The sequence below is a fragment of the Platalea leucorodia genome (assembly GCF_965183815.1).
Source record: "Platalea leucorodia genome assembly, chromosome: 16".
NCBI classification, from domain to species: Eukaryota; Metazoa; Chordata; class Aves; order Pelecaniformes; family Threskiornithidae; genus Platalea; species Platalea leucorodia.
Genome location: NC_138838.1, coordinates 6,426,397 through 6,670,189, shown reverse-complemented (window position 1 = coordinate 6,670,189; position 243,793 = coordinate 6,426,397). Strand labels below are relative to the sequence as shown.

At 48.5% G+C, this 243,793-nt stretch overlaps 10 protein-coding genes across 23 annotated transcripts; 6 read left to right on the top strand and 4 right to left on the bottom strand.

The window, feature by feature from the left end:
• Positions 1-288: 288 nt before the first annotated feature.
• Positions 289-19,062, top strand: MMP28 (matrix metallopeptidase 28). Its single transcript, XM_082328154.1, has 9 exons — positions 289-452; positions 590-768; positions 9,858-9,937; positions 10,636-10,799; positions 14,783-15,004; positions 15,657-15,902; positions 16,345-16,494; positions 17,031-17,198; positions 18,337-19,062. The coding sequence occupies exons 1-9, from the start codon at positions 347-349 to the stop codon at positions 18,729-18,731; spliced, it is 1,710 nt and encodes a 569-aa protein (XP_082184280.1). The 5' UTR covers positions 289-346; the 3' UTR covers positions 18,732-19,062.
• A 5,020-nt stretch (positions 19,063-24,082) lies between these two features.
• On the top strand, positions 24,083-28,259 carry LOC309598028 (GAS2-like protein 2A; the record flags this gene model as incomplete). The annotated part of the gene is given in 7 exon segments (XM_082328115.1): positions 24,083-24,431; positions 25,074-25,312; positions 25,446-25,553; positions 25,556-25,654; positions 26,151-26,247; positions 26,599-26,872; positions 27,800-28,259. Coding segments are annotated over 7 exon segments (1,626 nt in total).
• Positions 28,260-29,344: 1,085 nt separating this feature from the next.
• RASL10B (RAS like family 10 member B) lies at positions 29,345-35,888 on the bottom strand. The gene is made up of 3 exons (XM_082328234.1): positions 35,662-35,888; positions 32,838-32,962; positions 29,345-32,442 (listed from the first exon to the last, which is right to left on the bottom strand). Exons 1-3 carry the CDS (start codon positions 35,875-35,877, stop codon positions 32,172-32,174), a joined length of 612 nt encoding a protein of 203 aa, XP_082184360.1. The 5' UTR covers positions 35,878-35,888; the 3' UTR covers positions 29,345-32,171.
• A 55-nt stretch (positions 35,889-35,943) lies between these two features.
• AP2B1 (adaptor related protein complex 2 subunit beta 1) lies at positions 35,944-122,392 on the bottom strand. 9 transcript variants are annotated; one of them, XR_014229938.1, is made up of 23 exons: positions 122,261-122,392; positions 117,772-117,829; positions 115,737-115,842; positions 114,332-114,467; positions 112,309-112,554; positions 99,543-99,733; positions 97,168-97,389; positions 96,227-96,347; positions 93,929-94,024; positions 89,114-89,229; positions 87,823-87,988; positions 87,211-87,309; positions 83,973-84,232; positions 79,613-79,805; positions 69,347-69,388; positions 67,298-67,444; positions 65,886-66,031; positions 63,226-63,355; positions 54,436-54,520; positions 53,622-53,708; positions 45,150-45,304; positions 43,833-44,062; positions 35,944-35,994 (listed from the first exon to the last, which is right to left on the bottom strand). XR_014229938.1 is itself a non-coding variant. In XM_082328226.1 (22 exons), the coding sequence occupies exons 2-22, from the start codon at positions 117,806-117,808 to the stop codon at positions 43,988-43,990; spliced, it is 2,856 nt and encodes a 951-aa protein (XP_082184352.1). In that variant the 5' UTR covers positions 117,809-117,829; positions 122,261-122,392; the 3' UTR covers positions 41,751-43,987. The 9 variants fall into 9 exon arrangements, 7 of the variants coding, with proteins under 7 accessions (XP_082184352.1, XP_082184353.1, XP_082184354.1 ...); XR_014229939.1 differs by lacking the exon at positions 35,944-35,994 and adding an exon at positions 41,751-43,292; XM_082328226.1 differs by lacking the exon at positions 35,944-35,994 and having other exon boundaries at positions 41,751-44,062.
• Positions 122,393-122,505: 113 nt separating this feature from the next.
• PEX12 (peroxisomal biogenesis factor 12) lies at positions 122,506-125,718 on the top strand. Its single transcript, XM_082328233.1, has 3 exons — positions 122,506-122,648; positions 122,965-123,509; positions 124,180-125,718. The coding sequence occupies exons 1-3, from the start codon at positions 122,523-122,525 to the stop codon at positions 124,577-124,579; spliced, it is 1,071 nt and encodes a 356-aa protein (XP_082184359.1). The 5' UTR covers positions 122,506-122,522; the 3' UTR covers positions 124,580-125,718.
• A 5,119-nt stretch (positions 125,719-130,837) lies between these two features.
• LOC309597978 (schlafen family member 13-like) lies at positions 130,838-139,008 on the top strand. Its single transcript, XM_082328036.1, has 6 exons — positions 130,838-130,890; positions 131,835-132,025; positions 133,276-134,375; positions 135,162-135,290; positions 136,032-136,758; positions 137,053-139,008. The coding sequence occupies exons 2-6, from the start codon at positions 131,940-131,942 to the stop codon at positions 137,837-137,839; spliced, it is 2,829 nt and encodes a 942-aa protein (XP_082184162.1). The 5' UTR covers positions 130,838-130,890; positions 131,835-131,939; the 3' UTR covers positions 137,840-139,008.
• A 401-nt stretch (positions 139,009-139,409) lies between these two features.
• On the bottom strand, positions 139,410-151,529 carry UNC45B (unc-45 myosin chaperone B; the record flags this gene model as incomplete). Of its 2 annotated transcripts, XM_082328661.1 has the most annotated exons (19): positions 139,410-140,238; positions 141,140-141,295; positions 141,424-141,541; positions 141,904-142,019; positions 142,143-142,256; positions 142,628-142,694; positions 143,147-143,274; positions 143,455-143,595; positions 143,999-144,140; positions 144,815-144,909; positions 145,319-145,619; positions 145,977-146,148; positions 146,968-147,138; positions 147,421-147,589; positions 148,731-148,898; positions 149,397-149,486; positions 150,038-150,213; positions 150,533-150,569; positions 151,368-151,529. In XM_082328661.1, the coding sequence occupies 19 exons, from the start codon at positions 151,527-151,529 to the stop codon at positions 139,972-139,974; spliced, it is 2,790 nt and encodes a 929-aa protein (XP_082184787.1). In that variant the 3' UTR covers positions 139,410-139,971. The 2 variants fall into 2 exon arrangements, with proteins under 2 accessions (XP_082184787.1, XP_082184788.1); XM_082328662.1 differs by lacking the exons at positions 143,999-144,140; positions 144,815-144,909.
• A 3,404-nt stretch (positions 151,530-154,933) lies between these two features.
• On the top strand, positions 154,934-163,035 carry RAD51D (RAD51 paralog D; the record flags this gene model as incomplete). 3 transcript variants are annotated; one of them, XM_082328030.1, is made up of 11 exons in its annotated part: positions 154,934-155,003; positions 155,430-155,565; positions 156,807-156,868; positions 157,027-157,145; positions 157,922-158,003; positions 158,118-158,252; positions 158,695-158,790; positions 158,977-159,067; positions 159,928-159,998; positions 160,928-161,095; positions 161,599-163,035. In XM_082328030.1, exons 2-11 carry the CDS (start codon positions 155,484-155,486, stop codon positions 161,680-161,682), a joined length of 990 nt encoding a protein of 329 aa, XP_082184156.1. In that variant the 5' UTR covers positions 154,934-155,003; positions 155,430-155,483. The 3 variants fall into 3 exon arrangements, with proteins under 3 accessions (XP_082184156.1, XP_082184155.1, XP_082184154.1); XM_082328029.1 differs by having other exon boundaries at positions 156,807-156,892; XM_082328028.1 differs by lacking the exon at positions 161,599-163,035 and having other exon boundaries at positions 160,928-161,206.
• A 1,784-nt stretch (positions 163,036-164,819) lies between these two features.
• RFFL (ring finger and FYVE like domain containing E3 ubiquitin protein ligase) lies at positions 164,820-196,621 on the top strand. 3 transcript variants are annotated; one of them, XM_082328469.1, is made up of 8 exons: positions 164,820-164,876; positions 168,648-168,726; positions 185,204-185,394; positions 190,653-191,057; positions 193,007-193,090; positions 193,474-193,681; positions 194,972-194,995; positions 195,570-196,621. In XM_082328469.1, the coding sequence occupies exons 3-8, from the start codon at positions 185,209-185,211 to the stop codon at positions 195,749-195,751; spliced, it is 1,089 nt and encodes a 362-aa protein (XP_082184595.1). In that variant the 5' UTR covers positions 164,820-164,876; positions 168,648-168,726; positions 185,204-185,208; the 3' UTR covers positions 195,752-196,621. The 3 variants fall into 3 exon arrangements, with proteins under 3 accessions (XP_082184595.1, XP_082184597.1, XP_082184596.1); XM_082328471.1 differs by lacking the exon at positions 193,007-193,090; XM_082328470.1 differs by lacking the exon at positions 168,648-168,726 and having other exon boundaries at positions 164,839-164,876.
• Positions 196,622-196,792: 171 nt separating this feature from the next.
• LIG3 (DNA ligase 3) lies at positions 196,793-214,572 on the bottom strand. The gene is made up of 21 exons (XM_082328472.1): positions 214,453-214,572; positions 213,472-214,050; positions 212,839-212,976; positions 211,807-212,004; positions 211,208-211,359; positions 210,232-210,398; positions 209,512-209,589; positions 209,230-209,398; positions 208,388-208,543; positions 207,786-207,917; positions 206,917-206,996; positions 206,366-206,453; positions 205,323-205,400; positions 204,931-205,054; positions 204,401-204,543; positions 203,476-203,550; positions 202,729-202,875; positions 201,514-201,688; positions 200,501-200,592; positions 199,391-199,687; positions 196,793-197,617 (listed from the first exon to the last, which is right to left on the bottom strand). The coding sequence occupies exons 2-20, from the start codon at positions 214,028-214,030 to the stop codon at positions 199,454-199,456; spliced, it is 2,985 nt and encodes a 994-aa protein (XP_082184598.1). The 5' UTR covers positions 214,031-214,050; positions 214,453-214,572; the 3' UTR covers positions 196,793-197,617; positions 199,391-199,453.
• Between the last annotated feature and the right edge of the window lie 29,221 nt (positions 214,573-243,793).

Genomic DNA, 243,793 nt, shown 5'->3' with positions numbered 1-243,793 from the left:
CCTTTTGCTTTAGTCAAATTAAAACAAAATAGTCAAACAAAATACTGCAGGGAGTAAACAGAGCTGTTAACTCGTCACGGGTAACCACAAGATCAACAAGTGGACGAGTCGCAGGAGAGCTGCGATGCTGCCACGCGTGCGTTGTGCTGCCTTGGGTGGTAAACGGCCTCTCGCTGTCCGTGGGGGACCAAGTCCCAAGCCCAGGAAGGAGATTTAAGCATAAACGGTGCAAATCAACAACCCTGAGGGGGGGGGGGGTATTTTGTAAAGCTTGTGAATGTACTGTTCTTACACGTGGGCTTGTTTTTACCAGGCCCCTGAAGAGGGGTAGCGTTGCTCATCCTGCATGGCTGCGCTGGTGGCTAGCGCTGGCCGCTGTCAGAGGGGGACCCGCTGCGTCCAAGCCCTTGTCCACTCTGCATCCACGGGGTCTGGACCAACGGTGAACACAGGTTTGGGAAAAGCTGGTCCGTCTTTCTCCTTCTCTTTCCCCCAGCTTCAAACTGGGCAGAGCCCAAGCCTAGCTGCCCCAGCTAGCAGGAGGTTTGTCCCAGCACCCTAACCCGCCTGTGCTCTGCTCCCCATCCAGCCCGGAGAGATGGCACCCGCAGCGGGACACATCCAGACACGGCCGCCGTGCGTGCCCTGCCCTGCGATAGACGGGGTGAGTTAGTGATGCCCAGCAGGCCTGACAGCGGAGCAGAGACGCTGCACGGGGGACAAGAAGGATCCATCCTCGGTGCTACGCTGGAGCGAGCTGGGTGCAGGGTGAGTCCCCGGGGCAGCTCTCCAAGGCACGGAGTGCAGATAGGGCTGCGGTGGACAGAAGATCCCAAGGGGAATTTGTCCCAGTGGCACAGCTGCCCGCTTGCCCTCATTCACAAACTGTGTGTGTGCGTGCAAGGGAGGGATGTGGAGGGAATCATAGAACCACTTAGGCTGGAAAAGACCTTTAAGATCAAGTCCAACCATTAACCCAGCACTGCCAAGTCCACCACTAAACTAAAAGAAATTTTTCCTAATATCCAGCCTAAACTTCCCCTGGTGCAACTTGAGGCTGTTTCCTCTCGTCCTATCACTTGTTACTTGGGAGACCGACCCCCCCCCCCCCCGGCTCCAGCCTCCTTTCAGGCCGTTGCAGAGAGCGATGAGGGCTCCCCTCAGCCTCCTCTTCTCCAGGCTGAGCCCCCCCAGCTCCCCCAGCCGCTCCTCCCCAGCCTTGTGCTCCAGCCCCTGCCCCAGCCTCGCTGCCCTGCTCTGGCCACGCTCCAGCCCCTCCATGGCCGCCTTGGGGTGCGGGGCCCAGCGCTGAGCACAGCATGCGAGGGGCGGCCTCACCAGTGCCCAGTGCAGGGGGATGATCGCTGCTCTAGTCCTGCTGGCCACACCATTCCTGATACAAGCCAGGGTGCCGCTAGCCTTCTTGGCCACCTGGGCGCACTTCTGGCTCGCATTCAGCCGGCCGCCGCCCGGCACCCCGGGTCCTGTTCCGCCGGGCAGCTCTCCAGCCGCTCTTCCCCGCATCGCCCCGCCGGGAGCGGGGGATGGAGGACGCACAAGGGCTGGTTTCCCCCGTGCGAGGCGGGGAGGGAGGCACCGGGGCCGGGCGAGCCCCGTGCGGGGGGAGCAGCTGCCGCCGGCGGAGCCCAGCCCTCGGCCGGGGCCGGGGCGGGCCGGGGCCGCCCCCGGGCCGGGGCGGGGAGAGGCGAGCCGGGGCGAGCCGGGGCCGCGGCGGCCGGTGCCGATCGGAGCGGAGGGAGCCGGCATGGGAGCGCGGGCGGGCGGGGCGCTGCGGGCCGCCCTGGCGCTGGGGCTGCTGGCGGCGGCGCAGCCCGGCCCGGCCGCTCGGCAGCGGCGGGAGGCGGAGGTAGGACCGGCGGCACGGCGGGATGGGGGCCGGGAGCGGCCGCCCGCCGTCCGCAGCCCGGCCGTCGAGGGGGGTGCGTGCCCCGGGCGCCATAGGGGGGGCACGGCCCGGGTGCGCCCGTGCCATAGGTGGGTGCGTGCCATAGGTATATGCGTGCCATAGGTATACGCATGCCATAGGTGCGCCCATGCCATAGGTGGGTGCATGTCCCAGGCCCGCCCATGCCATAGGTGCGCTCGTGCCATAGGTGGGTGCATGCTATAGGTATATGCATGCCATAGGTGGGTGCATGCCCCAAGTCTGCCCATGCCATAGGTGCACTCGTGCCATAGGTGGGTGCATGCCATAGGTGGGTGCATGCTGTATGTGCATGCCATAGGTGTGCCTGTGCCATAGGTGGATGCATGCCCCGGGTGTGCCCATGCCATAGGTAGGTGCATGCTGTAAGTATGTGCATGCCATAGGTGTGCCTGTGCCGTAGGTGGGTGCATGCCCCGGGTGTGCCCATGCCATAGGTGGGTGCATGCCATAGGTGTGCCTATGCTATAGGTGGGTGCATGCTGTAAGCATGTGCATGCCATATGTGTGCCTGCACCATAGGTGGGTGCATGCCATAGGTGTGCCCGTGCCGTAGGCAGGTGCATGCCCCGGGTGCGCCCATGCCATAGGTGTGTGCGTGCATGCCCGAAGCACGTTCACGCCATAGGTGCATGCCTATGAGTGCCTGACACCCGTGCATCCTCGCTATAGCTGCGTGCCATGGATGCCCCATGCGTGTGCATGGCACAGGCGTGCGCCCGTGGATGGCGAGGGCAAGCCCCGTGTGCCGCAGGCGTGTGCGTGCCGGCTGCAGCTTTGTGCCTGTGCGCGCTGGTGGTGCGTCCATGCCGGAGATGTGTGCGGGCACGGCACAGGCGTACGGCCGTGCCGGCTGGAGGTGGGCCTGTGCTATAGGTTTGTGCTTGGAGTGCCAAGGAGTGTGCCCACGCATGCCGTATACGGAGGTGTGTCCCCACAGGTGATGTACATTTGCAACCCCTCTCCCACATAGCTCTGACAGCAACAGAAATCTCGCACTAGGAAACCATCCCATCTCCCAGCAAACCGGGATGGGACAAAAGCCAGTCTTTCCCCTGCCCTGCCTCTCACCAGGGCTGTCCCCATCACCTCTGTTTGGATTTCTTCTGTTTGTCCCCGCGTCATTGTCACGCCATGCTGCCGTCCGCTCCCGGTTGTTTTGGGAAGACGAGGTATGAGGTTTGGCTGGTGAACAAAGGTTAATGTTGGAAATTTTTTTCTTGTTTAGGCATCGATCCAGTGTCCGTTTGCACAGATGCTTGATTTTAAAACCCCAGCAAGTCCTGGTGGATTTATTGGGAGTTTTCATATGCTCTAAGATGAAAAGTGCACATAAATGCTTGGAGGCTGGTTTTAATGTGCTGGCTGCTTATGCTGGGAAATGCTGTTTCGAAGAGGTGATTTATGCGTGTGCTTGTCCCAGTGTGCACAAACCTCAGCCTGGCCCCTCGTGCCACCTAGAGAAAAATAAATCTGCAAAGTTCTTAATGCTCAGAAAATCAATAATTTAAAATTTACTTTAAAAAGAAAACCAGCTCATTGGGGGCAAGAGCTTTAAAAGGTCCAGCCTGCCTTTTGATTCCTCACTGGTGGCTTCTGAGAACTTTTCCCTTGAAGCCTCAGAGCAGGTCCCAGGATCGTGGCAGATCCCAGGCGAGGGGTGCTGGGCAAGGGACCTTCCCGTCTCCCTGCCTCAGTTTCCCCGCTGCCATGTGCCGCGCTGGCCAGGGACTTTGGGACAATATACACAATGGAAATGTTTAGAGACTGGGGTAAGAAAGCTTGTCTAAATAAACCGAGCAGTTAATTTTGCTTTTAAGAGGAAGCTGAAATTCTCATATAACATCAAATAGTTCTAGTTACTTGTGGCTTTCAGACCACTGCCAGGCTTTGCTTCTAAAGCTTTTTTTATTGCTTTTAAAATAGCCAAAGTTACCAACAATGGGTTGTGTAAACTTAGATGCAAAAGTCAGAGAAAATATCTAGTTGTGTTATTTTCCTGGCTTGTGCACTTGTTTTCACTGCGTTTGTATCAACTGCAGCTCCAAAAAAAAAAAAAGAAAAAAGAAGGAAAGCTTGGAAATTTAATTTGAAACACTTGTACGTTAAATCATCTTCTTATCTGCAGGCTCCAGATAGGAGAAGGTCCGATGTGAGATAGCACGTAGTTTGGCAGGTCTGGTTTCTGGCTGGGTTGTGCTCAGAACAGCAGTTGGGTGTGTGGTAGTGCCCGCGTCTCCCTGATCCTGTGGGAACTGTGCGAAATCCATGGCACACGAGACCTCACCCCGTGTTGGGAGTGAAGAGCGTGGCAGAGCGCTGTCGGTGCCAAGGACAAAGGACAAAAAAGTCCCTGTAGCGATTTGCATGAGAAGCTACAGGTCTGTTGCAATGGGAAGAAAAAAATGGTTAGAAATTTGAGAAAAGCAGGGAATGGAAATGGAAAGCGAGACTGAGGGACTGAGACATCCTCATTTTGGATTCTTTTTTAACTTTTTTTTTTCCATCCTGCCCTTCCCCTCCCTCTCTTGTGGTGGCATTTGGCCTCTGACTTTTCCCCCTCGGCAACCCCAGGGCTCACATTTAGCATAGGCTCTGAGCTGTATTTGTGCTAAGAAACGCTCCAGTGTCCAGATGAGCTCCTTTACGGAGCAGGCAGCCAGTTGGGATGCTGGATGCTGCGGCAGCCTGGCCGGCGCGAGGGTCTCTGGGTACCACCTGGCACGCGGTGGGGCTCGGCACTTGGCTGGGACCCCTGGGTGCTCCCGCTGAAAGGAGCACCCCCACATTTTCCCTCTGATTGAAATAAGGGGAAGAAAACCTTCTTCCTGGGAAAAATTCCTGCTGTTCAGCCTCAGCAGGGCAATGCAAGGAGAGGCAGAGAGGAGGAAGAATTACTCAGGTGCCGTCACCCCTCAAGGCACTGCTGGGCTCATTGTGGCTGGGGAGAGCGTGTAAAACCCATGAGATCATGGCTCTGAGTCGCTGCCGATAGCGGGGATGTGGCAAGTGGTTCCACGGCAGCCGGTGGTCCCCCGGTGTGATTAACAGCCCCGTGAGTCACCGCAGCGCGAACAGTCCCGCTTTCTTCCCGGCTCCCCCCCGAACAATCCCCACTTGTTAGGCAAGGGGCTGGCGGCGGCTGGGAGTGGGCACGTTGCCTTCCCCCTGGTTCCCATCCCGATGGAGGGCGAAGACCAAGCGTCTTGTTTCCTTTCTCTCCTTAGACATGAAAGCACAACCGGTCTGCATGACCAAACTGGTTTGTCAGCTGCTCTGGTATTTGCAGGGAAAGGTTTGGCCAAGCCCAGTGTTTTCCCCTGTTTTCCCCAAGTGCTTTGGGTCGCATTCGGATAGCTTGGGTGCTGCCGGAGCTGCTGCCGGGTGCTGCAGCCCGGTGCTATCCAGGGTGTGGGGTGCCGGGACAAAGCTGTGAGCTGGTTTCAAATGCAGGGGTGAATGGTAGTAATTGCTGATGAGATATTCCTGTATTTAACACACATGCAAGCAGAGCAATCTGCCAGCCCCGCAGGCAGATAACACCAAGCCCAGTGCATTTCATGGCATTTGTTTCCTTTCAAGTGATGTGATATTTATTATTCCTGTCCCGTAGCATCCCTCCTGTCCAGGCAGATGGGGAGGCAGGGAGCTAGCTCCAGTTCAGCATCCCAAAGACCTGGGTTAGTGAAACCAGGAGGGGTTTTAGTTAGACCTGCTGCAGTCCTGGCCTGCTGCCCCTGCTTCTCAGCTCCAGAAGATCAAGTGTGAAAGCTAAAGGAGCTTAAAAGACACTGGGCACAGCATTTCCCCAGCTCCACATCTTCAGTGGCAAGTAGATAATTTCCAGCTAAAGTAGATTTTCAAGAGGGGTAGGTGGGAAGGGAGATTCCTTCAGGACCGGATTAGGCACAGCGGGGGAGCATCATGGCAATGAGATGGATTTTAATCAGCCTCCGTCATTAACATACAGAATTAGCTCATGTTTCTCTGCCTTTTCAGCGGGAGGACAACCAAGCTCCGTACTCGCTAATCTCCCTTCTGGTGTCTATATATATAATATTTATATAGATACTTATACACGCACTTAAACAAAAGAGACACAAGGACTCTGCCTAAGGGTTTGCGATTGCAGGCAGGAATGCGGTTTGGGAGAGCGGAAAGAAATGAACATTTTTAAATAACTTGACATCTTCCGAAGGCAGTGCTCCAGCAGGCAGTGACCCGATGGGCAGGAGGAGCTGCCGCTCCTTCTGCAGCCGTGCCAAAACGTGCTCGTCCCGGGGGCCAGCTCTCCTTGTGTCTGTGCTGCGGGGGGAAACCGAGGCTGAAAAGCAGGAGCTGCAGCTTCCCCCGTGTCGGTCTCGGCTGTGAAATGATGCAGGATGGAGCCTGGGGCTGCTGGGCACCAGGGCCGAGGACTTGCCTGGGCTGGCTCGCCGGGCTGCTCTTGTCTCCTGCTTAAAAACAAAAAGACTTTGGAGGTGCAGCTTGCGGCCGGCATCCTCTGTAACCGCGACACGAAATGCCTGCCCGCCCTTCGGCAGGATGGGATCGCTTCCCTCCGCTGCCAGGGATGGAGGGGAGAGGTGGTGTTTGTGTCCAGGCGAGCAGAAGGGACCACGGTCAACGGGAGCCCAACGGGAGGCTTCTCTGATACTTAACTGGTGGAAAGGTGCCAGAAGCTGAGTGTCTGGAGGGGAGGGCAGGCAGGACCGGAGCCTGGTGTCTCCGCACTCTTGTTATCCCAGTTTCCAGGGAGGGAGGTCTAATTGTATTTGCTTTTGGCCATGTTCCACCTGGGATGCCTGTGGTTGAGGGCAAGGTGTTTCCTTGGCTTTAGCTCTCAGCAGAGGTGATTTCCAGGGTTGTAACCAGCTCCCCATCAGAGGCCTGAGATGGAAGGGCCCCTCCGTCTCCCCCAAACCGTCCTCCCACTGTCTCTGCTGCAGCCCTGAAGGCTTTTCTGCCCTGGCGCTGGCTCCCCAGCAGCCAGACCTTTCCTCTTCTCCCTCCCTCCTGTGGAGGGGGAGCCGGGAATATTTCATATTAATGCTCAGCTCTTGGTTTCCTGCTGTTTTTCTTTTCCCATTGTATGGAAAAGAGCATTTCCCCATCTGAGGCAGGAGGGAGGGGGTTTTCTCAGCATGGCCAGGCTTTGCATTGCAGCCTCTGGAGAGGTTTAACGGGCTGGTGCCAGCTCCCACCCAGCCCTTCCAGAGCCTGGCTGGTCCCTGGGGGTGTGCAGGCCATGGGCACTGCTGGAGGGGGTCTTGAGCGTGGGTTTGGGCACAGGACACCGTGGCATGGGGCTCTGGGGTTCCCCTGTTGCCCTGAAAAGTCCCTGGTCCAGGGGACTTGATATGCTCTGCTGTCTAATAAATACCTTGCACGGGGAGGATCAGCGCATCCCTCTCCTGTAGCTCTGTGTTTCCAGGACTAACATTGCCCGGAGCTCACCATAACCGTGTCTAGAAAATGTCATAACATTTCTCCTGGTGGTTTTGCACCCCGAGAGCTGGTGCCTGTGTGCGAGAACCTCAACGTGACACAGGTCAGAAACTACAGGGAAAGTGCTGCTTTGGTTGGACTTTCAAAGCTCAAGGAGATCTGGGCAGGAATAATAAAGCCCGTGGCCTGTGTACGTTTTGGTGCCATTCAGGAGCAGCTGCTGTGATGGCCCTTGCTTTTTTGCCATGCACCCTGATTTGTCCAGATCGGGTTTCAAGCATTCGTGAGATCATGGTGGGGAAAAAACATTTTCATGCTTTAAGAATGGGATTGTGTTGGGTTACAGGAGAGGAAACAGCTTACGGTTGTTATGTTTTAGATGCTAAGTGAAAGCAAAATTGTGGTAGAAAAGGTTTAGACTGCCATGCTTTTGAGAACCAGGACTTTCTGTCTGGGTGCTTTGTAGCTCACATTTATCTGCGGTGATGTAAGCGCCGGGGATTATCACCCCACGTCCATATATGTAGCTGGTGATGTTCTAATTCTGGAGGAGAACACTATAAAAACACAACAGCTGAGAAAGCCAGATACCTTCTCCTCTCCAGGCTACTCTCTCAGGGCTACCAAACCTCCCTGCCACCCCGTCCTCGTGAGGCTCCCCTGTCCCCGTACCCTCCTCCCCTGCGTCAGCATCCCGAGTCGCTGCTGTATTTTGCCTCCTGGTACCCACGTAAAGGGGGGATTTATCCCCGTATGGCTGGGGAGATGGCACGTCTGGGCTATACAGTCCATCCCCGAGCAGAGATGTTGCAGCTTCGCCCGGCGGACAAACCGATGCTCTCTCTTGCCAGCACAGCTCTTACTCACACCTGATTTATTCTGACTCACCGGGGCTGGGTGCTCCGTGTCTGGGTGATTCCAGCCACGCTCAGGCTTTTACTGCTGCAGCCTGATGCTGCATCAAGATGCTGCTACCTCCAGCTGAGGCAGGCAGCTGGTAAAGGTGTTTGGTGGGAAACAGGGCCAAATTTTTTGGCTGGGGCTGGATGAAGAGCATGTCTCAGCAGGAAGCAGCTGGCGGGGGAGCCTCTGTGTAGAAGGGGTGTAAAGGAGGAGATCGGTTTGGTGTCTGGAGGAGATGAGGTCGGGGAAGGAGGTAGAGAGAGCTTCCAAAGGGGTGAGCAGCAGGCAGAGAGCACGTGGAAGGTGCCTGCCCTGCCTGTGGGGAGATGGCGGGCGCGGAGGATGACGTGGTTGGGGATGACGTGAGGATGACTGTTAATGGCGAGCGAAGGGTTTGGGCAGGAGGAGGAGAGGGAGAGGCCGTGGCGCACCCTGGGGCTGCCATATCCAGAAACCGGTCCTGCTCCCCACCAGGCAAAGCGCGGCCGGCTCAGTGCTGCCCGCGCCCAGGAGGGATGCTGCCACCTCCGCGGGGGCACGGTGCGGGATTGAATCGCCTGCCAGAGGCGGACGGTCAGGAGTAGCAGGGAGTGCAGGTTAACACCAACCCCTTCTTCTCCCTGCCCTCTCACCCATCGATAACCCCCCAGATAAGCAGGGAGGGAAGAGGCTTTAAAATCACACGGCTCTGCAGCGGGCAGCAGCCGTGCTGTCCCAGGGCAGTCCATAGCGGTCCTGGTGCTCAGCCCACCTCTCCTTTGGGATGCGGGAAACAAAGCAGCCGCTTTCACTTTTTATTCCTCATTACTTTAACTCCGATTCTGTTGCACTAACAGGATGCTGGGCGGCTTGTTTGTCTCCTGCAGACATCCCTGGTGGCGCGGAAGGTGGGTGTGGAGCATTCCTACGACCATGGCTATTCTCCGAAAGCTGGGGGCGCAGGCTGGGCAGAGGGAAGCCATTTATTTTCTTTAACGTGCAATTTATGTGTTGGAGCAAGTTCAGAGCAACAATCTCCGTCCATGTAAATGGCCGATAAGAAGAAGAATGGTTTGGCAGAGCAGATTGCCCCTGGAGTGTCTCTGTTTTGCAGCAGCACATCCTGCGTGGGGATGGGGGGAGGCTGCAGCCTGACCCCATCTCACCTCACCCTACTCATGTCCACAGCACTTTAGCCTTTATTTTAATCATTGTGTTGAGCCGAGGAGATTAGAGCTGTGGGTCTCCTAGCCTCTGGCTGCGGATGACATGGCAGCAGGGTTTTTTTGATCTGTTGATAGCAATGTTTCCTCCTACGCCTCCATCATGTCATGGCCAAAAACCTAAGAGCCATCAAAAGTGATGGGGAGGAGACACACATAAACCTGTATGAGCGCAGGAGGTGCAGCTGCTTGGGGTGCAGAGGTCTCAGGAAAAAAAATAACTGGGCATTTCTGCACAGCCCCGGGTTTGCTGTGCTGTTTCCCATTGCACCTCCTTCTTTTTACCCCCCTCCCAAGCCAACACGTGCAAACGCCTGCCCGTGCTCTGAGCTGCACCTCTCCCATGTCTCTTCTTGCAGCTGTTCCTGGAGAAATACGGCTACTTTGGCGAGCCAGGGGCCGGCACGCACAGCCCCGCCGAGTTCACGGAGGCCGTGAGGTATGAGCCTTTTATTTAAAACTGCAGCCGAAATGCAGCAGCTCCGGCTGCATGGGAGCTGCCGGTGCTCAGGGAGTCTTTTCACAGATGGGGGGATCTTTTTGCAGCTAGAGGGGCTTTTTGCAGCTGGGGGGGCTCCCTCTCACATGGTCTGGTGATAAAGCACAACTGGTCCTTTTTGGAAATGCTGGTCCGTACCCAGCTCCCGCAGCTGGATGCCGGCTGCTGGCAGCCCGGCGCCTCGCTGCGCTGCTTTATTTGCCTTTTATGGCCCGGTGCTCCCCTTACAATAATATCTGTGGCGAGGCCAAGGTTGGGGACGGCTGGGTGATGTCAGGGGGCTGAGCTGACAGCCCCTGCTTGGACTTCTTCTATCGAGATCACATTGGATCTGGGAGCATCCCTGGCCTGACCCTGGGCAAAGTCAAGTGCAAAGTCAAATAACCGGGGTTAAAAACTGGGAATGGCATTTTTTAGGCTCCCCTGTCTACTTTTGTCCTGCTGGGAGATGGCTCACGGGTCAGATATGGTTGCAGAGGCAGATTCTTCTTGTTTTATCACCTGGATGCATTCCTGACAGCAGGGTACAAAGCTTGTTGGGTGAAAGCCCTGGCTCAGGTCAAACACCCGGCACAAACACAACCGAACCCCCTGAGGGGGTCTGGGTGTGAGTGCTGACGTTTCCCTTCCTTTTCCAGGGACTTCCAGAGGGTGACCCACCTCCCGCTCAGCGGGGTCCTGGATGCCCCCACGCTCCATCAGATGGCTCTGCCGCGGTGCGGCACGGGCGACGGGGAGAGCCGCGCTGCCTGGGCACGCCGGGCACCTGCCACCCCGCGCCGCAGGCGTACCACACAGCACGGTGAGCGGCAACGCCGGGGACCTGGTGGGGTTTGGGTTTCTGTGGTGCTGGGAGTTCCAGCTCTTCCATCCTGGCTCCTGGAGATGCTGCCGTGGCTGGGAGGTGCAGCCACGCTGGCACAGCGTCCATCCCAGGACCTGCCTGGGCTTTGCACCACTTTATTTTTAAACCTCCTTTTTTTTTTTAGTTATTCTGTATGGCTTGATGTCAGCAATGATTAGAGAGATGCAACTCCGACTTGTGGGGAAATTTGGTTCTCTGAGGTGCTTTTACTGCTGTTGAGGGAGCCAGGACATCTCCCAGGGAGCTATCAGGTCACCGTGGCCCCAGGTACAGCCATGCTGGCATGATCCAGAGGGCAGGGGCTGGCACACAGTGAAGTTATCTCCAGGCTCTGCTGAGCTCTGGGACTTCTAATATGTGTTAGTCAGCCAGCAGTAACCACAAAACCTGCTGGTGCTGGGCTGCCTGGCCACAGGGAGTTGTTTCACCCACATTAAGGGGTTTAACTCTGCTCTGAGCAACCTGTGTGTCCAGGATTGGGCCTCTTGTCTCTCATGAGCTGCTTCCTGGGCTTGTGGATGAGTAACTGGATTCCTAGAGAGCAAGAGGGCTGGGACCAGCTGCACTTAGGACATGGGAAAAATGAAGGCGAGATTAAGAAAGGACTCTGTGCCGTGTCAGGCTGTCTCTGCATCTGGCAGGACTGGTGATGGACGGCCCCAGGAGACAGCCCCATCCTCCTCCTCCTCCTTCTGGCTTTCCTTCCAAAACCCTGACATGAGCATCACCCTTGCAGGGACCATCCCGGGCAGAGGGTCTGCTGCGCCCCGGGCAGGAGGGCAGTGAGGCAGAGCCGGGAAGGGTGTGCGGCAGGAGACGGGTGAGCAGAAGCAGCCCATGCCCTGTGGCTCATGTGGCTCCTTTTTGGGGATCGTGGTCCATGGGTGGGTGGAAAGAGACACCCAGCAGCTCCGAGCCCATGTGGGGAAGGGCTCTGTGTGGCACTGGTTATTGCTCTGGTGATCTGGTGCCAGCAGATCCTCCGTGGCAGCAAGCCGGGGTGCAGCCGGTGGCAGCACCAGCAGGCAGCGGGGATGGGAACAACGCCACACTGGTGCCCGCGGGCTGGAGGGGAGGGAGGGGGTGCCCGCATGGCTGGCAGCACTGGCCAGGAAGGCCGGAGGCTTTGTGCTAAGTTGGCTGTTTATCCTACTTGAAGCAGGAAGCCGCTGCAGCTGAGCCAGCAAAGTGCTTTGTTATCCACCCCTCTCCTAGCAGGAGCTTTGCTGGGCAGCCGCTGTGTCCGTCATCCCACCGGCTTCGGGCAACACTCGCACCCCAGCACATGGGCAAAAGCCAGCCCCGGTTGAGCTTTGGCTCCCAGCTGGGATAGCCCAGCAGCAGTGGCTAGCACAGGGCTGGGGAGGGCGTCCGTCCCTCCCGCTGCTCCAGGACTCGGTCCCAGTCCAGCAGAGGAGATGGGCTCCCTGCTGTGGGATGGGATCCAGCGCGTCCGCCCTTCTCTGCACCTCTAAACAAAACCTTGCCTCTGCAGTGGAAGCTCAAGGCTTTCTGCTCACTGGGAAGGTTTGGGGACAGGTCCTGTTTGCCTCCAGAAAGGGACCAGGTTTGGAAATAGGGGTCTGCAGTGGAGGGTGCCAGGAAGAGGACTTTCTTCTAGCTGCCTTGTTGGGCTTTACCAGGCACTGGAGCTGGCCAGGAGCTCTGCTGACCAGCAGGTCCTCGGCCAGACGGCATGTCGGGCAGCGGCATCCTGGATTTCCCCTCGGGGAACTCCCTGCCTGTGATTGTCCCGGGCTCAATGGCTGTGTGTGGCGCCCAGCCCTTCTATTCCCAAGAGCCAGTTGCCTTCACTTCACCCAGCCTTGCCTACTGATGCCATCCGTCCTCCTCTGGTGGGAGATGCTCTGGCCAGAGCCTCCTGCCCCTGCCTGCTGGTGCCATCCATCCTTCTCCGCTGGGAGATGCTCTGCCTCTGTGGAAGGGGATGCCGGGGCTTTATCTTAGGGCTGCACTCATCCAGGCAGGTATTTGGCCTCTGCCACGCAGGGTTTGGCCTGGGCACTGGAAAGCGCAGCTGTGTCCCATTTGAGTTGGAGGCTGTTGTTGCACAGACAAGCAGGTTCTGCCCCTGGGAGGGTGACCAGCTGGCCCGGGGCCTCCCCTGCCGTGGGCTGCTCAGAAAGTGGGGGGAAGGAAGCAGAGCTGGTGGGGCTTGTCCCCATGGCCGGGGTGGGTGAGCTGGGATGGGGTGTCTGCCAGCTTCAGCGAGCGGCTTGGCTCAGACCCACGACAGCGAGCCCCGGCGTGCTGCCGGCTCCGTTCCCCCTGTTTTCCCGCACATCTGGAGCAGGCACATTGCTGGAGGTCTATCGCCGCTCCCACGCCTCGACACCGGCTCTGGCACCCGCATCTTCCCAGCACGGCCCCACGGCTTCTCTCCCGCTCCCAGACGCCCCCGGCCAGGTGTGAGCGTGGGGCCCTGGGGTCCCTGCAGCTGCCGAGGGTGCTGGAGGAGGAGGAGGGGGCTGTGATGCTGCATGGCGGCTGCAGGAACATGGATCTTTGCACCCCTGCGTGGTGGGCGGAGGGTGGGAAGGAGATCTCATGGGCTTGTCCTCTTTGTCATTGTCACTGTCTGCCCTGGTGGCATCGGGGCTGTGTTGCCCCTGAAAGGACAGAGCTTTTAAGGAAGCCATGGGCAGTACGATCCTTGGTGATGGTAAAATGATGCTTTTAAAATGAATCGTGAACAGTGGTTTGTCTGCACTGGGATATTCCCAGCTGGGCTTCCAGGCAACATCTTCTGCAGGTAGAAATGGTCAGGGTGCCCTTAAAACCAGTACAAACACAGCCCTGACCACTGGGGAGCTGGTCTCCTTTGCCTTGCCTTGGCTCAGCATCTGCCATGTTCAAATTACATGTATGGGGAGGGGGGGAGAAAAGAGGTCCCCTAAAAACCCAGACAAGGCTGGGACTCAGGGAAGGAGTTCAGGGGAGACAGGGAGGAGCACCCTCTTGCCGAGGGAGCTTTGGGTGCTGGGGAGCCCCATCCCCACACACACCTGCTGGTTTCGGTGTCCCTGCAGCATCCAGGCTTGTTGCAGAGGGTGCAGGGACCAGCCACAGGGACCAGCCGCAGGGATCGACCGCAGGGACCGACCGCAGGGCTCTGCTGCAGCTCCCCCTGGTAGAAACAGGCGCTTTCCCTCCTCTCCCGTGCTCGCTGGGGGAAGCCCTGGCCTTCTCTGGGGTCTCTGGGCACGTGACGGAGTTCAGCATCATGGTGGTCGGTGCTGTTCCTTCCTGGTGATGTTTTTCAAACCAGACTGTTCTCCCCTTGAGGATCGGCTCTTTTTTACCCTCTGGCTGCTGCCCAGCTCTTGGCAAATCTGCCTTAACTGGGCTGCAATCCCGCATCCTCATCCCCGCATTCCCGTTGTGCCCCAAAGGGGCTGCTGAGAGCCCTTCCCACTCCTTTTGCCTTTGGGCCACTTGTTTTCAGAGGTGGCTTTGCTTTCTCTCCCTGAAAGCCAGTCTTTAGGCTGCATCTTCTGGGCATGAAGCTGGCTTCAGGCAAGAGACCTGCAGGTCAGGGACCCATGCTGGATTTGGCCCTGGAAAGCACAACAAGACAAGGGAAGGGTTCAAACTGTGTGCCCTAGCTTCTCCTCTCCTCAAACAGGTTTTGGCCCCTCTCTTAGGGTTTGGTTGCAGCTCCAGCCTTGGGAATCTCTGGGTGGGATCTAGTGGTGGCACCTTCAGAGGGATGTCATGGGTCCTGCTGCTGGTGCAGGGTGCTGAGGCTGCCGGTGAGACACCTGGGTTGACCTTTAGCTTCGGCTTGGGAAAGCCATGGCTTTTCCCAGGACTGGGAAGCTTTCCTCCACCCAGGCAGCCCCCGGGTGGAAGAACAAGTCCAAGTCCCCAGCGTCATGCTGAGCTTGCTCCTCTTGCAGGCGGGAGGTGGTACAAGCGGCACCTGACCTACCGGGTGGTGAACTGGCCCTCCTACCTGCCGCAGCACGAGGTGCGCCTGGCCGTGAAAGCCGCCTTCGAGCTCTGGAGCAACGTGTCCTCGCTGGTGTTTTGGGAGGTGCGGGATGGCCCGGCTGACATCCGCCTGACCTTCTTCCATGGGGACCACAACGATGGACTCAACAACGCCTTCGATGGACCAGGTGCTGGTCGCTTCCCCCTCGTAAGCTTCTCTTTTACAAAGTGGGCTCTTCCCTGGCAGGGAGGAGGGCTGGGGCGGCGATGGGCTGGGGGTGATGGAGGTGAGGCTCTGCCCCGGCAATCCCCCTAACCAAGGACACCTCCCAGTTTGCACCAGTTTGCTTTCTGATTTGGTGTCCTCCCCCCCAGCTCTGCAACTGGGGTCTGCCAGTGAGGCGGTTGAGATGCTCATTATAGGATTATGGTGATGGCCCTCGAGGAGCCCTCCCCGCCCTGACAGCATCCTCCAAACCTGAGCTCATTCCTTCCAGCTGAGCCCTTCTGCATGGCGCTATCAGACACGCTCAGGTTTTTCTCTCTTCTTGAGCGTTTGCCCGGCGTGGGTCACTGCGGTGGCTTCAGTCCCTGGCCTGAGCCCGGGGCAAGAAACCAAACTCATAAACCACAGAGCAGACAAACCTCCCCGTGCTCAGGAGCAGAAGGCAGAACTGGTTTGGGCTGCACCCGCTGTGGGAAGCTGCTGCATTTTGTCCCAAAGAGCTAAAATTGATGCATATTTAAGCAAATCAGAGCTTCATGTGCCCCTGCTGCCCCTCACCTTGTGGCTGAGGTCCTCTCCTGCCCCACGGTCCCTGATGGCTCTTCTGTCCCCAGGAGGTGCCCTGGCTCATGCCTTCTTCCCCCGGCGCGGAGAAGCCCACTTCGACAGCGCCGAGCGCTGGTCCCTGCGCAGTGGCAAAGGGCGCAACCTCTTCGTCGTGGTGGCGCACGAGGTCGGCCACACGCTGGGGCTGGAGCACTCCCCCGTCAAGAGCGCCCTGATGTCTCCCTACTACAAGAAGCTCAGCAAGGATTTTGTCCTCAGCTGGGATGACATCTTGGCCATCCAGAACTTGTATGGTGAGCCTGGCTTCCCTGAGCATCCCTTGGTTCCTCTGGGGCTATTCCCTGGGATGGAGAGTGAGGAGCAGGGATAGGAGCAGGTCTCTGCAAAGAGAGAGGACTACATGCAAGGGTCACAGTGGGGATGGGCCCCATCCCTTTGCGGTTGGGGAGGAAGATGTGGTAGAGCATGTGAGGTGGGTACCAGGGCAGGGAAGGTTGGACTTGCTGCCTACTTGTTTGCAATCAGGGAAATGCTGGTGCGTGTTTTTTGGGGGTTACCAAGGGGGGATACGGGGGTTTTGCCACCGCCGTATAGAGGGGGACAGGATCCAGACAGTGGGACAGGGAGTGTTTGGAGCCCTGGGATGGATTCCCAGCCCTGTGCTCATGCAGTGCTCCGGGGAAAGCCATTTCCCTGTTCCTTCTCCGTGACTCACCGCTCCCTGCTCCATCCCAGGGAAGCCTTCCAAGGGCTTGGCCATCCAGCTCCCGGGAAAGGTCTTCACTCACTTCCAGGACTGGAGCACGGACTTTTACGGCGGGGACCGGCAGCAGAGGAGCCTCAGTGCCTATTACTGCCACTCCTTCTTCGACGCCATAACTGCTGGTGGGTGTTGGTGGGTGCAGCCCTCTTCCAAAACATGCACCCCTGCACCTCACCCCAGCGCTGCAGCAGCCTGTTTCTGCTCTGATAAGCTCCAGCAATGGGAAAGGTGGGTTTGGCTGGTCCACAGCCCCGGATGTGCTCCTGAGGCTGGTGGCATCACTGATGCACGTCGCTGCTGCAGAGTGGAGTATCGTGAGGACACAGCGATGGCTTGGTCTATTGGGAGAGGGGAAAAGATCCTAAAACTTGGGCCATGGCAAGGCTTATTTGCTGCAGGAGCTCAACCATGAAAGACAAGCCTTGAGAGGGAGCTGTGGTCAGCTTTTATTCTCTCCAGGCTGGAGTGGAGGCAATGAATTATGAAAGCTGAGAGGGCAGCTGGAAAGGCAGAAGGGAGCCTCCAAAACCCAAGCATCCCCAAAGCACTGCGGAGCTGCGCAGGGAGGAGAGGGGAGCCGGGGAGCGGCGGCTGGGAGGTGGGATGAGGCTTCTTGCCTCTCGCCTGGGACCCCCTCACTCCTCCCTCTGCCCTGCAGACGCGGATCACAACCTCTACATCTTCAAGGGCAGCCACTACTGGGTGGTGCCGGCGAGCGGCAATGCCAGCGAACCGCGGCCCCTGCAGACGCGCTGGCCCGGCCTCCCCACCGGCATTGATGCCTGTGCCTGGTCCCAGCTCAGCAGCAAGTTTTACTTCTTCAAAGGTATGTGAGGCATGGGCAGGAGAGCTCCCCTCGGGGCTGCCACCGCTCCTGCCTGCTCGTCTGGCTGGAGCACCCTCTCGTGCCCGTGTCCCCTGTCCCCTCCCGCTGGTCCCATCCCAGGGCTGAGCTGGGGCATCTCTGGGTCCCGCATGTGCAAAAACCCACAGGAGCTGTGGGCTCAGTGCCTACCATGGATTAACTGTATGGCCTTGGGCGTATCGCCCTGCCAGCCTGCATCATCGCCTCGTGCCTCAGTTTCCCCATTACTTCATTCAGGAGAGCAGCACTCACCTGTGTTGAAAATAAAACCAGATGCATCAAACCCTTTGGGGTCCCTGGCAGAAAACTCTCCCCGAAGACGTGTGGCCGTAGGGGAGCTGAGATGAGTGTGGCATTTTCATGGTGCACGCTGTTCCCTGCACCGTGCTGGGGGCTGAGCTGCCACGGGGAGCTGAAATGCCATTGGCAAGCTGCCTGGCGGCATGCCACAGCAGGATGGGTAGAGGAAGGTCAAACCAGGCAGCCTGGCTTCCAGGGTCAGCCCCAACTTTTAATGGAAACCAGTTTCTGGCTCTTCAGAAAGGGGGCTTTGTTGCTCCGGCTGGGTGAAAGCCAAAAGCCCCTCTCCCTCCCCAGCCCTCGGCCGCTCCCTCCCTCCCCAGGGCTGGGTCAGGCCGCAGCTTGCGAGCAGAAAGGGGCTTTTGTCTGCCTGCTTCGTGGGGACAGGGCTCTGCGGGGACACAGCTCTGCAGGGACAGCTGAGCACTCGGCCCTGATTGCAGTTCCTGCTGCTGCAGTGCTGGTCTCAGTTGTCCCAGCCCCGGAGGGATCTGGGTCCATCTGTCCCACTCGCTGTGCAGGAACAGGAGGGAGGTTTGCAAGGAAGCAGCGTGGGCTAGCAGACAGTGTGGTGGCCTTACTCTGTCCATGGCAGTCCCTTTCCGTGCCTTCAAGCCCCTGAGCTACTGTGCCTCAGTTTCCCCCCAGCCTGGTCGATGGGGCAGCCCTGTGGTGGTGCCACTTGGGTCACCAGTGGGATGAATGGCCCTGTGGCCGAGCCCTTCCACGTCTCCTGGAGCTGGTCCTGCAATGGACCCCGTTGGGGTAGGCTCTAACCCCTCTCCCTGGCTCTTTCCAGGTGGCCGATGCTGGTGCTACACGGGCGCCACCTTGGAGGCAGGTTTCCCCCAGAAATGCAGCGCCCGTGGCCTCCCGCGGCACCCCGACACCGCGCTCTACTTCCAGCAGCTCCGGCGCCTGGTCCTCTTCAAAGGACCCAAGTACTTTGTGGTGAGCGAGGAGACCCTCGGCGTGGAGCCCTACTACCCCCGCAGCCTGCGGGACTGGGAGGGCTTGCCCCCTGGCACAGCGGGCGCCCTCACCCACCACGACGGCTTCGTCTACTTCTTTCGGGATGACCAGTACTGGCAATTTGACCAGGCAAAGCTGCAAGTGGTGGCCACCGGCAAATGGGCCACCCAGCTGCCCTGGATGGGCTGCTGGGATGCAAATGGTGGGCAGGTCCTTTTCTGAGTAGAGTGTGCCAGGATGAAACTGGGGGGGGGCTAAACCTCACCTCGCTTGCTGCTGCCCGGCTCCCTCTTTATTTGACTCTGGATTTCTGTCCGGGGACCATTCGGCAGGGACCAGCAGGTCGGGGTAGCCCGTGGATGGCTGGAGCCGTTGGTCGGTGGAGCGGTGCCCCGGTGCAGCAGGGATGCAACCAGGACAGGGCAGCCATCAGCCCAGGAGGGTCTGCCGCAGCCAAGTGGGCTGGAAGCTCTGGGAGACAATATTTTTTTTTAAAAAGACCACAAAAAAAGGTATAAGCTATGGAGACTGCAAAGACACCCATTTCTGCAAACTTTCAGAATATCAATATGCATTTCTTTCAACCCGGGACTGGGGTTTGTTGATACTTTAGCTGTTGTTTTCCCACGATCTGGCAGAGAAGTGCCTCACCGTTGCTTGGTTTGGAGGTCGGCTGCTTTTAGAATGTTTCCTGGTTAAAACAAAAAGAAAAAAGAGACATTTGGACAAAAATAGAGGTCCATGTTTTGCTTTGCCCCCACTGCGTGCACAGAGCCCCCTCCCCTGCCTCCTCCCCTCCCTTGCCCCGGGGATGGAGGGGCCGTACCTGGAGGATGAGCCCATCCCCTGCGGGTGCTTTGCTGGGCTGTGCTCACATCCCAGCTCTCTGCTGAGGCACCACCTGGAGACGCCAACGCCGTGGGATTTTTGGGGAGAAAGCAGAGGTTTTGGTGTAGGAGCCTCTTTGGGGTGAAGGGCAGGGGGAGGTACAGCTGAGCTGCTGACCTTGTCGCTGTGCAGCTCGCAGGCAGCAGGCGCATTGCAGCTTGGCTTTCTGATGGGTTTGGGATGGCTGGGTGGGTTCTCCGGTGTCTAATAAGGGTTGTGCTCACCTGGCAGCCTTTCTTGTGTGCAGGGAAAGTGTCTGGATCAATGTATTTTTGAGTTCTGTGCCCCTCTGCCGCAGTTGGATGAACTGGGTTGAAAAATTACTAGGGGGAGGAGGGGAAAAGGAGAGGGTGAGCAGGACAGACAGACATGTCCATGCATGCAGGCTCACGAGGACAGCTCAGCTGCATATTCCTCATTCCTTTCCCAAAGCAGGCTCCCCACCTGGAGACGCCACTGGCTCCTGTGCACCGAGTCACGGGTCACGTCTGCAAAGAGCCATCATCTCCCGCAGCAGGTGGGGGAGCGCCGCGTCCCCGAGGCCTGAATTCAGTGGCAGCAAATGCCAGCCCTCGGTGCTGACCAGGACAGGGCTCAGCTTTCTTAAAATGCCCTTTGATGTGAGAGATTTGGGGATTTTCACCGTGCTGGGGTTGTACATGGGTGGGCTGCTGCTCTGCTGATGGTTCTCCCAGGACTCGGACCCCGGTGCTGGGTACCCTGCTTCGGGTTGGTGGCTTCGGCACAGGGCTGTGGCCAGTCCTGCTGTGCCGGGGCGCTGTGTTGGGGTGCCACGCCAGGGTGCTCTCCCGGTGCCGGCAGCCTCGAGGACTCTCTCCTTTCGCACAGCATCCTCCGCTCGCCCTCACCCACCCTAGGTCTTCTCTGCAGAGAAGGCAGGAGCTGGGCTTGCCCCAGGCAGGGTGCCAGGGCTGGTACTTCCCGAGGGCTTTCCATGCTGCCAGATGCCAGCTGAGATGTGGATTTGGCAGGATGGGGAGCCAGCATGAGTGGTTCTGTCCATTTTCCATGATATTTGTGAATGAGCCCTTCCTGCGCAGACACGGACACGGGGACTTCATCAGCTCATGGTCTAAAATCTCAGGGGATTTTCAATGTTGCCAAGAGACAGGGCTGCGTCATTTTTATTTTGAATTGAATGATAATAAGGCAAGGTTGCTTGCAGGGAGTCTCCAAGGGCTTGGAGACCTGATGGCAACTAAAATGAACCTCTGGATATGCGGTTGTGGGATTTCTGCTTGTTTTCATGTCACGCTTTTGTATTTTTTTTGTAAAGCCAATCTCTGTTTCCTGAAAGGGCTGTATTTAAGATGCACGTGTGTGTTCGGGGCTGGAGTGGGTATTCCTGGATTTGGCCTCAGCTTTTGTGCTTGCTGGATCAAATCGGGGGGATAGATCCCACTGAAAAATCACTGTGTGAAGCACATGATGCTGACGGTGGAGAAAACATGGGAACTCTCTTCCCTGCTTCATCCCAAATTACTGAGGATTTTTCCACACCTTGGGATGTGTTAATAGGTTTTTTCCCCAGCATGGAGGATGAATTCATGCTGATGGGGGCCCTCCAGGTCTCCACCTTTGCCCCAGCCCATCATGGTGTGTGAAGGTGGGTCCTTGCCTCCCATGAGACAGGGAGCACCCTGAAACCTTCCTCGCTGCTCCTGTTTGCTTTGCTTCATGCCACGACACGCCGGGGCGTCCTGCCTGTGCTGCCTGTTGGGCGGGCAGCGTTTTGCCTGCAGGGGGAAGGACCCGCTGGCCGGCGCAGACAGTGTCACAACGTTGGCAGAGATGGTCCTGCCTCCGTCCCCACTCATATCTCCTGCCCAGAGCCCTGTCTGCAGCCCCCTTGGCTGCCACCGGCCGTGGGATCTGCAGCTTGATGGGGGGATTGATGGGATTGATGGGGGGATTGATGGGGGGATTGATGGGAAAGGCTGGTGCTGGACAAGGTCTTGCTGCCAAGACATCTGCTCTGGGCACTGAGAAGGGTCAGAAGAGCAGTGTGATGGCTGGTTCATGTGCTGCTTTTTGGAGATGAGAGGATTTATAGGTCCGTCTGTACCCCAGGGGTACTCCACACCTGCAGCTCTGCAGAGAAGCAGCAGGTCGTTAGCCCCTGTCGTGTCCCCTTAGGAGAGAGCCAGGCATCCCTTCTGCCGTGGGACTGGCGGCTGAGGATGGGAAAACCTCAAATCCTCTCCCATTTTCGGGTTTTCCTTTTCCTCCCTTGCTTGCCATGGTGTGTTTGCTGGGGCTGTGTGCTGTTGGGATGCCTTGAGGTCATGAGCAAGGCTGTCAGGGCTGGGGCTGAGCACAGTGTTGCTGTCAGTGATGGGGTGACTGTGCTGCATTGCCTGCACCCCACAAGTTGGGGGGGGCCTGGGGGAGGTGGTCTGGCACCCTGAGCCATGCGATCAGCCCCACTGGGTGCCCCGGCTGAAAATCCTGCGTCACAAGGGTCCTTTTCTCCTGCTGGGCTCCCTGGCAGGGCATGCCAGGCACAGACTCCTCCGGCCAGCCTGCCACACATTCCCCAGCCTGGGGGAATAGCTGGGATTCTTGCATTTCCTCCCCCAAAATGACACGGGCTGATCCAGCCATGATCTGCAGGGAGCATCAGCAGCTGGCTCCAGGGAGAGGACGGGGTTCCTCGACACAGCAAGAAGCCCCCCAAGCTCACAAGAGGCTCTGTTTCAGTCCCAAGGTGCAAGCACATCCCTGGTGGATTTGCTTTTTGCAGAAGTACCTGGCTGCAGGGGCAGCTCTGCAAGCCCTGGCTTAGGGAGGGAGTCTCTGACATTCCCAGCAGTGCCCACTCACCCCTGTAGTTATTTTCTTAAAGCCCCAGCTCCTGGAGTCACGCCATCCCTGGAGGAGCTCGGGTTTTGCCGAAGACCTTGCTGTCGTGGGCAATTAGGGAAGAAGCTTGCAAGAGAGCATAGTGCAAAGAAACCCCAAAGGCGGGCATGCAAATACACCCCCCTCTTGCTTATTTTATTTTTTTTTTTCAGAAAGAGGCTTGGGGGAGAGGACTGATGGATTTGTGCTATGATTTGCAGGTGGAGCTACTGCATTTCCTTGGAGCCTGGGCTGAGCCCTGGCACATTGCACCTTGCAGGGCTTCCCGGCTCCCACTAATGTGCAGTGCGAGCCCTCGAGTGAAGGGGGCTCCCGGGGAGCGGGGTCTTTGTGGGGACCTGTGCTGGCCCCAACCTTTGGAGGTGACAAGACCTGTCTGTTCCCTGCAGCGGGATCAAGGGATGAGCCTGGGTTCAAGTGTAGGGATTTACACCCAAACATGAGCAACCACTGGCGTTTTCACCAGGAGCTGAAATGATGAGAGTGAGTGAAGATGCTTGCAGTCAGCATGGGGGTATTTCCTTGAGAGCGCTGCCCTGGGGCTGGAGGGGGGGGAGCTGGGGGAGGGGGAGCCGGGGGACAGAGCAGGGGGTCCGGGACTCCTTGGGGCTGCTCAGCTCTCAGACCACCCCCTTGCTCCATGTCTTGGTGGAAAGCACAGAGCAAGCGATGGCAGTGGTGTCTCTGTTGCTACCCTCTACCTCCTGCAGCTCTTCAGCCTCTTCCTCCTCCTCCTCCAGCTCTCTCCCCTGGGATGTTTCCAGGTTGCACAGAAACCCTGTGGGATGGCTGAGCTGAGGAGTTTGAAAGTCCAACCACCATCAGGGCCAGCCCTCTCCAAGGGATCTCTGCCCCGATCCGTACAGCTTTGGGAAGCCTTTGCCTCGGCATTTGGCTTTCCAGCTCCCGGTGCCGCTGTGCCCCAGGGTGGGTGTGTGGAGGGCAGGAGGGATGTGGAGGGACCGGTCTGACCATCACCCCCCCGACGTGTTCAGAGGTCCTCACACCAGACCCACCCTGAGGTCAGTCTCTCTCCATCCCTCTGGGCACCCAGCCCAGGGAGGAGGGAGCCATGCTGGGGCTCCCCTGCTCGGGTGGGCTTCTTGCCATGGCACGTTTGGGCTGGCAATGGCACGTGGTGGCATCTCAACAGAGTGTCCATGCCTGTAAAAATGGGTGCAAAAATGTGGTTGCCTCAGGGCTATTAATTCAGGGGTACCCAGCCCTGATGATACATCTTGTAGGGCCCCCAGGTCACTCCACCTGCAGTGGAGGTGGGTGCAGGGGTGGCAGAGAGGGGGAAAATCCCCCTCTTTTTGAGTTCTGAGCAACTTGGGATGCTGAAGAGCTGCTCTCTAACTCGCTCCTGCCCTGGAGCTGGGGACCTTGGTGGAAAATCCACCCCTGGGGCAGCTGGCAAAGAAGGAGCAGGGCTCCTGGTGGAGGAGCAGGCGCTGAAGTGTTAACAGGGAGTGTTTGCAGCCGGTCCCTTGTCACCAAGGAGAAGGGAACAGCACTTGGGAAGGAAACAAAACACCCACTGCCCAGGACAGCGATTTCCTTTCCCCACGCTGCATTATAGCCCTTGGACCCCGAGAAGGCTCCCGGCACTGGGAAGACGGCGTCACCATCCTGGGTGGCAGAGAGCAAGTGGCACTGGGTGAGTGTGGCTGCTGGGGAGGTGGGCTGGGGACATGGGCCAGGGCAGCTCTGCGTGTTCCCATCACCCATGTCCCCGTCACCCATGTCCCCATCACCCCTTTCCCTCGGTCTCTTCCCAGTCTTATGGCAAAATGTGGGGGATGCCGGGCGCTGCGGTGCGGAGCATCCGCCCCTACCAGTCCAGCGAGCAGTACCTCTACGCCATGAAGGAGGACTTGGCCGAGTGGCTGAAGGAGTTGTACGACCTAGACATCGAGGTGGGCACCTTCGTGGAGGTGCTGGAGACGGGGGCCGTGCTCTGCTCCCACGCCAACAACATCACCCACGTGGCTGGGGAGTTTGCCCGCGCCTGCCCTGGCGTGGCCCGCCACCTCCGCCTGCCCACCACCGGCGTCTCCTGCAACCTTGCAGCACAGCCGGGCACCTTCCAGGCCAGGGACAATGTCTCCAACTTCATCCAGTGGTGCAGGAAGGAAATGGATGTTAAAGGTAGGATGCTGGGCTCCAGCCACCCCGTGTCCCTTTGTGCAGTTCCCCTCCAGCTGCTCCTGGCATCACCCCGGGTGCTTTCCCATGTGTTCCCCAAAGCCCGTGCCACCCCAGCATTGGGCAGTACTGCGAACATGAGAAATTCCTGAGCTGGGATTTCTTGCATAAGCTCCTCGGCAGCAGCTTTGCAGGGTGCTGGCACGCAGCAGGTGTGTTTGCTTGGGTGCAAATATGTGCTGGGGGGATGGAAATGGAAAGGGCGTATGCTGCAGCGTGGTCCTGCCGTGCACTGCACAATCTCGGCCGTAAGGACATCAGGAGCGGTCCTGGCTCTGAGCAAAGGGTCCGTCACCCTGTCCCCACCACCAGCAGGTGCCCAGGAAGGGCATGGGATTGGAGGGACACGTCCACACCACTGGGTTTTGTGGCTTTGGGATGCCACGAAACAGCTGTAGTGCCTTTGCATGTAGATACCCAAGGGGAAGGCTCTTCTGTTAATTTATCCCAACTCTTGTGGTACCCAACCATATTCCTAGCAGGAATATTATCCCTTTGGGTGGGTTTTGACTCCCCCTGTGCCCCCCGTCCCTTTTGTCCCCATCCCCACCTGCCTGGGCTCAGCCCAGCCCTGCCCTGCCCCAGACGTCCTGATGTTTGAGACGGAGGACCTGGTGCTGAGGAAGAACGAGAAGAACTTCGTGCTGTGCCTGCTGGAGCTGGCACGTCGCGCAGCCCGCTTTGGCATGCGCGCCCCGACCCTCGTGCAGATGGAGGAGGAGATCGAGGAGGAGCTCCGCCAGGAGCTGGACCTGCCGCCCGCAGACACCCCGCTGCCCCGGCCCCCCAGGAAACCACGGGACCTCCACACCCTCGACCAGATGGTACGGAGAGGCATGGAGCGGGATGGGGATGGGGAGGGGGATGGAGATGACGGGGATGAAGATGGGGATAGGGACGGCCACCCCAGGACCCTTCCCAGGAGCCCTGGTGAGGACCCATCTGTTCTGCCCGCAGGTCCAGCATCTGGTGAGCCGCTGTACCTGCCCTGTCCAGTTCCCCATGATCAAGATATCCGAAGGGAAATACCGCGTGGGCGACTCTGACACCCTCATCTTTGTCAGGGTGAGTCTGCTTTGCCCTGTGCTTTTGGGACACAGGCACCAGGAATCCCGCTCTGCTGCCACGAAGCCTTTTCCATAGTCCATCCCCCAAATGGGGCCAATGTGGGGGTTTTGACCATTCTCCCCAAAGCAGGGCAGCAGGGAAGCTTGGCCCTGCAGTACGTGTTTGCATGGATGCAACCATCCCTGTGTACGGGACAAAACCTGCCATCCCGCCCAAGCCAGAGCCAGGTCTTACCCAGCAATGGGAACAACTGGGATGCTCTGTCCCTGCCTGGATTTGTCCCTAAGCCTGGCCTTCCCAAAGGGATCAGCACAAGACAGGGGAGAGGGGTTTTCCAAAAGGCTACCCACTCTCCTTGGGGTGATGAAATGTGCCTGTCGGGATGGCAGGGGGAGCTGAGACCCTCCCTGCCTCAGTGGTGCTGAGCCAGGAATGAAGCTGTCGTTTGGGAGACCTGGTGGCACTTAGGGCAAGCCCATGGCTCTTGAAGCCCGGCTGAGCACGCCACTCCCATGCTGCTTAAAAAGAGGTGGGGGTCTCATGGGTGCATTGCATGCACCTCTCTGGGCCTCACAGCCACGGCATCCCGTTCAGATCCTGCGGGAGCACATCATGGTGCGGGTCGGGGGCGGCTGGGACACGCTGGAGCACTACCTGGACAAACACGACCCGTGCCGCTGCACCTCGCTCTGTGAGTCCCTGCGTCCCCAAAGCCCGTGGTTCTGCCCCATGGCTGGGTGAGGGGGGGCCGTCGTGGGTCTCGCTGCTTCTGGGGCCATTTGCAGGAGTGGGAGTCTTCGTTACCACGACGCCTCGTTACTTTGCCGGGGAATGTCTGGTTTTGGGGACTCTCTTTGGCTTTGGTGGCCACTAGAGGTCACGGCAGACTTTTGGATGAGCCGCCCCCCAAAAGCCCCTTTGCAGGGAACATAGGTTTGCACCAGCATCCCCGGGGGCTGGATGCTGAGCAACGGCTGGGTGGGCTGCACCTGGGGGTGGGTGCAATGCTCAGGGGTGCTGAGCCCTCCCGTTTTCCCCACAGCACACAAACAAGCCTGGAAAACCAGGACCCCCCAGCAGCAAGTGCAGCATGAGATCTGTCTGTGCCCGGCCTCGAAGGCAGCCACCCGCGGCCAGCCCCAGCCCGCGCTGCTGGTCAGCCGCTCGCAGAGCCCCCTGCCCCCCGTCCCCTGGGGGTCCCGTGTCCCACCCGGCCCCCGGGCCCCTGCCACCCCCTCGCCGGAGGGCTCGGGTCGCCCACCGGGTGCCAGCCCTCGCCGGGAGCCAGCGCAGCCCCGGAGGGTCCCTTCAAGCAGGTAAGCGGTGCAGAGATGCTTCGTGCCCCAAACTGCCTGGTATCAGAGCAGTTTTTCTCAAATCCCTGAATTTTTTTTCCCCTTCCCTTCTGGAGGTGCCCAGCACCAGGCTGGATGGAGGGGGGAAGCGGCAGCTCCCCGGCCTCTCTCCACTCTCTCTCCTTACAGGACACGGGAGCCACCGGCTGCCGCTTTGGGGAGGCAGCCACCACCGTCCAGGTCGCCCTCTCGACCCAGCTCCCCTGGCCATGGGGTGACAAGTCGGGCACCCACCCCTTCCCGGCTGGCCCCTGGCATGCAGGACAACGTGGGGGTCCCCAAGGTGCCGCGTGGGAGCACCCCAGGGAAAACCCCTGCAGCACCGGCACGGGGCAGGTCCACGGCACCCAGCAACCGGCTGACACCAGCACCCCCAAAAAGCACCCAGCAAAGAGGGAAATCATCTGGGGCAGCTGTCAGGCCACGGGAACGGGGGGTCCCCACCATGGTGACACCCCATGCCCCCAGCCCCATCAAGCTCTCTGCCCCCTGCCCGCATCAGGATGCCCGGGGAGACTCACAGAGCTGGAAAAGCCCACGGGAAGGGAGCCGGGGAGCCCTCAGCCGGGGCCAATCACCCTCACCCCAAAATTCCTCCAGCCGGCTTCCAAAACAGGAGAGCAGCATTAAATCCCCCATCAAAGCCAGCCCGGCTGTCTGCCGGCCCTGCACCCCTCCGGCCCATTTTGCAGATGGGTGCAAGGTCTGTGCTGCTGGAGGGGATCCCCAGGGGACCCAGCAGTGCCACCCAGCCCTGAGCCCAAGGGCTGCGGGTGCCGAGGGACCCGGGATGCCAGCAGACGAACCGGGGGGAGCCTGTGGCCCCGGCGGGGGGAGCGAGGGGCTCCGGGGGTGCTGGGGGCACGCACAGCCCCCCGGCTACGACAGGGTGGTGGATGAGCTCTCCCACAGGAGGCAGCCCCTGCGCCCTGTGGGGCTGGGGAGCGGGGTCCCCAAAACACCCCCGCGAGCCACCCCACAGCCCACGGCCCTCCTGGATGGAGGGGAGGTGGAGGGGCCAGGAACAGGGGGCCAGACCCCGCGGGGAGCCAGGGTCAGCAACGTCCCCAAGCCCCGGCGGTGCCTGAAGAAACCGGAGCGCGTGCCCTCCATCTACAAGCTGAAGCTGCGGCCCAAGGTGCGTCCCCGGCGGGACCACAGGCCTGGCAAGCGCCCCTCACGCATCCCCACCCCGCTGGGACAGCGCCTGTCAGCCCCCCGGGGCCAGCATCACCCCCCAGGGCCCCCCCGGCACCCCCAGCCCAGTGGCACCCACCCTGGGGCCAAGCCCTCGCCGGCCGACAGCGGCGCCTGGCTGACCGAGGACGACGAGGAGGCGTGGGTCTGACCCCCTCACCCCGAGTTTCGGCGGGGATGGACCCCTCGCTCATCCGAAGTTGGGAGCGATGCTGAAGCTGGAGCTGTGGAGCCCGAGGTCAGCGTGGGCAGCACGATGGATTTGTTCCCAGGCAACCCAGGGGACCCCCCTTGCTCTTCAGAGCTGCACCCCCTCCTTCCCCATGGGGTTTTTTTTGGACTGGTAATTCTCCTCCTAAACAGGTGGTCTTGTACTGATTTGGGTGGAAAAATCCAACCTCAAATTGTGAGAAAGGGGCACTTTCTGCAGGGGAATGGTAACTGGCCCCTATGGTGTCCCCCTAAAGTGGGGACACCCTGCACCTGGCATCCAAGCATGCAAACCATCTCGTACCTCAGTCTTCCCTGTCTGTACAATGGGACTAACCATTCTCATGTCGTACAGCACCAAGAGCCTTAATGAGTGTTTGAGTCGCTCAGGTCGGGGGGGAAGTGTCACAGGAGGTGACCCTTGCTGAGCCCTGCAGCTTCCTTATGGGTGAAGGTGGGAGACCTGGGGGGTTGGTGGTGACCTCGGCGGTGATGGCTGTCACCAAGGCTCATTGCAGGCACCGCCACACTCCCGTGCCTGCAGCCACGGACCCGGCACTGTTGTTTGTGCAATAGAGATATACCAAAGCTCTTCTGTTTCAGCATCATTTCTGTGTGGGTGGGGAGGGAGAGAGGATAATCCTGATGGGGAGGTCATGGCTGGTGAAGGGGATTCATGCTACAGGTCTGCTGCCTGTGTGCGCAGCAAACGTCCCTCCGAGAGCCCCCCCGGGGGCCAGAAGAGCCCCATCTTCCAAGAGAGGATGAAGCCAGACCCACACCCCTGCGGAGGAGCAGCAAGGGTGAGCACCGGGGCCTTGTGGATGCAAAACCTGCTTGCAAAAATACTCTTTTTGCAGGGGAGAAACAAATTTCCCCACCCTGGACCATGGCCTCCAACAGAAGGGCTGCGAGAGTGGCAGTGGGGCGGCGAGCAATCTGGTGCCACGGGCAAAGAGCAGCAAGGCGGGTACAGAACAAGGGGGAACAGACCTGATTTTTAATTTGATTTCAAAGAAGGGGGTGCAGGGCGTTACAGGCGGTGTAGACACCTCAGGAATCTCCGACAAGAAGTCCAGGGGGGAAAGGAAAGCCAAGTCCAGGCAACCGGGACGCTCACCAGGGCAGGAGGAGGAGGAGAGGGAAGCATCCTCGCCAGGGCTGGACCGAACCCAGGCGTCGCCTCCTGTGGCACCATGCGCACGGGGGGGCAGAAACCCGGTACTGCCCTGGGGACAGCGGTGGGGACATCCTCAGCCTCCCCCAGGCTCAGGAGCAGGTGATTTTTAGCAGGACCAGGGTGGCGTGGGGCGAGCGGTAACACTTTGTACTAAGGGTATGAGCAGGGGCAAGGCACGGGTCGGATGTGGCTGCTGCTGTGCTCCTGGCTGCTCGCCGGACCTCCCTGCCCCGGTTCCCCTGCCTGTACCGGCAGGTACCACCACCCCGTTTCCCTGCCTGTACCGGTGGGTACCACCACCCCGTTTCCCTGCCTGTACCGGTGGGTACCACCACCTACCCCCTCCTGAGCTCTTAGGAAAGTAGCTCTTTGTAGCCCTCTTTTTTCTTGGGAGCTGGGAAATGCTGTCGAAGCAGTGAGAGTTATTATTACTAATATAACTTTCTCTGTCTATAAAGTACAATAGAATATAACAATTATATTTATAACATTTTTTTTTCCAAAATACTAAATAGATGCTATAAAAACCTGTAACTAATTGTGCTATAAACTGCAGGCTACAGGGTTATAACAAACAATGTATTGGCTTAGTCGTTGATATGTGTACATCGGAGCACTTTATAAATGCTTTATTATTAGCATTTACCAAGGAGTTTCCTTCTCAAACAATTTGGAGGGATAAAGCTAGCCAGAGACCGATAACGTGGACTTACACGTGTTAATAAACCCTGACGAGATGAGGTTGGGGGGGCTTGTGGTGAAGCCCAGTATGTTTGCCATGAAGGCGAGGGATGGAGATGAGTGCCACAGCCCTTCCCCAGCCGGGCTCCTGCAGCCACCTGAGACGGACCCGTGTCCCCCCTGTTGCCTTTTCTCTTTTTTCTCCTTTTTGTTTTGGTAGCAAGGGGAATGGGGTTTGGTTCCCAAAGCGGCTGCTGGGAGTGGGAAGGGAGGAGCAGGGTGACCCCCAGCCCTGCGGCATCGGGGCTGCAGGGTGGTGCACGGCCCCGGCGGCGGGGACGGGGCGGTGAAATGCACGGTGCCCGAGCTCAGCTGGACCTGCTTTTAATAGAAAGTGTTACCGAGAGCACAGGCTGCTTCTGTCAGATGGAAACCTGGCCGTGGGGGAAGGGATGGGGCTGGCATCCTTTTGCTTTACTGCCCAGAGCGGCGCTGAATACCTGCATCCCTCGTTACACTAGAAATCACTGAGATGGTTTTGCCAGAGGATGGACCAGCCTCAGATCCTGCCTCGTGGGGTGAGGATGGCATTTCCCCGTGTCTCACAGGGAGCAGCCAGGAAAGAAGAACCACGACCCCTTCGGCCTCTTGCTTGCCCCTCACCGGCACACAGCCCTGACACCATTTGCTAATGCAAGCTGTGCTTTGCCACCCGCCCTGCAGGACAAGACACAGGTGAGCTGCAAGTCTGGTGTAAAAACAAGCTGAAAGATCAAAAAGGAATAAAAAAAAAATAAACGGGGAGCTCACTTTCCTATTAGGGATGTGCACAGAATTAATTCAAAAAAAAAGGAATGCAACTGGAAATGCAACTCCAGCTCCCTATTGCTTCGGAGGCTGCCTTCGCACCGTCGCCATCTCACGTGGATGGAGGCGAGCATCGCATGGGAAAGCCCGGCACGGGTCGGACCCGCCTCGCGGCACCGCTGGCGGGGTGCGATGGCACGGGGGGGGCTGCCTGCCTGCCCGGGGGACGCCGGGGTCGGAGCCGTGCAAAGCCAGTCGGCCGCTGAGCCCGGGACGCGAGGTAGCGGAGGGGTGACCTGCCCGGCAAGGAGCGTTTCGTGATTATTTGGTGTTCGACAGGCTGGTGGGGAGAAGCCTTCCTCGGCTGAACCGGCGCAGAAGGGGGACTCAGAGCCCTGGGGAAGCAGCACCCAGCACCCTGAGGGGATGTAAGGGGCAGGATGGGGGCTTTAGGGTCTTGATCCTCCCCCCCCCCTTGCTTTCACTCAGAAATTCTGCCTGGAAATCTGACCCAACCAAGCCAAAAGAGAGCCCGTGTAACCTGGCCTCTTGCCGGAGGCTTCTCTGCCCTCCGAGGGGAGAAACTCCAGCTCCATGGGGAGGAAAATGGGACACTCAGCTCCACCGTGCCCCAGGGATGGGGCCACCCCGGCGCATTGGGCCACAGGCGCTGAGCAATTTTCTTCTGGGGAGGCAGGTGATGGCAGGCAGCAGCAAGTGTGGCCCCTGCAATGCCAGGGCAGGCGCTGGCAAGGATGGACCCAACAGCCAACCTCTGGGCACCATCTGAGGCATCTGCTCCACCTCCCTGGTGCCACGCAGCATTTCAGGCACAGCAGAGACACAAATCCCCCCCTTGGATGGCTTTGACCCCAACCGCCGGAGGCTCGGAGAGGGCTTGGGGGTTTAGCCTCCTCACCCCTCGCTACCTCCAGGCAGCCCAGCCACCCACCCACTCCGACCTGCCAGTGGCCACCGCATCACCCTGCCCAGCACCGCCCAAGGTGCACTGTCCCCAAATGTCACCACAGGGTGCCAGTGCCGGCAGGGAAGTAAACCCCAAGGTGCCACCGCAGCATCACCCCTTCAGAAAGCAGTGATGCCAGCGCTTGCCGGGGACCCGCGGTCCCCGAGGACGGGAGGCCACAGGGGCACGGCTTGGGGGGGTCCGTCGGGGCAGGGGGCTCACATGATGGTGCATCGGTTCCTGCGCAGGGCGCCCTGGAAGCGGATGGTGGTGTGGACGTGCTTGCAGCGGGCGCAGCCCACGCTCTTCAGGAGCTCGCTGAAGAGCAGCAGGATGTGCCAGTTGTACTTGGCCGAGCACTCGATGTAGCCGCACTTCCACGTCTTCTTCACCAGGTTGGAGACGTTCCAGCGCGGGATCACCCGGCCCCGCTGCAGGTCCCGCTTGTTGCCCACGATGATGATGGGTGTCTCCGAAGTGCCGATGACCCTGAGGGAGGACAGAAGGGGATGGGGGCACAGCACGATGATGGACCGGCCGGCGGACCCCAACCCATCCCAAACCGGCACCTGGCTTTGGCTTGCCAAGACGGACGTGCCACCTCTTGGTCTGTCCCCTTGTCCCTCTTTGTGGCCAGCCACCTGCCATGCCAGCCCCAGTTGCCTTCCCAGGGATGGCTGCCCTCGCCTACAGGGGTCCCGCTCCTTCTCCTGCCCTTGGGTCCAGTTTTGCTTTCGCTTTTAGGCTCCCAGCTCTGCAAAGAGGCTTTGCCCCAGTCTCTAATATCCCATCTCCAATGTCAAGAGCAGAGGAGTGCTGGGGCGAGCCAAACTGCCCTGCCGGGAGCCGCGGGGGGATGCACCCACCAGCGAAGTGGTCCCTACCTCGTTTCCAGGATCTGCTGGCGGATGGTTTTGATGTACTCGAAGCTGTCAAAGCAACAGATGTCATAGACCAGGATGTAGGCATGGACGCTCCGGAGCCCCCTGCAACACACGTCCGCCCACTCCTGCAAGGTGCAGAGAGGGATCAATCCTGGCTCAGCCCCATCGCCGTGCCCGGGGGATGCCCCGCTCCGCTTCGGGGCTGGGCACACCAAGGAGGCTGCTACGCCGGCAGGCAGCAAGGGGGCCGCACGCTCTCCAGCCCCGACACCCAGCACCCAGCTCACCTCTGCTCTGCCCCAACCCATTCCTGTGATGGCTGCATCTGCCCCTGCGGCCCTTCAGCAATCCCCCCACATCTCCGGAGATCCCGTATCCCCCTTGTTAATCCAGAGCAGAGATAACGGGATCTGTCAGCCCCAATTCCCCTCTTGAGCAAGGATTACAGCCTGCCTAACGCCTGCCTAATGCACAGTGGTCCGGAGGTGAGCTGGGAGCAGGGCTGAATGCAACCCCCTGCCCTGGATGTAAAAGCTTCACCCTCCAGAGCTGCTAATTAGGTGTGTTAATTAGAGATGCACCCTGGTTTTCGGGCAGGGCAGGTGAGGAGGGTGCTGAGGGTTGAACAGGGCTCAGCCCGGCCCTGGCTCCGTGGGACTGGGGGTGATGGACCAGCAGCTCTGGGGGTCAGAGGGGGAAGGTGACGGCAGGGCTCTTCGAGGGGACACGAGAGGAGCGGCGGCTGCTTGGGAGGGGGGGCCTGCAAGAGTGAAGTTGGGAGCCAGGGCAGACGCAGTCAGGGGTGGCCTCTCCGCAGCCAAAATTTGGAGCTGTAAGAAACAGCTGTTAGGAAAGCTTTGGGTTTCCAGGAATAACAGGATTTTTTTTTTCCATGCTATAGGAGTGAAAATCTGCCCCACTTTCAGCCACTTTCCCAGCCCCGCAGTGGTACCAGGGCTGCAGTGACACCGGGGAATGGCAGCCCATGCAGGCAGCACCGCAAACCCTCCTGAGTGCAACTGGAGAGGAGAAAGATGCACCAAGGAGGAAAGGCATCGCTTCTCCCCCAGCAAACCTCTTCAGGACCGTGAATCATCCCTTTCTGAGTTCATCGTCGGAATGAGGCAAAACAAGAAGACGTAGGACCGAAGGAAACGGGGAAAAGGAAAGTTTTGGGGTGCGGGTTGGGCTCTGTTGCAGACGAGCTGGGAGCGAGCGGCATGGCACAGCCCCTCTCCCATCCATGGAGGGGAGGAGATGATGTGTAGCTCCGTGCTATCAGAGATGCAGGTGAATGAAGCGGCAGCGTCTCAGGTTGCTCTGAGTCCTGATACACCTGGGAGATTACTAAATTGCAGCTGTTTCACCACGCTGGGATGCAGCTTGCTCTGGCGCCGTGACGTGGGGATGGTTTTCCCTGCACAGGGCAGCTTTCCCCGGGATGCTCGGGGCTGGAGGAGGGTCGTGCTGCACATCCTGCTGGTCCCATGCAGGAGCGGGACATCGAGGAACTGCTGGTCCCCGCTCCTCTCCCAAGACATCGCCACAGGGGTGCTGCTCCTGGGCATGGAGCAGAGCCCAGTGATGCTTCCCAGCAGGCAAAGCCGTATCCCCCACCGTGGTCCTCTCCTTTCCCCTCGGAGCCATCCCTCTGACCATCCTCTCTTCCCTGGAAACCTCCATCTGTTCCCACCAGCCGCCTCCTCTTGAGCGCAGTGAGGCAGGGAGTTAATCGAGTATGTTAGCATCGGCTGCCGTGTCAATAAATTACCCTTTGCTATTTCGGGCTGTCTCTTGCGCTGACCTTTCATTCCCTGCACACGCCGATTAATTTTTAAACCTCCTCCTCGCCCCCGGAGTGCTCACTTTGCCTCCTGCCCAGTGGCACAGGGGAAACTTGGAGCCCTACAAGGCCCCTATAACCCTGTCCCCATTGGGCACGGGGGCAATATAATTATATTCATTAAAAATACAAGAGAGCCCAGCTCCCGCGGAGGTGCCCCCACCGGCAGCATTGCCCTCCAGCGTGGCTGCGGCCACGGCTGGGCACCTCTAGCTCCTTTCCCTGCAACAGTGGCACAACTTGCGCCCCTGGGACAGGGCTATGGCATGAGCTTAAAATCCCCTGGGGGATTTGAACTTAATTAATTTTAATTTTTTTAATGGGGAAAACCATTAAACCCCCCTGACGCTGTCGGCACTGGTGGCAACGCTTTCCAACCCCACACTGCCTTTAGGGGCTGTTTTGGAAGCACCTGAGAGCGCCGGGGGTTTGAGGAGGAGCTGGTGGGCTCAGCACTCCAGGGACAAGCCCAGGCAATGCTGGGGAGGTGACGGCCACCCCGGGAGCGGACAAGCAGCTCTGCCTGGCTCGGGCAGTGGGTGCATCGGGGTCTGGCTCTCCAGGAACCACTGGTTTTCACCTGCGTGCTCTGGTCACGCTCCCCCAGCCCTTTGCTGATGCCAGCTCTGACATCCACGGAGCTGGATCCCGGTGCTCCGGGCTCCACCGCCCAGCTGGATGGGGCTGTGGGCAAGGCCAAAGCCATGGTCCTCGGAGTGGGACACTGCCCCTCCCAATTTGCCATCATTTTAGGTGAAAAAGCTTTCAAAGACACTTTATCTTGGGCCCGCACAGCCGATAGCCATGAGGATGCGATCCCTCGCACTGGCTTTTAGCAAGCAAACCCCGACATGGAGGGAGAAGCAACCCCCGAAGAGGAGGAACCGGGACCCTGCAGGGTTATACAGCGAGACCCCGCTGAGGTCACCAGAGACCCCGCAACATGGGGGTCCCATCGCACCGAGCCGGGTGCACCCCTACCTGCAGGGTGTTGACGGGGAAGGCGGTAATGGGGGGGAAGTCCATGATCTGCAGGTCGTGGACGTGGCCGTTCATGACGACGGCGGGCAGGTAGACGCGGCGGGCCGTGGTGGGCACGCAGACCTCGCTGAACTCGTTGTAGAGGAACTGCCGGACTATGGCACTCTTGCCCACGCCCTGGGCTCCCAGCACGGCGATCTTGAACGTTGCCACCATGCCGCCGCGCGCCGGCCGCTGCCCTGGTGCTGCCCCCGCAGTGCCGAGGCTGCATATTCCCGCGCAGGGGGCCTCAGCCCCATTCAGGATGCATTTCCCCTCCGGGACAGCCCGTCGCTGCAAGGCCAAGGAGAAGCCGGTCAGATCCTGGAGCCACCCTGGCAGACCCCACTTCAGGCAATATTTTTCCAAGCAAGAGACCAGGGAAAAGGGTTCTGTCTGTCCTCAGGGAGCAGGAGCATCCCCCAGGGCTGGGCGACATCCCCAGCAGCCACCTCAGCACTGCAAGACCCCAGGGTCCCCCTCGGAGGCTCCCGCCCTGCAGAGCCAAGGAGAGCCAGGATTTGAGCGAACTTTATCCCAGGAAGGCTCTCACAGGCACATTCAGCCCTTTTGCTACCAGAGCAAGGAAACCTCCGGGAAAGGGACTGTCTGCAGCTCAGGTTTTGCCCAGTCCCGGCAGCAGCGGGGTCCCGGGCTGTGCTGGGGACTTGTCCCGTAGCACCTGCGGGGACCATCACCAGCTGCTCCATCCCGGTGCTGCCTCAAGCCAGGGAATCCATCTTCCCTCCGCTTGGACAACCAGAATTGCCTTTTGCTGGGGCGGGGGGGAGATTGTTCTGTGCCTGCGAGCGACAGCTTTAATGTTTAATTTCAGGCTTTGAGCGGTTTGGCAATTAACTTGATGGAGGCTAATTTCCGAGCCAGCTGACGGGGTGAGCCCGCAAGCCGCTGGCACGCGTGCTGAGGCCGGAGGGGCCCCGGAGCAGGGCCACGCATGCCGGGGGGACACGGGGTGATAACCCATGCATGAGGATGCAAGAGCTGAGTCCGAGGAGCCCAAATGCCTGCTGGCACTGGGTTCCTGACCAGGAGCTGCGATGGAAACAGCAAGGGTGAGGGGCCGGGTCCTACTTTTGCTCACTCCCATTGCTAGGAAGCGGTTTGTGCTTTATCCCAAAGTGTGGATGCTTTTACCAATTTGCAATGTTCTCATCTGTTTTCCCTGAAAACCATCCCCAAAGCACAGGGCAGCGGTCCTTGAGGGACCAAGGTTCAAACTACCTTGTCCTGCCTGTTTTGACAGGGGTTATTTGCCCCTGAGGAGGGCTTGGCCATGGAGGTCCCTGCTGCTGGGTGCCGGGGCAGCCAGGCTTCCCCTGGCTGGGCCATGGCTCACCCTCACCCTCCCCACACCGGGGCCGGAGGCCTTCAGCAGGGCCGGATCCAGCCCCAGGGGCAGCAGGGCAGGTTTGTGCCCAGGGCTGGGGGCCATGGCACGCCGTGCCGCTGGGACTGTCCCCTCGGGTGCTGACTGCCCTCGGGGGCCCGCTCACCCCAGCCCCAGCAGCGGGAGCGTTTCCGTGTCACATGCAGGGAAATGGGGGGTACAGGGCCCCCCGCACCCAGCCCTGCCGGGGCCTTTCTCCACCAGCAGAAAGCACTGTCATTGCAAGTCCCGGGGGGCCACTCTGCTGCAGGGACAGCCCCGTCCCCACAATCCCTTCCTCCTCACAGAAGAGACCCCAGCTCCTCTGCAGGGCCGGAGGGTGATGGAGCGACACAGCCGGAGACCCAGCACCCACGGGGCTGCCCTGAACCGCGGAGCGGGCTGAGCCCTGCCGTGCCACCCCAAAAATCCCCGTCCCCCTCCCAGCTGACACACGGGGACCATGCACAGGGAAAGCCAGCTCATGGGCCCCAGAAAGCGGGCTTGCACCCCGAAGCATCAGAGGCCGACCTGACGGCTCCAGCCCCATGAGCGTCTCACGCCAACGTGCCACCGCGGGAAACTGAGGCGCAGCGGGGGGGACGCAGCCGGGGTGGCCCCACGGTGGGGTGGCGGAGCGGGGACCAGCCGGGGGGGCCCCACGGTGGGGTGGCGGAGCGGGGACCAGCCGGGGGGGCCCCACGGTGGGGTGGCGGAGCAGGGAGCAGCCGGGGGGGCCCCAGGCGCTCAGCGCAAGGCCGAGCCCAGCGGGTTGCAGGGCCGGGCGGAGGCTGGCAGGGTGCCCCCGGGAAGGATGCCCCGGCCCCCGGCGCGACCTTGGCCACCCCGCCGCCACCCGCACCCGCCACCCCGCGACGCCGGGGGCGGCCGGGGGAGCAAGCCCTGACCGCGGCGGGGCGGGGGCGGCGGCAGCCCCCCGCAGCCCGCAGCCCTCCCCAACCCTCCCGGGGAGGGGATGCTCTCGCCGCGGCGGGCGGCGCAGCATCCCCGGCACCGGTCCTGGGGCTGGAGGAGGTCGGGGGGTGGCGGCGGACACACGCACCCCCAGGCCGGCGGGGCCGGGGGGGAGCGGGGAGCACCGGCGCTCAACTTTGGCTGGGGACACCCCCCCCCCGCCCCGGGCGGCAACTTTGCCCCCCGACCCCCCCTTCCCGCCGGGGTCCCCCCCTACCTTGCAGCGGCGGCCCGGGCCGGCGGCGTCCCGGCGAGCGGCGGAGCCATGCGGCGAGCCCGGTGCGGGGCGAGCGGCCCCGCTGCAGAGCCCCGGCCCGGCCCGGCCCGGCCCCCGCCCGGCGCGGCGCTACCGAGGGGCCGGGCGGCGGCGGGGGGCACCGGGCGGGGAGCGCGGCCGCCGCTGGGTCGCAAAGCCCGGCCGGGGCACGGGGGAAGGGGGCAGGCGGTGGCCGGGGAGGGAGGCAGGCGGTGCTCAGGCAGGGAGGCAGGCAGAGCCCGGGGGGGGAATGGAGGCAGCGCCCGGGGAGGGAGGCAGGGGATGCCCGGGCGGGGAGGCAGGCAGAGCCTGGCGAGGGAGGCAGGCACCGCTCAGGCAGGGATGCGGGCAGTGATGCCCGCGGAGGGATGCAGGCAGTGCCCGGGGAGGGAAGGAGGCAGCGCCCGGGAAAGGAGGCAGGGAATGCCCGGACCGAGTCGCAGGAAGCCAGGAGCGAGACCGGCTTCTCCCGGGGCTCTGGGGAGGTGCCGATGGGAAAAGACCCTCCCATGTCCCCCCTGCAGTGCGCTGGGTGCAGCACCGTCACCCCTTCCCTCCCCGGCACCCGGCGGCATCTGTGCCCTCACGCCCACCCGTGGAGCCCCCTGAGGCCGGACTCCTTCGGGGGAGGAGGGTAGGACCCCTCCCGGGGAGCCCTTCCCTCCTCTGACACTGCTGCTCAGCGTGCTCTTGGGCACATCACTTCACCTCCCTGCTGTGCCAGCCCCCGGTCCAGCTGGCAGGGCTGGGGGTTTCTCTGTGCCCGCTGTCACCGGAGGGTGCTCAGCCCGGGGTGGTGCCAGGCCCCACCAAGGGAGGGACATTCCTGTTGCAGCGGCTGCATTTCTGGGACACCCTGCACCGAGCATTTACCTGCGCGCTGGATAGCGAGGAAGATGCTGGTCGCACCCCTGGGGAGCGTGGGCCAGGCCCCCGCAACACGCTGCCGATGGACGCCCCGCACCTCTCCGCTCCTCGAGGCAGACCCTGAGCCCTGCTCCAGCTCACCGTGACACCAGCGGGCACCGGGGTGTCCCTGTGGGTCTGGCTGCGACCACGCAGGCTTGGCTGAGCCGAAACACTGGCCACGGCACGGCCGGGCTCCCCTCAGCCTTGTCAGCACCTTTGGCCAGGAAAAACATCACCTCCAGGGCCTCCTCTCCAGAGTGAGGAGGGGGTACAAGTGGAAACACATTGCCATATCCTTCCTAGGAGAAAAGGGGACGGCAGACACAGCCCCATGGCTCGGGGGGACAAGAGCAGCTGGCAAAACATGGGGCAGCCTTTGCGCCGCTCTGCACCAAGGCTGGGGCTGAGATCAGCGCCAGGCAAAGGGAGCCAGAGCCCCTTTTCCATCTCTCATTACACCGGGGCTTTCAGAGATTTGGGGCTTATTTCCCTGCAGAGCTGCCTGATGCTCGCAGCTAGGGAAATACTTAGGTGTCCCTGGGGGTTATTACCAGCCCTAGATGCTGCTGCTCTTCCCCGGCCCCCAGCTCCCCTTCCCTGCATCGCCATAAAGCAGCCCTCAGCCCTGGAACATTTCAGGGAGAGGGCAGGGATCGCGGCTGCACATGAACTCTCCCGCACAATTCAGGCTCCAGCCTCAGGGCTATTTTTAGCAGTTCCCTCCAAGATGCTCTTCACTTGCAGTTTTATTTGTGAAATTTAATATACGAGGGAGGGGGGAGGGGAGCGGGGCTGGATCCTGGCACGTCCTCCCTGGCTGGGAGGCTTATCCCAGCCTCAGTGACAGGAGACCGACACAAACCTCAAATCATCCATCAAAGAGTCCCCGCGTCCTGGCACGCAGGCGGCAGCGGGGACAGGCAGAGCTGATGGCTCGGGGGGCTGCGGTCAGCCCCTGCCTCTGCCACAGCCTCCAAAATCTTCGGGCGAGTCCCTGCCTCTCCTGGTGCTGCACGGTGGGCTCAGGAACCTGCTGCCACCCGATGCTGGCCCTTGGCACACGCACTGGCACGGAGCAGGATGCGTGCGAGGCCGGCAGGAGCAGCAGGGATTTTGGGGAGCCCAGCCAGCACAGCAGGGCTGGCCCCATCTCCAGCCGGAGCAGCAAGGAGCAACCCGGGAGGTCCCTGCCCCATGGCGTGGGCCTCGGGAACGGGGAAGGCTGTGGGGACCATCCACCCCCGTGGCAGCTCCCAGCCCAGGGAGCATCGCCTGCGTCCCCTGAGCTCCCAGCACCGGAGGCTAACGATGCTAATGAAGCAAACCCAGTTTGCAAGGTACAGCGTGGCCCGGGGTTGGCGTGTCCCCATTTAAGGGCCATGAGTGTGCCTGCAAATCCAGAGCAGCAGGAAAGACCAAGTTCTCCCCGAGGAGCCCCTGGCAGAATGGGAAGGGAGGGAGAAACCTTTCCCTTTGCCATGGGACACGAAAGGGACAGCAGCCGACATGGCAGAGCCCTGAGCATTTTGCAGCAGCTTTTGTTCCTGTTGGGCCAAATGCTGCCCCAGGCTCACCCCCAGCACCACGGCAAGAGCAGACCCACAGCAGGGAACCACCATCCATCCCATCCCATCCCATCCCATCCCATCCCATCCCATCCCAGGCGCACCAGGGATGCACAAAGGGACACGACAGCAATATCAGTGCCCCCAAATCAGCCCGTCACTGTTGCTACTAGACACATCCACCAGCTTCTAACACAAAAACCTCCCAGTGCAGAGCATCACGGGCTGATACGGTACCTGCCACCCCAGGTCCTCGCAGCGTAGATGTTACCTCATCTCCAAGTGCCACTAAGCCAAGGCTGGGCAGGGGCGAGGGAAAGAGTTGCTCTGCTCGAGGGCAGCACCTCCCAAACCTGCTTCTTGTGCTGTTGCATTTCTGGCCACTTCGAAGGCTGAGTTTGGCCCTGGCCTGGTACAGAGGTTTTGCAGCCCAACCCATCCTGCCCAAGACAGGACCGGCGATGGCAAAGCCCTCTGGAAAATGCCAGCACCAGTCCAGAGCAATCACCGACTCACCCGATGTTACCATTTCACCACAGGGAAAGCGGGTCACGTCACACGCAGCCCAACTGGGGCCCAGAAAGGGCTAAATGGGTGCATCCATCTTCCTCTCCTCATCCGTGCCGAGCTGCCAGTGCCCCCTGCAAGCCAGGGTGCTTTTCCTGCTGCCGTTCGAGATGAGAAGAGAGCAGCAGCCGAAGGCAGAGGACCGAGGATGCTTGCTACCTCCTCGCCCTGCAAGCCCCAATTTTGGGGGGTCTCTGCTGTAGAAGAGAAGTGGCTGGTGAAAAGAGGATGAAAGGCTCCCTCCCAGTGAGCAAACAGCCTCCTTCCCACCAAATCCAGCCTTCAGCCCTGCCTGCTCCCATGGGTAGGGCCAAAAGCAGGGGAATCGGATCCTCTCCCCAGCTGCACAGAGCCACACGCAGCCACAGCATCATGGAAATGAGTTTATTGACACGGACGGCAGGTAAAGCCTGAAGAGCAACACAACTACGCGGCGAACACTCGAACGAGCGGCGTGGCGGGAGAGGAGGGCGAAACACCACCAACCGAGCCCAGGCTCTGCCCTGCGGCGCAGACACCCACACGCCCGAAAAGCTGGGAAGAAATCTGGCAAGAGAAGGGGGTGCTCAGCAACCCCTCCCCACATTGAAGCTACACCCGCTGCTCGGTGGAGGAGGCTTAAGCATTTGTTCTTGACCCTCTACCATCTCCTCCCTGCCCCGACACAGCATTGCACTCAGTGCCACTGGTGCTTCCTTAATTGCTCTATTAATGATTTTTGCAGTGTGCCTGCAGGGCTTGGAGCAAATCACCTCCCAGCACACGTGGGCAGGGCTCAAGGGCTGGATTGCTCCAGCTCTGCCCCACTTTTTCCCCAGCCAGAGCACAGGGGTTCCTGCACAGGGACACCACTTTCCTCGGGGTCCTGCAGCTCCCGGGCCCTGCTGGAGTCTCTTCCAGGGCATTGTGACCTTTTCCCAGCACTGGCTTTGTGGTTGCAGACAGTGCCGAAGCCCTGATGAACCATCTCCCACCGTAAAACATTTATTGACTTTGAATGTGGCATCTAAAAAGACAACATGGGGGTTGCTATGCGCAAGAGCTTTGCTCACTGGGGAGGAGATGGCATTAAAGCATGCTGGGGAGGGCGAAGCCGTTCTGGTTAGTGGCTTGGTTTAAGCAGGACAAGCTATGGATGGAGCAAGGACATGCAAGAGGCTTTGCTTTCACTGCTGTTGCCGCAGCACTTAGTGGTTGCAGTGTGGCAAGTCCACAGCCATGGACTGGAAAGGGAAGCAGTCCTGGCCCTAAGGACAGGTTGGAAAAGAGGGGCCAGGGCATGGGGCTGCTGGGGACAGGGGGTGGGAGCAGGAAGCCGACTGGCCCTTGTTACCGTGTGCCTCTGGGCACAAAGAGCCAAGCTGCAAATGGAAGAAAATCTTCCACGATCTGCTGGACTCCCAGCCCAGCCGGGACCTGAAGCCTGCAGGCGGGCAGGGTGCAGGCACCGCCAAGCCCAAACCATCTCCCATCACACCACAGCCTGGGTTTTGGGGGACAGCAGGGAAACAGGGAGAGCCACTCTGCCCCCCGTGGCACCCCGGGACACTGCCAGCACCAGCCCCTCTCCGTAGGGGCACGGCTGATGCCTGCAGCGTGGGGAAACAGCACTGCCACGTTCGGATTTACCACCACGAGCCTCGGGGATTGCCTGGGGTTAGCGCAGCGCCGGGTGAAGGTGGCACAGCTCAGGGGATGGCCGAGAAGGCAGTTTGCCCATAGCAGGCACAGAAAGAAGAAGAAGAGGGGCTGTGGGTGGGTGAGGATGCAGAGACCATACCTGGAGCTCTGGCAAGAGCCTTTTGCTCTAAGAGCAGGCTCATTTCCTTCATTTCAACCATCGCTGTCCCGTTATCAATCTAGGTCTGCAGCTCCTCCCCACGCAAAAGCAGCCTCACTTCTCAAATCAGCAGCTAATGAGCCAGGGAGATGGCTGGAGTGAAAACACACCATCAAAGGCAGAGCTGAGTCTGCCAGCACAAGTGTAATAAAAAACCCCCCCTCTCTTTAGGGCTCCATCCGCCTCCATGAACCAAACTGATGGCTCTGTTCCTAGTTCCCCGAGGCCGTGCTCACCCTGCTAGAGCCCGATGTCCCTGCAGGGCTCCCAATACTTCCTTCGAATCGCCTTCCCTTTAAGCCAATTACAATAGAAAAACTCAAAAAAATGTATAAAAATATAAAGTGCAGTGTTATGTTTCCGACACTTTTGCCTTGTTTTAATGAGCCGACGTGTGGTTTTTGCTTGTTTTTTTTCAATGAGCGGTATTTTACAAAATCGTAACTACGCCTAAAGCCATTTAGAAAACACTGAACATTGGCACAAAATGGAGAAGCCCACGAGAACGGACAATGAGTGAGGGGCAAGGGGATGTGGGAGTAGTTGAAGCAGTGGTTACAAACTCCATGGACGCTAAAAATATCAAAGGGGTTTGTTCCCTATCATCATTAGCACGTGGATACTAATTGCTACCTTGTTTAATCAGTGCCTTTGACTGAAATCCTACACATGAATACAGCTGCTTCCAGTTAAGAGTGCTTTTCTCTGCGCCAGTGGTGAAGGAGGATCTGGGGACCCCTTTCTCCCCCCCCCTCCTTCTGCAGGGTGAGGCACAGGCTGATCTCCTGTTAGTTTTTCAAGATGGCATCGTAGGCCTGGTAGATGTACTGGGACACTTCGGGAGCTCGGCATTTCAGGGAGAGCTGCGGAGAGGAGAGGAGAGGTTAGCGGTGGTGCAAAGGAAGGCAGGAGCTTTCTACTGCCTCCACGAAGGCAACTGGAAACGTCTAACCTACAGCATGGGTTGGACGGAACAGGGACATGGCTGACAACAGTCACCCAGAATATTTCTCCTCGGTACTGCTTTCTTCCTCACCAACACTGAACTGCCCTTTCAGAGCTTGCTATAAGCAGGAGGAGGTACATAAAAGCAAACTCCCACTGCGGGGTTCCCAAATTCCTTAACAAATGTAGGTGCCTCTGCAGGCATGAAGGAAGGGGACATTGCCCCAGACTGAGACAAGGGATTTGCTTGCCCTCATGTTGTAAATCACAGCACTAAAGCTGGGGGCTTCCAACGATTTGCTGCTCAGTCCTGACAGACACAAACTTGGCTGTCACCCTGCTCTAAAGCAAGGATCAGGCTGAGACCAGGCTTGCGGCATCAATCACTGTGCAAACGCGTTAAATCACCTTCCAACGCTTGCTTTCACCCCGCGGGTCCTCAGACCATGGATTTTTCTTGAAAATCCTGGAACAGCTTCCAACAGGAGCTAAATCCTCTAATACCAGGATGCTCAGACACACAGGTCCTCAGCAGGGGAGCAAAGTCAAAGAGAACAGCTACAGGAGTGCAGGGTGCAGGACAGGGCGCACCTTCCCACCAGCCACAGGCTGGTGCCAGCACAAGGCCAAAGAGCCTCTGACATCCAGACAGCCGGTCTCCGCTGCAGGAACGCGGCAGGGCATAAATTTCTCCTTGTTTATCAGAGGGGGAAGGGCATCCTGGCAATGCTTTCTCGCTAATGTCTCTTGGCTTTATCTCTGGGTAACCTTGGCAAGTAACTGCTCATTGCTGAGTGGGCATTATCCCAGCTCACTGGTAACAGAGCAGTGCAATTCTGTTGTTTCTCACTTTTTTCCAGTTCAGTGGGCATTCCTAATCCCCCAGTCAAATTAACAGGATCTCCCCCAAAACAAGCACGTTAGGCAAAGCAGGGAGAAATCGCTCTGTCTGCGAGGCGAGTTAGAAGGATGCCAGCCTGCGCCACGTGCCGGCCGACACCTCACCGTGTAGTTCGGGTTCCCCGGCTGAATGCGAAGCTCGGCCAAGATCCAGATGCCATTGGTGAGTTTCAGAGACTGGTAGAGCATGTCCTGGCCTTCCACGTTCCTCTTGGCAATGGTATAGACGTTGTTGTTCTGCAGTTTGCTGGAAACGGTGTCTTCAGAGAGAAGGAAGAAAAACACATCTGTTAATTCAGATTCATCAGCTGCGGAGACAGGAGAGCCCAGAGGAGCATTCCCAGGATGCAAGCGCACAAGGAAACGCTGACTTCTGTCCCAGAGTTTTCCCTGGGGACAGGAGCAGATATGACACAAGGGGAAAAAATTCCAGTTTGCTTCCATGGACCCACCTCATTTCTTTTAGGCTGTGATCCCTTGTGAAGTATTTGCCCATCTTGCAGGGCTTTCACTTACTGCTCACTGCCCTGGGTCACTCAGGACTTGCTGCCTTTATCAAGGCGAGAGTCCGCAGCTCAGAGGGTAAGAGGACTCTGCTGTGTCTATAACCCCCCCAAGCCCCAGGCAGGCTAGCCTGGAGGCAGCCAAAAGTCAGAAGATGAAGGTGGAGAAGAACAAAGATGCCTGCCTGGGGCTCACTGGGGTGCCTGGTTCTGAGGTCCCATCCTAAACACGACAGCTCCCTCCTGCTTCCCCCCCGCCCCACACAGACACTTCTGGCCAAACCAGTGTCCTACAAGGTAATAAAAATCCTTTCCTTTTTATTTTTCAAAGCAATCACTTGAAAGGGTAAAAACCCAGACACATCTGTCTCTAGACATCATAGGGCTGTGATACAGTTTTAACACACTGTGTGACCTCAGCACTCGCAGAAGATGTGTGATTTCACCTGGAAACCTGTACGGATGTAACCATGACACACGTTATTTCTAAGGGATCTTTCAAAGAAACAAGAACAGAGGCAAATATGCAGAACACAAAGACACAAACCAGCGGGCTCCGGATGCCAAGGGGTTTCCAGTGCAGCACAGAGCAGAGCAAACCTCAGTCTTTGGATGCCAGTAAAAGAGGCACGTTCACACTTTGGGTGGAAGGCTCAGGGAGGACTCCACACCTGATAAGCATCACTGGCAAATTCCCATTCCTGGTGCCCAACAGGGGAAATTTAACTCCTTCAAGCTCTCTGCCAGGGCAGGGTGGAACACCCTGTCTATGCTGGGCCGTTATCAGCAGGTTGGGCAGTTTCGACAGAATGCAAGGGAGAAAAGTGGCCTTAAACCAATTTGCACTGAAAGCCAAGAGACTGGGAACGTGGGATCCATTTCAAGAAGCGTGAGGAGCAGGACAGCAGCAGAGAAGCAGCACAGAGCGACCGTGCAGCTCTAATCCATCCCTGCATCTACAAACACTGAGATCCACCGGCATCAGTGCCAGATTTGAAAATGGACCCAAGTCTGTGCTGGTGTGCGGAGGGATTAGAGAGGGGACGGCAGAGTCTGTTCATGCAGCAGGGAATGGTAGAAGCAGGAAAGAGGAAAGAAAGGGCTCCACAAATCCACACAGTGACGACGCAGAGACTTGGACCCGCTGCCTCTCCCCAGGGCAGTGCTGATAACCAGAGCTGCGGAGCAGCTCCGCGGAGGGCCTGGACCCTTCATCCGCGGCTGGGCTGAACCCCTGTGCTCCCCGGGCTTCAGAGCGGCTGCGTGCAGGTCGAGGAGGGTTCAGGCATCCAGCTACCCAGAAACACTCAGATTTAGGTTTCCTCTCTTCCCCAGTTACTATGGAAACTGGCAGATATAAGTAACTAATGAGATCCTTTGCTTAAAAACCCTCATTCCCTCTGTCTCCTCCTCCCACCCCTACTCCTCCTCTATACAACAAACTCATCCAGATTAGGGAAATGGGCAATGCAGAGCAGTCCCCTGCTCGCAGGGAGCGTGGCCAGGAGAGACCCGCGCTGGAGGGACATCACCCACTAGGGATGAAGCCCAAACTCCCATCTCCTCGCGAGAGCCGCCTCCGGGGCTTTGTGAAGGCACCATATTCAACACAAGCGCTGGCTCAGAGGGTGCATCCTTGTTTGCAAGGGACATTGGTATTAAATGTGATCTTGTTTGCCCCATTTTAGCAGGCTGTGGTTAAACCTCACTGGTCTGAAGCCCCTCTGGACATGTATCCGGGAAGTGGAACTGCTGGCAAGGGTTCGAGACTTTCTCCAGCAATCTTTATACCTGCCGGCAGCAGTCTCCCCCTCCACCGGGGGATGCTGTCAGAGCAAGGGCATTCCCTGGGGAGCGTGGGCGCAGGGTCGGAAGCAAGGCTGCGAGCGGGAAGCTGTAATTTTGGCAGCTGTGGGGCTGCTATCCCATCACGCGGTGTGACGGCAGAGGAGGGGAGCGCTCCTGCTGCCCGGGGAGCTGCGCTCTGGGGGCACAGCGGGCGAGACGGGGCCGCGGAGCAGCTGCTCTTACGCCAAAGCCTTCAACCGTGAGATGGCACCTCTTGTAATTTAAACAGCCGCTGCCTCTGCTGGGGGGCAGACTTCCAAGCAGGGACGTGCTTGTAGGGGGGTACAGGGAGGGAAACTGAGGCAGGGCAGCTCCTAGGAAAGCCTGTTTTCCACCTCCCTGTCTGACCTCAGTTACCCTCTGAAAAGTGCAAGAAATTCTACCAAAACATACCCTGTCTCAGCCAGACAACCAGAGCCATCGTGAGCAGGCTGGAGTGCTGATGCTTGGCTTGCCCGACTCCTGTCCCCTGTCTCAGCACAGATTTGGGAACTGGAGAGACCCTCCCCTCCCCTCTCCCCCCAGGTAGAAGCTCCCATCCCTCCATCCCTCCTGTGCTTCCGAGGATTCGGGATTTTGGAGATCGGGAAGAGTTGCTAAGCAACAGTGCCAGGCTGGGGCTGGCTGAAGGCAGGACCGCTAATGCCATGTGACAGCACAGCCTTTTACAAAAAAAAAAAAAAAAAAAAAAAAAGAAAAAAAAAAAAAAGAGGCAGATATTTGCTGGGAGCAGAGCTGAGCCCAGCTCTGAGCAGGGCTGCTGGTTTCCGACCGAGAGCGCAGCGCCCACCGAAGCCCTGCTTAGTGCCCAGCGCAGGCAGGAGGAGGGCTGAGCCCTGCTGCCCGGGCACGCGTTTCCCACGCACGTGGGGTCTGGTGACTCTGCAAAGCAGAGCCACACGAGTCCTTCTGCCAGACGGCACGGTCTGCATCTGACCTTGCTAAGCGACTTTCCACAGGGCTTTTTCTTTTGGCTCAACGCTTATTCTCAAAACCCTCTTGAAACACAATGTAAGGATATGGAAATATTTCCCCAACACCAAGGCCATCTTTCAGGGATTTTTTTTTTTTTTGCTTGTTTGTGGAGTTTTGCTTGTTTTCCTTTTCTTTTGCTTTTTAAACAGAATTGTTTACCTTACCTCAGTCCAACAACTAAATAGCACACACGGAAAGACAGGCATGCAGGGAAGAACGGCTGGACAAGGTCTCCTCCCCTGCACTGAAGTAATCCAATTCTTTTCAACAGCACTTTCTTTCTGGGTAAAGCAAAGGACATGCTTACATCTTCTACCCATACAGCTTAAAAATGTCACTTCTGAACTCAAACAGCCCAGATGAACAACTGGCAACAGCGGGAGTTTTCACAAAGGACACACGCAACTCAGAATCAACATCGACAATATACCTTTTTTGAACTTGGACCTTCGTGGCATTTTGCAACAAGCAGTGGATATTGGGAAGTAAAATTTAATGCCTATATTTTATGCTGTGGTAGCTGAAAACATCCCCATGCCATTCCTAGCAACACCTGAATGGTTCTGAGCATCCGGCCAAGAACTGCGTTCAAATACCAAATGCATCTGCAGACTCTGATCCAGTGGGGAGGCACTTTGGTCAATATTATGACAGTACATTCATTTCCAAGACATGTAATATGCACGAGTTCTATAATTTATTAAACAATCAGGTTACTGGATTTGCACACAGAAAAAAAAAAAAACATACCAGGGAAGCTTGAGTGTGATTGTCCCCCAGGTTGTTCCAGCAAGAAAATCCAATTTCTCTTTGTTCTAGCATTAGCAAATTACTCGGGCGGTGAAAAACAAAGTGACCACTGCATACCAATAAAGCCATATTCAACTCCAAACGCTAAAGCTGTTGTTTCACACCAAACTGTGGACCAGTAATAACCAAGCAAAACCAAAGTTCCTTGAACTGCTGAACAGCGCAGCAACTAATTGCCTCTTGTTTAATGGCATTCAATCTCCGTGTTCAAGTCAGCTTGTCCTCTTTCACTCTATAGGTTTGGGTAAGCAGAATTTAAAAAAAGAAAAACATTTAGCTAATCTGATTTGCATATCTTAGCTTAATGTAGTGGCCCTTTAAAATTTAATCCAACTTGGCATGTTGAAAAAACAGTGTAAACAAGGCAAACTGAGCTTCAGCGCACGCTCAGTTGCAGGGGAAACCTTCGTTGGTACAGTTGCACCAACAGCACCCAGATTATTTAAGCTATAACAGTCTAGAAATCTATTTTCATGCACTAAGTTCTTATATTTTCATTAAAAAAACCCCAAATCAATTAATTTAGCACTGGATTCATAAGAGATGAGAATGCTGGGGTATAATCATGACCTTGTGTTTTCATTACAAGTTGTATTTCTGAATATGGTTTTCTCCGTGGAACTATCATGACCTCCTCCTAAGAGGCAGATGCATGGCAGAGCTCTAACGAATTCAAGATATGCAGCACATCCTAAGTACACCTTGGCCCCATGGTACCACTCCAAGAGACTCGCTCCTCCGCGGCCACACGGCTCCAGCCCTAAAGAACAGCCTCAGGCCAGTGCCAGCTCTCACCGCTGGGAACCTGAGCCCCAAATCCCTCATCCAGAATTAAGCACTCATCTCTCACCGAGTCACTGGGAACCGTGGGAATACCTTCAAGGGTCCAGGATTTGCTTGTTTTGGAAACAGAGTGGCAACCTCTAACCATTTAAGGGTACCTACTCCTCACTCCACAGCCTGGCACCTCATTTGAGGCTTCAGCTTGCGATGCTGTGGGCAACCTGCAGCAGCCAAGATTTTCTGGTTGTTCTGAGCCCTGCTATGGGGTGAGCTGCCAGGGCCGGGAGCTTTTTTTGCCATCCCTGTTGCAAACCATCAAAGCTTGAGTCAATCCTATTTGGCTTGCCTTGTGGGCACAGGATGGATCTTTTACCTACAAAGGCCTGGAAGCACAGACTCACACAGAAGCATCTCCACTGACGGACTGTGTTTATCTCCGTTTTGCTTGAAGGAACAAAATAAATAACCTGGGGAAAAGCCTGCAGTTTATACAGGAGGTGCTGTAAGGTGACTGTTGCACAGTGACAGACAGCCTTGGATGTACAAGAAATGCACAAGCTGCTTTCTTGACAGATAAAATCCCAGCCCCATAAAAAACCCTGTTCCAAGCCCATTTCACTTTGGTTTAAAGAAAAAGAAATTCAAATCTCAGTTTCTCCACTGAAGAAAATCAGCATCCCCTGTTTAGCTGCTCGGTAGGGCCTCCTACATGTCTGCACATAACTTCAGCCCCACTTCTCACGGGGTGCAGAAACAGCGCAGATCTGAGCGCTCAGGAAAGCGAAGGATCTTTGCAGCTAGGAGGAGAAAAGCCGGGCACCGAGGGTGCAGGGACCACATTTCTGACCAGCCCTCTGCCCAGCAGCAGCTGTGCACCATTCGGCACGCTCTGCTCCGTCTGTCCGACGCCTGCTACAGCCGCGCAGCTCTAGTTAAGTGGCTGGTAGTGCTGCGATTAGGGCACATCAGCTGGGAGCAGAGGTATTTTTAGCTCACAGCTAAATTCGCGTCACTGGGCTGGAATCGGTTAGACCAAAGCATGAATGGTGCGGTGCGTCCCCGAGCCTCAACGGCAACTCGCCGCCAAGTGGGTGGGCTCACGCTAGGCATGAATTACTTATCTGAGCAGATGCGAGAGGAGGGATAGCGATTCACATGGCGGCTGCACACCTCTGTGGAGCCGATGGCGCGTAGAAGCTTTTCGTCTGTGCCAAAGGGTTGTGAAAACCCAGCATCTCCTAAGTTTTAGTTAGGAGCGGTTGAAACCTGCAGATTTTGTTCTGTGCAGCTCTGCCACGGCAGCCGTTGCGGTCCTTATTTTATGCAGTGATACAAGAGCTGCACGCGACGGTATTTCGTTGGTGAACAACGGAACTGCCGACAGCCCAGATCGAGAGCTTTATTCTGGTTAGGCATCTCCTACAAGACAGTCTTTTGAACACGAACCAGTCTTTTCTCCACAAGGATCAAGTTCCAAGAGATTTTATACCTATATTCACTGGATTTAAATGATCAAGATTGTGAATCTTGAAAGACCCTCACCCTACTGTGCCACATGGCCAGACACACACCCTTGCTCTGGTATAAACTAGTAGCAAGATGGATTCGGCTGTCGTCAGAGCTCACTCAGTTTATTTCGCCTCTGCCCTGGTGTGCACCACCAGCCGCTTGCCACCCCGTGAGAAGCCTCCATCCCTGAGGATGCTGGAAGCCCAGCCCTCTGTGGGGTCTGGGGCCTCGCTGATCCTTGTACAGGCAGGTTTGATGCTCTTAGGATGGTCTGTACTAGAGGAGGGCACTGCTTAGATGAAATCTGAGCAGCAGACTGAGTCAGGGTTGCATTGGTAGTTAAAATAGAAGGGACTAAGACATGCACACAAGATTTCCCTAGTTTTCCCTCCTGCAAGCTATTGGCCTGCTCCTTGCCAAAGCCCAGGTGGTCAAGGAAGGAAGCGGCAAGAGGGAGGAGGTGTCAGCAGCGGAAACAGAAAAACAGAAGCTTCAGTGGATGGAATTGTTTGAAATCTGTTTATGAGACATGACCTACTTTCTCCCGTACATAAGCCAAAGAGGCTGGCAGATCCTGCACACCCCCAAGCATCCCAAGTGACGGATCGTGCTCGGGAGAGGCACTGCGTCCAGGGCTCTTGCTAAAGCACCAAGAGAAGCCTCTCCTTGTCTGAGCCCTGGCAACGGCCTCAGATACCACTGCAGAGAACCCGCCCGGGGTTCCCGTGCTCTCCCTGCGACCTGGTAACATGTTCTCCACTGAGTATCACCAATTCAGGCAGGCCTGGGCAAGCAGTCTGGTCCAGGATGGCAAACCCATCCTGGATGGGGAGCATTGCTTGTCACTCCACATTTTCTAACATTTTCTCCTGGAGCCAGAAGGGAGCACGGGCCAGTCTGCAGGATCACCAGTGCTCATCTTCCCAGCCACACCCCCCCCCCCCTCCCTCCCAACTGCATCCTCTGCTAACCAGCACCACAACACCCCAGCACCAAACATGAGAAGTTACCAACGTTTCTGATTTGAGATGCAAAGAGCTCCGGACAGCGCGGTCAGGGCACGGCTGGGGCAGAAGGCATTACCAGCAGCAGCACTGCAGTGCAGGGGGAGAGGCTATGCCAAGCTCGGTCGGGAGCAGAGGGAGGGCTGGGGGAGGCGCAGAGGTTGTTCTCATTTGAAACCCCACAGTGAAATCAAGTCATAAGGTCCAACAGCTGCTATTTTTTCCCCTCTTGCATGCTCCATCTTTTATATTCCAAAATAGTAATAATTATGAGTACAAAGAGACCCATGGTTTCTGTCTGCAATTGAAGCAAGAGGGTGTTCATTGTGCAAGAGCAGACACGAGAGAATAAAAAGGTTACAGGGTTTGTAATCAATAGGGACACTTTTTCCTCTATGAAACATAGCAGATTTCAGCAGAATCCCTTGGCTCCTGTCCAGAACCTCTTGAACAGGAGCAAAGCTGCTACGCTGGCCCCATTCCACTTTTTACGCTCCCTCATCCTTCAGCAGTAGTAAGGTCACACGTACAAGTAGGATGCTCACAGAGGCAACTAGACAGCTAAACACGGAGCTGAACGGGACAGAGTATGATCAAAATGCATCAATATAACAGCTAACAGCAGCAGACCAAAACACTTCTCACATGGCCTGTCCTCCATAGATGTCAAAACATTTTATAGTGGTATGTAGGGTTGCTCTTTCACAACAGAAAGAAGAAAGCAGATGCTGAAAGGTGAAGTGACTGGCCCAGGATTATGCAGTAGGTTAAGCCAGGGCTGGAACACCTTGCCTCAAACACGCAGTAGCAGGAGGGGATTGCTGAACAGCCCCAACACCATATTCACCTCTATTTAAAAGAGCAGCTTTGCAGAGAAGCAAAGTATAACAGAGAAAACAAGAATACAAGGTCCAGAATGAAAGGAAGAAACAGATAGGTAAAAATCTAAGATCTGGGATTTTAGACGTGCTTTTACGGGGACCCAGCTAAAGTTTTTGACTGAGACAAGCCCTAGGATCCAAGGCTGTTCTGTTCATAAGTGCAATACCCATCTATCCATTAGCTATGACAACGCTATTCACAAGGTGATGTCTAGTGACCATACATCAAAAGTGCTCTCAGCGTGGTAGAATTCAGCTACTCACCGGCATTCAGGTGACAGTCTTTAATCTGGAACTGAAGCTCGTTTTCATTTGGAATATCTTTCCATGTTGCAAGGAAGACCTGGCGCTCTGGAAATGAGAAAGACAATTAGCACCCCTGGATCCTCACAGGACAGTAGCATTGATTAGTTCACCGCAGAATGTTACAAGGTAGACACACAAACGATCTTTTGGTCACGTTTTGCCCTGCTGTGGACAGACCCAGGATTTGCTCCTATAACAACCTCTGTCTCACTGTAAAAGCAGAAAAGCTTTGATGGATTTTGGAACCCCCAAGCCAGAGACAGCCTTTACCATATGAGCTGTTTACAAACCAAGAACAGGCAGGATTTGACAAGAAGGAAGGAGATTCACACATTTACAATTACGTTAGCGAAAGCTGCTTTTCAAGCACTTCCCAGCCAATTCAAACAACAATTTAATACAGGTGACCAGGAATACAGAAATTACAGTGAAAGAGGTATGGAGGCAAATCCTAGACCCATTTGAGTGAATCAAACCCTCCCCCCCAAAAAAACCCCAAACCCCAAAATCAGCTTCAAAGTAAACAGATCCACCCCTTGTCTGGCAGAGAGAATCAGAGCAGAAGACTTGGGTTCTGATAACTATTGGAGTTGCGGGACAACAAGGACAGGCCACCAAACCACTACAGATCAATTCAGGCTGCTGAGATGCATTGGCACGAAGACTGTGGCCAAGCCCACGTGAATCTCAGCCATGGGACAACTGCACCCAGCTGGGCGCTGTGAGCACAGCCTGGCTGAGGGAGGCTGACCACAGACCTAAAAGCACTCACCCATTTTGCCATCCTCTACGAAAAGCACGTTGAGAGGAATTAGGCAGCTGAAGTAAAAGACATCAATGTTGTTTTTCACAGCCACCTGTTACAGAAGAAACAGGGGTGGTTAAAGTTTCTCTATCAGCTGGAAGTCCAAAGGGATCCCAAGACTTGCACAGTCTCATTGCTGGCTTGTGCACCCTGGAGTGCTCTCTCCGAGCAGAGGCCAGCTCTGAACATGAGATTACTTGGAGAGACGTCGCTGAGCTTCCAGGTAGTTTCAGGCAAGGAACAGTCCCACCCCTCTGTGCTCACTCCATTTTCAGTAAAAGCTGCTCAATCTTCTCCTATAAGCATTTCACCATGCTGCTTCAGAGCCAGTTGCACTGATGGGGTCACAGCCAGCGTCCTCGCTCTTTTCTGCTCTCATTCAGCCTCTCCCTCCCTCACTTCTTCCACGTCTAATGTATGTACATCTCTCTTGGCTGCACACAGCTACTATCATGTCTGTCATATTGCGTGTGAGCTTCTTCATCACCCCTCTTTGCCATCTCACTCTTGTAATTCCCCAGCTCCAAACCCCTGTGTAGTCTTTATTTTCACCCCCAGCTCTCCATTGTGTCTGAACATGCAGACTCCTTGACTAGTCGTATCTCAGCCCGGACACTTTCTAGAAAGCCTGAACCTGGTCCACTGCCTGCACCTTCCCTGCAGCATCTCCCAAGTTTCCTGCCTTTACCTTTGTAAAAGCTATATAGCGAACATGTGCTGGGTGTTGACTCCTGGAAGAAGAAAGCCCTGCTACAGAGCAATGAGGGCAGGTTTAAAAAAAAAAAAAAAAAAAAGATCACTCGACAAAAGACTTAATTCTCGGTGTCATTAAACTCCACCAGCCAGGGAGATGCACTGGATTGCTTTTTATCACACATGCTTGCCACATTACCGACCAATCTCTGCTAACACAGACAGCAACCTCACTTTCAGTTTTCCCCAGGCTGAGAGCTGACGGTACAGCAGGAGCGAACTGGAGGTCTGAGAAAGTGCACTGTCATAATATAGCACAGAAAAAGGTAGCTCTGGGCTTTATTTCTATGCCTCTCACGCTCTCCTCACATCATCCCGCATAGCGATAGCCTGTCATGGGAGTACAGTTCAGCAGACACCTGCCGTTGCTTGCAATGAAGGAAACTTAGCCTGTAAGAGATGCAGAACTGAGGTTGTGTGGGGAGCCCTGAATTTCAGGAGCTGTTTGAGCTCCTAATTCCTTTGAAAAATCCCAGGAGTTCTCCAATTCGTCACCCAGCTGAAACACAAACCAGACCATGCTAAATGCTGAGCTAAAGAAATAAATTTGCTGCTACAAAGATTTATGCCAAGATAAACTCCATTCACATTAATAATTACATAAATTAAGTGTTCTGCTGAGAAAATCTATTGTCCCATAGTGGCAGGTTTAGAAAGACACCCCCAAACGTTGGTAAAAACAGCTGCGGATAGACAAGGGAGGGGAATAAACCAGAGAATTCAAACACAAGTCAGCTGATTAGACATGCATGCAAGCCAGAGGACAAGTGGTAGGAGATCAGGCTCCCGAATGAACTCTTATAGCAATTGGGAAGGTCCCAGAAGCACAGAGAACAGCAGAAAGGTAGACGTGACAGCCTGTGGGGTTTCTATTTTCAGCCATTACTAAAGGTAGCAGCTTAAATTTAATTCCCACAGTGCAAACCAGCTTAACAAGGGATTAGTTTAAAGCCCACTAAAACCATGTAAATGATGGTGCAACCTAGAAAAAAATGGAAATCGTCCCCTGTAACAGGGAGCTGTCACATGCTCTGATTGCTGGCGTCACACTCGGGAGCTGGAGCGTCTAGTGTTTGAGCTAGAGGCACCAAAGGCAGGGAGGCAAAGGCAGATTGGTGGATGGACTTAAGTGATTCACCTCTGCAAAACGTGATTGAACAGACAGTGGCCAAAATCCACCTCTGAATCTGGGAGGGGAGAGCTGGGGAAGGGACAGCAGTGTAGCCATTCCAGATGCTATGCTTGGATATAAGTCATGGAGATGAGCCAAAAGAGGGAAAATTTAGGCTAAACGTCTGGGAAAATTTGATAGTGAGAATTACTAAGCAGCACAAAATTCTCCTGAGGAAAAGAGAAGCTCCAGTGCTTGGAGTATTTAAAATCAGCCTTGACAGTGCTCTCAATAAAAGGAACTGTAGCAAAACAACAAAGCATAGCAGGGACTACACTACGTGACCCAAGATCTTTTCTAACTCTGATTTAATGATTAATTGCCTTGCCTTAGAACAACAGAGATTACTTAGCTTTTGTAGCTAATTGTTGTTGCCATACAACAGCAGTTTCTTACAAGAGGGGCTGGAAAGCAGTGCTTTCTCTCCAGTCACAGTTCTAGAGGCACACTCCAAATTAATATGCTAACCCTGTCCCTGCAGTTATAAGAATGCTATAAAAAGGTATCTGCTGACCTGCTTCTCAACTCTGCAGAAACATACTGAGTAAGCTGCTTTGGCTATACTCTGGAGAGCTACCCAATTAAAATGCTCTGAAGTGCAATTTCTTCCCAGCATAGAAAAGCAAGCCACATGCCAGCCTTCCTCCCAAACTGCATCACTGGGTTCAGTAACGACATCACGTGTCACCTTGCAAGTATCTGTAATGATGCAGAAACCAGCTGTTACAAATAACTTTTGCAAACAAGAAGGGAAAAACCTACAGTCTCCTTAAACCTATAGCACTAGGACAAGACTGGTAAGCTTTTGAAGACTAGCTTCCATCGTTCAGCACCACATAATTCCCCCAAAACAGCCAGGCATGCACTGTTAGCACTGTGGTCGCCAAGATCTGGTCCACGAAAAGGCACCTGCAGATACCTGGATGAGGAAACGTGCACCAAGAAGAGGCTAAGAGGCTCTAGCAGGTGGTAACAGCTTTCCAAGGTCATGCTTCAACCTTTGCACTGCCACATCAGGAGCATCCAATGCCATCTGACAGGCTACAAAAGCAACCACAGGCAGAAAGCAGATCCACAGCAGCGTCTGTGAGAAATGGAATAGCTAATAACAGTGACCTGCCAAAAAAATCCAGTGCTCCTCAGGTGGGAACATCGGCCTGAGACAATCAATGACATCTAAAGTGATACCAGTAGCTGAGAAGTCTCTCCAGGTTTGACATGCTTGAAAGGCACCTCCACTTGCATTCAATAAATCCTCCAGTCCAGACTAACTTTGCCTGTGGCTCTGCAGCTTTAACCTGCCGACCTGGACACGAACTATTAAATCTTTAACAAGACCTTCAGCTTCAGACATTTGAGAGTTGAAACAGAAGCATTTTAAATAAAAATGGCTTTCGATCTACGATCTTTTTGAAAGGAGGAAAAAAAAATAATACTACTACCTTGTGAATTTAGTCAAGCAGACTACAAAGCTTCTGAAAGATAAAAGTCAAAAGGTGCCAGATTTTCATGTGATGCTTCACTGCTGAAAAGGTGGGAGCCCACTAAAAATTGGCACAGGGTTCCCAATCACTTACATCTTGTTCATGATCTGACTAGAGGAAGCAGCACCTCTAGAAATAACCCCTCAACATATTTTCTCACCCTGCAGCATGAGCACCCTTCTGCTGTCCTTTCTTGCAGTGCAACCCTCTGATAGCCAACACATGGTATTTCGGGGACAAGATACCTCATAAGAACAATGCTAAGTTATTTTCTTCAATAGTGTAGGTTTCTCATGCTTTAAATCCCAGACTTGAGCATAAGAACCGACTTTCAAAGTCAAGTCTGAAAGCAACACAGATGCTTTCCATCAGCAGCGAGTACACAACATACCCACTTGGAATCCCATTAGCACCTACACTAAATTAAGGATTTACTTCAAGTTGGGTTTTGCTTTAGAGCCTGGTAACAGCCAAACTGTTAAGGCGAGAAGAACTCTCCTCTGCAGAGTCTTTTTTACCTCTGCCAGCACAAGGTCATGGTTTATTCTGTGGCAGTCTGCTGCTCTGGCTGTCAGATGCCCCCAGGGAGAGCTAGCTACTTCATTTTCTTTGACAGGTAGGGTTCTCAGGATCCTACGGGTGCTTGACAGCCGCTGCCAGCCGGATGCTCTACCTACAGGCACAAGTCTCAAGCCTGGGCAGCGGAGTTGTGTGCAGACAGCGGTGCTGGGTGCTGCGTCCCCGGCTGCGGCTGTCATCTCCAGGCACACCGCTTACGTCAACGGTCAGGGAACAGCGAGTTACTGGAAGGGTTATGCTCTCATGTGTGCCTGGCTGTACTGGAAGTTCAAAACGTACATTTTATCAAATGTGCTGTACCATGTGGCAGACCTGCCCTTAATCGGGAAGCCAGCAGCTTTCCGCAGCTGAGCTAGGAACTGGCCACAGATGCCAAGCTGTGATCAGAGTCCTTAATTCAGGGAGCTCCCAGGAGGGTTCTCTTTGCTAGAATAAGACCCTCCCTAATAGAGGCTGTTAAAAAAAATAATGCAGGCAACAAACCCAAGAACCGACCTTCCACATCTAGCCACCCAAGGCTGTTCTGTGGTGGTTGGTCCAGTAATTTTGACACAGCTCACACACAAGCAGATATTGTGCCATTTATCAAGCAGGCTCTGAAGGGAGAACATCTGCTGGCTGGACTTGCTGCTCATGCCCATTCTTCAGCCTTGTTTTTATGGAGAGTTGAATGTGTGAAATCTGTTTCCAAGTACCGAGAGTTCTGCATTTGTGACCCGAGATACATTAACACTTCTGACGAACGAGAGCTCCAGTGGTTCTGCATTGCAAGCGAGACACTGAAGAGCGGAGGAGCACAGGTGACGAGTTACAGCAGAACTGAGCGTGGAAGGATAAGTACGATCCAGTGCACTAGCGAGGCCGATCTTTTCTCAATGAAGAAGCTGCACTTTCATCTGCCTTTATAGAAATGTTTTGCCAAACTCATTGGAAGAAACAAAAACGTTCTGCACTTCACACTGCTTAGCAGCAAGGGAGAGGTCTGTGTTTCCAAGTGTCACTTTTCAGGAAGAAATGCAGCTGGCAGATCCCTCCCTTTCAATACTTGCCAGATCATCTTACGGGCATTTTGGAAAATTGAAGCTATGCTTCTTTCAGTTGCATGCTCGGTAGCTGCAACAAACAGCCCTGGCAGTTGACAGCAGGTAACGCTGGGGAACGCACCACACTGATCGTCAATTCTGAATGTAGATCCCAAGAGAATGGCAATACTCCAGACTCAGGCAGACTCGCTACTGCTCCGGGAGTCCCTGCAGCTTGTTTTCTACTGTATTGTCCCCTGCAAGTGGTTACCATCTCACAGAAGAGATTATCGTATTCGTGCCATGACAGGCCAGGTCTGAGCTCTGAAACTCTCGCAGCAGGCTGGCTCCGCTTCACCTATTTCCAGGGTTAGGGGAGCAATTCTCATGTACCCAAAGAAACAAAACAAAACAACAACAACAACAAAAAAAAAAAGAGTATTCTGATTTCACAGCATTTCACAGCCCTTGAAAGGCCATTTACTAGGAACAGTGGTTCTCTTTAGCATAGAAAGGCTCTCATCCCAGGCATTTTCTTATTCCAAATTTGACTTGAAGCCAAAGAAGTATCTGGAAAGACAATTCCTCACCAATGCAAATCCTTATTTCAGAACCTATTTTCCTCTTTGAGACCTCAAGCTCTGACACATGGTGGCAAAGATACCCCAGCCACTCAAGCTCTTCTAGCAGGTATGACCCTGACAGCCTACATGTCATCAGAGGGGTTTCACCACTTTGACTGTGAAAAGGCAACTACAGGACCCAAACAAGCCTGTATAACTACTAGAGCCATCTCCCTGCCTGGCAAACGAGCCACGGCTATCAAATACTTGTGAAGCTCAGCACAGCCTCTCGCACACCTCTAGGCAAGAGCTTGTTATCGCTTATGAGTGCTGTGCTCCGCAGAGGCAGCTCTGCGCAGGGGAACCACAGCACCCACAAGTGCCCGATAGCCTCCAAAAGGCTGACGAGGCACTGCAAGTGTCCCCCAGCAGAAGTTAGCAGCGCACAAATACCTAAGTCAGATTTTCTTTAGCAACAGGCACACTCCAAAGACATCCTGACAGCAGCTTTTTAATCTTTAAGTAGTAAAAAAGATCAACCAGAGAGCAGGGACTGCAGTCTGTTCAGTCCTACGGTGCTGTGCCCAGCCTGACTTTATCCTTTGAATAAATCACTGTTTGACTGGGGGTTGAATCTGAGTCAACAGGTCAAGAAACATCATCACTACTTTGGAATGGGAGGGAGAAGCCTGCTGTTCATTATCACAAGATGCAAGGTGACTGGCAAACAGAAGACTTCAGTTGGGAACCATAGTTATATTTTACCTAAGTAAGCCTCTGAAAATATTTCAGTCTTCATCATCTTCTTGTAAAAATGGCTTTTTTGTTAACTTGTCAAATATTTTAGTTTCTTTACGTGATTACAAATGTTAAGATTAAACCAGCTGTATCGGGTGAACGATTAGAAACAGTAATAAAAATAACCTGAACAAGACTTGAATTCATTACTTCTGAAACAGTTGCCTAAGGAATGTACAACTAGCTTTTGAAGTTTCTCATTAACATGACAAAAAGTTGAAAGCTATCAGTTTGGTTACTTCAGGACTTATTTTTCTTGTTACTAAAACAAAAAAACCCCACCAGAACAGGAGATGAACATAAGGTCCTCAGGTTCAAACCAGCCCTGCATCTACTTCAATGCTCCCCAGCTCAGAAAAACCGCATTAAGCAAATTCAAATTGATGAGTGTTTTGGTTCTTCAATGAATACAGGAACATTTGTATTCTCCACTCCTATATTATGCTATAAATTGTTCCCTAAGTAGGTCACCAAAACGATTTCTGAATGTTTCAAGACAGATAATTTCTACATGAACTCACAAAACAAAACCAGAGCCTTGGCTGTCAGGGCAATGACAGATCTCCATCAAACCCACTGCTGTCAAAAAAGTAAGGGGAGTGCTCTTTTTAACTTGGCATCTGCTATCATGATTCAACTCTTTGCAGAGAAATATACTATTACTCCATATGGCAGCTTCCCCAATTGTAAAAGGGCAGCCAACTTCTATGGCAATGAGAGAGCTAGCAAATTAGCAACTAAGTCTGGCACTAATGAATGCTCTGCTGTCTCAATATAAGGTAGCCGGAGGTTTCCTCGCATGTTTTCTCTTTGCTTTGTTCTAGCAGAAGATGCTACAAGAAACAAACCGTGTTCTGATTCCTTTGGAGATTTAATAACCCAAATACTTCACTTCCTTCCTGATCAAAGGAAGCAGCAACTTGAGAATGTCTCGTTGAGAGAGTCCCCAGTGTTACGGAGGCAGATCAGGACCATCACCTCCTAGAGACTTCCAAATTTGCTTCAGAGCAGGAGGCAGGTTTTACCACAGCTGACCCAAATGCAGTGATGCAACCACATCCTCACGACCTGGATGCAGAGGGAACCCAGCTTTTCCACAAGCTGGAAGGGCCCTCTGTGGGAGACAAGCACATGTAATTCATTCACTGTCCGCATGCTCCCCCATCGCACGACTGAGCTCAGAGCCGGAGTGTAGGACTGCTCGTTTGAGCGCCAGAGAAGCTATTTTGAGCTGTTTGCCCAAAGACTCATCAATAAGTCATAAGCCCCAGAATGGAAGTCAAAAGAAGGGAAAAAACAGTTGCTCAGGCAGAATAAATAGTAACTTCCATTGCATACCCTTAATCTAAAAAGAGAATGAGCTGCTTCAAAATATTTCCCTCTATGGGCTGCTACACTACAGAAACCCAACCTAGTTCCATCTCCTGGAGACTTGAGGCGAGTGAGACATGCTACAGTGCAAGTTAACTGCACTCTTGGATACTGGGAAAATCATCCTGGAGGACCCAGCTACACAGAGCAGAGAGGAGTCAGTCGCTGAGCTGCGCTCCACAGGCTGGCTGCACATGGCAGCACCAGGGAAGAGCCTCCTGCCAGGGAGAACTGTCTGCCCCATGAGTGCTTCGGGACCAACGCCCCTGAGGCATGCCAGGACTGATGGAGACGGTCTCTGGTCCAAACCATAGGGGAACATCTCCCTGGATCTGTCGTGCCTTTATCAGACTGGCAGCCCAATCTGATAAAAAAAACACTTCTAGGGAATGCTGTGCCCGACACACACCAACAGCCTCATTAACGAAACACTGGCTGCTTACGTCACTTCTCCCCTGCCTTTCCTGGAACACATCTTGTTTACATCGGATTAAGCTACCCAGGACAGGAATGTGCCAATGCCTTTGTAAAGCACCCTGGAAGTTAAGAGCACTAGAGAAATATTAATCACTCAGCAGTTGCCACCTTTCCTGCAATTCCTTTAATTGCCTCAATTCTTGCTGACTGCTCTCACTGCCTGCTCCACCACAGGCATGTACTTTCTCTGTTCAGACCAGCTCCAGTTCATAAGCCCAACCAAACCTCGAGCCCAGTTTAAAGAAGAGTGTTACTGGAGCAAAGACCTTAATCTACACAGATGCAAGCAGTGGGTTTGAGGTGTTTGAAAAGGTAAACTCACAAAGTTCAAGAAGTGTCTGCTTCAGTCCTCTTGGAAGAGACTAGAAAAAGGAATAGGAAGTTTTGGCCAGACTCATAGCCCACATCCATGAGGTCTGCCTGCTTACCCTATACACATGGTATTTTGTTACTAGAGTCTTACCACATTGTCTTGAGCCAAACAAACTGGGCTGAGCACCCACTGATCCCCCCGCTGCCCAGAACGAGACAATCCTTACCTGGAGGTTGTTCAGAGGCTCCATTTTCATGACTGGTCCCAGAGTGTTGAGGAGCAGGGAGACATCGATACTTTGGTTTGGCATCAGAGGCGTGTGAATGGCCAATGGGGTGCTCGGGATGACCCCAAAGCTGGGCAAGAGAAAAACAGAGGCGATGAGAGCAGCACTACATTGCCCAACACCTATTCCCTTTTTGCCAAGCACAAGCTGGCTCAACTTCCCATTACTCCTGAGCTGCCCCTGCTGTTACTCCAGGGGAGGAACACAGCTCAAAACGTGCACCATGGCAGACACTCAAAGTAGGACAAGGCCCAGGAAACTCAATCAGGCTGGTCTCCCTGACAACATGCACCATCCTGCCCAGGGGACCAGCATCTGGGAGCTCTTCCATTACCCGCACAGCGCTGCTCTACGTGCTGAGCAGCAGCCTGCCTAGCAAGGAGCGGCACCTGCACTCAGACTCAGGCCTGGGGGCTCTCTCTCACAGAGCTGCAGAGCACCAGAAGTAGAGTATATCAAACACTGCGTGGCTGTTATATCATTGGGAGCCACGGAAGAAGGAACTGGAGCCAACACAGAACAAATACATAGCCAAGGAGGAGTACGTGGTTTGTAACAGAGCACTGTAGAACAAATGAATCAACGCAGCCAGCTGTCTAGTCCCGAATGACAGCGTCTGGCTCTGTTGCTTTGTTTGAGGCTCCTTCAGCTGGGGATGTATGCCACCACAGCACAGCAAATGTTTACTTGCCCCTTCAGTCCAAGAGGCATTTAATTCCACAGGCACCTCTACTTAGTGTGGAGAAGAGGAAGAGCAGCTAACATTTAACATAGCGCTTCTGTACTATGTACCAGCTTCTTTTCAAAAGCAGATGGAAGTTGAGATGTATAAGATAGTTTTGGTGTCCATTTGTGACTGCATTTCTTTTTAGTGTAATTCACATTAGCTCAGAAGGTGATAGAGCATTTACAGGAACACAGATGTATGGTGTGTATTTTTACTTTATGCACTAAAAAACTGATACTGTCTCTGCACAGAGTCAGCTGCATGTGTATGAGGTATGTCACTCTTTCAGAAACCAGCAGATGCCCCATTCTTTGTTCTCCATAGTTTTCAGCTCTAGGGAGCTGAAATAAGAATATTTTCAGCAAGGGCCTAGCCACGTGATTTGCCTTCTGCAGCCATTTCACCTTGGGGAACATAAGCTCTAGTGTTTTCCCTTAGACTCAGAGGGAAAATAAAGTTGCATTTTGCTACCCAGTGGCTGTGGTACTACAGCACGCTAGAGCTCTAGCATTCTTTTTTTTTTTTTTTTTAAATGCTTTATTCCAAGTCTGCAGTGAATGCAATTAGTAGCAGCAGGAGAGAGGAAAAAGCAGTAGAAACTTCCCAATCACAAACCTTCATATTTAAACCTAAAGAGCCAGCCCACTGCAGCTCTTTCCAATGCACCAGCCACACTGGAAAGCGGTGACAGGAGAATAGTGTTTGTAGAAGAGTAAATAGTAGTAGATTGTATATGGATCGTGTGCAGATACGCTGCAAAAGGAGAAACTGCTGTTTTACTGTACAGTATTTAAACTTCTTACATCCTTGAGAAGTACCATGTAGGTGTGGCTAGAACACAGCTTGATGTATGGGGAAAAATCACAAGCAAAACAGCTTTTTTTCAGGTCAATTTGCATGAAACATTTGCATGTAGCAGCTTAGCAAAACTCTTCAGAAAATATAACAGTCCAGGGAGAACATTTACTAAGACTTACTTAGCATAATGTCTTTTGTAAGTAAATATTATTCGTCCCAAGAAATCCCAAATTTGCAAGGCTAACAGTGATATTAAAGAGATGGTTTCAGTGGATCTTTAGTACAGAAACCCTTTTCCAGTGAAAGGATATTATGAAATACGGGGAACATTTCAGTCACAAGATATTCTTGATAAGAACTAGCCCGGTCCTTGCTCAAGATAACATATAGCAAAGCACACAATAAGCTGAGAAGGGTATTTGTGGGAAGACACTGTAGCTGTACTGCCATGTCATGTCTTTTGGCTGAGATAGGTTTCTGAGAACAATCTGTATGCTCTAAAGATTCAAGTGCCTGCTCCTTCTGACAAAATTGTTCTGCTGCCAATTACAGGGAAAACATGTGCCATAGGCTCTTACCTTGCAACTTCTTCATCAACAATTAGCTTTATTAATGAGACCTGTACTTCCAGACAGTCTGAGGGGCAGCACAGCAATTAAGTCAGGAGGTAGAGGCATTACAGACTGATAGTTGTGCAGCTCAAATGCTTGCCTGTTTATGCTCTCGCTTTCCGCGGGGCATTTACTGGCTATAAAACCACTAACCTGCCTAACAACTCATGAGGCTGCTTTAAAACTCTGCAGAGATTAAATGGGGCAGATGCTGTCTCAGAGCTAGGAGAACGACAGGACCGTCTGCTGCCTGTTTCCTCACAGATTTATCAGTCTGTATTTTCAGCCCTTTCACACAACTGTGGTGTGATGGAGAGTTCAGGCTGTATCATCCAGCTGTTTCCATGACTGCATTATATACCTACATAAAAGTCCTCCCTATATCTAGCAGTGTAGACACAGACTCCTTCCATAGGAGCACGCAATCTTTTTGACATAGTGGATAAAGCGTATTGATTTCTTACCTGTTCTTATTGAACTGAATGGCAAAGTCGGTCATGTGCTGCAAAGCCTTATTGGTAAAGTTCATCTCCATGTAGATGTGTCCCTGCCTGTGACTGAATGTGCCCGAGATCTCCAATCCTTTAGCCTTCACTGCAGGCAACCAAACCTTGAACACAAGAGATGTCATTCAGCATGAGAAGTCTGGCCTAAAGATAACAAACAAGCACAGTTTTCCAAACAGCAGGAAACTCCTGAGTTTGGAAACCCAGCTACATTGGCACATGAAGCCCACAAATGCTAAAGAAACACTACAGGGAAGATACAACATCGGGTGTTGAAAGGATCAAGCTCACCAATCAGAAATAAGCTTGCTGCTCCTAATCCATATTTGTTCACAGCACTCACATAAGAATTCAAATATAACATTACTGTGCACAAGAAACAGCAAAAGCTTGTGTCCATCACACTAACGCGAGACTTACCAAGTCTGCTGATGGACAGGCTTCTCCAAGGATCTGTTGGGCTATTAGAGGCAGGACAATACTAAAGTTTGAACCAAATAAAATTACAGGGCTGATATTATTAGCTGTTTGGGTTCTGGATTCCCAAATCATCTCGGTGGAGAAAAACCCAGACTCAAATTTGAGGGATGCAAAATGAAGTACTCAGCTCAAAATTACTGGGTTCTTTCACACTTGGTCTTATATATGGTTTAATACTTGCAAGCAGCTAAGGACCCAAAGCTTTGAGAATGCTCTGCAGTACCTTGAGATCCTAGATTTCATAGGATGACTTTAGTTTTTTAATAAGAGTGCTAATTTTTGTTTATTCCCTTTCAGGCTAACCCTGAGCTCACTGTGGCTGCTCCACAGCCCATTACCAGAACCATGTTCCGCATCTCATGAACCCTTCAGACTGAGCATGCTTCAGTCAGTGCATCTGTGATCTCTGTCACTAACAGAGTACTTATCCGCATTACGCTGCGGCACTCTCATCCCAATCACCTGATTTGATCTTCACTGTCACACTGGATTCCTCCAAATAAGCGAATCTTCTATGAAAGTTGTAGCAAATTGTATCCTGCCCTCAGTTTCCTTGGGAAACTTGCTAAGAAGCAGGTCTCCAGGAAATCTGCTCTGACAAAACTGAAATTCTCCTATCTTATATAAGCCATTCTTTAGAGTAACATTGTTACAGGCAAAACGAGAGAACTGCTAAAAAACCAGAAGTCTGCAACAAACAACTAACACAGTCTCCAACACACTCTTACTCTGCCTGGGAAAAACCCAGGGCATCCCTAAAGGGACTGAGTTGAACTAAGGTGCCCTGACAGCACCAAAAGACCAGCAATAAAGGGACAAGTGAGCAATCTCAGACTTCTTGTAGCCTAAGGTAAGGCAACATACTGAGGATGTTCTTTTTCCTTACGTACAGACTTGGGAGCCACATATCCTCCAGGAGCCATGCCTATACCAGATGAGAGCTCGAAGAGATCGTTGAGTCCACTGCTCACCACCGCCGGGGTGGGTGAAGGGGCAAAGGTGGCTGGCACGGAAGAGGGAATGTAGGTCTGCCCCACCTGGAGGGGTTAGAAAGAACAAGCACTGATTAACACCACATATGAGGAACACTACTTATTTAATAAAGCATGAACTCGGGCAATATCCTAAATATTTTAAAGCCATTTGCAGCTTCCCCGCTGAATTATCAATAGTGCTAAATAATGCATTTGAATTCCAAAGCTCTTGGCAACTAATCCCTACACTCGGCTGTCACCTCAACCATGCAATAGCTTTCACATAATTTTTTATAGCTCCAGTTATCTATTCCCACTGTAGAGGAATCTTTCTTCTCCATCTCTGCTTCTCATAAAGACAATATGCTTTGTGGACCTACCCTACATAAACCCAGGGAAAAGAAAAAATGCTTCAAATCTTTCCCCAACTACAACAGTCTTCAGGAATCTGCAAGATTTTGCATATCCAGAGATAGCAAGGGAGTCACGACCATATTGCATATTCCCACCCAAAGCCAGAGCTCTGCATTCTCAGCTCTGTGGTCCAAAAGGTTCATTACATGAAGCAGAACTAGTTGTCTCTGTCTGCCAGAGGACAACCTTTCTGCAGGAAGGGCAATCCTTCCCTCTCAGGACTTAAATGAGGGCACCAAACATGAAATATTAACCTTTAGGTACCCAGCTCCAGGTGAAACAGTCACACTCAAGTGAGACTCTCAACTTCTCTTCTTTTCTGTGAGCAGAAATTATGTGCTTGAGAATAGGATTCACCAGTCAGCAGCCCAGAAACAGGCTGAATGACTAAAGCAGGCAATAGGAAATACTGATGACAGGTCTGGGTCTGAAGTCTCACTGCTGCTCCGTGTTCAGGAACCCACCTGAGATGTGATGTTTCCATCAACTCTTTGAACAGGGAGGACCAGTGGTTTTACAGAACTGCTTGGTGGGTTTATGTTGGCCCAGGAAGGCAGAGACCTGGCTTTGTAGGTATGATCTCTACAGAGTAAGTAGCTCCCACGTCCTGGTGTGTACTGCCTGGGGGTTACAGGTGTACTGTACCACCAGCTCTCCTCTGCCCTCATGCTGAAGTTAGAAAGGACTGCAAGATTCACAGGGAAAGAAGGAGAGAGAATGACTGCAGCCATAACAAGGGTTTCTGAAGAGCCCTCACTCCGAACTGAGTATGCTGTCCTCACTGAATTACTGGCTACACAGTCCTGGGAAGAGGGACCGGAGCTTTCTCCAGGAGACTGCTTTTGGCTGTGGGTTGGAGGCCCACTCCCTCCTGCCCACCACGTCTCCAAGTCATCTTGCATCCTTTTCCCATGCTTTCCTGGAAGAAGCTGGTATGCATTTGAAGCCAAGGGTGCTTTGGAAGCAGCCTGAAAGTCTCCCATGTCCTGGCAAGCGCTCTAGGCACTAGGACACTTCACAAAGCACAGGCACAGAGAAGGAGGCCAGTGGCAGGCAGAGTTCAGCACTGACCACACATAGCAGGAAAGCTCAGAGCACTTGATCCTGATGTCCAAGAAAAAATCTTATGTGGCGTCTGGGAGGAGAAAAGCACCGAGTTCAGCCCGTGGTGACGCTGGGTTAACGTTACAACAAAACAGGCTGCGTGAGTAGAGAGGCGAGCATCCTTGGCCTTTCAGCTGCCAAAGCAGTTGCACAAGGACTGGGGTACTGCCAACGTTAATGCTGGTGCTCAAACTAAAAGCTCTGAGAAAGAAGAGCTAAGCAGATAGAGTCAGCAGCTCTGGCCCTGGCTGCTCTTAGGAAAGCCCAGGCGACAGCTGGACTCACAGCAACATAGGTGGGACCTGTGTGTTTCAGTTGCAGTTGTCCATTTTCAAACATCTTCAGGGATTTAAGCATCTTCCAGCACATAATGGGTGAGGTTGTATTTAAAAACCCTGAGCTTTGAGCAGCTTTTTAAATTGGGGAAAAAAATGGAATGGCACTTACTGCCGGGCTTCCTCCAATGCCCCCGCCAAGGTCACTGCCAAGCTGAAAGAGAGAAGGAGAGAGAGGAGAGAAAGACCGAGTTCATTTAAGCCAAGTGTCAGATGGCCGGAGTGGAGCTCAGTTGACCGCACTGCTGCGAGCACCTCGCACTCGCTTGCTGCGTACAGGACAGACAGAAATGCAATGACGGGAAAGCACAGGGAACAGAGGGGCTTTTTTGCTGTTGTGTGAGCAGAGCTATTCAGAGAACTACCCCCCACACCGACTGCAGACAGGAGCGTTTTGCAGGTTAATAAGAACAAAAACTCATCCCCTCTTGCTCCTGTCATCCGTACCACAAACTCTGCGCAGTTCCTCATGTTTCATGCATCAGTGCTTTCCCTTCAACCCACCACGCTGGCTGCCAGCAGTCCTGAGCAGCTTCACAAAACCCAGTGGGGTAACTGTGAAATGGAATAAAAATAAAACTGACAGGAAGCTCACTTCCTGAAAGCTTTAGTTTTCTAGGGAACAGCTACGAACTACAAGAAAACACAATGCATCTTGGCTACGTTCCTCTGACACCCGGCTCTCTTCAATAACCAGGAAGAAAGAGAATAGGATGCGTGCCGGCTATTGCAACAGCTCAGATAGGTGGGCTTTGTCTTCACTTTGAAGACGCTCCCCTCCCTTAGAGAGGACAAACCCAGCTTCATGATCTAATGGGCCACTCAAATAGTAAAGAGACCTTATGGTGCACTAGGATATTTCAGTAACGATCTCTGCCAAGCTCCAGTTTGAAGTGACTGAAATAGCTATGGTATACCACCCGCACAACCTTCCATGAACGCTACATCCTCCTCGGAGCCCTTCTGCCCACCCCTCCTGCAGCCCACCTAGAAGCTGTCCTACCATGAACTCCCTTTACGAAGCATCCAGACCACTTTCTCTGTGATAGAGCCCATTTTTTTTTTTTAAACATCCATGCCATTCTACACGCTTGAGAGAATTCAGTGATCAGGACAGACTCCAAAGCTGGCTACAAGTGCTGTTTGTGAGTACAACATCACTCCTGTGAATATTTATAAAGCACTCGACAGATGACTGATAGCCAGGAGGAAACAAGCACAGATCTGCAGCGGTTGTTCACTACAGAGACATCTCCAGGCTTATCTGTGTCCTAGGCTTTTGTTCAGAAGACTATGACAGTTTTTTGCCTAGTGCAAGGGTTTTGTGGGTCACATTCAGACAAGGATCATGCCCCAACAACATGCATGGAGGATGAAGCAAGTGCAGGGTTGAGGTAGGAGCCGGCCCCATGGGGAAAAGGCTGGGCTGGCAGACCAGAACAGCGGAGCTCACCTCATTGATGGCTTTGCTATTCCATTTGATCAGGGTTTGGGGAGGGTTGTTTGTTTTAAAAGAGCATTTGACAAACTGGATCAACAGAGGCTCTAGGTATGTTATTCAAATATATGCTGGTGTGATAAGATATCGAAAAAACACACCATACAGCTAAAGCAGAAGCTTCCACGAGTGTGCATGCTTAAAAGACAAAAAGGCTCCAAGCCTTTCCCTCTGCACAAAAGACCTGGAAATTCAACTTTGTTCTGGCCCCCGCTAGCCTGCTCCCTAGGAGTTCTCATGGCAAATGTATTTTACACTGGTCAAGAAATACCATAAAGCTTCCTACTTCTCTCCCTCAGAGCACAGATAAAAAGGATAAAATGCCTGGAGAACAGCAGCGAGGTTGCAAGACAGTGACTTACTAGATAATGACTAGCCTCCAAAAAACCTGTAAAATTTGACAAATCCCTGTGCTGTTCTGGATCCCCCTTCTATCCCCTGGCATCTCTCCTTCCCCTGGTCCCCACAGGAGCCACCTGATGCAATATTAGCTACCATAAGTAGATGTTAGAGGAGTACAAATCACACAAAATTTGCCTTTTGTTAAGAAGCCTTAAGAGCTTTTTTCCCCTGTGTGAGCCTCAGTTTATCCCTACTTGAAGTCACGGCACAAATTTATAGGAGGTCCCTCATCTTCTGCAACAGCCACCTCTTCATACAGCAACCCATCCTCTTTCTGCCCACAGCAGTGCACGAGTCCAGTTTTCCTTAGCTTACTTAAGAGATAACAGATCAGAATGAACGATTCCAAAGTCAAAAGAAGGATCAGTCACGGACCAAAGGAAGCCAGCCAGAGGATGCAAATCCAATTAATATTGAGCTTATAAAATAGGGCTTATTACACTGTCACGTCTCCCCCACTGAAACAGCCTGGCAGAAGAGAGGTTTGTTCTACAGCCTGCTCTTTAAGCCAAGCCATGTTTTAGATTAATATATCAAATCATTTACAACTTGTTACTGGCTCACTGAGGAGTAATAAATGCAACTATTACACCTCATACCTATTCATAGTCTTGCACGCAGATGAACTTCACACTTTATATGGACAGGCAGTGAAGTCCAAAGGAAAAGAGAAAAAGCTGAAGAACCCACTTCATTTCCAGATATTATTGTATGCATGGAGGATTTCCAGTACTGTTGTCTGAAGCAGAAGAAAGACTGGTTTATCAAGCAGCAAGCATTTTACAAGGGGTATTATGGAAATGACTGAGTAATTCTGCATAATCAAGCCAGATGTTAACTATTCTACCATTTCCTACTACTCATCATCAGAAGCTGCAGGCTAGGAATCCAACCTCGAAGAAACCCATACACTGGTATGTGCGTGCACTCACTGTGAAGGAGGGAAGGAATGACATATTGGGGTTCCTCAAGCTATCCACAAGTTTTCCATTTTCCCTAGCTGTCAGGCCTTGGGGGAAAAGTAGAAATTGGATTTATTGCTTGTCTTGAGTCAACACTCCAGCTCTCACCCCCTACAAGGCGGAGAAAAAAAAAACCCTCACTGGCTCAGAGAATTTACCATGAGCCTCCTTACATTTCTAGATTGCACCCAACATCTCTGCTTTGTGGTAGGAAAGGTCTCTTTCCAACGCCAGGAGACTCTGACCTGCTCCTCCTGAAGCCCCACTTTACTCATAGGAGGGGTCTGCACACAGCAGCCTGCCAATTTCTTGGCTCCTATGCTTGGGACCAAGCACTGCAGATGCGTACTACCAAGCCGCAGAGCAAGCTCCAAGGAGCTGGCAGCTTCACCAGGTCCCTACAGGCAGAGCTGGCTCTGCCTACGTAGTGAAAAGAGAAGTGGCAACATAGGTGCTTCAATAGAAATTAAAGGGGAGAAAAGTTAATAAAGAACTAACACAATCAATTCCACATCAGATCTGGGGTGCACTACCCATTGTAGTGGCACAGAAGTCCCTTTCTCCATTTTTCTTGCCTATCACCCTCCCATATCACCAATGCTTTCCCCATTCAGAAACTACAGGTCTCATTTACCCCATCCTCCTGCAAGATGCCTGAGATCTAACTTTATTCCAAACTCAAATGATGGAAGAGACCGTAACAGCAATGTGTGTGAATAAGAGGGAAGGAGGAAGACAGAGGGAACAGGAACCAATTACCCACAGAGTGTCCTCTCCCATCTGGAGTGACAGGCAGAGTGCAGAAGGAAAGAAGCAGATATTAGTCAGGCGCGAAGTGCTGCTGAACCAATTCCCCAGGGCTGGCAGCTCTAGTTAACCGTTTCCATTCATCTCATGGGCGGAAAGACACTCCTGGGGGAAGGACAACGTGAACCTGCCTTACATGGGAGCAGGCGACAGCCCCGCAAGGAGAGGACCACGTTAATACAGCTGCCAGCCCTACCCAGGCTGAACGGCTCGCTATGAAGGTGGGGTGGACGAGGGCTGCCACTTGGTCTCAGGATGGCCAAGGGGAACTTTTGGCTGGGAACTTGTGGCGCTGCAAAGCCCTGATCCTGAGCCCCAAGCTGGCAGGCTTACCTCTTGCTGAAGAGTACAAAGCCTCTGGCCAGGATGAAAAGCTGCCAGCTTCAGGAGATGAGCAGGGGATGAACAGGGAGCCTTGGCCACCAAAAGCACAAAGTTCTTCAAACAGGAATTCTCTTTATTCCCTCCAAACCCATCCTGCCACAACAACACTCAAGCGGCCACATGGGTTTAAAGAAGAGGCTGGGCTCAACCCTCTATCAACAAAAACAGTACTAGCACCTCTCCCCAAACCACATCGGCATCTTTACTTTGGCTCGGACGGCGTTGCAGCTGCTCTGCAGTTGAAGAGCATTTTCGCCCTGTAATTTCAGCTCCATGTAAGCAGTTATGCTGACTTACGAAGTGCAGCAGTGCCGGAGTTACTGCATTAGGAGGGTTTATTTGCATCTTAACAGCAGCTTGTAATGAAGTGACTCTGTTGAAGTGTTCATGTGATCCGGAGGGGTTACAATCACTTCTGCAACATGACGTGAGGCATTTGGAGCTCCAAAAAATAACAGGGAGGGTGGAGCCAGGGACAGAAGCTGCAACAACCACTGCTCAGCAACAGCTTTGCCTTGCGTCCATAGCATAGCCAGGGCTTTCAGAGCAGCCATGCATTTCATGGAGCTGTAATTCACAGGTTAACAGGGGACTATTGCTGACTCCTCCCTCCCTCGTACCCCAAACGAAGAATTAAGCATCACAGCTCAAGGAGCTAGATGAGAGCATGCACCCAGTAACACAGCAGCAAGGAACACAAGGCATTTACCTAACAAGAATCGGGCAATGGGACTGACTGAAATGCTGAGAGTGCAGTTGCTAGCAGGCCACTTGATCTGCGCTAATGCTTAGATTAGAGACTAGTCTAAATAATCTAACTTAGATTAGTTAGAGGCATCTTAACTGCAGGACAGATCATGCCTGGTCTGCATCTTCTGACCTCCTGAGGGGCCGTAGATATCTCACTGCAGCCTCCGCTGTGGTTCACACAGAAGCATTTTCAGTATTTTGTTTGCTGCCTGTTTTATGTGTCTCTTTTCATGCTGCCAAGCCAGGTTTGCAGAGCAGAAGGGCTGCTGTCCAAACCAAGGACAGCTGTGTCAAAGGTGGTGGAGGACAAGTCATGCTGCCAATACCACAGCCACCAGTTTCAGTAGCACTTACTGCTAATGCTTTACCTTGCTGAATGATTTCCATCAGCAAATGAAACTAAGTACTAACCATTTTCGTTTTCTAAAGTGTAAAAAAGCAGCTCTACAAAGCTCTAGCAGTCCTATTACTGTTACAGCAACAGCCTTAAATCAGACTTGAATGAGAGACCCACCAGAAGAGCTCCTCTTCCATATCAGCACTGCTCCAGCAATGGACACATGCCCTTTGTCAGGAATCCTAGCAGATGTCCTTTGTAGCTCATCAAACCAGAACAGCCTACATGAAAGGAGACGCTCAGCTCCTTGTCGGAGGCTGGAGGAGCAGCCTGGGGAAGCATCACATCCACTGCATAAATGGCTGACCTAGCATAGCCATTCTCACACTGTAGTTCCAGGAAAAGGTAAACGAGGTAGCCTTTCGGATCAGGCAGGCACTCAGGACTGCTGGAGCAGGCATTTCTTCCCAGGCTTCTTCCCTACAGGCGCCCAGAGCCCAGGACATCCCACAGGAGAAGGTGAGCCAGTGCTTGGGTCCCAGCCCTCCACCACACTTCAGAGCAAGCACGGTGGTGGGACACAGCCCTGAACCACGCAGGACAGACCCCTGGGGTCAGCCCCCCCTATATCCAACCCAATTACATAGAGGGGCACAGCTCCACCTGGAACAGCCCAAACCAGTCCAGGTATTACAGAAAATTGTGAATATCCAGTGTTTATCAAACAGCTTTACAATTCAGGACATAAATCGATCTGACCAGCTGCCAGCCTTGAATCAATAATATCCTTGTAGATGAGTGGCTAGAGTATTAAAATCCTTACATAACAGACAATCCAAACCTGTCCATTCCTACAGATTTACTGCTCTGCCCCCGGGTTTAAAGCCAGCCTCCTTGGCTCCCGGCCACAGTGCCCTGCTCCCGTTAAACGCACGGGCTCGCCGTGAGCTGCACAACATGCTGGGCAACACGGAGCTCTCATGCCCAATGGGTTTTCCGAGCAAATGAACACACAAAAAGGTTTCAAGGCAAAATGACCCTGGCTCATTACAGCATGGATAAACATCCTACGAAGCGCCACATCAACAGTAAACCAGGAGTTGGAGGGCTGCCTATAATCTGCATGAAGTTTAGCCACTTAAGAGCCGGCTTTAAGGGCATCAAGCATCAAACTCCAGCTCTCAGCATGCACAACTCTGCACCCAGCAATCTGCTGTCCAAGCAAGTTTTGCTTCTCCCACATTAGTGACTGGTATCACTACTTTACACTGTGGGCTTGGTCACCATTTTACAGAAAAGAAAGCAAAGCAGAGAAGAATGAGATCTGCCCAGGGTGGCACACAGAGGCACAACCTGGAGCAGGCCGAGTGCTGGCTCTCTTCTCTAGAGAACAGCTCTCCATAACTCATATAGCGAGTCTGCTCTGGTTATAAGCAAAGCATATCTTGTTCTTGTACTAAGGGCCCCTTTTCTTTTTTTTTTTTTTTTTAATTGTTAACACATGCTCAGCATCTGTGCATGCACAGTATGCATGTTACATTTAACACCAATTACAGGACTCACTATGGAAATAAAATAAGAGTTACTCACTAAAGAAATTAACCTATCAAGCAGCTGGAGTCTCACTGGTCATGGGGATAAATATCTAGCAATGCTGAGGAAAATTCAAATGAAAATGTTAATTTGGTGTTTATCCAGTTTTACACCATGCAGTCTCTATTTAAATGCCTGGAAGAAAAGAAAAAAACCACAGTTTGAGAAATGGAAATGCAGAATGACATTTGCTGTGGAAGTTAATGCTGCCGTTGATCTGAGTTAGTCCTGTTGGGACTTTCACTACAAGAGCACCCCTCTGAAGACAGACACGCCCTCCAAAGAAAAGGAGGCATTAGCAAATACACAAGAGCTGCAACAAGTATCCGAGGGGATCAACGCGTGACACGGAGTGAATGTGCCAAACTGGCTGAGATCCTGCCAGCAGCCTCTTCCAGACCTTCAGCTGCCTTTGAGACACTCACAGCACTGACGCAACCTCACCATCACAGCAACAGACCATGATTTCATGCATCAACTCAAGCACATCCCAAACCATTTTCTTCCACTGTAAGAGAGAGGCTTATTTGGGCTTTTTTACATATCAAACAGTTGCTTGGAAAATGGAAGTGGGGTTTGGAGTTGCTGTACTCTGGCAGTAGAGCAACTTAGGTCCCCGCTCAGGCTGAGAGATAATGCCAGACACAATGCAGAGAATATGCTGCATTCAAGTATCTCATGTTCCCCTGCCTCCTCTCAGGTCACCTGAGATCCAAAAGGGATCTGCTAGTGATGAACAGAAAACAGGGATCAACAGCAGAGGTGGTACAAACTCCATCACTGGGAGCCTTAAAAAAAATTACACTAGACAAATTCCTGTTGGGAAAATGCATATTCAATCCTTGCTTAGACCAGACCCCAACCACGCTTTGTTCCAGTACTCTTACTTAGACTCTTAAGACAACAGGAGGGATGGAAAAAGCAAGCTCAAAGCAGCACACAGAGGAAGACAGCTACCTCGGCATTCACACCCAAACAGGGTTATTTTCTGGTAGCACAAGGGCCTGAAGTAAACTCTGTCTGGTTTGAGGAGGAGAGAGGGACTGCTCACACCACTCCATGCTTCATGCGAGAGTATGGGAGCCTCGGTCTTCCCAACAAAGCAGGGGAAGAAATGGATTAAAAAAGACTTTAGGATTAATGGAGAGGGAAACTTCAAAGTGGAACAAATCAGGCAGCAATATAACATAAAGAAAATGTGTGTATAAGGTACCTGGAGGAGAAAGAGGAAGGGATTGCTACACCTACCGATACACTGATAGGCAGAACACTGGTAAGGACAGAGGAAGAAGATTTTATTTCAGTCTCCAACCCCACTGACTGCACGAGCAGCCCCAGTGGCCACCATCCCTGGTTCCTAGCCGTTTTTGATCCCTGGTAAAGGGTGACGAGCTCAGCTCTTCTTCAAGGGGGGCACTTTGGGATGCATCTCACCCCCTCACCACATACAGAAATCAGGCATGTGCCTACCTGCAGTTCGAGACTGTTTTTAGCACTGCACAAATGTGGCTTAATATTAGCCTAAGATCCAAATGCCAATCCCCTTGGCTAGCCATGCAGCCAAGAGACACTGCCTAGCAATTTAGCTAATACTAGGGTTAGGGTTAACTCAGCTTGATACTTGTTAAACATATGCCCACAACAATAAACAAAGACACAGATCACATTCACTCACACACTAATTAGGCTTATTAGGGAAGGAAAAGCCAGAGAAATACAGAGATTTACCAGGAAAAGATTCACTTATACATGCGAGGGATCAGGAGAAGACAGGACATTTGATGCAACAGCACTTGAATAGAAAGCATTCCGGGGGGGAGAAAAATCACTGCCATTCAGTTATTTTTATTTTAGTGCTCACCCCATCCAGTAATTCAGCTCAGACAGTGCTGGCCCACGCAGCCCGAGGCACAGCTACTCCCCGTCCAGACATGATCACTTTGTCAGATCACACTCCACAGCCCCGTGGATTTACTTAAGGCTTGAGAAAAATATTAAGTAAAAGCCTAGTACCATATCAACTAATAGCTCTACTGCCAAAGCGGTCACTAAATTAAGCCCATTAATGCCAACTGCGAGACAAGTCTTTTCCCAAAACCAAGTTTTAGTCCTCCTGCTGTGCCCATTTATTTGTCTCCGACACTAATGAGAAACAAAGGGTTACTATAAGTGGCCTGGAAGACAGTGTAGACAGAGGAATTTAACGCCTAACCATCTTGAGCTGCCACAGATAGCACCATTTTCTGCAACGCCTTAACACATTTAAAAACCCCAGTTTCTTAGTGGCATATCTTGCAATGCAGGGCAAAGGCTGCAAAGGTCACTGCTCTGGGCTCTCTGTCTGCTTTCTTGGCAACTCCAGCTTTAGCCATTTCCCTAATCCCTTATCTCCCCAGTGTAAAAGCAGTCTCCCGGCTAAATAAGCAAACTGCTGTTTAGATGGCACAAGAAGCTAAAGCACATTTGACCTCTGTGAATGGCAATGCCATTAAGGGTTAGATTGTTTCCAGTTCATTAGCTCATGAAGCGCTGGAGCTAGAAATGTGTTTAATGTCTGCTTTAGTAAGATTATGGCATCTTAAAAAAATAATCTTTGACAAATAAGGATTTGTTGCATTGGGGTTCATCCAGCTGCCTCCTACCTCTATTATTCAGAGCTTGACTCAGAACTGAAAGCACACCTAAACCAGGCACACAGATAACCCAGCCCAGCTCACTACAAGCCAAACCTCAAAACAAAGCAAGACAAATCTACTGTAGGTCTGAAAAACACCCCACTATCTTCACTGGGGTAGTCTTACTCAGGTTACATGGTGCAAATATACCTAGGCTGCTTCTTACCCCTGTAGGCAAGTCACCAGGGTCTCGGGATCTGCGTGCTGTGCTCCAGCCCATGGGAGCAACTCCCAGGCCGATGATTACATTCACCGCTTCTCAATGCCTGGCTGCCGCCAGCGTAAGACCACAGCATTGAGCTCCTCTCCACTGCTGCGGTCTCCTTGCTAAGTGATTCTCTCATTGCAGCTCGTGCCCAGCTCACACCCCAGAGCAGAAGCAACGTGTGATTATTCATACTCTGGAGCCTGACCCTGTTAGTACTAGAATACCTCCTCGTGAGCAGCTGCGGCATGGGGAGGACTACGCAGAGTGCTTCCCTCTTGACCTAACTGCAATTAAAATGTCACCGATATTAAACCATGACATACTCTGGAGAATATACAAATGGGATGACACGGGGCTATGGCCTGCAGCCCTGAGAGTTTTGCACTGAAATTCAGTAGGGCTGGGAACCAGGTGGAACAAATGCCTTCCTGAAAGGGAGCCTGAATCAATTACAAAGCAGTGGGACACTTTACATCCTTAAAACAACTTTTTGGGTTTTTTTCTACAGACAGAAAAAGCACAGAACAAATACATCCGCTGACCGTGGGGATTCTACAGCATGCAGCAACATTTGTTTTATAGCAGGAAAAACCTGCTGAAAGTTGGTACAATACCACTGGTTAAATCTTCTTGGAGTTTTAGGACTCAGCACTGGGAGCTCAGTGATCCAAGCATTACAAGCACAAATGATCAAGGCTTTGCAGAGATAAGCACAGCTCCAATTATTTCGTATCAGCTGAAGCTAAAGAGGATGCTGCTTACCAAGCTGTCCAGCCCTCCTCCCAGGAGGTCCACAGCACCCATCTGCATGGAGGACACTTGGGGAACATTCACTGGGGGTCCCAGGTCCAGGTTGAGAAGGTCACCCAGAAGGTCGCCCTGCGATGGAATGACCTGCGGCTGCTCCAGGTTTGTAGTGGCCGTTGTGCCCACGGGGCTATCGCCTGCATCAGTGCTATGGGTGGGAGGAACAAGAAGCAGAAGACAGAAACATCAGTCACCTTCGGTCTCCAGCTTCAGATTCTCCGCATGGGGAAACACAGCAAGAGGTAGCTCACGAGCAGAAGTCAGTTAAAAGCTCATCCTAGCAGCTGGTCTGACCACTGCCACGTAGAAGGCAGTGTGCTACGGCAAGTGGTTCTTCAACACATGCTTCGAGCACAAAGAGTTTCAATGCATCGTGCATGGTTTTCAGTTCAGAAAAGGGAATCTTCAATCTGCCCACCTTGAGAACTGCAGACCCCTCCAAAACCATAAGCCATGAGTACTACATGGACTACGGCACTGAAAATAATTATTTCCCAGCTCAGAAGAAACCAAGAGAGATGATTTTCAGCCCACTGGGCCTGGAGAACTACATGTTCTACATGAACTACATGGGAAAAAAAAAAAAAAAAATAATCCACATTTCCTCAGAGACCTAACACTGATAAAACCCTTGAGCCCTCACTGTAACCAGTGCGAACTCACCCATGCCCCACAGATCAGAATTAACCACCTTCTACTGACCAGAGCCAAGCTTCACAACTCTTTTCTAATTAAAGACCTCAATCTAAAATTGATTCCTCCCTTCTATCAATAATTTCCTTTCCTCTGAGTTAGCAGGCATGCTAATTACTAGTCTAGAAATGCTCATTATACAGCTTCCAAAATTTCTCATCATATGCAGTCTGGCTACCTTTTATATTCACTTGCCACTGAATTTTACAACAAGGAGAGGGAAAAAAAAAGACTGACTGTAGCTCCTGGAGATCTCATTACAATGTATTTATTCTTTAAATCCAGAGATGCTAGTATTTTAGATAACTTAAAATCTATTTTGTGTCCTGTTGCCAGCAGTAACTGACAAAATTATTTCTAGCTCATATTACTGCAGATGCAGCCAACAGGTAATTGCACACAAATGCCATGGGAATTAGCATCCTGACAAGGTGTTTAACAGTGGGGCTCTTTTGTAAGGATTGCAGCTCCTGATTTGGGGTAGCCACGATTCTCATCCTTACCCTTATTCAGTTACTGAGGGGAAAGCTTTAGCAACAGAGTATAAGCTGCTCCCAGCTTCAGTGCCAAGAGGAAAAGATGTAGCATAAGGACTGCAGAATGAATTAGTTACCAGGCAGCGACAGAAAGGGTTGAAAGCTTCTTTGCATTAAAAGCTTTAGACCCCTAATAGTACTAATATTAGTTGTCCTTTCTGCTTCTGCCTTCAGCAGGGAGACTTCTGAGTATGCCGAACAGCTAACTAAAACATTTTTGAAGAGCAAGTGGTTACCGTGATCCACTCCCACCCCCAACCTGAGAACTGGGAAGAACAGCGTGTATGAGCAGAGGCACATTACAAGCCGGTAGTGCACACACTTGGTTCGTTCCCAGTATATAATCCCTGTAACACCACACCTCTTCAGCACTTACTCATCCTTCTTCTGATGGAGATAAAGCAATCCTTCAAGGTCTTGTGTAACTGCAGTTACACCAAAGCCCAACCAGGAATTAGGAAAGGACAAAGCTAAGTCAGTTTGTATTAAAAAACAAAACACCAAGCCTTCTATTTCCTGTACAGAATCTCTCTTTAAAGAGATTTGTATAAACAACTTTGCATTTTCTTGGAAAGAAAAAAAATTAATATAGAACATGTGGGTATAAAGGGCAAAAAGACTTGATGTGAGCTTTCTGCCTTATAATCTTGGGCAGTGGCGAGCAGCTGGGTTTGCCCATGTGAATTGCAGATTTGGCCCTCCTAAGAGTTCAGCCTGCAGCGGTTCCCAGATGTTGGGGGTCACAAGGGATGCACAGCCTGAACCAGAATCAAAAATTTCCTGCAGCCACCTGTGTGGGAATGGGGACTCCTGCCAGAGTCTAACCAGACTCCTCCTCTCCCAGGAGCCCTGTAAACATCTCCCCAAATTTCCCAGCTGCGTTATAGCTGAGCAGGGGTGGTGGGAGCCACCACATGAGGAAACACTGCCAAGCAATCAGGAGATTTCTCCCCTCCCCTTTAGGATTCATCTGCAACTCTATGACACTTGGACTCATTGAAGAGGCAGGAACATTTTACCATCTGTGAGCTGTTCAATGGGTCTTTCCATCAGCTGACAGCTGAAAGGAACCTGTCCTACACTGCTTTGAATGAAAATGAAATGAATCAAAATGCAGTGTAGCGTATTCTGCCAACCATTACTAACTCCTCCTAGGTTTATACCCAGGAAAGCACCACTCATCTAGCTACTTCTGCCCATCTACTCAAGGCAATGTTAATCTTGACTCTCTTAAGCCACATTCATTGTGGACATCTCCATGCTTCCACCTCTATGTCATTGCGCAATCTGAAGGAATACCTTAGTCTCTAGCAAATGGGTCAGCCACCAGAATGGTCGCTGCCGGGGTGCAGAAGTAACAAAGATAACTCCAAATAGCTAGGTGAAGAGGTTATCTTTCACTGGACACCCTTAACTCGCCTTAAACTGACAGATTTTCATGTATCTTTTCATGCACATTTAGCACTAGAAAGAGGCAAACCAATTTCTTAGTAATCAGTAAAATCATACTGGATGCACAAATTCAGGCTCCCCACAACCACGCTCCTGCAGAGCTACTCACTGTAATTCTCATGGCTGAAAGTGGCAATTTGGTATGCTGTGAGATGGCACAAGGAGGCCTTGGCATCAGTTTGTGAGGTTTTACTGTCCTTTTGCTAACAGTAAAGCAGAAAACCACAATAATAGGGCCTCTTTATGTGGTGAGCTCACATCGGAGAAGCCTGGTATGCCATTAAGTAACAGCACTCATTTTTTTTAATTTACCAAATGGGTTAGAGCACTGCGTCAGTATGCAGCATGCTCTGCTGAGCACCCTTCAGACCTTCCCCCAGCTCTGGCTTCCTCAGCTTGCCACTGCTGATTGAGGCCTGAAGGTTTTATGTTGAAGTAACAGGTAATTTAGTAGTAAGCACCACCAGGGCAATGCACAATACTGCTATTGTCAGAAAAGATTTGAGCTCAGCAGACAGTCTGAGCATGAGCCAAGAGAGTCAAGCCACGTACACAGTATACACAAGAAGCTAGTGAAAAGACCACTCCTTGCAAAAGCTGAATTCCTCGAGCTGACTAAAACCCCCTAAAACATTACTTTCTGTGGTGACCTGAAACAACAGTGTAGAGGAAGACTGGTAACACTGGAGACCAAAGCTACCCCCACCCCAGCTCATTTTGCTATTGAGGCAAATCTTTGACTAGGAGAGGTAGCTGCGGAGAGTGGCCACTGCTTTTCTTAATTGACTAGTAGACTTGTGATTGCTGGTCCTGGGTCAATGCAGCCAGACGTGATTTCATAGGCAGGGAGAAAACAACTCGGCTTCCCAAAGCTAGTCATTACAGAAATAGCTTTAGTTGCTAAGAATAGCAGAGAAGTGGTGTCAGAAAATAGAAAAGGAGCAGCATCGCACACTGATTTATCAGCGCAACAGCAAAAAAATAGCACTCCAAATGTCACTTTGGGAATATTATTAAGAGGTAAGCCTGGATACTCTGCCTCCTACTGTAAAGCACACTTATATTTGTAATTAATACCATTAGTGCAAATAGTACTGCTTACCTGAATGAGGAACCACGGGAACAGGCTCAACGCAACACCGCCGCAGCCCAGGACTACTGTACTGCCTGCTCTTGCAGATCTAACCCACTTCCAGGACTGTGATCACGGGGAAGCATTAAAGCTCCAGACAATAAGCCAAAACATTTTCCCCCCACCCCGCAAAGGTTAGACAGAACTGTATCAGTCTAGACATCTTTTAAGCCCAATCAGTTTTCAGTGATGGGGCTTAGATGGCTTTTACACTCCCCTTGCTTTATAGGCACCAAGTGAGAAAGGTAGTTTTACCAGTCCTTCCCCATTTCATATTCCAACAGCAAAGGATCCCTGTACTTGCCAGTTCCAGGAAACTGGTATTACTCTACACAAATGAGGCTTGTAAAGCTGTGCTGTTGCTGAAGCAAAAGCTGAAGCCCCTACACAATCGATAAAAAAAACCACTAGAGTGTTATAAAAGACCCTTGCATCTTTTGGACTGTTTGCTAGAAAGAAACAACCAGTTCTGTCCTTTATCACCACAGCTGCCTCAGCTTACCTTCCATGGTGAATTGGCAAGTGTTTGCGGTGGATCCCATGGCTCCCCTCCACAAAAGCGTTGGGTGGTTTGTGGTACACAGAAGCCAGAGACCCAATATGGCAGATCAATTCATCTAGTAGAGTCGGTTCAATCAGATCGGTCTCTTCAGAAATAAGTGGCTTTTCTGAGAGGACCACTTCTTTGGCAGTCACTGGATCCGTGGAAAGAAGGCGCCAGTAGATGTAGCCACGATCCCGCAGGTCTGGGTTGTCAGAATCCTGAGACAAAGCAATACATCAGTCACAAGTTTGAAGGGGACTAACACTTGTAATCACCTAATTTTTCTAGCAGTGATTCTTCTGGATTAAAAATCCCCAACCATCCCGTAGCGACACAGTCACCAATTTCAGAATGATGTTACAAACTGCTTGTTGTGATGAACATCCCAAAATTAAAACTGAGAACCAACATATTAATGCCTAGCTTCCTGCTCAGCTGGTCAGGGAGCAAAAAGCCCGGGATTTACATCCCAAAATTGCTCCAACCCACAGAGCTATCAACTGCTTTCCAAACTCTCCTGCTACTTAACATAACAGTAAGTATTAGGAGAACTCCAAGGGCGTGCAGACAGGAGAAAAGAACGTTGAGTCGAAACGACTCTGTCACATACTAATAGCAGACATGCAATACTGCACATCGTAACAGAATGATCCCAGATTCCTGGAAATATAGACTTACCCAAGGGCACTGCTGGACAAAAAGACCCTTCAGAGCTACAGGATGGATCTTAATAAGCCGTATTCTTCATACCAAGAGAGATCTTATTTATCCTGCCTTTTAGTTATCTAATGAAGTATGGAAAGATGCTAATGATACACAGTTAGGATACTTCATCAGTTCTCCAGCTGTCAATAATACCCTTGTTTTACTGCAGATACTTCTGCCTCTGCATGTTGTGCTAATTATTTCTCTCCTTTCGAACAGCTCTGCCCATCTGTGAGCGGTGATAGTTTGCAGCTAATGTTCTAGGGAAAGGGAGGTGGTGTGGTTTTATGTCATAGTGCAACATGTTTGAACTGTTCATGGAAACAAGAACTGGGATTTTTAATCCCCACATCAGCAGAATAACAGGGTAAATGTTTCTGAGGTTTTTTCCCCTGTAAAAATCTGGCAACATATCATACACCTCATTAGCCTTCCTCCTTGGCACTTCTTTTCCTCTTCTGTGGTCTCATTCATGCTGCTGCTGACCTGCTGCAACCTGCCTCTCTGCCCTCTGTCTCAAGACATTCTCAGGCACACAGCAAAACCTCTGTTTGTAATGAGACTGAGCATGCTAAGCTCATTTTGCTCGTAAGGACCTAGATACAAGGTCTGGGTCAACTGACATTTCTCTGCAGTGCTGTTTTTCAGTTTGATGGTGGTGTCGTGGACTCTTTACACCCTTCACCCTTAACAATTCCTTCAAGAATCTCCGCATCCTGCCTGCAGTGGGCAGTTCAAGATCAGGCAGGGCTTCTGCAAGGGCGGACAGGAAAGACCACATGCTCCTATCTACTTGCAGGCACATACAGATTCAAGACTGTTTCTTCTCACAGCCAAATAAACAGACTTGAAACTTTAGTAAATCTACTGAACAAGAGGCTCAGATCTTCCCTTGCCACATTTCTCCCAGTTCTCCACTCCGCAGGGTCTGCATGCACCCCTGTGGTGCATACCGAACAAGCCATGCTTCGTTACCCACCATGCCAGACAGACAACAGCAATGGAGACGGAGAGGCTCTCTGCCATCCGTTAGGTTATGGGCTTGCCAGGGACCTTGATCGTTGCTACACATCTGTGTCCCTCCCATCCCCAGCTGCTTCACTGCTATTTTTACCAGTGTTGGCTGGATTAAGCTGGCTCCTGCTACACTTACACCTGCAGTTTGCTGTGCAGACATACCCTAAGAGACACTCAAAGTGCAACAATACCTAAGCTGAGGAAAGAAACGCACATGTAATTACTCTCCCACTCAAGTGAAAAAGCGTCTCTACCTAGAAATCAGACCTTGAAGCATAAGACTTTTTAGTGTTTTACAGCCAGTTATCCTACATTGACTTATTATTCATATAAAATACAAGAAGCCAGACTGAATCAACATTTGTGACAAACAGAAAAAACAGACGCCTATTATATTCCTAGGGTGCCATTAAGCATTTTGTGACTCAGCATAGTGGGTTTTAACACTTAGTATCTTTCTTCTGTTGGCTTAGACAAATGATACAGCAAGCCCTTGGCCCACCTCTCTCTAAAGAGGAGCTGAGAGCCTGCCTAATAGCAGGTTTTGAAGCAAGAAAAGCGGGCCACAGACTTCTTGCCACCGACCAATGCAACACCCCAAAGGGATGAATAAAAGCTTTAAGTACTAATAAGTCCACAACCATGACTTCTTGCAGCAAAGAGGACCAAAAAGACCAGCTGATGATTGGCTCCAGGTTTTCTGCTCAGAAACAAATCGCAGGCCATTCAGAACAGCTGGGAGACTATCTTCATCACTTGACACAGCAGGTCTGGAGAGGAGCTGCTCTTTTTGGACTATGCCATCACACATTTACCCCAGTCATTACAGCCGGGGAGTGTAGGAGGATCAGCTGAGGTCTTACCCACTCCTGCCACCAGGACATCTCCACTTATGTCCTCCAGAACTACAGCAATTCTGTCTGCCAGCTCAAGCCCAGCCCTGCCTGCAGTGATCTGAGCTCAAAACTCAGCACCTTACGCACAATGAATCCGGGATCTTAACCCACTGGTACAGCCTCCAGCAAAGCTGCCACATTGGTTGACAGCATCCATGTACAAAGGAAAAAACCCAGACCTTGGGTCTTTCTTTGTCATAGCACTGCTTAAGCTTTGCTGTTCACAGACCAAAGTCTTTGCCAGGCCCTTTCCCTCTGTCATAGCTCCAGATGTTTTAACTGCAAGCCACCTTCAAGGAGACAGCATTTTGGTTTCTTCGTAACTCTACCCTGCCCCAACTTCTCACGTGGTGGGGGAATGGGGAAGGAATTGGGATGAAGTGAGAGCTAAGAAGGAGAGAGCAGATGGCACGGTAACAGGCACAGAGCAGCTCTTAAACGGAGTCTCTTTGGGAGAGAGGGGAACATGCTTGAATCCTATCTACTGCAAAGCTGATCGGCCTGGCAGATGGGAGACACCACATGGCAGGCCAACACAGTGTCTGGAGGGCTCTGGTTCACTGGATATCTTGGCTTACCTGTGTGGCCAGGCTGAGGACCTGCTGAACCAGCTCCTGTGTCTCAGAAGGCTTTTTTAAAAACAGCTTCACTATAGCAGTCAGTAGGGTGAGCTGCACCTAAGAGAAAGGGACACAGTAGAGATTAGAAAATTCATCCATGCTTTAGCAATGTCTCCAAAGTCTCAATGTCCTTTACCGATATGAAACTCAAGTCCAACACTTTGTAACAGCATTACACTATTCTTCGCCAGTGAAATACAATGAGACTCCGACTCTTGCCTGTTGCAAAACACTTTCACAGACAAGTCCCTGATCAGCACACTGAGATTTATGTCGTACTTTTATGCATCTCATCACTATTCTTCTGTATGTTCTGGTCCCTAGTAGGGCTATTCCCCAAGAAGTATGCAACATCTAGAAATCCCTCCTGTTACGTCTTATCCTTCCAAGAAGAGATGTTTGGGAGATACAGACAACAGAGCAAGTCTACAGACTCCCAAGAGTTTTATTTCAGCCAAATATTGAAGTTTTCATTGGGAGTTATTTTCTGACCGCTGCAATAATATTTACTGTCTGTCCCATAATACACTGCACAAAACACTACAGGTAAGATGCACAACACAATTTTACCTGAGTACTTTCATCGTGGAAGCCCTCCAAAAAACTCTCCAACAGCTCATCTGCATTGTCAATTCTTTCTGCATATTCGCCCACTATCCAGATCATGGCAGCTCTGGCATCTGGTTCATCCAGGGAATCTAGGTTCTCGCAGAGAGTGGCAATGATGCTTTCATACCTGATGTGTCAGAGTACAGGTGGGTTACTGGGGTGAATTCAACTTGTGTTACTCCATCTCTGCCCACATCATTCTGCAGAGAATCCTGCACTGAATTACAATATCTTCTATTTCCATGCAATGAGCAGCATTTTCAATCAACTACAGAAGATATTCCTAGGCTTTTTCCTTCTCCAAGCTGAGCACTAAGATCTCACAGGGTCCTCAAGAGCTTTGTAGTTTCGTTAAGCAGCAAGACCACCCAGATGTGGAATTCAAGACAAAGCTGCCTCCCTCTCTGCTTTGCTAAAGGGAATATTTGATCCAACAGTTCAAACCACAAGTCTGTATCAGATCCTGCAGCCTCGCTCGTGTTTTCAGACTGGTAACTCTAAACTGGATATTACAGTTCCCCGAAGGCTTTGCTGTAAAACAGACAATACCCCACACTAATTATTTAGCTTCCCCTATTCCCATTAGTGGGTATCCCTGTCATAGGCAGGCAATCTATCTTGCAACTGACAGCAGAAATTACCAGAGAGGCCTGCAGGTGTCCCATATTACTTTTTAGGTGATGATGAAGTCTCTGCTGAATGACATTGCTGCTGTACAGTAGCTGAAGAGACAAAACCTTATTGCAGAAACGGCTCAAAAGAAGCTGAGTACTGCCCAAGCCAGAGAGGACACTCGATGGAGAAAGCCAGCAGTGTTTTGTTCAACACAATCTGACTGGGATCTCAGACCATGAGAGCCACGAACTTTCATGGCTTTGTATATAAGCCTTCTTGAGGAGATGAGCAAAACCAGAAGCCTGATGCTGTAAACTTGGTCAAATTTTCCTTCTGGCATTCTCTGCAAGAGCTTCACTAGGTTTTGATTAAGGCTTATACTCAGCATCAATATGGAGTGGTAGGGAAGGAAAAGCTTTCAATTCAAACTAATAATGTGTCAGGCTGATACCTCATCTAGAGCCAACATCTGAATCCTCCCATACTAGAAGCTAGATTCAGAATAGACACTGCTTTTCACAAGAACGGCCACCTTTGTTTCAGAGCCCTGATGAGCTATGCTGAGCGAGCTTTACATTGCTCCATTCTGATGCTAGCAGACAAGGGCTTCCAAAAACCTTGTACTACTTTCACATACTTGTTGGGGTACTTGCGGAAGATGTCTCTGATGACAACAATGGCCTCCTGGACCACATAGTTGACCTTGGTCTGGATGAGGTCTAGCAGTGTGCTCACGCAGCGCTCCGCAGATTGCTAGAGAGAAGAACAGAAGAATACAATTCAAACAAGCTGAAGAAACACTCCTTCCCAGCCCACAGCACACGCTGAGGAATGAGGCATGCAGATGAGAAAAGGCCCAGAGGGGGAAAATAGATGGACAACAGCTACCAACTCAATACGTGTGTCCAGAAACAACCTACAGGTTGACAAGGGCTTGTGTATTACAGTGGAGATACCAGCTGACTCCAGCTCCTGCAAAAAGTAACGGTTGAAGCAACCGTGCCAGTAGATAGCTGGATCACCACACAAGAGACCTTAAGAACATTGCCTGCATTACTACTTATATCCCTCTCTTGCTGGCTAGCAGTTGAAACAGGCCACCAAATAACCTCTCTTGAACTTGCCCAAGCTGTGGCAACCAGAGTTGGGAGAGTTTTGACAGGGACTGCTGGAAGGTGTCTAGGGAAGCTAGAAGGCAGGAGAAAGCCATGCTGTCAATCACGCTGCAAGAACAGCAGCAAAAAGCAGCTCACACCAGCAACAGGTTCAGTATTTTTTGGGGTGAGGTCACTAGCAACATGTGAAGATACAGCTATAAATAGAAATCCAGCTGTTGCTAATGCAGCTTTCACATTAATTCGTTCAAAATTCCCAGCCACAGACACTGTAGGATAACAAGGACTGGACACTGGCATGCTCCAGAAACCAGAAGTGGAGTTAGAGGCAAATAATTCAGGGAGGTCTATTCCCAAATAGCACAGTGAGGCAGGACATCACAGGAGCAACCAACTCCAGCACCACAGAGTCTCAAATAAGGACAGCGATTTGGCTATTAGCAGAGCACATATGAAGCCTCATTACACAGCTGGTGATTAATGTGAGAAGCAGACTGCTCACGACACTGCCTAGGCAGTCACCATCAGAACATTCATAAAGCATTCGGGATCGAGACAAACATCGTAGGGCACAAACAACAGCAACGTAGGTGGATTTTTCAATTCAAGTGAGCTAATAGTCCCCTTCACTTTCAGAGCACTTGAAGGCTGGGCAGGAGGAGGAGGAATGAAATTACATTTAAGTTACAGGAATCAGTTTTTTGAGAACGGGTAAAAATCTCAAGGATAAACCTCAAGACTTGTAGAGCTGAATTTAGGACAAGCAGGGACTAAAACCTCTTGGTGATTTCTGGCCCTCGTGACTCTAGCTGTGGTATCTTACAAACACAGCCTACAAGTGCAAACGGTGGCAATGCTGGCACGGGGATCAGCTAAGAGAGGAAACACTATAAACCAGCATTTGCTCCGTCTTTGCAAACTGGCACTAAAGACTAAGATTCTCCCCTGAAATTCACACCAAACAGAAAAAAATCCAATACAATTGGTATTAGAGTAAGAAGAGGTATCATATAAAATTATATGATTGGTATATTTTTTATGATACCTCTCTCTAGCATGGCTTTACAGGTACTATGCCACTACAGAGGCAGTGAAATGGCAATCTGACAATGTCCTACTCTGATCTCTTCTCCTGCCCAAGAAGAGATCTGAGGCCTGTGACCTGGAAGACTCTTCCATTTCATGGAGACTGACCGTGGACCTGGCTCCACGCAGACTGACATTGCTGACAGTGGGAACCCCACTCAAAGTCCTTGCAAGACAGATGCTTCAGAGCTTGCAGTTTCATCTCTTACCAGTTTCTTAACACCTTTCACTAAATGTTTTAACAAGTGGCCTTAAGGGGTAGTTGGGGTAAATCTGTCCTAAGCCAACTCTACTCTACAGAACCTACAGCACCAGTCACTAATTGTAACACGCAGTCCAGCCCTGTAAAAGCCTGCAACTAGCGAGCCTTTAAGAGCTGCAGAATTTAAGGAAAAGCAAATTAAAGTTTATTTTTCTTTTCTTTAGACATTTTGAAGCGTGATTTTTCTAGGAAGAGCAAAACATCCACTTTGAAGTATGCAGTATTGATTTTTAGCCCAAGAGTCCCTTGGAAAGTGAGCAGTCACACACAGTAGAGCAGTCCCTCTAACAAAATTTCCCTGTAGCAAAATACATCTCAGCTCACCCCATCCCTTGTAAACACATCGCTGTTTGAAGGTGGACATCCCTGGGGACTGCAGTGCTCCGCAAACTGATGAAAGAGTGCCCCAACCAGAACAGCTCTCAAGTTGGAGTGAGGAAGGACAACCAACCAACGTCAAAATTGCTTTGTTTTTCTATAGAAACCAAATGAAAGCCCGCAAGATTACTGAAGTAGCACATACCACGCTCACAGCCACAAGCCTCAATGATTTCTAAGAACCGGGCTGCTGGCAGAATCTCTTGGAGCTGAGATAAATCCCCCTCCAATATGGCTTCTTCTGCTTCTCCTTTGCTTCAGAGGTATTGCTATTCTTTCTGCATCCAGTTCATTTCCTTTTCCCATAGGAGTGGTGCTTTGTTTCCTTACAATCAAAGCATCAGATGACTTCTTCATCTAGTGCTGTCAATGGAGCAAACCGATGCACGAGCCAGATACTTTCACCTCATGCTGTCAAGTCTAGCTACACCACACAGTTTGCTGTCGACATACTCAAGCTAACTCTGAGCCCAGCCAGCCTATCCATGCAAAATGGTGCTGTTCTGTCACCCCCAAACCCATGTGACTACTTAAGCCTGGGCAAAATCCATCAGCCTTGCTATTCAGCATGGGTATCGCTTACATTTCCAAAACGAGCGCTACCTCTGCTGTTAGCACCACGCACTGCTCCGCAGCAAAGGTAATGCCACACTTGCTCTACGGCGCATGTCACAGCAGACAACTTTATTTACTGCCTTACTCTTCTAGGAGAGACAATTAGACAAAAGGTAGGATCCTTGAAGGCAGAGCCGAGGTTCCCCATGAATACTCATTCATCAACAGCTCCTGCCAGCTGTGCCCTATGTCAAAAAGCAGATTTCTAAGCCTTGGGAACTTGAACACTGATGGCTGAGAAAATGCTCTTCCATTAGTCATAACTCACAGTGCAAACAGCCTCTAGTAAACACAGATGCACTGGGGACAGGGATTAACCTAGAGATGAGGACACTGTAATGAGTTGTTCTGTATTTGCCCTCTTTAAATCTGGCTCTTGTCAGAGGAGTAAAACAGACCTCATCTTTAGCAGCAGGGTATTCAAAGGAGCGTTGCTAAAAAATCAAGGTTAACACTACTTATTGAGAGACAAAATTCATAGTTAGAGGGTCACTGCAAATTTGCTGGAACATCATTATTAGTCCTTTGCATATTGAATATGACTGTCATGGTATCAGGAATGGAAAGAACGAACGTAGGGGATGACAGCAGGAAAGGGTAAAAACTTCTAAAACCACCCCGATCCTACAGGAATACACCACCTTTCATGTGAAACTAGGACAGACACATGGCCAAATCCTAGCGAGACAGTCCCTACTGAGACCTAAAGCACAAGCACTGCTACAGAAAGTGCCACCACCAGCTTCTTTTAACTTCTCGGTAGCTCTCTTCCATGCTGAAGAGCATTTTCTACTGTCACTGCTGCGGCTCCATCCAGACAGCGTCCTGCCTGCACGCAACGTGGAAGGAGCACTCCGGTATTTTGAACTGCAGACATGAAATAGAGGCAGCGATCACCTGCTCTATTGGGCCACGCTTAAAAGAAAGCCCACAGCAGTGATAAGCCTTTAAAGAGCTGAAGGAAGGAAGAGAAGGCTGCACAGGCAGTCGATTCTCTCAAGAGGACAGAAGTTGGTGTCCTCTTTACAGTAGTTTAGCTGAACCAAGGGAAACCTGTGCACTGACACTATATTCAGCCAGGCACGATTAGGTTTTTATTTAAATCTGCTGTTAGGCAACGCTCATGGGAACACACTTTAGCTTTTGCTAAATGAGCTCAGCTGAAATTAGACCACTTATGTGACATTTTACACTCGGTTATCAGTTTACTGAAAAGTACCAACACCACAGCGTAAGTCTTCTCTCTCTTCACAGGGTTTCTGAGCTCCTGTCAGGCATACCAGATTCATTTACGGGGAAATTAACAGGGACATCACTAAAAAAAAAAAATATTCTATTACAAGCATTTTGGTGGATGTTCAACCAGCAGAGGACATTTCGGAATATTGTTTTGGATAACTGCAGAGGTTCTTGGGAACTTATTTGCATAAGCATCTAGGCTAAAGAGATCACACTCCAAATGAAGCTACAAGCTATACGGACTTCTAACACTAGATAAGCAATTAGGGTCACTCTATGTTTGTGCAAATTGCACTTAAGTGCCTCAGATCTCTGCAATTCTATGCATGTGTTCTATTCAGCTGAAACGGGGGACACAAAACATTTCATAATACTGCGTTCCTCTGCACAATCTGTTCTCCTTCCCCCTCTAAAAGGTCAGGCCACAGCTATTAAAGGAGGTCCTTATGGATAAGTGGTCATTATTCCATTCAAATCAGTACAGTAAAATGTTCCACCAAGGATGATTTAGCTGCCTTGCTCTGCTTGTGAGCTGAGGTGTGAGAGGGACGCAGCACCCTCCTGTGATGTACTCAACTGGAGCTCACAAGCCCTCCTGTTCAGCTGGGGCTTTGTCCAGGAGCATGATGTATCCAGGTCACTTGATTGCCATCAGAGGAACAAAGAAAATTTGTGTAACGTGGGAACGAGATGGTGAAGCCCATCATTGTTTTTGAAGACAGAGAGCCACAGAAAACCTCAAGTTTCAGATACTTGCCTCAACCTTGATGGCACAGCGCCCAATTGCTCGGACAGCCTTGCGCACAAAGTCCACATCCACCTCAGTAGCGTATTCCTTGAGCTCTGCCAGGACCTGGAGAGAAAGCGCACCAACGTGAGTCCCTGGGGTCACTCAGAGAGAACATCCCACTCTGACAAGTGATGCTACTTGAATACCAGAACACGAGCAGGATGTATTCTGCCACAGCCAGCCACACACATTCAAAGCTAACACAGTCAAACTCCGCAATCAATCTCTATCTCTGAAACCCACTGGCTTGGATTAGACAGCAAGACTTAGTTTAGGCTGGCCAAAGCCAAAAGATGGCCTGATCTAGATTATTTTCAAATTCCCCTGAACAAAAGCTGGGGGCAAAATCAGCCTTGCCAAACTTAAATGTTGTTACTCCTTTTTACACTGAAAATACAGTGAAGTAGGGGTCACATCCACACACACAGATTTTACGTATCGTTTATTGTACTTATCGTTCTACATTCACTGTACGCAAAGCTCTCAGCAACAACCATTTTTGACCTCTCCTTTTCTGTGCTGAGATGAACCTCTGGATCCCTACTGGATCCAAAAGGAGGATGCAGAGGTGATCCGAGAACACCCTGGAACACCTATACAGAGATTAATAACAATGTGAAAATATTTCCCCTCTTAAGAATAAGATTTATTATTTTGTCTGAGTTTTTTTGCTAATGGAAACTTAACAAGGGCTTAAACCAGAACCTACTGGGATCTTACAGACCACTAACTAAAAAGCTACTTTTTCTTAAACAAATCACTTAGCTTAGAAAAAATGATTTTAAAATAAAGACCCTACACAATTTATATTCCCTCAAAGTCTCATTTGTTTCAGTTTCTCATGACATCAGGGATTTCATTGTGATGTCACAAATAGATTGCAAGGGAGAGGTGAACAGCACAAAGCGAGACAGTTGTTTGAAAAAACTCTAGTCGATGCCAATTGCTCAGAACAATGGCAAGATAAAGAGGCCTTGAAGGGCCAGACTGCAGACAAATAAATCTGCAAGGAGCAGACAGGACACCTGTGTTTTGAAGTTTTATTATTTCCTTGGATGATCTATGTTGCACAGTACTTAGAGCACCCTGATTTAGTAGCTTTTCAAATACTGCCCGAGTCCGAGTGCCTCAGATTCAACTAGTCTGCTGCCTTGGTCCAGAACAGGCATGGAGATGAAGAGTCTCGACAAGCCGCACAGGGAGGATGTGGGAAGAAGCCTGCTCTCCTTGGGTCTCATTTCAGGACGTATTTCTGATGAAGCCTGGGTTGTTTTTAGGAATGCCTCTTTAGAACCGGGAAGAGATTCATTCATTAGTCTGCAGGTCCCAGTTCCAGACTCTGCCCTCCAGACACCAGTGCCTTTCATCCTAACAACCTGCATTATCTAAACATTATGCATTAAAATTGGTATGGAGCCTACCAAGAGTAAATAGAAAATGCTGAATACATTCTCACGGAAACTGATTTTTAAAATGTCTTCCAGGTCCCCAGCACAAAAGCGGCATGAATTACCTTGCTCTGTTCCAAAAAAGCATCAGAGGAGAGAGCTGAAGAGAGCTGCTTAAAAATGTCACATTAAATGAAACTGCTTTGTGACAATTAGGATAGGACAATAATAGCACTAACCAGAGGCATTAATCATTCTGCATTAGTGTTAGGTTTTGTGGCCAGGGTGGCACTTGAGAACACTTCCTTTAAGAACGGAATTTGGATTAAAACTACATCAGATCCCAGGAGAATTTACACTGTAAAGCAGTCTCAATTCAGTTTAGCTTTAGCTTTGTGCTGTTTCCATTCTGGAAACAAGATAAGCAAAATAAAGGTTATTTTAGCTCTGAAGAGTGCCTGCGCAAGCATTTAACAATTTAACTAATACACTTGAAATTCACACTTTGGTAATGTTTGGCCTTTCTGAATGCCTCCATTACAGGCACACCTCTCTCACTTGAAACATGCCTCTCATTCCAACCTCAGCACTAGCAGTGACTCATTTGACAGGAGACATCAGCTCTCCTCCTGGAATTGTAATCTGTAAACCAAGATCTACCTAGCGGTCATGATGCAAGACATACCATGCTATTAACATTTAAATTATGGAGAAAACTCCAACACCTCCAATTAAGTAGAGCACTATACCAGGGACAGTGATGCCTAAACGCCAGGACACCACTAGCACTAGTTGCATATATCCTCACGCAAGGACCATGAGAGGGTTTTCTATCCCCAAAACACATGCAGAACACATCAGAAGTTCCTCAGCTGACCTGGGCAATGTTTGCTTGAGAAGCCAGGCGGATCATGATGTCCAGTTTCTCCAGTTTGACATAGATAGGGTCGTTGTACTTCACAAAGAACACCTTGATTTCCTGCTTCAGGATTTCAGGCCTGGAGGGAACATAATGTTGTTTCACTCAAGACTGGTAAAAACAATGGGCTCTATCCTAAGCAAAGGTATCATTTGTTTAGAAATCTACCCAAACATTCGCTGAGAAACAGAATGGTGTCATTTTGTGTCCAGAATTCAAGTCTCTCTAACTATGCCTACATCTCTACCTCCTCCATTTGAACTGCTGAGGCAACCACTGCAGACAGTCAGTGGATGTCAGTGTTTTCAGTGAAAGAATAACACCCTCATCTCAATGCAAAACCCACCTACAAACTCATTTTCTGCTTTCACTTGCAAGATGTCAGTGCACAGTAACTCTGCCCTGAATACAATCACAAAGTGCTATCCAACCTATCCCACCTTTCCAGCAAGGAACAACAGTATTTAAACATGCACGTGGGAGTAAACTGGTGAAAAAACCAACCCACTGTACATCACTGTGTCACCAGCCTGGTGGTTCTATGCTGAAGAGAATAGCATAGGCACATCGAGTTTCTACAGGTCACTATGAACTGTACAGTTACACCCTCCTCCTTATTTGCAATCTGATTTATAGTCTAATGAGAGCACAGTTCTTACTGCTTTTAAAAAGACGGTGAAGAAAAAGACAGGTAAAGAGATACTGTATGATACTGGTATCACAAGTATGCCGTAAAGAAAATTAATTCAGGCTACCAGAGTCATGAGACTGTTTAATCCGTCCCTCGAGGGATCTGAACCTGGATTAAATGAAGTTCTGTGCATGTGGAAACACCTGAAGGTCTGAGATAACCAGATGCCCTTCGACAAACCAGGAATAACACCCCCCTGAGGCTTTACCTTTTCTGCACAATCAAATTGATGTTCCTCAGGGCAACATACTGAACTTCGGGCTCTCCAGACAGCAGGGTCACCAGTGGAGGGGCAAGTTTCTTCAGCAGCATGTTGTAATAGTCAGAGTCCTTGGGAAGAAGTTCCAAGAACTTCATCAAGACCTTCACTGCTGACAGCACCACCGCCGAGTTGGCGTGAGACAGCCGAGGGGTCACCCGTTCACAAATACTGGAGATAGAGGACCAAGAAAGGGTTCACATTTATTTCATAATGACAAATATTTCAGATCTTACCCAGATTTAGGAAATTTAGCTGAAAACAGCTTCCTCAGACACTTCTTTGATTTGGTTTTGTTCACAAAGAACAGGCAAAGTCCTGCTTTCCTGAACACAGCAGGAAGCAAACAAGAACGACTTCTCTCACAGCTTCAAGTTTCTCTCCTGCCACAGTTTGCTCAGGAACTCTTCCAGCTCTCAGCCTTACGGTCCCAACGCATGCTCAGTTATTAGCTTTTTCTGCTTTTGCCTGGTGGTATTCTCTATTTCTGTGATCTCGTCTGTCACTTACAAACACAACTTTAACAAAACTGCTATCAGAAAAACACTTTAGCCCCCATATAATCCTTCGGAGGTGATACACGCTTCCGGCTTGCTTGGGAGGTTTGCTGCCATTTCAACCATTTGTTTCTGCAAAAAAAGCTTTCTGCTACTCTGAAGATATAGGGAAAGAGTGACCTAAATACCCTCCCAAGTCTCAGCTTCATCACTTGCCTCAGTGGATCCTATAATCAACAGCACCCTAAACAACCCATCCCAAGCAGAAAGGAAGTTTGGGTTCATATGGTCTTTCTTACAGCATCTGTCAAGTTTCTTCCCACCCCCTCCTGCATATTGCTAACCCAGAACAATCTTACTCCCATCTGTGCCTCAAAGTTTCTTTTCCTGAAAGATTTGCTTTCAGCTGCCCTGGAAGGGAAGCAGCATGGCTAAGTGAAGAGCAGAGGAGTCTGTAAGTCAAAGCTGGGGGCAGTCCCCTGCTGCCACTGCCCAAGGTCACCTGGCATGCCAAAGCTGCTTCATCCCTCCGTGCCTCGGTTTCTCCATGCACAGGGGTAATGATGCCGGCCTTGCTGGGAAGGAGACCACCACATAAAACTAGGTGCTGTCATTCTCCTACCTGAAATAAGGCAGGCTCCGAGAGTTAAACTCCATACAAAGGAGTAAAAGTAGTTACTGCCCATCCAGTTTTATACACCACTCTTCAGAGCAATTACGGATGAGGAACCAGGACATGTTCACAGTTGTTCAAACTGGAGGTCCCTTTCTGACAAAGCTAGGATAATACTGGCCTGACACCCTGGAGATCTCTGCAGGTTTCTAGCACTCATTAATAGCTGTTTCTGGCACAGAAACAGAGCACAAGGGGGAATGAGGTGGATAAAAAAGAAAATAAATCAGCAAGACTACTGGCAGGCTTTTTTAAAAAAAAGTGGATTATCTGTTGTGCCTCAAAAACCAGTCAAATGAAGAAACCCATCAAATTCGAAAAGGCCTGCCCAGGATTTTGCACGTGGGCTTGTGCCCCTTCCATCCCCACATCATCTACATGAAATATATCAAGTCTGAGAATTCCCCTGTTCCAAGTAATTTTCCTTGCTGGTTCTTTGTTCTCTTGGGTACAGAATCTGACTTTTTGGGATTCTGGACACAGATGAGGAGAAGGCTTGAAGTGCATGAATTAACACCCCACTACCTAAACCCTAAGGTCTTTGTATTTAGGTTTAGTCATTGCAGCTAAAGGTAAAAGCACAAGGGTGAATTTGGAGCGATAAGAAAAATCATTTCTTACCTTTATCTTCAGTTCTATCATATCACAGACTAGTTTTCACTTGGAAAAAGTATTCTGATCTCAGACCTGCAGTACTTTGGAAAGCCTCAAACCCATAAGGGCTTCTTGGCTCTCAAAGTAGCAAAACCAGATTTGAAAGCACTGCTTTAAAACAGAAAATCCTCCAAACGATGCTTCCAGATGGGTCAACCATTGTTATAGGTTTTGTCTTGGGTTGATCCCTTCTCAGCAGTGCCAGTTCCTCTAAGAACTAGCCTTTTAAATGAAAAAAAGTAAAAAAGCAGCTAACGATAAACAGAGAAAGTGGTTCTGCAAAGGGAAGGGGCAGGTTTCCAGCATCAGCCCAAACCACCCAAAGTTGCCTCCCTTTCAAACCTCTTTTACTTCACGTCTTATTTGTGCTGTTACAGACCTGAACAGAGACCCCTGTTATTACAAGCCCTTTTCAGAGCTGCAACACTGCCAGAAGCCTGCAAGTGCCCTGCTACTGAATAACCTTAAATGGCCTGTGCGAAGAGCAGGAACAAGCGTACCTCTGAGCTTCGCGATCATCCTTGGGGTTGTAGTTGGACAGACAGTCCAGGATGAAGATCTGGCCCCACTCTGTGCACTCATTTAAAGCTGTCAGCAGCTTGTTAATGTTCTGAGGGTTCAAATCCAGCAGATTGCTGTTGGGATGCGATTCACTGATTTCCGACAAGGCAGCCACAGCGTTCGCTACCACCTGGGAGAAGAGACAAGAAGTTGCGGTCTTTGCTAGCATGCCACCAGTGGCTTGGCAGGGATTAACTCAGGCTTAGCATAGGTTACACACGGGAAACAAACACGGAGATCCTGGTGCGTGCTATCAGCTGCTCAGCAGCAGCCGCCGTGTCAGTCATCCGAACCTTCAGGGACCCAGTACAACCTCACAAACAACCTGGAGAGCCCAAAGCTTGACTGTAACCTTGCTCTTTGCCAAAATTTGAAGAGTCTCTTGGGGAGGAAGTGAAGGAATAGCAGCACAGCAGGAGAGGGCTGCTGACACACACAGGAAACATGAAAAGCCAGCACAGGTGCAAAGAGCATTTTGCTAGAGAAATTACAACTTGAAAGTATTTTTGTTGAAGATAAACAAAAGTTAAAGTTGCCTCTGGACAGAACGGGGACCTGGGACCAGGACCTCACAGGAGACTTTACTCTGGAGGGAGCTAGAGATGGCACCAGAGAGCGTCCACGTGGAACAAGAACATCTCACCTTCCTGCAGGCTCCAGACCCGCCCTGGCTTGCTTCAAGTAAGCATCATCTCCCCCCACTTCCAGGAGGTGCTCAACTGATATAGTCAAGGTCTCAAAACCTCTAATTGCCCTACCCATTCAGGAATGGATGCCTCTTGCCTAATTTCCCGTTGGCAGTCCTGTGGCACACTGCTTAACGCGATCCGAGAAACGAGAAGAACCGTCTCCTCGGGAAGAGGAGATATCAGGTGCCAGGAAGCCTTCAGCTCTGTAGCAATTCTGTCAGGTCACCCAGTTTGAAAGCAAACACATAATTTCCCTAAAATGGACAACTCCTACGAAATTTTTAATAACACGTATTTCAATCCCAAATAGTCTCCATAGCATCCATTTGTCTGCTTTCCAGCGTCCCCTTAAAGCAAGCACTCCAGCACAACTCATCACCGAAAATATTCTTGCTACATTTAAGACTATATAAGGTCTTCTCTTTTCTAAGCATGGATGAAAGGAAGCAGAGAGGAGGTCCAGGGTCCAGCTTGACAAGAGCGAGAAGTGGGAGTGCAACACAAATTTCTAGTTCTTAGTTCCATACTCAAGTTCAACAGTTATTCTAACAGATGCCATGTGAAGATCTTTAAAATAGAAGAGTTGCAGAATATATAGACAAAAATAGAAAATTTGCAGACGAGACAAAAGTCTTATTTTTTTTTTAACTAACTAGAAAAGGGATTTAAGCCTGAGTTTAACACACAAAACCGATATACCCTATGAAAAGGCATTTTCAGGATATTTTACAATGTATATCATGTCCAGCCCAACTCACAATTCATCCCTGCTAAAACAAAGATTTATAGCATTATTTTCTATGGGATTAAGGCAAAGAAACATCTTATCTAAAATTGTCTGATTCTTTGGATGACTAAAGATGCTTTTGATGCAGTATACTGAAAACAAGAACAGCGTGACCAGAAAATTCTCTGCATTGCTCCCATCACTGCTTGTCATTAAACCAATATATTCCAAAGTCATTGCGCAAGCACAGTAATGTTGATTGTTTTGCATTTCACACCTAGAGGTCAGAGATAGGATTTTGATCCAAGATTTTATGAATTTCATTAGTTGAATGAGCCTTCTGTCACCAAAATCATTAGCAATCAGAACTGCTGTCTTCTTGTACTGTTTTAATGAGTAACTTATTAAGATATGCTGCTTATTCTTCCCATTATTTAATTTGCCTAATTCCTGAATGGTTAATGTGACACAGCATAAAACTGAAGTAAAATACTGTCCTAATTTCATTATATTTTGGAAGTTCACAAGTGAAGACAAATCATAAAAGCAACTGAAAAGTTCAAAACCATTATGAATAAGGACTTATAAAATGAAATGAGGACTTTGGAAAAAAAAATTAAAGTAAAAAAATGACAGAAAGGTACCTGTCAGTTGTGCTAAGGAATAGGGCCGAGCTTTGGCAAGTGCACTCCCACTGCCAGGCGCTACCTTAGTGGTAGTAATTGGGCCATGTGGATATCCTAAACCCTGGGGCAAGTACAAGTCAAAGCAGCTGCGCTTAAGTTTCTTTCCTTGCAGAGTAAGCGAAGCCTATCACTTTGAGCTTGCCACAGGCAAAGGAGGCACCGAAACGCTGTTACCACGGGCTGCCTGATACACAGCAGCTCCAGCCCAGAGACCCTGCTGCGATCCAGATCTTGCTTTCACAATCTTTTTGTGCTCTTTCCAGGAACCAGCATGGCAGCATAAACGCAAGTGTCCAAAGCAAAGCTGAGGATGGGACACTACATGGCAACCCACTAGAGGTCAGGTTTCCATTAAAAGCATCCACGAGAAAGTGTCGGATAGCAAGATGCGGTTAGGAGTATGGGCTGGGGTCTCCCCGGGTGTTACGAAAAAAGGACTGGAAGGGGCTGTGAAACATTTGGTGGCAGCTCAGTTCTGGGGGACGGGCTGGGATATACAATCTCATAGTCCCCAGTTACAGCTGGTCCTCACCTTCTACCTTAGCAGAACAGCGCTGTTGTCAACTTGGTGACAAGAAGATAAATGAAGCAAAAGGGGATAAGGGAAGGGATGGGGAATATCTTCAAACTTTAAGCAACATTTATTAAAAAAAAAAAAAAGTACTTGCTGGCGATTCACACTGAACATATTGATATGTTATGGTATGCCAACAAAAATAATTAGCATCTTCAAGGCTTTTTACACAGCCGCAGCACAGTTGAAATGAAAACAGATTTCAGGAACCAGTCCAACATAAACACTGGTTCAAGTATGCACGTTCACCTCTCTTCATTGGCGCTGCCATTGGCTTCATTACGAGACAGGAACATAGAGCAATACAAGCCGGCACTGCATGGTTTCATTCCAGTACACAACGACTCCTACTCTGCTGACAGCTCTCACTAAGTGATGGCTCAGGCAACACGTAAACAAAGATTGACACGTTGTCCACAGTTTGGGATACTAACAGTTATCACTCAGGTATGAGAAAAAAGTCCATTAAGAACCAGTCAACACCAATTCATGTATTGCATCACCTGGTAACCTAGTATATACTTTGGCAGTCACACAAGTGTCATTGGAAATACTTAGAAAGATGTTTTGGCCAAAGAATATCTACAACATCAAAGCTGAACCTTAAGTCTTCAACTCGGTTGATACTTCTTCCTTAACAGAACAACACAAAATAGTGAAGTCCAACTGCACTGAACAGCAAGTACAAGGTACAAAGTGATAAAATAACTTACAGAACAGGTTGGTTTTTTTACCTTGAAAAATAAATAGCAATGATGATGTACTTGCTGGGGGTATATTAAAAGTAAAGCTAAAGCTTTACCAGTGGTAGAGCACAAAGTCCTCCATGGAATTGCAGAAGTTTCACAGCCAATGCCATACCTTGGCTGAAGAAAAAAAGCCATAAGCTTCTTTAGCAAAGTATTCTCTGCTTTTCAAAACATGCAACAAGTTCATTGTGATGAGAAACCAACCAGGAGTTGGATAAATTATTTCACAGATTGGAAGGAGGAGACTAAAAGGACAAGAAACTAACCTCCAGTATAGTCTTTAGTTCTGAAAAATAGTGAAAAAAACCCCCGAGGTCAACCCTCTAGCCAAAGATATGTGAGCCCAAACAATTACTGAACAGGAAAAGCTTTTAAAAGCTTAAACTTATAAGTTAACTCCATGGCAAAATGCCTCACTTGACTCACAATTAAGAATATGGTCTTTAAGCTAACAGCTACCAACCAGTGAGAATCAGCCTAAAAAAAAATAATTAGGAAGTACAAATGCAGAGCAGATTGAAGATTTAATAATAATACTAGGTCCCTGACTTACTGATTTAGATCAGTTCACCCTGAGTACAGTTCAACGTTATTCAAATGCAGTCACAGCAACATCCCATCAGAGCATAGTTGAGCCAAATGACAATAAGCCTGCTTTTTGGCTGGAATTTCCCAACAAATTTAGACTCTCAAAGAAGTGTCATTGGGATGAGGATAACTAAATCTCACAGGCTCTTATTAAAAAAAAAAAAAAAAAAAAAAAGAAAAACAAGCCTGCACTTAAAACTACATTACAGATTTAACAAGAACCCAACATTTTTAAACCCACCTACAGACAAACGCCCTCTGCAGCCAGAGAGACCAGATCCGACCTCGCAGAGAGCTGCAGAGGTAGGAACACTGATTTGCCAGTTATTCCTTCTGGCAGCTCAAACCTTTAGCTCAGAGCAAATGGTATAAAACACATCAACAAGGAGGAAAGGGGGTGGGTGAAAACCTGAGTGTCTGCCTATCAACCCACACGGAAGAGCTTTGCAGGGGGTGGGGGGACAGGAGGGAAACTAGGCAGATCTAGAACACCAAACAGTCAAAGCAATCAGATTATTTTGCTAGCATCCCAGGCTAATTGGAAATTAAACCAAGTGTGTAATGGAGTTAATGAAATACAACGTTCTGCTGCTTAAAACAGGAACCTCTGGCTTACCATCCCATTAAAATGAGGAGAAAATGAAGAAAAGGAGGAAAAATTAAGGGGCTCTGACAAGATGCTGAGGAAAGGCAGCCTTCCCCACATAGCTGGAGGCTCCTACCCTCAAGAGAGCCAGGCACCACGTGATGTTTTCGAGAACAGAGAGGTGCTGACATTTTCAAAGAGCACGCTGAGCTTGCATGTTACATCCATGTCATTAAGCACAGACTCCCAGATGGGATATTGGGGGCATCCGCATGGATGCCGGTTTCACAGGGCCACTAGTTTTCATGGCCACAGACGATGCTGTGTGCCTGAAAGGTCCCTAACAAGTACCAACACAGATAAGCTCGCTCTCCTGAGTACAGTACCCCTACTTCTGCTCACGTTAATTATATCTTTCATCTACAAGCCCCCCTTTACTTTGCTTCCCTAGAAATGGTCTATGAACTATTAAAACGGCCCAAGGAGGCAAGTCAGAGAACCTATATGAACCTCTCATACCATTAATGCATGTAACGTGTATGGCTTTAAATTAAAACCCTGGGAGACAAAGACATCCCCAGCCTATGAATAGTCTTAGAAAGTAACAGCTCACCTGTTCAGCCTTAATTGTCACAGATTTCCAGGGCTCTGGGTAAGTCATTCATCTTCCACTAATTCCATTGCAGGAGGTTGTACTTTAGTGCCTAAAAGTCTGGAACTGCACTGCTGGATACGTGATCAGTTCCTGACCGTGTCCCAAAAATTGCCTGGGTGGGGAAGACCTCCTGCTTGCTTTTTGCAAGTGGGATGAATTTTTCTGGAGGTGGCAATGGAAGGGAAGCCAAAGTGTTATGCCTCCCACAGCGTGCTTGCCCTAACTGGTTTTTGCACTTCCCTGCTCTTAATATGCACTGCAGAAAAATGCTGCTTTGTGGCAGACTAAAACACCACTCCTGCTCTCACGTCCTTGCAAAATCAGAATGTGTTATTGTGAGACAGGAAACCATGCTTTCCCCAACTGTTGAACCTCGTGTGGTAGGTGGGCAAGAAGCCATTCAGGGATGGCTCCAACACAAAGGGTTTCTCCTTGGCCCAGCTGAGCCCCCCAGTGCAGGAAACTAAGCTCTGTAGGCAATCACCGAGGGTCTACAACCCCCTATGCTTCTTCCAGAACACACCGTGGTCTGATCCCAGCCTGGATCAGGCACCTATCATACACCAGGAAGGTTTCTTTTGCAGGTTTTTTTGCAAGGCCCTTTGCAATTTTCCTTGTAGAGGTTCTCACTGGCACCATCCAGTGGCAAAGAGGGCTGTCTCTCATCCAAGCAGCTATTTAGAAGAGAGGCACCAGCTAAGCATCAACAAAAACCTTATGTACCCCTAAAACAGGGGGTGTGGAGTTACAAAACATCATAGCCACAGCGTTTTGTGACAAATGGTGCTTGTCAATAGCTAGAAGTGTCTGTTCCGATTGAAAATGTAACATCTAGACACATGTCAACAAAATTCCCCAGCACTCTGATTGATATTAGAGATCCTGGAATGATCTATCGGGCAAGACTAACGCTTTGGAAATTAGACGCATACTGGTGGCAGTAATTGGAAGGAGACAGGTCTCTGATGGATGAATTTGTCAATTAAGCTTTATAAATGAGGGGTCTGGGAGGACAGACTCTGCAGAGTCATGGAAATTCATTCATTATCATACAAACTCATTGCGTCTCTCTGCCAGAGTGCTAGTATTCAAAAGGCAGGGAAAAGTACGGCTTCTATGGAAAGTGCTCAAGACCAGCATCCCTCATCCACAAGCCTACCAAAACCAAACAAATGAAAAATCAGGTCCCACATGCAGGCCTGAAACTCCCTCAGACCTGTTTAGGATGACAACCTGGAGAAAAAAGTATCTACTCCGTAAGTCAGACTGCAGCCTTCCTCTGGAGAAGCAGCTGCAGGAGCTCAGCCCAAAGCCTGAATGGGGCTTCCACGGGCAGAGCAAGCAGAGTCAGAGTGGCTAACCAGAAGCCATGCCATCGATTACAGACAGCAGCTCTCCCTTCTCCCCCAGTTTAAATCTTTGCAGCCTGACTGCTGCAAGACAGACACACAAGCTGGCTTCTGAACTCCCCTGGTAATCTCCCATATTGCCTTTTTCAAGCATCCCACCACATACATTAACACAGACACTGTTTTATACAGTCTCCTCTGGAACCTCTACCTATTTAATTTCCAGCTTGCTACAGCTAGCTGTCTCCTTACTTTGCAAAAACTGTTGCTCTCCCTCCTGGGCAGCCACATGTAAACAGCAGGAATGCCCTATAAAGAGCCCCAAAGTGACGCCACCACTTTTCATTAGCCCCTAAGCAACGGTCTCATTCACTGTAACATACCCAACACGGGGTAAACAAATTCTGCCTACTGATGCCTACAAATGCCACCAGGTGTCTCCCAGAAGGAAATATTATCTCCACCTGCAGCACAAAGATTAAAAAAACCTCCAAACCACACACAGAACCAACACAGACACGGTTGGGGGACTTCAAGATCCAGCCTTCATTCTGCAACACCTAGGCTGAAAAGAAGAAGGACATTTTATGGCCAGTGAGGCAGCCAGGGTATCTTGGAGGCAGCCCCCAACATGCTGCAGAGGCACAGCCCACAGCTCCCAGCAATATTCAGCTCCATACTAGGGTGTGAATTTTCAAGTCCTTACAACGTTCATGAACAGAAATCACGAACTCATCCAGCAGCGGTGGTTCACTCCTTGTACTAGATAAAACATCAGCTGCAGAGGGGAAAAAACACAGCTGTGACAAGTCCAGGTTTCCCCATGAGGAATAAGTGCTTTCCTGTGCCTATGAAGAAGGCGATGTTCCACTCCCTGTTGTGTAAGAGAAGTCCCACATCCCAGGCTGCCTCCCACAAAGTCCTTTTGGGACTCAGAGGACCACCAACAGTTTCTCAGCAAGGGGCTCATTTCTCAGCTTTATTACACAAAGAAAGAAGGATAAAATTCCTGCAAAGTATGCAGTGGAGGACAGCCCAGGAGGCAAAAGCTGCTTCTGTTTCTAAACAGGCTCATTCCTCAGGACGTGGTCTCAGAAAGACATACTGCTTGCCAGGTAGTAGGAAAAAAACAAAATGAGGACCTTCTTCCTCCATAAGGTCATCCAGGAAGCCCAAACATAACACCCTGAAGTTCTGGCTGGCAGAGAGGGAACCTACATGGCTTGCAGTCACAGCAGGAGAGACAAGAAAGCACCGTGATTTATATCGATAGGTTTTTAGTCTAGTCTGTGAACTATAGAAACTCAATACTGCTAGAGGGAATTCCGATTAGATCAAGACGGACCTCGCCACCTCTAGTTGTCAGAGCTCAATAGATTCCCTTCTTAGGGCAGGTTATTAAATTCTAAAGGCAAAACCAAAACCCAGGGACAACAAAAGAGTTTAATTATATTCTACACATTTAGTGTATTTACTCATCAGCGTGTTATGTAATCTCAGTTTACTGCATCCTGATTCACAATAGTGTTTCTCTCAATAAATGGTGATGTGTAGATGGTATAAAACACGACATATTATTGGACAGCACATAAGTGCTATGTCTATACAGCCCACGAAAACACAGGAGCATAACGGCCACACCTGTGAAAGCTTTGATCCAGTGCATCGCAGTGACAACGCAGAATATAAGGAAGAAGAAATGCTGCAAGAAGGAATTAAAAACCCAACAGCACCTAGAAAAGAACTGGGAGAAGGTAACATCAACCTAACTTAATTTATGTGGATAACAGGCAAATTGACAAGAAAACTATTCCATGGGTTAGAAGTTACCCTACAACATCGAGGATTGAAAATATTTGGAGAGAAAGGTTGTTCCATTCAAATACTAAAAGACCAGTAAGGCTTAAGATGGATTTCCTCTTATGTTTTTCTGCTAATATTTACATTCCTGAAGAAAACCAAGAAGTGCAGTGATAAAAGCCAGGAGGGAACTAGTTACAGAATAAGGTGTCTTAATGATCCACAGCTTTGGTTCTGCTTTAAACTGCTGCCATCTCCTGGTCTTGCTCTGCATCACCAGGGCTCAGTGCTTGCTCCAACGACGAGCAGTCATTAGGTCCAATTCACAAATGTCAGAACAAGACAGTATCAGGAAAAGGAAAAAAAAAAGTTTGTCCAAGATTTCAGAGAGCCTCTGGCCATCCGTAGGTGTATAACAGACCTGCTTCTCTCACCCCACTGTTATCTGCTGCTGCTGCTGCTGGGTGTGAATGGTATTCTGCAGTAATCCGCCACCCCGTGTATGAGGAGTACACAAAAATCCCAGGATGGCATACTGAAACCGTATTTTGTTAGAACACCACGAGGATTATGGGAGGACATGCTTTCTGAGTTGCACTATACCAAAGTTACCACCAAGAAAGGCCCTTAGGAGTGAATAAGTCCAGCAGCACACTGACAGCCCAAAGGAGCCAAACCCGAGTTTTATTTTCATCCAGACCTGGCTCTGCTGAGCTTCATGCACGGAAATGTACAGCAAAAAAGGAGAAGGGTTTGCCTTAAGACAGCTCTGGGAAGAAATGAGGGTTCCCTTTATGGAGGGAAACTCTTCAGCAGGATCCCAAGTGACAAAGGGCACCACAAGCATGTTAGGCCCATCTGTAAAAAGAGATTAAAGGCTCCGTCCACAATCAAACTTCTGCAGTGCAACCACCCAGTAACTGAACCATGCCCTTGTACGCATTATTGGCCCATTGCCCGCACAAGGTAAGACATCTCAGATAACTGAGCTGAAATGTAGTAAGCCACCAACCCATCTGGTAACTTGCCATATATATTCATACCAACATATATGCCATTAGAAGTTTGAATTAACTAATCCAGGAGAAACTGCAAAGCTACCCCAGAGATTTTTCAGAAAAAGCTGGTGAACTACCAGGCTCGGCTGTCAGTCTTTTAATCACAACTACAGCCAGCTCCTCTGGAAGGGTGCAATCCTATACCTGTTCTAAAGATCACTGTATTACTGTATTTGAATGAAGACCAGATCCTGACCACAAAAAAAACCCCACAGATAAAGGGGGAAAGCACCTTGGCTGTGCACCTACGGCACCTCAACAGGACTTCAAAGCAATGCCCTGAACATCCCCAATCTCTGTTTCCATGATTCTACAATAATAAACTATTAGTCCAAAAATATGGAAAAAATAAAATTCAAAACATTTCTGACCAGGTCACCTCCACCTGAGTCAGACATCATTATGATGAGGGTGATTTGAGCTGATAGAAACATGCACCCTGATCTCTGCACAATTACAAGGCAATTAGCAAGCCACAGATGGAGTTGTTACTCTGCCCAGCACCCAGCTAGAATGCCTGGTGCTTCCTCATGTGCTAGAGGCAGCCAATTACAAAACCATACTAAAACCCTTCTTGAAGACTATTTTTCAACCGGAGTTTTTTAGCTCCTGCTCAAAATCCTCATTTCTCAGAAGACAGAACAAGTGTGGATTTCCTGTCTACAAAATTGTGCTTCATTAAGTGTCTAATGTTGCCTATTTCCACAAGTCATCAAAAGAGGAGAAACATTTATAACATACATATGAATGAGTTTAGAGAACAGGTTGCAATGATTGAGATACACCATTTACAGAGGAATAGGCCATAAGGATGGATCCATCTGTACGATGCCTTTCAGTAATCTTTCTTTTGATACCCGATACTGATACGTACATTTTACTTAAAAAGAGCTTCCAGGCAGGGCCGCATTCCACCTGATCATGGAGAAATACCTTAATAAATATCAACTTGCACACAAATATAACTTATCTGGCAAACACAACTCCTGGTCATCAGGAACCCCCCACTGGAGTTTCACATGGAGAAAGCAGCAATGAGCTGCATGGTTTGACTAAGAAGACGAACCTTAATTAGGGGTGGATAGCTCCTGTACTTTTGAGGGAATCACTGTGCCACAAAGGCATGAGTTTCAAAGGGGACCAAAGGAATAAACTTAACCAAAAGGACTGTCTGTATCTATTAAAAATTGTAACCAGATTAAATATTGTATTAAGTCAGCAGCTATAAGAGCCCCAAACCTGATAAAAATCTCTCCCCATGCACCCTTAAAAAGCAAGAATATAATGCCTCATCTACAGTAAAAATCTGGGAAACCAGTACACTGAACACCAGCCATGTGATGCTCTCAAAGTCTGCAGATCTGAAAACACACCACAGGCCTCTCCTCTTCATCACTATTGCTCCTCCAAATTGCACTCTCCTGCTGTGAATCCTCAGCTTTGGGAAGAGCAGGTGAGTACAACATGAGGCAGGTACTGTGATCCTGCACAGCTTCAGTAGCTGTAGAGCTGCAATCAGTTGCAGCAGCTGCAAAGGTTTTGCTGTCCCAGCCCATCCTCATTACCATCAAGGAGCTCATTAGTTGTACTGATGTTTTATTAGGAATCCCTATGCTACTTTTGGTCATTTATTTAGCAAACGGAGCATACACTGCCCTTTGCTATTTCTCCTCTTCTCTCCGTTCATTTAAGTCAGTATTAAGCTAATGTACTTTTGAAATAGGTATCGGTGCTCTCTTAACAGCTAACGGTTTATTTACCAAAACAGTTAGTTCCATAGAGATCAATGAGCTGAAAGGGCAAGCAAAATCTTATTAATTTCTCCTGAAGTACCACATCTTTTCAGCCTGAGCTCCTCAACTCATATCTATGTGGCTGTAATCAGCAGAAGAAAATTAAACAGTTGGAACCAAGGCTAGGAGAAGAGTAGGTTATATCCCTTTCCACAGCACACTCCATTGCTGCCTGTGAGCTAGCAGGAACTAAGTGGAACTAAAACAGCCTGATCAAGCACTTTCAGAGGCTGCAAGGCACAACCTCAACATTAAATTGAAAAAAGCAGGTGTTCCCCTATACACCTCAAAATTGCCTAGACAGAGAGAACATCTTCAAGTAGTCATCAATATTCATGCAGAAGCCTGGTATAAAAAAAAAATAAAAATCAGGGAGGCATACAAAAAGAACAGCTTGTAAAAGAGCCAGATATCAAGAGGCAATAGCTGCCTCTATCTTCTGATAGGCACCACCACTCACAGACTTGTGCCTGTGAAAGCCAGACACCTTTAGTTTTACTCTCTTTACAAAGCCATAAGAAATGCAATCAGCAGCCTTCACTCTCCTACTAAAGGGGATGGCACCTTACCACCTGCACTTGACGTATTCCAGAGCTGCCCAAAGACAGCTATAAGAGGACAGCAATTTGCTTTATGTGGTTTGATTCATGCACCATAGAAAGAGCTGTCAGACCTGCCCTTACAACATGAAGTTATGTCTTTAAGCAGAGTCAATCGGATTTGTGCTCTGAGCGCGCTAAAAAAGTAGCAGTCACATCCTTAAACTGAGTTAAACCAAGGTGCAGAAGTTTTCTTTCCTGATAGGAGTTACGACAACATCGGTATGCTCACTGGATTCTGGCAGATCACAGGAAAAAATATTGAATGAAGGGATTATGCAGTGGGGCACTTCAATCCATCGCCCACCATATTTTAGCTACAAAATAATAGTGGAAGATGCCTGGTGTGGAAATGGACCCTTCGTCAACCATGATAACCTACTGGTTTAGTAGGTAACTTACTCCTGTGAAATTCTTGGTCTTGATCTCCACCCCTGCTCTGACGAATCGTCTAACTTTATTAAATACATAAGCATTGATTTTCCCCACTCATTACAGGCCAGTGGATTTACCTGCACTAGTGAATGAATTCAGCCAACCTCTTACTCCAAGAGCAGCCAAAGCCTGCAGGAAGGCAACACCTACAAGCTCTCACCAACGCAGCAGCATCGATTATTTCTTGCTCTCCTGACCAATCTGACCAGGAAGTTAAACTTTTGCTGCAGCACTCAAGACAGGCAAAAGCACAAACAGATCTAAGAATAGAAGGTATTTCCTATTTTCTGAGGCAACAAGCATTCTCTAACCAATGCTTTCATCACGGTGCCTCAATTGCAATTAAAGCACCTTCACGTTTCTGATTATCTGCCCATTACAAACTCGAGCAATGCGCTGGAAGGACATATACATTACCATGGGATTGGAGTCTGCAATCAGGTCACGCAGAGAATCCAGAAATCCTTGGTCCTCCACCATCTGGGCATTGATGTCATGCAGCTTGGCCACACAGACAGCTGCCGTCTTTCGTACATAAGGGTCTTCATCCTTCAGACACTTGCGAAGAGGCTCACACAAATACTCTGTGATCTTGTCCACCCTGATGCACCCCATTGTACGGACGGCCAGAGCACGGATGAGAGGGTTTGGGTCTTCACAGTCCTGCAATGGGACAGAATATGCAGTAAACGAACCTGCATCTTTAGCCACTGACATCTTCAGGCTGTTCTTATTTCAAACAAAAAGCATTCTCTCTGATTACATCCCCAAAAAAGGCAATTATTTCAGATCAGGGATAAAAGGTGGAACTTGCTGGTTCACAGAAATATTCTACACCATCTCAAGATGTTTTCAGGCTATGACAGCCTGTAAAATACCAAAACTGTGATGTCTGTGTCCCTTGGTTCTCCCCAGGCAAAGCTTCTTTCAACACGATCTAGCAGCCAAATCCAAAGTACAGCTAAGCTAGAGAGGCAGCTCTCACCACCCAAAAGCTAGCCACAGGCAACTTTCAGGCAGAATAAAATACTGGTTTCCAGCCTTACTGGTTTAAAGGAGAAAGAGAATGTTATGGGAAAAGTCAACAATTAAACACAATGCTAAAGTCATCAAGGTCTGTTTCTCATAGGCCATCAGTTCTAGGCACGAGCATCCCTTAAGTTTGCAACATATGAAGCACTAGGCAAAGGCTGCTCTAGAGGTGCTTTTCTGATGAGGGGAAAAAACAAAACAAAACAACAAAAAACCAGAAGGGAATCTAATACTTTATACTTCAAGCCTACGTAATTTTCCATACATCCAATCCATCTACGTCCCTGAGCAACGCTCCTCCAAAATCAGCCTATAAAAGGATGGATGCAGGATGACCTACAAAAGCATAAGGTACATTTACCTTTCACTGTTTTTCAATTCCCTACAGCTCCAAAAACACCTGAATGCGTCACTTTTAACGCATACAAGAGAAGTGACATCTCTTACCAGTGCCTTCAACACCTTGAACTGTGAACTGTGCGTGAAGCGCTGAGCTAGTGCAGACTAGGGTCAACACTTCCTCTTTACTAACACTTGTCCCTCAACTTGCCAAAAGGGACATCAGACATTTCCTTGCACGGAAAAGCATGAAGCTGGAAAATATCATGTTTGTTTGCTAGTCCCTTCTAACACAATTACACTTTAAAGACATGACAGACAACAATATTCTTTCCAGAGAGGGAGGCAGGACATCTCTGGCCAGAAGAGCAGACCTGCTCACAGCCTAGGTCCTCTCACCTCTCTCAGCCTCAGGCACCATGCTAGAAACTTAAAACATGATCAGATTCCCCAGTGTCTTGGATTTTATAACGCTCTAGGAGGAATCTCAAACTTTCTCTAAGCACCTGGTTTTAACTTATATAACATGGGACTGAAATAACATTTCCTAGATAAGGAGAGGCAACTTGACAACAGAATTAAAGGCAATACAGCGATCAGGCTGTTATTTTTCCAGTGAACCATCTTTCCCTTTCACCAGAGATAAAGGTTTTCCACACGGAGCACAACTGAAACATTCACACAAGAAGTAGATATCCGTATGACAAAGACACTGCAAAGGCTGGAAGATGGAAAATATAAATTCTGTTATCCAATACCAGAAGTTGGTCTTTAATGATGATTAGTAAAACGCTAGAAGCAGCTTCACCTGGAGCAGGCTCTCTCATAACCACTTACGGGGTCATCTTCTCTGCAATAACTAGCAGCAGCAAGCGAGAGAGAGGCCCCAAATCTGTTGGATTCAGCATGCCAACTCTTTATTTTCTGCTCCTCTACAAGCACGCTCAGTCCAGAGACTCAAGTACAAAAGCAGAGATAAACAACAGCTCAGAAAGACTAACGGACAAAGGAGACGTGGTGACAGCCACTGCGCCGAACTGTTTTCTGATGAGCCGTGGGAGCAAGTTACCTTCACAAAGCTGTTGACAGCCATAATGGCCATATCTGGCTGACTTTTGGCGTAGTTCATCAGGTACAGGTAGACCAGCTTCTTCAACTCCAAGTTGTCAGTCTGCATGCAGTTCACAACATCAGGAAAGAGAGAGCTGGACAGACAACAGTAGGCAAGAATAGAGAAAAAGCAGTGATATTACATGGTATGCAAAGGGGATAGTAACAATATCAAGAAAGCCAAGAAAACTAGAGTTCCACTTTAAGTACCCTGCTGTCTAACCAGAGGTCAACTTCCCTCCCAAAACAGTTTGCAATGGCTTTTTTAATAGCTTTATCATTTAAACACTTCTAGGGCTTTAACATCAGTCCGTTCTGAAACAGGTGAAAGCTAATGCAATTTCCTAGAAGTGTTTTAATTAGGGATTTCACCGAACAAGAAAACCCTACCGTGCCAGGCCTGGAAATGAACCCACAAGAAAAGAAGCTGCTTAAAAATGTTTTGGTAATGCAGGACATTTACAAAGAACCTGCCAAATTTCAGACTAGTAAACTCTAGAGTCATTAGGAGCTTAAATGCTGACAAACTGAGTTTCACTCAAGTATCAAGAGGCAATCTGCAAACAAGCACTGCAGAGAACACCGGGAGTTACACAAGGATATCTGCAGCTCTCAGGTATGCTGTAGAGATCTAAAGGTGAAGGGCAAGTGCTGTCAGCCAAAAAGATTATTTTTATTTCCTTCCAGTTTATCTGTTCCTTCATTCTACAATGAAGTCATGATGCTAAATTTGCAACCTTGTATTAATTTCCGTGGCAACAGACCACACTGCCACGAATCCAGGACTACTGTGACTTTATGACAGACTCCAGTAACAGGAGAAGCTGGAAGGGAGAAAGCATTCACTCAAGCAAGTTTTTCCGGTTGCCTCAAAGAGAAAAAAGTATTGCGGACAGTGTTGCAGAAGGTAAATGCCTGTGTCCTTTAGCCAGTATGATGCAAAGGTTCAGTTTAAAAAAACATTCATTTTAAAGTGTAGTTTAAATTTATACTATGACAAATATGGCTAAGAAAAACATTTGGAATTACCTTCCTAACACTAAAATCCAGGCTAGCAAGCAGTGAGATAGCATCACCTAAAGTGACATATTAAATGGTTGAATTCTGGATGAGTTTTTAAATAAAAAGGGCTAATAGGCACCTAGCTAAACCGGCACTGAAAATGGTTGTTTCTTTTGCTTTCAATAACAGGAAAGAGCTTGAGAAACCTGTGAATCAGGCATAGCATAGGCAAGGACACAGCCAGCCTCACTACCCAGCGAGATGACAAACTCAAAGCTGCTCCAGAGAGGTGTGTGCCACTACACCCGACAGAGTCCCGGGAGAACAAGAGCTGCTACAAGTGCAAGAAAAGTTGCTTTTACCTGACATCTTTCCCCACAGTCATGGCTGCAATAACCTTCTTTACAGCTTCTTTCCTCTTCTCTTTCTTTTCATTATTGAGTTCAGCCTTCAGTTCAAAAATCTCTCCTGGCAGAAGACAAAACAGATTGAGCCTCTTGGGAGAAGAAAAGGGTCTTGCTTTAGGGATAGTTTAAAAGTGACTTTTTACTTTCCCAGCCTGTTGTTCCCATAAAACTGGTAGAGCAACACGTGGAAGCTGCCAGACCTTATGGAGAACGTGGTTCAACGAGAAGCAAAGCTGCGGCACTCAGAGAACGATATGGGCTATAACTTGCTAACGAAAAAGCAGTTAACAAGAACCACGCCGCATGTTGCAGCTCTCCCACTTCTAGAACATTAAACCACATCACTGTAGCGTCTGTTTCTCAGAGGCAACTATTATATAAGCAGGATGAAAAGATATTTGGAGATGCCAGATTACTGCCTGCAAGAAAAAACTAACCTAGCTAGGAATTTTGCCCAGACTTTTTAACTTTTGCTCATCATCGCCTGCTTCCTGCAAACACCGTGAGAAAACAGCAGACTGCAGTGTAGCCAAAATGCTGTGATACACAGTGGCAGAAACAGGAAAGCACAGATTTAGTCCAGTGGAATAAATTCCTCCCAACCTACAAATACAGAGCTACTACTAATAAAAGCAGCAAGTAACACAGCTCGCCTGGATTCTGAGGTTGCCAAAGCAGCCTTTTCCATGACACTAATTCTTCCAGATATTACCGAGTGGAAAGTCAGTTCAGGCTGGATCACAAAAGTGGCAAAATAAAGCACCACGTGCAAAAGACAGCTTATCAGGCCTGCTCCAGACAGAGCAAGGGGTGTGAGAAGGATAGTGCTTTCGACTGACAGACAGCTTCCCCAGGAAGGACAGCGAGCAATATTCCCACTGGAAGCCACAGGCTGAGGACACATTACAAATATCAAAATATCTCTGACAAAATACATTCTACCTTCGGTTCCTACACACCAATGCCAGTTTGTCAGACCAGCAGCACTAATGATAGAGCTGAGCCAGCAGCAGCAGCGCGCTCACTAGAGCTCAGACAGTGCAGGCTGGCCTCTTGCAGCCATCCCAAAAAAACCTGCCTGATACTTTAGGATTGAACTTACAGATAGAGTTGCTCGTTAGAAAGATGTGAACTGCATTTGCTTCATTTATGAGCTCATTCTGAAGCTTAATGAAACATAAATAGATCAACACTGTAGTTTTTTTCACTGGCAAGCATTCATCAGAAACATTCAGCCATTCTGAAAAGGAGAGGTTAACACAAACCATTTTCCACATCTGCTGGAGAAAGATGAGCAATACCAGGCTTAAATTGCAGCCAGCAAGAGCTGGGATAAACATGGTTTTGTTTAAAAACACGTTAGACAAAAAAAAATGTGCCTGAGACAGTTTCAGCAGAAGTCCTCTGCTGAAACAGGTAAACAGGTAAAATGTCCCCAAAGATCCTTTCCTGTTTTCCCATTTTTAACGGCAGCAGTTTGTCCTGAGGTGAGGTGACCACCACACCCATGGTTCAGCCAAGGGAAAGTCAAACGAAGCACTGCAGCTTTGCAGGAAGCAGCAATAGGAAATCCCATTATCTTTGCAACAGCTTGATGTAAAGATATACACCTATACCTTAAATATTAAATGGCTCTCAATCAACTTAATCCTGTGATGCCCAACGGAACAACCATCCTCAGTCTTGAACTTGTTAGTCCATAACCAAAACGTTCTCTGACCAGATGTGCACTCAAATCCCAATGTTTTGTTCTCTGATCCTTGAGAAAGCAGCAATTTGGGTCATTTCGTGCATCACAAAACCGTATAATACATCAGTTTTGTCTTTTGTCACCATGTGCCCTACTTTAGAAGTTTCTCCCTGGATGATTAAGACAAGAAACAGGGACAGAGCTAACAGGAAAGCACAAGTTCTTCTGCATGCAGTTAAAAAAGCTGTGTAAAAATAGCCACCCACCACCTCCAATCCACTGCACCAGCATAACACTAACCTTTTTTATTGGTCGTGAAGTATTTGGAGTCCGTCATGGTTCCAGTTCCTTAAAACACCTGAGAATAGTAATAAAAAAAGAACAAGCAGTCAAACAGCATTCGGAGCTGATGACACCCAGTTTGCAAGGCAGGAACTCAGAGAAAGGACGGTTGGTGAGTGCGTAACGTAAGGGAAGAAGCAAATGCTTTACATCCACAGGCAGGAGTTTCACAATCCTCATTCTGCACCTGCTGCTGATACTACTTGGTAAACCCAGGGATTTAAAGGACCCAGATAAACAATGTTAGTGAAAACACAACAGCCTGAGGCGGACAGGCTAGGAAAGCAGTAGTGCTCAGTCCAGCTTTTCAGACTCTCAATCTCGGAAAAGAAAAGGCAGCTTTTAACTCCTTATAATCAGCAGATCTTGACACGTTCTGCAGCTCTTTCCCCTCGGTACACAATTTCATTTGCCAAAAAAAAGAACTGCCCGTTTAATATCTCAACTGGAAGCAGAAGTCCATGTTTCAGACAAAGGAAACTGTCAACTCCCCCTAACGATACTTTCTTGTGTTGCATCTTGATGGAAGGAACAATTAACCCTACTCGCAATACCCACCCCTAGGCCCGCTCATTTCTTTCCCTTCTTTTGTTCCCGGGAGATGCAAAGCAATTTCTTGAACAGAAAAGCCATCACTTTTCAGTTCTCTCAAGCTTGATGTTGAAATCTTTCTCTGTCAAGATCTGACATCCCACCTCTAACACACACACGAGCTTATTATTTCAGTGCTACGCTGCATTTTTATGGACAGGACCAAAAAACACGACTGGGCCAGCAAGTGCTTAGCAGAGCCAAGAGAATGGTCTCACCAGCACTCTTCTTGCTCCACAGAGCCAAATTATTAATACTTTAGAACATGGGGATTGCCCAAACATATGTGGATATCCATGATTTTATTCTTACAATCGCCAGCTCTGTGACAAACATGACTCAAACAATTTTTAAGTACTGGCTGAAAAACAAGCATGAGAGGTGGGCAGTTTTACTGGCTTTTATTAAATAGTCTGCATCAGTGCTAACAACCTATGACCCTAAAACCATCCCAAAAAAGGGTTTTCCTACCTCCTTCCTCCTTTTTATATTTTTTTGCCCAATTCCCCTTCTCTTGTACATACTTCCATGATCTTAAATGCAGCAAAGCACCAAGTCATCTGTTCCCTAACCGCTGCCCGCCTTGCCTCTAAACCTCGCAGGTCTTGCTGGCTCAGCAACAAAAGGACAAGCTTAGCTTTGAACTCCAAGACATTGCCCAGCAGCGCAAACAGCTTTCTGTTTCTTAACACTTTCCTTCCTCATCCCTGAGCCAACCCCAACACCACTCTTTTTTCCCCCCTATCCACCTCGATCGATTTAATACCTCAGCGGTTAAATTCCCATCATCAGCAGCTGAGGGTAATGCCACAATTTCAACCACCTTCAGCATGCTCTACAGCACGGCAATGCAGAGCAGTTGTAATCTTGTCTAACTGCCAAGCAACCAGATGAGAAACAACCTGTTGCTTCGCCCAGTTCCCCAGAGCTTCTGCCTGCCCTGTGCCTGCGTGGTTGCCGCCTCATCCCAATTAGGCAGTATTACTGGGTTTGGTTTGATTTTGCTCCCTTTCTGCTCCTGCCAAGCTGGAGAGCAAACTATGCCTGGGGACAGCTCTGGAAGCACATTTCTCCTGCCGGAGAGGTTTGCCCTCCTTCCAAAACAAAGGCTGGGTTAGGAAAACCACATGAGCCACAACATTGCAATCTTTCCAGCAAAAAAAAACAAACCCACAGCATCACAAAAGAAGAAGCTGTTGTGGGTCTTGTTTTATAATTAAAAACACAGCCCATGTTCAGCTGCAATGTTACTGCTGACACAGTTCTTCGGATTTGAGCCCAGCTTAAAAGATGACTGAAATGTTTTCCTCTACGAGAGTATTTGACATGGTGCCATGCAAAAGGCATAGAACATAGTCTTGCTGTTCTTTGTTTGCATTATATGTGGATTTGCCAACCTGGGTCATACCTCCCAGCTGAGCTACTCCGATATTGTTTTAACAGTGGCCAGAGCAGCAGATTATAGACAAAATCCAGGAGAAAAAAAAAACCACCATACACATCATCCCAATTGCATAAAGCTATGCAGAAGAAGAAAGCTTGCTGAATTTCAGAGGTGATCTTTAAACCCAAAAGCAGGACATTTCGCTGTTTCTCTAACTTCAGATCACATACTTGGAAACATGAAGAATCCTAGAAACACTCAGACTCAGATAAGGCTAAGCACAGCACACGTATTTACAACTTGTTTTGATAGATGCAAATGAGAGCTGACTTAGGTCAAAAAGCAAGTACCATATTCCAAGTGCAACACAGGAAAAAGCGCTTTTTCTCACAAGCACACGGATTTTTGCTTCATGTATGTCAGAGCTTGCTTTGCACATTGTTCAGAGGCAGCTTGCACATTGAGGCTTTGCACATTGAGGCAGCTTGCTAGCAGTACTGAGTATTATCTCATCCACTAAGCAAACTCAGCGTGGTTTACAGCAAGTCCCAGACGAAGGCCAAAAACAAAATAGCCCAGATATACAAATAGCAGTGTTTTAAATAACTCAAGAAAATGCCAGCTTCTTGTACACAAATCTAAATTGAAGAGAGCCAAGATAAATTACAGCAACATCACAAACACCCTTGTATTTTTAGGAGAAAAACTATACCAGATTGGCCCCTCCTTACTATCGTTCTGTGTCCAGCACTTGCTAAGGTGGGAACAGGTAAGAGCTGTTCAAGCTGACAGCAAAAGGCTCCTGTTCCAACCGCAGCAAACAAGAACAGAAGAAATAGAGGAATTTCTCCAGAAGCTCTGGCAATGCTTAATGCTATAAGCATTGGCTTGACATTTAAATGTAGACTGAACCAAAAATATGATTAAATGAAACGCCTAAGGAATCATCATAACCAGAAAGATGTCTCCTTAGCCCAAAACCACACAGAAAACTGGATCCTGTGTCTGACCAACACCTGCTTTGCCCCACGCATGACTCTAACAACAGCCTGACCAGCTCCCCACCGCCGATTTCACATAGGTGTAAACAGGAAGGTGGCAGGTTTAAGGCCTCACTAGTGATCCAAGCTCCCTAGCGCTGAAACAATCCAGTGTTGCACCCCTAAATCTCTAAAGTGATCCCGGCTTACACTCCAGCTGGTGCCACCACCTCGTATCTGCACCCACTTCATCCACAAAGCCTCTTGAGTAGCTGCACGATAGCCCAAGGCTCCAGTGGCTCAGGGCCGCTGGAGTGTAAGGGAACTAAACAGAGCGGCCGAACGGGGATGGTAAAGGGAAAGCAGCGCCTCAGCTTCAGAAACCCGCAGCCCTGACAGCATGTGCTAGGGGCAGGTAATCCGTTTCCATCTTGGGGAGCAAACACCCCTTTGGTGCTCCCCACCCCATTCCCAAGCGCCCTGTGGTTCCTATCACCTCCTCGCTCCTCGGACCCCCGGCCCAGCTTTGCCGCCAGCCTCCCCCCACAGCAGGACTCGCAGCCCCTCCGCCACCCGCAGCACCCACCCGCTCTCCTCCCGGGCATCCCCAGCCCCCTCAAATCCCCTGCCCACCAGCCACCCCCCCTCAGCAGCACCCCCTCGACCTCTTCCAGTATCCCCCAGGTGCAGGAGCATCCCCCACCAATCCCAGCTCCCCTCCCCAGCATTCCCAGCTCTAGCAGCTCCCCTCCAGTGCCTGCCCAGTCCCCCTCAACACCCCAGCCCTCATTCTTGCCCAGTCCCACCAGTATCCCAGTAGCTCACTCTGCTCATGCCCATCCCCCCTCCCTTCCCCATTCCCACCAAGCCCCATCCAGCCCATCCTCCCAGCACCCCCACCTCCAGCACCCGCCCTCCCACCACACCCCCGACCAGTGCCTCCTCCCAGCACCCACCCCTCACCCTCGCCCCTCCGGTGCCCCTCCCAGTACCTCTGCACCCACCTGCCCAGTCCTCCCAGTGACTCTCCACTCCCTCCCAGTACCTCACCAGTGACCCTCTCCAGCCCCTCCCAGTGCCCCACCAGCGACCCTCCCCACCCTATCCCAGTCCCCCCTCCCAGTACCCCACCAGTGCACCTCACCTCCTCCCAGTGTCCCCCCCCAGTGCCCTCCCAGTTCCCCACCAGCGACCCTCCCCACCCTATCCCAGTCCCCCCTCCCAATGCCTCACCAGTGTTCCTCATCTCCTCGCAGTGTCCCCCCCCAGTGCCCTCCCAGTTCCCCACCAGCGACCCTCCCCACCTTATCCCAGTCCCCCCTCCCAGTACCCCACCAGTGCCCCTCACCTCCTCCCAGTGTCCCCCCCAGTGCCCTCCCACTGCCCCTCCCCACCCTATCCCAGTCCCCCCTCCCAGTACCCCACCAGTGCCGCCCCCCCGCTCCCGGTGACCCCCCCCGGGCCCCGCAGCGGCCGCCCCGGCCCGACTCACGGCGGCGGGACGGACACACCGCTGCGGGGGCGGCGGCGGAACCGGAAGCGGAGCGGAGGGGCCGGGAGGACTCGCGAGGAGCGAGAATAAACGCTCCCCCGCCTAGAGCGGCCGCGCCCCTGCCACCATAGAGGGGCGCGGGAGGAGACAGAGCGCCGTCCGCGCCGCGCTTCCGGGGGCGGTGCTCCGCTGCTCCCGGCGGGTGCTCTGCGGGGCGGGGGCTCCCCCTGGCGGCGGGGCGGGGCGGAGCGCAGCGGGCGCCATGGCGGAGCTCGGCGCCCACCTCACGGCCGCCTCGGCCGGCGACGACCGGCCCTCCATCTTCGAGGCGGTGGCCCAGGACAGCCTGATGGCCGCCGTGAAACCCGCTCTGCAGCACCTGGTCAAGGTAAGGGCGAGGGGAGGGGAGGAGGGGCCGGCGGCGGCCTCCTCCCCGCAGGCCTGGGGGCCCCGCGCTGAGGGGAGCAGGGCGCTGAGGGTGGATGGTCTGTGGGGAAACTGCTGCAGGGGGACCCCGGAGAGGCTGCACAGCTCTGTGCCGAGCTGCTCATCGCCAGGGTTCGCCTCTGGCCACGCTGACAAACTAGCATAACAGTTTTGACCCACCCAGCCCGCTTTATGAACTGGAGGCATAATTTATAGCTACTGTAATTTAGCACGTTACGCCGCTTCCAGTTCCTTCTGCTTTGTGTCCCTTTCAATAGGTGCTTGCTGAGTCTAATCCTGGCCGATACGGCTTCCTCTGGCACTGGTTTGATGAGATCTACGTCCTTCTGGATGTGCTGCTGCAGCAGCACTACCTGGCCAGGTGCAGCGCCTCCTTTTCTGAAAACTTCTATAGCTTAAAGAGGATACCGACAGGAGACTGCGGACAGCAACCTCTGGCCACTGCTGGCCTGCCAAAGAGGCAGCACTGGAAGTCTCTCCTCTTGCTGGTTCTTGTTCCTTACCTAAAAGGAAAGCTAGAGAAGCTGGTGTCCAGCCTGAGGGAAGAGGACGAGTACTCCATCCACCCTCCATCATCGTCCTGGAAGCGCTTTTACAGAGCCTTTCTAGCTGCCTACCCCTTTGTAAACATGACCTGGGAGGGCTGGTTTCTTATCCAGCAACTGTGCTATATCCTGGGGAAAGCTCAGCATCATTCACCCATGCTGCGGCTGGCTGGCGTTCGCCTGGTCAGGCTGACTGCGGAGGATATCCAGGCCCTGGAGAAGAAATTGGCTGGATCCACCTCAAGTCAGATGCACAGGTACGTCAGAACATGGCTTAGCTGCTGCTCTCTAGGGGGTTCTGTGGGTGTGTTAATTTAGAGGTGATGCTGCAAGTAAAACTGTCTTGTTCTCCAGAAATTCTTCAAGATGAAGTTTACCGCTGACAAAATGTGCTCCAAAAGCGAATATCGCAGGTGTAAATAAGGAAACAAGTAGCAGGGATTAGCTTCATAAGACTTTGGGGTAATAAAATTGCAATGTTGGGGGGGGGGGGTTGGCACTCCAGCCTTTATCCTGTTCAGGCTTCACCTGCACTTTTCTAACAAGGGAAGCAGACTGCAACAATATTGCTAAAAGGACCGAAATTTAGCTCTTGGATTTTTCTGAGCAGCAGCTAGTCATGACCACACTTCATGTCCTGTAAAATAATGATCCCTGAGTGAAACGCCCTGTGGCCCAGTTCCCCTCAATCCAAAGTCTTCCAATTTAAACTTCTGAAAAAAACAGGACTTGAAGCTTTGTTAAAACACAAAGAATCTTGGAGAAACATCCTAGCAGCCGCCTCATTACAAACATGGGGCACATGGAGCAACTTCCTTAGCATTAAGAAGCTGTATAAAGCAGTGACTGACTCCTTTTTGCCGTGGTTTGCAGATGGACAAACGTGCAGTACTAACAATTTCTCCATACCTTCTCTCTCTGCTACAGCATTAAAACACAAGTGCAGTCAGCAGTGAGGAAAGCGCTGGGTGGCATTGCCTTCTCCCTGTCCACCGGGCTGTCCGTCAGCGTGTTCTTCCTCCAGTTCCTGGACTGGTGGTACTCCTCCGAAAACCAAGAGATGATCAAATCTCTGACAGCGCTCCCAACTCCTCCACCCCCCGTGCACCTCGACCACGGGGCCGGCTCAGCTCTCTTACCCAAACTGAAGACCGTGTGCCCTCTGTGCCGCAAAATTCGTGTCAACGCCACAGCCCTGTCCACGTCCGGCTTTGTGTTTTGCTACCGCTGTGCGTACAGTTACGTGAAGGCTCACCAGCGCTGCCCGATCACAGGCTACGCCACAGAGCTGCAGCACCTCGTCAAACTGTACTCTCCTGAGAGCTGAAAGGCCTGCCCCATGCTTTCAGAGAGATGATACATCTCTGGGGCTAGCAGCTGCGTAGCAGCGAGCCTAAATTCACCCCTTCTTATGTCCCATAGACAACTTTTGACCACTAGAGCTCATTAGTGAGCTCTAAAGCTCCTTTGAACTTGGTGGTACATCAGAGCTTTGCTGCCTTTGTGAATTCTGGTAAGGCTCTGCCCTTGTTTATTAGCTGTTCAAACGTCCTGTGGCGGTTTCAGAGCGATGAGACAGCCAGCACAGAGATGCCTTCAAAGACCAACCAAAAGGGGGGAAACATTGATTTGAATAATAAGAATGCAGATGTGAGGATCAAAGAGCGTCCCTGGTAAAAGTCCTGCTCAAGGGCATGAGCCAGCAAATTAAAGAGGTAGGGAAAATTCCCTAGGCGAGTTTTTCCTCCCTTAGCAGCTTCCCAGGCGCTCGTGCTGCCCGGGGCAGCTCTGGCACTAGCGCTTGTCAAAGAGGTAGAGACGGGCTTAAACCTCTGCTTGGATCATGCTACTCTTAGAGTCTCCCTGCATTTTCAAGCTACTCACCTTTGAATTGAGAACATCACACCCCTAATTCCCATCAAGAGTTCTAAATTAAGACTTTTGACTCTTTAAGGAACAAGGGGTGATGTGTACAAACAAGGATACAAGAGGGGGATTACATTTTCCGCACAAGGGAGAAAAATGACAAACCAGATGAAAGCAGCAACTGTGCCAATTGGGTAGAGTTGGTTTTTGTTAAATAAGTCTTTGAATCTGTTATTATCTGCTTTTATAAAGCAAAATTCTTTCTTGATGGAGACCGTAACTTATTTCTTTTCTGAGAATTGGAAAAACAGAGCTTGCTCCTCTAGGGGCTCTATTTACATAAGGGAGACTAGACTAAAGCTGCTTTCATCTTTGCAGATGATGATAATGGATATAAGATTAGTATTTTGTAGGCTGGGAATCTTTAATGTCTATGTTTCATTTAAGTATTACACTGCAATTATTCCAGTCCCAACCATGTAGCACATTCATATCATAAGCAAGCATCCTTTGTTGAACAGAGGGGAAAAGAAAACGTGTGTGACATTATGGCTGGTTCTTTCTCGACACCCGATTTTTCACAATAGAAGGTTTTTTTCCTGACCGGGCTCTAGGGAGCAGCAGTTAGCTACTCCAGACATCACGGTGACTTTGCTTATAGAATATGAAGAACGAAGTTTGCTGCACAAAGTACAAGGTCTTTCCAGATTAAGAGATATGTTCTAACATTTAATCCACTGAACCAGTCATCTCATTTCCCCCCCACTTTAGCTCTGCTTCAGAAGATAAAAATCTCTAATATCCTCCCTCACCTGTAAGCAAGATAGCAAGGTTATTGAATAATGTGGAAAAATACAGTAATTTGCATCCTCCCAAAGATGCTCTGGAAAACACCTATTGTAAAAAATGAGATTTGTCCCCAACACTTGTCGTCTTATCTCTATACAACTTCCAGACACTTCTACCTGTGCCACTATGGAATAATAATAAAAACTGTCTTATTGCTCCTTTCTCCAGTAGTTACAGGATCCATAAAGACACTTCTCTTCCTTTAGAAAACCAGTAAGAGCACACCCATCTTACTGGAAAAGCAATCACATCGAGATGCGAGATTTTCTGAGATTTCAAATGACTGTTAACACAGCTGGCTTTGGGCTGGATAGTAATTCACGTCACTTGCTACATCAGTTTTGCTTCATACACAGAGATCATCATCTCTGTGAAAAACGAGCATCCCAGATGCTCCCCTGCTGCTGCACGGTCTTACAATAACCTGTCCGATTAGACAGACGCAGGCCTGATGGTCCTGTTGGCTCTAGTACAACCGCTCATTTAAATAAGGGATGAAGGATTTAACTGACGATTCAGTTTCAGGTTTATTTTCGTTTTATCCTTCCTATCCTTTCCAAATTATCTGTCTGCTGCTCAGTGAGAAGCTGGGCAGACCTGGGACAGAAGACTGACCGATGCCAATTCACCCGCCAGCGCTGCAGAGCTTTCGGGCAAGTTCTGCTCCATCCTCCCCTCTAATCCGGAAGGATTCACTCACCGCTGAGCAGCCCAACCACGTTGTCTGCACGCGCGCTGCTCCAGGGCCTCTCGCCTCCTTCTCCCAGGGTTAATCTCTCTTCCTCTCCCAGAACGGCCACCAGATGCCCGCCTGTCAGGCCCTGGCTGCCTCCCACTCCATCTCCCCCCACACCAGGCTGCACAACCGTCCCTGCCAAAATTAGGTTTGGCCAACTCCACGGCACCTCTGAGACCTGCACAGAACCACCCACATCTAAGCCTCATGGTTCTGAACAGCTGTAATTACTCTTTTGAATGTTAAATTGCTCTTTAATGCCTAGCTGACTAACAGGCATTAAGCCCACAATGGTGACAGCCTCAGCAGCTACCTGGCAGATTTTATTAAGTGTTCCTGCAGATGGCTGCAGAATACCAACTTGGATTTGACTGCTGCTTCTAACCCTCCTGTCCTTAGTAGCCAAGTGCATACCCACTTATCCAGTTTATTGCTCTAAAACAAAGCTACGAAACTGATTTGGGTTTTACAAACATTCCTGTTTATCTGCTTTTTAACTGTAATAGTGTTGTTAAAGCCATGATGATCTAAAGATAGACAAGAAAAGATTTTTTTTTTTCCAAGGAACACCAACTTTATTAAACCAACCTTTGGACTTGCATACTAATTTGTGACTTCTATACAGTCATGTATCATATATGCATTCAGGATGCTTTGTTCTGTTGCTTAATACAATTACATCAACATTAACAGCAGCGCTGGAGTTGCCCAATACATTACTATCAGAACTTGACTTTGCAAGTCCTTTAAAAAAATGCTCAGTGAACCTAAGCCACATTCATGACTCATCCAGACACTCTTAAAAAGAGTAGTGTGTTAGCAACTGAGGTGCTTTCCCTACTTCCTTAACAGAAACCACGTGGCTTCTCCTGTTTACGGAGAAAACCACCGTAACTATACTCCTAGGTACGTATTCCCCATAGAAGCTTCCTTCTCCACAGGAAGAGAGAAGTGAATGTAAAGCTGTCGCCAAGACCTGGAAGAGAATAAGAACTAGATTAGAGAATAGCTCCTTATCTTTTCCTGTACTCAATTAGCCCAGGCTTTCCCCTCCCACCCCGGAAAGGGCTGCACTCCATCCAGAGCAGAGCACCAGAGCCAGGCCCAACACCACAACTTGCTTCCAAAAATGCTCCTGCCTCAGCGCTGGCCATCACTAGATGGTAATAAAACTGAACAACTGCTCATGAGGTGTCTACAGGACAGACAGCTCAAACTCCATTTTGTGGGGCCTGCATTGCATTTACCCACGGAGAAGATACAGCGGCAGAGTATCTGGAGTTTTGTAAACCGTGTCGCACATAGGAGAAAAAACAAGAAACCCCTCTGACTGCAAGCTCAGTACTAAACCCAGCATTGCAGCAAGATACACAAATCCAAACAAGTATCTGCACTACTCACTTTTCAAATCAAGGTTTGTTTTTTCTGCCAGTAAAAGAAATCACTAAAAATTCTTTATGTTTTTTTCAATATTTTTTAGCATGTGTCAAAAAGTTTCAAGAAGCAAAGCTGTTTACTCTAGATGAGCTTAGCCTAAATAAGCTCAGAGAGAAGATTACGTGATCATGTCCTGGTCAGAGCAAAGACACAAAGTCTCAGCAATACCAGTTCAGACTATACTTCGCTCATCATTGCTTTGGGCAAATTTATTTCTGTTCAATAAGGAGCTCACTCCCAAGTCAGGAACTAGAACAGAAAAGTTTTTTTTCTAGAGGAAAAAGCAAACAAACAGACACCCCCCTCCCCACCCCCAACAAACGCAGATTAACTTGGGTTCTGGGTTAATTCTTTTCAGGATCACGTGACTTCGGGTTTGCATGGCAACATTTTGGTAGCCAGGGAGGCTACAGGAGTGGCTTCTGTCAGAAGCTGCTAGAAGCTTCTCCTGTGTCCGACAGAGGCAATGCCAGCTGGTGCCAAGACGGACCCGCTGCTGGCCGAGGCTGAGCCCATCAGCGACAGCGGTAGCACCTCTGGGATAACGTATTTAAGGTGAAAAAAAAACCAAGCTGTGCAACAGGAGTTGGGAGAGAGGAGTGAGAATATGTGAGGAACAGCCCTGCAGACACCAAGGTCAGTGAAGAAGGAGGGGAGGAGGTGCTCCAGGTGCCGGAGCAGAGATTTCCCTGCAGCCCCTGGTGAAGCCCATGGTGAGGCAGGCTGTGCCCCTGCAGCCCCTGGAGGTCCACGCCGGAGCAGGGGGATGCCTGAAGGAGGCTGTGACCCCATGGGAAGCCCGTGCTGGAGCAGGCTCCTGGCAGGACCTGTGGCCCCATGGAAGGGACCCACGCTGGAGCAGCTCATGAAGAACCGCAGCCCGTGGGAAGGGCTTGTGATGGAGAAGTTCATGGAGGACTGTCTCCCGTGGGAGGGACCCCTTCCATTTCCCCTTCCCAAATACCATTAGCTAAGCCAGCAAAACCCCTCTTTTTCCTCCTGACACACCTATACACATTGGTCCCTTTTATTGCCACCCCACAAGGCAGAAGAGACTCCCAAGAGGGATTTACTAAAGCTTTGGCTGATCTGCAAGCATGCAACAGACAGAAGGAGCTGATTTAAGTTTTATGCTTATCCATGAATTAAAGGCTTGTTTTCTTCTTATCATCTGCTACTGTTACAGCTAACAAGGGGATGAAGCACATTTAGCAGGGGAGCAAAGGAAGGGAGGAGGGTGACATGTCAGACAGAACCAAGCTGGAGCTAGGGAAGATAGGTCACGAGTTGGGATTCCAAGAAGGTCAAGGAGAGGGAGTACCAGGCAAAACCAAGGGGAAAAAACTGTCATACCTTACATGCTGCTGAAGTCAGTGGCTCTCCAAGGGTCCAGGGGCCTATTTTGGTCTAGCCCTTCCCTCGTGCCACCCATCCGCACCCTAGGTCCCATCTCCCCCCCTGCATTCCCCCCGCAGCCCTTCAGTCCCCAGATCCTCCGCCCCATCCCCCTCAGCCCCCAATGCCCCACCCGTGCCCTGCTCGGCCCCTGCATGCCCCTAGCCACCCTCCCCCGGCCCGGCCCATCACCCCCGCACCCCTTCAGCCCCAGACGCCCTACCTCGGTCGGCTTCAGCCAGCCTCCCCAGCCCCTCCGCACCCCCTCAGCCTCTCTGTCTGCGGCCCCCCACCCCCCGAGCCCTCAGCTGCCCTACCCTGGTCCCCTCAGCTGCCCTACCCTGGTCCCCTCAGCCCCTCCTCGCCCACCAGGCGCCGCAGGGCCCGGCCGCCCGCAGCTCACCGCGCTCCCGCTCCCGCAGGCCCAGCCACGCCGAGGCGGAGCTGCCCGCCTTTGTCCCACCCCCCGGTGACCAACAGCCAATGGCAGCGCGCGGAACTGCCGGCCCGGCCGGGTGGGCGCCAATAGGAAGGCGCGTTAGCGTGGCTCGGCGCGGCGGGAGCGGTTCCCGCCGTGAGGAGGCGGGAAGGCCCGGGGCAGCTCGGCGGGTCATGTCCCGCTTTTCTTTAGCAGCCTGCAGCTCTTTTCCTTTTCTCTTTTCCTGTTCTCTGTTCATTTTCTCTTTTACGTTTCCTCAGCGACACGACTTGCTGAGCCGAGGCAGAAGGCGGTGATAAGTCACTCCCTCAAACGCCGTCCAACCCTGAGGGCTCGGTTTCCCCGCCTGCGTGTTGTGTCGCAACGGCTCCACGACAAGGGACAGCGCGGTGAGTGTGGTATCACTGTGAAAACAACTAAGAAAAAAAGAAAGAGGGAAAAAATAAAGCAAAAAAAAAAGAATTGTGAGAGAAATGAAAATATTCTAACAGTTGAACAGAAGGTTGCTTTGGAAGGAGTTGGACTCAATGATTCTTGTGGGTCCCTTCCAACTCAGGACATTCTGTGAAATGCATCATGATTTAATATAGAAGTTAAACTCTTGCTTGCTGAAGGCCAGATGGGTAAATTCATCCTATTGTTTTAAAGCAGTAACCGGGTTCCTCGTGGTGGGCAGCGGTTTGCGAGGCATCGCTGGGTAAGAGGTGTGCCTGGTCGGGAGATGTATTTCAGGGGTCTCTGATGCCCGGGGCCTTTCTGTGCAGGATCAAGAGGAGGATCCCATCTGCGGGGCAAAGACAGCCCCGTGATGTAGTAGGTACATCAGGAGGCTTGGAGTTCAAGACGTAAAAGCCACCCATGCACTTGTGAGTTTCCTTCTGACTGTGCGCAGCCCGCAGAGGAGTCTGCAAGGAAGGTAGGGAAGTCTTTGGTAACTGGTGGTGGGAACCAGGAAGAATTCAACTGGGAAAAATTGTGCTTTGTAACGAATAAAGAGAAGCCCGGGACAGCAGAATGGATTCTGGGGGGAGAGGAAGAGAAAGGAGAGGATGAGGGGCAAAGCAAGGAGGGGGGGGTATTACATCAGCTCCTGCCAAGGGTGTTGAGCAGGAGACTCCCTTTTACGCAGTATGGAATCAAAAGCTAAAAAGCGTTTTTACTTTGTACATGAAGCTGTAATCCTGCCCGCAAACAATATGTTTCTATTTCCTTCCTGTTTTGCTAGTGAGTTTCTGCAATCTAGCACTAGCTTGCTCTTTTCCTGCGCTATTTCATTTTCTCTCATCACCCCTCAAAAAAATACACAACTTTGTTGAGCCGATACCCAGGGCACACTCATCCACCGCTGCGCGAGGCTTCCCAAGGCTTTGCAGTCAAGCCAACAACCTTCCCTGTTCTCAGCCCTCTCACTATTGCCCCAATCTCAGTGCCTTTGCAGAATTTTGTCCCAAGGAGGGAGGCGCCTGAGGATGCTCCAGAGTGGCCCCCTGTGTAGATCACTTTCACGGGGAAAAGTTATGAGACAGTTTTAACCCATAACTTTAATTATTTCAGCTGAAAGTTGTATATGGGCACGATTTCAGTAAAATTTATTAGCTTTAGCGTGCTTTGTCACTACAAAAAGGTAAGAAAATTGAATCTCATTGCAAATGAAGATATGCAGAGCGTATCTTCTGCACGGGACTTTCTAGCTTGCTATCCCGCTTCCCAGCTTCCAGAACTGTCTCTCTGACGTTGCAGCTCTAAAAGTTTAATGGAACACCAGCTTTTCAGACTGAACAAGCAATGACGTATGTAAATCCTGAAAGTTGGGGGATTTCTTCTAAACTATTTTTTTTAATTGTCTCTTTCCTCTAATAGGCGTTGGCTGCTGGAAAAGTGCCAGGGGGAGGGAAGTAATAGCTCCGGAGGGCTGAGCTCCCAGCAAAATTTTTGAAATTCAGCTAGAGCTAGAAAGATCCAGTGATGTCTGTGGACCCTGTGGATACTTGTCCAGGAAACAGAGGAGAAGAAAACAAAACCTGCAGAGAAGAAGCGAAACCTGCAACACAGTATGTTTCATTTCTCCTAGATTTTAATAGAGGGAGGGGCCAGGGGAGAAAACAGCTAACACACTCCAGATGCTTTGTACTCCATTTCTGCTGTGCATCATTCTGGGACTTAAATATTTAAGGATTTAAAATTGATATTTCAAATATTGACATTTTAGCCCAGAGCTAAGAAGAAGAGGTGGGGTAGGTCCTTATCTGTCACACCGGGGGAGTCTGAGATCTCAGCAGTCAGCCAGGCTGTCCTGTTGCAGCAAGCTAGAGGGGGGCTCATGGAACCGGATGGGAAAATTCCTCTACCTGGTAGCAAAAATTAGCCCCCACTAACATCCTTGCTGCTTTAGTTGTACCATAACTCAAAGCTATGAGGAGCAGAGTGATGTTCCTCAGCAGAGCTAACTCAGAGGAGAGGCAAACAAGGCAGGAAACTTGCCTCCTGAATCAGATCTGGAGGAGATGCTCATTGGAGTTTTTGTGCCCTGCAGCTCTCTGGCTTAATATTTGGCCATGTGGAAGGCAAATTTGTGCTATTGGAAATTAGCTGCGATCCTGTCACAGGCGAGATCTCTTCTGGGCACGCTTTCATTTATTTCCAGGTGCTTTTGTACCACAGATGTGTTCTGTAGCAAGGGGGCTGGATTTCATTTTAAGGAATTGGCTTAAATGTGATGCAGATGCAGTTTGCCACCATTTCAACGGATTTGCCTGCAGTCTGAGTGCCAAGTGCAATCAGCTGAGATTCAGCCGCCTTACTAGCAAGGGTGGCCAAATAGAGCTGAAAGTAGAAGGGTCAGTTCTTATTATTTATTGATTATTAATCGGTAAGATTACTGGATTCTGAAGATCGAGGTGAGGCTTAGCACAGCCTTTTCTGAGTCGTTACAGGGGAGGAGGAGGGGGCATGCAGTCCAGGAATATGTAAGGGGATGGTGTTGAAGGGAGTAACTAGCCTGGCTGTAAGAGAAACTATTTGAGGCTGCTTCTGTGTTCAGAGGGACAGATGGCAGCAAGGTCCCTACATCCCCTCATGCTCAAGGACAGAAAAATAAACCCCTCGGCACTGGAGACAAATTCGGGTTTTAAGGAAGCACTCTATTTTGGAAGTGGAGGAAAATTCCTGTTGCTCTCATCTCTGTGACTCAGTGAATTTATTGTTCAAAGGATGGCCACTGTTTAACTAATGGTTTTGGAAGTTTTTGGAAGATTGATGTTTCAGCATAAACAGTAAGCAATTTTTTTTACAATTGTTTCAGGCCCAGAATGGCTCTTGAAGACAATCAACAACAGCAGAAGATCTCGGTTAATTTAGCAACAAAATATCCTGAAGTAGTTTTGTGTGTTGGAAAAATATGCTTTGGTGAAAAAGCAAGAAAAAAGATATCAAAAAATTCAAAACAAGATCAAAAATACACCCTTGCCTGTGCAGTGTGTGCCTTGCTGAACTCTGGAGGAGGTGTCGTAAAAGCAGAGATTGAAAATGAAAACTACAACTTAGAAAGAGATAAGATCGGACTAGATTTAGAAGAGACTTTTCGGTCTCTTCTTTTGTTTCCAGACTGGAGAGAATACCTGGACTTTGAACAGCGAGATAATTACCTTTTGATTTTTATTAAAACCTGGAGCAGTGAAAGCACAACCTCTACGAGTAGAAAACCACGTATCTGTAGCCTGAGTACTGGGTTGTACGCAAAATGTGGCACGGCACTTTCTCACATGAACTCTACCGAAGCTTTTTTGTTTCTTAAAGCAAAGCAAGATGGAGCCAGGAGAGAGCTTAGCCCAGGACCACCTACTAAAATCAGGAAGACAAGGGCTATTGAACAAGACACGGATATTATAAATAACACTGTTGCCGAGTGGTTTAATAGGGACCAACTGCGACATGGAGAGACACTGGCTTTCACAGAGTCAGGAGATGTGGAATTTAAGCACTATTCAACTGAAAAAATTTTTACTCGTGTCAGAGAGATATTACCTCAGTATATCACTGGATTTGCAAACACAGGCGGTGGGTATTTATGGATCGGTGTGGATGATGACAGCAGAGTGCAGGGATTCAGCAGTGATGAGGACCTTGCAAAATTAAATTTCTTAATCGAGTCCACTGGAAACAAATTAACCCTCTTCCATTTCTGTGGGAATGAAAGTAATCACAAGATAAGGTATGAACACAAAATCTTCAAAGTATACAGTGAGGCTGGAGACCACTGTGGCTACGTCTGCGCTGTGAAGATTCAGCCATTTACTTGCGTTGCATTTGCCGAAGATCCGGACTCGTGGCTAGTGGAAGGCAGCACCATCAGTAGACTGAAAGCAGACAAGTGGGCTGAGTGGATGACCGCTGCTGATCCAGGTCCAAAAGAGCCGGGACAATCCCTTTCCATTTTTGATATTTCTTTTTATTTTCTTGCTCCTGGCCTGGCAGTGTTGTTTGCCTTAGATCTTCTTATCTACTTTTCAGTGTTCTTTGGGGGCCTGACCAAACCAACCAGTCTGACTGCTTCAGGTCCTTGCTAAATACCTGTCTTTCTGCTGCTTACGTTCCTTATTGCTTGCTTCAGGCTGCAGCAGGCCCTGGTGACTAGCAGCTTATTAATGCCAGCGTTAGTGCCTGCTTTTGCAGCGTGAGCTCTCCATGCCTCAAGTTGACCGCTTTTGAGGTTAGACCCCAGTGCATGTGGGTTTTTTACGTAATTGCCATAGTGCATGGCAATTGCCATTTACAAATGGCCATTTGCTTTCAGGCTTAATCTATACTTTCGCTTCTGCTTTTTAGGGGCCTTCTCCGCTGCTGCTGCTGCTGCTGCCAGTCTAATAAGCTGAGAGCTATGGACAGATAAATGGATCGTTGGCCAATTCTTGGACAGTGAAAGGGATATCACTGACAGTTAGAGGTCACAACAGCAGCTAATGAGATAAGGAAACCAAGAGCAGCTCTGTGGTCCATGACCTCAGCCCGTTCTGTTGCTAATCAGCTGCTGTCCACGTGAGTTGCAAGGTTTCTGTCTATGCGTTGCATTTGTTATTTTAAAGAAGAGCAAAAAGTTTAAAACCAGCATGAGGACAGCTTGTGGCTTTTGCACTGAGGGACAGTAAATGCTCATGCTGTATCACATGTTTTTATTTCTTTTTTTTACAGATCTTTCAAAGTTTTCTGAGATCTTTAGGCTAGAGCTCAGTCTGACAGAGGGGCCACCTCTTACCAAGCCAGTTTATTCACAGCGGGGCCTTGACAATGTTGATGATCTTTGTAAGCAACTGTTTCCAGGTGGGTCTGCACATTGCATTCACTGTCTGACAGGTTTACAACATGAATCTCAAGGGTATGGTCAAGGTTAAAGATGAGTTTGAAGACATTCTTTAAACAGGTGAAAGAGATGGAAATAGTTTGCAGATCTGACAGCAGCATTGCATTCAAATGCCTGATGACCCCCTTCCCCAAGGACTGATCTTCGGCCAGCTATTGACTCGTGTACATGACGGAGCTCAGCTAGCTGAACTTCTCTGGGGACGGAGCACAGCCATGCCAACATCTTTTCGCAATCGGGTGAAAAATGGGAAAGACGGGAGGAGAAGGTCACTTGGAATCAGCCCAGTGTAAATACATAAAGCAACTGGGGCTGGGACCAGAGCAGAGAGTCTGTTGCTGGTTACAGTCCAACATTTCTGTGGTACTGCAAGATCAGCCAGGTGTCCAGGGGCTTTTGTATTGAGCCATTACTGTTTCTGTGTTTACACACCAGCTCTGCTAAACAAGGTTTGCAACAGCTGGTCCTGTGTTGGCATTTTTAGCAAAGGGACTGAGACCTAGGTAGGAGATGAGGATTGAGTTCCCTGAGGAAGTAGTCTTTGCAAAAGAATCTGGATGAAGAAGCAAAAAAGGTATATTTCAGGCAACTACGCTCTGTATTTGTAGCTTTTCACCAATATTAATTCCCACAGAATCATTTCAGGGGGCTGGATTTGCATATCTTACATACTAACCGTTTCTTCTGCTTTGCCTTGTTAGTGAGATCCCACAGCATAATATATACTCCAGAAAAACTCAGTGAAGATCTCCTCCAAGAGCATCCAACATTGGCTCCTTTAATGGCAAATCAATTGAAGCAGCTTTCTGAGGGAGTTCTGATATTTTCCAGAAGCTGGGCTGTTGAGGTCGGCTTGCCAGAAAACCAAGACATAATTTGTGATCTTCTCCTAATAGCCAAGGACAGGCCACCTATCCTCTATACAGTCTGTAAGGATTATATGTCAAAGGATTTGTTTGAATACTCAAGACGCATAGCCTGGAGGCTGAAGGAGAAATTAGTCAACACTGGGGGCTATATTCACAAATTGTGTGTAATACCAAAGCTACTGACTTTGCCTGCCACGATTAACTCTGGAAAAGAATGGGATCTGAATATTCAAGAAATGTATCCCCAAAACTACGGCCTAATCAACAGTGACAACTTGAAGGCCCTCTTGCATGCTCTCACAGTAGCTCTGCTGACTTTCAAGTCCTTTTTAAGCGACCGTGTTGGTTCTGAGTTTTTGAACCTCTTGACCATCAAACAATACCAGCTGCTGTCAGAAAATCTTCACAAAACTAGGAAGCTGTATGTTTATGGACTACCAGGAACAGGAAAAACTGTAGTAGCCCTGAACATCATAAAGAAAATAAGACTTATGCAGCAGTGCACAAAAGAGGAAGTTCTTTATGTGTGCGAGAACCAGCCTCTGAGAGATTTTGTGCAGTAAGTATTTCCTCCAATTACTCGTTTCAACATCCTCTTATTTCACCAGCATTTTTCAATAGCTGAGTACCGATTAGTATATTTGGTATGCTGTTTGGTCCACCACTGTTGCAGTGCTTGAAGTATGTAGTTGGGATGTATTTTTAGTAAGGCTCAGATTCTTTTCTCAACATCCTGAGCATCTGCTAATAAATATGATTTCAATATCATGGGCATTCACTTAGTTCTGATCAAGTATAACCGGTAGTTTGCAATGCAGAGATTGTTTTTAATCTACTTGTATCTCTTCTGTAGGCAGAAAGACATTTGCCAAGCTATGACAAGAGTAGCCTTTTTGAGGGCACGACTAAATCATGTGAAGCACGTAATAATTGATGAAGCACAGAATTTCCGAGATGAGGAAGGTGATTGGTATACCAAAGCCTTGACTCTAACTTCATCACCACATCTCCCTGAGCCCGGCTTTTTCTGGATTTTCTTGGACTACTTACAGAAAAGTCACTGCTTCTCAACTGGTCTTCCAGAAGCAAAATGGCATGATCCTGTTGAGTCACTAACCAAAGTGGTTCGTAATGCTGACAGTATCTATAGCTACCTAAAAGAAAAGATGGAAATGATTGTAAGGAACCCTACCCTAAATATTCCCAAACGACGTTTGGAAAACCTGTTATGCAAAACCACATGTGCTCACGCTGTGCAAGGCTGTATTGAAATAAAACAGCACCTAGACAAAAAGGGAATAGCAAAGTATGTGGCAAAACATTGTTGTACATATCTTAAAAAGGGTTACTCTGAGAAAGATATTGCTATTCTGTGCTACACTGATGAAGAAGTAAAAGCGTATTGGGAAATACTAGCAGCAGAAATGAAGAAGGCAAGTATATCATTAAGAAAAATGGCGGGAGGGTTAGAGAAGCGTGCTATTCTTGACAGCATCCGTCGTTTCTCTGGCTTAGAAAGCAGCATTGTGTTTGGTATTATTCCTCAATTCTTTCCATTTAAGAATGAAATTTCAAGAAATATATTGGTGTGTGTAGCATCCAGAGCTAATGTAAATCTACACTTGTTATTTGAAAACTGAGAACAGGTGACCACACAGAATCCCAACAAGGCCCTGACGGGTCAGTGATTATGTATGTTTGAAATTTTTTTACTCTTATCCGAAGTAGAAGGATTTCCTTTGTAATGGCTGCTCCTCTCTAAAAGCCCAGATGTTCTTGGGCAGCCTCTACAGTCTGTTCTAAATCAAATGCAAGGTTTCAATAAAGCAGAGAAGAGAGATACTTTGAATATCAGTAGAATTACATCATTCCCTGAAGGCTTCTTTCAAGGACTTGCAAAACCTGATGCTCGGCTTTTGACTGGTGCATTGCCAAGCGAAAGCCGCTATGCCAAGACAGGAAATCGGAAGACTTTCTGGCTTTCACCGGCTTGCTCCTATGCTCATAGTACTGCTCCAAAAAGTTACCAAGCACCATAGGCATCCAGTGTTAGAAGCCATTTTTTAAAAGACAGACTCTATTCAGATACATAGCCAAGTAAAAATGAGGCCTTCTGCCCATGTTTTAGCCAAGAAATACAAATCAATGGCTTTATACATCAGTAGTTTCCCCACTCAATTTCAGCAGCAGTCAGTACGGGTTAGAAGAACCCAGTTGCTTCAGGGAGGAGCTGTAGTGGGAGAAGGAAAACTTTGCATAACCGCCCTTGGATACCAGTGGCATTTCATGTCTTGGGTTCGGGCATGCTGGTTGGATAAGACTCTCCGAATAGCCTTAGATGCAAAGTACTTTTGAAAGACAAATTCGCAATTCCTAAAACTGCGTATCCAAAACTGAAGGCTGGTTGAAAAGAAACCACATTGTTTTCCACCACAGAATGACCCATGGTTCAGTTGGTTTGGAAGAACAGTCCGATATCCTCCCCGTGTGATTCTAAAGCACCAGTGATTTAACTGAGTGTGGTTCCAGTAAGGAGAAGATGTTGTACACAGCTGGAGTCACCACTTTTAGCTTAAAAATTCTTGCTTTTCTAACTCCAGGAAGGTAGAGGCACTTTTCTTTTTATTTTCCTTAATCAACATGGTTCCTTTCATAACCCCCAAACCTCAACACTTAATCATGCCATGCCTATCATGTGAGGCTCACTGACATGTAGTAGCATCAGAAATATTTTAATGCACTTGAATTCACATTTATACCATTGCTGAGTAAGATTATATTTACTCTATATGCTTAGATTTTTCTCCCCCCTGGGGACTGAAGCAAGGGTCTGTGATTTTTTTGTGTTGTCCATAGCATGCATAAATAACCTGTGCTTGAATGTAAATATTTACATAATAAAGGTTAATGTGAGGGCCAACTGCTGTGTTTGCTTCTTATCCCGCCTCTTCCATAAAGGAGATATTTTCAGCATCCCCTGTTGAACCACACACGGTGCCCTGGTGCGAGGCTCGGCTTAACGCACGAGTGCCACCTCCTCGTACAGCCCTTCAGGCTGACTTTGCGTGTTCCTCTGAGCAGCACTGGAGAGTTTGCAGGTGGTGAAAATTCAGCCTGTGCTCCCAGTTACTGGGGGACGATGCAAGGCTGCAAGTGGGACTTGCCTTAGATTCTCCATTTGCTTAATAAAAGCAGAACAGGAATTCCACATGGAACAAAGTAGTGAATTTTAATTATTAAGAGTTCATCCACCATCCTCACGCTTTGGCACACCACTTAAGGCTGTTTAAAAATACCATAAATGAACAAAAAAGCACACAGCTAAAACCCAACCTATTTTCTGACTACAGGATAGAAGGCGTTTAACCCTCCCTGTTCCACCACTGCTAAAAATTCCCGAAGTACCAGGAGCTGTAGATGGTTGCAGAACAGATTTCAGCTCAGTGGAGTTTCCTTCCAACAGCCCCCCGGCACATTTCCAACACAACCGACTCTCATACAGCTGGGCCTGGAAGCTTTCATCATTATCAGCTGAATGGGGGCAAAGAAAGGAGTTACACCATCTGGGAATTACTCAGATGGACACTTCCCAGATTTCCCAGGCAACTGTCCCCCTTTTCCTCACACAGTTTCCGACCCTCCAAAGTTGTCCCTAAACTATTCCACGCCTTGACAGTGGCACTAGATTTTCCTCACGGTTCTCACTTTTCCACGTTTCCCAGTAGCATTTTTTTTTCCCCGCATTCAGCCTGTTTTGATGCTTTTCATTTCCTCACGCCCGAGAGAGAGGTTTGATCAGCCCATAATCCATGCACTTTGTGAGGCAATCACGTGCTACGTTAATGATGTGCTGCTTCTTGGGGTCATCTTCTTGCTTGCCGATGTACGTCAGGATTTCCAGGAGCTCCGTCTCCACCAGCTTCTTCGCCAGCTCTTTGTCAGCGCTGATTAAGTTGAAAGCGATGACCAGTCCTCGGTGCTGCACTTCCATGTTATCGTGCAAGCAGAGCCTCTGCAGGATTTCAAGCCATTGGGTGGTCTCCAAGGGAGAGAGAGATCATTAGTACTGATCCGAAGAATACCTCAACCAAGAATGAGAGTTTGGCAAGGCCTTTCTCAGCAGAAGGAAGCACAGGGACTCACCTCTTCGCTCTCATGTCAGGTGTGGTTATTTGATTCTGTCACTAAGGAAACCTGACTCCAAACTTTTGAACCCAGTTTTTGTTACACTAAAGTCAGAAGCTTTCGTGGCACTAGCACCACATGAAACACATTTCATGTTTAGGCTGCTGCATAATCTCTGTGCAGAGAATCTGATCAGAGCACTGACGCAGCTGAGATGACCAGAAGCAGACTACCCACTCCCCCCACTGATTTTCCTGAGCCCCTCCTTTGGCTTGATTAATCATTTTTATTCTAACAAGCCCCAGTGTGCAACACAACAGGGTTCGTGCATTCTCAACCATCGCTCTTCACAGATATTCAGCTATGCAAGGTCTGAGCTCTCAGCACCTACAGATCTGTGCAGGGAATGGAGATGTTTTGGGATCTGTAAAGCTCCATAGGTTATCTATCAAGCTCTTCTCATTTCTGATTGAAACAAGGTTTGCATGTCAGGTTATTTATCAAAAGCTTTAAGGGCCTATAGAATAATATCCTGCATTCCTAACCTTGCTTGACAGTTAGCATCCGGGACGCAGGTTGAGAAATGGCTATACAGAAATGTTTCAGCTCTGAGATGAAGTCTGGTATAAGGCAGGCTGGCTTACTTTGTGCAGGGATGGACTAGGAGCATGCAGACCCAGGTCTCCCCTTCACCACTAAGTTCCTCGCTATCAAACCGATGGACTACATCTTCCTTTTGAGAGGCGTTTTTATGACTGAGCCAGGCCCCTTCAAGGGTATGTCTGCACTGCCAAAAATCAGATTTATGGTCTTACCACTTCAGTCATCTTAGAGCAGAGTTTCTTTTGTGCTGCTGTAAGCATGGCCAGGGCTCCTGCCGCTGCAACCTGGACCTTCTCATCATCCTCACCACACAGTAACACCACCAGCTTCAGCCGGTCATTTCCATCAGCCACAAACCGCTCTTGAACCTAAAAAAAAGAAAACAAACAAAAACACACAACCCATGATATCCAGAGATAACACATTTAGGAATGACTCATCACAGTGGCTCATGAACCGGTGCACGCAGTCAAGTCCGAGACGCCCAGCGCGTTACCTCCTTGTTGACCACCAGGTTGCACATGCACTCTGTGGCTGCCTGTCGAAGTTGGTCGTGATTCTCAAACATGTAGTTTTCAATATCTGGCAGGGCCCTCTCTTTGATTATCTTCATCCTGTGTTGAAGAGCAGCCAAATAAAATACATCATAGGACAAGCAATAACCAACTTATAAAATATTAACAACAGACAGGGGAGGCCTTGAAACAAATCGGTGTCTGCAGCACTGGAGGTCATGACATGTGGTTCATTCTTAATCTAATGCAGATTAGGTTCATGTCTTTCCTCTTTCTAGAGGAAAAATGTGCCACTCTCCTCTTCCTGGCTATTTTATTAATCTTTTAGTTCTGAGACCTTGGTAGCTCTGCCCATGGTAGCTCAAACTGACCAGGCTTCATAGTCCTACAAGAAAAGTGCTGAACTGAAATTCACATTCACTCCTGGGGAAGAAAGAAGGTCAAAAAGCAGTTAAACTCACCTAAGTTTATCACTTCTTCCTGAAAAGTTAGTGAGACCTAACAGAGCCTCGTAATTCTGGAGGCCGTCTCTCTCTGTGTTCAGCAGGCTGACGAGGGGCCTCACCACCTCGTACACCTAAGAAGAGAAGGCATGTCACTGCTCTTCCAGCTCACGGATCTTGGCAATTTTCATTTGCTAAAGAAATCATCAAGATTATTTTTTTAAAAAAATTCTTTTTTTTTTTTTTTTTAAGCTTACCCTCTCCCCTGGGAATGCCATGTCTGGACTGGAGATAGCAGCAATTTTCGCCAGAGCATGAGAAGCCTTTATCTTGCCAACTTCTGTGCCTTCCACAGCCAGAGGTATCAGGGCCTAGTGACACACAGGAAAGCATTCAGTGCCTCTGAGAAGATTTACAGGATGGACTTAATATACCAAAATAAGTTTAAAACATCCTAAAGATGTATCTGTTGAAGAAACGGGTTTGGACTGTAGCCCACCGTGATGTCTTGCTTTTGTTCTCAGGTAGGCACCACACCGGAGCTTGTAGCTCACACACAGTTGTTTCAAGAAGATTGCTTCATTGGAGGCTTGCAGGGAGAGGACTGGAGCATCAGTCTGGGCCCCAGGGGCTACCAAGACAGCTCAGGCTTTTCTGCCACATTCCCTCACCGTAGACACATTGCAGGCTCCCAACAGACATTAACTGCACATCAGGTTGGGCTGCAAACAAAAGTAATCACCTTTCCACCGCCTTGAGCGACAATGGTCCCGCGGTCCTTGGGGTCTTCACACAAGGCCAGAAACACCCTGCAGAAGCACAGCATCACTTAGTGAAACAGCCACATGGGAAGGCAATAACCCACATCCCTCAAGGGAAGGGAGCTAAAGCTTTGCAGGGGTGCCAGATCCACCAGGTAAATTCCAGTGCCCACAGCACTGTAGGAGGAAGCAAAAAATGGCACAGTAAGAAGTTTCCAGGCCTGTAAGATGAACTCTATTCCAGCCAAAACCAGTACAGAGGACTAGAAATTCAAAATGCATCGTAGCAAGGCAGCCCTGTAAGCCAGCGTCAAAGTCAGAACATGGATTTTTATAATATAGCTTAAGAAAAGCTTTGGGTTTAAATCTTTCCTCCCTTTCATCTCACCCCCATAGGCAGAACGCATCACCCCACGAAGCAAGGAGCCAGCCCAGGCACCCATCTCAGTGGCACATGGGCTGGCCAGCACTCCCAGCTCCCACGAGAGCAATGAAGGCACCTGGCGATGAGCTCCTTGCTCTGGTCCGTCAGTATGGCACTGTCCGCCTTCACCATGCAGGCTAAGGCGGAGACGACGCCAGCTTTCAGCAACCGTTTCACCCGCTTCACCACAAAGTCCTTCTTGTCCTGAGGGGGGACATTGGAAAGGGATTAGCCCCTTTGCATCCTGCTGACTACAGCCAAGCCTGGTTGGAGAGCAAAGCAATTTCAGCCTCAGAGACAGGAGACCCGAGATCTGTGACAATGGATACACCAAAGAAAAGTCTTCAGATCCAAGCATCTCCTCCCCGACTGTAGACAACCTACCTTCGGATGCTCCTCAGGCACGTGCTGCTTGGAGAATTTTGCCAGTTGCACCAGCTCTGGGACCAGCTCCTTGGTATCATAGCTGTTGGTACAGTTCACCAGCGCAGAAGCCACAGAATACAAGATAGTCTTGTCGCTTGTCTGCACAGAAGAAAAGCCTATGTGAGGGTGAGGACACAGCAAGGAAACAGGTCCCTTAACAGTGCCATTGTGGTGGTTTGCACTAGCTGAAGCGTTCCTAGGCTCATCCCCAGCTTTATAGCCCAGGGCAGGGAAAAACAAAAGTCTTTATGGTCAAACAGGCTGCTTGACAGCATCTGATGCTGTCAACACCTTGATGTCCTTGGTTTTCATGCAGTTGCTGACAGTAAAGGTAAGATCAACCTTCCTCAGCCTTGGGAGAAGAGCAGGATGATAACGACCTTGAGGTGTCTCCATGGCACAGGCACCTCCTGCCTGGGAGGACAGTGTTGGGCTGCCCAGTGGAGAGCTGGGAGAACTTAATGCTACCAGAGGAATGAGGGAATAAGGTAAGAAGATAGACCTTGGCTAATTCAAACATAGCTTGCAGGGCTGGCTCATCTTCAACAAAGTCATCTTTCACATCTGCATCGAAGGTTAGATATGCCAGCCCTTCCACAGCCCATTTCCTGGTGCGGGCATCAATGCTGGTGTTACACAACCATCTGGAAGAGAGAAAAACATCCACATTTATCTCGAGAGCCAGGACTAATCTCTCTGGGAGAAGAGGGAGGGAAAACAGACATGGAGATGGTTTCAGGCCCAAACATGTACTGAGATTCTGCTGCAGCTCCTAAAGACTGTGGATGCTTCCCTTGAGACATGACCTTCCTCCCATGGCCCAACTTGAGGGATCTAAATGCTGCAGGGAAAGACAGACCAGGACAGCTACTCAAAACTGCTTTGCCTTCACCATCACATGAAACACATGATGCCCTGCTAGCCAGTGATCACCCATTCAGTCACTTCCTAACTTCATCCCACCTCCTTGGTTACTCCACCTGGTAAATTCGCCTTCAAAAGGTACTTGTGTATATTCTAGATAGCACTTGATTAGGCTGTACCGTTCTGGCAAAGAGGGAGACACCGTGCCTGGTGTCTCACATGGGAAGGGAGGGAGGGAGAAGCCTTATCTGGATACTGAGGCAGGAGTTACATAGGGTTGCTTGAGGCAAGAAGAGCTCCAGGTCCCAGTGCAATGGCTCTGGGGACACTGTCAGCTGTCAGGCAGCAACAGTAAATGAAGGCAATGCATGGGCAGGATCTCTGGGAAAAGGAGCACATTGTATTTTGCAAAGTATGGAACAATGGAAGAAAAAAAAAAAGTAAAATCACTCACTTTCGGCACTGCTTGGCTAACTTTTCAGTGGACCCCTCAGCAAACTGCCGCAGTCCATAATCTGTACCTCCTGCTGAGCCCAGCTTGCAGAGACCCTGACAAGGATGAAGAGGATACACCAGTGAGAAAGGTTCATTAATCATCTAGTATTGCTGGCCCAGATCAGCCTAATCCCATATCTAAAGTTTGAATTCAGTTCTAACAAAGAGGAAGCATTCTAATACCCAGTAGATCGTTCCGCTTGTAGCGCTGCAAAGTAAGGTTCTGTGCTCTTACTGGATGTCTTCAGTGGAAGACTAACCAGTTTTGCCTTCAAAGTTACCAATAATCCATGGGCTCTCCTGGTCTGCCATCTCCCCCTTCCTTGTAGGGGGAAGCACCATAAACCATTCCCTGGCTGAGGTGAGTGAACCCAGCATGTTCCCAGGACCTCCCCCCTCTCCCAAGTCTGGGGTTAAGCTGGGGAGTGTGGCAGGTGAGAGAGGCAGGGGCCGCCATCCTTACCACCAGCGCTCGGATTTTGATCTTCTCATTCTTGGTCTTCTTGTAGATCTCCTTCAGGAGCGTCACCCCATTGGAGATGATGAAGGTGGCCCGGCTCAGCTTGGTGGAGGCATGGATGAGGGCTTCCACAGCCACCAGCTGGTCAATCTCCCTCTCGGACCCACACAGGGCAACCATCATCTCCATGATTCCCTTCATGCCAAGCAGCTTGTTGCCTAAGTCAAAGGGCCCTTGCAGAACTCCAGAGACCATCTGGATGGCATGGAGTGTCTTATCCATGTCCTGTGGGTCAATTTTGCTCCTGCATGGGATAGAGGGAGTCAGCATGTGGAACAGTAGTTGCTTACAGTTCTCATTCCCTTGAGCAGGGAATGTCCTCCCTCAGACTGGGAACTGAGCTCCACTGCTGAAATATACAGGTATTTGGGACACAGCTGAGCCCAAATTCATGCAAAGGCTGTGATCCAGCAGGTAGAAGTATAATGTGAGGATCTGAGGATCCCAGCTGAAGGATCCAGCCAGATCTCAAACAAATCATTATCTCCCAGGGCCTCAATTTGGCATTTAAGTGGATTGCAAGTACCTCATCTCATTCTTAAGACCTCCTGCTTCCATGCCTCTGGGCCAGCTCAGCCCCAGTAAGCCAGCCCCGACTCACTTGATGTACTCCTCGCAGATCACCCGGTAGTTGTCACGCTCCGGGTCACAGCGCAGGTCATCGTAGAGTTTATTTAGGAGGACGGAGGCAGTCAGCTGGGTGTTCTCTGTCAGCGGCAGGCAGTCAGGCATCTCAGGAATCTGGCCCACCACTTTCAGTATCTTTTTTAAGCCTGGAAACAATGGAGAGATATGGCTGTTAGAGAGGAGAGGATCAGTACAACACTCAAGATACTATTTGTTGGTTTCTTGCAGTAAAACAGCTAGCTTGGACAGTTTTCAGTTACTTTGCAGCCTAATCACATAAGCCTTGAACAAAGAAGGCACTTGGATATTTACTGGGGAGGAGCTTCTGCTGGTGAGATTGCAGGTTTGCAGCATCAGGCTTTTATCCAGCTCTCGGAGCGAGATATGCAAAACTGCATTTGGTCCCTGGCTGGATCAGCTATTTTTGTCAGGAGGCATTAAAGCTACTGACCTCCGAGGCCGGAGGCTTTGCCTCAGGAAAAGTCAGCAGATTTCAAGTGATTCTGGATGTCTTAACCATCCTTTTGCTAAAGTGTTATTAAATAACTTCCACCAAAATGGTAACACACATATGCATTGGAATTAGTACAAAAACACACCCCACACAAATCCCTCACCCCCTTCCAGTTTCAGAAATGGCCAGTTTAAGGATCCAGCAAGCTCAGCAGGTGCTCATCTCATCCTGTCTAAGCTAGGCAATTTATCCAAGCCAAATCCTCCTAACATTAGCAAATACATTGGAAAAAACTAACCAGAGAAGTTAAGTCAGTCCTTCAGAAACTGAAAAATTCTTGTTCTCATACACAGTTTTTTTCTCTTAATCTTAATACTGTTTCCTGCTAATAAGTTTAACTTTGCTCCAGGCTTGCATGCACCAAAAAAAGCCAGAGAAGATTCAGGCAAGAATACACAGCTCCACATCTCCCAAACCATCTCCCAGAACAGAACGGAGGGGAAGGACTCACCGTTGTCGATGACAAAGGTGGTCCTGCTGTTGTCATGGTCTTTCAGGTCCTTCCTTGGTATATTCTTGTTGAGGAGGTTGAGAGCCCGGTCTCGCCCTTGCCCAGATACATTCTTACTGACCAGCATATCCAGCAAACGCATTGTGATCATCCTCAAATCTTTTTTAGTATCTAAACCAAAGCAAGACAGTAGCAGCCAGTTGCAAAAAATTATCTTCGAAAGCAGGTGAACCCAGTGAAAACCATTCAAAGCCATTGTGTGGCTGGAACACAGGTATGTGAGATAACACCATGAGGATAAGAGCTGTGTGCAGGTTGTGATCCTGGACAGCTGAAGGGTAAAGTCCCCACTTCACTAAGGAATAAGGGGGACATCCCAGGAGCAGAGTCCTCCCTGCTCGCCCCGCTTCTCCTCCAGCAAGACTGAAGGACCACCAGGCCGTGCACCGTTACCTAGCACTACAGCCTCCTCCTTCCCGTGATGCTCCTCTTTCCCCTGGCCCAGCAAGCAGTCAGTGATGCTCTGCAGGAGGTTGCAGACGGCCAGGGAGATTTCTTCATTGTCTACTGACATCCACATACAAATGTTGTCAATGCCCAGGTAATGGAGAATGGCGGTGGCCTGGCCCCAGAAAGGAGAGAGCAGGGCAGCCGTTAGTGCAGGGTAGGAGCCTTTCCTTCCTGCATGCTTTAGAAAGGTGAGGCTCAGCTTGTACAAAGAACGTATTTACCTGGGTGAATCTCGAGTCAATACTGGGCAGAGTTTTGCGTTTCATCCTTATTTTTATTTGTAATAAGACAACTCCTAAAATCCAGAGTTGCCAGTAATGCAACAGACTATTTCCAATGAGGATGCTGAGATGAGCGTGGCTGGGTTTGGAAGAGGCGCTCGGGCAAGGTTGTTAACAAAGAGCCTGTTTGGTGCACAAGCCCCATCCTGGCTGCGAGCAAAGCCAGTGTCATCACGCAGCCTGTCCCCGTGCACGGTGGCACAACAGTAATTCTCAGGAGGCACGTCCAGAAACACGGACCTAGCGGGCTTTGCAGAACAGCCTTTTTGCATATGACAACAGTTCGTGTTTCAGAAAAAGAAAATAGGTCTCCACTGGATTTTTATCCAGTAGATTTTATTTTTGTTGCGTTGTAGTTCCCCCACTCCTTTGCGCCGTTACACTGACACACATTTGCACATGTCCATGTCCTGCTCCCAACCACATAACATAGACAGGGCTTCTTATGAGCCATTTTAAACTATATAAAAACTGTCTTGGTGTAGAGTAAGATATTAGCTGGCTGAGAGACTCCTGGGACTTGCCTTGGGACCCTTTCCAGGAATCTTAACGTTCTTGTAGGTCCTCCCTGCTTTCCTTCATCTAAGCCTCGGACAAAAAACTTTCCCAAAGTTTCTTATTTGTTGCTTTTCTGAGACCTGTGATGAAGGACATGGATTTGACCCAGCCATGCTCACCACAGCTTATGCGGTAACAACTCACCCTAAGTTCTCTTTCACCAGCAGTCATGAAGGCACCATAGGAACACGTACGGCTTTGACCCCAGAGATGAGGAGCACAGTAACAGGGGCAGTTTCAATAGTCTGCGTTAACACCACTTGCTTTATTTGTATTTTTTCCCCAGAATTAAAAATTTTATTAGTAGGATTTAATTCTTTCCCACTGCTCAAAACCATCGTGAACTATTGCAATTTTTCACTCCCCCAGGTGCAAGGCAATAGTGGTGAAAGTCTCGAGCACCCCGTTACTTACCCGAGCCTTATGTCCTGTGCACATGCCCGAAAGCGTCCGCACGGCTGCCAGGATCAGCTCAGCATTTTTGGTTTCTATCAGCTGCAGCAGCAAGCTGACCCCGTTGTTTTGGAAAATCCTCTCGGCACCTGCTTCTTCCCGCCCCAGGACTATGAGGTTGTTTGCAGCCTGGGTGGGAGACAGAAGAACGAGGGGTCAGCGATACAGCCCTGCCGGCAGCCTCCAAAACACATCCCTGCAGCTCTGGGATGTCCCGGTGGGAGCGCGGGGTGGCCATCTCCTGACGGATGCAGCGGACCAGCTCTGACCCCACCAGGCAGTTTCGCCAGGTGCATCGGGGGATTGGCTTCCCTCTGCCCAAGAAAAGCGGGTCACTGCTTGGAGGGACACATGGGGAAGGTGGCGGAGGTGGGCCTGAGCAGAAATCCAGTCTGATCCCACCTTTGGAATTTTGGGAGGTTGGTCCACCCTCCCTTGGCACAGAGGTGATGCCTTTTTGGGGCATTTCCCCTCTCGGTTGTCTCTGAGTGCAGTTCATCTCCCAGCTCCTTATCTTGTCCTCCATCCAGGGGAGGTGGGGCAGGGAACGCAGCCTTCTCCTCCTCGGTGCAGCCTCTGACATTAAACAACAGCAATTTATCCTGTCCAGTCCAGGACAATTCTCACCTTTTCTCGCTTTTCTTTCTCGCTGTTCTCATCCAGCAGGATTTCAAACATCTTCTGCACCCTCATGTCCGTAGAGAACTGAATGCGCAGCTGGGCCAACAGAGAGTTCATCAGAGGGAGAAAATCAAGGAGCAATTTTCCTTTATCATTTCAAGGACACCACAGACCCTCAAACCACAGACAATCTAAGCTGAATAACAAAATAGGTATCGCTTCTCAGAGAGCACCAATTACCCATCTCAGACTCATCGGTATGGGCAGAGCCAGCCCTAAGCCATCATCTCCAAGACCTCACAGTACCTAGTGATGCAGGGACTTCTTCACAGCACCCATGTAAAGGTAACCAAATCGAAGTGGTGCCTGCCAGACCCAGACCAAAGCTGGTCCAGTTCCTGCCAGGACCTTACCAAGACCTTCAGGACCAGGCCAGCCTCAGGACTGAGCTGCCGTGCTTTTCAATTTGACCATTCAGTCTGATCCTCAAATATACATGTGCCAAGTATGAACTTCAGTTAATGGAGCCTATTTATCCCTCTACATTGTTATGAGTTTCCAGTAAGGCCAACAATCCATCAGTGTAACCCAGAGCAAGGTCTTCCCACAGCTGGGCTGTGAACCTGGGACTGCTCCCCAGCATTTACCTTCTCCTGGATGTTGGCCCCCAGTCGCCTCAGGGTCTCCTGGAAGTTTTTGTTGCGGGGTTCGATGGTGGCACATTTCTGAGCATCTTTGAACGCTTGGTCCAATTTCCCCAATTTTTCCAGAGCTTGGCTGCGCCGGTACAAGGCTTTGATATCCGAAGCATTGATGTCAATAGCTGGGAAAGTGATCCAAAACACCAGGCATCAGAGTTTGCTTCTTGGAAATCCTCTGTGTAAACTGTGATTTGCTTGAATTGATTGATTGATTTGATTGTAAGTGAATTGGTACCTGATCAGCATCAATTGCACTGACACACCAAATGGGTGCATCTTCTTTTGTACCTTCTCCATTAATTCCCTTATGGTCTCAGCACTTGGGTGTTAGTGGACATCAAGGAATAAGACCACAGTGCCCCATAAGCAGATGTGAGAGCAGGCTGGAGCAAGCATACCCAGAAACGCAGCTCTCCCGTCTCAAAACAGCCCTCTCCTTACCTCTAGATGCATCCGAGGCTGCCTTGACGTATTCCTCCTGTTAAACCAGAAGGGAGCGATTCGTTAGCAGTGGAATAGCAGGGCACGTCCCCATTGCTGATGCACTGTGACCTCTCTGTTCCCACTTACTAACAGGACACCCCAGTGAAACCAGCAGCAGCCTACAGAAGGAAAGATGGGGGCTTCGGTACCTTTTAATCACTGAGAGAGGAGAGAGGGGAGAGAGGGGAAGGTCTGTAATAGAGGTGAGACAACATACGCTGATGGTGATGCAGCAACAGCAGCGATGGGAGAGGGGATGCTCCCAGCAGCCTGTCTGCATTTTGTTCTGGGTTGGTGTCACTTCTCCCACATTAGTGAAAATTCAGGAACATGCAAGCAATCTGCTAAAATCCCACAGCAGGTCATTACAAGATGACTGCTTGAGACAGTTTTGGTACAGATATTAATAACTTTTTGTTTTGCTAAATATCTACGTCTGCTTCTCTTGTGCCGTGACAGACAGCAAGGGCGATGGCTCTGCACCCCAACCTGTGGCTTACAGAGCTCTCCCGTAAGCGCGGAGCGGGTTGGCTGCCAAAAGCTTTTGCTTTAAAGTGATTAAGTGGGACAGTCTCTGAGCTGAACCGGTGGGCTCAGCCCCATCAGGATTGAAGCAGGGAGGCAGCTTTACAGCTGCAGGACAAGCCCAGAACAAATAATTTCAGATCAGTTTGCAAACACCCTATTCAATAAATGGACAAACCACACAGTCCACGGGTGGTGAGCGCCCTTGGCTGCCTCCTTGCTCTTCTTTCCCTAAGCAATGCCCAGGCAAGCCGGGAGCTCTTCTCACCTTTTTGAGGAAACACGCTGCCCTGTTCCTGTACAGCACTGCCTGCAGCGCCTTGTCCTTGTTGAGCTTTATGGCTTGAGTGTAGCTTTGCACAGCTTTCTCATAGTCGCTGGCCTGAAAATATTTGTTGCCCTCCTCTTTCAGCTGGATGGGATCCTCCATCTGAAAAGCTTTAAGGAAAAAACATCAATTTGTGTCCCATTTTCAGCTGCCTGTGTCACCAGGGTCGCTCGCCTACTCCATCAAGCTGAGCTTCACCATGAGACAAGCATATAATTAACACACACATTAATAAAAGCAGCTTACCAGGCTGAAGAGTTTGGAAAATGAAGACCTAAATTGCTCCTCAAGGCTGTGGCTTCTCAGAAGCTTTTCCCACCGCTTAGGAGTCAATTAATAAAAGAAAGAAAAACAAACAAAAAAAGAAGAATTAAAGGAGTTCGCCAGCACCACGGAGGGTCCGTGTGGCTCAGGAAAGAGCTCGCCTCCCGCTCCAAGTTTGGGCAGGACCTGGCAGCTCCTGCTGCCTGTCAGCGTCACCTGTCACCGCAGCCTGTCCCCCTCCGTGCTATATGGTGCCTGGGGAGGGCTGCGAGCCAGGGCCCCCGGCAGCCAGCCCAGCTCGGGGGGGACCTGCATGCAAGCGGGCAGCACCCTGCTGCAGCGAGAGGGGATCCTCTCCCACCCGCCGGGGCAAATCCCAGCTCCCCGCTACCTGCAGAGCTGCACAGGGTGTGGGGAGCAGGGACAGAGGGGGTTTCACACCAAAAAAGCCCACGGCTGGGATGGCTGACCCCCGTCGCAGTGCTCGGACCCTTTTCCCTTTCTATTTAGGGAAGCATGAGACAGCTGAGTCTCGGGGACAAGCGGCCCCATGCCAGCAGCTGCGGCAGCACCCAGCACCTTCCAGAACGGCCTGGGACAGAAAGTCAACTCGCACCCAGTGCTGCCTCCTCCTCACAGGGCTTTTGGGAGCCCACCCTGCTGGAAAGCCCACCCACATCCAGCACTGCCACCTCCCCTCGCTTGGCAGTCCACCAACACACACAAACGCAGATGTCTGTACTGGGGAATACTGACCCACTGCTGTGATGAGAGTCCCAGGTCTCGACTCGAGTGACATGGGTAGACAGAACAGTGCCAAGCCCCAAAAGAGCTGAGCCTTTCAAACCCCTGTTTCCCAAGGGTCACATTCAATCAGGAATTCTGCTTTGCAACTTATTTCCCCCAAAACGCAGGCCTCGCCTTCCTGAGCGCACCTATGAACATCCCAGCTATAAAGCAAAGGGGGGAACTGGCAGTATGGATGGGGAAATGACCGAGGAGAGCACGGGCTGACCAGTATGGGCTCAGTTGCTCCAGTCAGGCTTATGAGGCTGAGCTATAGCGGGTAACGCACTTCCACACTGAGACACTGTCAAGAAAAAAAATCAATTCTCTCTAATACTGGCGATCTGTGTTTGGCTTGTGGATCTTACACAGCGAGAATCAGCACACGACTGCCCTGTTCAGTCTCCTGTTTTATTCACCCTGCACTGACAGCATCATTCAGTCCCTGGTACCTGGGCAGGAGGTGACTGCAAAGCAATTTGGAGGTCCCTTTGCAGCACATCACCTGCACAGCAGTTGCAGGCAGCTCAAACGCCTTCACCTGTTTGAGGGTAGGTCCAAGGCACAAGCACCACATCTGCAGAGGGTGTAAGAGGCCACCTCTGCCTTGGATAGACTCAGTACAGTGGCTTTTCTAGGATTCACATGGACTAACACACCAGAAACCCCTTCCCACATTGCTTTAGGTATAGGGGAAGGGTCAGCTTGCTTCTCTTCAGTACTCATGGTGTATACAGCACAGCCTTTCTCAAGTTATCCAGAATAAAGACTTCATTTTCACAAGCAGCAGCACTGCAGTTACTTCAAGTAAACTAAGTTACAAAATAAAATTGTGCTTGATGCTGCTAATGTTCAAGACAGAGGTAAGAGTGGCCTGAGCTCCCCTTGGTCTGTATTTTTGGGACAGGGTATCAGTGATCACACGGCACCGGCAGGGAAGCGCAGCGGCTGCCCGGGACAGGGGGGTTACCTTATCCCGGTGCCCCCCCGCAGCTGGAGCAGATGTGCCCCGGAGGGGCAGGCAGGGCAGGCAGCCCCAGCAGCGAGTGCGGGGGGCCCTCTTGAGGCACCGGCTGGGAAAGCAAAAAAAAAAAAAAGCTTTTCCTGGGAAAATTCAAGTCCGAGGCGGCCAGGGAGGGGGGCAGCCCCCGGGCTTCCCTGCAGCAAGGCCCTTCGGGGCACAGAGCTCTCCCCGCCTGCGGGGAAGGGAAGACCCCCGTGCACCTTCATTTTCCACCCTGCAACCCCAACTGCAAGCACGGGCTGATGAGTCTAGCCAAACCCAGGCCTGGGATCCCACCTTACCTCATGGCTCCAAGCCACCTCCTAATCCAGGACCTTGCAGAGAGCTGGCAAGGTCCATGGTGAAATTACCCTCCAGAAAATCCCAGGATGAGCTCCAGGAGCTGTAGAGGAACAGCAGGGTTGCAGAGGGAGCTGTGCTGGGCACCTAGGGCTTGAGCTTTTCTCCAGCACAGCATTAGAGATCTTCTCCTTGGGGTAGAGCTGTATGCAGTCCCTTTTACAGCTGCCCCCCAAATCTTTAATGCAAGTTTAGGGCAGCTAAAGCACATGCACAGAGCTCAGGTTTATCTCTGAAGTAACTTTAGAAGTTGTAATTAAAGTTTTTTTCCTATTCACATGTGCTGCTCTCCCAGCAAGCCTCAGACCCCACCAGCTCTGCAGGGGACCAGGGATCTGCCCAGCTACACCAGCTGCAGAGCCCAGCTCTAAACACAATCTATGTTTCTAAAAATGAAACTAGCCCTACTCAGAAACACTTAGAGCTCAGTAAGAAAAGACTAGAGTAGCCTCACACCTCTCTCCTACTTTTTCAGTCTGTCTCAATTTTTAAATCAGCTTAACTTCATTCTCCCCAGGCACCCACACCCAACACCAGTCAGTTCAGCCCCTGGTTCTGTTATTTATAGAGCCTGTGGCATTGCTGGCACCTGTGCTCATGGTCATTTAAAGCCAGCTGGTGGTTAGGGGAGTCCCTATAGATAAGGGGGACCTCCTGTTTTCTTTGCTCTAGCTTTGCTACAGCTCCTGAGCAGGCTCTGGTGCTCCCCCAGTGTCCCTGCGGGTACCGGGCTGTGCTGCAGGCTAAAACCCCCCATTTGTCTGTGTGTGCTTCCAGAAGCACCCTTGGGTGTCAGCAGCTGGAGAGGTTTTTCCTTGCTGGGGCCAGCGTAGGAGGGAAGAGGCCCTGGGGGGTCTCTGCGGGCAGAGGCCGGCAGCGCTTCCCAGCAGGCAGGACCGGAGCCCCCTTGGCTTGCAGGGTCTTTGCTGGGCCCGGTGGAGGACTGGGGAAGGAAGAGCCCGCGGTGGCCAGAGGGGCTGGCGGTTGCAGAGGGGTTTAGATGTGGGGCTGGAGCCCGGCTGTGCAGCCGCTAGATGGGAGTGCAAATATGAGCCTTGGCCGGGGCTTCCGCTGCCTGCAGGAAGCAGGAAGGGCAGCGGGCAGGGCCGGGGCCCGGCCAGGCCCGGGGGCAGCCCGGCCGCGGGTGCCTGGGGGAGCAGGAGGTGCATTTGGGGTGCAAAGGGAGCGCAGGGCCGTGAGGGTGGGGTGGGAAGCTCGGTGTGGGGCTTTCTGGGTTCACACATCTGCCCCGAAGGGCTCTGCTAAAGGTAGCCGGGATGGGGATGCGTTCGCCTGCTGTGCCGCGCCGTGAGCGGGAGCTGCCGGCTGAGCCATGGCAAGAGCGGGAGCTGCCGGCTGAGCCACGGGAATGCCCCTGTGCCAGCCTGCTTGCGGCTGCCTGCAGGATTTGGGGCTGTTTGGCACTAAAGGGACACTAAACACTCGCCCTAACCGCCCATTGCAGACACAGCCTGGGTGGTGTCTCCCCAGCATCCGCAGCTCCAGGGGCAGGCTGTGGCTTTGCTGCACACGTGGGGTACGATCCACATCAGGACAGTGCCAAATCCACTCTCCCATCTCCTCCGCAGGTCTCCTCTCTTCTCCCGGCCCCGTGGTGCTCCGTCCTGCGGGTGGCCAGGGACATGGTGGTCCTGCGGGCTGGGCTCTGCCCTGGTCTCACCGAAGAGATGATCCAGCTTCTCAGGGCCAACAGCATCAGGACGGGTAACGGGGCGGCAGCGGGGTCTCGGGTTGGCGAATGTCATTCCCTGCACATTTGGGGTGGCACCGCGCTCTCCGCCTGTGCAGGACCAGGCTGGGTGGTCTGGGCTGTGGGGCAGCCCCTGGAAAGCATCTCCTGCCTCTGTGGCTTTGGCTTGCAGCCCAGAAGCTTCATGGGGAGTTTTCTTAGAGCCCCATAGAGAAAAGGAGAGCGGGCGCAGGTTGTCTGCCATGAGCACGCTGGCATTGACCCCAGGAGCCTGGGGGGCTGCAGCTCCAGTCCCTGTGCCCGCGTCATCCCGCACGCTGGAAGGGCGATGTTGGTGCAATATCCCTCCTGTGTCCTCCTTGCTGGATGTCTTCTGGGTCCCTCTGGGTGGATAGGATGAGTCAGGACTTCTCCATAGGAGCAGGAGAGTGTTAGGACATGGTAGGGGTCTCTGCAGAGGCTCTTTGAGGGATGATCAATTATAGCTTTTAGAAGGTATTTTGGGAGGGTTTGTGTATTTTTCCCTCTAAAAAATGCCCATGCTCCTGGCATACTGCACCTGGGCGAGGCCTGCTCTTAGGGGGGAAGGAAATGACTTCAGGTGGATTCTTTACTTGCTCTGAGAAACTGGATTAGAGCTGAGAAAAACACCATTTTATTCTTGTTAAATGGGATCTGTGAGATCCTGCAAGTGCTAGAGCCATAGATGTTGTAATCCTTGTTTTCCCGATAAAAGCTGCTTTTTTACTATTCTTTTTTTCAACCAATAACATATATATCTATCTGAAAAAATGAATCTTGGAGTGGTTCCTGGAAGCAGAGATGGGGCCACTAGTTCTAATTTCTGTGGCTTTAGCCCTTCCTGGCATGCCCAGGGCTGGCACTTTGGGGCAGTCACTAGCCCCTTGAGGCTTTGGTACATTGGCAGAAGGGGACTCTCTTGGCTGGTCCCAGCTATCCAATGGCCCTGGGGAGCTCTTGAGCAAAACAGGGAGAATTTTTACCACCTTCTCTTCCTGATCTGTTTTGCAAGAAACAATTTGTTTTGCAACGGGTGGTAGGGCCATCTCAGAGGAAAAACTCCAGTACTCCATTTGTGGAGCACCCTGCTCACCCACTGGAAGTGTTGGCAGGGGGACAGACATTTTGCCTGTTGGTGCCCGCAGGCAGGTTTTGTCTAAGCTGGTCGTCTCTTCAGTGTTCGTGGTCTGTCCAGGTTTGGCTTCCAAATTCTTGTTCCTTGTGTTATTTGCAGTGGTGGACTTTGTATCATCAGACCTGGAGGATGTTGCCCAGAAGTGTTCCTTGTCTTACAAGGTAAAGGGTGACTCCCAAGTCCTGGTACGTTAATCGGGGAGCTTGGAAGCTGTTCAACTCACAGCTTGGATGGGCTTGTCTGGGGGGACCTTCTGCAGCAGATGTTGTTGGCCCTGGACTTCCTCAGTCCTGTTTCCAGATGTGTCTCTGCCCACCAGGCGCTCGTTGCAGTGAGACGTGTGCTCCTGGCCCAGTTCTCTGCTTTCCCTGCCAACGGAGCAGACCTCTACGAGGAGCTCAAGAGCACCACGGCCATCCTGCCCACTGGGAGCCCAGGGTGGGTACGTTGCCCAACAAACCAGCAGGTCTGCCCGGGGCTGGACTTGCTGCAGAAGGCCATGGTTTCCCAATGCAGGCTTTGGGTTTCAATGTGGTGATGCCCTGAGCAGGCTCAGTGGTGTCCAAACCATCCCCAGCAGCTGTTTTAAAAAATTCCAGCCACAGCCTGTCTCTGCCTTTTGGGAGCAGAGATAATTATTCTTCATCTCCTGTGGCTGCAAAGGCACCGGGTCTGTGTCCCTTGAGGGAATGACATTGCTGTTGTCCGTGTGAGAGCCTGCACACCTTTTGGGAAGTGCTTGTGTGTCTCACTTCTAGACTAGACAATATGCTGCCTTCAGCCTTTCCCTTGAGGGCTCCAGAGGAGCGGGTTATGGATCTGGGAGGACTCTTGAGTGATGATGGTCCAAACCGTCTAGATCAGGCGTGGAAATGAGTTACTCTATTGCATATCCTTATTTCTTCTTTTCCTCTGTCTCCTTGCTGGGTTGTTACAGTGACTATGCAGAGAAACCCTGGCTATTCAAACCTTGCTCGCAAGACCACAGCTCTTCTCCAGCTGAGGACTGTCCTCCTGTAGCCCCCACACTGCAGATCTGCTGTTGCCCACAATGTGGAGAGGGGCGATGGGAGGGAAGGAGCAGACCCTGAGGCACTTGTCTGCATTTGGGAGGGGGTCTCTAGGGACAAATATCTGGGGACTGCTGTTTCCTGATGCCCCTGCCATTCTGGCTGAAGGGGTGTTGATAATCCCACCTTGTGTTCAACCCATAGCCTGGACCAGCTGCTGGACTCCGGGCTGTACACGGGGGAAGTGACGGAGCTCATGGGAGCACCGGGCAGTGGGAAGACGCAGGTGAGTGGGATGGAGGAGAGGGGAGCGGACAGGTAGGGTGAAGACGATGCCTTCAGGCATGTGAAGCAGAGGGACCTGGGAGGGCTGGCTGATTCCTTGTCCCTGCCTCTCCAGGTGTGCCTGGGCATTGCGGCCAGCGTGTCTCTTGGCCTCAAGCAGCACGTCCTGTTTCTCGACTCCACGGCAGGGTTCACTGCCTCCCGTCTCTACCAGATGCTTCGAGCCCAGACAGAGGATGAGGAAGAGCAGGCAAGTTCCCCTGGCGCTGGTCCCTCCAGTCGCACTAAAACTGCCTTGGCTCTTGCCTGCAGTCAACCCCCAGGGTTGGTGTGTCTGTCCAGCTCTGCCTTTGTCCCCATGGGCTTTTTTGAGTCCAAACTCTTCCTCCTCTGGCCGGGTGGGTGCTGTGCTCAGGGACAGACACTGCGCTTTGGTTTTTTTTCTTGGGAAGAAGGGGAGGGCTTGCTGCAGTTGCTCACACTTTCGCTCCCTGAGCTCAACCCACATTGCTGCTTCCATCAGTGCAATGGGGACAACAGTGTTCATGGGGTGGAGGCAAATGTGGAAGAAATAAGGGTCCCTGGCTCCATCACATAGTATAAATGCAAAGAGCTGGCAGCAGCTGGGGCAGGAGGAATATAACAAGTCCTGGAGGGGGTGAGGCTGTTGGTGATGCCACTTTGTGCCGCAGCTGGAGGCTCTGCAGCGGATCCAGGTGGTCCGTGTGTTCAACATCTATGAAATGCTGAGCGCCTTGCAGGAGCTGCGGGATCGCCTCTCCCAGCAGGTAGGAGTGAGGGTCTGGGCCCCTCTCCCTTCCCCAGAGCTTCAAGGAGAGCAGCAGGGCTTGTGTCCCTGACGAGTGACACCAGATCACCCCATCCTGGGGACATTTGAGCCTCTGTGCAGCTCACGACCTCCAAAACTGCTCGATTTGTGACTCCACATTGCACATGGTGCCTCCTTCTTTCAGGTCATGAGCTCCATGGGACCTCTCAAGATTGTGGTGATTGACTCTGTCTCGGCTGTGATTTACCCGCTGCTGGGCGGCAAGCAGTCGGAGGGTGAGCTGCTTCGTTAGGTTGTGCAATGAGGTTGCAGATCTCTCTGCTCGTCCTGAAGAGCATCTTCCTCCCACGTGTGCTGTGCCTGGAGCTGGGGCAGGACGCATGTGGGTGCAACTGCTCCCAGCTTTTCCTTTGCGACTGGATAAAAGGGGAGTCTGTTTGCAGTGTTATCGGCAAACATTCAAGCTGGCTGTGGCCATGCAAGCTCATGCCAGTGGTCTGAAACCCGGCCAGGGGACAGAGGAGGCACTGAACTGTTTGCCCACAGATTAAAACCTCTGCTTATAGTGTCACAGATACATCATGGTTGCTGGCACAGTTTGCAAAGCTCTCCTGAGGTTCTTTCTGCCAGAAAGGGCCATAAATCAGGAGTGAGGGGCTTTCTGCTGGCTGAGATGCCAAGGAGGCCCCTCACACACCTTCCAGAGGGTCTTGAATGCCTGGGTGGCAGCCAGTGCTATCACAGGAGATCCCCTCGCAGCCACGGGCTGTAGAAATGAAGCTGTGAGCTGGAGAAAGGGGTCCTGTACCTGTTAAATCAACCTGGCCAGCTTTGTCTGGAGCTCCTGGTGCTTTGGTAGGGTTTTTTGGTTTCAGGGCTTCTAAGATGGGAAAGGACGGAGTGGGACAAGTTGGGGATTGGTCTGTCCATGCCACATCCATTTGGCCAAGGTGCCCTGAAGTGTGCAGGTGCAATGGGTACATTGGGGTGCTGGTAATGGAAATGGTTTGAAGGTGTCCGTGAACACCAGCACTGGCACTAAATCTAGTGCTCATGCAAATCTAGATGTCACCTGCCTCCAAGATGCACTTTGGGGGTTGATCCCCAAACACCCAAACCCTTTGTCCTCCTCCAGGTTTGGCCATCATGATGCAGCTGGCCAGGGAGCTGAAGACACTGGCCAGGGAGTTCAGCCTTGCCGTTGTGGTGAGTGTCGCTGCGCCTTGTCCTTCATGTGCTGGCCTGTGCCATGGCGAGGAGCCCTGGAGAGGCTTTGGAGCCCCTAGGAGGGGGGACCCCGCTCGCAGCTAAGCAGGAGCAAGAGGCCTGTGTCCTGCAGTGCTCTGCTCCCCAACATAGCTCTGCTTCTCTGCAGCCTGCAGATGTCTTGTTCCAGCGAGTGTGGAGCAAGAACAGGGCTGAACTGCTGCCTGCTTTTATTGCTGTCTTCAGCCAACAAGGCATTCACTTGATTGAGCAAGGTAGAGTTAAGTACAGGCAGACTGAAAGGTTGTTTGTATTTATTTTTGATATAACACCAAGGGGCTGGCCAGCTTACTAAGTAACTTCTTGCTTAGTTACCTTGGAGGAACTGCAGGGCATTGCATCATCCAGAAGGAGCTGGGGACTGGAAGGGGCTCTGCTCTAGTCTTCCCCAGCTCTTGGCCAAGCAATTGCATTTGCTTCAGTGCACCCAAACAGGTTGCTGGGACCACAGTTAATGTGTTTGAATTGGGAAGGCCACAAGAGAAAATGGTGGTCTGCTGAACCTGGCACTGGAAGGCGTCGAGACAGTCCTGCTCTTTGCTCTGATTAGCGATAAAGTGACAAGGACGGGGTGCCTGGAAGGATGCTTGGAGGCTCCAAGTTAAACTTCGCAGGTGGCTTCAGCACCAGGAGTCACTGCAGCTGGCAGGCACGAGCGAGCTCCTACCCGAGCACGTGTCTGGGACAGTTGTGTGAGCTACGTTTAGAGGGGATGGCCTGGGAGCGCCAAGAAGGAAGGGCTCAGGATGGAGAAGAAAAAACTTCATAGAAGTAGCAGACTGGCCATTATCTCCTGGTGATCTCCGGTGTTTCATTACACTGAGTGGCACTGCTTTTCCCAGGCACTGATAAGCCTGTTTGTGCTGCAGGTGACTAACCAGGTGACAAGGGACAGCAGCACAGGTCCACTGAAGCCAGCCCTTGGCCGCTCCTGGAGTTTCGTGCCCAGCATCCGGGTGCTGCTGGAGAGCAAAGAGGCTACCTGGGACAAAGCCACCACGCAGCGTGTCGCCTCCTTGGCAAAGTCACCCCGGCAGGTGAGGCTCCCTGTACCAGTCCCTCCAGTAATGGAGAAGAAGCTATGTGATGTGGACCTGGCTTTGGAGGCTCCTTCTGGGGACAGGGCAGGATCAGGCCTCACTGGGTGACCCTTGTCACCCGCAGAGGTGACTTTGGCTTGAATCCTGCCTACGTACGGGGCAGCATTGCCTGAGCCTCCTGGCTCTGAGCCCACTCTGCGGCCTGATCCAAATGGTTTTGGATGTGGTGGTGTGCTGGGCAGCGAAATGCATCCTGGATGTGCTAAATAATCGTGTGTCTGGGGATATCTTGGAGCAAGATGTTCTTTCTTTACTAAATCGCATTCTCTATTTGTATCTGTGTTCAGCAGACCCAGTTAAAATGAGGGCACCAGCAGAAAGAAGTCCTCAAGGGGATGTAATTGGGGATTTTTGGCTCTGGGGCAGGTGGAGTGATGTACAGGTTTGCCCTTAGAGTCCCAGCAGTGTGAGGTTAAGCTCCTCTCTGTTTCTCCTTGCAGCCGACGGGGATACAGGTGGAGCTGGATACTGGAAATGGTGATGTGCAGGAGCCAAGCCCAGTAACATCCACACAGGGGCTCTGATGCGGGTGGAAAAAGCAAATGTCAAGGTCCAAGAGAGCTGCAAAAAAAGCAGGCAAGCACACTGAAGGTTTTACAGACTGCCTCCGAGTCCTGCAGCCCTGGGAAGGACCAACATGAAGAAGTTCTTGTTCTTCTGTGCTGGGGAGAAAATGAGCATGGGGTTCCCTGGAGATGTCCTTGCCTCAGCAGATGCTGCCTGCAGTGGCTGGGCTGTGTGGGCAGCATGACAACCAGGTCCTCTCCTCTGCTGCAGGCTTGTCTTTAACCGGCAGAGCCAGCCCTGTCCTAAGCTGTTGGCTTGGGGCCAGCTGCCATGTCCCTGCACAAACCCATGACTCGTGGTGGTTTTGTTCCCCCCCATAACTCCCTGTCCTCTGGTCCCAGAGCTCTGATCATCCTTGGGCAGGCCACAGTGCCCTTGGTTCAGAAATTAAAAAAAAAAAAAAAAAAAAAAAAAAGAGATGTTGCACACTGCTGTGGTTGTTGAGAGCTGGAATTCCATTAATGGGAACTGCTGTTAACTTAATTAAGATGTTGAGGTTTAGTCCCTAGCAGGACTGGGGTGGGACAGGCTGTTGATGAGCAGGGACATAATTGGATGCTTGATCTGATCCCAGAGTAACACCAGACCCTGCAGGGATCTGCTGGCATTTTTGGGGCACTACTGTGCTGCATAAAGAATTGCTGTTAGTTGATGAAGGTTATGATCTGGATCAGCTGGGGTGAATGAGTCCTGACTGACACCAGCTGGCCCTGTCTGATGCTCAAGGACCTTCTCAGTTGCATGTGGGTAAGTTTAAAATAGTCTCTCCTTGCTCTGGTGCTTTCCAGGTGCTCTCGCCTGCTCTGGGCAACCTCCTGGGAGCTCATGCAGTGCCAGGGAGGAGATGGGAGGCTGGGATGGAGTGTGGCTGCTTCTCTTGATCCCAGATGTCTTAGACACCCTCATCCTCTGCTTAATAAGAAACCTCCTCGGCAGGTGAGCTGAGCTGTGGCTTGCACTTCCAAGGCTGCTGATGTTGATTGTGGGAGCTGGCACTCATTAGGGTGTGCTCATTAATCTAATAACACAGCAGTACAGCTCCTGGAGCCATCTAAGGCTGTGCTGGGCAAAGAGGAATCTGATTTAGCCAGAATTTGGGTGCTAATTTCTCCAGAGTAGACATAACACTGTACAGCCCTGTATTTCTGAGCAAAGAGCTGCTGTAGGAAAGGGGCAGCTAAACGGGGTATGTGAACACATATTTTGGTTTCCCAAGAGGCAGCGCCAGGTCTCGGCACAGATTTTTGTTTTGCACGTCTGTCAGAGCCGTGCTTTGTGTGAAACCGAGCTCTCTGTGCTCCCAGGACCGTGATTTACAGGGCAGGTCCCAGCTTCTCCATCGCGGCTGCCCAGCCATTGCAGCCCTTTGCATGTGGCTGTGGGAAAGGCCGTGCTCCCAGCAGGTCTGCCTGAGGAGGGGAACGTGCCAAAGCAACGTGAGCTGTACCATTAAACAGCTTTCAGTAAAAATAAATGTATTTTAAAGTTGTGTATTTATTTGCATTTCTGGGCTTTCCAAGCTTGGGAGGGGAGGTTCGGCCCCAGGGATTGCAGCCTGGCTGGGGTGAGGAGGAGGATGGTTTTCCTGTCTGCTGGAGACCTGTGCTGATGTGGCTGGTCCTTACAAGCAGAAAATTTAGCTTGTTATGTCTCTTGAAGCTGTGACTAAAGAGCTGGTACACACAAATTTCAACCAAAACTTTGTGCTACTATTTTATCTCTCTGCCTGAGGTTCTGTAGGGGAAGCAAAGCTGTCACAGGGGAGTGTGGAACAGGGGAAGAGCCAAATAGAAACCTCTGGTTATATTTAAACCAAGGGGGCTTTCTCGCTGCCTCCTTCCCCTCATTAGCAGGAGGATGAGAAGGGGAAGAGCCCGCTTTGAACCCTGCACCAGCCTCGGCGTGCATCTTTGCCACGGCCCCCAGGAAATGACAGAGGAAACTTCGTTCTTGCACTTAGTCACTGGGGAACAGTCATGGGGCGGTGATTCAACAGGGCCAGGGCCAGTCCGTCAGGAAGAGACTGGGGAAAGGCGACGACGCGCGGGCTGTGCTCCTCCAGAGCTACCCATCCCAGGCTTTCGGGCACAGCTGTGGCCTGGGGGGATTTTCTCTCCTTGGCAATCAGCTAATTGCAGCTGCAGGAGTTTTATGCCCTCTTGGGAAATGGCTGGATAGGTTGGGGAGGATGGTGTGATATGGGGCACTGCTGAGCTTTGGGCAGGAGCTCCTCTGTTCCCGGCTTCACTGCTAAGGTAGGCAGCGTGCATGCGAGGTGATGGCGATGTCCTGAATTTCTGGCTGCGTTGCCGCAGGGAAGGCGCTGCTGTGGGTGCTGGTTATTGCTCGGTGTGGGGACAGCAGAAGGGTTCAGGCTACGGGAATCTATTACCCCATCTGGAAAAACTTGACTTCTTACTCAAGGTACTTTGCCCTAAATTTGCATAGTAAAATTAGGCTGGAAAGAGTTTCTGACCTAAATATCCTAATTCAGCCTTTCTCCTCCATGCTCAGACAGGCATTTCTGCAACCCTGTAAGACAGGGCCTGGCTATGTGAGTGTGCGAGGGGACTTCCCCTCTCCCTGCTTCTTCCCATTGCCTAAATCAGCTGGAAAACGGCTGGAAAGGCCTGGAGCGGGGCGATGGAACCCATCCTAGGGCACACAGGGCACCCCTCGCCCCAAGCAGTGGGGATGCCTTGTGGCACTGAGGGCTCACTTGCCCTCGATACGTATAAGATACATCTATAAGTGTGTGTTTATGTATTGTGTGCATACGTGCTTCCCGTGCACTGCGGCTAAGCCCCCGTGCAGGCTGCAGAAACCCCTCCGAAGCACGGGACCACCCCGCTGCCCGGGCGGGGTCTCGAACCCGCGGGCCTCGGAGCCTCCGCGCCCCGCGGGCGGCGCTGCCCTCTCGGCCTCCTGAGGGCGCCAGAGAAGCCGCCGCGCCGCCAGGGGCGGGCCGCCCGGTGCTGTCTAGCTCGCCGCGCCGTGGCCGCCGCTCTGGCCGGTTTCTCTGTGGCTGGCCGCCGCCGCGGTGGGCAGTTGCCATAGCGCCGCCGCCGCCGCCGAGCGGAGGGCTCGGGGCCGACCCGCTGCCCGGCCGGGCCCCCCGCCCTCTCCGGGACGGGGCTGCCGAAGGAGGCAGGTGAGGGGGTTCTGGGGGGCTGCCAGGGCTTGGGGGAGGCAGCTAGGGCTTGGGGGGGTGGGGCTGTGGTGGGGGCTGCCGGGGGGGGGAAAGGCCTTCGGGGGGGCTGCGGGGGGGGGGGCAGTGAGGGGGGTGCCGGGGTTTGGAGGTGTGAGGCAGTGAGGGGGCTGTGGGGCAGTGAGGGGGGTGCCGGGGTTTGGGGCTGTGGGGCAGTGAGGGGGCTGCCGGGCTGTGGGGCAGTGAGGGGGGTGCCGGGGTTTGGGGGTGTGGGGCAGTGAGGGGTGCTGACAGAGTAGGGAGGGTGCATGGGGCAAGGGGGGCAGGTAAATGCGGGGGCCGTGAGGCGGTGGGGTCGGCACTGGGGGTTATGAAGTGCCTGTGGGGTGGGGGAACCGCTGTGGATTGGGGGTGTGTTAAGGTGGGGGGGGACGGGACACACGTGGGGCAGGAGGGGGCTGTCAGGGCTGTATAGGGCAGGGAGAGTGGGGCTGCTCGGACCAGGGCTGGCAGGGGGACAGGGAGAGGCTGGAAGGGGGCTGCGAGCACCTGGGTTTTAGTTTTGGGGAGATGGGGTGAAGGGGCTCCCTCACGGGGAGTGCTTTGGCAGGGTTTCCCCAGCGAGGGCGGGTGGGACTCAGGTACAGCCTCTTTTCTCTTGTTGAGAAAGAGGTGCTCAGAAACTCCTTCTGAGTTATGCTCCCAAAGGCACTCTGCGGTTCAGTAGGTTATTCTGCTCAAAATGCTATGAGAACTGAGGAATTCTGGATAAGCGCCAGCCTTCACTGCAGCTCTTTGCTTAAATTGTTGTCTCTTTGCATTTTATCGTGTCCAAGGTACTAATCTGTTTGCTATGGGGGCAGTGTACTTGGGGTGGGTGATGCTTCCTTGGTGGCAAGGACCCAGGTTATTTTCTTAATGAGGATCTCTGCCCCGCTTCTGCTCAAAATCGGGGGTGTACGGCAAAGTGAAAGCTATGCGCGTCCTTCCTTTGCCACAGAAGGCAAAAGGAGTTTAGAAAATAAAAGTACTCAAGTGTTCTTCAGAACAGTTTGTTCCTGTAAACTGGTCAAGGTGTCTCCTGCAGAGAAAGTGTTGATGTAGCGTCAAATCGGTTTCTTACCAGTATTTCAGCACGTGATTGCAGGTTAATAAACGTAAATTCTCTGCAGTGAGAACAGGCATGCAGTCCAGTCTGAGCTTTTACAGATCAGGGACGTGGCAAAACAGCCAAGGATGAATGCGCTCAATGTTATGGCCATATGATAAATAAGCTGTTGCACTTGATTGTTTCACGTGTTTTCAAACACTGCAAGGATGGCCAGGCTTACTTAGGTACTGTAGAGGTAAGTATAATATTAAAGCCTAGATAGGAATGTTTTAGTTTTATGGTTCTTTGATTAAGATATGTTTAGGGTAATGTTTAATTTGCTGAGACATAAAACGGTTTTGTTTGTGTGTTCTTTGAGCTCACTTCCTCCTCTCTGACACGTAAAGTATCTTCTGTGGGTAGCACAGGAGGTCTTGGACGCCTTTTTTGGAGAACTGTTTCACAGCAGTGTAGGAACTTGTGGCAGTTTTCTGTTGTTTCTAACCTGGTTATGGGATCGGTAAAGAACTACTTGGATTTACAAAATGCTTTTTTAGTTCTCCATTTCATTAGGATGGTAAACAACACCTGCGTTTCTAAGTTGGCATTTTTTGTGTGCTTACATTGTAGTGGGTTGTATTTCAAAACTTTGAAGCTTATATTTTGAGTAGTCCTTAAGGCAGGTACATGATTACACAAAACAAACAAACAAAAAGAGTATTTACCCTTTGTGATAGTTTCCACTGCTACCTTGTTTTTCCAGAGCTGAGAAGTGGCACACAAAGCTGTGAGCTTCAAGTGTTGTTTCATATGAATTCCAGATCCTTGCATTTACCTACCCCACCCGTCAAATACTGTTATCTCCTTAACACGTTTTGTATTCACAGCGATGGGGAGGGGGATCTTGTGTTCATTCTTTGTAAACATTATTGCTTTTGGTCGAACAATTGGGCCTAATGAAACAGCCCAATTTACTTGGGCTATTGTCGTGTTTTCCATTACGGGCAATTCTGTCTGCTTGTGCGAATCTGGGTGCAGAGTTACCTGGCTCAGCACTCTGGTTTGCACGTCCCCTCAGCTGGTAGCAATTGAACTTGTAATTAAAAGCTGATTGCCTTGACATTGGTGTTCATGGGTTCATGCTTACTTGCTCAAGTTTTTACTGAATTGGATTAAAGCCGTCATTTAAATATTGTGTTTAATTGTAGGGTATAAAAAGTAGGCTGACTTTCAGTGAGGCTTAGTCTTTCTCATTGGCAGGTACATGTGATTGGGCTCTTAGGAGTCGACTTAAAATGAGAGCCGAATGCAATACTCTGCAATGAGAATACAAAGCCATAATATATATGAATTATATGTTGGGGTTGGCGGTCACTAGTTGAGTTTATGAACGAAATTGATCTTCTTTTCTCCAGGCCTTCAGTTTTCTCTCTATCGTGGTTGACTTCAGTATGGTTTTGTGTTGGGTTTTATTGTTTTGTTTTGTTTTTTAAATTGTGTCATTTTCACTTGTTGTTATGCAACTTTGTACCATGGTTTGTTGTTTATAACAACTTAGAGAGACTGTAACCTCTTCAGCCAGGCTAGAGCGCAATTTGAGTTGAATCTCCAGTGCTATATATAGAAGGTTTATTAAAACTTGTGCTTTAGCCTTTGAACCAGCTTTTGCATGGTGGAAGGGTGTAAGCAGATTTTCACGCAGTCATCTGCTGTGATGTTCTTATATCCGTGTGCTTGGCGCTGACTCACCTACACCTGCATTGGAGGCAGGCTATACAGCTAGCCAGGCTGTGTGTCTGACCCAGTACTGCAGCTTTGTGTCCTCACATCTAGCCAGGTAAAATGCTGTCCTCATCTAGTGTGTGTTGGCTTCACTGTAATACGTGTAGGAAAAATTGTGGTTAATTGGGTTTAGGCTACCTTCCCATCCCTTATAGGAAGAGTGCATTTTCATATGTACATAGTATATCACAGAACGTCTCTTCTCTAAAGCCTTTGACTGGTCCTGAGGGATACAGAACCTGATCCAAAGATATGAAATTAGAAAGTACATTGAATCAAGTACTTGGTGCTTAATAAAACACTTTGCTGGCAGAAGGATAATGTGAAATGCATATAATTGTGTGCACATGTCCCTTTTTTGGACACAACTGTGTGTGAACTGCTGCTGACCAGGGAAAGAGGCAGTGAAAACCGAGGGAATTCAGTACTTTTCTATAGTTTGAGCTCTGACGACAAGCATAGCATGGCTTCAAATTACCTGAATATTGCTAGCAGTCTGGTGTGGGCTAAATACTTGAGTATTGATCTAACTTCTCAGGGAAGCGTTACGGTCAACGCTGCGGTAAGGTCTGCGCTGCTGCGCTGGCACTGTTATTTATCTGCCTGCACTTTGTGCTCTGCGCTTAAATGTATTCACGTGGTGCAAACGCTCCTCCAGCCCTCCCCTGATCGCCTGCTTCCATTGTGAAACCCCAGCCAGTCTCCTGCTCCCCACAGTAATTCCAGTCATTAGTCCTGATAATACCTATCTGGATCTCCCCATATCATGCTTGTTTTCCTCCGCTTCCCAGGGATGGTCATTACAAGAAGCCAGAAATTAGTACTTCGAACGCGCACCAACTGGCACTCGGGGAGCACAGAACGCTTTGCGGGGATGAATAAGTGTAATCTCTGTTTCACAGGTGGGGAGAATCGCATCACTGCTAAATTGATGTCAGAAACGGAGCTCGTCTGCATGCCAGGTCTTCTAACCACCTGATGGTATGTCCCTCTGAAGTCAGTTATTCAGTCTTCAAAGAACATTGCAAGGTTGAAAAATTAGAGTTTTCTGTAAGAAACAGAGTATGACTGGCAGATCAAGAATTCACATTTTGTATTAGTTTCTCCCTTATTTCTCAGCCAGTTTCTTCAGAGCTGAGAGATGGCTTATTCTAACCTCTGAAAGCCCTTTTTGGCTTTTTAAATTTATGTTCCCATAAGGGACTTTCTTTAAAAAGAACTGTTGCTTTCTGAGACACTGTTTATTCTTCTCCTTGTCTGTAAAATCGACAAATTCTTCACATTAATTGCTCTTGAGGTTTTCACTTTACTCCAAAATATTAATTAGGCTGCTTTCTCTAATGCCCTCTGGCTTCTCCGCCGAACAGCCTTGGAATAGGAATCTCCACATTGTATTTCAGTGTAGACTAAAATATTAATTTAACATCAGCTTTTTTCTTATGCTGCCACCTTTTTATTTACACTCAGCAGGTTGTGGGATATGCTTATAGGAATATATTTAAGCAGCATAGGCTTTGAATCTTTTAGTTTAGCCTCTAGGCTGATGTTAAGTGAGATTTGAAACAGGCAAATTTAAAATACTGTCTTTTGGGAGTAGCTTGTTGCACAGTAACCTCTACCGCAGAAGGATAGTTCCTTTGGGCATTATATATTCTATATATACATGGATAACTTCAAATTGCAATGTAAACAAGTGGCGTCATTAAATCAATGCAACTGACTGTGCATGAGCCTGTACTGGTTTGCCTTGCTCCCCAAATGAGTCAGAAACCATAATGTTCCATGCTGTGGAAGTCCAGACTGAAACTGATGTGACGCCACTTTTTGTTGATGTCAAAATACCTTGCTCAGAAATCAATGGCACCAGTGAATGACTTCCACGTTTCATTCACCCAGCTACTCTGAATTGGTAGAATCACTCTGATGAATAACATCTCCAGTGTTGTGTTTGAAGACATACTCTGCAAAGTTGCATCATGCATTGATGAGTTTTGTTCCATAAACATGTTGGTGCTTCTTAGGACTTTGCCTGGGCCATGGTTATTCGGAAACCTGCTGAGCAGCGGCGTTCCCGGGATGGGAGGGTCAGTGAGCAGCAAGTTAATGCTCTGCTGTAGCTTGGTGTTACAATAATCACGGCTGGATTGGAACCACAACTGATACTGCTGCTCTGTTGCAGTGTGGAACCCCTTCTCTATAGGATTGCCTTTGAATTTGTTTTATACATATCTTAAAATGGAGCTTTTATTCATCTGGTGGAATAGACTTCTTTATAGATACTTGGATTTGATACTTTGGAGGATAAACAGACCCGTGGTTTCCTGAACAGGTTTTAAAAATGGCAAATTAATCATTAAAAGAAGGGAAATGTTTCTCTGTTTAGATTAACAAAATAACTTACCGAATCCTTGAACCTCCTCCTATATATGCCCTGTATTCTGGGCCAGCAGCAGAGACAGATAAAATGTCAAGCTTGATAGATTGTTGGAGCTGTTTTGTGGTAGTTAAACAATAATGAAACTGTTATATGCTTGCAGGGAAACACTGCTCTCTGTGTGCGGACTTCGTCCTGGAGAAAGTTTCAATTGTTCCAAAGAAGGGCGATTTCTAAAATGCAGCTTCTGTGGCTAGTCACACAGCTGTCTAAATTACTGGCTGTCTTGAGGCCATTACACAAGCATTACAGAATAGTTTGGAAACAGTTTATTTTTCAGATTCCAAATAAAGTGTAGATTTCAAAGTCCCTTTTGACTGTATAATCAAAAAAGTAGAAATTGAAGCTGGTGTTTATATGGAGACTGATTTATGCTCTCGGAGCTCAGACCGCAGGTTTCTTCCAGTCAGAGGCTGATACTTGCATAATTCATACCTTACGTTTCTCGGATTGAAAGGCTTATCAGTTGTTGCATGTGATCATCTATTTCCTTGCCGGCTTAGTCAAATCTAGTCTGTCGTTCTGCATCTTTTTGTGCAAAGGGCTCTCCGGTAAGAGGAGTAAGATCTCGTCTCATATGCAGAAGAGAAGTGAGAGGGAGTTGAGGCAGGCATTTAATAAAAATAAAGCCCCAAACCTCAGCCTTCATTTTGACAAATTTATTCTTTCTATTTCTGTTGTTATTTATATTTCTTGCTTCTTGTTACTTGCTTCTCTGACTTGAAGACAGATCACAGACTGATTTTTGCAATGGAAATAACTAAATCAAGAATGTCATTCTGAGTGAAGTAAGAAATTCCTGAAATGAATTGAAATATGTTGTTTAGCTTGCTGCTGGAGCTTCAGAAGTGAATTGCAATGCCTACAAAATGTCCACAGAGAATGCAGCTGGAATTCAAAGCACCAGTAAATGACTACTTGTATATAGCGAAGTAATGCACTTAAAAACAAAGTACTTGCAGCATTTCTTTTTATCTGCCTTCAGAGACATCTTAAATCTGCAAATAGCTTTATCTGATAGTCATGAGTGGTGCTGATACCATCTCTGAACTCTTCCGTGGGTGAAAACCTATTTAAAGATTTTCAGAACGTGTCTATTTTAGAGATAAGATATAGCATGTTTAATACAGGTTTACCATTTTAGTTTGTTCACCTTTTGCTGCATTAAATGCCATTCGTATCACATTTTCAAACAATGTGTTCAACTGCATATAATGAAGCCTTTTCATACAAGAGAACGTAGGCCAAACCCAAGCCTAATTCATGAAAGGCTTTACTTTGTCTAAGTGAAGTAAGATGATCGTTCTTGGAATAAGTCCTGCCTCTTCGTCAGTGTTTTCCAAGCAGTGTTCTGCTTAAAACCTAAGTAACTTGGTAAGATATTGTTAGGGAGGCCTAAGCTTGTTTCTTTTACTTCTGGATGTGGCTCTTAATAATACAAGCTAAGGCTTTTATTGCTCTGCCTGGAATAACAGATGAAAGCTTGACATTAAATCTGCAATATGTGGTAGTATTTCCTAAAAATTCGCCTAATAAAAACAAATGTGAAGAAAAGGATATAAACTATTACTGTCTACTGTCTACTTGACTGATCAGCTTTAATCCTTGATTATGGAGGAAACAGTCTAAAAATATTTATTGAACCTTCTGAACTTTTAAATAAAAAGAAATTTTTACAACATCCACAAAAGATTTGAAATCTATAATCCTAGATGTTTTTCTAAGCAGCAACTTGATAGCATGCTGCCTCCTTCAGATGTTATGCTTGTCGCAAGTACCAAGAACGGGTCTGTCTTTTTTTTTTTTTTTTTTTTTTTTGACAAGGCCACATTTGTCAGTGAGACTTTTTTTTTAAGTTAAAATGCCCCATTAAGTAAAAACAAACTTTTTGAGCAGTATTTTATTCTGCACGTTACCACAATTTTCACTGTGAACTGCTAAAGAGTTAAAACAAACCAACAAACCCAAACAAAAAAAACCAAAACCTAACCGGACTTGCGTTGTCTTTTGCACTTGTGTGAAACATAAAGTTGGCCTCCAAATCATCTTGTCTTGTCCTTATAATATTTATGTGTTTTGTTCCAATGTTAAATTGTTAGGATGCTGTGCAAAAGTGCAAGGAGGTCACTCGCTGTAAGCAGAAGTGCCTTACTTCTGTGAGCTGTGATAGTTCTCTGAATGTATTTAACTCCATTATGAATACAGTACTGCTTTGAAGAAATGAAATGTTAACTTGATTCCATTCCCTGATGAGGTATTATCTGTATTTTATGTACGGAAAACTGAGGCACAGAGAATTGAAGTGGCCCAGATGCACGGAGTGTCCTTAACAGAGCTAGAAACTGAAACCAAAAATCCTCAGCCCTGATTTGTCCCATATTAATTTATTCCATTACTAATCTGAAAGTAATTACCCAATGGAATTTGTTGAACTTAAGGTCTTTTTTTAAAATAGGAGTAAGTGGTATGTGATTTTGTGTGTATAATCGAAAATGGGGCAGTTTCTGCTGAACTATTGAACTGAGAAAAGTACAACTCAAAATGGAAGAAAGTTCATGTTGATGTTATCAGGTTATTGGTGGAAAAGATTGTGTCGCAGGGAGCTTCTTATCCGCAGAAGTCGTGTCTGCTTGTGCTGAAATGCCAGATAAGTGGTTGTTCGTTTGGGATCTGAGAACAGAAGTGAAGATGTTTTGAGGTTTTACTTAAAAAAATAAGTCACCTTTGTTGTTAAAGGGCTGTGTGAAAGTACAAGACAGCAGAGTATCTGTTCCCAACTTCCATCGCAGTTGGTATGGGTTTTTTTTCTTAATGCCCCAATGCCAGGATTTAGTCTAATATGAAAATCTTGTCTGTCATTTTACAAAGCAAACAAACCCAGAATGGAAAAAACTGCTCCTCCCAGTTACAGAGAAGCAAAATTAAAATGTGATGATGCTTGTGTGCTGCAAAGGCTGAGAAAAAACCCCCAACAAACCCAAGGCAAACTAAAAAACCAAAATGAAATAGATTTATTGGTTTATAAAACCTAGTGATTTCTGGAGCACTGACTCATGATGTCTGAATGCTTGGGCTTGCCAAAAGCCGTGAACTGAAATGTGACCCTAGTCTGCTTGTTGGCTTGGGCCATATATGGGAAATTTCCTCTTCGTGACAAAGGTAGGGAATCCAGAAGATGCAGGTCCTTAAAGGCCGTTTGAAGCTTTCATTACCTACTGTCCTCTCAGTCTCTGAGTCTCCTAGGGATGCTACCCTTCAACTTGGTAACCAAAAATACAGGGCAAGATGGTTGTTGGGGTCGTCGATGTTTCAGTTTGAGTAAAGCCCAGATTTCAGTCTGCATTGTTTTTGGGTTACTAGTCCTTGACGTTCTGCAGGGATCGAGGCTGGAAGAAGAGGAGAGGCATGGCAATTGAGCAAGAGCAGTGGTAAACAAGCAATTTAGAATCCTTCAGCCCTAGACACAAACCCTGTAGATGGCTGGAAATGGACTCTTTTCCATCTGTCCCATGAATGTCACAAGTAGTTCATGCTAGTCCTACTGACAGGCGCTGGGTGCTAAGGCTTGAACTTTCCCTCAGTTTTCAAGCTCTTATCCAGGGCTGCATGTAAGCAGTTTTGAATTTCAAACCCTTCAATGCTAAATGGAGATTGGCATTAAAATAATAGTTAATATTTACGGAAATGCTTTAAGACTGCAACTTCAAAGTCTCTCTCAAACTTCCACCTGTACTAACTTACTTCAAGTAAGGGTGGGGAATTTTTCCTTGTCCACAGATGAGGTGCCTAAGCTGTAAATAAACTGACCTTTTTACTCCGATATCTTTTGTTGTCTCAGTAATAAAACTAGTATTCAGGTTTGTTCCTTTTCAGTGCTGTATTCAACATCCTGGACTTTTCTTTAACTGCTGACAAACTCCTAAGTATTTCTGCAGTCTGGGAGAACAGAGCTTTCCACACCGTTTCAGATGTGAGACGTGCTGGTCTTTGTACATGTCTACCAAAGGAGATGATATGCAGTTGCATTTTATTCTATTTCAGCACCTAGTTTGGATTTGAATTGAGATTAATTTGGAATAGGCATAGCTAAGAAATGAGTCTGCAGTGTTTGTACTTGTTACGATGTGCCTCAATTATATACATTCAGATCTTTTTCAGTCTAGCCAAATAACAATGATCTTTTTCAGGCTACAGTTAAATAGGTTAGAGGTTGCCTACCAGTCTACACAAATCTCTGTTGCATGCAGTTTTACTGCAGCATCATCGATCTGAATGTGCGCTTTTCCACATGTATGAATTCCATGGGGTTTAGGTTGATTTTCTGCTAACAGCTCCTGAAATGGGGAGGGGGTGGGAAGAGCGGGCTTTGTGTGTGAGGAATTTTGAGGCTATCTTTTGACTTCTGGGGAAAAAAAATAAAAAAAAAAAAAAAGATTTAGAAGTTTGCTGTTGAAAAAATAAACCCAAAGCTTGGCATGAAAAGTAATTTATGGGATTTCCAACTGGTGTTATAGCTTATCAGCAAACACTCTCGATTCTGCGTGTCTGAGAGGCAGCAATAGCACGGAGTCTCTAGAGCATTAGTGCCAACTGCAATCCCAATTTCAGACAAACTTAATGTAATTCTGACTGCTGATACTGTACCACCTCCAACCCAAGCTCAGCTGTTGGATGAATAACACTGCAAGACTTAAGACTGTACTTAGAACTGTCGCTATTTTGGGAACAGCTGCTTTAGAGCACTTCATCTCTCTGGATCTTTGTACACCAGGTGGGATAGGGAGTTTCCGTGCACGCCGCTGCAATTTGTGGTGAGATACGTCCTATTTTCTGTGCCTCTACCCTGCCTCTGTAGATTGGGGGGAAGGGTTTTTAGAAGCTGGAGGAGCTGTGTCTGGGATAATGCCTCTCTTTCTCCTCCGTTCAACTGCCCACATATGCTTGTTCTTTATTCCAAAGATGAACTGTTGATGAATATGTAATTCATCCAGTTGGAGAGAAACCTCCCGTCACAATGAAACAAGATGTGCAGCTGTCATCATAGGCCTCTTGGGCCAAGGATTTCAACGGAAATAGCTTCATCCCTTTTTATCTGAAGTGGGAACTCTATAGTGATATGATGAAAATACGACTGGACATCCTTTCTCCTCCCCTTTACTCTCCAGCTCCCTGCATTCCCCCATTTAAAAGATTATCATTAAAGCTCTCCAACAGTGGTTACCTTCTTCCGTGGTGAAAGCTGAGGGGATTCAAAGCTGTTCCCCTGATGTGCCTGGTTAAATTGTGGAATTGCTCCTGCTTGTTTGTAATATCTGAATGCTGAAGTCATTTAGTTCATACCAGTCTTTTGCAGCACAGCAGAAACTTAGTTTGAGTAGCTTTCTATTCTGGGCAATGTAAAATTTGCAAAGAGAGCAAGGTATTTGTAGCGTTATGAGGAGGAAGACTCCCTGAAAAGCTTAGGTTGTGCCTTTGGAGACCGTTTCTGGCTTTCAGGTGGGCACAGATCCAGCTAACCACCCCAGCTATTGCCGCATCTGTCACAGAAGAGTGGTCCAGGTGGGTTTTGAGATGACGTCTGGAGAGTATGGAATGATTACCTTCCTCGAATATATCTGGTTAAGGAAGCTGCACAGTTATTTAAATTTTCAGGTTTTCATTTAGCAATTTATTGCTACGTATTGCAATCACAATTTTAGCAGCTACCCACTGCTTGAAAAAAACAGCTGGCTGAAACTAAATCCAAGGAGGACTTGTGGTGATGTGAATGAACAGAGAAAAAAATTCAGAGCGCAAGCCAGCATTGACCTCTTTCCCCATAATGAAAAGGACTGTTTGAAATGGTACGTGATAGTCTAGGATTCTTGGACTGCTCATTGCTAAAGTTTTGTAAGAGCTTCCACTTTCACTGCTGCTTTTGTGCGTGGGACAAAGGCTGGAGACACAGGTACACCCATGCAGGATGCTGGGAGGGTGGGAATGGTAACACAACGGAGTAGTCTGGAATCTCACTTCTCCAAAGTTTTCTTTCTTCTGTGACTTGGTTCATGCTGTATATCACAGCTGACTTCATTTTGCCTTGCTGATAAATACCATACTAGTGTAAAAGAGTGCACCAGATTTTTTAAATTGTTTTTCAGCATAGCAGGAGAGTGGAAGGGAGGTAGTCTATCTGAGATCACAGCATATTACTTGGGAAGAGGCATGGGGCTGAGGAATTAAGATAGACTGGGTAAGATAAATAATTTCCTAAAAACAGTCACATGATTTCATTAATCACTTTGTTTTGTGTTAACTTGCTGGAAGAATGTCACTGACTTGCAAAGGAAAAAGGCTGTTGTTGAATTTCCATCCTGGCAGATGTCTAGAGGCCTAATTACAGTTAATAGCAAGAAGAACTTTTAATCTAAATATTTTTCAATATATAAAGTGCAATTTTGGGTCAAAATAAACAGTTTATATTGAAATAATACACACTCCAGGTACCCAGTTCCTTTTAAAACAAAACAGGATTTCCACACTTCTCATGTTAAAATTGGGAAAAATGGTTTGGTTTTACTTGTGCTACAGAGGAGAGAGAACGTGGGCGAGTGAGTTTGCAATTCAGGTGCCAGGCTGGGAGTCAAGCGAGAGGGTTTCTGTTCCTGCGTTGGAATTAGCTTCCCATGGAATGCGCTGTAAATCACACAGCTTTCTAAAACCATTTTCTCAATTTTAAAATGAAAATTGCAGCTCTCCTATTTCGAAGAGGCGCTTGAAGCTTAGATCCTTTGTGCTTGTAACAGTGTTGGTGGGATCTGCTGATGGGCAAAGGTGCTTTCATTGAAGATCTGTAAATCTTCTAACAGAACATCAGCAAGTGTTGCTGAGAGCAAGCTTGCCAATTCCTTGTAACATAGCGTGCTGATAAACACTGATGAAGCTGCAAAATGTTCTTAGAATACCCACTATTTTTTTCATGCATTTGAGAACTCTAATTCTTAATTTTCATCTCTTTTAAGCAAATTTTCCAAGGGCTTACCTTGCAAATGATCTACTCCACTGTAAACCAGGTTATAGCAGTATAAAAGGATCTTTGTCTGCATGATGGTTCCCTCTGTACCGTATAACTAGGAAGTTACCTCGGTACTTCTCTCGGAATCGACAATAATTTAAGGTGATAGCATTGCATTGAAGTTGTACGTGGCTGTTTCTGTGCTGAACTACCGTGGCCCCATTCCAGCTTTTTCCTGCGCTGCTTTGCACCCTGCCCCAACGGGCTACGCTGTTTACTTTCTGCTCTGTGGTAAATGGATGTCACTTCCTTGATTAAAATGCTGGTGTGCAGCCAAATTCTCTTCCTTTGGGCTCGCACGCTCGGAGAAGCAGCGCACCTAGTAAGCGCGCACGCTGTTGAATCCAGTTGTGTGCCACGCTCCTTGATCTGGCTCCTGGCTGGATGCGTTGGGATGTGTGGCATCTCCTGCCTTCTGAGACACCTGGCACCCACACGTAGAGGCTTTTGAAGGCACCTCCGAGGTGGAGAAGCGCAGATGCATCTGTGTCATGCTGTATTGAAGAGGATGTGAAGATAGATTACCAGAAGGCACAAGCTGAACTACCAGCCGCGTACTGTCCACATCCAAGAGGGAAGGTCTAGGCAGCGTACGGGCATGGGGTGCCACTATCAGCCTGCTCCGTCCATCGCAAGCAGCCAGTGGATGTGAGTATGCAGATGCTGTTCAAGTGCCACTGCTAGCCCGGATGTGCCCGACAGCGTAGTTGCTCTTGGATGCACAGAAGCCTGAGCAAGACGCCACAGAAACTAACCTGGACACCCAGTCCTGACTGTGCTCGGCGCAGACTGACCTGAATGCTCTGTCCTCTGCCTTTGCAGCTGGCCAGTTTCTCACCTGAAAAATTTTAGACTGACATCAAAGTTGCTGAGACTGGTGAGCAATCACGTATTTGTCTTTGTAAAGATTACTGGTATTGCGTACTTAGATGATTAGAGATGTGAAATGGCTCCAGGCATTTTGAAGGCAAGGAACAAAATGGAAAAATGTCTCTTCCCTCCATACCAAAATTTCAGTCTCTCTTCCCGCTGAACACTCATGTTTCTAGCTGTGCTGATATTAATTTATGTATTTTTGCAAGATGTGCATGTTGTCACCTTAGGCACATGTGAACTAGTACCTTTATTCATAAATATATTTTTTTCTATCCCTAGGTAAAAATCTAATGTGTTCACACCAGTTGTATATAGCAAATTAGATTTACATGCTTTGTGATAGACAGCCAGGGCTGGTCCCTACTCTTCGCTAAGTTTTCTTACGCTTAGTGCTGGTTAAGACACCACCTCTGCAAATGTCATGCTCAGACTGGCAACCTGCCTCCTTCCCTTGTGCCTCCTCCGAATGGCCAATTTGCCGACTTTTCCACCTGTCCCAACATATGGTTGCTCCCATTTATCATAATTCAGGGCTGTGTGCCTGTGACACAGGCTGATAAAAATAATACTTCATGCATAAATGGCATTTGAGCAGATTATTCTATAGCTCTGTTATCAAGTAAATACTAACTTTTGACCAAGCAAGCTGTGAATTCAGTTTGTAAGTGGTAGGTAATTAGTGAAACTAATTTTAGCAAGGCATTTCTTATCAGTGCAGGTTTATGGAAGAGGAAAAAATAAAAAAGACTAAATTGTAACAATGAGCAACTGTGCAATGCTGTTAATGAGGCACCAAGATGGTTAACTCATTAAATACTTAAATCATTGCAAAACAGCATTCACGAAGTGGGATCTGATGAATTTTGCAGGGGAATAATAATGCAAAAATAATAATTTTAAATGTGCTTTAGCAAGACATCAGTATTTTAAAGGCACACTGCCCTGTTCCGGCTTCCTGAATAGATTTCAATGATCTTCAAGCTACTAGAAATGGCAGCAACTACTGCTTTTGTGAATAACGTTAATCCCAGTCTTGGTGTGTTGCCTTGAAAGTAGTGTCTTACCCATGAATGTGGTTTTGCTGTTGTGGAGGCCACCCAATGGATAACAGGCTGGATAGGCGTCGTTGTAGAGCATCTGTACTTGAGGCACCCAGTCCTTACTGGATTCTGCAGTTTGGCAGTTACCTGGTGTTTGGCGAAGAGTGAGGGGAAGGTGGAGGGAGAAGACTGAGACACTCTGCACTGATCTCCTGGAAACTGCTGAGAAACAGGAGAAGACAATTTGGGATCACAGGGGGGTTCTGAAAGGTCACAAGCAGGTAGTCAAGGAGGATGGCCTCCGATGAATGCGGTGGAAAGAGGAGCTTGATGGTTCAGGGAGCTATTAGAAAAGCAGCTCATTGTGGTGAACAGAGTCTTCATCTAAATTAGGAGGTGCGAGGGCAGTTGGTAGAGCTAACGAGCAAAGGGAAGCATGCCCTAGCAAAGCTGCTGTTTGTCTTGCATCTCCCTCCCTTTTTGGCACCCTTCTCCATTCGCAGTAGCCTCGAGGGTTATCAGCCCTGGTGTTCCAGTGGTCGAGGGCCTCTCAGGAGGAGGAGGAGTACTTGTTGCTGTGGCGTCTCCTCCTGTGGGAGCAAAATCAGCTGCCCGTGGGAGCTCAGTTCCTTTTGATCCCTTAACTCAAGTGTCTCCTCGGTGCTCGTGCATTCCAGCCCCCAAATTCCTGAGCAGTCAGGAAAAGAAGCCAGACACAGTCATCAAGAGCTTTATTATGCAGAGCCAAAAGCTCCGTGATTCTGAGGTGTTCCTTTTGCTTGTTCTAGTCCCTTAGTGTTTGCACTGTTAGGAAAATAAAGGGAAATTTTACATTCGAACGTAAACCACAGTTTTCCGATACAGCCAAAGCCCTTTGATAGAAATCCACAAAGCATGTGTAATAAATCCTGTATGTAGACAGTGATCTCTGATACTCCAGCCAGCAAGGTTATGGCATTAATATTGCATATATAGTGAGAACCTGAGTTCAACCACTTTTTTTAATGAAGATGGAAAGTATAAAAATCCAGGCTTGCATTATCTTCAACAGTGTATGGGAGGAAGACTTTGACATCACTGGTATTTCCTCTGGAATTAGCTCATGCTTGTAAATTTATACAAAACTCATGGTGATGTATAAGCCTGTTAATGAACAGGTGGTGAAATGAATGTCACTCTTCTGTTTAAAATCAGTGAAGAGAGTCACAGCATTCACAGCTTCATACTGGAAAAAAAAAAAGGCAGTCCGTCAGAGCGTGGTAGTGTCCTAGCACTGCTTTGCCCACAGACCATGGCAACCGACTCCCTGCCTCACCCAATACTTACTGGATTTCTTCTGGCTTTTCCTTAAAGAAACTCAAGAAAGAAGATAAAACAATCCCCCTTCCCAAACCCAAGCCCAGCGTGATGATTGCCATGTGGGTGGGTGCGTTTGCAGGTTCAGGATAGAGTGTTCGATCTTGCGTGTCCAGCCTTGGTGAAGCTCCCTCTCCCTTTGCTCTCGCAGATGCTCCAAGCACAACACGCAGTTAGGATTTAAGGCAGGTACTTTTTGGCTGCCAGAAGTCATCTGTTGAGTGCCTGCCATCTAGATTTCAGTTTCCCAAAAACATGCACAGCTGCAGAGTTAAAACAGTTATTTTCTGTGGCTCCCATTGGCCCCTATGAGCATCATGTCCAAGAATAATGAAGACTGCCGATATCGGTAATGCCTTTAACGTTAGTTATGCCAGTAAGTCAACAGCTTTTATTCAAGAAGTTGCGTGAGAATTCCTGAAATCTATGGTGGTGTTCACTTTTCCAAACCGACACGTTAATACTAGTCAGGTTACTGTGTTTACCAAGCCCTGGAGCACAACAAAGAAGGAGCTCCTTCTGCTGCTAGATTTTGTGGCTGGGCATTTACTTGTCGCTTCAGTGTAACTGGGGAGCTCCTTGCATGCAGAACGGCCGTTCATCTGCAAAGGATCGACGGGCTTTACACAGGGCAGCGCTTTCTGGTCATGGTGCTCAAACTCTGTCACATCTGTACCAACAACCCATCCGTCAAAGCCTTGCTTACGGAAATGATCAGTTTCTGGACAGCGCTGACCACATTCCTCTGAATGGATAACAAAATAAGTAAAGGAATAATTAGGCTGTAGCAGACATTGTGGAGATATATATATAGGAGATTGCCATCCTGAAACGTCACCGTGAAATTCTGCTTGCCACTACCAGTCCTCTCCCACTGGCAGTGCTTCTTTCCTCAGGTCTAAAACTGATGCTGTGCAGGACAAAGGAAAAATCCCTCTTGAAGCAGCTGCTGAATCTTACCTGCATTTCTTGTTGTCTTAGCACAGTTGTAGGCAGATACAGAGACATTTTAGCATCTTAAGCCTCAGTCATATCTGCTTGGTAGTATAGCTGCAGTCAGCAAAGCTTCGCCTAACTGGTGGCAGCATTTTAAGTTGCCATGTAGCATCCACTGCATGTTCCAGGTATCAACAGCATAATTCTTGCTTTTCAGCCACTGCGGTCTCCTGGGAATTTGGAAATGGTAGCAGATACCTACAGAATTAGTTGGGGCAATGTTGACTGAGATGCAGAGCGTGATGGCCGCTGTATGGGCAGAGGTGGAAACATCTGTGAGCTCCTTTTCTTGCGCTTGGAGCAGTCTAAGCTGCAGCTGGAGCAGGCTGCGGCATCGCCCGGGTGCTGTCCCCAACCTGTACGCCGTGTTGAGAGGCGATGGTTGCTGGCTGGCAGGTATCTCTTGGGTTCTCGGAGGAGAGTCCTGCTTTTCCTAAGAGCTGACAGTGGCACAAAAGAAATGTGGGATGCCTGCTCACGGCACAACGTATGTGGTGGGCAGGAACCCACCGGCCTCCCGAAATGCCAACAGCAAAGTGAGAGCTGTCCGTTTCTCCATGGCTGTCAACCATCAGCACAAAGCGGTTTTCAATGAAGCATCTTTGTCAATGTAACTGCTGTGTGTAGACAAGCCCTAACTTAAACTTACACCTATATGTAGAGGTCCTTAAATAATTAAAAGCTGACATACGGTGGTACAGGCTGAAGGAGCGTGCCTGAGTTGTATGAATGGCTGTCGAGTTTCCGTGCGCTCCTTTCTCTTAAAGGTGGGAGATATCTTTGGGAAAACGTTGCAGCTCAGAGGACAGTCCTGGTTATTAGTTTTTTGTTGATGGCCGTTTCCCTTCCATGCTTTTGTAGTTGAGCAGGATTAAGGTTCTTCTACAGCAACATCTGAGCCTTTTGTCAACCTTTCCATTTCCTGGCAATTACACAAAACTACAACTCCAGCTGAATGCTGAGTTCTGTCTTATTTTATCCTGGTTTGTGCACTCCTTTGTGTTTTTCTTCCCAATGTTTGACATGTTGCAATGTTCCAGAGTGAATTAGTGGGCTGTCTTTTTTTTAGGAAAACAAACTTTTTGGGGCAGGCAGTAGCATTTGTGTGTTCTGTTATCGTGGGTGGCCTTCAGCTTGCAGGGGTCCTTGAAAGAGGAAGGGACCTTAACTACGGACGCCGCTTTCCCCTGCTGTGGAGGTTGTGAACGCTTGTTTGACTGCGCAGCTTTCGAGTTGTTTAGATTTGCAATTCCTACGAACAAATTAAACCTCCAAACAGCATAGTTTAAAATAGAAATGGAGTATTTTGGCAATAGAAGGGATGTGTTAAGTTCTGAGTGGGACGGATAGCTTGAAAATTAATGTGCGGAAAGGGAGTCATTGTTTCTTTTATGTATGATATCTAGAGTATGTGTTTTGATTGCAGCGCAGAGCTAATACAAATGGATGATATGTTATTTCTGTTCATGGAACGCTTCTCTCCAAGTATTTATTAAGTGATAATTACCCCTGCTTATACAGGATGAGTACTGTGGCGTGTGAAACTAATTGTTAGGCTGAGACACTGCAGTTAGGCCATTAATGTTTTCCGGCTTCAGATCCCTGTGTGTCAGTAAGAACTTGCACTGTTTTTCATTGATTCTTGTTCACGCTTATGAATAATTAACTGTGTTTAAGCTTATTATCTTCTGACACCAGGTTTTGTACACAGGGATGTAACACAAATCAAAGCTGTTGGTGGCCTGGAGGATCTCATTTTGCTGTGCGGTGGCTATCCCACGTGTTTTCTGTGCAGAACACAGGCGCTCCTGCCAAGGCAGTTTGCTATCCGAAGCTGCTGGGGAAGCACAGCAGCTTGCTGCTTGTGCCTGAGAATAGCTCCAAATGGTGTGGGAAGAGGACGGTGAAGGCACCCCCAAAATTTTATGTCAGCACTTGATGAGAGGATTGTAGGGGATGGAGAACGTATTGATGCCGCTTCAGTATTGTGATTGTCAGTGTTGGATAGAATCAGCATTTGATGGCTTTGATATCGCAGATATTTGCAGTAATAGTCTTGTGCCCTGCGTGTCTCTGCCGTGCCTTCAGTCACCCCTGTCCTTCCAGCAGCCAGCTAGTGCTCCTTTTTCTCTGTTACCATTCTGTTACTAGAGATCTGTTTGCCAGTCTAAGTGCAATTTACACCACGGCATCGCGCACATCAGTTACACTGAGAACTGTTTATCTGTCATCAATCTGTAGATTGTCACTTCAACATTAAAATCTGCTGAGCCTGCAGGGCAGAGTTTATTGGTAAGCTCACCATTGTGGATTTTGAAAGGCATATGTCTGCTGCAGCGACAGCGGTAACTGTGACGAGCCAAATTCAGCTGGCTTTTCAAAGGATTGGAGGTGCCACTAAAGCTACAGATACTGGAACAGCACCAACTGCAAAAGCTTCCCAATTCAAGTACATCAACCCAAAAGACTTAACGCAGCTTTAAAAGAAAAAAAATTCAAGAGAACAGTATGTTAGTATATTATACCAAATAACCTTTAGGACTCGTACCGGCCCCCTTCCCTTGGGAATCTGGAGTTTTACAGTGGCAATACTTACTGAGGTGAAAGAAATGAATTGGCTGTGTAGCTGAGAGATGTTTTATTTCCAGAAGTTTATAAAATCAAGCAGTCCAACACTATCAGTGATGGACCCGATTTTTAAGACCTAAAAGAAACACAGTCCAGGAACTACAGCGTGACTGCAGAAATGCAGACGAGGCGATTTGTATTCTGTTTACCAGTAAGTGATGACACATGGTGTATGCTCTGGAAACTGAATGCCCAGATGAATTCAGATTTCTTTGTAAACTCCCCAAAGCAAGTTTATAGCAGTGTGTTTCTGGAATACTTCTGCATGGGTGGTCTTAGAAGACTGCAAAACTGTGCATTTTGCACTGGACTGTTGGGATTTTAGCTAAGTGTGTGCATATATCATTATTTGGCTTGTAAAAAAAAAATAAAATAAACAAGCGATTATGTGTCTCGGATGCAATTGTTTTCCCAAGTAAGTTACTGGAAGCGAATATTTGATTTTTCCTAAGTTACTGACATTGGCTTGCTGTGTGATGATTTTGCCTTGTAACGCTGCAAATAGAGCTGAGAACTGGCATATGTTAAATCGGTGGCTCCACTGTCCTTGTCTTTTATTTTGTCTTTTTAGATTTGTAGCTGTAAATCTGTAGAGGGATTTAGAATAAAATTGAATAATAGCCATCTGTGATCTTGCTGCTGATTTTATTTAAATAATGTATGAGGCATAATTTGAGCTTCTGTTTGCTTTTCCCAATGCACAAAAAACAAGGTCAGTGCATTACGGCTTACATGGAATAGAGACAGCCTGTTACAGCAAACTTGATCACAGAGTCTCGTACAGCCAACTGGAACATAAAAGTTATCTTATCTTTGCTGTAATCTCCTAACTCTAAGAAATTCCAGTAATAACTATCCTGAACTTTATTTGTCCTTTCTCACCGAAGGCGTACCATGCTGGACCGGGTGCGTGGTTTTTCCATGTGCTTGTTAGAGGAAAGATCAAAACTTACAAACACACTGTCAAAAATGAATTGCTGGTGGGAAATTTAAATATGCATTTATGCTTTGTTCTCACTTTAGCTGACAGACGTTTCCCATGTCATTTCTAATGTCTGTCTTTTCCAATTTCAGTTACTATGTGGGCAAGCTGTTGTAATTGGCTTTGTCTGGATGGCTCACCCGAAGAGATGCAGCCGCAGCCGCAGCAGGGAGCCAGAGCCCAAGCCTATTCCAACCCCGGGTACAGCTCCTACCCGTCTCCCACCGCTTCTGAGCAGAGCTGCAAAGCCTGCGGGGTGCACTTCGACAGCTCCGCCAGGAAGGTGAGTCGCAAACGTCTGCTCTGGCGCCGCTGGCTTAGGGGAGTGTTCGGTTTGCAATATGCCATCTGACTTTCATTTAATTCCAGAAAGCCAATTTGAAGAGAAACGGGTGCACATTAGAGGCCTCCGATTTGAGGACATACCATATGGAAAAAGACAGCTTGCCTTTGCTTCTGTGTCTTTAGTCATTCTTTTGCAATTAGCAGATGTAGTTAAAGATGACTGGAAATGTGGCAGTTAACCTTCAGTAGACTTGGCTTTCCCAGGCACTGAAAGAAGCAAGCCAAACTGCTTATAACCATTTAAAGGAGCATTAACTTGAACTTGAGTTTTTAAATTTGCTATTTAAAAACAATGATGTCCTTTTAAAAAAAAAAAAAAAAAAAGTTATGGCAAGAAGTTTAGTAATCTGTTTGTGCTTTCAGTGAAGGAAGATCGACATATCTCTTTTCCAAACTATTGTTGCTCAAACTAAAAAGCCATGTAAGTTTATTGAGGGTGTGTGTTAAATTGATGAAGCTCAGTGCCAAAAAAAAAAAACCAAAAACCCCGAACAAATCCATTTTATCTTGTTTGTAAACTTCATTTGTGAGCATATAAATGCCAAAATAATTGTTGCCACAAGATTTTTAATTAGACAGCAAACCCTGTCTGGGACATTATTGAGGTTCCTATAATGCTGCTTGAAAAATGTTTTCGTGAGGAAAGTTGTTCAGAGTCCAAACTCTGTGGCTTAAGAAGTGTTTTATATTTAGCATGTTACTGAACTTAATAACATGAGAATAAAAATTACAGTGAGTTTTGGCCACAGCCCTGTTAGATTCGATGGGGAAATTAATAAATTGGTCTATCTTGCACCTTTTTATTCATGCATGCTGGCACGTACCTGAGAAATGGTAAGTCTTGGCAGAGCTGTTGCTTTCTACTCACGGAACAGCAGGGATATTTATGCATTTTTGCACTGAGAAGTGATATTGCTCCAGAAATCACTACAAATTGAAATTCTGGTAATATATTTTGGGGGTTGGGTATATATGTTAATATATTTGGGGTATGTAAGTATGCTTAGACTTTTTCTGGCAGTAGGCAGATTCTGGGTCAGGTGGGAACGGTGCGGTCACTGCACGTGACTCCCCATAGTGTTGTCTTTAACATTGTCCTCGTTAATGCGATGTATCTTTGCAAACACTTGTGGAAAGAATTATTCCGAATCCAGTGCTTACTCTTCTGCATAGTAGCAAATAGTGGATGTAAACAATTCTGCTGTTGAAACGAAAACAATTCATGCAGTTAGGTATGGATTATATAGTAGCAGTGCTAGAACCATAGTCCTGTTTTTCCTGGTATCTTCTAAAACCTGTGTTCTGATATAAGCTGTCTTTAAAGCAGTCTCTTGTATAAGAGTCATCAGTACCGCTCCAGATATGTGAAACCATACTGACTGATTGGGGCTGGGTAAAGCTCTGGGGTGCAAATTGTAGAGGATCTGCTAAAGCAATTTAGGACATTTCTGCCCCAGCAGACTTCCCCGGTTTTCTGCTGGAGCTGGCTGTCAGCGTGACTGGGGCAGGAGAGCACAATGTGTGCTTGTGTCTCAGCTGCTCCCGTTCAGCGCAGACTCTCAATGGAGATGAGTTGGGGGTTTATATGCTGTATTGTGAAGGGGGGCTCCTAAACCTTCCTTCCACCTTCCTCCTCCCACCGCGGCTGCTGAGCAGCAATCTCTGGAGCTGACTCGAGCTAGACGGCTACAGGTGGCGAAGCTCACACAGCTGCAGGAAGGTCTGCTAGATCATCCATCAGTCCTTGGTCTCCAGAAGAGAATTTGAGACAAAGAACTGAGTATGTAACTTGTAAAACACTGACATGTTTGTAAGCCATGTTAATTCTTTAATTCTGTTGATATGGACCAAGAAGTGTATGAAATCTCACTTTGCTGCAACCAGAGCACCGAAAACTCTGCATTTTGTCCCGAGAGAGGCAGTACCTTGGAACTCTAGTGTCCAGTTAATGTTTATACTGAAATACAATAGATAATAATTAATTCTTTCCACACTGGTGACCATAAGATAACTTAAATTGCTTTTAAAAAACCACCAACAAACCAACCCACCCCTCCCACCCCCCCACCCTCCCGCAAAAGCAGAATGATGGGATCTTAGGTACTTGATCTTTTGTCATAATTGTATTTTTAATTTTCATATAACATGGCACCTACTAAAAGGATTAGGGTAGGGAGGCTTGAGTGGAGCGTGTATTTATAAGATGCTTTTAACTGTTGGACCATCTTTAAAGGATGTAAAAGTTAATCATCATGGTAGCAAAATATCTGAGCTTTTTTGGTGTTTTCCTTCTCTTAGATGACTTTTTTGATCTTGGTTTTCTGTAGCAAACTGATTCCACAAAATCTTTTAAATTTAAAACAAGCATTCTTCATTTCCCTCTCTGCTGATCGAAAGCTGTGGCAGGCATTCTTGGTGGGTATGTCAGATTGTTACTCCTTCCTCCCCGATTTTCTGATTTCGGTGCCTTAAATTGGCTGACATTTTCAGGAAGATGCTTTTCTTGCATACTTACAGAAAAAGCTCCTGGCAAGCTAGGGTGTAAGATTAAAAAAAAAACCCTGAACAACAGTAGCCGTAGTGAAAGCTTGAATGTTGGCATTTCTTCATTTTATCCTGCACCCAGAGAAGAGCCAAGTGTATCAAAGCCCCATCCTGGTATCTCTGGGAGACTAGCTGTTAGAGCAAACAACCAGCAACAGCTTCCATCCTCGGCAGGCTTCTGATTTAAAGTATTTCACTTCTGTTTGGCCATCCTCTGATTGTGCTGCCGGTTAGTAAGCGTCATTCAGAAGTGGTCTGTCCTTTTAGTAAAGAATTTAATTTACAAAAACATTTGAAACTAATCGTTCTGAAGAGAACCGTGTCTTCAATCATTGCCCTTTCAGTCAGAGTTCAACAAATATATTGAAGCTGTAAAAGCTGCTTAATACTGAGATGCAGCAAACAGCTTCTCTGCATGTTTAAATACTTGATGCTCAGATACAGGCTGGGGATTTTTTTTTTTTTTTTTACTCTGGAGATGAATCCTAGTGGTGAACTGATAAGCCAGAGACGTGCCTGGTTTTATTTTGACTTCTCAAATGTATCATTTGATAACTAAGGCAGACTCGTGTTATTACTGTTAATTGCTTGCAAAAAACATGTTGGATAATGCAGCCCTTGTACTGTGCTCGCTTACGTGATACCTAAACACGTCGGTACTCAAGTAGGGGTTTTCTGGCTGGAAGGTCCTTGGCCATGCAGCGGTTCCCTTCGGAGCCAGTTTGGCAGGCTGCGGAGCGCGGGGGAGGCTTCCCCCTCCCAGAGTAAAGCAGGGTGGTTTGGGTTTTCATTGTGTTTGGTTTTTGGTTCCCCCCCCAGTTCTTCTGATTGCTCCCCTGTCAGAGATGGGTGATTGAGAGAGGGAAAATGTTGTCAGTGGGGTGATTTTCCATTACTCTGCCTTTGCGGAGTGTTTGTTCCCCTGCTCTAGACGCGTGCACAACCAGGAGTTCCTGCCTCTGCCCTGAGAATTTCCTGAGAAACCGGTTTGCTCCTGCAATCGTAGGGTCAAAAAAAGTCAGTTATATACGAAGGATTTTATAATGACCAAATTAAGGAAAACTTCTCAAAACTGGACGGTATGTGGAAATTGCCCTTCCTGTCTTGCTTTGTGGTTGATGAAAGTCGCTTTTACTTGGCAGGCCCCCAGACAGCAAGTTTGAGATGAGGTTTCAAGTTTGCATGACCAGAGATTCTCTCTGTGGTGGAAATGTTCATGTCTCAAAACGCTTAGGCAGGAAATGGGAATTCTTTCCACTAACTGTCATTGTAAGTCTGTTACGGGGTCTAAATGAGAAGTCTGTCGGTTATAATTGCCAGGGGGTGTGCGGGGCAAGGGGGCTGCCAGGCCGTAAAGGGGATCAGAAGGAGCCTATGTAAGCAAGTAGTGTATTTACACCTTTTAAAACATGAGAAACATCTGCTTTCTTTGAACTGTGAAGTTAAAAATGTTGTTTAATCACTGGAAGCAATGAAGCGATTTTTTTTTTTTGTCTCTGAGTTTGTATTTGTTGCTTCTCCAACTCTGCATGTGTGTTTTTCCTTGCATAGCTCTGAAGGGTCAGGATGTCAGCATTTCATAGAGATGCTTGCCTTCTCTGAGTCTGTGAATTAGCATTTTTAACCAGCACTGAAACCACTTCTTTCTTCCCTCAGGGCTTTTTAAAAGGCGCATAATGCGGCTGTTCTGCTGCTATTCCTATTGGAAAATGTAGAATTTGACTTTCCAAAGTGTTGAACAGTCAAGTTTCTGCAGAAGTCAACATGGACTGTGAGTGCTTGGAACTTCTGAAAATCGAGCCCTGAGTGACAAGACCAGAACAGTATAAAACATAAACAATAAACAACAGAATTTAATCTGTAAAGTTTTTAAACATCTGGGGCCTAATATTTCCAAAACTTCCAACACTTTCTGTCTAGTACCTAACTGGCACACAGTGTGCATATTATTTTCAAAATAAGCTGGCTATTTTTGCTGCATAAATAAATGTTGAATTCTTTTATGTCTGTCACACACTGTAAGCCTTGCTGTTTCCTTTTCCTCTTATGGTGAAAAAAAGATGCATTTAGTGATTGCAGCAAATTGGAGGGGAAAAAAGGGGGGGGGAGGGAGGTCACTTGTAGCAAGTATTAAACATATGAAACAGAGAAATGTTCTTAAGTAGTTCCCTCCAATGCTAGAGGATTTAATGCTCTTAATGCACAGAGCACTATTTTGTTGTTTTATAAAGCAATGCACAACAAGCTGTAATTTACTTAAAAGTCTGCTGCCTCATAGGTATCTCCTGATTTCATCTGTGGCTTAAACTGGACGAACAGGTCTGGAATAAGGCACAGAAAACTCCTGTCATTTGAGGGAATTGTCTAAGAATGTAGTATTTCATTCTGGGTAAACGGAGTGTAAACAGTGCTTTTCTAAGAACTGTGAGGAATCTAGCGATCTGCTCATGGGATCAATCCTTTTCCTCATCTAGGAACATGAGTAACACACTCAACACTTTTTCATAAATCAGAAGGTTCTGATTATGCTTTAACAGAGGCTACTGCTTGCTTTGGCTTCCAGATGGTAGGGGAGCACTGCCTGCGGTCGTTGGGCGCCTCTGTCGCAGGTCACGGTGGATCGGTTTGATTCTATTCCCTTCTCTTTACCAGCACGTCTGCTTGGACTGCAAGAAGAATTTTTGTACGTCCTGCTCAAACCAGCCTGAAGGTGGTCCCCTCCTCTGCCATCTATGCCAGCGGTTCCGAGCCACAGCTTTTCAGCGGGAAGAGTTGATAAAGATGAAGGTGAAGGATCTGCGAGACTATTTGGCACTCCGTGAGATTTCCACAGAGTTGTGTCGTGAAAAGGAGGACCTGGTATTTCTGATTCTTGGCCAGCAGCCTGTAATTACCCAGGAAGATCAGATAAGAACAAATCCATTTAATACTAGTGCCTCTGGACAGCAAGACTTTGTGATTCTCCCACCAACCAGCATAGCATCTTCTACCTCACATGACGTGTCTCCCGTGTCTGCAGATCCCATCTCAAGTTCACTAGCTCAGGAACATCAACAGGTACAGTCTTGAGCCAGAAGCATCTTCTGCAAACTCATTCATCTCTAGTTTTGGATTAACTACTAAGATGTTGCATGAGGTTTTCCAAGCAGATAATGTACCAAAAAAGCTTTGCGTTAAAGATGCCCACTGAAAAAGCAAGGAGGGCTTCTGTTTAGAACAGGTGACAAAATACTTCAGTTGCATTTTACACACCCTCTTCTCGGGTTTGTTTTTCATTTTGAAGTCAGGCCCTCACACTTTCTTACAGAATAATTAGGAAAGTAAGATGAGTTATTTTACACTGCCTTGCTGTGTACAACTGTGACTTGCTGTCACCAGCTTTAATGTGCTGTTCCCTTTCTACACTAGTGGAATTTAATTTGGTGGGCAGTGCTGAATATTGGACATTCACTCCGAGAACAACATCACTGTTTTGAGATGTGGTTTCTCTGGTGCTCTGGTCCACGCTTGCCATTGCCACTAGGTACTCCTGTGACCGGTTCCTTTGGTACTCGATGTCTGTGTTGGGGCACAGATCTATCGTGTGTGTTGACGTTGACAACTTTCTGACAATTGTACGTAGGTGTTAGCTGAAATGGTTATTATTGTTCTTTAATTCGCATGCAAGACAGCAAGCACAGTTTAAAGCAATTTTGGAACTGAAACTGATGAGAAAGGTGATTGTGAGATGGGCGAGGGTTTTTGGTGTCTTCTGCACTCAGATCAACAGAAGCCAAAACTGGAGTCTGTTGTTAAGTCTTCAGCTTATGATGAACCCTGCACTTCTGACGAACCTTGTCAGGGGTGTTTGAGCTTAATTATTTTTTTATTGACTCTGCTTTGTTTGTCTTTCTGCTATCTGGTCTGGGAAGTTTACTCAGTGTTTGACATCTGCTCCTAGTCCTGTTACGAAGTTAATAGGTGTATTTAGTTCCCTGTGGACCAGAGCTGTGGAAGCGTCTGTACCTTCTGCTTCCTCAGCAGATAGATGTAGTACAAAAGAAGAGTTTTCCTGGGAGGACATTTTTTTACAAATCATTAAAAGGCCTTTTCATTCTCTGGTTTTCTGGATATTGCCATTCCAATTTTTACCAGCAAATTCAGCTCCGTTGTCTTCCCTTACTGCCCCGTGATACATTTCAGCTTCTTGTCTCTACTTGCATGACGTCCTGCTACAGTTCAGGCTCTTTCATCGTTATTTTTGTTATTTTGCTTTGTAAATATTAACAAGTCACCACTTGGATAAGGAGGATGGTAACATTACAGTCTCCTTTGTCAGCAGGGAAACCACAGCGGGGACTGATAGCTGCTGAGGGCAAGTCGGCTAGAATTACACTGCAGAGCCTTTCATTTTATTACGTGCTCAAAGCAACGGCCCCTTCTCGTTCTCCAGCTTTGTCGCTGCTGGTCCTGCACTTAGTATCTCCTATTTGTCCAGTCCAGAACCCACCTGAGGAGGTGTTTCTGTATGGTCACTTTGAAGATGACCTGTAGACTTTGAGCTGTGTTCCAGAGGAGTCTTACACGGAGCCTTGCACCGATAGCCGGTGTGCCATCAGAGCTGTGCTATCACACCATGTCACACCACCACACTTCAGTGATGGATTGTGTGTTTATATATACAATTGTGTGTATACACGTGTGTAAATTTGGTCTCCTCCTGATGCAGCCTCACAAGAACATCACGTGGGATCTTACTGTACAAGTACTCTATCAGGCTTTAAATAAAGCGGGGCTTTAAAGGGTCAGATGCTGCACTTCAGTTTCAAAGTTTTACTTGTTTAAAGTGTATTTGTTTCTTTAAGTGCCACACAGGAAACACCTTCTGCGAGCGTGCCTCGCTTTTACCTTGTGCCGCAGTTGTCCTTCCAGCGGGCAGGGTTTGCAGTTAGGCTGAACGGTCGAGCTCGTTCCCCTTTGGACACACAGAGATATGCTGTTGGTGAAAGCTTTATTTCCTCTTCTAGGCAAATGGTTATGTGCCTCCAAGCCAAGTCGGTATGACAGGAGTTGAGAATGCAGCAGAAGCACCAACAGAGGAGGAGACACAGGTTTGTGTGTCCCGGAATTAGATGACAAGGAATACCAGGTTTTCTAGGCCATATTTGACACCACAGAATCATTACTGCAAAGAGATGGGTGGCTAAACCGTAATTCAGACTGGCCACCGGCAGACCCAGTCCACCCCTTTCTTTAGCATCGTCTTGTCCTCCACATATAGAAAGAACTGGTGTCACCTGGACACTATAATAATAGATATTATTTATTTCCATCCTAGGACTTGTGTTTCTGATTGATGAAGGAATTTACAGAGTAATCAGAGTTATATGTACATCCAAACATGAATTCCTGCTAGTGCACGCGTTGAAAGTTGATTTAAATTGTAGTGCTAGGTGTTGAGGGCAAGAATCATTCCATCTTCGTTCCCTTTCAGTCTACTGACTCAGAAGATAACCTGGTGCAGGGGAGGAAGGCTTCTCTCTCGGATCTCACGAGCATCGGAGACATCAATGCACTCTCCGTGCGACAGCTGAAGGAAATTCTTGCTCGCAACTTTGTCAACTACAAAGGCTGCTGTGAAAAGTGGGAGCTGCTAGAGAGGGTGACTCGTCTTTATAAAGAGAAGGACCTTCAACATCTAGGTAAGAAACTTAGCAAGCACGTACCTGTTCTCCAGGTTTTCCCTTTCTACAGACGGTTGCAGAAGGGAGTAGAACTTATCTTACATTTCTGTTTCTTGCAAGTGGAGGAATGGAGGGAGTGTTTCTGATATGCACGTTAGAGTGAAAGTAGCTAACCTCTGTTCACCACTACTTGTACTTGTTTAAGAGGAGAACATTATGGTAGCTCTGGAGAGCGACTTCCCTGTAGTAGCAACAAGTGAGAGCTGTGCAGCCTTCACCTCGGGATTCTGTATAGCTGTGGCAGATCGCGCCGGTCGCTGCATCACCCGCAAACAGCTGATGTGTGACTGCAGACAGATGACTGCAAGCGCTTGAGTGAGCTCTTATCTATCTAGTGACTCATGGTAACTGGCAAAGCGCGCAGGAAAACGCCACCAAAAAGCAGCCGGGCAATTCAGAGCGGGCACGTGCTCAGTGAGGGCGGCTCCCGCTGCTGAACAGTTGTGGTGGTAATGGTTTGACTCCATCCCCTTCACCCCAAGAGCGTCCCTCCCGTGCGCTGCCTGCTCCTGCTGGGCCTGCACGCGACTGACGAGGGGATAGTGGTGTGGTGGAGGTGCACAGAGAAGGTATCTGGCTTGACTTTCAGGTGCCAGTTTGCAATTCTAGGTAACTAGTTAAAAAAGACATATAAAATATTTACAAGAGAAATGTATTTTAACACTGTGATTTCATGGATAGTTTTGTTTCTCAGTGTTGTCCAAAGTAGTGTAGTTTTCTTAAACACATCTCTCTAAGCTTTGTCCTCTATGAATGATAAAAGATTTAAGACAACCACTTTGGTTTTATATTCTTCTGTCATTGTATCTTGTGCTTTTGACAGAATTTACCCTTTTCTCTTACTCACTGTTGCCTGGGCATGTCTCAGCTGTGCTCAATATTGGTGAGATTGGGTAACACCAAAGAAACTGGCACAAGGGGCTACTGAAAGTGTTGTTCTAGAAGCCAAACACTGCATAAATTCCAAGGCTGTCTTAAAAATTGAGACATCCCTTTAGGTAGCTGCTTATCTTTGTGAAGCTTTAGCTATTGTGTAAGCTCAGGAAGAGAGAAAGTTTCTTGGCAGTCGAACAACCTCTCCTGATGAGAGATTCGCTTGACCCTCTGCATGGGGATCAGCAAAAAGCAGTTTTGGTTTAGTACTCTCCCTTCAAGGCTTTCGTCTCCTGCTTAATAATACTGCTTCAGTAATTTTTTTCCCCAGCTTCTCTTATTCTCACCAAATAACTTTCTCTTCTTATGTTGCAGTTTCTGACACTGACGATCAAACTGGTAAGTGATATTCTTAATCATAGACTTGCTTAGGTTGGAAAAGACCCTTAAGATCATAGAGTCCAACCGTTAACCCAGCAGTGCCAAGTCCACCACTAAACCATGTCCCTAAGCACTGCATCCACCCGGCTTTTAAATACCTCCAGGGATGGGGACTCAACCACTGCCCTGGGCAGCCTGTGCCAGGGCCTGACTGCCCTTTCCGTGAAGAAATTTGTCCTAATATCCAACCTGAACCTCCCCGGCGCAACTTGAGGCTGCTTCCTCTTGTCCTATCGCTTGTTACTTGGGAAAAGAGACCCGTGTTGCTTCATTCACCTCATTGCTAAGAATCTCAGTGCTATTTGTTTTCATCACACAGAAATTACTGTGTAAAAGCTAAAACTTTCTGCTCCTTGCCAGCTGGTGGAGTAGATTTATCCATATCTGTGTAGATGCAAGGGGAATTTTTTTTCAGCCCTTCGGTGTGCAGAAGTACATCAGGGAAGCCCTTTGATAACGCCAACTCGCAGATTGCACAAAACCAACGTACCTTTCTTTGTCTCACGCAAGCTGTGGTCTCTCATTTACTCAGGTGGTGCTGGGCTGCCCGGCTCGGAGGACAACCTCTGCAAAATCTGCATGGACGCGCCCATTGACTGCGTCCTGCTGGAGTGCGGCCACATGGTCACTTGCACCAAGTGCGGGAAGCGGATGAGCGAATGTCCCATATGCAGGCAGTATGTGATAAGGGCTGTCCACGTCTTTAAGTCCTAAGTGTGCGTAAGGAAGACTGGCGATGCCTTAAAGCCTCATCTGCTGTTAGAGAAATGGTCAAAACCGCTACAAATAGTTAGGGCAGAGCTTAGCGTACGGACCCCATCGGAAGGTGGAAGTGAGGAAGGATGAAGCCTGGGGAAAACTGCTCTTACTCAAGCCGTGCCTGGCTGTGCTCTTCCCACTATAGTGCTTTACACCACAGTGCCTGGACTCCTTGGAGCTTAGTGCCAGCAGCAGACACAGAAATCATTAACAACCGACACTTCTAGAATAACTTGGTCCGCTAGCGTTGGGGATGGATGGATGCTTGGCTTTCCACCACAAAGATCAGATTCAGAGGCTTGGTGTTTTCCCCTGAATAATAAACAAAAGTGGACTGGGGTCTCAAGGTGACATTTGTTTTGCTGCTTAGACTATACACCCAGCAACAACTTTATTTTCAAAGATTAAAATTCTACTGTGCTTGGTAATTTTTTTGGTTTTTAATTTAATGTTAAATTCTTATGCTTGCAGGACAGGCAGAGTGCCTCCGATTTCCATATTCAGAATAAGCATAATTCTAGCCTAGTGCAATTGTGGAAAAATGTGTAACTTTATTTGAAGATGGACTTTGTATAATTGAAAAATGTAAAAAGGGTGAGACACTGAAACATACAGCCTTACCTTGTGTGGTGGTGGTTTTCTGTTTACATGCCAGCAAGAGGGAGATTCTCGTTTGACTGTTGATTCCTTTGACTTCACAGGCTTCCTTACAGTATATGCCAGCAATCATTTTAAAACTCAACTGACTTCACTTGATTAAGGAGCTACGAATCGAAGGCTTGAGTCTTTTAGAGGGCTTAGTGAGGAAAACATACAGCTAAAGAGTAGTGAGGATTCCATTGCTACGCAATCATATTTAAGTACAGGTGACTTTTTCTTTTTAGAGGGGAGACATGGAAGAAAGCAAACTTTATCTATCTCCCTTGAATCAATGAGATGAGCGGTCATCATTGCAGATGCTTCTCTTTACTTATCAGCTTCCCCCCGTCCTCCCCTTTGCTCAATTTTTATGGTCCTGTTACATTCAGGCTGCTTATCAAAAGCAATTTATTTTGTACTCTTTCTGCTTGTGAGGGTGGAGGGGAGGTTCTGTGGTCTGATTGCAAGCCCTTACCGCTGTCCTCACGAGCAGCGTATTCATTTGGAAGCCTTGCTGGAGCACATGGTAACTGGCGTAGCTTTCCTGCAAGCATTCAGTCCATTTGGCTGCTACCACAGCGAAGTTTCGGAATCTTGATGCCTTAAGTTTTCAGCCGCCGTGGGATTGTATACTCATTTCAAGTCATTTGTGAAGCTGAGTACCTTCTGCTGCAGGTTTTTCCTGCCTAGCTTTCCCCTTTGCGGGGGAGGTGATCACTTACTTAGTGTTCAAACTGAATCTCTGCATGGCTGCCAGCAGAGGAACAGCATAAAAATCAAGCGTCCGCTTACAGCTTCTGGAGTAGTGGAAGTGCAGTCACAGAAATGATCACCAAAGCCATCTACTTTTGCAATAAGTGGTAGTATATGTTAGCAGCAAATTAAACTTCTGTAATCTTTAACGTGGAATATTGCACGAGTAGCAACTCGCTTCTCAACGGGCGTGGAGCGGAGGGTCTCTACTCTGCAAGTTGGAATCAATAAAGCACTGAAGATGAAGAAATCTGTCGCTCAGTAGGCAGCAGAACCTCTGCACTACTGAGGTCCTCTCTGAACTCCAAGAATATGCAACAGCTGCTGAGGTTTATTGAACTGAAAATTCTGAGTTTTACCTCTGTCCCTGTTCAGGTTGTTCTCTCATCTTTGGGTTAGGGTTTAACGGCTTCCAGCATGAGAAGAGTACTGGTACAATTCAATGCATCATGTTAAAAGAAAAAAAAAAAGCAGGTAAGGGGTAACTGTTTTACTCTTTAAGAAGTTCAGGAATACACATACAAAGTGTTGAACCGCCTCATTTAGTAAATTCACTGTGAAAATTCATGTTGTTTTATTTTTCAATAAACTCAGGGCTGGGGGAATTGAGCAGGAAGATTATTCCCCTGTGGACAGATGTACTTTTACTTGTAGAGGGTAGGCTTATTTTCTACAGCAGATAAATCAAGTTGCAGATCGATGCGTGAAATTTTAGGAATGAGAAGATACACCCACCAACTGACTCTGAAATGTGCTTTCGGAAGGGAGGACTCTTTTTTTTTTTTTCCCTTTTTTTCCTGACTACAGTGTTTCCCTTGCAAAAATGGATTCTCTACTATGGATACGATTGAGTTGTTTTTAAAGGAAAATCAAAATCTGGAGGAAACGGATTAATGACCCAAAGGAATATAATGATCTGAACTAATAAAGTAAATGGAAATATTTATGTGCTTTATGTACACTGTACAGAGTTTAAATATTTTAAAAGTTAATATTCTACTTGAAATGGCATGTTATTCTCTATTAAATCCTGTCGGTACTATGATGGCTAAACTTACTAGTTTTGGTACAGAAGTTTGGTTTATAATTTTATAATAAAGTTGAAATGTGATTTAGGTAACCTTGTTTTCTGACTCTGTTGCCAACAGGCTAAGAGAAAGCAGAGATCCTACAGCTACTGCCGAACCTCAACCAGAAAAAGGCTCGGGCTACCAGGTGCTAAATGTCATTAGAGGGCGGGGTACAAGTACAGAAGGGGTTGAAGGAAAAAAGTTAACTGAAACCACTACCTTCTTAGCAGTGCAATCGTAACTTTGTGAAGATTACAAAGGGGAGAGCACGCTCTCTACCCTTGAGACTAAGGGAACCAGTAAACTGGTCAGCTCCACCTTCAGGGCTCACGCAGAGTTACTCAGCACATGCGCATTGTCATTTGCAAAACAGTTAGGTTTTAGAAATAGGGGTTCATTTTAACTTATCTATCTTCCTCATTTCGTTAGTATTCAAGGACTTGCAATAGTTTTGAACAGCTTCAGAGAAGGAGGTCTCTCAATTATCCTAAGAGATCCGGATGGTAGAGTTCCTTTCTCAGCTTTTACTTGTCGAAACATGAATAGCAGAACATGAGCAACATATTCTACGGAACAAACACTCCAAGAGGACGCTTGGATAATGCTACAGCAGTTGCTGTAATGGAAGCTTATTTGGTGTCCTAGTTTTATTATGAAACCTACGGCAGAGGTGTAAACTGCTACTGGATACAGAGCTGTGCTGAATGTTAAAAGACAGGAAAGAAAAGTCAAACCAGGAGGACGCGTCCTTCACGTAAACTGTAGCCATGCAGCAAGATTACCCTGGCACTACAGCCAACAGTTTCACATATTTGGTGGTCTGTTTTCCTGTCCAGGTAGAGAATAACCTTTGGAAAATAAGTCCTGACAGCAAAGGAGAAACTGCTTCAGTTTTATTTCTTTATCTATAAAAATACCCAAACTTTAAAAACCCCAGGAGACTAAACCAGCACCTAGATAAGCGCATTGTTCTACATTACGGGCAGAAAAATGGATGCAGCAGTGACATTTCTTCAGAGAGTTGTTTTAATTAATTCCAGATGGTTGCTATGGATCTTTACCTCTGGTGGACTTGGGCATTTTATTTCTATCCATGTCTCCACAGAGGAATCTTGCCATTTCTTCCACCTACCTAGTTCTCAGCTGTTCCCTTCAGGGAATTCTTGTGTCAAGACGGGTCAGCTGCCCCACGCTGCTAGCACGGGGCTACCAGTCTCCGTTTGCGGATGCATTCCCAGATCCAGTTGGGAGACACACGCTTAGCACCAGGATTCTCATCAATGTCCCCTATAACATGCGTTGCTGAGGCCGTGTCAAACTCTGGCACGAGATCCCCGTCGTACGCTATAAAGTACCGCCGGATTTTGTCGAAGTCCTTCACAGAGGGTGACAGGTACAGCTTCACGCCAGTGAATATGTCCAGCAGCGTCTGCACGTTGTGAAAGAGGATGAGAAGCACAGGTTGGTAAAAACATTAGATTGGTCTGGAAATTACACTGCTCTCTTTGAGGCATGAACAAGTCCATTCATAGTTCCCAAGGTTATCGTTCTAATCCCGTGCCTAATAACTGTAAATTGCTCTGTGGACTGCCATTAAATCGTACACAAGAGCAACACCCATGCCGCTCCTCTGAAAGCCAGATGTTACAGCTGACCAGTGCTTCCCTAGGTAAGGGGAATCATCATTCCCCTTAGTGATGATGCTGATGTGGTCCAGTAAACATCACCTTAACGTCTTTGTCTTTAAGAAGCATCAGCTTGTAAAGTAGAATATAACCGCAGTGGGAGGGGACCTGCTGTTTACATCAAAATTGCTACTCTGGGCTTATCAGGAAATTATAGCTCAGTGATTCTTAATCCACTCTTACAATTTGCTGCACAATGGGCTAGAAAGGACAGTTCTCTCCTTTTACAGCTCCCAACTCTTCCACAGGCAGTGGTCAGGAGGAGCAGCAGCTCAGCAATCGCAGTGCTTTGTGGAGCAGGACGTTGTGAAGAGAGTCCTGGCCGTTAGCGTGACAGACCCAGGTATGTCAGCTCTGCTGACAGGAAAGAAGAGCTGCAACCACCCGCTTCCTTTACAAGGGGGCTTGTTGCTGCTATTTCTGCCTTTACGTTTCATTTTAATTTAGGGTGCTGCTATAGAAAGATTTCAAAGACTTTTCCAGATGGAAGGCAAAAGTGAACAGACAATTGAAACTGCCTCTGCTTCCTCCCACCCCAAAGTGGCTGCTGTCCATACCTTTTTTCCATTGTCATCCATCTCAGATGCTTTTCGCTTCTCCCCTCGTTTCTCCTCTGATTTTTGAGGGGATCCAGTGACTGCTTTGCTCTCTAAAAAACAAAAAAATTGTCTCATTTGTGCTCTCTGTCCAGATACTGGTTGTGTATTAAAGTGGGGGGAGAAAAGTGAAGAGGGTAAAAGGCTTTTCCCCCCCGCTCTTTGTGAAAAATCCATGAATTAGAATGTAACTCATCGGACACATTCTTCTACTGCAAATGGTGTGGGCCACCTTCCTGCCCTCATCTCCAGGATGCCGCTGTTCAACGTCCCTCCTTGCTGTCACCACACCGCCTTTTTGAGGCTGCTCAGAAACTTGAAGCAAGTTACTCCCCAGTGAAAAAGCGCTGGTGAAGCAAACTCATTTCACAGCTTTGCAATTTACTACCTGGAAATCCCCTCCATCCAGGTGCCCTATTATATGCATGAATTTCATCCAAATAAAATTAAATACTGGTTCATGGCCAAAAACATCTAAGCAAAGGGCATGTGATCTGCAGGAACAGGAGCAGCAGGTCTGCTCTTCAGAGCAGTTTATACAGTCTGCTAAGGGCATTTATCTAATAAGATTAAAAGGGACGGCAGTCCTAGAGAAATCCCTCCAAACTAGTTTTGGTACTAACTATAACTGCGACTCTGCTAGGTTCAAGATATCTGTTCTAAGCAGCAGATAATCTCAGAGAGCTTTTATTGTCGAAACGAGTTGCCTAAGCACCAACCTGAACAGCATCATTAGTGCTGCTTCCCTGTTCTCAATCCCAGCACATCTCACAGCTGTGGCTATTCAATCCATGCTGTGAACAGCGCAGGCCAAACCAAGGCTCTAAACAGCTTTGCCCATTAACCCTGCCGTGCACATGAGAGCTGCCATGGGATCTTCAAGCATCTGACGGAAGGCAAAGATCCAAAGCCAGCCTGCCCCAAACACAGAGCACGCACCCTGAGGCTCCTCTCCCTGGAAAGCACCACCTTACCTTCTGGCTTCTGGGCTTTTGCAGGTGACTTGCTTGGGGGAGTTTTAATAGCGCTGTGTGGTGTGGAAGACCTGGAATTTCCCTCATTCTCTCCACTGCTGCCAGCCGTGGACTCATCTTCCTCCCCAGTAACAACACTGAAATCAGCCTTCTCTTTGGAGAGTTGGTACAGCTCCTGTCCCACCAGAAACAAAGCGTCGCCTTTAGCCACGGTGAAACCTCTGGTACTAGACACGAGCCCTACTGCATGTGCTCCTCTTGTTTGTTTTCCCCCCTCCAAAGTGTTTGCTCATATGTTTTTTCTTCCCACATCTCTTTGTAGCCATTTTCCTGTCAACTTTGTTCAAGCTCTCTGCGTTCCACCCAGCTGCTTGACATTGAGGGACCAAACGCCCTACGTGTTCACAGGATCTGCTACAGAGCAAGGCTAACTCTTCACAGCCTGGCTCCCTGACCTGAAAGACGAACAGTACCCGTTGCTCCCTCAGGGAACAGTCTGTCTGAAGAGGGTATTTTACCTTTCTCTCCCCTACCTGCATAGGGAGCCAGAAAGACTGCTGGGCAGCAGGTGGGCCGAATCACTCCTTGCTTCGATGGCATAACAAGCACTTACATCTGCTGCCAGCGTCCCTGTAGGCAGTGCGAAGACAGCCCAAACGACAATAACTAGGCTGAGAACAGAGCTCATCAACAGCTGACTTACTGCTGGGGATGGCAGCAAGCCAACCGGTCTCTATCGGTAAAGGAGGCGAGGAAGCTGCGTGGGGCGGTGCAGCCCCGCGGCCCTGGCAGACTGCGCCCTGGACCTGGGCCAGCCACTTCCCAGATGCCTCCCCCAATCTCAGCAATTAGTGGGAGACCGAATGACCATAAACACTTAAGAGAATAAAGGTCACCTCTTTCAGGAAGGAAATTCCTCACCATGAAGGCTGTTACAAGAGCTGATACAAACTAGCTGCCAGCACAGACTTTCCTGAAAGTGCACAACACAACAGCTCAAGAGACTCGAGATGCCCCATGAAAGAATAAGATTCACATCAAAATAATCCAGCAAGCAGCCTGAGCCTAGAATAAATGGAAAATGTAAGATACCATCATAGGTACCAGTCAGCAGATATCTTCACTACATACCCCGCTATTCGAATTTGTCTTTTAATATAGACTGCTGTCAGAACTTGTTCTTGAATGTGCTGCAGACGCACTGCGTTAACTCACCTTAAGCTGCTGGAGGTTGGTGGCTGTCTTCCAGTCTTTGTCATCTCGAATGCGGGTGCAGCGAGGGAAGCGAATGGAGATCCCATCTGCAGTGTGGGCTTCGGCTTTAGAGAATTCAGCCCCTGTGATCTCCCACACTGGGGCTTTCTAAACACAGTATTGAGGAAGTCACGTCACGTTCCCATGTTCTCTCATGAACTAACGCTAATGCGTCTGCGTTCCTGTGCCTCTACAACAGCCCCCCTCCCTGCCCCAGCACAGAGTTCCACATACACAAACTGACCTCCTTGATCACCTTCATTAGAAAAACTTCCATTTTTTTCAGTGAGTCAGAGATCCTCAGCTAATACGCAATGCCAATTTCTAAATAACACCTTTTCTATCGGGCATACACGGCACAAAGCATACTGATAAATTTCGTAAAACAATAGCAACTTTGGGGTTACAGTTGTGCTTCAACCGTTTTAAGTGAGATTTTTCATGCCTCAAATTTAAAGTAAGTTCACTTCTGGCAGGGATTTAATGCACAAGAATATTTCCCAGAAGTGCTGCAGGTATGATTTCTTCATGAAGCTCTTAGCCTCAAATGCACCTGCAAGATTCAGAGATAAAAACTTGCGCTTAATTTCCTGTTCCCAGTATGAAGACTAATCTTGTAACAGAGACAACGTGTACACTTAAATGAAGTATAGCAGATTGCTATATGTGGGCTGGAAAACATAGTTAAATGACTATGACAGCACTTACCTTTGGATCTGGGACAATGAAGTCTGGGTAGTAGATTTTGTTAATTTTTAGCCACCTTGGAATTTTACTAGGATCCTATTAATTAAAAGCACAAAAACAGAATGATAGCACTTCTGATCATATATGAACCTATTTCTACAAAAGAAGTTGCTGAAAGATAACCTAGAAATAGATTAGCATCTAGGAATTACGTTGCCTTTGTATGGATGAAACTTGCTTTAGCCTGCAGTGCAAGGTGCACTGATCTGCAGCAGTTTCTCTTCGCTAGAGAATCACAAAAATGATCTGTAACACAGCTCTCCATTACTGCCATTCTATATGCAAAACAATAACATCGTTGCTCCAATTGTGATTCATATAAAACTACACATTTTTGAAGATTCTATAACCTTGCAAATGGCCTTCAGGGTATCAAGTAAATATTAAAATCCAGCTCTCTGTTTATATGTCAAGTCTTGAAAAATAAGATTCCTCACCTAAATACGGCACTCACAGAAAGTCGTAACTCCAACACGTCAGGTTATCTGCCGCGAGAGAACAGTCTGACTTGAGCGTTTCTCACCTGCAGCCCCATCTAGTGACTGCCTTCACCAATTGCAATGCGCTCCCAAAAAATGGTACTTGCTGGGCTCTTCCCAGTAAAACCTTGTCTTAGCAGGAAACAGATGGTGCCTGGCTTCCCACTCAGTCTCCGAGTACAAATCTCAGGCAGCGACTCATCTCAGGAGCTGGCTGCACCTACATCTCATTTGTGTCAGAGCAGCTGGTCTGCTTTAACTCTAATGGAGCCTCTGTTCATTCCCAGCAGAGCACTTCAATTCCGCATTTAGCCAGCAGCTCAACTGCAGCCCAGCAGGAAGGCGGCTTTTACCAAGCCCTTTGCTGAGCATTCCTTTGACCGCCTCCATGCCAGAGCCCCTCTCACCTTGCTGATCTTCACCATATCCAGCTCTGTTTGCAGACGCGCCAAGGTGGCATCGTCGTGGCCACCGGAACACTTGGTCACAGTGCACCACTTCTCGCTCTTGGGATCATAGCAGCCCATGAGGAAGATGGACATCATCCCACCTGCAGGAGGGGAGAGCAGGGTGGCTCACATCTACAGGACAAGCCACAGCTTTTCAAAAAGCAAAGTAATGAACTAAACCCCTTTTCCATCTCTGGGAGTCAAAGGGCCTTGGGCCTGGGATGGCTTCACAGCATCAGCTCCCACACAGAGAGCTGAACAGGGCCTCTACACTGCACAAGAGCCCAGCCCGAGACCTAAGGCTTTGCTGTGCCAATGAACCCACAGTAAACTCGTAGCCTGGCATGTGGTGGGCTGCAGCAGTCACTGACTGCTACCAGTCTCATTCTGGTAGGAGACCAAATGCTACAGGAGGCCTGGAACAGGAAAAAGCTTGAGAGTTTTCTGAACTGACAGAGCTCTGACTTAAGCCAGCTCCAGAGACTTACCTTTACTGCCTTGTCCATAGAAAGCTCCCAGCACCACCAGGTCTGCTGTGTCAGCCATGGCACCCTCATTTAGGTAGTCCTTTTTCACTTTCAGCCAGTGTCGTTTTCCTGGTTCATAATTACCCTGTGCAAAACGAGGCAAGAATCCGTCAGCAAGATCATCCGGTGGACAGCTCTGTCCTCAAATAGCCCTTGCTTTCATCCAGCTTCGTGGTATAAGAGCACAGCAGCACTCGGATGTATAAGGAGCAACTTGGATTGGATGTCAGCATCGACAAGAACCCAGAGATGTTTCAAGGATGCTCAGCCTTGTCCACTTCATCCACAGACCTCTGTCTGTTGTTACTCCCCAACTCCCAGCATACACCAGTGAAGAGTAAATGTGAACCTGCCTTTATGTCTTTCAACACCAGTCCTTCCAGTCCCTCACGGATGACTCGGGTGATCATATCTGCCAGATCTGAAGCTTTCTGAAAAAGAAAGGAGTCAAGGTTAGCTCAAGACTGTCAAAGGGCTGTGGTCTTCAGGCTTTCTATTTGGAGCAGCGGTACACTAAAATCAAAGCAACTGCAGAGAGATGAACAGGTAATTTCATAAAATAGTTTTCCAAGGAGAGTGCCATACGTGTTCCCTTTGCTGCACATCCAGTGACTGAGCTGGGAATATGTCCCAAAAGAGAAGGGTTCGTTAGTTAAAAAGTACTCCTCAGAGACGAGGTAGCCACACTGATTCTGTCCCGAGTACGTCCCATATGTACAAGATCAGACTTTCGTCAGCCGGCAGTGCCTGCTTACTTCTCTGTCCTGCTGCCTTGGACCTGTGCTCTTCTCCCCAAAATGCTTTCTCTGCCCCCAATGTCTAAGCATTCTCCACCAAAACCAAGGTGCTACAGAAATCAGTAGCAGTGGGGAAAAATAATGGGCATAGGGCTTGTACAGAACAGTCAAAGGAAAAACTGAGCATGCTGCTGTCTAAATGCAGTTTTTAGCACTCAGAATGTACCTGGGCTGTGTGGCACTTGAAGTTGCCAGTTTGGGAACTGGAAGCAGTCTAGCTCCCTTCAGTCATACTTCAGTCTTCTCTACACAGCTCAGCATTGCGCAGTACAAACTAAATTACAATAGGCTTTTGCTCCTCCTAACAATGTCAAAGTTACAATGGCTACCAAATCGTTAAGAAACCAAAAAAGGAGATGTGCAACTTAAGACTATACTGAAGCGGTTGTAGCAGAGACAAGATGGGAGCACAGGCATGGCCCTCTTGAACAACGCTAGCTCGAGAAGTCTTGCACACAGACCAAAACCATTTTGACAGGCAGGGAATTGCTGGATTTACAGCTTTAATCATAAAAAAGGCCATGTGGTAAAGGAGCAATGAAGTGTCCAGAGTGCAATCTGTGAGATCGCCACGCGTGCTATTTTAACATTGAACTCACTGTGACGTGCTTCATCTCCGAGAAGAGGATCCGGTTGGGGATTTCAACCATGTTATCGTGGAGAAACTTACGACGTTCACACAGAGGTCTAAACCAGGGTACGGATAATTAAGGACAAGCAAACAATTACAACATGAAGTACCAGTCACGTGAACATTGAGAAAAGGTATTTAAATAATTAAATGATGTATCCTACAGAGTTCCAGAAAGGCCAATCAATTCTTATTTCCTCCAGGTAGTTATAAAATAGAAGTTTTGTGTTAAAAGTGCATTTTGTTTCAGAGGACATAAGATGAGGTGGGTACTGAGACACACTGAGTTCAGCTGAAACGCAGTTAATCCTGGTATTTTGGAACTGTAGAGCAAGATGGAGCTCCATAGTGAAACTCCTTAGCATAGCAAGGATTCTCCCAGGATGTCTTGATTTTACAGGGGTAAATGGCCAGCCTTGACAGCCAATGTGAACTGCCCCGTCTGCAGTGCTAGCGTATTCCAGAAAGTTCACGCTGGAAAACCTGTCAGGCTGCTCTGAGACTGTGCCAGATACATACCTGTCCATCAGGCTGATGTCATTGAAATAGATGCAGTCGAACACAAACAAGCAAACATTGGCATCTTGGAAAGCAGCTTTCTGAAAGACAATTAAAACTGATTAAAAGAAATCTGCTGTCATAGTAAGCAGCAACATGGAGTTTTAGAAAAATAACAGAAACAAAAGGATATATTTTTATCTCCACAGTCTTTTAGTTATAATAAGCTTGGGCCTCTTCTAAAAGACAGAAGTATTCTGAGAATTAAGATTTAGACTGAATGTATCAAAGCACAAACTAAGAAAATAAAACATGCTAATTTCCTAGTGATGGGGAAATAATGCCGCAAATATTAATGACTTTGGGCAATGTAACATCCGTCACTATTGCTGCAGCAAAAACCCAACAAGCGTTCCAGAGACTTCAGATTAATGGCTACTTTAAGTTAAAGCACTTACAATTTAACATTCATTTTACCAGCCTCTTCCTCACCACCACTTAATCTAGACATAAGCACTACGTAATATTCATATGGAGTAAATACTCTCTGCATAATTCTGGTCTTCCAATCTGCCATACACTGCCACGAGCAGTAATAAGCAATGACAGAATTGGAAGAGTTTCCAAGGGTTTTTTAATATTTATCTTGAGCTGAAGTTTTATTACTGTCCTGCTAGCAACCAGGTTAATATCAAATCTATTGTATTAGAGATGTTACCTTTTCATTAACATCAGCCTTCTCAGGGATCTTATTTTTTCCCCAAACGCTTTAGTAAGCACCAGATTTCCTAAATTATCCTGTGGTAACATTTCACATGCTAGCGCATTTAAGTCAGCAGAATAAAAGCCTCTAACCACAACAAAGGATTTTTTTTTTTTTTTTTTTTTACCTTGTGCACACCAAGAGTCCCAAAAGGAAGTGGCTTGCCAGTTTTGTTATCAATCAGAAGAACTTCTGAATCCAGGATCATACTTTGCCCACCAGGGAAAGCCTGGGGGATGAAGTCCTTAAAATGGGCTACCTTGGGAAAAAAAGAAAAGAAAAATATACGTCTACTGGCTGAAGAGATGGATGCACTTCAGTGCAGACATCTTCTCCAGAAGCACGTCTGAGGCATGTGTAGGCATATCTGCACTAGCTTTATTTTCTACTGCGGTACAGACAGCACAATCTACAAACAGAAAAATGAGTCTTCAACAAATATAACCAAGTCACCCACCTGGCATCAAGCCTCCCCAAATGCAGTGCATAAAGAGGACTCTAAGGCAGATAGGTTAACCGTAGTTTCAAGCTCCTAATGTCCATGAAAACTAACTGATTACAATTAAGCGTTGCTTTTCCAGATTCCAAGTATCTACACAAATTGGACAAAAAAGTCTACAACAGAAGGTATCCTCCCTGCCTACAGAAACTGTTGTGAAATTCAGTCGTGTTTATAGAGGAGGAAGGTAAACGCTGGCATAACAGAAGAGACAGTTTATTGGTGCTTACTTTGTGAGGGAGGACAGGTTTGAGGCTTCTGCTGAAGTAGTTGAAATGATCTCCATTTTTATGGACCTGCACCCGCTCGCCATCGTATTTGATCTCCGCATACATGCCATTTGGGCACTTCTTCATGGCATACTCAATTGACTTGCAGGCTTCAGCCTTAGAAAGGTGGAGAGAGAAGTTCCAAACAAACTTGGTTGATATATTTAAAAATAAAGCTACTCTTACCTAATTTCAAGAATGGACTACCAATTCCTTTGTAGATCTTTCTGTCCAGGGTCTCTAATATCCATTCCAAGTTTTCTTTTTCTTAATTAGTCATTTACTTAGAATCATCTGCATATGCCCAGATAATTACAGCTTTTCAGTGTTTATCTCCTCCAGATACTTAAAGGTGTACGTACTGTGCCTTTTGTAGGAGTGCGCTTAGCCCAGAAGTAAATATTTAACTCTGATTTGTTCAAACAAAAAAACAAACTTATTTCTCTAATCTCTAATCCAATGAAAAGCTTACATTATTTCCAGACAAAGGATCAACTTCTGGAATGACAGCAAACAAACAAAAAAGACAGACACATCTGGACAGAAAACAAGACAAGATTTTAGCTTCTGCAGTGTCACTGACGCTGCAAGTACTGAGTACATTGAATACCAGCCTCTTGGTAGAAAACACTTTATAAAATGGTATTAAACATAAAAATCAGCACTGCATACTCTATTAGCCCATGCTACATGCAGTCACTTATCCGTCTACTGACTCTTAAAGGTGAGGGTCTCTGACAGTACACATTGGGACTCATTTCTTGCTCAGCTGAAGGTTACCATTGCAGGGGAGCCAACATTACCAGCATGGGCTGAACCGGGGTCATCAGAGAGGCCTGCACACTGAGGGTCCGCTTCAGCCCTGGCACCTTCTCAGCCTCCTGCTGGTTCTTCAGGACTCGCTCTACCACATCCTGGAGGTTGCGTGATGCTTTGAACGCCTCGTAAGCATTGGGATCCAAAGCATCCAACCTTGAACAAATTGAGGAGGAGGGAAACATGGATCAGCCTCAGGTCTGCCGCTCCTGGCTTATGAGGCTAATGCCCAGTTCTGGTTTTATCTCACAATGAAAGGTGAGACTTACACATGCTTTGCTCCAGCGTTCATTTTCAAGTCATGCTTAATTAGCCTGATGATGCATTTCAGGTCATTGCCCGTACATCTGAAGTGCAAGAGAAGATTCAGGTATGGTAGACATTTAACTGAACTACATTCCAGCTGCAAAAAAGAAACTGATCCAGGCCTCTGTAAAGAAAGGTCCTCCCCTTCTGCAGGGTTTAATGAGGACATGTTACTAGTGACATCACAGAGGCACAAGAGAATATCCAAAAGGCTTTTGAGCATCTTTATGTTTGAACGCCAATATTAATTTTGCCTCAGTGTCGACATACCTTCCACAATTCACTTAATGCATCAAGAGTAAATTATAGTAACATCCTCAGCCTTAGATCAACACAAACTGAGCCAGACCAAGAACCTTCAACACGTCTAAATGGCTTGAAGGCTTTTCCCAACATACCTAGGAATTAACAGCTAAGTACCATTAAGGCAGTTCTGCAAGCCACTTGACAGGCAAGTCTTGACAGGCAAGGATGAAATTCTCTGGCACGAACAGGAGCTACACATGTTCTCCATTGCTGGTCAGCAGTCAGGGCATCTTAATCAAACCACTAATAGCAGCTTACAGATGTTAAGTTCAGTCTCTCTGGCTTACGATTAGTTTTTCACCTATGCCAGCTTGTGATATGTAGATAACCGCCCCTAGTTTTAGGGTAAACCTTCAGAGGCCGATTACTTTCCTCACCTGCGAGTGATATGTTGCAGCACACTTTGCTGGTCGTCCTCCTTAGTAAGCTTTGATAGCTGGATTAGGAATTCATCTACCTCTTGGATGGTCAGCAGACTTTTGGCTGCTGGAGGACAAGACTTGCTCTGTTCAAAGAAGAGGCGTATGGTCTCGGAAACATCTCCCTGTCTCCAAAAACAAAATAAGGGTATGGGTCAGAGCTATGGCTAGAAAATGGGCAAGATGCCACTGGAGACTCAATATGGTTCCAATAAGTAGGAGAGCGCACAGGAATGATGCTGGGATTGCAGAAAGAAATTGGAACCAAACATCAGAAAAAAGCTGCCACGACAGAGAATAAATCTTTTCAGGTGTTTCATTTGCAAAAAAAGGTAAGTAAGAGTAGCAGTATCATCTCATTGCTCTATTTTTCACTGCTGCGGCATCACATACCCTTTATTTCCTCAGGATGAATCCACTTGTAAATCCAAGGATCTCAAACAGTCTAGTGATGTCACTAGAAGGCAGTATATACCAAGGCAATAAACAGAGGTGAAAGAATTAGCTTCGTATCTAATTAACCCATTTTCTCCATCTTGCAATGAATGAGAAGCATGCATAGCCAATTACCAACTCCTATGCACAGGAATTAAATGCACACATGTGAGCACTTGCAATTGCACGAGTGTAGCTTAATTGTATGAACCAACTTAAGCTCACAGTAACGGATCCCTTACTTGAATCACAGGTTTTGATACGTGATGTTACAAAAAAGTAACATAAATCAGTTACATGGCAATACCCTAGACAAAGCAGTTTAGACAAAGCTGATGCAGCCCAACTTGCCTAGATATTTCAGTCTCGCTTTCTAAAGTTTTGCAGGTGAGTTCACATCTTGCTTTCAATTAGGATTAAAAAAAAAAAAAAAAGTCATAGAATTTCCATACCAAGGGACCAAACAGCAGAAATTAAGAGAACTGCTGTCTGTACTCACCTGTTCCAGGTCCCGGATCATTTCTTCTTGGCTGCAGTTAAAAATCCTACTAAACAGCTTTACAATCTGCTTATCGTTCAAGTTGTAAACAATTTTAATGACGCCTGGTAACAGCAGCTTAATGGTCAGGTATACGTCACCATGAAAACCATCTGGAAAAAAAAACACAAACCATTAGAAACTGTCACAACTTATTTTCACGTACAGGCTCTGGTTGTCTGTGCTCATCAGCATGACCCTGGGAAAAAAAATCCTGCAGCTGGGGCTTCCTCTTTCCACCATGCTGTTCTGCTTCACGTGAAAGGAGATTTCTCAGGGGAAACATCCACAATTGTCCTCCAAATCTGATCTCAGCACTAAGTTTGGCGGCACCTACAAACATTCCTCACTATCCTAGCCTAAGACATTCTTACCTGAATTTGTTAATTAGAGAAACAGTTCGCTTTGCAAACATCATCTCCATAGTTGAGAAATCATCCAGCACGCAGCTTGGACTACACAGCAATCAGATTTTACTTCACCCTTGCTTTTGAAATACTACTTTGAAGTTGATCTTGAGAGGGCTTCCATATGCTGAGAATGCCAAGCAGGAATCATACCTCCTCCAGATCCCTTCTTCAGAAAATCCTGGATGATCTGCGTTTTCACGTTATAGCTAGGCTTTTCAGCAACCATGGCACAGAGCTTCCTGAACTCTCGCAGCAAGCAGTCTTTGTGCTTCGGATCACATTTTTTTGCAGATAGGCTAGACTTGTGGGAAGTGTTTGCAGAGACATCTTCCAAATTCTTTGGCTTGGCTGCATCAAAAACATAAGAAGTTACTTTTTTAGCAAGCACAATATAGTGCAGACTTTGAAGCTGAGGCCACCTCTGCTTGGCAAGCTGAGAAGAACAATCCCAGTACGCTGGGGAAGCTTCAGAAGTAAATAATGATGTGTGCTACACCAAAACTCATGACTTCAAAATTTTAATTATCATTAAAAAAAACCCAAAACTAATTCCTGCTGGTAGATGCTTCTGTTTTATTTCTAGTTTATAGGCCTTTGCCCTTCACAGCAACATGTTTTCCTAAGATAATTTCTAAAATGGGGGAAAAATGTCCCCATTCCCTCTTCTCTCATAATACCCACACACCTACTCATCTCTTTGGCTGTGTGTGTGGCAACACGTGCTCTGGGTGGTTCAGAGCTACACACTGACTGTCCTGGAAGCTGCTTCTCAGGACAAGCTGCTGAGGAATAACCATTCTCCTTTCCATGAACTCTGCAACCAGAATGCCTCACAACCAATTTTTTACGGATTTTGAGCTCCACATGGGACATTGTTACTCTGTCCCTTCACAGCTTGATTGAAATTGGCCAATGGACTAAGGCAGTAGTGGAGTCAGCCTGGCAATGTGGGTTACTGCATAAACCTTGTTTCTTTGGGAATACTAGAAACTCAAACATGAGTTCTTTCAAAACTGACAGCCTAAGAAAGCACTAACAATTTTTGGCAAACCAGATTTTAGAAAAGTAATTAAAACTAAGCCATCTTCTATAGATAAAGAACTACCAATCTGAGCCAAGTTAAAACACCTCTGATGCTGATATTAGGAGAGACGGATTTCCCAGAATCAGTTTAAGTCCTACCTGTGAAGCCAGAGAACTTCTTTGGTGATGGAGTGATGAGAGCCAATGGATCTTTTGTGGTTAGTTGTCCTGTGGCAGTGAGCTTAGCTTGGACTATCACTTTTTTCTTCGGTGTACTTGCAGCCTTGGAATTAGCTTCTGTAAAACAGCGAGGTTCAAACCAGCGGTCAGAAACAGTCTCATACGCCACCCAACATATTATGTAAGATATACTCCAACATACAAGTCTTACAAGAACTGGGGATAGAGTAGAAAAAAATGAAGGAACATTTTTCAGATAGCGAGTTAAAAGGCTACATAATTTACTAGGGATCATAAAAAAATAAAGCTGAAAATGGAAACTAACTGATGCTTCCTCCTGGGATTAATCTGCACATGAATTAAATCACCTAGACCTTCTCCATAGTCAGTTGTGACAAATTAATTAAGAAGTGCTATTGTAGAAGTGACTACTTCTTCCCTTTCCTACAGGGCTGAGACACAAATTTGAGCAGCGCTACCCACTTTGTCACCAGGTCATGCTAATGCATCAGTGAAGATTTTGTCGTAAAGGCACGGCTGTGTGGCAGTCAGTAGCATACCCTGAAAATAAGTACAGTAGAAAAGTGACCCAGGTGCTGCCTTGCGTCTCACCTGAGATGTGCTTGTTGATTAATTCTTTCTCCCCATCTTGTAGCTCTTCCCACCCTTCCAAGTCTGTGATGTCTTCAATTTTCTTGGTGGTGGCCCGGGCCTTGTCTAGCTTCTCAAACATGCACTTCACGTGGTACCACTCCTTCATGTCCCCGCCAGACTCCGTGAAAGGATTGGGAACAATCTTTCCAATGCGCACCATTCCCTTCACGATCTTCTCCTTGCACTTCTTGCAGCCTGCCGTGCCACGCTTGGCATAGTCTACACAGTACCTCTGTTCTGCCATGTCCTCTGCAGCTGTGCAGGCTCGGCGAAGCCAAGTGTGCAAAAGCAGGGAGAAATGGAAAGCCCCAGCACCACCACCCCGGTTTCTGTCTGCAGACTGGAGAGATAGGCTCCTTAACAGCAGCTGGTACCAGTAACTGGGGCTGGCCCCGGGGAGGCCAACGCAGCAAAGGCGGGGTCTTGGCAAGGAGACCTGTGTACAGGGGGAGAAAAGTCCTGTGCCCCTGCCGAGTGCCCGGGCAGCCTGTGACAGTGTCCTGCTGCCTGTAGGCATCCAGCCTGCTCCGGTGCCTGCTGCAAGCGAGAGAGGAGACACTGAGCCGCCCCCTGGCCGCCTGTGGGCCCTGTGCCTTATGCCCGGTGCGGGATGGGACGTGGGGCCCCTCAGAGCCCTCCATCCTCCCCTCTCTCTCCCAGGCTGCCCCACAGCCGCCTCCCCATCTGGGACCCGGTCCCCGCCCCCAACGGCCTCCATCGCCCCCTGAGACGGCCCCACAGGCCTCGATCCTCCACACACCCGCCCCACAGCCCCCTCCTCACCCTCAGGCCCCCCGCCCCTTCTCCCCTCACACAGGAGCCTCGGCCCCCCCAACGGCAGCTTTCCCGCCCTGCCCTCCCCGGCCCACCCGCAGCCTCCCGCCGCTACAGGACCCAGGCCCCCCCGCCCATCGCCGACCGCAGCTGCGAAGGGCTCACCGAGGTCCTCACGGCGCCGCCATCCCGCCCTCACCTCCGGCCGGCGGACACGACACCCTCCAGCCCTCGCTTTAGGCCGGAGCCGCCGCCATCGCCGTGCCTTTAACCGCGGCCCGCGGGCTTCCGTAGAGCAGCGCGCACGCGCGCCGCTCCGCGCCCCGCCTCTTCCGCCCGAAAGTGGCGCCCAACGTCCTGCGCGTGCGTGACGCGCCCCTGCGGGCGGTTGGCCCCGCCCCCGGGGCAGGCCCCGCCCCCTGCCTCTTTCCGCCACGCGCAGGCGCTGGGCAGCGCTTTCCCGCCTGGGGCTGAGGCGATGGCGCGCGGCCGGCGGGCGGGCGTGCGGGAGCGGGTGTGAGGCGATGTCCTGCTCCCGGCCTCCAAAACCGGCCTTGCGGGAGCACTGCGCCAAGTGGGGCGGGTCTGAGGGAATGCCCTATCCCTGGCATCACCATATTGGCCCTCCGAGGGTGCTACGCCATGTTGGTGCAGGTTTGAGGTGCTGTTGTATCACCTGGCTTTCACAATGGGCTCTCCAAGAGTGCTGCGCAGTGTTTGTGCAGGTCTGAGCTACTGCTCTATCCCCAGCCTTGTGAAATTCGCCCTTCAAGAGTGCTACGCCATGTTTGTGCAGGCTTGAGGTGCTGCCATGCCACCTAGCCTTCAAAATGGTCCCTCCGAGAGTGCTATGCTGTACCTGCACAGGCCTGAAGTGCTGCTCTATCACCCGACCTCCTGAAATTGTCCCTCCAATACCCGTACGCTGCGTTTGTGTGAGCCTGAGGTGCTGCTCTATGCTTAGCATCCCAACATAAGCCCTGCAAGAGCGCTCCCCTGTGTGCGCAGGCCCTGAGGTGCTGCTGTATCACCCCAGCCCCCTGAAAACAGCCCTTCATCCCAGTACACACGGGCACGTGCCTGCAGTCCAGCTGTTGGCTCTCTGGTGGTGGCAGCCATCCCTGTTTCTCTGATGGAAGTGCTGTTGCACCATGCCAGGAGGCTGCTGAGGAAGCTGGAGTGGATGCCATACGCTCCACCAACAGGATTCTTGCCTTCATCCTGGAAAAGGATACTGTGTAGGTTGTCACAGCTGGGCTGTCCCTGACCTGCTTTGCTATACCTCAAAGGCAGAGTATGAGGCACAAGGTACAGAATTTGCTTCACCAGGCACGTGTCTGTCTTTTTGCTGGCCTCCAGCTAGTTGCAAGGCGAGCTACAGGCAGTCTTCCTCTTTATCTCAGCACACCAAACTCCAGCTACACAAACCATGCTATTTGGAGCTGTGGATGAGCGTAACAACTACATCTGGTCACAAAACTGGGATGAAGCCCATGAGATAAGCGTTTCTGATCAACAGGATCTGGCTATAAAGCAGTAAGTCTGTATTACTTCGCAATACTTTACATTATTGCAATAGTTTGCTCTCGGACAATACGTTCAGTCCATGATCTCAGAATAGAAACCTGTCTCTCGTGGCCCAGAAGTGGTGGAAACCCCAAAATGAAAGAAAGAAACAAGCTCCCTTGGCCAAATCCAACCGGGGCTTTGAGTCACAGGAGAGGAATTGCAGAAGGATTCAGAGAGTTTACAAAGGACTTCTTGACTACTATTGACTTTACACGGAAGGCATCCAGACCAGCACTATGCTCCAGTTTTAAAATGCTGAACCAAAAGGCTGCATGCATTCAGCCCCAAGACCATGCATTTGACAGACTTGGATTAAAGGTATGTGTGCGAGTTTAATGCGGTTAAATTTTTAATTGTTCAAATTGCTTTGAAAAAGATGTACCATTGAGAAATTATTTACAGAACCAGCAGTGACTGGTGCAACAGTTTGCATTAATGCTGACCTCTCATAGGGGAAGAAAATGATAAAACCCAGGAAAAGATGTGCTGGGTACACTGTTCAGAGAGAGCTTGCAGGGAGCACAAAGCACAGTGCCGTGTTCACAGCATCCTCTTTGGTGAGATCTCTTATTCATTGTGTGTTTCAGCCTGGTAAATGAGATGGAAAGATAGACTCAAGGGCTGATAGTCACTGCGGTGCGTTGTTATCGGATTTAAATAAGGCAGCTGAGCAACCTCTCAGCAGTAGGATTCGCTTCCCTAACTTTTACTGTCTAGAAGTCAGCAACATGATGTAAACTAGGCTGTGTCTGTAATCAGCAGAGGAACCTGCAGAGGGCATTTCAGAGGCTTGAGTTAGGGTGGGATGAATCGCCTTCTGGCTCTTTGCAGTCTGGAAGGTGTTTGGAAGGCAGCATGCACAGGTAAGTGGAGGGTTCCCCTCCGGAGAGTTGTGCTGAGACTGGAGATTGATGACCTGATGGAGTATGCACAGGCAGGTGGCAGAACGCTGCCGGGAGAAAATGTGAGTTTCAGATTAATTTCTTCAGTGAGAACAGACACAACTGATGTTTGGTTGCTTTTGAAAGGCCTGGGAATAACAGCAGCTCTCTCTCTCTTGAGCAATGTAGCTGAAGACTCTTCAGCCTGGAGCATTAATTTTGCTGTTCTTCCACTGTGGACCCAAGGGAATGGGTCGAAAGTTGAAACTGCATTTTCTGAGCTTTTTGTGGCTAACAGGTCTGAGATGACATTAGGAAGCGATAGGAAAGTTTCAACTGGCATGGGACTGAAGGCCCCTGATTTTGGCCACTGCTCTTAAGTTTTCCACATAAGCACTTTCTTCCCCTGAAGTTGCAATATGCATTTGCTGTTCTTATTCTGAGTGGGAAAGTATGTTTGCAAGGGGAGGAATTAAAATTACTTCTGGTTTTACAGTCTTATTTGAATAACCTCCTTCAGCTCCCACTTTGGCCAAGATGTACCTTTAAACAGCTGTGACTAGAGCAATATATCCAGTGAGCGTCTTTCCGCAAAACTGCAGGACACTTGAGTTCACAGAAAGCTGAGAGAAAACTAGGAGACGAATCACTGCTGTTTCTCAAAGGATCAGTGAGGAATCACTGCTGGTGTCTCCCTTGGTAGCTAATACTGGAATTGCTGAGATGAGCCTCTTAACATAATGCTCTCTCTGTGTACAAGTCATCAATGACAGACTAGTAGAGAGGCCCCTCGGAAAGTAGAACTCTGGTTTAAGTAGTTTATTCCATTAATACAGGGAAGATAATGCCCCAAAAGTCAGATTTAAAGGTTCAAATGTGTCTTTGCTTAAGCAAAGTGGCCATCAGGAGTCCTATCAGGAGTTAAAATATGCGTGAAAGTGAAATAATAGTCTCAGGTTTTGTTTGTGTTTTTTTCCTCAATGTTAAGAAGCGAAACCCAATTTTGGCTTAATTTTAAATTGGTGTTGAAAACAGTTCATTAAAAAAAGTTCACCTTGTCCAGATCTGCTGGGCATACCTTAAATTGATGTGGTTTTGAACTGAAATTAAAGTTTCAATGCAAGACTTCTTTCAGAGTTAATTCCAATGAATCCAATCTTCTTGGTATTGAGAAAATGTCCAGAATCTCACTAAAATCAAATAAAGGGAGGGAGATCTTTAGAATTTTAATAACTGCAATGAACAAATGTATCTCTCTCTCTGGCTGCTAAAGAAGATACTGAATCTGGACATGTGATTTATTAAAATACAAGAGATAAGAGAAATGGAGATTATAGAAAACAGACATATATACATAAAATACATTTAAAAAAAGGGAAGTGATGTCAGTTAAATAACAGATCAAGAAGGCATGTAAGGGAGTTATAAAGCTCAATATTACTCACTTATTTGCATATATATTTGTTGGTAAGACTTACTTTGTTGGGGCTTTGAAAGGAAAAGCTACTAAAGGCTTAATGGTGAAATCACATATAGAGTGGTAGATGGCAGTTCAGTCTGAAAGGATTCGCAGTGCTTTTGGTTTGACAAGTGGCTTACAAGGCTTTCTGGCTTCTAAGGGTGTGAGAAGCTGAAGCTGGATATAACAGGAATGAAATCTCTTACAAGCCTCTTTCTGGCCCTCACTTTGGTGGGGAAAGGGGGAATATAACCCATTGACAGTTTACAAATTAATTCAGTTCACATTTTCTTCTTAGGGACAGGAAGGGTGTTTCCTGGAACCATAAGTGGGACTAAATATGATCTAAGGTGTAATGCTAAAATTGTGGATCTCAATAGCTGTTCCCTTCTGTAGGACGTGTTGTCAGGTGTACGGATGGTAGTTCACCTTTCCCTTCCCTCACCTTTCCCTTCCCTCACCTTTCCTTTCCCTCCATGTTAGCGCTCTCCAGGGCAGTGCTTGTGATTCCGTGCATATGACACATGCAGCCATGTAACTCCTCTGCGTCCCTGTTCCCATCGCAGTGACATGCCTGCCTAGGGCGGTGACAAAAAGATGACAATGAATGTGGTATTATCCTGAAATTGGTATCTACAGCCCTCTGCAGAGGAGACAGTTTTGGAACGTGAACTTTGTCCTTTAATCCAAATACAGCAAAAGTCTGTCTCTCCCCTCCCTCTTACAACATCTCAGCTGTCTTTTTAGGGGAAAATCCTGACATTTGGTACATGGACATTATGAATATCTGAGTACAGGGAAACAAATGTGAAATTTGTCATTTCTAGTGCGGGTTGCCCAAAGAGTCATTTAACAGCCACAAAAAGTGTGTCAGAGATTTCCAAAGGCGTTTAGGAGATGCTCATGCCCATTTGCTGTTAATACTAACGAGAAGTGAGTGTCCAAATCACTTGGACGGGTTTTGGAAAGTCTCAGCTAGATTCATGTCTTCCTGGAGGAAATTACATTTGACAGGAGGCTTCTGATGCAGAGAGAATAAGGGCATTGGAGGCCACTATTTGAATTCATTGTATTTCGGTTCAGAAATCTGCCAAATGTGCAATATATACAGATGCTGATATCTACACCTCTATTCTGCTGTCAGCTAATATAATATCCTTTATTTTTCTGCTTACTGCATATGCTGTGAAATTAGATAGACGTATTTGCAAGGTGAATGACAAGTGTAATTGGCTATAAATGCTCCATTTAGAGAGATTGCAAACTATGTTTAAGTTACACCCAAGTGCACCTGTACTTGAGATGCAAAGTCATTCAGCTCCCACAGCACCTTCATTACAACCATACTTCATCCTCCCACACAAATAGATTCTGAGGAAAATAATTTCTCCCCAAATGTACATCTGCTGCAAATTATACCAGCATCATTACACATGCAAGTATAGTGAACACAAATCTCGTGTTGGTGCTGATTGAAAGATGACACCTACTTTTGGAAAACAAAGGAAAGCTAAAATAAAAGCTTGACAGGTTTTTTTTTTTGGTTTGTTTCAAAGCATTTCCCAAATTCATTTGTCATTTCTGCATGCTTGGAGAAGATTTTTTCAAAATTTTAATAGAAAATTTTAGCTTTGAATCCTTGCAAATGAGATTGAAACCATAGCTCTAATTTTTTTTAATTGACCTTGTTAGGGGATCAGTGTTGCTAAAACCTAGAGATCGTTTTGATACTATCCTTTGAGACATCTAAAATTAATTTCAGAAAAACATGAATATTTTCAAGAAAGGCTATAAAAGTTTAAACTTTTTTGTCTTTTTTTCTTCTGGAAAGTCTTTAAGGCTTCTGATAAAAAGACTATTTTTGAATGCAAACAGCTTTTTATTGAAATACTTCTGAGTAGTTCTTCTGCACAGTAACACTTGTGACCAGAAAGAAAATGGTGCAATTTAATCGGTGCCTACCTTTCATTGTCCCCGTCAGATCTGCGGTTGGTTGTGTTAAAAGCATACGCATGCAAAGCACTGCTTATTATCTTAACAGCCAGGAATCTTGCAGGTTTCAAATTCCCAATTTCTCTTCTCTGTTTCTTCATTATGCTATGTGGCAGTTGTGTACCAATACAGAACAGACAGGGCCGAGGCAGTTTTAACTTCTTTTTGTGTCTCAGGTAATCAGTGTTCTCTGCTTTAATACAAAGTAGTCCCAAGGCTGCTGCGCACCTTCCTGTGTTCTTTCAAGCCACATCTGTCAAATCTGTACTCGACAGCTGGTCTGTACGGGTGTCATACATTCAAAGCAAAGACAGTTAAATGAAAGAAACTCCTAAACAAATTCAATATAGATGGTGCCCTGCTGCCTGTGATGTGGGACTGAGGTATGCCTGATTGCAGATCTAATCTCACTCTGATACCTGAGTAGCAATAATGACAGTCGCTCCATTTTGTCCTGCCCGAGGAGGCTGTGGGATATCTTTAGCTCTATGAAGTATTAGCACTCTTTAGGCTTTCCACAGCCAGAACTGTGTTTCAGAAGGCAGATGGAAATTCAGGTACAAGATGACTTCTGGAGACCCCAGCTCTTGGCCTCTGCTGTTCAGCAAGTGTAGGAGTTGTTATCTCTGGGCTTTAACAGAGCGTCAGGATGCCACCTGCTAAGGAGGCATAGACAAACCTCTGCTTGGAGGGAAATTCTGCTGTTTAATGTTACAGGGAGCTTTCTTACTTTAGTGATAAACTACGTTATTTCTCTTTGAATCTCTCCCAAAGTAGTATGCAGCATTACACATTGCTGTGCTAAGGGCTGTATGTGTAATTAGTGACTTGTATGACTCCCGAAAGCTAAACCTTAATCCAACCCTCATGTTGATCACCGTGCCACATCTCTTGAAAGCATTTTATCATCAGGGGACTGCAATTCTTAGAACCAATTCCACATTGGAGCTGACTTTTATTAGGGAGACAGTATGTTAAAAAAAATATTAAACTGATCCTCATTAGAAACTGGAGACATACAAGTCTCCAGAGCCAGATTGTGACTGCCACTGCAGAGCTGTTTATGCAGCTGTTTATGCAGAGAATAGTTCTCCAGGGATGGGCTATTTGCTGCTGCTTCTGCTCCAGAGACCCTGCACCTAGATTCCAGTGCTGGAACCACGGGTTTTGGGTTCCTGCCTGACCAGCGTGAGTCGTGATGATTGCGAAGTGCCTCCCCCCTCTGGAGAGTGGATGGGTTGTCACAATACCTCTGTCTTACTTGCAGCGCCCTGGGGCATGGGAACGGGATAAAAACAAAGCCAAAGCAAATGCAAAACCTCTGACCTATCTACAAATGTTGCTTTTGGGGATATTTGTTTCTGTGTATCCTCAGAATATGTTGGGGGATGCCGGTTTATTGCTGCCTGGGATATCTTACTGCTTCGCTTTCAGTGAAACGCAACTCCTTTTTCTGTCTTAAGGGTTTTGCAAATGGCTTAAGATGAACGGAGGAGCTGCCATTTGGCTTCCATGTATCTCCAGCCAAATAACTACACGTTCACTTTGTTGCTGTCAGAACCACCAGGTCTTTCTCTGCAGGGCTGCTGCCCAGAAAATCAGGTCCCAGCCTGCAGTTATGCATGGAGACTGAGCTGTCCCAGGTAGAGGGGATTTGCTGAATTCATGAGGTTCCTGTTGGCCCCTTTCTCAAGACTGTTGAGGCCCCTCAGTTGAAGTCCAGACTTGGCCTGCCCCTCTGTCTTCTCATCCCATTCCTTCCTGGCTCCCAGTTTTTCCCCCTTCGTTATTCCAAATCTGGAATCTCATTGATATAAACATGCGTGAGTGAAAACACCTGCACATTGAAGCAAATACATTTAAAACAACCTTAAAAAAAGCTTTTCCATCTTGGTTATCATCTGTTGTTGGTATTTTGGAGAAAGCCAGTCTTCTTGCAGTTACACCATTATCTTTACACACAAGGTCATGTTAGCTGTCTGAGCAGATGCCGACAGTGTTGGAAACACCCACCTGCTGCAGATGAAACCCAATTAACCGGCTTCGTGCTGTTATAAAAACCCCAAGCAGCAGCTCTGCTGGTTCTTTGCCTGGGGAGGGAGATGTGTGGGTTGTGTTCAGGCTCAGAGCTAGGAGTTTTACTCTCTCTTCTGTCTTTCTGAAGATTCCTTCCCTTTATGGTAGGAGATGCTGTGCTGAATAACACTATTTGAGAACAATGCCTGTCTGATCAGTGAATTTTCTTTAAACCAGGTCTAATTGCCTTATCTAGATCAGTGTCTTTTTCTCCTTACTTTCAGGGGTATTTTTAGACTAGTCAGTAAGTCTGTGATATGACAGGACCCCTTAAAAGCTCTGGATAGCTTGGCTTGTAGAGTCTAAAAGGAAGAGGTATAGGATTTGCCTTGTAAGGAGGCTGACAGCTATTCTTAAGGTGTTCAGATCTAATCCATACTAATGAGATAGCTTCTTATCTAACTGAACTGCAACATTTCTTAACTGCTTTCTGTCTTCTTTTGAAAACCTATGTATTAAATTACTATGAGACAACAGTTTCTAAAAGGCATTCTCCTAACCTTAGTTTCTTCACTAAATTGAATGAATCTAGTGAAGTGTCTCTTAGAAACAAATCTTTTTTAAACCTGCACTCTATTCTTCTTAACCCCTCTGCCCTAAACAATTTCTGAGACAAGATGAATACCAGCCTGTGAAGATCATAGCTACATATATTCTACTTAAGCATTCACTTGGCTGATAGCCTGGAATAAGTCACTTTTGAGGGTTGAACAACTTCTGGGGCTATAGATGGGACCTCATTATGCAATGCGTGAGGAGAGTTATTACTGTAAGCTAGTCGCTGAGCTATAGTTGCTGTGTTCACTACCTAGAAAGTACAGGCACTGAGGTTACCCTGGTGTTGGAACTGAAATCTGAAACAAGCGGGTTAACCTCTCTCCCATGGGAACCTTCTGCTGCCCTGGTTTTGCTAATTTAGGGTTCTACCATTTTGCTGCTAGAAAATGTAAGAAAGGAAGGTTTCCATTCCCTGTAAGGATTATGTCCTTGCTTTGCAATGCTTTGAATTGCTAATGCTAGCTTATATATGGCCTGAGCTAATACCGCTGCTGAGAAGCAGACCAAGTCATTGACAAAACTTTGAAATCAGAGGCTTCCAGTTTGAGTGTTGGATGTCCCCAAGGCTCTTGAGCACAGACAGACAGTATGCCTAAACACATGAGGTGAATGATCCTGCCTTTGTACTTCAGTGGGATGACCAGGATGACCGTTTCTCTAGATGTGTGTTGCTTAGAGTGAGCTCCACCTCCCACTGTACTCTCGCGTTACCTGGCACAGGTGAACCAGGTTGCAGAATTTTCTTCTCCTTTAGGGGTAGTTGGAGCTGAAACTTTGTTTGGATTCTTCTTATCAGCCAAAACCCTGCTATGATCTGTCAACAAAAGCTTATTTGAAAAGCATTGGGAAATAATAGGACCAGGAAAATGAACCAAAAGCAGTTGTTTTCTTTATTAATTAAATAATCTTACTAGCTTTTTTTGCTGATAGAAAGTTACCTTCTAAAGGCAGATAAAAGGGGGGTTTCTAGCTAGATTTATCCTGAAATGGGACTGGAAATCTGGATTGTTGGTTTGGATTTGCATAGCGAGGGGGAATTGCTTTGTCATGTTCAAAGAACAACCAAAATATTAAAGGTTCCAAACTTTCATGCTGCAACCTTAAATGTCTGTGTCCTAGAAAAATCACTAAACCAAGTAACTGCTTTTTGGACCCGTCTGAAATGCTTAGGTCTACAGGCTGAATTTTGAAATCCCAGTGAAATGCTTAAAGTCATCTTAGATTAAGAATTTAACTCACCTGTACTGCATGCTTAGAGTCAGATGGGACGAATAATGACATGATTTGGATCACTTTTCCCACACAACAAATGACACTCATATATATCTGGTTGAAATTCAGAGTGGAATACGATACCCAACTTGGTCCTACTCTACGTGTAGCTTTTTTAGCTGAGCTCTGGTCTCCTCTGACTCGCTGCATTTCCATGTGAGCTGTGTACCTCTTCCTGAATTAACATGAATTCTGAGTAGATCTTCAGACTGGTGGGGTTGCTGCATCCTGGGCTTGCTTTCAAATACCCATATCCTTACGGGGAACCCATGTTCTAGTTAATGTGACGGGACATTCCTTCCTCCTCTGCATGCAGAATGAGCACCAAAAAATCATTGACCAGCTAAAACTGGATCAAAGTTCTCTACGCACTAACAAGAAATCACCTGGAAATAGTGCCAACTGCAAGTAAAAGTGTCCAAATTTTGTATATTTCGTGTATATGAAACTGCATAGAAAGAGTTATTTCAGAAAGAACAAGAGGTTTATGCTTTTATGTAGATATCACAAAGACACATAGGATTATGAGAATGCTAGGAACAGCAACTAATGTACTAGGTCTTTCAGTAATGCCATTTCCTCTCTGTTAACAATACAGTGCTTAAACTTTATTTTTTTCTTTTTTAGTGGATCTGTGTTTCTATGCTAAAGCACTGCATGTAATTTTGGGGTATAACTTTTATAAATGTGAAAAAATTCCCTGCTACTCTCCTTCCTGCTCTGCAGACCACCAAAGAAACTACTAATGCAATTTTAATTTATAGCTCTACCTTTTTCTCAAGCTCTGGGACAAAGATTCCCTAAAGTGCTTTAGAACAGAGGTCAGACTGCATTTTTAAAAAAGCTGTGAGAAGTCTCTGATCTGTAATATAAACCCCATGCTATCCAGCTCTGCAGTCTAATCAAGCTTGGAAGCTGCTGATTTGGTGGGAGGGTTACTGTGCAGCTGTGTAGATCACGTCACATCTTCATAAGGCAGTTAGATGCTATGGAAAGCCAAGTTTCCAATTTTTCCTCTATTACCATACCTTCCTTTTCCTCCAGAGCCATCCCTCAAGCACAGGAGGTGTCTTAACCAGCCAATGCCAACTGCACCTGCTTAGGATGGTCACTAGCTTCACTGCTAGTGCTGCACTCCACATTGAAATGGTTACAGCCTCTCTCTTTGGATATATTAAGAGCTGCAGCCTTGCCGAACATGCTTCCCAGAGCTTCTGGCTTTTGGCTTGACATGTTTGTCCATTTCTTTGTTAGCACACACAGCAGAGAAGCCCTTATCCAGCTTTGTCTGTTTGCTCTCGCTTTCAAGTACAAATGTCAAATGACTGTGAGCCATCTATCTTTTAAGGGTAAAACAGGCATGAAAATCAAATGCAGCAGTTTTTGAATCTGGGCAACTTCCAGAGTATGAGCTTCTAAATTTCTGTGCTGTGAGGCAGATGCTTTTTGACAGTCTTCTTGCTTATCCGATGATCAAATCTCCAGATAGTTAAATGATAAATACGTGGCAGTCCTACACCTATCATCCAAAATATGCTTGGATTGTTTGCTGCTTGCGCAGATAGTGTTAGGTGCTTGCGTTTGGTTGGGACCATGTTACCTGTCACATGTCTGATGCTTATATCTGATGCAAAGGAATGAGTTTCGAACAATTTGTATTCCCATGGTAGTTTTTCTTTCTTTCTTTCTTTCTTTTCCTTACTCTTTTCTTTCCAAGGTGCATGACCTCTGTATACTCCCATTTTCCCTTTGTTTTCACTCCATGCCACCAAAGGTGCATCACCTGTGCAGACAAATGTTTCTTTGAGGACAGAAAGGTGAGGTTCTGTAATTCCAACTTTTAAATATGTTTCATTTCAATGGGTGTAGAATCACCTAGTGAGTCATCTTTCTTCAGAGAAAGATGAACCTACTTTTTAGCAGCAGTCTGGGATGTATCTGCTCTCACCTAGTGAGGCCAGGTGTTAGAGTAGAAGAAATATTTTTAAAACTGAAGATACAAGTAGTGAGTCAATAGTGGGAATTTTTGAACTGGCAGTCACAAGAAGTGTAACATTGTTACTGGGTCTGTTTTTTAAAACTTTACCAAAAATCTTTTCTAAGAGCTTAATGATTTTGGTGTCTTAAACTTACACCATCCCTCCCCTGCCGACTTTACAAACAATCTTATGATTAACCTGCCTCTTTCAGGCAAAACACTGATATGTAAAGCTGAGAAAAATGCAACAGGCGTATGTTGTATCTAGGACTGATACTCTAAAATCTGTTGGGGCAGGAAGCCCTGTTGCAGCATAAAGAGAGTGTTAAGCTTTTCCGGAGGAGGACTAGATGGGAATACCTGTAATAGAAAGAAGAATGAATTTTAGAGGTTCTTCCTTAGAAAGAAAGGGAGTTCACTGAGATTTATCAAATGTCAGGCAAGTAATTAAACTTGGAAAAGCTGGTTCAGAAGCAGTGAGTCAGTCTGTCAGTCAGGCTTTGAAGCAGTGAGTCAGTCTGCAAAACAAAACTCTGCTGAGAGATTTCAGTGACCCTGCCTGAAACTTCGGGTAACAGTGGCCACTGAAGTTCTGTAGGAAGCAAACTCTGCCTGCACGAGAGCTTTGCAGTGTGGCAAGCAAAGCCAATTTCATAAAAGCTCCACCACCAGGCACCTACTTTCATTTTCCACTGCTAACAACTCTCCTGGAAGGGATTTCACTAGAGCAGTGTAACAGGATTGTGCACACAGCATCACCTAACAGTTGTCTTTTCCCAGCTGCAAGCCTCTTTTTTTGCACCCTCTCGTGGCATCAGGATTCATTCTGTGAGGCCAGATGCTGAACTGCAGTCACGTACCTGTCTGAACTACTGAGAGCCCCTGAAAAGTAGTTCTCATTAGGGCAGACTGGCAAAATAAAGTCCTCTTTAATCTCTCAACTGACTTATTAAATACAAGGTGTTGTTGGGGCTGCTCTGGTGTTGTCAATCTTGTTTGAAGCAAAGCATGAAAAATGTGCTTTGCCTTGCTGCTGCTGGGGTTGTTGGATAGAAGAGGTGATTTAGCAGCTCTGCTCCCTACCTTCCATGTGTAATCTGCCACTTGAAAAGCTGCTGGTAGTGCCAGGGTGGTGCTAAGCCATAGGAGGTAATTTTTCTTCCTTGTGCTGTTGGTAGGAGAAGCTTTTGCACAGAAACTGCCACTTTGACCTTCAATTTGCAAGAACAGAAATATTAGCCTTTGTATAGGGAAGGAAGGGAACCTGTGCTTATCTTTCAATGGGAGAAATCTGCACCTCCAGCAGGCTTGTCTGGGCTCAAGTAAGAAGAAAATTATTTAAATGCTGTACCATAGTTGTGCCCACTTGTCAGATTGTCTTATCTTCTCCTTCCTTTTTCATTTTTTCCTATCACTCTTTAACATGTTAGAAAACATTTTCATTTCTTTCTGAGTATGTGAATGGGGAATGGCAAACAAGAAGTTAGTAGTAGAGAGGAAAACGTGGCTGTGGTCACGTCTTCCATCAGATCAGTTTCAGGTGCTAAGCAGTAATGTGGTGTCAAAATACTGAGCAATGAAGCATTAGGATGATGCATCTCAATTTGTTTCAATCCTCTGGAATCTGGAAGGAAATCCACTACTACTTCAGATCCCATAGTGAAATAATGGCATTCCTCCTCTTCTGCCTCCCTCCCTGCTCCCCTGGGGAGAGATCAGGCCATTTTAGATAACTAGTCTTCATTCATGTGGCATAATGACATTAAAAGAGAGAAGATATTTAAAAACAAGCAACAAGCAGGCCTGGAATCAGAGACTCAGCCCACTCTGCTTGTCATTGATGGGAGGGGAATTATGGTTGTCTTTTTGGAGAACTACTGCTTGTGCCATTTTTGCTGCCTTCCCTACTAACTTCGGTTCCTTCATGGGCCATGATATCCAGTTTCTCACATACCCCCTGGTTCCTGACATCAAATACCAGCTCGGAAAGCAATGACTTTTGAAAGACTGGAAAGTGGTGGAAGAGAGAGGGAAAGACAGCATGCTCAGGTGATCTAACAGGCTTCCAGCCAGTGCAGCTCTCTGAGAGCCCAGAGCTCCCTTCGTCATTGTGACCATTTCTTTCTGGACTCTTCCACTTGCTCACCAACCTCAGTTTTCAGCACGATGAGATGCCCTTCTATCACAGGCAGGAGGTCAGCCTGTTCTCCATCCTGCATCCCGTAAAGAGATCTGTCATCCTGTGACGCGGCCAGGCAAGGAGAAACAGGCTCTCCCGGGTTTTTCAGGATGGCAGATGAGCAGTCTGTAGCCTGTAGTGCTCTGGGCAAGAACAAGTTGTTTTTGTTTAGAGCTGTGGTGTATTGGTAAACCGGCAGCGTATGAGGGACAGCTTGAAAAATTCAGATCCTCCAGGACTAGATAAGCATAATTGTGTATTTGGAATTAGCAAAACTGCAAGGATCAAAGCAATCTCCTGGATGGATGACTAGATCAAAGGAGAGACTTTAAAAGGAGAAAACATGGATGTTAAATTCTCCATCTACACTATAAATACAAGATGCCAGTGGTAAAGAGGATATAGGAATAAAGGGAGCTTTTGCACATTTCTCAGCAGGAAATAATTTGGTGTCTGACTAGTTTGATTTTAAATTATGATAAAATAACAGGCACAAAACTCCAGCACAAACAAGGTTCTCCTTTTAAAAACTGAGTTTGAATCCTTATTAAGATACAGGATAAAATCATAACTTCTTCCATAATTTTACATGAAAGAGCAGTATCGTGTTCCTCTGCTTAAAGAACAGATGCTACCTGACTAAACAATAAACTGCAACATACTCAAAAATCTATCAAGAAAAGACTGTGACTTGGTCTCACTTGAAATCACTCCCTGACATTCAGAGAGAATCAGAGAATACAGATCTCTCTTCGAGCACAAGGGGCCCGGCAAAGTGCATGGCAGGTTGGAACCGTGACTGCTGCTCGTTGTGTATGCGGCTATTAAAAGCATATGGTATTCCCGATGAAAAATAGTAATGATAATCTGCTCAGGCTTGCCTTATCTTTTGAAGGGGCAGATGCTTCCTTTTAATATTGGTCAGTCTTATCGTGAACAGCCTGCAGATGTGGTTGTCCTGCTTGTGAATTGACCGTGATACTTTGACCAGGGTGGAGGTGGCAGCCCAGTGGAACTGGGGGGAGAGCTGAGCTGCAAACTCACAACGGAGTCCATGTGTTGTGGTATGAATTGTCTTGTCGTATCCTCGGGGATTGAACTCCCACGCTGACATGTGCATCCTGCTGCAAGTAACGCTAATGAACAAATACTCCTTCAGTTAAATGAGATGTTTCAGAGGGTTATAAAAGCAGCTTTCTGGGAGTCAGAAAATAAGCTGAGCAGCAGCTTATGCAAGAAGAAAGTGCAAATTGTAAATGTCTGTACACTCAGCCTGTCGCCCTTACCTCACTCCGTGTTTGTGGATCTGGAGGTATTTAAAGGATTAGGCAGGCAGCTCTGAGGATCTCAGTGTTGGACTAGATTGGAGTTTGTTCGCTGAAACCCTTTTGTGAATCTGACCCCTCGGGCCTATCCCATAGCTTGGCAGTGAAAATATGGAAGGCTGGAGAAAATGTCCGGGTTTTAGGAATAGGATTGACTTAACTTTTGTGAAGGAGCATTTAGAACATGGCAGCATTAATGTTACCTCTTGCTACAACTGAGTTTTCTGCCTGAGGCTTTCCTTAATTACACTTTGGATGGGAGACAGGAAAGAGAAGCATCCAAAAGAACAGCCAGCACTGCTGTGCCTGGCTCCTCTTCTTTCCCGAGCAGGTAAAGCTGAGAGGAAAGGAAACATCTTTGATTGTACACTGCTGTTTTTCCAAATTCTGAGATCAGTTAACTGCCAAGCACTTTCTAATCCAACCAAATCAATTTGCAAACTTTCATTAATACTATCAGGTAATCTGCAAGCTGTTTACCCCCTGCCTTATTGGAAGGCCCATTAATACACAGGATAATGGATACCTCAGGGAAGACAGACATTAAGTTAATAATTAATGATTACAGAGGCCTTGAGGCAACTGAATGCATTTACCTCTGTGAGGATGTTGAAATTGCATTACTCTAATTTCAGCTATCTCCCTGCAGTTGGTACTCAGAGCTGGGTTGGAGCCTGGCTCCAGACTAGATGGGCTCACCCTGGATTGCAACGTATAAACTGTTCTTGAGAACTGCTGGGCTTGTCCGTGCTATCCTGGTAGCTCGTGCTAGCGCTGGGGGAGACGTATGGGACTAATTCCTCCTGACAGGCTCCTGTGGTGCTCTGCTGGTGCTGTTGGAGCCCGCTGTGCACGTGTTGTGGGTGCTGAATGCAGAGTGGGTGGAACTGATGTGATGTAAGTGCTGATGCCTTCAGTGTCTTCTGAGGACACTACAGAATAGTTGTACAACCTCAGAAGAGGCTCTGTGAGCGGGACGCATGGTGAAGGGTGGATCCTGCAAGGGACATGCAACCCAACACCGGCCCTGGTCTTCAGCTAGCTAGGGAGGTGGTATTCACTGAAGAAGCCTCTCACACAAATGGTAACAGAGAATCCAGCACAGCCTTAATCCAAAGATCAGGATCAGGATCCAGATCAGGATATGGATGGCTCAGGCTCCATCAATAAGCCTGAGAAACTGGGATTTTGGTTGGTAGGTCTTGGGGTGTGGTATGCATGTTTTACCTCTGCAGTTCACTGCTTGTACAGTCTGCATAATTTAATGGTCTGTGTTCATTTAAGAATCTCAGGTTTTCATAGGTTTGTCTCTAACTTTTCTTCCATTCTTTCTGCACGATCCACAGTTTCATACATTGCCTCCAAAAGCCCTGGCTCCTGTTTGACCGGTACCCAGTGTACATTCCCTGTTCTCTCAGCCCACGTGGCTGCTGCCTCTGAAGTTTCCTTTCTGTGTGCTACACTGGGCTGATTTTGTCCATTTTCCCTCAGAGTCTGTTCTCCTGTAGCAGCGTTGCCTGTTCCAGGGCCAAACTAAGTCTGTTTGGGGTCAGTGTGCTGGGCTGTGGCTGACCCTGCTACTGCCTTCAGGACAGCACTGAGCACATGCCTGTGCTGGGACAGTCACGGGGCATTTGGGCAGAAAGACTTTAGCACAGGCATATACAGATGTGAGGGGAAACTGAGCTGGGTGTAAGACACCTACATTTTTGGCCCTTTGGGTGACATTCACAATGCAAGCATAGTACCAACATGCCCCTGCCATGTTTGGATGAATTTTTGCCAACTCTAAAATAGCAGTAGACAGACCTCCCCCTCAATTTATAGCTCTTCAGTTCTGAAGAATCTGGTTGGAAAGTGTGTTTAATTCTTACACCCATTGTTTTCCCTTCAGAGCCTCTTCACTTTGGATGTCAGAACAGCTACTTGGAGCTCCTTGTCTTTCATCCAGTCTCCTGGAGATAGGTCTTATCTGGCTCTGAGGTGTAATTTGTTTGAAGCTGTCCTTCCTTACTCGTCAGTTTCAATGATGTTAACGTGGTGCTTAAGCTAGTTCTTTTATTAAGTTTCAGGGGTTTTGTATTTCACAATCCAATTTTGCATTATTGATAAAGCCTTGAGCAGGGGATTACTTGAGACATGAGCTTTCTGGCGCATTAGTCATACCTGAGTTGTATTTTTCAGAGGAAGCTGGTTTCCTATTTAGGCCAGTTACTTGCCTGTCTGGCTGCTTCTGTCCCTCTGTAGTATGGGCATTTCTAACTCCAGGCATAATTGCAGGCTTATGTTGTCAGGGAGCAGCAAGGGAGAATGAGCAGGGAGCCAAGAGTTACAGCAGGGCAAGCACAGGCTGTGGCCTTGCCGACAAGCGGTGCAGTCCCACAGTACCCCAGCAAGAAGAGCAGAGCAGGTCCGGTGACAGCAACCAGGGTCACTCACAGCCCAGAAATCACTAGCCAAGTCCACAGTGCCGAGGTCAAGCTGGGAAGTTAAGCCAGCAGGTCAGGATCAGGAAGGTACGTGGCCAGGCACAGGCACTTGCTGAAAAGTGTGTGTAATGCCGTCCCTTGAGTAACCAGGTGCTATGTCTTCTGCTGGCCGGCTGTGGGTCCGTCATGGCCTTGGGGAAGGACATGTGCTCACAGCAGTCCCTCTGGGTGCCGAGCTGCTTGTCCCAGGAAAGGCAGTCTCCTGGTCTTGCAGGCTGGGAGAGGTGGTGCCAGTTCAATGCTATGCCAGGAGCAGGATGTTTGCGATTTTCTGGAGAACTTCTGCAGAGAGCTCATACCTTTTCCGTGGCTAAAATGAAGTGGCTTGGAGAAAGGAGAGGAGGGGTGTGTTGCAGAGGCCTGCAGGGCCACAGGCTGCCTCTATAGGCTGGCCGTAGTCTCTACCACGGTTTGAAGGGCAGTCTTGAGCTGTGGGGGAGTCCTAAAGGCATGTGTGGAGAAGACTGCAGAGCCTGTGGATGCACTCGAGGCCCTGATGTGGCTCCTAAATTACATCTATTTCCCTATGGATGGGCATGCTTTGTAGCCTTGCACCCACAATGATTTTTGTGCACCACTTATTTATAAGTCTAAGAAAATGTTAAAACAGACCTCCCCCCCCACCCCGATTTCAGCAAGATGATCTTAAAGACATTGAAACTAGTGACAGCCTTACTTAATCTGTTAGCTGACTGGTAGACATGCATGTGTTGGTTCAAAAACAGGCTATGTGCAGCCTTCCACCTTCACGGCAGGGCAGGGTACATCCTTCCTGAATCGTCACCACAAAGCACAGATCTGCCATTATGGACTTGCTCACAAAACAGCATCAACCAGAAAATGTAAACCAAATTAAACCACTTGTTCTCTTTGTTGCAAAAGGAAGGAGATGTTTCTTTCTGCAATAAATTTATGTCTTGGGTTTTCCACAGCTGATTTATGTATTTTTTAAACCACTGTAGAACTGCCAGAAACAAGGTATTGACAACCCCAGTGTTCAACTCAAAATAGACTTGAAACTTGTTGTGCAACGGTTATTTCCTCTGAGGGTTTTTTAGTGCCGTTTGCAGAACTGTGCAGTGAAGTGTGACTTGTATGCAGTCTGGTTTTGCTTTCCTTGACTTGTGTATTATCACTTGGATAGGACAGTGATGATGGAGTGATGGTACTCAAAGGATGTACTCCTGCAGATGATGTTACATGCACATTTCAGTCGGTGCTCCCCATCCTGTTCATGGTCCTTATCACACACTCATTGCTGCAGTATTGCCTTCCAGATACACGACAAAGGCTAGAATAAAAATGTCCCCTCTGTTTTTCCTTCAGCCTCTCTCCTCTTACATGGGTGGAGGGGGAAAGAGGAAATAAAAAAGCCCTAAGGTTGCATTCTTCTGTGAAACGTCTCGATGGCTAGGATGAAGGCACACAGCTTCCATTTAAAAACCACAGGGAAGTCTGGTGTTGGTGAGACAGGAGACCTTCACCCTCCACTGGGGGGTGTCTTCTGAGCTGATCCACCAAAGCTGTGCCCTGTCGACTGAGAGTGTATCCTGCACTTGTGGCTCTGATCCAGACAGCAGAATGTCACAGAGCTGAGAGTGGTGCCCAGTCCCACAGCAGAGCCTGCCCTGGCTGCCCAGTCTGGGGGGCTGGATCCCAGCTGCTCTACCTGCTCCCCATGAACCTCTGCACTTGAAACTATTGCAGATCCCCTCTGAGCTTCCTCGAGCCTCTATTAGCTGAAGATTTGACAGGCTTATATTTCTGTTACAATTCACATGCTTAAAGGGCTTTTACTTCTCCCTCCCCGCCCTAGCCTCTATTATAGAGGGCTGGTTTTATAAGCCTTATTAGAGTCTCATCTTGCAAAGCTCCTGGGGGCTATTTGCCTTGATAAAAAAACATATAAATTGGAGTGGCTGTTGATTTTGGAGCCTTCTTACGAGACAATTGTGTTTCCAATTAGGGATTTCCTTCTCTTACATGCACAACATGTTTTTTTCTTTGCTAGATGGCTTAAAATGCCTGCCATGTGCTGATAAGCTCTGTGCTAGACCTTTTGTCTTCTCCTGGTGCATGTGTACAGGACAAAGTGCACAATGGAATACTGGATGCAACTCCCCAAATCCATTGCTAGTCCTATAAAGGCTGATACAAGACAGTGTTTGTTCTCCCCAGCAGCTGTGGGGATGTACAGAAAATTCAGTAATGAAGGTAGATGCTGGTTGGACACTGCCAAATGTGGAATTATTTGGTTTACAAGACAGCCTCATAAGGCCGAGAAGGTAGATTAGCAGGGCAGGAGTGCTGGCAAGTCCTGATACCACCTGGCTGGGCGCGGTGTCTCCTTGGTAGGAGGCCTGGCCGCAGGGAGGGGCGCTCATGCGGGGTCCCACAAAGCCAGGCACTGCTTCATGTGAGGAACAGGGAGCAGGGCGAGTGAGCATGGGCCATGTCAGTACCAGTACCCATGGGCCATGGGCCAGTACCACCCAGGTCAGAAATAAGGGAAGGATCACAATGATATTTTTGTTAAACCTTTCTTTACTTCTCTTTGCCTATTCAAAAGGACTTCCATCATGAATTAGACTTGATTGTAGTGGGGTTGTAGATTTCCCCCCATCCCCTCACCCCAAAAGTTTATAAGAGAAATAAGAAAGCCAGGCTTATTAGAGGATATTATCTATTAGGATAACACGGGTTCTGATTTGGGGGCCCAAAGTGATCTTTTATCTTTTAAAAGATGACTGGCTAAAAACGCCTGTGAAGCCGGCCTTGCTGATGCTTGCAGATTTTTAAGGATGGGGGAGAGGTGATAATTCTCTCATACTTTTTTAAAAAGAGTGGGAGATAAAATTTACTCTGGAGTCCGTAACATGCTCCAGCACACTTGTCCTCTGGTAGTGGCCTGTGCTAAAAGCACATCCATAAAATTGCTGATGCTGCTGTTAAGTAACAAGGTAATTACGAAAGATGGGGAGGGGGACATAACTAAAAATCTGAAATAGTAGTTAATGCTGTTCCCATTAAGTTACCAGCCTTAAATACATGGCTTACCGCATCTCTAACTCTTAGTGCTATAAAATGGTACAAATTGCAGACTTAAGAGATCATTAGAATAATACACAATGGATTTATCTTCATGAATAAAAATGATGCAACACAAAGCTTTTTCTTTTGTGGATAAGCAGATACAAGTCAAGACAAGAAAGACTGTGTTCCCAGATAGTGTTTCTTAAGAACAGCAAATCTGATTGTGCTCCAAAGGTTATGCTATATGTGTGCTTAAGGCTGTGTTTTAACCTCCTGGATGTAAATAGTTCTTAAGATAAAAGATGAAGCTCTTCCGAGAATATTTTGCTGTTCCCTGGTGACAAATCAAGAAAATGTTTTGTGCTGATTAAGTCACTGTCAGAAGGTCAGCCATCTCAGTGAACTGATTTAGAAGCCTCTTAAATAAATCACCTCTTCTTCTCCCCCCTGTCCATTACTCATTCAGCTCTGTACCTGCCCTGGAGATGCGGACAGGGCAATGTGCGCTGTAACCTCAGCTCTGACTCTCCCCTCACCTCAGTGGAAGCTTGAACAGCAGAAACTTCACGTGCTGGCGTCTACCAGCTCCACTGCAGAGCAGCTCCTGCTGTGCCCCGTGTTTACCTACAGAATGCAAAGGGAAGACAACGTGTTCCCATAGTGAAGGTTAGGTTTTGTCTGCCCTTGAGCTGGTTATGTTAATTGTGGCTATTCAGGTTTAGACTGCATCCAGCTTTAAGATGCAGTGAAACTGTGCAGGTTCTCATTCCAGCATGGTTGGAAAAGTATCCTAATTACCCCAGAGTGTCTTGTTATCCCAAGCAAGTCTAGAAACAATGTGCCTCCCTTCTCTGCTTCATTTCATATCTGGTAATGAGAGAATGTGCACGTGGCCCACTTCTGCTTAGCTAAGTTGTCTAGAGGACAGGTCTTTCAAGTTGTAATTTCACAGAGGTACTCTGGATCTGGGTACAAATAAAGCAGTTGCACAGCCAAGTCAGCAAGGCGGTACAGTAGTGACTGTGTGCTGACGTGAGCCTTTTGCATGCTGCCTGGCATCCCACTCTGTCTTGCATCATACTGGATACCTTTGGGCAGTGGGACTTCTTGGGACAGTACCTGCTGGTCGTGCCTTTCCCAGTCAGTTTTGACTCCCTGCGACTGTGCTCTTGGAGATGGAGCGCATTGCTCTGCCGTTGCCAAGTGTCTGCTGGGAGTCCCTGGCCCTCGGGTGAGCCCTCTTCAGAGCCTCAGCACTGCACAAGATGCTGGTGGTACCAGCATGGGATGGTCTGTTCTGCACTGCCGTGGTACATCATGTCATTCGGTGCTGGACTGCTGCGCTGTCTGCTCTGTTTTTCCCCGGAGCTCCAGCAGGTCAAGAGCTTGCACCCCAATCTGCTTGGGTTTGTACTATGAACCGCAGATGGTTGTGGCTCTTGGACCTTGCTTGCCTTCTTGCCGTCTTGTGTTGGATAAAGAAAGCATTTTTTCAGGAGTGCTGGCAGTAAAACCCCACTGGCTCATGCCAAAGGAGACTCAGTGCTTCAGTCTTAAGGCTAAGGGGGCCGTGCAGTCACGTACAGTGACCTCAAACAGCATCAGGAGAGGGAAGACTGCAAAAAAGGACTGTTGCAGAGGCCTGTGTGATTTTATTACGAGACATTAACCAAGCATAAATTCTGTTATCATCATTGACATTTTCAATACAAAGCTGAACAGATCCAGGAGCTTTAGACCAGATCAAGGCTTTGTATCATGTGGCCATTACAGCTTTTGATACTGAGCCAACTTCAGCCTCTCACGAATCAGAGCTTTGGCTAGCAAGAATCTGAAAAGCTTTTCCTCTGTTTTCTAAGTCGAAGAGATGTATCACCAGTGCTCCAGCTTCCCTTTCCCCCCATTTCCTAAACCAATAAATGTTTCTCATAGATGGACCTAATGGTTTAAGCACAACCTGGCAGTTCATGAAATATTACCTTGGTTTAATCAGAATCCTGAAGCAAACAAGAAGGGAAATAAAAAGCCAATAATATGCTTGGTTGTGTGCACAAAAGTAGAATGAAATATATGAAGCTGGTAATGGCTCTGCTGTCACATCTTAAAAACATTTGCTTTGACTTGCCTAAGTGTCAATTCAGCTTGCACTTGATACATTACACCATGGATAAAGCTGCTGGCTTTTAAAATCAGGTCTCTTACTCAACGAATGTGGAGATACTCTAAGTAGCTACTCTGTGTTGTTGGGTAATGATGTATATAGCAGAGAAACCTTTTTTCTTTAAAAGCTCAACTTTTAGGTTGCAATTTTTTCTGCCACGTCTCTGCATTAGGGAAGGAGCCCAGAAGCTCAGCCACAAAGCATGATTAAAGGCAGATTTCTCTTGCCAAGGTTACAGCAAGTTCAGCCTCTTGGCCATTTGCTGGGGAAGTGTGTTAAGCCAGGCCTCATGCTGTGCCAGTGCAGCTTTCCAGCTTCTGGGCAACCTGGCTGGGAAGAAAGCGGAGGAGCTGGGGGCTCTGTGTGCAGCTACCTGGAAATATTGCAAATATCAACCTCCATTTGTTAAACCTTCTGTTCCCTTGAACATCCTTGTGGTGGTCCTCTATGCCTACATGTTGTGGCTTTGAACAGAACTGCTGCTCTTTCTGTGTTGGAAATACCTCACCTCTCTGCGCCTGTCACAGTTACATCATTTAGCTGGTCTTGCAAGGACTGAGACTCCAAACTTGTCTAGATGCTTCGTTATTTGCAGGCAGTGAATGCATGACAAAAACTCTTCTGTTCTAGGCTGTTTGATCTTATTTCTGCGTCTCGGATGTTCAAGGCCACCCAGTTATTTCTGCCCTCTTTGTGTTATCATGACAACTGAAATGCAACACCTCTGGCACCACAGAACAATTTTTTTTTTAGACCATGTGAATCGCAGTACTCTTGGCAGAACTCCATCGGGCGCCTGCCTCCAGCCTGGCCGCTCCCCTTACAGCACTGCATGCCTTCTAGTCTTTTCCTTTGTTTCCTTGCCTACATTTAACTTCTCATCTTTTATCCTCTCCATCTTAACTTTTTTTTTCCCCCAAAGGAAGAATGCTGTACAGAATAGCAGACTGGATCCCCTGAAAAGCAAATTTCATTCCCTGCCCCCAGCCCAAGATCATGGAAGTCTTACCTGGGAATGCCTTCTAGTTTCTCCTTTGGGATTCAAAATTGACCAGCAGCCTCCTACCACCCAGAGAACTTTCTTAATTCTTTCCCCAAGATGACACTGAACCAAACTAAAGTCTCCTGTCTTCATCCTCTGTCCTACCTACCATCTTTACCATACTCCCACCTTGCCTCTTACTTTTGTTCCTGAACATACCACATTTACTTCCTGTGATCAAACCTGATGGATCAATGGATCTTTTCTGATGTTGAGGTCACATCTGTCATATGCTCGTTCATATTTTTGTCCCAGCCTTTTCTCTGTTTATCATGAGAGCTTCTGTGTTAGTGTGGTAGGCCTAAGGTCCCTGTCTAAATGCAGCACTGGCACTTCTCTAGCTGTGTTGCTCGTTTCCTTTGTACTTTCACATTATTTGCGCTCCTGTTGTAGGTTGTTCCTTTATCCCTTCCTAGAACCTTGTAGTCCTCTTCCCATTTTACTGCTGCTGTATAACAAGACCTTGTCTCTGTGCCAATGCTCTTCTTCCATTTCTGTGCTTGTAGGTTTTTGCATTGCTCCTGCACTTGTCTGGAGTCCCTCCTGCACAAACGGTCCTCGTTCCAGAGGCATATCCCACCAGTTAAGCATCTCTCCAGACCTTCATTCCAGCACTCATCTGTGAGCCACCTCTGCTCTCCTTCTGTCTGGGCTGGAGAAATCCCATTGACACACTCGAGTGCTCTGTCCTTTGAGCGCCCACTTGTCAGGGTGGCAGCATCCACTTTGGCTTGTTCAGCTGGGTGTCTTACTGGAGTATCCTGGAGAGTAGCTAGCTCTTCTGAGCGAAAGCTCTAGGCAGGGAGAGATGACTTACAAGGGGCTGTAAGTTAATGCACCTTGCACCGGGCAAGACAGTTTACCTTACAACTGCTTCTCAAGACTTTACAGCCTCTAATTTTCTTGTCATACTGCCTTGAACTTCATTTACTCTGGAGACAATTGAGGAGATGGCTTGTGAGTGTTTCTCAAACACTGAACAGCAAGAGCTGTATTGGGATGTGTGAATTGCTGAGAGCTTTAAGTGACAGCTGCTGTACTTGTGACTCTTGGGTGAGGAAATTAGAGGCTATGAAACCTCTAGAAAGGCTTTCTGCCACTTTATTTACTTTGCCCAGGGTCCCTAAGGCTCACTCAGAAATGTGCTTCTGAGAACTGTTAATGCTCGCATGTTTACAGTGCAATGGAGTTAAAAGCACTTGGGATTTGCCTTGCTGCTGGAAAAGCTGGGTGGGAAGCCAGGCTGCCTTGAAGGCTTTTCAAACAGGATTAAAGCTTTCCTTACTCTGAGGACAGGAATGGGAAGACTTCTGCCACAGTGTTGTTTGATCAGTGGGAAGGGGGATTCATACCTAGGATTAGCTGTTGTCCTGCTTGAGGGGCAGTCTCATGACATGTGGGAGGATAAATGTATCTGGACTCTTCCAAGCCCATTTTTTTCTGCAGGCAGTTTTAGGATTTCCAAACTGAGCCCTCTCGACTTTTTTGCCCTGCCAGAGAGGGCAGCAGTCCCTAGATAAAAAAGAGGGACCTAGTTCAGAGAGGCAGTCAGGATATCAGATGTTTGCTTTAAACAGGATTTTCGTCTTCATAACACTAGTCCTACTGTCTCTCCAGACTGCTCCTGCATCTTGGAGGAGGGCTGAAGCCCTCCAGGTAACTTTTCTCACTCGTCATGCGGATGGATGGGAAGCAGGAGCATTGCAAAAGGCCTCCACCACATCCTTTGCAGAGCAGGGAGGTCCTTCCTCCATTTGTGCTTCGATATTCGGGATCTAACTTGCCAGATCTTTTCCTTCAGCATGGGTTTTAGAGGGAGATTCCCTCTCTCCTGCCCTCAGCCCGAGGATCTCGACCTCTGGAGCAATAAGCAGTATTGATGTGGATCCTTATAGCCACGTTAATTCCACTGGCTAATGTGGTTCTCATTGGAAATATAGCTGAGCCCCTCCATAATTCTGGAAGTGGGCGGCAGAGCGCTACATGAGAGCAATTGAACCGTCTGTGAAACACTGCTGGAGCCCATGCTGTTTTAAGGAGTCAAGGCCACGAAGAGTGATTGCAAAGGATGTGTCATATTTCTGAATCGGCACATTATCCCTCCCCCTGGATGCTGCTCAAGTGTGTCTAAAAACTTAGTTTAAAGGCAGCTTTTCCCAACTGCTGTCTCTGAAATACAGGGAGGGAAATATCCCGTTTTTCACAAGGTGAACCCAGAGATGACAGTCCTTGTAGGCTTGGAAGATTGTTCCCTTCCCTATCAGAAACCATGGGGAGGGTCTTCATTTCCTCCATGATGAGAGATGTCTTTGCACCGCTCAGCACTGGAGGTGCTGCTAGCAGTGAAACACTGCATTCCGGTGCCTATGCCGGCCCTGCGGTGAGGCGCCTTCCTCGGAGAAAGTGCTTGCAACTAAATTCCAGGGTCAAAGCCCTTTCTGAACATCAAGGTGGTATTTCAGTCTTTTTCCAAATCAACTCTGGGGTAGTGAGTTCAGGGTATTCCTGACAAAAAGAATTTGGCCACTGACAGACTTATAAGGCTAAACTGGGAGATGGATTCTGATTCCCTGATCTGCCAGTGACTCTGTGACCTTGGATAAGTAAGTCCTGCTTCTGATGGGGGTGGCTGAGATGAGAGCTTGAGTTGTTTTCATCAACAAAAAAGTGCTTAGGTAGGCACAGGAAAAATAAATAAATAAATAACCCAGGAAACTTTGTAATTTTTTTGTCTACCAGTACCTGGAAGAAAAAAGTATCAAGAAAACTTGGCTGGAGTCCCTATTCACTTAATCCTTTTCTCCTTGACAAATGCTGTGAATTCTCTATGCTGGAGCGTATTCTTCAAGAGAAGTCTGGCTGTTAGTACATTAAGAGGCAATTTAATATTGAATGCACACTGAAGAAGCAGAGTTCTTGACTAGAAAGCAAACAGGACCAGAAAGGGGATACAAATAAATAAAGCAAGCACCAACCTTTTCCCAAGTCTCACCTTAAATTCCCTTTTTAAAAAAGGTAAAGCTGATACCACCATTTCCTGCTTGAGGAACTCCTGCTACTTTATCACTGTATAAATGCAAACCAAGCCCAGCAATAAAACAGTCCTCTGGTGATCAGTTGTGTTGCTGACAGCCCTGTGGCTGCGGGTCCTTCTCCTCTGAATGCAAGCACAGTTTTGGCTTTTTTCTTTTGCTGTCCTGCAAAGCCCAATGCCTCAGGCAGGTTTTACCCACAATTTCCTGCTGCCTATTTCATACAAATAGTACATTGATAGCTGGGTTTTGTTGTTTTACTTTAGAGCATCCGTTTTCTGTGAGATGGTTTTCAAACAGATCGGGGTGGGGGGAGAGTCTCTGCAGCACGGTATGGAAGACAAATGTTAAAGCTCCATCCTCACTGTGTCAGCTTTAGAGATAATGGAACATCTTTGCATGTTAACATCGCTGAGCTCTTCCTGTTCCACCCTGCACCCCTTAGTTACTTGTCATATCTGCAGGTAACAGCTGGGTAAATAAAGCTCATATGCTAATGGTAGGATTACCATCTTATTATGCTCTGCTCTCAGCAACATGAGTTGAAATTATAGCCGTTCTCTTTTCAAGGCCGAAGATGCACTCTGTTGAACAAGTATGGGAAAGCTGGAAACTTGTGGTATAAAAACTTTCAGGTTGGCTGGGAAAAATTCTACATTTCAATGCTTGTTACAGTTCTTGCCTCAGTCCTGGCAGTACTAAAGCTGCCCACAACATTTCCTCATCTCTGCAGCAGACAGATACTGTATTATGGTGCCCAGCACTGATGTTGATATTGTTGATTTTAGTGGAGTCTGGTTTACATGGTGGCCCCTGGCTGAGTTGTCTGGTTTACCCGAAGATGCACTGATTCCGTGGGGAAACACACTTCACTCTCCTAGCCCCTAGCCCAGCATCTCACACCCAAGACTTACCTTTCCACCCTTTTGCAAACATCTTTTTGCAAAACCTGTCCATATTCAGAGGCATCCAGTGCCGCTCTGACATCCTTTCTCCCTGTCTGAAGAAGCTTCCCTTAAGCAGCTCCTTCACAGAGCAGGCAATCCCCTAGAAATTGTTGGAGCTATGGCTTTGCCAGAGCAGTGTCTGGGCTTCCTAGAGACCTGGAGAGGGGTTCACTCTGGCCTGCGTTTGGCACTTTTCAGCCTCCCTGAAGTGAAGGAGAGTTGCTTCCTGTTCTGTCCTAAGGACGTGTTTCACCGCTGTGGAGTTTGAGGGAACAGTGAGACTTGCACCAACGCAGCAGTTAATGTCAGGGCGTTAGGGCTGTGTGCAGGTTTTGGCTCCTCAGCCTGAGACACAGTGTGACGCTGTCATGCTTGCTGCAGCTGCCTCAAGCTTCTCCATGTGTTCCCTGTCCCCCTTTATTTTGCCCTCTAACAGAGAAAGGATTGAAAAGCTTGTAGAGGCTGAATCAACCTCTGCTAGTGGTGGGGACAGGTAGAGAAACGGGGCTCTCTCAGCCCCCTCCCCTGGGCCTAGTCAAGGCAGAATCCCTTTAGTGCCAGAAAACTCCTCTGAAGACAACGCTTTTCCCTCCCTCCTCCTGTCTGTGAGCAGATACAAATGTCCCACCATGCTCCGTGGGTTTAACTTCATTACAAAAAGTGTCCCTGCTGAAAGCCATTGCCCTTCACAGGTGCTAAGGGAGAAAAATGTGTCTGAAATAGCCCATCTGGTATGTGTATTTTGATTACTTCCCCCCTTCCATCTCACTGCCCTCATTACTAAGAAATGCCCAAACGCTGTTAACAGTCCATTCCCCTAATAACGGTGCTGCTTCATCAAGTGCAGCCTCCATTAGAGGAGAAAGCGAAGGACCTTTTTTCTTCTTGTGCTGGGGAAGGAGGAAACCATGTCCACTGATTATTATCCGCTGCTGTTGTTTCACGTGGGCACCAATGATACAGCCAGGAGGAGTCTGAGGAGTACCAGAAAGGATTACAGAGCCCTGGGGGCGGCAGTAAGGAACTCTGGAGCGCAGGTATTTTTTCATCAGTCCTCCCGGTCAAAGGGAGGGGGTTTGAAAGGGTCAGTCGAATCTGGCAGATCAACAAGTGGTTACGGGACTGGTGCCACAGCCAGGGGTTCGGCTGCTTAGACCATGGGACTCACTTTGAGAAACCTGGTCTGCTGGGGGCTGATGGGGTCCATCTGTCAGAGAAGGGGAAGAGCATCTTTGGTCATAGGCTTGCCAAGCTGGTGAAGAGGGCTTTAAACTAAAGTTGCCAGGGGAAAGGAACCTCAATCCATCCCACTCCTACCAGTTGGATGCCAGTGCCAGCAATGGATGCCCAGAGCCTGGAAGAGGATCACAGGTCAGCAGGAGTGCACCTGAAAAGCAGCACAAAGGAATTCCAGCCAGTAAGTCAGCTTCATCGAGGGCCCAACTTAAATGCCTCTATGCAAATGCACACAGCTTGGGGAATAAACAAGAGGAGTTAGAGACGTGCACACGCC

Excerpts from the sequence above, each read along its gene's own strand:
- AP2B1 (XM_082328226.1), bottom strand. The coding sequence starts at position 117,808 with ATGACGGACTCCAAATACTTCACGACCAATAAAAAAG. Across the intron at positions 79,806-83,972 it reads TTGCCAATTCACCATGGAAG|CACTGATGCAGGCGATAGCC; the intron begins GTAAGCTGAGGC and ends TCCCACCCATAG. Across the intron at positions 69,389-79,612 it reads GAGGAGGGCTGGACAGCTTG|CTTGGCAGTGACCTTGGCGG; the intron begins GTAAGCAGCATC and ends TCTCTCTTTCAG.
- RASL10B (XM_082328234.1), bottom strand. The coding sequence starts at position 35,877 with ATGGTGGCAACGTTCAAGATCGCCGTGCTGGGAGCCCAGGGCGTGGGC. Across the intron at positions 32,963-35,661 it reads TCCCCGTCAACACCCTGCAG|GAGTGGGCGGACGTGTGTTG; the intron begins GTAGGGGTGCAC and ends TGCACCTTGCAG. Across the intron at positions 32,443-32,837 it reads CAGCAGATCCTGGAAACGAG|GGTCATCGGCACTTCGGAGA; the intron begins GTAGGGACCACT and ends GTCCTCCCTCAG.
- MMP28 (XM_082328154.1), top strand. The coding sequence starts at position 347 with ATGGCTGCGCTGGTGGCTAGCGCTGGCCGCTGTCAGAGGGGGACCCGC. Across the intron at positions 15,903-16,344 it reads GGCCATCCAGAACTTGTATG|GGAAGCCTTCCAAGGGCTTG; the intron begins GTGAGCCTGGCT and ends GCTCCATCCCAG. Across the intron at positions 16,495-17,030 it reads CTTCGACGCCATAACTGCTG|ACGCGGATCACAACCTCTAC; the intron begins GTGGGTGTTGGT and ends TCTGCCCTGCAG.
- PEX12 (XM_082328233.1), top strand. The coding sequence starts at position 122,523 with ATGGCGGAGCTCGGCGCCCACCTCACGGCCGCCTCGGCCGGCGACGAC. Across the intron at positions 122,649-122,964 it reads CTCTGCAGCACCTGGTCAAG|GTGCTTGCTGAGTCTAATCC; the intron begins GTAAGGGCGAGG and ends CCCTTTCAATAG. Across the intron at positions 123,510-124,179 it reads ACCTCAAGTCAGATGCACAG|CATTAAAACACAAGTGCAGT; the intron begins GTACGTCAGAAC and ends TCTCTGCTACAG.
- LIG3 (XM_082328472.1), bottom strand. The coding sequence starts at position 214,030 with ATGCCTACAGGCAGCAGGACACTGTCACAGGCTGCCCGGGCACTCGGC. Across the intron at positions 211,360-211,806 it reads GAAGAAGGGATCTGGAGGAG|ATGGTTTTCATGGTGACGTA; the intron begins GTATGATTCCTG and ends TTTTTTTTCCAG. Across the intron at positions 208,544-209,229 it reads CCCCGGTTCAGCCCATGCTG|GCTGAAGCCTGCAAGTCAAT; the intron begins GTAATGTTGGCT and ends CACCTTTCTAAG.
- RFFL (XM_082328469.1), top strand. The coding sequence starts at position 185,209 with ATGTGGGCAAGCTGTTGTAATTGGCTTTGTCTGGATGGCTCACCCGAA. Across the intron at positions 185,395-190,652 it reads TCGACAGCTCCGCCAGGAAG|CACGTCTGCTTGGACTGCAA; the intron begins GTGAGTCGCAAA and ends TCTCTTTACCAG. Across the intron at positions 193,682-194,971 it reads GAAGGACCTTCAACATCTAG|TTTCTGACACTGACGATCAA; the intron begins GTAAGAAACTTA and ends CTTATGTTGCAG.
- LOC309597978 (XM_082328036.1), top strand. The coding sequence starts at position 131,940 with ATGTCTGTGGACCCTGTGGATACTTGTCCAGGAAACAGAGGAGAAGAA. Across the intron at positions 134,376-135,161 it reads GATGACCGCTGCTGATCCAG|ATCTTTCAAAGTTTTCTGAG; the intron begins GTCCAAAAGAGC and ends TTTTTTTTACAG. Across the intron at positions 135,291-136,031 it reads TTGTAAGCAACTGTTTCCAG|TGAGATCCCACAGCATAATA; the intron begins GTGGGTCTGCAC and ends TTGCCTTGTTAG.